The 270,167-nt window shown below is 46.7% G+C and overlaps 1 protein-coding gene across 1 annotated transcript; it reads left to right on the top strand.

The window, feature by feature from the left end:
- Positions 1 to 37,293: 37,293 nt before the first annotated feature.
- On the top strand, positions 37,294 to 210,389 carry LOC119970452 (3'-5' RNA helicase YTHDC2). Its single transcript, XM_038805078.1, is given in 33 exon segments — positions 37,294 to 37,317; positions 37,768 to 37,931; positions 46,199 to 46,289; positions 51,634 to 51,830; positions 53,267 to 53,469; positions 64,274 to 64,440; positions 64,524 to 64,626; positions 70,337 to 70,493; positions 70,624 to 70,731; positions 70,950 to 71,104; positions 74,325 to 74,460; positions 81,876 to 82,002; positions 83,184 to 83,249; positions 85,688 to 85,866; positions 90,983 to 91,079; positions 106,257 to 106,344; positions 109,475 to 109,555; positions 109,643 to 109,725; positions 111,197 to 111,302; positions 111,587 to 111,706; positions 111,800 to 112,072; positions 132,201 to 132,327; positions 149,558 to 149,763; positions 149,982 to 150,177; positions 161,306 to 161,316; positions 161,318 to 161,348; positions 161,351 to 161,415; positions 165,450 to 165,748; positions 170,605 to 170,770; positions 175,442 to 175,645; positions 178,245 to 178,427; positions 199,790 to 199,891; positions 207,901 to 210,389. Coding segments are annotated over 32 exon segments (4,290 nt in total). The 5' UTR covers positions 37,294 to 37,317; positions 37,768 to 37,774; the 3' UTR covers positions 207,907 to 210,389.
- The last annotated feature ends 59,778 nt before the right edge of the window (positions 210,390 to 270,167 follow it).

The raw sequence follows: 270,167 nt of genomic DNA, 5'->3' as shown, positions 1-270,167 counted from the left end.
CTAATGTTTGAAAAGACCGTACCAGCCTCCCCGGACAGGCGCCGGAATATGGCGACTAGGGGCTTTTCACAGTAACTTCATTGAAGCCTACTCGTGACAATAAGCGATTTTCATTTCATTTCATTTTTCACCCTCTCACAAACCCCGTCCGATCTTCACCTATCACCTTTGGGAGGCACTCCTCTAGCCTACCTAGGGGCAGCAGGGTAGCATGGTGGTTAGCATAAATGCTTCACAGCTCCAGGGTCCCAGGTTCGATTCCCGGTTGGGTCACTGTCTGTGTGGAGTCTGCACGTCCTCCCCCTGTGTGCGTGGGTTTCCTCCGGGTGCTCCGGTTTCCTCCCACAGTCCAAAGATGTGCGGGTTAGGTGGATTGGCCATGCTAAATTGCCCATAGTGTCCTAATAAAAGTAAGGTTAAGGGGGGGGTTGTTGGGTTACGGGTATAGGGTGGATACGTGGGTTTGAGTAGGGTGATCATGGCTCGGCACAACATTGAGGGCCGAAGGGCCTGTTCTGTGCTGTACTGTTCTATGTTCTATGTTCTACCTACCAGTATCTTTGCCAATATCTTTGTGTCCATGTTTAAAAGTACTATGGGCCTATACGACCCACACTCCGTCGGATCCTTATCTCTTTTAAGCAACAGGGAAATCGATGCCTTCCCTAAAGTTTGCGGTAACACCCCATTCCCTATCGCCTTCCCAAACATCCCCACCATCAGGAGCTTATCCTTCAATTTTTTTAAATATTCCACCGGAAACCCATCCGGCCCTGCCACCTTCCCCGACTGCATCCTCCCAATTGCATCTTTTATCTTCTGCTCTACTATCGCCCCTTCTAATGTAGCCCTGTCCCCCTCCCCTAACCTCGGGCACTCCAGTCCATCTCGAAATTCCTGCATCTCCCGGCCTCCCCCAGGTGGCTCTGACCTGCACAACCGCGCATAGAATTCCTTAAAGACCTTGTTAATCTGATCTGGAGCTACCACCAACTTCCCTGCCCTGTCCCGCAGCTGGACAATTTCCCTTGCCGCAACCTCCCTCCGGAGCTGATCCGTCTTCTCTCCATGCTCGTAAACTGCACGTCTTGCTCGCCTCAATTGGGTAACCGCCTTCTGTAGCCATCTGGGATGGCCACTTACAGCAAGAAATATGGACGGTCGCAAATCATAACGGGAAATATGGACAATGTAAGGTTCAGGCAATCTCAAAGCCTGAATGTATATTTGTGAGCGAAGAATCCAGACAGTATTGAAACCCCCAACTGATTAGCATTTTGATGGTCCATCTCCGTAAGACAAAAGACTGATACTTGAGTAACCGATACAATCCCAGACATTTTGGCGCCACTCCCTGTAGTCAGGAAGCATCAACAACAGGGTCAATGACCGCTTAGGACACGCCCGGCCATCAAGGCACCAGCCCCTTTATTGGCTCAAATCAAATACAGTGATCAGAATTACCCAATTAATGGGGTCCACACCGAAGGACCACCCAAAAGAGCGCAAAGCTCCCCAAGGATAAAGAGAGAAACTGCCATGCATTCGATTTCTCTTGGACCTGGCGCTCTGGCAACGTCCACCTCCAATTACAGCATCACCAGAAGCAAGTTCAAGTTCAACGCCCACTACCAGACGGATGAGCCCAGCTAAGCAGCAGTTACTTCTCCAGACCCAGTAGATCCAGATTCGAACAAAGGCCACTGTTCCTCTGACCTAAGCCGGGTGCCTGAAGTTAGGTACAGGTTGTCATAGTTGATAGGTGTAGTTTAACTAGTGGTGTTTATGTTGCATGATAATTATGTGTGTAAATTAAGTACCCTTGATCTTGAACTAACTAACTGGTGTTTGGTCTTTGATCGATAGCCAGTTGAACCTTGCCGTGGTATCATTTGATACCTGGCAACTCTGAGCAATATAATATCAATATCCAAAGAAAGAAGGACATCCTTATTGATTGCCATATGAATAGCCGGTAAAAAAAGGCAACACTTCCTGGTAGATAGTCGATCAAAGCTCACCTAAAGTTCCTTCCTCTTTTCCAACTTCGCTGGGTCCCCATCTTCTGCATACCTACCTATCTACCTCCAGCATCTCATCTATTACCCTCTGACGCTCCAACCTCTCCTCTTTGTCCAGCCTAACCTTGAACGCGATCACCTCACCCCTCACCACCACCGTTAGCGCTTCCCAGAGAACCGCCTTTGATACCTCACCCGTGCAGTTAAAACCAACATATTCCTAGATTACTTTTTCAATTTTGTCACAGAACTCTCGGTCCCCCAACAGTCCCACATCTAATTTCCACCTTGGTCTCTGTACCACCCCCTTCTCCAGTACCATATCCATCCAATGCGGAGTATGATCTGATCTTGCAAATGCCGAGTACTCCGACCCCTTAACCCCAGCCAGCAACGCCTTCCCCACCATGAAAACATTGATCCACGAGCGCACCTTATGAACTGCTGAGAAAAACGAGTATTCCCGCTCCCTTGGGTGCAGAAACCTCCAAGAGCCACCCCTCCCATTTCCACCATGAGCCCATCCAACGCCTTTGCCCCCCCCCACCCCCAGTGAGAATGGCCGTGACATGTCGAACCTTGACTCCTGCACCAGGTTCCAGTCCCCCTCCACTATGAGTCCGTGTGTGTCCAAATCGGGTATGGCCCCACACACCTTCTTTGCGAATCCCACATCGTCCCAATTGGGACCATATACACTTACCAGCGCCACAAGCCTCCCCTCCAGCGCCCCTGTCACAATCACATACCTACCCCCTGATCTGCAACCACCTTCTCCTTCTGGAAGCATCCCCTTTTGCTGACAATTACCGCTACCCCTTGAGCCCTTCTGTCAAATCCAGAGTGAAACACCTGACTAAACCAGCCCTTTTTAAATCTTTCTTGATCCTTCACCTTCAAGTGAGTCTCCTGCAGCATTTCTACATCGGCCTTCAAGCTTTTAAGATGCGCAAGTACCCTTGACCTCTTGACTGGGCCTCCCAACCCCTCAGGTTCCATGTGACTATCCTAACTGGGGGTCTCTCATCCCGCCCTTATATTCCACCATCGTCATACCAGAAGGCCCTGCCCATGAGCCTGAATCCTGCTTGCACTTCCCCTCTAAAAACTCACACCCAGTACCGATCCTCTCCCCCCCCCCCACCTTGCTCGCATCGTAGGCTCTTCGAAACCTGCTAACCAGGCTCCAATGACCGCAGCCCTCCTCTCACCTCACCTCCGTTCACTAGTTGACTTTAGTTAGCGAGCGCGGGTGGCCCCCCCAAAGCCCTACCGTCCCCTCCCACCCTGTCCCAGAAGAAAAAGAAAAACAATCTAATCCGTAGAATTCAATAAAATAACATATAATCGTTGCAACAAAAAAAGGAACAAAAATACCAATCAAACCAAATGAAAACTTAAACTTTATAACAATGTGAAGTCAAGTAAGTTACAATACAGGTCAATGAAAAGAAAGCTATAACATTTAGACATTTTCCAGCTCCTCAGGCCACGATCTCTCTTACAGCTCCACTCCTAACTTCTGTCCCAAACCGTCCGCCTTCATGATCGTCTCAGCCACCTTCACCGTTTCAAAATAAAACTTTTTGCCGTTGTATGTCACCCTCAGCTTTGCCGGGTATACCATACCAAATTGCATCCCCTTGTTGTACAGTCCCGCCTTTACTCGGCTAAACGCCGCACGTCCCTTTGCCAACTCCACCCGTCAAGTCCTGATAAATCTGAAATCTGGCACCATCCCACTGCACCTCCCACTTCTGCTTTGCCCAGCTTAACACCTTCTCCTTCATGTGGTATTTATGGAAGCAGATAATTACTGCTCTTGGTGGCTCATTGACTTTGGGTTTCGGCCTTCACGATCGATGAACTCAGTCCAGTTCATACCGGAAGGGGCCTTCATGCTCCCCCATCAACTCCACCAGCATCTGAGCAAAGTACTCTGTTGGACTTCGGGCAAGCCCACAATTCTCAGATTGTGCCGCCTCGAGTGGTTCTCCAAGTCTTCGAGCTTTGCTTGGAGTCCTCTGTTGATCTCTACCACCCTCCGCAGCTCGTCCCCCATCGAGGTGAGCTGGTCGCTGTGGTGCAACACGGCCTCCTCCACTTATTCCATTTTTGTCACCTTGTTCTTTCACCTTGGACAATGTCTTTGCCACAGCTACCCTCACCTCCTCCACCAAAGATTTCAGTGCGACCGCCATCTCCTTCCTCAACGCCTGCATGTGCCTCGCAAACTGCTTCTCCAGCTCCACAGCCATCTTTTCCACTGTAAGTAGTGCAGCCCCATCACGCGGTCCGGCATCCACCATCTTGTCAGTGATTTTACTCGTCCTCTCATTCGACGGCGAACCCGCATTTCCTCCCTTCTTCACAGCTGTTTTTGGCATCCTTTAACGACTTATTATTTTTCCCCTTCTTCAATCTGAAATTAAATATCTAATAAAATAAAATAAAAGATAATTAATAATAAAAATATAGATGAATGCAAAATAAATAATAAAGAACAATTTCAAAAATCAAAGTTCAAAAAACCTCTTTCCCTGGGACCGGACTTCAAACACCCCAAACATTAATTTTCAGTGGTGGCCACCTGATGTGCTCTTCTCCCCCTCTACATTCGTCCTGGATTCGAGCCTCGCCTCGTGCCAAGCTCTGCCCCCGCCGCTCACTTCGGGCTCGATACCCCCTGCTCCTCCGGCCGCCGGACACGCCCGCGGGGCTCCTCACTGGCTCCAAACTGGCCCTGAGGCCCCAAAGGCCGAAGAAAACCCGATCGGCGAAACAATGGGGAAATCCCCGAAAAAGGCCAAAATATCTCGGACCAGCGGGACCCCCTCTTCAACGCAGCCGCTCCACTCGCGAGCACTACCGGAAGTCCACCACTCCTTTCTAAGACCCAGTCTTCCACTTATAATCAGAATGAGGCAGCACAGTCCCGCACAAACATGCTTACTGTCCAATAAGTCTTTTGCTCTTTCAGTCTTTCCCTCTCCAACTCTCATCGTTGCTGTGTCTGTCCTTTGTCCAGGCCGTTGATTCTGATGAACTCATTCATTTCCTCTGGGGAGTTGAAGTAATGCTCCTTTTTTTGGTATGTGACCCAGAGCCTGGTCGGGAACAGCATACTGAAACGTACCCCGTTCTTGTAGAGGGCCGATTTCGCCTGATTAAACCCAGCCCTGTGTTTTGCTAACTCTGCCCCAATGTCCTGGTAGATTCTGATTTTATGGCCTTCCTAGGTGCTTGCTTTTGTCTGCCGTGCCCACTGCAGGACCCTCTCATGGTCCTGGTATCGGCGGAGCTTTGTGATAATCGTCCTTGGTTGCTCCCCAGCCTTAGATTTCGGTCTGAGCGACCTGTGTGCTCTGTCGAGGTCTGGGGGTTTGTGGAAGCTGTCTCTCCCGACTAAGATATCCAGAATTTGGGCGATGTGGTCCGTCAGATCTTTGCTCTCAATGCCTTCCAGCAGGCCCACGATCCTGGGGCACGATTCTCCGCTCCCCACGACAGGTGGGAGAATCGCGGGAGTGCCGGGGAACTTACGGCACGCCCCCCCTGGCGCCCCCCGCGATTCTCCCATCCCCCCTGCTCGGAAGAATTGCCACTCGCCGTTTTTCAGGGCGACCGGCGATTCTCCGGCCTGGATGGGCCGAGCGGCCTGCCGTTCCCGACCAGTTCACGACGGCGGCAACCACACCTGGTCGCTGCCATCGTGAACATGGGCGCCAAATGCTTGTTTGAAGCTTGTGGGGGGCGGAGAGGGGAGTGAGCACTACGGCCGTGCTCGGGAGGGGTCTGGCCCGCAATCGGTGCCCACCGATCGTCGGGCCGGCGTCTCAAAGCGACGCACTCTTTCCCCTCCGCCGCCCAGCAAGATCAAGCCGCCACGTCTTGCGGGGCAGTGGAGGGGAAGATGGCAACCGCGCATGCGCGGGTTGGAGCCGTCACCCGCGCATGCGCGGGTTGGAGCCGGCCAACCTGCGCATGCGCGGCTGACGTCACTTAGGCGCCACCATCACGTCATTCCCGGCGCGCCGCCTTGACGCAAACGTCAAGGCCCGGTGGCCGAGAGTTACGGAGCGCCGCTCCTAGCCCCCCGGGTGGGGGTGAATAAGGTGCGAGGAGCGGCCTCCGAGGCCGTCGTTAAACTCGGCCGAGTTCACGAAGGCCTTCCCAATTTATCGTGGGAGCAGAGAATTCTGCCCCTGATGTTTCGCCGTTGGGTCCTGTTCTCCTGGTCCTCGACTTTTCCCCTTGGGTCCCCAAGTTTAGCTCACTCGGCTAAATCGCTGGCTTTTAAAGCAGACCAAGCAGGCCAGCAGCACGGTTCGATTCCTGTACCAGCCTCCCCGGACAGGTGCCGGAATGTGGCGACTAGGGGCTTTTCACAGTAACTTCATTGAAGCCTACTCGTGACAATAAGCAATTTTCATTTCATTTCCTGGGCTGCCACCAACCTTTTTACCTCCGCTTCCAAGGCGATGATTCTGTAGCTCTGGTCAGTCAAGGCCTTTTTTAGGTTGAGGATCGTCCTCTCCTGAGTTGCCACTTTTTTCCCTAGCCCGTCGATTGCCTTCTGCTTGACAGCCATCCCCTCCGCTACCACCACCTTGGCCGGCACCTGGATCTCTATCCTAATCGCCTCCTTCATGGCGGTAAGCTCCTTTATCAGGCGCCGCTCAAGCTTTGAAACTGAGAGCTCAGAAAGAACGCAGGAGGGGAGCACTGCATGGTTAGTTCTCGCCATAAAGGCACAGTTCTCTGTGGGGTGCAAAGCAGAAGCGGTCTCTGCCTGAAATATAGTGATTGAGTGCCTGGTGGAGTGCCAAAGGAAGGAGTCTGGGGAGCGACAAATGAAGGTATTTGACATCTCCAAGAATCTCATCTGCCAGAGTTGACAACCCTACTTATCCTTCTGTTCAGTTTTTAAATTTAGAGTACCCAATTATATATTTTCTCCACTTGAGGGGCAATTTAGTGTGGCCAATCCGCCTACCCTGCACATCTTTCGGTTGTGGGGGTGAGACCCACGCAGACACAGGGCGAACGTGCAAACTCCACACGGACAGTGACTCGGGGCCAGGGATCGAATCTGGGTCCTCATTTGTCTTTTTGTTCTCCATCCCACCACACCCACCCCCTTCACTTGTTCAAAACCTAATACATTCCAATCGTCCTTCTGTTATGATGAAAGGTTGTCGACTTGAAACTTATCTTTCCCTCTCCACACACGCTGCCTGGCTTGTCGCGTATTTTCAGCAATGCCTATTTTCATTGTAGATTTCTAGCATCTGCAGTGTTTTGCTTTTGCTCCCAGTTGTTTGGTTTCTGCAGGATGTCCTCGCTGTGTCCTCCCTCCAGCAGTAGTGAGGCTGGACGGAGGAGGAGCGCTTCAAACAGCGCTCGAGCCGGCAGCCAGTAAACTTCCCGCGGTCACGTGAGTGGGCGGCGCGCTATCGCGCAGCTCTGAGGGAGCGGGAGCGAGCAAAGGCCGTGTGAGTGCGACAGGTGAGCGGGACCGGGATCCGGATCGGGTGTGGGTGCTCGCTTTTCCTTTTCAACGAGACAGCTGGGTAGATATGTTTGCGGCCGAGGCCTCGCCGGCCTCCAGCCGTGATGCCGGGTCTCTAGACTGCGATGAAGGACAGGCGAGCGGCGCGGCCTCCGGTGGCAGCCAGTTTTCCAGCCGCTCCTGGTTCACTTATCGAAATATCACCTGCAGGGCTTTGCCCCCTGACCCCTCTTTCCCCCCTGACCCTTCTTTTCGCCCCCGACTCTTTCCCCCCTGAATCCACATTCCCCCCCGACTCCTCTTCCCACCCCCGACTCCTCTTCTCCCCCCCCCGACTCCTCTTCTCCCCCCCCCCGCCTCCTCTTCTCCCCCCCCCCGTCCTCTTCTCCCCCCCCCCGTCCTCTTCTCCCCCCCCCCCGACTCCTCTTCTCCCCCCCCCCGACTCCTCTTCTCCCCCCCCCCGACTCCTCTTCTCCCCCCCCCCCGACTCCTCTTCTCCCCCCCCCCCCGACTCCTCTTCTCCCCCCCCCCCGACTCCTCTTCTCCCCCCCCCCCGACTCCTCTTCTCCCCCCCCCCCGACTCCTCTTCTCCCCCCCCCGACTCCTCTTCTCCCCCCCCCGACTCCTTTTCTCCCCCCCCCACTCTCTTCTCCCCCCCCCCCGACTCCTCTTCTCCCCCCCCCCCCGACTCCTCTTCTCCCCCCCCCGACTCCTCTTCTCCCCCCCCGACTCCTCTTCTCCCCCCCGACTCCTCGTCTTCCTCCCCCCCGACTCCTCCCCCCCCCCGACTCCTCTTCTCCCCCCCGACTCCTCTTCTTCCCCCCCCCCGACACCTCTTCCTCCCCCCCCCCCCGACACCTCTTCTCCCCCCCCCCCCGACTCCTCTTCTCCCCCCCCCCCCCCGACTCCTCTTCTCCCTCCCCCCCCCCGACTCCTCTTCTCCCCCCCCCCGACTCCTCTTCTCCCCCCCCCGACTCCTCTTCTCCCCCCCCCCGACTCCTCTTCTCCCCCCCCCGACCCCTCTTCTCCCCCCCCGACCCCTCTTTTCCCTTCTTCCCCCCCCGACCCCTCTTTTCCCCCCCGACCCCTCTTTTCCCCCCCCGACCCCTCTTTTCCCCCCCCCCCTCTTTTCCCCCCCCGCCCCTCTTTTCCCCCCCCGACCCCTCTTTTCCCCCCCCGACCCCTCTTTTCCCCCCCCCCGACCCCTCTTTTCCCCCCCCCGACCCCTCTTTTCCCCCCCCGACCCCTCTTTTCCCCCCCCGACCCTCTTTTCCCCCCCCCGACCCCTCTTTTCCCCCCCCGACCCCTCTTTTCCCCCCCCGACCTCTTTTCCCCCCCGCCCCCTCTTTTCCCCCCCCGACCCCTCTTTTCCCCCCCCGACCCCTCTTTTCCCCCCCCGACCCCTCTTTTCCCCCCCGACCCCTCTTTTCCCCCCCCGACCCCTCTTTTCCCCCCCCGACCCCCTTTTCCCCCCCCGCCCCCTCTTTTCCCCCCCCGACCCCTCTTTTCCCCCCCCCGACCCCTCTTTTCCCCCCCCGACCCCTCTTTTCCCCCCCCGACCCCTCTTTTCCCCCCCCCGACCCCTCTTTTCCCCCCCCGACCCCTCTTTTCCCCCCCCGATTTCCCCCCCCTGAACCCCTCTGTCCCCCCCCGACCCCTCTTGCCCCCCCCAGACCCCCTCTTTTCCCCCCCCGGACCCCTCTTTTCCCACCCCGCCCACTCTTTTCCCCCCCCCGACCCCTCTTTTCCCCCCCCGACCCTTCTTTTCCCACCCCCCGACCCCTCTTTTTTTCCCCCCCCGACCCCTCTTTTCCCCCCCCGACCCATCTTTTCCTCCCCCTGTGACCCCCTCTTTTCCCCCCCCCCCCCAGACCCCTCTTTTCCCCCCCCCGACCCCTCTCCCTCGACCCCTCTGTTCCGCCCCCCGACCCCTCTTTTCCCTTCCCCCCCGACCCTCTTTTTCCTCCCCCCCGACCCCTCTTTTCCTCCCCCCCGACCCCTCTTTTCCCTCCCCCCCGACCCCTCTTTTCCCCCCCCGTACCCCTCTTTCTCCCCCCCCGACCCCTCTTTTCCCTTCCCCCCCCGACCCCTCTTTTTCCCCCCCCGAACCCCTCTTTTCCCCCCCTACCCGGGCTCTTTTCCCCCCCGACCCCTCTTTTTCCCTCCCCCCCGACCCCTCTTGCCTCTTCCCCCCGAACCCATCTTTGCCCCCCCCCGACCCCTCTTTTCCCCCCCCAACCCCTCTTTTCCCCCCCCGACCCCTCTTTTCCCCCCCCCGACCCCTCTTTTCCCCCCCCCGACCCCTCTTTTCCCCCCCCGACCCCTCTTTTCCCCCCCGACCCCTCTTTTCCCCCCCCGACCCCTCTTTTTCACCCCTTAAAGATGAAAGGGGGAGGGCCCCTAGGTTTTTATGCTCCTCCTTTAGTGTTGGATATTAAATGATATTGCATAAGGGACGCCATAAAGTGTGGCACCTTTTTACATGACTGACAAAGTCTCAACTGGTTGCTTTTGAATGTAGTAGATACACCAGTAGTGACGTATCTGCTGACTTCAGACGAGTTTTGTCCTCTTCTGCGTGCTCTTCATTTGGGTTTGTGCTGATCTTCTGTCAGCATAAATAACTGAGATTTTAAAATTTATTTGTTTCGATTGAGCATTTGCACCACAACAAAGCAGTTTCTGTTGTGACGCCACAGTCGGAATATAACTATACAACTAAAATCAATGTCCTGAAAGTGAAATCTCCGAAAGTGGGTGGATGGTTTCCCCAGCAGACCTGCACATGCTTTTTGAAGTTTCAAGACTTCAGCTCCTGGGATATGCAGCAGCGTGACTTCTTCATATTGACCACTTTGAATGGGGTAGAATACCAAATTAAGAATTCCAGACAGTGTTTTTGTAGTGCCAATACAAATTGGCTTTTTAAAAAGTAATTAATGGGATTTGGACATCCTAGTGAGACCAACATTCATTGCCCATCCTTAATTGCCCTTGAGAGGATGGTGATGAGTTGCCTTCTTGAACTGATGCAGTAGGGACATCTACGGTGCTATTAGGGAGGTAGATCAAGGGGGTTTGACCCAGTGATGGTGAAGGAATGGCAACATCTTTCAAGTAATGATTATGAGTGACCTGGAGAGGAACTTCCAGGTGCTGGTGTTCCCAGGTGACTACTGCCCTTGTCCTAGATGGTAGCGGCCATAGGTTGGGAAGTGCTGTCTATGGAGTCTTGATGAGCTCCTGTAGTGCGTTTCATAGCTGGTACACACTGCTGCCACTGTTCTTCAGTGGTGGAGCGAGAGAATGTTTGTGATTGGGGTGCCAATCAATGGGCTGCTTGCCCTCAAGCTTCTTTCTTTAAAATTTAGAGTGCCCAATTCATTTCCAATTGAGGGGCAATTTAGCGTGGCCAATCCACCTATCTTGCACATCTTTGGGTTGTGGAGGTGAAACCCTCGCAAACATGGAGAGAATGTGTAAACGTCACACGGACAGCAGTGCTAACTGTGCTGCCGTGCTCTCCAGCTTCTTGAGTGTTGCTGGAAGCAAGTGGAGAGTATTCCATCACACTACTGACTAATGTCTTGAAGATGGTGGACAGGTTTTTGGGAGTCAGGAGGTGAGTTACTTGCTGCATGATTTATAGCCTCTTCTGTTCTTGTAGCCGCAGTATTCATATAGCAGGTCCAGCTTAGTTTCTGCTCATTGGTACCCCCAGGATGTATTTCATGGAGGATTCAGCAATGTTAATACTTTTAAACGTCGAGGGGCGATGGTTAGATTTTCTATGGTTGGAAATGGTACTTGTCAGCCCAATCCTGGATATTGCCCAGGTCTTTCTGCATTTGCACTTGGACTATTTCAGTATCTGAGAAGCCATGAGTGGTGCAGAACAATCATCAGCCGAGATTCCCACTTCTGAGTTTATGATGGAGGGAAGGTCATTGATGAAGCAGCTGAAGATTGTTGGGCGTAGGACACTAGGAATTCCTGCAGCGGTGTTCTGGAACTGAGGTGATTGACCTCCGAACAACCACAGCAATCTTCCTATGTCCTCGGTATAGAACATAATGGTAGTTTCCCCCCCTGATGCCCATTGACCCCAGTTTTTCTAGGGCAGCTTGATGCCACACCTGGTCAAATGATGTTTTGATGTCAAGAACAGTCACTTTCACCTTAACTCGCGTTCAGCTCTTTTGTCCATGTGTGGATCAAGTCTGTAATGCAGTCATGGTCCGAATTGAGTGTCAGTGAGCAGGTTATTGCTAAGCAAGTGCCACTTGATAGCTGGGCAACTTTCCACATTACTGGGTAGTTACCACTGTTGTAGCACCCCGGAACAGCTTGGCTAGAGGTGCAGCAAATTCTGGAGTACAAGTCTTCAATACTATTGTCAGAATATTGTCAGGGCCTTTGCAGTATCCAATGCCTTTAGCTGTTCCTTGATGTCGCAGAGATATCCCATCGAATCTATTTAGCTGAAGACTGGTATCTTTCATGCTAGAGACCTCATTAAGAGGCCAAGATGGATCATCCACTCAGCACTTGTGGCTGATGATTTTGGCAAATTCTTCCGCATTATCTTTTGCATTGATGTGTTGGGCTCACCATCATGGTGAGGCATATATGTGCAGCCGCCGCCTCCAGTTAATTTAATTGTCCACCGCCATTCCTGACTGGAATTGGCATGACTGCAGAGCTTAGACCTGATCTGTTGGGTGTGAAATTCAATTAACTATGCCTATCACTTGCTGCTGATGCTGTTTGACTTGCGATTAGTCCTGTGTTGTTGTTTCACCAGGTTGACCTCTCATTTTTAGGTATGCCTCGTGCTGCTCCTAGCATGCCCCCCTTCATTGAACCAGGGTTGATCCCTGGCTTGGTTGTAATGATAGAGTGGGGGATATACCGAACCATGAGGCTACAGTTTGTGGTTGAGTACAATTCTGCTGCAACTGATGGCCCACGGCGCTCATGTGTGCCTGTTCTTGAGTTGCTAGAGGTGTTCAAAATCATTTAGCATGGTAGTAGTACCACACAACATGATGGAGGGTGTCCTCAAGTGCGGTGGTCACTCCTGTTGATACAATAATGGACAGATCCATCTGCAGCAGGCACGTTAGGTCACTTTGTTGGTTCCCTCACTGTCTGCAGCCAACCTAGTCCAGCAGCTTTAGGACATCGTCAGTGCTTCCTCCAGTGTTCAAATACTGATTCATCAGCCCATGGTTGACTTTATTACAATGTTGAGGCATTCCAGAACTATATCCTACTGTGCTTCAGATTCCAACTATATACCGCTGTGCTGCAACCTCCGCTGGGTCTGTCCTGTTAGTGGGTTGGGAATTGTGATGGTGGTGTCTGATTTGCTAAGTTATGATTCCATGAGACAGCTCCCAGAGATTCCAGTCAGTGCTAGGTTATTGACTTGTTTTTAGTGATTTTATACAACAGAGTGACTTTCTTGGGCCTCCATGTAGACCAGACCAGACCAGGTAAGGACATCCTCCAATTAGTGAACCATCAACAATGAAACCATAGACTTTTAATTCCAGATACGTATTGGATTCAAATTCCACCCTCTGCCATGGTGAGATTTGAACCCAGGTCCTCAACTCTGGGTTACTAGTCCCATGACAATACCACCACGCTACCACCTCCCTTTTCTGTAGTGTAGCGCTCTTTATTCCTTATCTACCCAAAGGTATTCTGGAGTTATTTAAAACATGTCAGCAGTCAATCACTAAGGTTTCGTTCTTGTGGTTTATGATATTAACTGAACCATTTGAAATGAAAGATTTGACATCAGCCTTGGGTATCACATTCTTTTCTCTTTCGTGTTTTGCTGAATAACTTATTGGTGCTTTCTTGCATGTGACCACTTGGCTCAATATGCATGCCTTTTCATAGTTTATTAATGCCACTTGAAATTGTATTACTGTGTGTACTTCTGCGTAACTTAATTCTTGTCTGCTTGAATATTATAATAGGGTCTTTTTATTTACAAATAGTTCCACCTACTTTATCAACGTCGCTTTTAAGATTCAAATTATTTTGTTTGAAATCCTTCCCAATCTCTGTAACTTCCTCCAGCCCCACAACACTTCAAGAATTCCACATTCCTCCAAAATATCATCCACTCCTTCATCCTACTATTGGCATCTTCCAGGCCCTGTGCTTTGGAATTCCCCCTCTAAATCTCCCTCCTCTATCCTCCTTGTAATACATTGCTTAAAATCTACCCAGGATCAAGTATTTGTCACATGTCCTAATTGCAGTAGATATTTGCAACTCTTATCAGAGTACTACCTGGAAAGGAGTAAAAAAAAAATTTTAAGAAATATTTTTCTGGTATTTTCCAGTTTTTACAGAGTAACAGCATAATCAAAGACCCTTCCCACCTGGCTTATTAACTCTTCGATCGGGCAGGAGATACAAAAGTCTGAGAACACGCACAAACAGATTCAAAATAACTTCTTCCCCTCTGTTCCCAGACTCCTAAATGACCCTCTTATGGACTGACCTGATCAATACTACACTCCTGTATGCTTCATCTGATGCCGGTGTCTATGTATTTACATTGTGTACCTTGTGTTGCCATATTATGTATTTTCTTTTTATTTTATTTTATTATATTAAATGATGTGTTTGAGCTGCTCGCAGAAAAATACTTTCACTGTACCTCGGTGCATGTCACAATAAACAAATCCAAATCCAATCTATGGTGCACCTGGTATTTACATATAAAGTCGCTTCTTATGTACAGAGATTTTTACATGTTCTCCTTCCGTTTACCACCCCACCTCCCCCTCCACCCTGCCCCCCATAGTCTGGTTTTCCCCCCAGTACTGACTTCTGCCCTGGGTGTCACATACTGTGCTCTGCTCTATTCTGTTGCGGGTTTTTGTTATCCTTGCGGGGTTGGGGGGGGGAGGCTTCCTAGCCCCACCCCTCCTCCCTTTTCCCATCGATTTGTTCTATGACTCCCTTCTCCCCCTTCCCCCTCTGCTCCTTTCCATTGTGTGTACTCTTATTTGTTTTCCTCTATCCCCCCCCCCCCCCCCCCCCCCGACTCCCTCCCTTCCTAGTTGCTACTGGCCTCGAACAGGTCTTGTAATAGGCTGATGAATGGCCCCACTCTCTGTGGAAGCTGCCGTTTGACTCTCTGATGTATTTAATCTGCTCCAGGTGGAAAACTTTCAACAGGTCTGCCAGCCAGCCTGCAGCTGTGGGTGGTACTACTGACTGCCAGCCGAGCATGATTCTCTGGCGGGCGATTAAGGAAGCAAAAGCCACAACATAGGCCCTCTTCCCCACATGTAGTTCTGGCTGGTCCCATACACCAAAGACTGCCACTCTCAGTCACAGCTCCACCCTCACCTCCGCAACCTTGGACATCACCTCAAAGAAGGCTGTCCAGGACCTGGTAAGTCTGGCCCGGCCGTGGTTGGCCGGGCCTCCCTGGCACTGTCGCATTTATCCTGTACCTCCGGCAAGAACATGTTCATTCGGGTTCTGGTTAGGTGAGCTTCGTGCACCTCTTTAAACTGCGTGAGGCTTAACCTAGTGCAGGAGGAGGTGGAGTTGGCCCTATTCAGTGCTTCACTCAGAGTCCCCAACCCACTTTTTTGTCCCTAGTTTGTCTTCCCAGTTTTGTCTGGCTCAGTCCAGTGGTATTCTTGCCCTATCCAGTAACAGTCTACAGATGTTCCCACAGTTCTCTCTCTTCCCCCACCCCCCGTCAGTGTTTATTATTTCCTCCAGTAACGTGTCTCAAGGCCCTGGGTATCTGCCGTCTCCTTGCAGAGAAAGTCTTTAATTTGAAAGTTCCTGAGTTTATGTCCTGTCGGTATTTACAGGTCTTCCATAAGTTCGCCCTAGGTTGTGAGTCTGTCCCCTATGTAAGTGCCCCTAACTGCTAGCGTTCCCCCCACCCCATCCCGTGTCCTGTCTCCATTTTGTAAAGGTGGTGTCGAGCATGGTTGGTAGAAATTTATGGTTACCGCAGATGGGGGCCATGGAGGACATCTCGGTTAGGCCAAAGTGTTCCCTGATTTGGTTCCATGTCTTCAATGTGGCTACCACCACTGGGCAGGATGTGTATTTCGTCAGGAGGGATTGGAGTGCTGCTGTTGCGAGGGCCCGGAGGGTCATTTTCTTGCAGAAGGATTCCTTCAGCTTTACCCATTCTGTGTTGGCTTCCCGTATCCATCCCCTCACCCTCTCGGATGTGGGTGCCTAGTGGTAGACTAAACCACCCATATTTTTCCTCCTTTGCAGTATCGACTTAGGGATCCTAGGGTTCTTACCCTCCTTTACACACTGCATGATCATTTAGTCTAACTTATGGAAAAAGGCCTTGGGGCTGAAGATCGGAATGGTTCTAAATGGGAAGAGGGACCTCGACAGTACGTTCATCTTGATTGTCTGCACACTCCCCGCCAGACTGACCAGGTTCCACTTCTGGATCCGTGTCCAGTCATGGGTTATCTGGATCCCCAGGTAGCGGAATTTATTTTGGGCTAATATGAATGGTAGTCCTCCAGCTCTGTCCCTCCCCCGTTCGGGTTCACCGGGAATGCATCGCTTTTAGGCTGTTCTGTGTATCCAAGATGTGGAGGAGCAGGTCATCCACATAGTGTGAAACTGTGTGCTCTCTGCCTCCTCTTTGGATTACCTTCCAGCTTTTCGCGTCTCGCAAAGTGATTGCAAGGGGTTCAATTGCCAGGGCGAACAGGAGCGGGGACCATGGGCATCCCTGCCTTGTGCATCTCTGGAGCTGGATATATTCAGAGCTGGTGGTGTTGGTCCGAACGTTTGTCTTGGGGGCGTTGTACAAGAGTTTCACCCACGAGGTGAACCCTGTTCCTAGCCCAAACCGCTCCTGTAAGGAAATTCCATTTGACTCTGTCGAAGGCCTTTTATGGCATGGTGGACAAGTGGCAGAAGAAATTTAATGCAAAGAAATGTGAAGTGTTTCGGTTTTGAAGGAAGAAGAGAAGATTAGAAGGAGATTCAACAAAGTTGTTCAAAATGATGAGTAGGGACAGAGTAGATCAGGAAGAAACTTCCTGTTGGCAGAGGATTGAGAACCAGGGTGCTCTAATTTTAAGATGATTGGTTAAAGAAACAATGGGGACATGAAAGACATTTTTTAGTGGTTAGGATCTCGAATGCACTGTCCAAGCGTATACAGTAGTCCCCCGTTATACCGCGCTCCGCAATACCGCGGTTCGCGATATACGGCGGGGGGGCTTATGGACCCCAACTGTCAGCTTCCCTCTCCGGATCAAAGTGAGCCGGCTGCTGAAATTGACACTGCCGGCTGCTCTCTCCCTCCAATCAGCCGGCAGTGTCAATTTCAGCGGCCGGCTCACTTTGATCCGGAGAGGGAAGCTGCTCTCTCACTGAAACAATCAGCCGGCCGCTGAAATTGACACTGCCGGCTGATTGGAGGGAGAGAGCAGCCGGCTGCTGAAATTGACACTGCCGGCTGATTGGAGGGAGAGAGCAGCCGGCAGTGTCAACTTCAGCGGCCGGCTGATTGTTTCAGTGAGAGAGCAGCTTCCCTCTCCGGATCAAAGTGAGCCGGCCGCTGAAATTGACACTGCCGGCTGATTGGAGGGAGAGAGCAGCCGGCAGTGTCAATTTCAGTGGCCGGCTCACTTTGATCCGGAGAGGGAAGCTGCTCTCTCACTGAAACAATCAGCCGGCCGCTGAAATTGACACTGCCGGCTGCTCTCTCCCTCCAATCCAACTTTTAAGTTGTTAAAAATGCAGCAGTGCTTGTTTTAATTAGATCCACGATGGGGGTTTTAAATTTATTTAAAAATCTATGCATGCGCTTCCCATTGTGAGTCTACGGGGGTCTGACCTCTCCCCCCGCCCCCCGTAGACTCACAATGGGAAGCGCATGCATAGATTTTTAAATAAATTTAAAACCCCCATTGTGGATATCCGCGGCTCGGATACAACGCGGGTGGCTGTCTTGGACCCCAACACCCGCGTTAGAAAGGGGGACTACTGTAGTGACAGAAACAATCGTAGCTTCAAAAGGGAATTGGATCATCATTATTTGAAGAAAAACATTTACAGGGCTACATATAAGAGGCAGAAGAGTGCATTTGAGACTTCCAGTGGCGGCTGTGAAGGAGTAGGTCGCACATTTGGTGGCTCCCACTTGGGTCGGACGTTTGGACCTTTTTCTATCGATTTTTTTTTTTAACCGGACTTGATTTGGAAAATTGATGATAGAGGCACTTGTTGATTGGATTCCCATATTGGTGCATGGAGAGGCGGTCTAGAAGTGCTCGCAAAGGAAGAAACAGAAGAACAGAGAAGGCTTGGGCTGAAGCTGCAGCGGGTGAAAGCATGGTGGATGACCGGAATCCTAGCTTGTCGGCCCAGGGGTCAAGGTAGCAGCTGATGCAATTTATCCAGGAGGACTTTGCCAAGCAGAAGCAGGAATGCTTGGACCCGATTAAAGAACCAATTGCGCAGCTGGAGCTCAGATTGGACACCCATGATCGGGCGATCTAGAAAGTAGAGAAGGCGCTGGCTGAGCAGGAGGAACATCAAACTGCAGTTCCTGGAGAAGGTGGAGGACCTAGAGAATAGATCCTGCCGGCAGAACCTGAAAATCGTCGGTCTCCCGGAGGGATCCGAAGGAGCGGACGCTGGGGCATACATAGCGGGCATGCTCGAGAAGTTAGTGGGGGATAGGTCGTTCTTCCGACCCTTGGAGGTGGACAGAGCTCACAGAGCGCTCGTGAGGAAGCCGAGAGTGGGGGACCGCCCGATGGCAATGGTGGTGAGATTCCACGGGTACTTGGACAAGGAACTTGGGTCAGGCAGACATGGAGTTGTAAATGGGAGAACCGTATCCTGCGGATCTACAGGACCTAAGTGCAAAGGTGGCCAGGAGAAGAGCGGGGTTCAATCAGATAAAGTCGACCCTTTTTAAGAAAAAGATGAAGATTGGACTGCTGTATCCGGCTCGTCTCTGGGTCATGTATGAGGAGCAACATTTTTATTTTGAGTCGCCCGAGGAAGCGATGGACTTCGCGAAAAGGAAAGGACTGGTTGCGGACTGAGGACGTTGAACTTTGGTGCAACGTTCACGTTAAAAAGTTTCTTGTTTTTCATTTTTCAGACGTTATTTGTAATGCGTTCTGTATTGATTTGGAGCCAGTTGCAGAGCTGAGTGAGTTAAAGTTTACATTTGCACTGATGGGAGATGGAGGTATGTTTGTTAGATGCTGGATCTTCTGTTTGATCTTTTCTTTGTTTATCTTTTTTTCTAGGGCAATTGTGTTGGGACTGGTTTTTCTTTTTAGTATGTGTGTAGAGTGGGAGGGAGGGAACAATAGGTGGGAGAATGTCTAGTGCCAAGGGTGGGGGTCACCAAGCTAGCTGGGTGGTCTAGCTCACTGAAGTGCTGTGGGGGGTGAGCAGATGTTATGCTTGTCAAAGGGGTCGGTTTACATTGCGCTGTTAATGGGGGGGAAGATGTTTTGCTGACGAGGGAGGGACTGTTGCTGAGGAACAGAAAGGAGATCGGGGGCGGAGGCTGCCTGGGGGCGTGCTGGTGGAGGCGTGGGGCGCAAGCTGGAGACTGGCCCAAGAAAGGTGATGGCTGATCGGCGAAGGGGGGGGGGGGGGGGGCGGGCGATGAGCCCCCCAACTAGGCTGATCACCTGGAATGTAAGAGGACTAAATGGGCCTAAATGCAGTCGGGTAAAGCCCCTGGGCCGGGCGGGTACCCAGTGGAGTTCTAGAAAACGTTCTCTGGGATATTGGGGCCGCTGTTGATGAGGACTTCAATGAGGCAAGGAAGTGTGGGGTGCTTCCTCCGACGATGTCACAGGCCACAATCTCATTGATCCTGAAGCGGGACAAGGACCTGGAGCTGTGTGGATCCTATAGGCGATATCCCTATTGAACATAGATGCCAAACTGCTGGCCAAAATCTTGTCCTCTAGGATTCAGGATTGTGTTCCGGACGTTATTGGGGAGGACCAGACGGGTTTGTTAAGGGAAGGCAGTTGGTGGCATCGGACTATTTTAGGCTGCATCGGGGGACGAGACAGGGATGACCCCTCTCCCCACTGTTGTTCGCGTTAGCCATAGAGCCGCTGGCAATTTCGCTGAGAGCCTTGAGGGGCTGGTCCGGGGGAGAGTGGAACACAGAGTCTCGTTTTACGCAGACGATGTGCTCATGTCTGTATCAGACCCATTAGAGGGGATGGAAGAAATTATGAGGATTCTGGGGGAATCCGGCCGGTTTTCAGGGTACAACATAATATGGGGAAAAGTGAGATGTTTGCAGTCCAGGCATGGGGGCAGGAGAGGCGACTGGGGGAACTGCCGTTTAGAGTGGTAGGGGGAAGCTTTCGGTACCGAGGCATCTAGGTGGCACGGGAATGGGAACGGCTGCACAAGCTAAATTTGGACCGACTAATGGACCAAATGAAGGACTTTTGGAGATGGGACGCGCTCCCGTTGTCACTAGCTGGGAGGGTGCAGACAGTGTAAATGACGGTCCTCCCAAGATTCCTGTTTGTGTTTCAGTGTCTCCCCATCATTATTCCGCGGTCCTTTTTTAAACGGGTCAATAAGGTGATCACTGGCTTTGTATGGGTGGGCAAGAACCCGCGAGTAAAAAAGGGGATGATTGAGCGGGGTCGGGCAAGCTGGCGCTGCCGAACTTCAGTAATGACTATTGGGCGGCGAATATAGCCATGATCAGGAAGTGGGTGGTTGGGGGGTGGGGATGGGGGTGGGGGGGGGGGGGGGGGGGGGGGGGGGGGGCGTCGGTATGGGAACGCGTGGAGGCAGACTCGTGCAAGGGCACCAGCTTGGGGTCGTTGATAACGGCGCCTCTGCCAATCCCGCCGGCATGGTACTCCACCAGCCCCATGGTGGTGGCGGCCCTGAGGGTCTGGAGGCAACAGGGGAGGCATGTGGGAGCGGATGGAGCATCAGTGTGGTCTCCAATCTAATAATGACCGGTTTGCTACGGGAAGGATGGATGGAGGATTTCTGAGATGACAGACAGCAGGGATTGAGAGGATTTAGATAGAATTTACAGTGCAGAAGGAGGCCATTCGGCCCATCGAGTCTGCACCGGCTCTTGGAAAGAGCACCCTACCCAAGGTCAACACCTCCACCCTATCCCAATAACCCAGTAACCCCACCCAACACTAAGGGCAATTTTGGACACTAAGGGCAATTTATCATGGCCAATCCACCTAACCTGCACATCTTTGGACTGTGGGAGGAAACTGGAGCACCCGGAGGAAACCCACGCTCACACGGGGAGGATGTGCAGACTCCGCACAGACAGTGACCCAAGCCGCAATCGAACCTGGGACCCTGGAGCTTTGAAGCCATTGTGCTATCCACAATGCTACCGTGCTGCCAAGGATTGGAGCTATATTTATGGAGGGGAGCTTTCCTAGCCTGAGGGAGCTGCAGGAGAAATTTGGATAGGCAAGGGGAAACAAATTTAGGTACCTGCAGGTGCGGGACTTCAACCTTCCCGCTCCTACCGCCAAGGTGGATACAGGACAGGGTAGTTTCTCGAGTGTGGGTGGGAGAATGGAGGGTCTCTGACATTTACAAGGAACTCATGGGGTCAGAGGACACACAGACTGAGGAGCTGAAGCGCAAGTGGGAAGAGGAGTTGGGAGGAGAGATAGGGGATGGTCTCTGGGCGGACGCGTTGAGTAGAATCAACGCGTCCACAACATGTGCTGGATACAATTCTAGGTCGTTCATCGGGCTCACATGACAGTGGCCCGGATGAGCAGGTTCTCTGGTGCAGAAGACAGGTGTGCAAGGTGTTTTGGGGGGGGGGGGGGGGGGGGGGCAGCGAACCATGTCCACATGTTCTGGACATGCCCAAAGCTGAGTGGATTCTGGCAGGGGTCTGCGGACGTCATGTCCACGGTGTTAAAAACCCCCAAAGTCGGAGACCTGGCTCTCTGACATGGCTAGTTTTCTCTGTTTCGAGAAAATCAAGTTCGCCTTGAGAGGGTCAATGTTAGGGTTTGCCCGGAGGTGGCAGCCCTTTGTCGACTTCTTTGCGGACAATTAACCGTCAGCAGAGAGGGGGGGGTTAGCTTAGTTGAGAGTAGGTGGTTCGTCAAGGTGGTACCCGTAAGGGAGGAAGACGGCTTTTGCAGTATGTTTATAAATTCATGTACATTGTTTATTTTGTTGTTGTTGTAAGACCATCAACAAAATGTTTATAAAAAAAAGAGTGCATTTGCAGACAACCAGCATGAACATGAGGGGTTAAATTGCCTTCTTCTGTGCTGTACTCTATGAATTGATCTTGTATGGCAAGCAGTCAGCTAGACTTTTGAACGCCCTTCCAGGAACAGTGCAGAGTCTGGGCCCTAGACTGTGCTCAGTATATTTATTGGAAGCTGTTTGAAACCAATGGACAAAGGGCAACACTGAAACATAATTTCTAAGCAGCAAAATGAGCGAGTGGATGTAGCTACATTTTCGAAGGTAGGTTTTAAAGAGGTTCATCTCTGTTAGTGGAGAGACTAATATAAACTACCAGAGGTCCATAAAACATTTGCAGTGAAGTTCGTACATTTAATGCAACAGCACTTCTTAAAATAGAGGATTTCTAGTTATTTTTTTTAGCCAAAATCAATATCCTTCACTTTGGAAAAAGCTAAATAAAACTGCCTGTAAATCCAGGAAAATATATTTGAATTGTGTCAAGAGTCTGGCCTTGACTTGTTTATAGTCATGGAACTTAAAGTCTAATTGGGAACGGCTCACCCCTGAGTTGAAAGGGGAGGTTTACATTTCATGGGCTTGATGTTTTTTGGGGAATAAACATTCTATTACCTTGAAATCTGCCTGTTATAATTTCAGTATTTGACATCAAAGAAAGCAGTTTACTTAATTACAATATTGTGACATGCCAGGATTCAAGTTTTGTAGCAACATTGTAATTGCGCCTTCCTTGAAACTTAAGTTTGAGTGGTGGTATGCCCATTGGAGTTAGAATGTGTAGGAACTCGAGGGTATCGACTTTTATCATGTTCTATAAAATCAACACTGATGTTCCTGCTGTTTTGCCACACTTTACCAATTCCATCATCTTTCCACCCCTTTCACACCATTGGTTTCTCATGTCATTTTTACCATCCCTCCCTGCTTTTCCCATCCCTCATGGAAACAATCTCTCGAGCCAAGGTCTCCTTACCTTCTCCTATTTATGTTCCCCACTAACCCCTAAACCCTACATTTACTGCAGCTGTATTTGTGTCATACACTCTAGTCCACCATGGAGAATGAACTGTGTCAATCACTCGACCATTCAGTTGACTTGTAAACCAATCAGCACCATTTCCTTATGCAGTATAAAATGTTGTTCCCTTTGAAATTTGGCATTGTTACATATATCTGATGAATAATAAGATGAAAAGCTCCAATAGCATGCTCTTTTCTGCAATAATCAGGTTCTATATCAACAAGTGCCCAGTCAAAGTCCTCCTTACTAACATCTGGTGGGCTTGCGCCAAACTTGGGAGAGCTGTGTAGCCATCTGGGATGGCCACTTTCAGAATACAAAATGGATGATCGCAATGACTTTAGGGAAATATGGACAATGTTAAGAAAGCCAGCAGGCACAGAACCTGCATGCGTATTGAGAAGGCAACTCCCAGACGAGACTGAAACTGTAGGTCAATTAACATATTGATGGCCCATCTCCGGGAACAAAGGAATGACACTCAAGCAACCGATCTAGCTCCAGCCACCCCGGCGCCAGTTCCCCAAACGGAAAGTGTAAACAAAGCAAGGCCAACGGCCACCTAGGAAACGCCCAGCCATCAGGGAACCCACCCCTTTATTGGTCAAGATCAATATGAGTGATCAAGATACGGCCCAATTAATCGGGGCCAAGTTCAAGGCCCGCCCAAAAGTGCGCGAAGCCCCTTCGGGTATAAGAAGAAGCCCCCGAGAGAGAATCACTCTCTTGGACTCGGCTCTCGAAGCGGAGAGACCCGTCCACCAGCTGCAGCAGAAGCAGGTAAGTCCAAGGTCAACGCTCGCTATCAGACGGACGACCTTGGCTGTTCTCCTGTTACCTCTTCGAACCCAACAGCCTCAGATCCGAACAACGGCCATCGTTTCTCTGACTGAGTGGGCACCCGAAGTTAAGTATAGGCGTTAGCGTTAGAGTTTGTTTAGTTTGTGGTATTTTGTACATGAGTAGATATTACTGTGTGCGTAAATAAATAGTATTGACTTTGAACTAACTAACTGGTGCATTGGTTCTTTGATCACTATTCGGGTTTGAACCTTGTGGCGCTATCGAAAGATACCTGGCGAACCTAGAGTAAACATAACTAGGATTAAGGAAGGCGACCATATTGACTGCCATATTTATAACCAGGTAAATATAGCAACATTTACTGGCGACTCTGGTGGGACTCGACGTAGAAGTGGTCTAGTCACTCCGAGAGAACCCAAAGTTGAATTAGAATTTAATTGGAGAAAGAAAAACCACAAGCGTAAGACCAATACTGATCAAACCATCAAAATTCGGAAGTGTGTTACTTGCATGCATAGTAACAGGGATATAAGGTAAACCTGAGAGATTTTGTTGCGTAAAGCTGTCGGGAGTTTTGTAGGCCAGAAATTAGCGTAAGCTGTACCTGTGTTTACATCACCACTTTATCACCCCCTGTTCCAAATTCAGTAGAGACCCCAGAGATAGTGAGAGAAATGGCAATGAAGGCAATGGAACGCCTTATCAACCCCCAGAAATTTGAGGTCGCAGCGACCAGTAGAGTAGGACAGTGTCCCGTATAGGAAGAAATCAGAAAATACCTCAAAGGGAAGGGATAGCCCCTTTGGAGCGAATTCTGTGCGAATGATAAAATAGGTCCTGGAATTTTAGGGCATACTTGGTGGGAGAACCTGACAGATCCATAAGAAGAGCTTAGGGAAAGTGCGCATGCCGATGTCAATCATGTCCTGCTTGGCACAATTGCGAGGCATAGAGGAGGTCGTTAGGACGCTAGTGACGTTAGTGAAGGAGATGTGAGCGAATATGAGAGAGAGAGAACAAGGAACTGAGAGAGCAGTTAGCGGAGATGGACATAGAGGTGGCTGATGCCAAGTGGGCACACCAATCTTGTCTCGCCCATTTGAATAGTTTTAAGTCCCAATATGACAAAGCCTACCAAGACACGCAACGCGCGGTCTTGGTAAGACAGGAACAGAACAACAAGTTGAGCAGTTACAAAAACAGTGTAACGATTTAAAAGCAGCCCTACGAGCACTCCACACTTCCACGACGGAACAAAGGCAGAGCTTGGTAGATCACGCAAAGTGCCGGAAGCAAATTGCAGAACTGCAATCTCTGCTTTCTGTTCAGAATGGGTTCCAAAGCACGTTTGGACCTCAATTAGACCAAGAAAACGGCCCCAACTGGCAGGAGTTAAACGAGACTGCCCACAGATATGTACATGGCACATGTACACAGGAAAAACCCCAAAAATGAAAAGCACCCCAACCCCCAACTGCACAGGCAGAACACACCCCTATGAACCCTGTAACCACACAGCGCAGGGCCACAACAGACGGAGACCCAGATTTCCTGTACACGACCCCATTAACCGTCACTCAATTAAGGGACACGTGTGAGAAGATTACACCGTTCCTACCCACAACGGACCCCCACCAGTTCTTTGCAAGAGTAAAACACAGGCGACCATATACGGCCTGGATGAAAAAGAGCAAGTGAAGCTCACAGTTTTGAGCCTCGACTCTTCAGTCGTGGCAGCCCTTCCCGACCCACAAAATGTAGGAGGAGGCACACTCCAAGAAATGCCACAGCAATCCTGGACGCGATCGGCTATAACAAAGGAGACCCCGTAGAAGGCCTAAACAGGTGTAGGCAAAAGAAGACCGAGCACCCCACAGTGTTTGCTGGGCGCTCGTGGATACATTTTACAGCGGTGTTCGGAGAGTTAACCCGCGCACATTTGTCCCCAGATAATGTGGCCAAATGGACCCACATCCTAGTCTCTCATGCGACAGAGGCAGGACAGAGAGCTTGCGCAAATTATGACCCCTCAGATGAAGCCCACGAGAAATGCGTTTTGAAAAGATTGCCTGCGCTTGGGAGCAGTCCATCCAAGGTAAATCAGTATATGGTAGAGCAGAAGAAGAGCAGGCAGACATGCATCCAGTTAGGACGCACTAGAACCCCGCATGGGTAAATGAGGGAAGGAACAGCCCACAGCAGACCAAATCCCAGGAGTGTTATAATTGCGGCCAATTAGGACACTTCGCATGAGAGTGCAATGCGCCCCAGAAGCAGCAGAGAAACCAGCAGACAGGCACCCTATATAAGAATAGGGCAAAGCCAATTCACAGTATTAGCACCCGTTCTGATACCCCAGGCAGGAACGGCACTGATTGACGGTGTTCGGACTCCCCAACTTGGGTCTGCGACACCCTTTGGGGCAAATCCGGTCGACCGATAGTGGCAGGCATAGTCCGGGGACACCCCGTGGAATTTCTACGATAAGTTCCTCCACAATGTTTGAGCAAGACACATGGCCCACCACGGACACCATTACTCTCAGTGGTTTTACAGGGCACTTACAGCAGGGACACATCACAACCCCTGTAGCCATTCAGATAGGGAATATTAAAACTAAGCACCCCGTAGTTCTGTTCGACCTACCCCAGACAGCCGAACACATTTTAGGAATTGATAGGGACTGGTTTAGCTCACTGAGCTAAATCGCTGGCTTTTAAAGCCGACCAAGCAGGCCAGCAGCACGGTTCGATTCCCGTACCAGCCTCCCCGGACAGGCGCCGGAATGCGGCGACTAGGGGCTTTTCACAGTAACTTAATTGAAGCCTACTCGTGACAATCGATTTTCATTTCATTTCATTTTATGAGCTCCCACAATCTATCATTCGATCCGGTCAACAAATGTGTGTGGAGAATGGCAAAGGCAGCACGAGCCCCTGCCATGTTCACAGTTGGAGACTATGAAAATAGGATCAGCGCAGTAGGAGACTTCTGTTCGACCCTCGAGCCATTAGTCGGGACAAACAAGTTAGGGAAGTCCTGCAGTGACACAAAGCAGCATTCGCACAGCACAAACACGACTGTGGCAAGATCGTTGGCTTGGTGAATATTACAGGTCCCGACCCCAGACCCCAAAAGCAGTATGGTTCTCCCGGGTACAGGAATTCAGGGAGCTAGGGTGGAAACTTAGATCCAGGACAGAGTTATTATCTATGAGTTGATACCCGTGCCACCTGCGAGCGAGACGAGGAATAGGGAGAGAGAGAGCAGAGGGTGAAATCTCAAAAGTTCCGATCAGTAGCCTCCACGAACAATGCACCAATTTGGCCTGTCAGGAAACCCAATGGATCATGGCGACTGACCATTGATTATTGGGCACTAAACAAAGTAACCCCAGTAGAGGCCCCCACCGTAGCCACGAGTCCCGAGACCATGCTCAAACAGGGACTACAGTCAAAAAAAAATTCAGTTTTGGACATTAGCAACAGCTTTTGACTCCATAGTTAGGGGGATAGATAGGAGATTCTGTGGGAACGAGAGAGACTCGCGGTTGGTGTGTTGCCTCCCAGGTGCTAGGGTCCGCGATGTCTCGGATCGTGTTTTCGGGATCCTTAAGGGGGAGGAGGAGCAGCCCCAAGTCGTGGTCCACATAGGTACCAACGATCTAGGTAGGAAAAGGGATAGGGATGTACGGCAGGAATTCAGGGAGCTAGGGTGGAAACGTAGATCTAGGACAAACAGAGTTATTATCTATGGGTTGTTACCCGTGCCACGTGCTAGCGAGACAAGGAATAGGGAAAGAGAGCAGTTGAATACGTGGCTACAGGGATGGTGCAGGAGAGAGGGTTTGAGATTCCTGGATAATTGGGGCTCATTCTCGGGTAGGTGGGACCTCTACAAATGGGATGGTCTACACCTGGACCAGAGGGGTACTAATATCCTGGGGGGGAAATTTGCTAATGCTCTTCAGGAGGGTTTAAACTAGTTCAGAAGGGGATTGGGAACCTGAATTGTAGCTCCAGTATACAGGAGGTTGACAGTAGTGAGGTCATGAGTATGGTTTCAAGGTCACAGGAGTGTACCGGCAGGTTTAAAGTGTGTCTACTTCAATGCCAGGAGCATCCGGAATAAGGTGGGTGAACTTGCGGCATGGGTTGGTACCTGGGACTTCGATGTTGTGGCCATTTCGGAGACATGGATAGAGCAGGGAGAGGAATGGTTGTTGCAGGTGCCGGGGTTTAGATATTTAGGTAAGCTCAGGAAAGGTGGTAAAAGAGGGGGAGGGGTGGCATTGTTAGTCAAGGACAGTATTACGGTGGCAGAAAGGACGTTTGATGAGGACTCGTCTACTGAGGTAGTATGGGCTGAGGTTAGAAACAGGAAAGGAGGGGTCACCCTGTTAGGGGTTTTCTATAGGCCTCCGAAAAGTTCCAGAGATGTAGAGGAAAGGATTGCAAAGATGATTCTGGATAGGAGCGAAAGTAACAGGGTAGTTGTTATGGGGGACTTTAACTTTCCAAATATTGACTCTAAACGCTATAGTTCGAGTACTTTAGATGGGTCCATTTTTGTCCAATGTGTGCAGGAGGGTTTCCTGATGCAGTATGTAGATAGGCCAACGAGAGGCGAGGCCATACTGGATTTGGTACTAGGTAATGAACCAGGACAGGTGTTAGATTTGGAGGTAGGTGGGCACCTTGGTGATAGTGACCACAATTCGATTACGTTTACTTTAGTGATGGAAAGGGATAGGTATATACTGCAGGGCAAGAGTTATATCTGGGGAAAGGCAATTATGATGCGATGAGGCAAGACTTGGGATGCATCGGATGGGGAGGGAAACTGCAAGGGATGGGCACAATGGAAATGTGGAGCTTATTCAAGGAACAGCTACTGCGTGTCCTTGATAAGTATGTACCTGTCAGGCAGGGAGGAAGTGGTCGAGCGAGGGAACCGTGATTTACTAAAGTAGTTGAAACACTTGTCAAGAGGAAGAAGGAGGCTTATGTAACGATGAGACGTGAAGGTTCAGTTAGGGTGCTTGAGAGTTACAAGTTAGCCAGGAAGGACCTAAAGAGAGAGCTAAGAAGAGCCAGGAGGGGACATGAGAAGTCTTTGGCAGGTAGGATCAAGGATAACCCTAAAGCTTTCTATTGATATGTCAGGAATAAAAGAATGACTAGGGTCAGAGTAGGGCCAGTCAAGGACAGTAGTGGGAAGTTGTGCATGGAGTCCGAGGAGATAGGAGAGGTGCTAAATGAATATTTTTTGTCAGTATTCACACAGGAAAAAGACAAAGTTGTTGAGGAGAATACTGAGATACAGGCTACTGGACTAGAAGGGCTTGAGGTTCATAAGGAGGAGGTGTTAGCAATTCTGGAAAGAGTGAAAATAGATAAGTCCCCTTGGCCGGATGGGATTTATCCTAGGATTCTCTGGGAAGCTAGGGAGGAGATTGCTGAGCCTTTGGCTTTGATCTTTAAGTCATCTTTGTCTACAGGAATAGTGCCAGAAGACTGGAGGATAGCAAATGTTGTCCCCTTGTTCAAGAAGAGGAGGAGAGACAACCCCGGTAACTATAGACCAGTGAGCCATACTTCTGTTGTGGGCAAAGTCTTGGAAAGGTTTATAAGAGATCGGATGTATAATCATCTGGAAAGGAATAATTTGATTAGAGATAGTCAACACGGTTTTGTGAAGGGTAGGTCGTGCCTCACAAACCTTATTGAGTTCTTTGAGAAGGTGACCAAACAGGTGGATGAGGGTAAAGCAGTTGATGTGGTGTATATGGATTTCAGTAAAGTGTTTGATAAGGTTCCCCACGGTAGGCTATTGTAGAAAATATGGAGGCATGGGATTCAGGGTGATTTAACAGTTTGGATCAGAAATTGGCTATCTGGAAGAAGACAAAGGGTGGTGGTTGATGGGAAATGTTCAGACTGGAGTCCAGTTACTAGTGGTGTACCACAAGGATCTGATTTGGGGCCACAGCTGTTTGTCATTTTTATAAATGACCTGGAGGAGGGCGTAGAAGGATGGGTGAGTAAATTTGTAGATGACGCTAAAGTCGGTGGAGTTGTGGACAGTGCGAAAGGGTGTTACAAGTTACCGAAGGACATAGATAAGCTGCAGAGCTGGGCTGAGAGGGGGCAAATGGAGTTTAATGCAGAAAAGTGTGAGGTGATTCATTTTGGAAGGAATAACAGGAAGACAGAGTACTGGGCTAATGGTAAGATTCTTGGTAGTGTGGATGAGCAGAGAGATCTCGGTGTCCATTTACAGAGATTCCTGAAAGTTACCACTCAGGTTGAGAGGGTTGTTAAGAAGGCGTACGGTGTGTTAGCTTTTATTGGTCGAGGGATTGAGTTTCGGAGCCATGAGGTCATGTTGCAGCTGTACAAAATTCTGGTGCGGCCGCATTTGGAGTATTGCGTGCAATTCTGGTCGCTGCATTATAGGAAGGATGTGGAAGCATTAGAACATAGAACATAGAACAGTACAGCACAGAACAGGCCCTTCGGCCCTCAATGTTGTGCCGAGCCATGATCACCCTACTCAAACCCACGTATCCACCCTATACCCGTAACCCAACAACCCCCCCCCCCCCCAACCTTACTTTTATTAGGACACTACGGGCAATTTAGCATGGCCAATCCACCTAACCCGCACATCTTTGGACTGTGGGAGGAAACCGGAGCACCCGGAGGAAACCCACGCACACAGGAGGAGGACGTGCAGACTCCACACAGACAGTGACCCAGCCGGGAATCGAACCTGGGACCCTGGAGCTGTGACGCATTTATGCTAACCACCATGCTACCCTGCTGCCCATTGGAAAGGGTGCAGAGGAGATTTACCAGGATGTTGCCTGGTATGGAGGGAAGATCTTATGAGGAAAGGCTGAGGGACTTGAGGCTGTTTTCGTTAGAGAGAAGAAGGTTAAGAGGTGATTTAATAGAGGCATACAAGGTGATCAGAGGATTAGATAGGGTGGACAGTGAGACCCTTTTTCCTCGGATGGTGATGTCTAGCACGAGGGGACATAGCTTTAAATTGAGGCGCGATAGATATAGGACAGATGTCAGAGGTAGGTTCTTAGCTCACTGAGCTAAATCGCTGGCTTTTAAAGCAGACCAAGCAGGCTAGCAGCACGGTTTGATTCCCGTACCAGCCTCCCCGGACAGGTGCCGGAATGTGGCGACTAGGGGCTTTTCACAGTAACTTCATTGAAGCCTACTCGTGACAATAAGCGATTTTCATTTCATTTCATTCCATTTACTCGGAAAGTAGTAAGGGCGTGGAATGCCCTGCAACAGTAGTGGACTCGCCAACACTAAGGGCATTCAAATGGTCATTGGATAGACATATGGATGACAAGGAAATAGTGTAGATGGGCTTTAGAGGGGTTTCACAGGTCGGCGCAACATCGAGGGCCGAAGGGCCTGTACTGCGCTGTAATGTTCTATATTCTTTTGGTCCATTCCATTGGATAAAGCGTGCCAATACAAATTTGCATTCACATTCCAGGGACAGCAATATACATGGACGTGCCTTCTACAAGGCTTCCACAACTCCCCCTCCATTTTCCGCTGCCAGCTGGCAAATGGTTTAGCACAATTTTCCCGACCCGATTTTCTGGTCCAATATGTAGATGACTTGCTTCTGCAGACAGACACAAAGAAAGAGCACATTTTGCTTCTCGACAAACTATTAGGACTCCGACAACAAATTGGCTGGAAAGTGAATCCCAAGAAGGCCCAGATTTTACAGGAAAAAGTGATTTACTTAGGTACAGTAATCACGCATGGTAAACGCGAGATCGAGGAGAAAAGAATCGACTCGATCATCAAATTACCCCTGCCCCATAATGTCACAGCCCTCCTGTCATTTCTAGGACTGGTTGGCTACTGTAGAAACCACATTGACGGTTTCGCTGCAAAGGCAGCGCCCCAAACCGACCTTCTCAAGAAGCAAGAACCTTGGGAATGACTTCCACAGCACACGGATGCCGTGGATGCATTAAAAAGAGCCCTCAGCACAGCCCCCGTGTTACAGGTCACAGATCCACTCCCCGTATGCAATTGAAGTTGCAAGCACCGACCGAACCCTTTCGGCCGTGCTCCTCCAAGAACGACATGATGGTTTAGGCCCCGTGGCATACGCCTCGCGTGTATTTGACCCAGTCGAGCAAGGATTTTCTGCCTGCGAAAGGCACCAGCTCGCAGATTTTTGGGCAGTACAATACTTTGCCTACATTACAGGACTCAACCCCATCACCATTCTAACTGAACACACCCCAACATAACTCCTACTTGATGGTAGACTTAAGGATGGGACAGTCAGCCAAATCTGCGCAGCCCGTTGGACCCTTCTCTTACAGGGACGGGACATAACAGTTAAGAGGACAAAGACCCACACTTTCCTCGCTGACAGTTTACAATATGCAGGCACCCCACATGAGTGTGAGATAATAACCACTAAGCACAATACAGGACCCTTTATACTGAAGTCAGCTCCCCCGAAAACCAGGTACTACACCCCAGAGACCCCAGCCCACAGACACATGGGCACCCCTTAGAATCTATGTGGATGGCTCCTCCACAATATTAAACGGTGAAAGGATTACTGGTTGCGGTATTTATGTAGAGGACGCGCTGGGACTCGCGTTAGAAGAGATTTTGTTAAAATTGCCAGGACATTTAGGCTCGCAGGCAGCAGAACTGGCAGCCATAGCGTACATTGTAGACCGACCCGACCCGTTCCCGTCCCCAGCCGACATATATTCCGACAGTCTATATGTCTGTAATAGTTTAGAATATATGGAATTATCAAGGTCTGTAGCCATCATCGTCCCCCCCCCCCCCCCCCCCCCCCCCCCCCGTAACGTTAAGGCAGACTACGGTCACTTTTGGAACCCCCCCCAGAGTGACCCAGTATACACGGTTCAGGTCTCACAGACCAACATTCAGGACCTAGCACAGGCCCAAAAGGAAGATGAGAAGTTTAGGGAAGTTTTAAAAGGGAACTTCCCAGCCCCTTATGATAAGTATAAATATGGGTTACCCACACATGACGGTGTTATTTTAAAAGACTGAATTTATGTAGTCCCCAGCCAGGACAGGAATCAGATTATTTGCGAATTCCATGACAACCATGGACATCAAGGCATAGAAGCCACCCTAACCCACCTCAGACCTCTCTGCTGGTGGCCTGATTTAATGACCGATGTGACTCACTTCATCGAGAATTGCTTGATCTGTGCCCAGAACAATCCGGAAAGATACGCAAGAAATGGTCAGCTTCGTCACACCCGCCCCGTTAATGGACCCTGGACGAATTTCCAAATCGTTTATATAGGACCCCTACCCCCCTGATGAAATGGTTTCCAGTATGTGTTGGTGGTCATCGACACCTTCACAAAATGGGTGGAAGCTTTTCCATCCAGAACATAAACAGCCAAAACGACAGCTAAAATCCTCACTCAGCACATCTTTACAAGGTGGGGACTTCCCCGCAGTATAGAGTCCGATCAAGGCTTCCATTTTACAGGATGAGTGATGAAAAACGTCCTTAGAATTTTTGGCATGAAACAAAAATTCCAGATCACATACCACCCCCAGTCAAGCGGCATAGTAGAAAGAATGAACAGAACTTTAAAAGCGACCCTCAGAAAAATGGTGCAACAACGCAACAGCACCTGGGACACAGTTCTTTCATTTGCATTAATGTTCATACGAAACACGGTATCCACGTCCACAGGATACACCCCCCCCACACCCTCATGACTAGACGCCCCATGAAAGGGACAGAATATTTATTAGGACTGGATTTGGCCAGCCCTGCAGTCACTGCCCTCATGCATGAGAAAGTAGTCCAACAGATTATAGAAAATGTAAAGGCTGTCCAGCTCGCAGCAGCTGTTAGGCTTGGGACCCGCAAGAAGCAAACCAAAGTTTGCTTTGATAAGAATTTAAAGTAGGGCAGCAAGTCATGCTAGCCCTATACAACCCCAGTTCATTCCTTTCCCCCAAATTTGCCGGACCGTACTCCATCTCTGACAAAGTCAGCCCCTCTGTATACAAAATCACATGTCCCAATGGCAAGTCTGCATGGTTCCATATAAACCAGCTTAAGGCTTATGGCTCGCAGAACAACCATTCACACCACATCTCGCTCGCAGCAGCAGATGAGCATGCCCCGCTCACGAACGACCTTTTTCTCCCCTCTCTCAACCTGTCTAGCCCATCCTCAGACACGACTTCGACTCCACCCCCAGAGGCACGACTCCGCCACTCCCTTCCCCCAACTGATAGCGATAGCCCCAGCACACCACGCTATGATTAAATCCCTGCACCAGGCCCCACTCCCAGCGACTCCGAACATGATTCCAGCGACCCCTTTGAGATAACGTACATTAAAGCCCCTGATCCAGACCCACCGCCCGACGATTATGGATTGCCCCCGAGCAGCTCCAACCTCGATACAAAATACTGGCACCGAGACAATTCGTCCAGGCTCATCCGGAATGATGAGATGGACCCCAATTCGCCCCAAGCAGCTTTGGCATGACTACTCCAGTCAAGAGTATGGCAACCGGGAGAAGATGATGACTTAGAGTCTGACTCCTACCAAACTAATCCCTTTGCGACTCTGTTTGCTTTAGAGCACTGAGGTGTCCAGATGATGGTAAAAAGGAACCAATGGAGATTTACAGTGTCCTTTCTGATGGAACGTGCACAATTTTGTTATGTTAGTTGGAAGTTTTAAATGTTTGTTACTGTCAATGTTGAATGTTGTTTGTTCAGTTAATGTTTTCATGGCCCCACGCCACCACTCCTTTAAAGCCCACTGGCAGTTAGAGGAACAATTTTGTCTGTAGACAACCGTTCATAACTGCTCTTCTGCTTCGAAGGCAGGAGATAGCATAAATGCAACCCTCACGGCGACCACACTCTTACCATTCTTGTCCGGTCACTCAGGCCGGCAGTGGAGTAATGGCACTGGTCCCCACCCTGCCTGAGGACCCCCTGGTCAGCTACGCTCGAGTAGAGCACATACGGCACAGGTCCTACCCGGGAATTCCACCCATTCTTACCCACCGCGGCCCATACGCACCCCATTCTGGCGCTTTTAGTTCAAAGTCTTCTGTTTGTTTATGGCGACCCTTAGGTTGCTTCCAAATACTATTTACATCCTCGAATACTGGAATGGCAGATCGCACAGGCTGCGAGACGGCTCGCACTGTCAGTTTTTTCTCTGATGTCTTGTCCCAAAGATTTAGTTTAAACAAAGAAAAAATGAGGGAGTCACAGATGGTGACCAATTAAAACAGGTAATTGGCAATAAAAGGACAGACAGACAGACATACGAGATCTTAAACAAGATAATAATAGAAATTATGCTTGTGTCCACAGAACTCCGGAACCACAGAAACCTCAAGAAGAAGAAAGAAAGAAAAGATGAAGACAACCATCATACTCTACAGTTGGATCTTAGCGGGATCCCTCCAGTTGCGCGCGGACGCTACCCCCCTGACCCCTACCACGCAGGCCGTGAATGTTTCCCACCCCTGCCATACGCTGTACCTCGAGATACACCGACCTGGAGTGACAAGTTCATAACTTGGTATTCCCTATCTTAGGTTGTGGAATCACTATTAGCAATTGCGATACTCTGCAGTGTTGTTCAGATCCTAAGACTCAGAAAATGGCAGAGGAAAGCCTCCCGCACTCCGGTATACACATTCAGATCCCCTATTTTCGGACTTCAAGAACCCCCCCCCCAGCCCCTTTAAGTGAATTAAAGTGCATCTGTTGTTTTTGTGTGTGTTTGTTCGTTCTAAGAAAATAAATGTAAAACTCTGTGCTTGACTGCCAAGCCAGTGTTGCTGCTCTTGTACAGTTTAAAATGTTGTAAATTCTTTTGATTGATTGAGAATAGTTTAGTTAAGGACAGTTAGAAGTTCCAGTTTTTATTTTGTAATGCATGCCTGAATGTCATAGCGCCCTGTAGAATTTTATAATGATGTATGTACATAAGGTAATTTAGGTAAAAGTTTCAATTCATAGGACAGAGTAGTGTCGGGCCTGTCCTTACTTATGGGTGCCCGTCTTAGGAGGCGAACGAAGAAGATGCAGTAATTTGATCCTTCACGCTTCGCATTGAGGATCGCAAGGAGGGAGTGTAGCCATCTGGGATGGCCACTTCCAAAATACAAAATGGATGATCGTAATGACTGGAGGGAAATATGGACAATGTTAAGAAAGCAAGCAGACACAGAGCCTGCATGCGTATTGAGAAGGCAACTCCTAGACGAGACTGAAACTGTAGGTCAGTTAACATATTGATGGCCCATCTCCGGAAACAAAGGAAAGACACTCAAGCAACCGATCTAGCTCCAGACACCCCGGCGCCAGTTCCCCAAACGGAAAGCGTAAATAAAGCAAGGCCAACGGCCACCTCGGACACGCCCAGCCATCAGGGCACCCACCCCTTTATTGGTCAAGATCAATCCGAGTGATCAAGATACGGCCCAATTAATTGGGGCCAAAAGCGCGCGAAGCCACTTTGGGTATAAGAAGAAGCCCCCAAGAGAGAATCGCTCTCTTGGACTCAGCTCTCGAAGCGGAGAGACCCATCCACCAGCTGCACCAGAAGTAAGTAAGTCCAAGGTCAATGCTCGTTATCAGACGGACGACCTTGGCTGTTCTCCTGTTACCTCTTCGAACCCAACAGCCTCAGATCCGAACAACGGCCGTTGTTCCTCTGACTGAGTGGGCACCCGGAGTTAAGTATAGGCGTAGCGTTAGAGTTTGTTTAGTTTGTGGTATTTTGTGCATGAGTAGATACTACTGTGTGTAAATAAATAGTATTGACTTTGAACTCACTAACTGGTGCATTGGTTCTTTGATCAGTATTCGGGTTTGAACTTTGTGGCGGTATCGAAAGGTACCTGGCGACTCTAGAGCAAACATAATTAGGATTAAGGAAGGCGACCATATTGACTGCCATATTTATAACCAGATAAATATAGCAACAGCTGTCTCACAGAACCTTACAATCAGTGTTTCAGGCACTACCATCACTACCCCTGAGTGTGTCCATTTCCAATGGCAGGACAGACCTACCTGAGATGGCAGCCCAGTAGTATACAGTAGGGAGGGAGTTGTCCACGAAGTGCTCAACATTGACTCCAGACCACATGAAGTCTTATAGTATCAGATCAAACATCAACAAGAAGCATGTTGATTTCCACCTGCTGCCTTCCCTCAACTGATGAATCAGTACTCCTCCACATTGAACACTACTTGGAAGAAGCATTGAGGGTGGCAAGGGTATAGAATGTAATCTGTATGTGGGATGACACTGTACATTACCAGGAGTGACTTGGTAGCACCATTACTGATAGAGCTGGCTGAGTCCTGAAGGACATTGCTGCCTGATTGGGTCTGCAGTAGGTGATGAGGGAATGAAAAACCCACTAGATGTAGAACTCCCTATTAGCGCTAAGGGTGTGCCTGTACCAGATGGACTGTGGTTCAGGAAGGCTGCTCACTACAACCTTCTTGAGGGCAGTTGGAGATGGGGAGCAAATGTTGGCATTGCCAGTGACACCACAATCCCATGAAAGAATAAAACAAAATTGCCCTCTAGTTCTGGATTCTCCAGCCAGGGAAAACAGCCTCTGAGCATATAAGGTAAGTTTGTTTTGTGTGCTGCTGAACGTATTTAATGTGCTATTGATGATCCTTTATAAGGAATGTAGAATGAGGAGACATACTTAAAAATAAAAATTTAGAGTACCCAATTCTTTCTTTCTTTCCAATTAGGGGCCAATTTAGCGTGGCCAATCCACCTACCCTGCATATCCTTTTAGGTTGTGGGGCCCATGCAGACACGGGGAGAATGTGCACACTTCACATAGACAGTGACCTGGGGCTGGGATCGCGCCGTGACATTGTATGTACTAAAAGTAATGAAACTTGGTTCAAACTTGTGACATATCAATTAGCTTTGATTTTGAACAATAAAATGTCAACTCAATTATGCAGGAAGAATTTGTAATTTTTAAATAGTTGACTTATGTTATTGCATATTGTGTAGAATTAATTAGAGTTTTTTATTGAACATCATTCTTGTTTCCTTAGAGCTAATATGTCAAGGCCTACGAGTGTGTCCCCACGACCTGGGAGTGCCCAGTCAAGTCAAGCTGCCTCGAAAGCCAAAGGATTTAAGGATATCCGGATTGATGAAGAAGTTAAAATTGCAGTGAACATTGCCTTAGAGAGGTTCCGTTACAGTGATCAAAAAGGTGGATGCAATAACACTGCTTTTGTTGCTGAAAATTTCTTTTTAGTTTCATTTGGACAAATATGGATTAATGAATGAAGGAAAGCTAGCATGGATTTGTTTAATGCAAATTGTGCTTGATTGTGTTTTTTGATGAGGTAACAGAGAAAGTTGATAAATACAATGTGCTTGATGTGTTGTACATGGACTTCCACAAGGCATTTGAGAAGTGTCACATTATTTGCCAGTAAAGTTGAAGCCCAGGGAGTAAAAGGGACCGTGGCAGTACGGATACTATGATGGCTGAGTGGAGTAGTGGTGCACCATTGTTTTTCAGACTGGAAGAAAATATACAGAATGGTTCCCTACGTGTTGGTATTAGGACCACTTCTTTACTTTTCTTGATCTATGTTAATGACCTAGACTTGGTTGTCCAAAGTTTGCAAATGACTCAAAACCTGGTAGTGCTGTGAACCATGAGAAAGACAGTGAGAAACTTCCAGAAGACATAGGCTGATGGACATGTAGCAGGGCTATGAGGAAAGAGTGGGGGAACAGAACCAGCTGAATTTCTCTTGCAGAGAGCTGGCATGGATGTGACAGACTGATTGGACTCCTTTGATCTTTAATGATTTGAAATGGTTGTTAAGTAATGTTTTTGATTATATGTTGTCTGATTAAAATAAAATAATTTATAAACTAACCTATATTTAAGTTATTGTGATATATTTTGCTTAGACCATGTGTGTTACAAAATAAGTTTCCTTATCATTTTTGGAACTATTATTAAGCAAAAACTTGAATTTGTTTAGTCCTGTTTATGACCTTGGGATATCCCAAATGCTTTATAATCAATGGATTCATAATGCAGTAAGTGTTATTAGGCAGACAAACATGGTAGTTAGTTATGTACTGCAAGTTCCTACGAACAATGTTAATGAATAGGCATTTAACCTGCTCTTGTGTTGATTTGAGAGAAGAATGTTGGCCAGTGCACTAGGAGAATGCCCTCCATTTTCAACATTGCTCGGGGATCTCTTCTGTCTAGTTACGCAGCTTTGGTTTGGTGACCATTGGATCATAAGTCATGGGAGCAGAAGTAGGTAGGCCATTTGACCCATCGAGTCCGCTCTGCCATTCAGTGTGATCATGACTAATCTGATATAATCCTCAACTCCACTTTCCCGCCTAATCCCCACTCTTGATTTTCGTACTGATTAAATATCTATCTCAGCTTTGAAAATACCGAACGACCCAGCCCTCTGAGTTAAAGAATTGCATAGATTCACAACCCTCAGAGGAGAAATTCCTCAACTCAAAGAACAAGGAAAAGTACAGCACAGGAACAGGTCCTTTGGTTTTCCAAGCCTGAGCCAAACGTGCTGCCCGACTAAACTAAAACATTCTACACTTCTAGGTTCGTACCCCTCTTCATGTATTTTTCAAGATGCCTCTTAAACGTCACTATCGTACCAGCTTCTGCTGGTTCTCCTCTCTTGTCTCCTCCCCCCCCCCCCCCCCCCCCCCCCCCCCCCCCCATCCACGGTTCGCCTTTCTTTCCTCCGGTTTAGCTTCCTCCCCCCCCCCCCCCCCCCCCCCGTGGTTCACCTTTCTTTCCTCAGGTTTAGCCGTGCCCCCCTCCTCCCTCCCAGTCTATCTCTCCCTTTCATGCCTTGACTACCTTCCCCTGATTCTTGACTAATTTCCTCTGATGCTTGGCTACCTGGCTATTCTTCCTCTTGTTCGTTGGCCACAAACAGGTCCCGGAACATTTGCGTGAATGGCCCCCACGTTCTGTGGAAGCCGTCGTCTGACCCTCGGATGGTGAATTTGATTTTCTCCATTTGGAGAGATTCCGAGAGGTCGGACAGCCAGTCTGCAGCTCTGGGTGGTGCTGCTGACCGCCAGCCAAACAGGATTCTACTGCGGCCGATCAGGGAGGCAAAGGCAAGGGCGTCCGCCCTCCTCCCCAGGAATAGATCTGACTGGTCCGAGACCCCGACGACCGCCACTTTCGGGCTTGGCTCCACCGTCACCCCCACCACTTTGGACATTGCCTCAAAGAAGGCTGTCCAGTACTCCACAAGTCTGGGGCAAGACCAGAACATGTGGGTGTGGTTGGCCGGGCCTCCTTGGCACCGTTCACATCTATCCTCCACCTCTGGGAAGAACCTACTCATACGGGTTCTTGTTAAGTGGGTTCTATGTACCACTTTTAGCTGCGTCAGGCTGGCCTTTAGTTATCTTTCAAGTAACCGGCTCTGTGCAGGTTAGACAAGGCCTTTGCCTGAATCCCACGTGTGGTGGCTGGAAGTTGTCAGGTACGTCTGGGCTATGGCCCGTCCTTCAGGTAGCGATCACGGGTCCTTGCAGTTGGCTGGTCGATGTGCTGCAGTTGGTGGGGCAGAGGCCGGTCCCAAAAGAGACAGAATGTTGGTCGCGCAGTTCTTATCCTCTGATCTTTTGGGCGGCCCCAACTCAGGATCCAGTGGATCAATAGGATTTCGGTAGCACAAATGGCTAGCACTGTGGCTTCACAGCGCCAGGGTCCCAGGTTTGATTCCCCACTGGGTCACTGTGCGGAGTCTTCACGGTCTCCCTTTGTCTGCGTGGGTTTCCTCCGGGTGCTCCGGTTTCCTCCCATAGTCCAAAGACGTGTAGGTTAGGTGAATTGGCCATGCTAAATTGCCCTTAGTGTCCAAAACGAAGAGGAGGGTTTATTGGGTTATGGGGATAGGATGGAAGTGAGGGCTTGCGTAGGTCGGTGCAGACTTGATAGCCGAATGGCCTCCTTCTGCACTGTATGTTCTATGTTCTAAACAAAAGCAGACGAACAACAAAACAACATTATAAATTACTAACACCACTCCCCTCCCCTGCTCCCCTTATACCACCCACTTCTCCCATCCCGCTGTCCCCATTTTAACCCCCTCCCTCAGCTGATCCCTCAAACCTCCCTAAAGAAATCAATAAATGATTTCCACCTCTGAATGAACCCATTGCCCGACCCCCTCAAGACGAACTTGACCCTTTCCAGCCTCAGGAATTCCCACACCCCCGCTTTCGGCGGCTCCAAGTCCCACCACCTGAGCAAGATCCGTTTTTGAGCTTTCAGGGAGGCAAAGGCCAAAACACTGGCCTCTCGCCTCCTGGAGACCCCATAGAGCTTCGGGCATGCCCAAAACATGTGGACATGGTTTGTTGGGGTTCCCACGCACCTCACACATCTATCTTCTACCCCGAAAATCTTGCTCATCCTCACCACCGTCACGTGTGCCCGGTGGACCACCTTAAATTGTATTAGGCTAAGCCTGGCACATGAAGAGGAGGAATTGACCCTGCTTAGGGCATCTGCCCATAGACCCGCCTCTTTCTCTCCTTCTAGCTCATCCTCCCACTTGTTCTTAAGCTCCTCCACCGAGGTTTCCTCTGCCTCCAACAGCTCCTGGTAAATATCCGACACCTTCCCCTCCCCCACCCAGGTACCAGAAACTACTCTATCCTGCATCCCCTGTGGCGGCAGCAGCTGAAAGACCGGCACCTGCTTTCTCACGAAGTCTCGCACTTGCAAATATCTAAAACCATTCCCTGGCAGCAGTTTAAATTTACCCTCCAGTGCTTTCAAGCTGGGAAGCTCCCATCTATAAACAGAACCCCCATCCTTCTAATTCCTGCCCTCTGCCAGCTCTGGAACCCGCCATCCTGTCTGCCTGGTACAAACCTGTGGTTGTTACAAATCGGGGTCCAGACCGACACACCCTTCACCTTATACCTCCTCCATTGCCCCCAGATCCTCAGTGCCGCCACTACTACCGGACTTGTGGAGTATCGTGCCGGCGAGAACGGCAGAGGTACCGTTACCAGTGCTCCCTGACTGGTGCCTTTACATGACGCCACCTCCAACCGCTCCCATGCGGACCCCTCCCCCATTACCCACTTCCTAATCATGGCTATGTTAGCCGCCCAGTAGTAGTTGCAGAGGTTCGGCAGCGCCAGCCCACACTCCCCCCGACTACGATCCAACCACATTTTCTTCACCCGAGGGGTTTTATTCGCCCAAACAAAGCCCGAGATGATCTTGTTCACCCGCTTGAAAAAGGCCTTTGGGATGAAGATGGGGAAGCCCTGAAAGACAAACAGAAATCTGGGGAGGACCGTCATTTTCACGGTCTGTACCCTCCCCGCCAGTGACAACGGGAGCATGTCCCACCTCTTAAAGTCCCCTTCCATTTGCTCTTCCAACCAGGATAGATTAAGCTTATGCAGTGCCTCCCATTTCCGAGCCACCTGGATTCCCAGATAGTGAAAGCTTTCCACTACCATTCTAAGCGGCAGCTCTCCCAGTCTCTCCTCCTGCCCTCTGGCCTGAATCATGAACATCTCGCTCTTCCCCATGTTCAATTTATACCACGTAAAATTGCCAAATTCCCCCAAGATCCGCATAACCTCCCCCATCCCCTCCATGGATGGGGTCCAAAATGTACAAAAGCAAATCACCGCGTAGAACGAGACCCAGTGCTCCACCCCCCCCTCCCCACCCCCCCCGCCCAGAACCAGCCCCTGCCAGTTCCTCAAAGCTTGTAGCGCCATGGCCAGTGGCTCCATAGCTAGAGCAATAACGGGGAGAGGGGGCACCCTTGCTTCGTCCCTCGACGTAATTTAAAATACCCCAATCTCAGCCGGTGTGTACGCACTCTCGCTACAGGTGCCTGGTAGAGTAACACCGCACCCAGCCAAACCCAAATCTTCCCAGCACCTCCTACAGGTGCTCCCACTCCACCTGATCAAAAGCCTTCTCCGCATCCATCGCTACCACCACCTCTGCCTCTCCTCTTTCTGAGGGCATCATAATAACATTTAAAAGCCTCCGAACGTTGGCCTTAAGTTGCCTGCTCTTAACAAATCTTGTCTGTTATTCCTCTATCAACCCCGGGATATTTTAGCCAACAGCTTGGCATCCTCATTCAAAAGTGAGATCGGCCTATATGACCCACACTGCTCAGGATCCTTCTCCCGTTTAAGAATAAGTGAAATCGAGTCTGCGACATTGTTGGGGAAGGACTCCCTTCTCTCTACCCTCATTAAATGTCCTCACCAGCAGCGGCCTCAACAACTCTGAGAACCTCTCATAAAATTCTACCGGGTAGCCGTCCGGCCCCGGAGCTTTGCCCGACTGCATGTCCTCCAGCCCCTTGATAACTTCCTCAATCTCAATTGGGGCCCCAGCTCCTCCACCAGGTCCTCCACCCTCGGAAATCTCAACTGATCTAGAAATTGCCTCATCTCCTCCACTCCAGCCTGGGGTTCCGACAATTGCAGAGGCTGACACTCCTGCAATTCTGCCCTCTGGGTCCCCTGACCAGCCTCAGCTGCAGATTCACCTTGCCGTTCTTGACCACTTTCCAAACCAGAAGATTCTATCCTAAGGGGAGTGACTGCCCATTGAAACAAAGCATCCAGGTAACCCTCGCCCTCCCTGATGTGTTACAGTATCTTCAGCTCTGCCTCCAACTCAATGACTCTGAACCGAAGCTCCTCAAGCCGTAGTAACTTACTCAGCTGTGCTTGCCCTGGATGATACCAGTATTGATGAGCTGCCACATGATGCATCCTTGACACACCACCTGTCATGACGTATTAATGAGCTTTAACTGATGGCTTAACTATTTTATTTAATTATTTATTTTCCTTTAGATGTTAATCTTATCACAAACTTCAATACAAATTTAAACCTTTGGAAAATAGACCGGGACAACTTACTGATATTCACCACCTCCCCTTTAGACCAGCAGAATCCAAGTACTGCCCTCTACTCCTTACTGAACTCCCATTTCTCACAAACTTCCACACTCTGTCCGAAGCCACACTCAGTGTTAACACTCTTGCCTGAGTCTGAAGGTTGTGTGGATTCAAGTCAAATTGGAAGACAGAGCTCATAGCTATAAGATATTGGAAACTCACTGTTTAGTCCAGAAGACTGTAAAGTGTCTAATAAGAAGGTGAGGTTCTGTTCCTCCAGCTTATGTCGCGATGGGCAGCATGGAGCACAGTGGTTAGCACTGTGGCTTCACAGCACCAGGGTCCCTTGTTCGATTCCCCACTGGGTCACTGTGCGGAGACTGCACGTTTTCCCAGTGTCTGCATGAGTTTCCTCTGGTTTCTTCCCACAGTCCAAAGACGTGCAGGCTAGGTCGATTGGACGTGCTAAATTGCCCTTTGTGTCCAAAGGGCACTGTACTGTACTGAAACATTCCTTCAGTGCAACATTGAGGCATCAAGCTTAAATAGTTTGTTCAAAGGGCAGCACGGTGGTGTGGTGGGTGGTTAGCACTGCTGCCTACGGCACTGAGGACCTGGATTAGATCCCGGCCCCAGGTCACTGTCCGTGTGGAATTTCCACATTCTCCCGTGTCTGTGTGGGTTTCACCCCCACAACCCAAAGATGTGCAGGTTAGGCCAATTGGCCACGTTAAATTGCCCCTTAATTGGAAAAAAATAATTGGATACTCTAAATTTATTTTAAAAAGGTTTGTTTAAACCTAATGAGTTTAAACGCCAAATTTGCAATTAATGGTGAAACATTCCCCCCTCGATCATTTTCATTAATACACCCTGGAATTAAAAAACAATCTTAAAAAGCAATGGACCTTCCCAACAAGAATGTTTACTATGCAAGGACAATGGCTTCCACACACGGGGCATTTGTTGTCCACAAAAGAAATGAAGCCAAAGCAAAACTCTGAAATGACTTCCAAGTTGGTCATCATATCTTGAGATTCAAATGAGGAACTACTAGAACTTTGGGCCTCCAAACTGTGAAGATATCTTCACCATTAAATAGGATTATTGCCCAAGTATCAATTTTACTTTCCAAACTCATTCCAAAATTCCTTCACTTTTCTCGCATTTTCTTTTAGGTTCATTTATTGTTCACCATTTTCCAGTTAAGAGCAGCTAACCTGCAATTGTCCATACCAATAGGATAGCACCGTGGTTAGCACAGTTGCTTCACAGCTCCAGGGTCCCTGGTTCGATTCCTGGCTTGGACCACTGTCTGTGCAGACACGTTCTCCCCGTGTCTGCGTGGGTTTCCTCTGGGTGCTCCCGTTTCCTCCCACAGTCCAAAGATGTGCAGGTTAGGTGGATTGGCCATGCTAAATTTCCCTTAGTGTCCAAATAGATTAGGTGGTGTTACTGGGTTGCGGGGATGGGGTGGAGGCGTGGGCTTGGGTCGGGTGCTCTTTCCAGGGGCCAGAGCAGACTCAATGGGCCGGATGGCCTCCTTCTGCACGGTAAATTCTATGATTCAATAATGGCGTGTAACAGCCCCCATCCTCCACTCCCAATAATGCATGCAGATGAGTTGTCTAGATGGATTTGTAGTGATTTTCTACTTCTTCATGGCTATTTGTGTTTGTGACGATCCAGTGAGCCATCGGTAATCAAAACTGGCTGCATCATAAAAGCACTGCGTCGTTTTCTGGCAAACCAATGTACGCAAGACATGACATGTACTAATGCGCGTTATAAATCTGATGAGAAACTAAAAAGTAAAAGGTCTCTTGAAGATTAGTGGCGATTTTGCCTCAGTTCTCACAGACAGGTGTGATATTGGGAATACAAAGATAAGCAAGTGTAGCAATTAAAAAGGATAATTATAAATAAAAAAGATTACTGAGGGAAACCAAGGTGGAAACGGCAGTGCATGTGACCATAATCTTGCAAATACCTCCAGAAATTGTGCCAGAGGCATGCATGGTCGCCAGTGTACTATGTGTTTCAGCAGTCAGTTAAGTGCGTAGCTGTAGATTGAAGAGCCTAATACCAGTAGCAAGCAAACTTCTAGGGGTCATGATACGGTTAAAATTAATGCTCATAATATGGATTAATGAAGAACAGCCAGTTCAGATTTATAAAAGGTAAGGCGTGTGTGACAAGTAGACAGAACAAAAATATTGAGTTTCTAGATGAAAGGCCATGACTTGAAACATTAGCTGTTCTCTCTCCACAAATGCTGCCAAGGCATGAGTATTTCCAACATTTTCTCTTTAATTAAAACAATGGAGTATGTTCCGAAGGTCAGGATGAATTAATAAAAATGACTGAGAGAATGTTTAACCATTAATTGCAAGTTTGGAGTTTTAACAGTATGCAGTAATGTATCTTGCTAATGCAGTAATGTATCTTACTGTGATTCAATGTACTAAAAGAATTTCAAATTGTGAAAACTAGATAAAATATTACATAAATTACATTTGCACCATGTACAACTGATCTTTTTTTTTCTAGAAATGGAATTTCCGTCTTCCTTGACTAGTACAGAAAGGGCATTTATCCATCGCCTTGCCCAGTCCCTTGGCTTGATCTCTAAAAGCAAAGGGTGAGTTGCTAAGTGTTGGTACATGTTTGATACTTACACGCTGTAGCAGTTGTAGTAAATCGCTAGTAGTTTTAGAGTAGTTTGTACAGGGCAGTCCTGGAACCTAAGCAGAGTACAGTTGAAATGCTTTTATATTTAAATATACATTCAAAGTTACATATTTAATCATTTAAATTTTCTTTCTTTTCTGCTATTTTATACCAAAGGTGAAAAAGACATGTGAAAATCAATCAACTACTGTTCAAAGATGCCATGTTTCATGTACAAAATAATTGGAAAGATGGTTGGCAACTTATAGCTCCAACAGGCTGAATAAATTCCCCAAAATGAACTCAAAAGTAACCGATTTACTACTTGAAAATCAAACACTTTGTCAGCAAAAAACAAATTAAATTGTTGCTCAATGAACTCACGACTATACGCCAACATGTTCCAATAAAACTGATATTTTTTCAAGAGTTAATTACGTTTATCTCTGTGCATAGGAAATAACTTTTTAGTTAAAGCCCCCGATTATGTCCCCGAAGGTGGCACATTAACCTGCCTTGTGCTGAGAGCATTCCAAGGCTTTCATTTTGATTGACCATTGCATTTTCTGCTGCAAATTTCCTATTAAACTTAATATACCACTACCACATGATTCCATTCTACTTGCCTCAATATAGTCATTGATATTCTGCAGTGTTATCCTGCCCTCAGTCATTTCTGGTTTTCTTTAATCTCCATTCTTTGAGTCTGACTGGTACTTTTTCAGATTGCCTCTTATCAATGTTATCTTTATGAATGGAATCAGCTTCCATATTTGTACTTTTGACAATTCAACGGTACTGCACTGTCATTGCTTTCACGTCAGACATGCAGCTGTTCTGGACTTCAAGTTGGATCAGAGGTTCCCTATCTAAGGCTAAAACAAAGCCGCCGTCTTATTTAAAAAGAAATGTATTTATTGATTTTCATATTTTATGGAATGTAATTCTGCTATCGTTGACATAGCCAAAGTTTGTGCATGGACATAGTTCTTTCTGGGAGGGGGGGGTGGTTGAACCCCCCCAAACAGAGTGAGACAAGTGTAATCTCTCTCTCTCTCGCTCTCTCTCGCTCTCTCTCGCTCTCTCTCGCTCTCTCTCGCTCTCTCTCGCTCTCTCTCGCTCTCTCTCGCTCTCTCTCGCTCTCTCGCTCTCTCTCGCTCTCTCTCGCTCTCTCTCGCTCTCTCTCGCTCTCTCTCGCTCTCTCTCGCTCTCTCTCGCTCTCTCTCGCTCTCTCTCGCTCTCTCTCGCTCTCTCTCGCTCTCTCTCGCTCTCTCTCGCTCTCTCTCGCTCTCTCTCGCTCTCTCTCCCCCTCTCTCCCCCTCTCTCCCCCTCTCTCCCCCTCTCTCTCCCTCTCTCTTGACCTATTCATTTGGGTTCTGTTGGGTGCACTCATGCACCACCTTTAGTTGCATTTGGCTTAGCCCTCAGTCCCCTTTCCCTAAGTCACATGCGTCCAGCATAGTGTCATAGATTTTTACAGCATGGAAACCGACTCTTCGACCCAGCTTGTCCATGCCTTCCAGTTTCTATCATTTTTAAAAAAAAATTTAGATTACCCAATTATTTTTTCCAATTAAGGGGCAATTTAGCGTGGCCAGTCCACCTACTCTACACATTTTTGGGTTGTGGGGGCGAAACCCACGCAAACACGGGGAGAATGTGCAAACTCCACACGGACAGTGACCCAGAGCTGGGATCGAACCTGGGACCTCAGCGCCGTGAGGCGGTTGTGCTAACCACTAGGCCACCGTGCTGCCCTCAGTTTCTATCATTAAACCCTGTACCAAGCCCACACCGCTCCACTACCTCTATGAAGTACTTCCACGCGACTCTGTTAAAGGCCGTTTCTGCATCCAGCGAGATGATTTCTTCTGGTGTTCTCTTTCTGGGTGGGGTCATTATCACGTTTAACAAGCCCCTGATGTTCGATGTTAGCTACCTACCCTTGATGAAGCCCATCTGGTCTTCTGTGATCACTTCTGGTACGCAGTTCTCCAGATGCCAAGCCAGGATTTTGGCTAGGATTTTCGCGATTTACATTTAGTAGCGAGATGGGTCTGTAGGATTTGGACTCACTAGGTTCTTTGTCGTCTTGGGTATCAGCGAGATTGAGGCTTGTGCAAGTGTTGGTGGCAGAGTGTCCCTTACTAGCAAGTCCGCGAAAATCCCCCGCAAGTGCAGGGCCAGTACTGCCGCAAATGTTTTGTATAAGTTTGCCAGGAATCCATGTGGTCTAGCGCCTTCCCCGCCTGTATGGAGTTAATGCTCTCCATGACTTCCCCAGTTCTAGAGGTGCTTCCAGACCCTTCTGCTACCCTCCCCCGCGACTGGCATGCCCAGTCCATTGAGAAGCTGTTTCATCCCCGAGTGCCCTTCAGAGGGGTTTGGAAGGTATAAAGCCCCCGGCAGAAGGCCTCAAATGTTTTGTTGACCTTTTCTGGTTTGGCTATCAGCCTGCTGTTATTGTCCCTGATCTGCGCTATTTCCCTAGTGGCTGTTTGCTTTCTCAGCTGGTGAGCCAGTAGCCGGCTGGTTTTGTCTCAGTGTTTGGCAGAGCTGGTACTTGGCTTTCCTAGTGGAGAGGAGATCAAGAATCCATTTGTAGCGGTTGGGGTCTTGGAGTGCCGCTGGTCCACCTCCAGTATCGATATGATCTGCTGTTTTCTAGCCACCCTCTCCTCCTTGTCTCAGCGTGCTTTAAAAACGATAATTTCTCCCCTGATCACAGCCTTCAGCACCTCACAGAACGTGGAGGGTGAGGCCTCCCCAGTCTGGTCATTGGTAATGTACCCATCTGTGGCTTGTGATATTCTTTCATAAAAGGCCTTAATCGGCCCGAGGGGCCATATCCACCCTCAATGGGGGCACTGGGAACAGCCTGTCTCCAACCTCAGATCCATGTAGTGTGGAACGTGGTCGGAGATTACAGTTGTAGAATATTTTGCTCTTACTAATCCTGGAAGCACTGATTTCCCCACTGCCAGAAGTCATTGGGTATATACATTGTGTACCTGGGAGAAAAAAAGAGAACTCCTCACCCCGCCTGGGAGCGTGAACCTCTACCGGTCCACTGCACCCATTTGTTTAATGAAGGTGTCTGGTTCCTTCGCCATGTTTGAGGATTTCCTGAATTTGGGGTTCGATCTGACAGTCCGTGGGTCCTTAACACAGTTAAAGTTTCCCCCATTTACGAACTTCACGTCATCCCAGTACACATTGATCAAGACAGCGGGTGCCCCTTCGAGGGCAATGTTGACCATGACGCACCGTCCCCATGGGTTCGTAACTGTCTTCGTTGCTGAGAACACCATCCTCTGATTGACTAGTATGGCTATCCCCCTAACTCGTCTCCCGTAGCATGAATGGTAGCTCTGTCCCACCCTGCCCTTTCTTACCCATAGTCGGTCCTTTTCCCTCGGGTGTGTTTCTTGGAGGAAGACTATGTTAGCTTTCATACCTTTTCAGGTGGGCAAAGACTCTGGATTTTTTTGCTGGTCCGTTAAGCCCCCTGAAGCTCCAGCTGACTATTCTGATGGGGTTTCTGTCCCCCCTCCCCACTTGCGGGATCAACCATACTTACTTTGAGGATGCGCCCCTGTACTCCGAGGGTTTCCCTATGTTAAGAGACCATCCAAAATGGTCATGGTCACTGTGCTTGCCATGAGACTGGGATCCTGCGCTTCAGGGTTTCCGTTTGTCCAAGGGGCACCCAACATTGCCTTCACCTATGTTTCACCATGTGGTTGAGCCCCTGCACTCTGGGATTCCCGTTTTTGGGGGGATCGTCCAAACTGGCTGTTTGGGGTGCCTTTGTGTTCATTGCTACCATGTGTGATCTGTCATAGCCGGCCCAGAGCATCCCCCTCCCTTTTCGGTGATGTTTCACCAGGCGCGGTCTCCTCAGTGGGAGATGCGCCATGGCTCCCCCTCACTTCTACCTCCCGCTGCTAGCTTTCCCGTTAGTGTGGTGGCCTCCCTCCTGGGGTCAGCCTCGGCTCTCTTTCACCTGCGACCTGTCTTCTCCCTCTTCCTTCTCCTCGCCCCCTTCTGCAACCTGCTGTTCTCACCCCAACCTATTTAAGCTGTAGCTCCCACATTCAGATCGAGGCAATGCAGTCCCGCGCAAATCGTCTTTTAAAGTCTGTTTGCCAGGGTATCTGCTTCATCTTTGGCTTTGTTACTGTCTTCCCAGCCCGTGTTCATGGATGAATTCGTCCGCATCCGCAGGTGCAATGAAATACTGTTCCCTGCCCTGGAAGGTGACCCATAGTTTGGCTGGGTACAGCATTCCAAACTTCACCCTGATTTTGTACAGAGTTAACTTTGCATAATTAATTTCTGCCTGGGGCGTGGCCAGATCTACCCCAATGTCCTGGTAAACTCTGATCGGGTGCCCTTCCGATTTGCAGTACTTTGCCTGGCCCAATTCAGGATTCTTTCCCGGTCTTGGTAGCGGTGCAGTTTAGCAGTTATGACCCTCGGCTGTTTCCTGACCTGTATAGTTCCTTCGTGAGAAACTCCTTCCACCCACCCACCAGTGATGGGGAGCCCCGTGCAGAGCCTGGTGGTCCTTCTTTGTCGAGTGTAGCTGGGTCCTCATCGCCTTGTGCGTTCACCATCTCCTCTGTTCGCTTCTCTAGGCTGTTGTTGCCTTCATCCTCTTTTCGGACCTTGGAGCTGCTACTGCTAGGCATCGTTAGATCTGCTGTTGTTGGAAGAGGGTGCGTGAATATTTTTCCCAATTCCAGCGGGTTATTTTCGGTTAAAAGTGCCTAAATCCACATCCTCAGGATGAGGGCCACCTTTAGTGTTTCTGCTCAGCATATCCCCGTCACTAGAATCCAAGTCTTCTTATTAGACCTCTGCTTGAAAGTCTGCACCTGGTTTCATTTTCTGGCCATTGTTCCAACTTTGTTCTCGGCAGAATCTGTAGGGGTGAGACCCACGCAGACAGGAGGAGAATGAATTGGTGCGTTTTTAATGGATATTTTTATTAAATTGTCTATTCAAGTGAAACTATGAAAGTCCAAAATTAAGAGAAAGCAAAAGAGTGTGTAATAAGTTGAAGTGCTGGTCATTTTTGCAAGTATTACAGCACATAAAATAACTTACTTTAAATGGGTAGTGAAAAAAATGTTTTTCATATATCAAAGTTCTCTTTTATCCTTTTATGTTTTTGTGCTTTGTATTTTAAAGCTGGGGCTTTTCACAGTAACTTTGTTGCAGTGTTAAAGTAAGCCTACTTGTGACAAGAAAGATTATTATTATTATTAATAAAGTTGTCTGAGAAACCGTCATCAATCCTTTCCTTTCAGAAAAGGGGCACACAGATTTCTTACAATAAAGAAGAAAGATGGATCTGAGATGGCACAGGCTGTCATGACCTGCACACTAACCCATAGTATGAAACACGCCATACGCAATCTAATTCAGCGGTTTCCTGTAACTAATAAAGAGCGCACAGATCTTTTACCCAAAACTGAACGTGGGAATGCCTTAACTGTTGAAGCAGGTATGTGTTGCTGTTTATTTTGGAGGAAGGAAATAACCAGTTTATCTCAGTTTTAATGTTTTTTAAAAATTCCAAAATGAGAGTGCTCACCTTTTGCAGAGTCCAACGCTAGCAGATGGAGATGGGATTACTTACTGGCTAGCTTCTGAAGTTTATGTTGTTGAAAATTTATCGATGGCTATAATATTTAATTACTTAGATTTTCTAATTGTTATTTAAAATAAATGGGGTTACTGCTATTACGATTATTCTGGATTAGAAAAATCATTGTACTCAGCTGTAACTTAAAATCTATTTATAAAATAAAGATTTTGGCAGTTTGTTTATATTTTAGAAATTCACTGATAGATCATTCTGTGCTGCTTTTAGCTTTCAAAACATCAAGTGATGCACACTATTCAGGCAAGTTGCATTTTTTTCGAAAATGCAATAAACTTTGGAAGGTTGTGAAAATGTATTATGTCAATTAGCATTTATTTTGGCATTTTGTAGATTGACAATTTAGTAAACTATTAATGACAGCTTCATAATGATAACTGTTCTAATATTATTGAAATCTGGCAATGGAAATCTAGTTCACCAATGCCTGAAGCAAAACTTTAAAAAAAAATTTTTTTAAATTAAATTTGGGCTTCCCAACTATTTTTTACCAATTAAGGGGCAATTTAGCGTGGCCAATCCATCTACCCTGCGCATCTTTGGATTGTGGGGGGTGAAACCCATGCAAAGACGGGGAGAATGTGCAAACTCCACACGTACAGTGACCCAGAGCCAGTATCGAACCTGGGATCTCGACGCTGTGAGGCAGCAATGCTAACCACTGTGCCACCGTGCTGCCCCTGTCTGAAGCAAAACTTGCATGTATGGCTCCAATAGTTAGTAATCTCTACTTTATTGGTCCTAGGAATTAAAAATATACACAAAACATAATTATTTCAGATTTACAGCATCGGAACAAAAAATGAAAATGCTGCAAAATGCTTGGGTCAGGCAGCATCTGGAGTTAACATTTCAGATTAATGGGTCTGTTCCTTTCTTCACAGTATTTCCAGCATTTTCTATTTGTTATTTAAAAATATTCAGTGGGCTAGACAACTGATACAGAGCAAGGCCAGCAGTGCAGGTTCAATTCCTATATCGGCTAAGGTTATTCATGAAGGCCCGCCTTCTCAACCTTGCCCCTCTCCTGAGGTGTGGTGATTCTCTGGTTAAACCACCACCAGCCAGCTCTCTCCCTCAAAGGGGAAAACTGCCTATGGTCATCTGGGACTATGGCAACCTTATCTTACTTTTATGTATGTAATATATGTATTTATATTTTTTCAGGTTCATTTTGCACAAGTCTATATGCGTTGTAATATTTTGTAAGATGTGTTATTTTTTTCTCATGTTAATTGTCAAGCTCCTTTAGTTGGTTCCATATTTTTCCCTCCTAGAAAACAACAGAGAGATGAATAAGACCAGTGGTAGACTCAACAATGGAATTCCTCAAGTTCCACCAAAACGTGGAGATTCTGAGTTAGATGCCTTTCGACAGTCTCTACCTGTTTTTGAAAAGCGAGATGAAATTGTGAAAATCATAAAAGAGAACAGAGTGATTTTAATAGTTGGAGAAACAGGATCTGGAAAAACTACACAGGTGTGTCCCCTTAATTTGTCAATACTTATTATCAAAGTGCATCAAAGCAATTTACAAAGCATTTTTGAGTGCAATGGCTGTTAAATGAGGTAATCTAAATCTATCAATGCTTGGTTTCACACGCTAGCTTTGTAAGTTGGGAAATTTGTCAGGAGAATGTTGTGCATTTTGTGACTTTGGGCCACCTATGTTTATTTTTTGTGCAGTACAAATCTCCATTTTATATCCACTGCTTTTTGCATACTGATAACGAGTTGACTTAGGCTACTGTGCTTTGGCTTTCGCAAACTTGTGCTTCAACTCTTGGATTTTGTAGTGGCATTGTGCATTCTATTTTCGGCACACCAAAACATCAGCTATGTGAGCTTCTTAATGGTTTATAGATTCCTAAATATTGCAATTGTATTGTTAATGTTATCTTGAAAGAAATTGATTTCTAAAGTTCTTTTCACGAATAAATGTATCATCTTCCTATTTCAACAAGTGTAGGAACATAGAAAGAAGGAGTAGACCATTCATACCATTTAACCTACTCCACCATTCAATATGATCATGGCTGATCATCCATTGCAATGCCTTTTTCCCCACACTATCCCCATATCCCTTTATATATAATTGGTAGAAATTGGTCAATTCCATACAAAACTGTTAATACCTACTTTAAAAGTACTCAATATGTGAGTTTCCAGAACTTCCTGGTGTAGGAAATTCAAAGATTGACAACCCTCTGATTACATTTTTGTTTTGCCATCTTGGTCCTAAATGGTTTCCTGCTTACTTTGAAATTATGTTCCCTGGTTCTAGACTTCCCAACCAGGGAAAACATCTATCCTGCCTATCCCTTTAAACATTTTGTAGGTTCCAATGAGATCACCTCTCATTCTTTGAAATTCGAGAGAATATAGGCCCAATTTCCCCAATTGCTCTCCATAAGACAGGCCTGCCATCCTGAGAACAAGTCTCACTGCTCCGGGGACCCGGGTTCAGTTCTGGCCTTGGGTGGCTGTCTGTGCATTTTGCGCTTTCTCCCCGTGTCTGTGTTGGTTTCCTCCGGGTGCTGTAGTTTCCTCCCATGTTCCAGGGGTGTGCAGGTTGGGTGGATTGGACATGCTAAACTGCCTCTTAGTATCCAAAGTATCCAAAACGTTCGGTGGGGTTACTGGTTTATGGGGCTAGGATGGAGCCATAAGCTTAAGTAGAGTACTCTTTCCAACGGCCAGTGCAGATTCGATGGGCCGAATGGCATCCTTCGGCACTGTAAATTCTATGATCCTATGATAAGTCTGGTTAGTTGAACTCCCTCTATGGCAATAATATTCTTTGAGGTAACAGGATCAAAACTTCACACACTACTCCAGCTTCAGTCTAACCAAGGTTCTGTGCAACTGAAACAAGATTTTGCCACTCCTGTACTCAAAACCTCTTGCTAACATGCCGTTCTAATTGCTTACTGCACCTTCATGTTAGCTTTCAGTGGCTTATTGAAGAGGACACTCTGGACCCTTTGTACATCTACACTTTTGAATCTCTCACCATTTAGGAAATGCTTTGCACATCCTACCAAAATGGATAACCTCACATTTTTCCACACAATACTCCATCTACCATATTCTTGCCCACTTACTACTAAGTCTGTCTAAATCCCCTTGAAGTCACTTTGCATCTTCCTCACAACACCCACTTCCACCTAGCTTTGTGTTATCTGCAAACTTGGAATATTACATTTGGTCCCCATATATTTATCATTGATATATATTGGAAACAGTTGGATCCTCACATACTGAGCCTTGTGGTACCCTACTAGGCACAAGCTGCAAAACTGAGAATGACCCGTGTCCATTTGTCACATCCTTTATAACAGATTACAGCATTTCCCCTACTACAGATGTAGGCTGTCTGTAGTTCCCAGTTTTCTCTATCCCTCCCTTCTTAAACAATGGAGTGACATTTGTTAACTTCCAATCTGCAGGAACTGTTCCAGAATCAGACCAATTTTGGAACATGATCCCCAAATCATCCACTATCTCTGGAATTACTTACTTCAACACAATATCAGGTCCTGGGGACTCATCAGTCCCATTCATTTCTCCAAGAGAACCTTCTCACTAATATGAATTTCCTTCAATTACTCATTCTCCTGAGTTCCTTGGATCCCTAATTCTGGGAGATGTTTTTGTACAGACACAGTAATTATTTAGTTTCTCTGCCATATCTCTACTTTCCATTATAAATTCTCCTGAATCTGCCAATAGTGGACCCACATTTGTCTTATCCAAGTGTTTCCTTTTTACCCACCAACATAAGATTTTACGGTTGCTTTTTAATGTTTATTGGTAGTTTGCTTTCAGGTTCTATTCTTCCTTTCTTTATTGGTTTCTTTGTCCTTGACCTTTGTTGTATTCTGAATGATCCCAATGTGCTGGTTTATGCCTATTTCTGACCACTTTATCGGCATTTTATTTCAGATTTATAAAATTAGATTTTCTTTCAATCCTGTGCAATCCTTAACTTCCGTTGTTAGTCACAGTTGACTGACTTCAAGGAATGCATAATTGCTGTAAACTGTTATAATTATTTAAAGACAATCCATTGACTGTGTACCATTATACCTTTTAATGTATTGTCCAATCCACCTCTCCCAATTTGCCCTCATATCTTCCTAATTTCCTTTCTTCAAATTTAACAGCCTGGCTTCAGATTGAACGACATCACTTTCAAACATTGTCAAATTCTATCATGTTATGGTTCTTTTGCAACAAGATTATTAATTAGCCCTTTCTTGTTACATAATACTAGGTTTAAACCTTTGGATGGTTCCTCAACATACTCCTCTAGAAAAGCACACTTCAGAAACTCTTCCTCCACTGCATTAGTGCTCATTCGGTTTACCCAGTCTATATGTACATTAAAGTGACCCATGATTACTGTATTACCCATGCCACCTGCTTCTTTAATCTCCCAAGTAAAACCATGCCCCACACTACCATTACTGTTTGGTGGCTTTTATACCAATGTGTTCTGCCCCTTGCTGTTTCTTAGCCCCAAACAGATTCCACATTTTGTGCTTCTGATCGGAGAATCTCTGGTCTGAGATTCTTCCTTACTAATGTACTGATCCCATCCCTTATTATCAATGCAAGACCACTTCTTTTCCTTTTTGCCTGTTCTTCCTAAGATCTTCCTGCAAAGGTCTCTATCTTATTTTAGAATGGTTGAAAACGTGATTTTCTTTTCTTCTTCTCTTCTCCCCCCCCCCCCCCCCCCCCCCCCCCCCCCCCCCCGAATAAAAATGGGCATCCAAATTTCCTGCAATCTGACTTGTGGTTAGAACATTGAATCCCTACAGTGCAGAAGGAGCAATTCAGCCTATGGAATCTGCACCGACCCTCCAAATTGCCAACTTCCCCACTCTATCCCCATACCTTTGTGCATTGATCATGGCCAATCCAGTTAACCTGCACACCTTTGGACTGTGGGAGGAAACCGGAACACCCTGGGAGAACGTGCAAACTCCACACAGACGGTCACCCAAAGTCGGAATCAAACATGGGTCCTTGGCACTTTGAGGCAGCAGTGCTAACCACTGTGCTGACACAAGATGACAGCAGATCTAATAACAAGACAGGTACGACGGTAGAAATGCAGTGGCTGACATTTCAGGAGATATTTCATAACTCTCAGCAAAAATTGATCCCAGTGAGACTTTCGGTGGAGGCCATGGAGTGAGTGGTTGCACATTTGGCAGCTTCCATCGAGGCAGTTTTTTTGGTCCTTTTGCCCGTTTGTTGGGTGGATGTTTTGGTTGAAAAAGGTGTCGAGGTGGTCGAGGGAAGTTAAACTCCACTGGTGGTGCTGGTGGATGGATTCATGGACCAGAGATTGGTCGAGAAGAAGGGAACTGTTGGAGCAAGAAATTCTTCATGCGCCACAGGTGAAGATGGCGGAGGATAAAGGGCCAGCCCTGCCTGCTCAGTGGCCAATGGAGGAGCTGGTGGACTTCTTCAATGAGAGGTTCACCTGGCAGAGGAGGGAAGCCCAGGATATCAAAGCCAAGGTGGTGGAACCACTAAAAACTGGAATTGATCGGATGGAGCAGAGGCTGGAGTCCCAGGGCCAGGCCATTCAGAAGATGGAGGAAGCGATGGGGGAGCACGAGGACCGTACCTCTTTGGCGGCTGTGTTCGGGATGATGTGGGAGACCCAGATGCGGCTAAAGAAGAAGATGGAGGATCTGGAGAACCGCTCCTGGAGGCAAAAACCTAAGAATCGTAGGGATACTCGAGGGCTTCGAGGGAGTGGATGCTGGCTGATATGTAGCCAAGATGTTGGAGAAGCTGATGGGGGAGGGGCCTTTTCCCGACCCCTGGACGTTGACCAGGTGCATGTGGCCCTGATGAGGAAGCCACAGGCGAACAAGCCGTCGAGGACGATGGTGGTGCGGTTCCACTGATTCCTCGACAAGGAGAAGATATTGCGGTGGGCATGGCAGACGAGGAGGTGTACCTGGGAAGTAATGAGCTCCGGGTGTACCATGACTTTGGCGCGAAATTTGCAAAGAGGAGAGAGAGTTTAATCGAGTGAAGGCTGTCCTCTTTAAGAAATGGGTGAAGTTTGGGATGCTATATCCAGCCCACCTCGGGGTGTTTCATAACGGCCGAGAACATATTTTGGGACACCAGAGGAGGTGATGGAGTCTTTTAAGGGGCAATGGACTGGCAGGAGAAGGTGGATATTAAGGTGTGAAGAGATGTTGACTTTTTTTCTCTACCTTTTTCGTTTCTGTTGCCTTTTGTTTGTTGATTATGGGAAAACCTCTCTTTTTTTTTGATGGGTCTTGCTGGGTTCTGGGGGGGATGGTTGGGGAACATGGGGGAGGGGAATCCGTTGGGGGGTAGGAGGTTGGGCGGCATTGGCAGGGGCTGTGAGGCAAGCTCGGTGGGATAGTTAACGGGAGTGCAGTGGGGAGTGAGCAGGTGGCTAGTGTATTAAATGGGGATGGGTTTGTTTTGATTCGGGGAGGGGTGGCTGACACGTGTGTGGTTGCTGCGGGGCAGCAAGAAGGGAGGTGGTGATGGTGGACCTCTGAGGGTAGGCCTGGAGGGTCACGTGACACAGGACCAAGAACGTTGATTGGCAAGGGGGGGGGGGCAACCAGGTTGGTCACATGGAATGTGAAGAGGCTGAATGGGCCAGTTAAACGATCGCATGTGTTTGTGCACTTGAGCTTGAAGGTGGACATGGTCTTTTTGCAACTTGAAGTTCGGGGATCAGACTAGGCTAAGGAAAGGGTGGGTAGGGCAAGTCTTCCATTTGGGATTAAATATGGAGATGCCGGGGGTGGTGGTGCTGATAAACAAACGGGTGGCATTCAAGCTGGTGAATATTGTGGCAGATTCGGGAGGAAGGTTTGTGATGATGAGTGGGAAGTTGGAGGAGATGCCAGTGATCTTGGTGAATGTTTATGCCCCGAACTGGGTCAATGTGGAGTTCATGAGGTGGGTGCGGGGAAGATTCCCGGACCTGGACTTGTACCGGCTGATCATGGGAGGGGATTTTAATACGGTTCTTCAACCAAGGTTGGACAGGTCGGGGAGAGTAGCAAAGGAGCTGAAGGGGTTCATGGAGTGCATGGTAGGGGGTAGATCCGTGGATGGTTTCAGTGGCCGAGGGGAAAAGAGTTCGCGAACTTCTCCCACGTGCACGTGGTGTACTCACGGAATGATTATTTTGTGGTAGACAAAGCACTGCTGGCAAGGGTCATCAACCTGGGGTACTCTGCAATCGTGGTTTCAGACCACACGCCACACTGGGTGGACTTGCAAGTCGATTGGGGGGTAGGGGCAGCACCTGCATTGAACAAAGAACAATATAGCACAGGAACAGGCCCTTCGGCCCTCCAAGCCTGCGCCAACCATGTACCTATATTAAACTAAAACTGTATGCACTTACAGAGTCCGTATCCTTCCATTCTCACCCTATTCATATATTTGCCTAGATGCCCCTTAGATGCTGCTATTGTACCTGCTCCCACCACCTCCCCAGGCAGCGCGTTCCATAGATTTACCACCCTCTGTAAAAAAAAAAAACAACCAAAAAAAAAAACTTGCCTTGCACATCAGTTCTAAACTTTTCCCCATACACTTTAAACCTATGTGCCCTGGTACTTAACTCTCCTACACTAGGCATCTGACTATCTACTCTGTCTATGCCACTCATAATCTTGTTGACCTCTCTCAGACTGTCTCCAAAGTTGGACCTTCCAAAGTGCATTACCTCACACTTGGCCGGATTAAACTCCATCTGCCATTACCATGCCCAAGACTCCAACCAGTTTATATCCTGCTGTATCCTCTTACAATTCTTTTCACTACCAGAACTCCACCAATTTTTCTGTCGTCTGCTAACTTACTAATCAGACCAGCTGCATTTTCTTCCAAATCATTCATATACACCACGAGCAACAAAGGCCCCAGAACTGAACCCTGTGGAATGCCACTAGTTAAAGCCTTCCATTCGGAAAAGCACCCTTCTTGTGCTACCCTCTGTCTTCTGTGCCCAAGCCAGTTCTGGTCTGGAAGTAGGGCTGTTAGCAGAGGAGGAGGTGTGCGATCGGGTAATAATAATAATAATCGCTTATTGTCACAAGTAGGCTTCAATGAGGTTACTGTGAAAAGCCCCGAGTCGCCACATTCCGGCACCTGTTCGAGGAGGCCGGTATGGGAATTGAACCTGCGCTGCTGGCCTTGTTCTGCATTACAAGCCAGCTGTTTAACCCACTGTGCTAAACCAGCCCCAAAGAAGGAAATTGTGATGAAACCCTCTCTCAGAACAAGTGGGAGAAAACACACACAGACATGGGGGAGAACGTGCATACTCCACACAGATCATGACCCAGCCGGTAATCAAACCTGGGATCGTGGCGATGTGAAGCCACAGTGCTATCCAATGTGCTACCGTGCTGCTTTGAGGGCTGCCATTCGGGGGTGAATGATACAGGTGAGGTGCCTGCCGCCATGCTATGGGAGGTGTTTAAGGCAGTAGCCAGGGGTGTTTATATTGATCCCAGCGCACAGGAAAAAGGTGGAATGAGCAGAGATGGCAAGGCTGATGGACGAGATCCAGCGCGTGGATAAGAGATATTCGGAGGCTGCGGAGGTGGGATTGTTGAAGGAGAGGCAGAAGCTCCAGGTGGAGTTTGGTTTGGTGTCCACTGGGAAGGCAGTAGGGCAGTTATGGAGGGTCAGAAGAGCAGTGTATGAGTACGGGGAGCACGAGCCGGATGCTGGCCCTCCAACTTAGGAAGCAGGTGGTGGCAAGGGAGATCGGAAGGGTGAAGGACAGGATGGAAAGGCTGGTGTTGGACCCAGTGGGGGTGAATAGGGTTTTTTGGGTTTTTGAGGTGTTTTATAGGAGGCTCTACGAATCGGTGGCCCTGGCCGAGGGGGAGGTAATGCGGTGGTTCCTGGATGTGTCGTCGTCAATATTTTCCCCGCTTCTGTACTGTGATAGAAAGATTCAAACAGCATTCATTAGGTAAGCAAAACTGAACTTTATTTTACGAATTACAACTGCTAGCAGCATTGGCTGAGACTTGAAGTCGGAAGGCAGTCAAGTACAAACTGCTGGTTCCTTTCCAAGTCAGCAATATCACAGAAGAATAAGACGATTTTTATACATTATAGGATCAAGATAACATGAATACAGCTTGGTCAGGAATTTGATCAAAAGTAAAACATAAGTAATAATTATTACAATGGCGTCACCTTGCTGACCTTTAGGGGACTGGGGTCTCGTATCATTATCTTGTCTTTGTTTTAAGAGATGGACAAATTTGTTTAAATACAGGAAGAGACAGTTTTTTAGCTTATCGTATGTATTTAGACTGCTCTGGTCTCATGACGAACGCGCCTTATCCAAGTTTTAGAGTCAGCCAGTTCTCAGATCAAGTTGACCGTGGCTGTTTGTATTTGTGCCTTAGGTTATGTGAAGTCAGTTTAAATTCAATTGTACCAAGAAGACTTGACTAGTTTTCCCATCATGCCATTATTTGCTTCGCACAATATTACAGATGGGTTGGACTTCCCCCAGGGTGGAGGAGGACTCGGTGGAGGGGCTAAGGTCCTGTATTGGACTGGTTGAGGTGTTGGACGGCATGGAGGCGATGCAGGCAAGGAAGGCCCCGGGCCGGACGGGGTTCTTTGTAGAATTTTATAAGAGGTTTGCTGGGAATCTGCGGCCCCTGTTGGTGAGGGCATATAATGAGGCGAGTAAGGGGGAGCTCCCCCCTACATTATCGCAGGAGTCTATAATCCCTAATATTAAAGAAGGACAACAATCCAGAGCAGTGTGGGGCCTACCGCCCAATTTTGTTGTTAAATGTGGACGCTAAACTGTTGGCAAAGAACTTGGCCTCGCGGACTGAGGATTGTGTGCTGGGGGTGATGGGGGAAGACCAGATGAGATTCATAAAGGGGAGACAACTGTCAGCGAATGTCAGGAGATTACTGAACGTAGTAATGATGCCCCGGAGGGACAGGACGTGGAGGTAGCGGTTGCTGTGGACCCGGAGAAGGCATTCAATCGAGTGGAGTGGGACCGCCGCAACCGGTCCACAGCAGACCCCATCTCCCTGGCCCTAAACTCGTCCCTAGAGCATCTCGAAAACAAGGACTTCTACATCGGACTCCTATTTATTGACGACAGCTCCGCCTTCAACACCATAATCCCAGCCAATGTCATATCAAAGGTCCAAAACCTAGGACTTGGCTCCTCACTCTGCAACTAGATCCTTGACTTTCTGACCCACAGACCACAATGAGTAAGAATAAACAACAACATCTCATCCACGATAGTCCTCAAGATGTGGAGATGCCGGCGTTGGACTTGGGTGAGCACAGTAAGACGTTTTACAACACCAGGTTAAAGTCCAACATGTTTGTTTCAAACACTAGCTTTCGGAGCACTGCTCCTTCCTCAGGTGAATGAAGAGGTAGGTTCCAGAAACATATATATATATATATAGATCAATTCAAAGATGCCAGACAATTCTTAGAATGCGAGCATTAGCAGGTAATTGAATCTTTACAGATCCTGAGATAGGGGTAACCCCAGGTTAAAGAGGTGTGAATTGTCTCTCGCCAGGACAGTTGGTAGGATTTTGCAAGCCCAGGCCAGATGATGGATGATGAATGTAATGCGACATGAATCCCAGGTCCGGTTGAGGCCGCACTCATGCGTGCGGAACTTGGCTATAAGTTTCTGCTCGGCGATTCTGCGTTGTCGCGCGTCCTGAAGGCCGCCTTGGAGAACGCTTACCTGGAGATCAGAGGCTGAAGGCCCTTGACTGCTGAAGTGTTCCCCGACTGGAAGGGAACATTCCTGCCTGGTGATTGTCGCGCGATGTCCGTTCATTCGTTGTCGCAGCGTCTGCATGGTCTCGCCAATGTACCACCTGCAGGACATCCTTTCCTGCAGCGTATGAGGTAGACAATGTTGGCCGAGCCGCACGAGTATGTACCGCGTACCTGGTGGGTGGTGTTCTCTCCTGTAATGTGGTATCCATGTTGATGACCTGGCACGTCTTGCAGAGATTGCCATGGCAGGGTTCTGCAGATAAGGGTTTTTGTGCGAAGGCTGGTTGCGACCTTCCCGCTTCTACTTCCGGAGGGATACAGGACAAGGTAGTTTCTAAAACGGGGGTGCGGGAGGGGAAGGTTTTGGATTCTATAAAGAACTCCTGGAGTGGGAGGAAACTCAGATAGGTGAGCTAAAGCATAAATGGGAAGATGAGCTGGGAGGGGAGGTAGAGGCAGGTCTGTGGGAGGATGCTCTGAGCAGGGTCAACATCATGTGCCAGGTTCAGCCTGATACGATTCAAGGTGGTTCACTGGGCACACATGACTGTGGCCCGGATGAGCAAGTATTTTGGGATAGAGGACAAGTGAGAGAGGTTTTGGGCATGCCCGAAGCTGAGGGGATACTGGCAGGGATTTGCGAATGTCATGATCACGCTACTAAAAACAAGGGTGGCACCGAGTCCCGAGGTGCCGATTTTCCAAATGTCATAAGATCTGTGAGTCCAGGGGGCGAGAGAGGCTGACGTTTTGGCCTTTGCCTCCTTGGTAGCCCAGAGACGAATCTGATTAGCATGGAGGGACTCGAAGCCCCCAAAATCAGGAGTTTGGGTGAGTGACATGGCTGAGTTTTTCAGACTTGAGAAAATTAAGTTCGCCCTGAGAGGATCAACGTTAGGGTTCGTCCGGAGATGGCAGCTGTTTATCGACTTCCTTGGAGAAAACTAAACTTTCAGCAGATTCAATAAGGGGGGGGGGGCAGTTAGGGGGTCGGGGTGTTAGGTTATTTTGTGTTTAGAGAAGGCGGGAACAATGGGCGATGGAGGGATGTGTTATGCATTGATCTATGTGTACATTTGTATTTGTATTGTTCATTGTTATAAAATCATAAATGCCTTAATAAATGTTTTTTTTTAATTCATTTACTGTTGTGGACAATTATCCTTGTGGTATTTTCATAATTTCCGTCACTTCTGTTGCACTTGTTCTCATTATAAAAGACAAAAGTTTAAAAGTTTTTTAATGTTGGTTTGATCTTTGCCTTTTTGGGAAATATGGTACTGGATCTATTTTTGTTTTTTTGAAAACCATGTGGTCACAAAATACAAAGACGAGGGTGCAATATTCTTGATAATATTTCCATATACTTTTGCTGCAGTGTTGTTAATTTATTGAGTTTGTCTATTAATTTTGAGTAGCTTTGTTCACTCTTTATTGCATTATTTTTTCAGATTCCCCAGTTCCTTCTGGATGACTGTTACAAGAATGGAATACCCTGCCGTATATTTTGTACTCAGCCCAGGCGACTGGCAGCTATTGCTGTGGCAGAAAGGGTTGCTGCAGAGAGGGGTGAGAAGATTGGGCAGACTATCGGTTATCAGATTCGACTGGAGAGCAGGTAGAATTGAAGAGACTGCTAAACACTAAAAGTTTGTTCTCTTGGCGTATAAGTTTTCTCATACAAAATTATTTTTGTTTCAGGGTTTCACCAAAGACATTGCTGACATTTTGTACAAATGGAGTACTTCTTCGAACGTTAATGGCAGGAGATGGCACCTTAGCGGCTGTCACACATGTGATAGTAGTAAGTGTTTCAGAATGATTCGGGTTTTCATTCTCCCAGCTTTGGGGAGAAATTTGCCATCACAACGAAGTGTGGTTTCAGAAGCACAAAACTGCCCCAAGGCTTCAGTAGAGATCATCCTGTGCCACTGGCAAGGGACAACGTAACATGTGGCACTCGTGCCAGACTTGCCTTTATTGAATCGGCCTGTTCAGCCATCAGAAAGTAGTGCAGAAAATGTTCTCATATGATCGCAACAAAGTTCTGAGAGTCATCATCTCACAGATGGAAGGATGCCAATCAATGTTTTCCTTAACATGGCCATTTCTGCTCCTGTGTCTTATAGTCTTGTAAACCGAACATTAAATAAATGAAACTTACAGAGAGAGAAAATACTGGAAGTAAAGGCTATTCAGCTTCTCAAAAGAGCTGTTAATATTTTGGTTGTGGACCTTTCTTCAGAAATGGAGGACAGCGATTTTGTAGGGCTGAACAAAATGATTATCGTGAGGCACTGAAAAGCATTTAAAAAAAAAAAGATGGGAGTGGAGACATGAAAATGAGGACAGACTTGACCAACAGTTTTGTAATCCATAGCTAAATGAAAATCTTAGAAGAAGAAGAAGGACTGAAAGGGACATTGGACTTGGAGCAGGATTAGGCTATTCATCGCTCCAGTCTCTGCCACTCAGTAAGACTATGGCTGATTTGGTTATAGTCTTGATTATACTTTCCTCACTGCCCTCTAATCTTTGATTGTCTTGTTTATCAAAAATCTATCTTAACTCGGTCTTGAATAAATTCAGTGACCCAGTCTCGATTGCTTTCTGGCGAAGAGAACCCCACATACTAATGACCCTCAGAGAAAATTCTCTTCATGTGTGCCCCTAGTTCTACTCCGCCACACAAGAGGATACACCCCCCCTGGTATCCACTCTTATCAAGTTCCCTCAGGATCTTGTATGTTTCAATAAGACCACACCTCATTCTTCTAAACTTCAATGGGTAGAGGCCCAACTTATTCAACCTTGATAAACTCTTCATCTTGGTAATGAGTCGAGTTAATCATTTCCAAACTGCTTCTACTGCAAATATATCCTTCGTCAAATGAGACCAAAGATGGGGTGACATGGTGGCACAGTGGTTAGCACTGCAGCCTCATAGCTCCAGGGACCTGGGTTCAATTAGAACAGTACAGCACAGAACAGGCCCTTCGGCCCTCAATGTTGTGCCGAGCAATGATCACCCTACTCAAGCCCACGTATCCACCCTATACCAGTAACCCAACAACCCCCATTAACATTATTTTTTTTAGGACACTAAGGGCAATTTAGCCTGGCCAATCCACCTAACCCGCACATCTTTGGACTGTGGGAGGAAACCGGAGCACCCGGAGGAAACCCACGAACACACGGGGAGGACGTGCAGACTCCGCACAGACAGTGACCCAGCCGGGAATCGAACCTGGGACCCTGGAGCTGTGAAGCATTGATGCTAACCACCATGCTACCGCGCTGCCCAATTCTGGCCTCAGGTGACTGCCTGTGTGGAGTGTGCACTTTCTCCCCGCGTCTGCGTGGGTTTCCAGTCCAAAGATGTGCAGGTTTGGAGGATTGACCACGCTAAATTGCCCTTTAGTGTCCAAAGGTTTAGGTTGGGTTACTGTGTTTAGAGGGATAGGGTGGAGATGTGGGATTAAGTAGGGTGCTCTTTCCAAGGGCCGGTGCAGACTTAATGGGCCAGAAACACAAGAGAATTGTACGCCATACTGCAGGAGTGGTGTCACCAAGGTCCTCTACAGCCGCAGTAAAACTTCCCTGCTTTTATATTCCATTCCTATTGCAATAACAACTGAATTCAGCAATCTTTCTCCATTTAAATAGTATACTGCTTTTCTATCCTTGCTGCCAAAAGTGGGTAGTTCATCTTTTCCCACATACTCCATCTGACAAATCTTTGCTCACTCACTTAACCTGTCCACATCCCTTTGCAGACTATCCACTTGCTTTCCTACCTATCATGGAGTCATCGGCAAACTTAATTACCATGCATTTGGTTCCTTCATCCAAGTTATTGATCAAGATGGTAATTAGTTGAGGCCCAAGCACCAAACCCTGAGGCACTCCTAGTTACAGCTTGCTAATCTGAAAAAGACCTGTTTATCCTTGCTCTGTCTCCTGTTAGCTAACCAATCCTTTATCTGTGCTAATATGTTGCCCCATACGTCATGTACTTTTACTTTTAAAAAACCTTTGACCTAGCACCTTATTCAATGCCTTTTGAAAATCCAAGTACACCACATCTACAAATTCTTCTTCATCCACCTTGCTTGTTATTTTCTCGAACAAGTCTTAAATTTTGAATGTGTTATCAGAGTTTACATTGTGGCAATGAAGATACAGAGAATGGGAACAATGTTACAGAATGATCCCACTACCAAAGCACATCTTATACCTATTCTGACCTCACTCCCTTGATTTTGTTTAGTCCCATAAAGGGACTGGGTTAACTTCCACTTACCAGATGTGACAAAAGGGTCCACAACCAATGTACTAAATTGCCGTTTCATATTTTCAAATGCTAGTAGGTTGAATATCTATTTCCTGCAGTTTTTATTTTAGGTTTTCAGTTTATTTCTCTTTATTCCAGTTCCGAAATAGTTAGCCATAATCCAAATTCTTAATGCTTATAAAATAATCTGGTGGTGTGCTGTAGCAGTTTAAGCTTACAGACAGGCTTCCAACCATTACTAATTATACTGGCTTGGAGGGTGCCATATACATATTCATGGAGGAAAGGTCACAAGAACTGCTTTTCTGACCCTTTTGAGGGTGCAGGTTGCATTTCAAATCCTGGAAAATTACCTGTTTGGCTGAGCAATTGAGCTTCTTTAGGGGTTGAAAGTGGAAGGAGGGAAAGAATTTTCCAAAGGAGAAGAGATGCAAAGGAATCAGAATAGATCTTGGACGGATTCTCTGTTGGCTGATGCCGAAATCGCGAAATACAATTGGGTGGAGAATAGGTTCTGATGCTAAAATTGTAGCGGGTGCCGATTTGACGCCAAATCGCAATTCTCTGCCACCTCAATAGCGGCGTCAATGTGGTCCGGAATGCATGTACAGTAAACACCGTTTGCATATCGTTACCGGGCCTGACCCAGTATTCTCTGAGGCCTCTGCGATGCTCTGCCCCCATTAGGTCGAGTTCCCGGGTCACTTGTGCTTTTAAAAATCTTAAAACTGCCGTTGTGGCTGCTGAGGGAGAGAGAGGGCTTACGGAAAGTGTCCAACATTGCCATAGTTTGCTGGTAGTCATGCCGCTGGCCGGCGGGCTTCTGCCAGGGCCGGGGAGAGTAGCAGGGTGTGGCCAGGAGGTGGGCTGCGGGGTCGGGATGAATGGGCATGGAACACCATTGCTGCAGACGGAAAGGCAGCCATGCAGCTGCCCACACTGCTAAGAGCCCACGGTGAACTTGGGGCTATGTATCATATATGTGTCTCCCCAGGTTACCCCCACCAGTCTGGCCCTCGTCGACCCATCAGTTGTATGGTGGGTGCCATCTTGTTGGCTGGGATGAGTGTGTGTGCGCGCATTGTAATGTGTATTTGTGGCTGCAGCTTGTTAGCTACCCTAGTATCAATCAGGGACCTGGCGAATCCCACACCTTGTTTCATAGGAATCGATTGTGTTCCATGTAGGGCTGGTGCTAGCCCCTCCACAGTTGCTGAATTGATCCAGGTTCGTTGCCAATTTTGTCGTGAAAGTCCATGAATTCTGCATCAGTGGTCTCAGAAACGGAGAATCCTGCCCCTTAGTTTTGAATCCAGTACGGTTGAACATATTTAATTTTATGTAGAAATTTTAATGAAAATTAGAAGTGCATTTTTGATGATGGTTTGAAGGATTAGTTACTTATGATGGTATTCTTTATATATGCTGTGAAGTATCCTACTTCAGATAGACAGCAGCAGTATAACTGAGTGGGTGGCAATGACAGGGTTGTGTAGTTTGTAAAGCATGTTAGTTCTCTCTGTTAGAGTACTGCAGTTACAGTTGACTAAATAATAAATTTGACCATAGAAAGCTAACCTGCTACCTCAACAAGTTTGGATTTAGATTTATGATAATCAAGTTGCAGCTGTGTCATTAATTTATTTAAAACATTATTTCATATGTTTCATTTATTGTACCTTTCTCCTATTGCATCTGTAATGTTTCTATGTTGAAACCTCCAGGGTATTTTTCTGCTATCCTCTGTTCCAGGCAGCAGTGAAACTTCTTAAATAAGTGCATTTCAAAGCCAGAGTTTAAGTTTGTGATCCTTTTGAGTGATGATCCTGTCTCTAATTCAGCAGAAGATATGATAGTCTAATTATTATTAATTCTTGATATTTCCATGCACATTAGCTGCTTCAATATTAGCATGGACTATTTTATTCACTTTATGGCAGCTAAGCAGTCACACCATTTGTTTATAAACTTACAATAGCTAAATTGTAGAACCTAAATGGGCATTACATTCAAACAAGCCAATAGTTTGCATCACATTAATGCTAAGTATGGAAATTTCAGTGTAATTTCTTTAAACAAGGATTGTCACAGATTTTTCTGATTGTCTATTTCCAAACCAAGACTGGTCGCTGAGGTATAAAGATTGGCTGCTAGACTTTTGGGTACTAAAGAAATTCAAGGATAAGTGGATAGTGTGGGAAGGTGGGGTTAGCATAGAAAATCAGCCATGATCTTGTTTACATCATAACAGGCTCGAAGGACCAAACGGCCTACTCCTGCTGTTTCCATGTTCTTAACCTAGTGCAGTGACAGGTATGATTAATGAAGTCAGTTAATCCAGAAAACATTCTCCTTTTCTCCAAAAAACAAAGCTGCGACTAATCTTAACAAGATAAAGGTGAGAAAGGAATGTTATCAGAGGCTGTAAACAACTAGAAAGTAACTCCATAAAAGGACCAGAACCGGAAGTAACTACATAGTGTTGCTAAACACCTTGAGAAAATAAACATTAATTCGAGACAAAAGCTGGTATGCCTCAAAAGTTTATTTAACAAATTAAAATGAAAGCTGTTTTCTAGCAGCCTATTTCTTCAATCTAAATTAGAGATATAAACTATTTTCGGACACCAATACCTAAACTTTCCTACTTGCATTTATGCGCAATCAATAGTGAGGTGAAAATTGTTTTCTTTCGATCTGATCTCAAAAGCTTTGAGAGCCTTCCAATTGGTTCATATTGACATTCTTCAATTGTAATGAGAAAAAACATTTTTCTTGTTAAATGGTGGCACAATGGGTTGAAGAACTGATGTTGGCAGGCTTAGATGATAAATGAAAGCTATGGTTCAGCCATTCAGTAATTTTGTCAACAGCTTGGCAAAATGGTTCTGCGGTCCTTGCAGCTCAGGTCGCTTGTGGGACAAAATGTGAACAGTCCTAATATGTGCCACTGAACATTAGAGCACTAATGTGCTGAACTAGATTGAATTAATTCTACAAATGCATATGTAAATTACCATAAGGATTGAATTAAATACATTGGTTAAAAATATATGGGTGGGGGGATTGCGGCAGGGATATATGCTTGGCAGCTACTAACCAGCTAACTGAAAAGAGTAGAAATTATGCAGATAAAAATGGATATGACCTTATCCTTGTTTCACTAGGTGCAAGATTAATGGTTTAAAATATTCTTTATTTTCCCATTTTTGTGCAACAGGATGAAGTACATGAGCGAGATCGCTTTAGTGATTTCTTACTAACTAAACTGAGGGATCTGATGCAAAAACATCCATCTCTAAGACTTATACTTTCTAGTGCAGCTCTGGATGTTAATCTCTTCATCAGATACTTCACTGGATGTCCTGTAATTTACAGTAAGTAAAAGCTGATGAACAACATCTTGTATTATGGTCAAGGTATTCAATTTACAATCATATATTGGATCAAGAGTATAACAAGGCAGATTTAAGCATGGTTTAAAATCATTGGTGCTTTTCTTTCAAGTTCAAGGGAGACCATTTGAAGTAAAAGAACTTTTTTTAGAGGACATCTTGCGTACAACTGGCTATACGAATAAAGAAATGTTGAAATATAAAAAAGAGAAACAGCGAGGTAAGTTCAAATGCGAGTATATCACCATTGCTACCTGACTGCTTGATTAAAATAAGAACTGATATTGAGCCAGCAGGTTTGAGCAACAGTCCAGTTTGGTTAGATTTTAACCTAATATTATAACGTAATGTGTTCCAATAATACATCGTGTGAACATTAAACATTCTTAGAGTTATTAATTATATTAATTGCTGAGAATAATTATATCTTGTCTTCAGAGGAAAAGCAACAAACAAATTTAAGTGAATGGTATAAAGCTAAGGAGACAAGTAATGCCAGCAGATCGGAATATCAAAGACAAAGATTTATCCCAAGCCTGACAACAGAAAATGATTTGCTTGATGATGGTGGAGACAGTGTATTCAGTCAATTGGTAATTTGACAAACTTTTAAATATGTATTTTCTTTCTATGTTCCTGCTGTTCTGCCCAAGTTAACTATTTTACATTTTGGTTCTTAGGGCATACAGTTTAATCTACAGTTCCAATATCTATAAGTTTGTAGTCATCTAACATATGTTGGAGGGGACAGCCGTCAAATTTACTTTATTCCTAAGAAGTCATAGTTCAAACCAAACAGCATGCATAATGAATAGAGATTGTAATATACTCCGGCTTTAGTTATAGAGTCATAGAATTTACAGTGCAGAAGGAGGCCATTCGGCCCATCGAGTCTGCGCCGGCACTTTGAAAGAGCACCCTACCCAAGCCCACACCTCCACCCTATCCCCATAACCCAGTAACCTGACCCAACACTAAGAGCACTTGTGGACTAAGGGTAATTTAGCATGACCAATCCACCTAACCTGCACATCTTTGGATTGCGGGAGAAAACCGGAGCACCCGGAGGAAACCCATGCACACACAAGGAGAACGTGCAGACTCCGCACAGATAGTGAACCAAGCTGGGAATCGAACCTGGGATCCTGGAGCTGTGAAGTAATTGTGCTAACCACCATGCTACCATGCTACCGTGCTGCCACTAAGCGTCCATTTCTGTTACATCATAATAGTTTGTGTGCACTTGATCAGTCCTGATTGGACCATTTTAAGCAGAATGCAAAGGGTTGGTAAAACGCGCATAAAAGGAAGAATGGTAAAAGCCATTCTATCCGATGCAGTGTAACCAAGTACACCATTGATCCACCATGAATTGCCTGGGTGAAGCAATAAAAAAATCTATCACCAATTCAGGGAATACTCTGTGAAATTCTTTGTTAACACCAACAATAGTACAGCTATATCTAGATTAAAACCATGTTAGCAATTGTTCCATAATATGTTAGTCTGCTTTGTGATAGACGCCTGCCAAATTTTGGGCTCAGCTTTCTTATGAAGTTCATAAAAAGCAATCTAATTACCATGTTTAACAGTTAATGTTCAGCCTACGTTGGACTGTTCCTCAAAAGATGAGATAATTGAAATCCTATTTTATATTGCAATATGTCTGGATAAGAAGTCAAGTCTAGGGGAGGGGATAAATGGGGTGAACACTTTAAAGCGCATATGCTGGGGTGTGAGATTAGATGGAAAAGGTAAATAGTAATTGAAAAATAAATGAAAGGGAAGAGAGTACTGCAATAGTCAAATTTTTCTTTAAATCATAGAATCCCTACAGGGCAGAAGGAGGCCATTCAGCCCATCGAGTATGCACCGTCCCTTTGAATGAATACTTTAACCATGCCCACTCACCTGTCCGTGCCGCCCTAGCCACGTAACCTGGGCACTAAGGGCTAATTTATCATTGCAAATCCACCTAGCCAGCACATCTTTGGACTGTGGGAGGAAATTGGAGCACCCGGAGGAAACCCACACAGACACTGGGAGCACGTGCAAATTCCTCACAGACAATGATCCAAGGCCGGAATTGAACCCGGGTCTCTGAAACGGTGAGGCAGCAGTGCTAACCACTGTGCCAACATGCCACCCTACTGGCAGGACTGGCAAAAAGAAAAATGGAAGATGTGAAATAATTAAACAAGGAGAGAGAAATTTTAAAAAAAACACAGGAAAGTAAAACAGTAGAACTGAAGGACAAGTTAGGGTTTCTCACGCAAATAAGTGTTCTTCACGCAATCACATGAGGCATAAGGAACAAATTGAACAAATTGCAGGTGCAAAATCAACTTGGAGGTTATGACATGCTGTGGTCTGGGAGCTAAAATTGCCATGTTACAAAAACTACAGGTAAGATAGGAAAAACGGTAGAACTGAAGGAATAGCCGTTGTGATTAAATTTATGAAATCACAGGTCTGCACGGTGACGCAGTGTTTAGCACTGTGCCTCACGGCGCCGATGTCCCAGGTTTTATCCCGGCTCTGGGTCACTGCCCGTTGAGAGTTTGCATATTCTCCCCGTGTTTATGTGGGTTTTGCCCCCACACCCAAAGATCTTTTTCCAATTAAAGGGCAATTTAGCGTGGCCAACCCACCAACCCTGCACATCTTTGGGTGTGGGGGTGAAGCCCACGCAAACACGGGGAGAATATGCAAACTCCACACAGTGACCCAGAGCTGGAATCGAACCTGGGACATCAGCGCCTTAAGGCAGCAGTGCTATCCACTGCGCCACTGTGCTGCCCTGCTTTTAATACTCTTGGTTAACCAATATCTATTAATCTCAGTTCAATAATTGATTTAGATAAATTGCCATTAGCTCAAGAAAATTTCAAACTTCTACCACACTTTGTACCATTCAGGTACAGAAAATAACTAGAAAAGGCTATTGGATTACTCGCCGTTTATGTTTAAAGGACTCTTAACGCAAGGAGGTAGAAGCTGTGTATCAGTTATGCAATGTCCTGGCTAGACTGCACCTGGAGTACAGCATTCCATTCCGGATACCAGACCGATAAGGTTATATTAGCGAGAGAATGATTTACCGGAATGATACCAGAACTCCAAGGGTTAAATTACAAGGAGCACTTATGCAAAATGGGATTGTCTTCCCTGTAATTTGGAAGATTATGGGGTTACTTGATTGACGTTTTCAAGATATTAATGGAAACATGAAGGGAAGACTGAGGGTAACTATTCCTGTTCATTGGGGAAAATAGGACGAGGCAGCATAGTCTAAAATTTAAAGCCACACCTTTCCGGAGTGGAATTCAGATGCTGCACACACAATATGGTAGTAATTCTTTTGTGCAAATGGCAATGGATATAGGTCAAATATTGAACTTCGATTAATAGATATTGGTTAACCAAGAGTATTAAAGTATATGGGGCAAAGGTGGATATGTGGAGTTCAGGTGCAGATGAGTCAAAATCTCAATGAATGCCGGTAAAAGCTCGGAGTTAAATGGCCTGCTTCTCTCCCTATTTTACTAAACTTTGATAAATTTGTATTATAATCTGTTTCGATCATTAACCTTTAATGATTCATGAAATCTTCATAAGTTGTCTTCATTCAATTCATATTTGCAATGAGTTATATTGTGCATCTATGACACAGATTATACTGTTCATACCTGCTAACAAAGTGACTCCTGACAGGGTGAAGTTTGCCTCTTATTGGAATTATTGCCTGAGATGTACAATTGTGCCTTTAGTAGCTATAGTCTCAATTTTCTTTCCTGTTTCTATACTCCACAGAATGAAAAAGATTTCAGTTCTCTTGAGCCTTGGCTTATAAAGGAAATGGATGCCTGTCTATCAGATATTTGGCTGCACAAAGATGTTGATGCTTTTGCCCAACTCTTTCATCTTATTTTAAGTGAAAATGTCAGTGGTGAGTTTTCTTTTTAGGGCTACTTTTTTCATTATATGCCCGCTGTGAGCTATCTTGCCGGTTCCAGTGCCTATTAGAAAATTGAAGCCAGTGCATCCATGAGCCTCCAATCCACATAGTACCAAAATGTAGCAATTTGTTAAAAGTTAACCTACTGTTTTCTTAATTTCATTTATTTTTATTGCTCTGAATTTACCATGGATTTATTTGTAAGCTATGTTGCCATTTTTTGTTTCATGTACTGTTTTTCTGAAGAGCAAACTTAGCTAAGGAATCATTGTAATGAACAATGGGTGCAAATAACAGATGTAATTACACATCAGGGTAGTGTAAGGAATATTTAGATACACATTAAAGTAAAATAGATGTTCAGTTAAAATTTTTATTGAATTTGTTTTCAGCTGTAAAATAATAACTTGATGAATCATCTGAGATTCTCTCTCCACCCTGTGGAGCCTTTATTCTCTACATGACAATCAGATCTTACAAACTGAAATGAATAAAGCTAATTTTATGCAACCCGTTCTCATAATTAAACCCTTTAAGGCTCAGTGTCATTAAGGTGAATCTGTGCTATACTTCTTTGAAGGCCAGCATACCTTTTGTGAGGTTCAGTGCCCAAATGCGAAAACCATAATATTGTGAAATATGAATGTTCCCAATGTTAATTTTGTCTGTTGTAGATTTCAGTTACTGAGGAAAATATAGCTGGCAAAACAGTTTTTCCAAAGAATTTGACTTTTTGATGGAAGTTAGAGGAGCTATCTTTAATTGGCAGACTTTTGTGATTACTCTTTCAGGATTGAATTAGCATAAGTTCTTAGTTTGTCACTGATCGTTTTTTATCCAGTTTTCTAGCGACTTTGCTTTTCTTTATACATGGCCTATGTCTTAAGTTTTCATTTGCTGATGTTCCATTTTAATCTCATAGATTTAGTGTGACAGAGATGCATGATGGTGAAATGGTGATTTTAAGAGCCAAACAAATGTGATGTAGGAAATAGACAAGAATGTCAATAATACGTGTAGGTACATAATCCTGCCTTCACACTGTCATCTCCTCTATTATGTTCTGGGGAACTACCAACGTAGTAAATGGATACATTTGGGACAGATGTAAGAACTCAAAACTGAGCATCCACGAGCTGCTGAGGACCATCTGTTGTAGTAGAATTGAATTCCATCGCAACCTGTCAGCTTATGGGCTGGTATATCCCTCACTCTAGCATCACTGTCAAGCCAGGTATTAACTCTGATTCAAAGCTGTGGAAGAGAGTGTACCAGGAGCTGGAAAAATAAATACCTCAAATGAGGTGCCACCCTTGGGATGCTACATCATAGGGCTAAATACATGCTAAACAGTGAAAGCAGCAAGTTACAGTCAGAGTCAAAAGAATCCTCAACCAGTGGATAAGATCAAAGCTCTGCACTGTTGCCATATCCAGTGGTTCACATTGATGAATAATTTAACAACTAGCCAGAGAAGAAGACTGCATACATTCCGTATTCTCAATAATGAGGAAGCCCAGCAGATCAGTTTGAAAGAAGAGGCTGAAACTTTTGCCAGCACCTTCATCCAAAAGTGCTGAATGGCTGATCCATTTGGATCTCCTCCCAAAGTCCCCAGTATCACAGATGCTAGCCTTCAGTTAATTTGATTGACCCCACATCCTATCCAGAGACGGCTAAAGACACTGGACATTACCATGGTTATGGGCTCTGGCAACAAGAGCCAGAACAAGAGTGAGGGATATACCAGCCCATAAGCTGACAGGCTGCGGTGGAATTCAATTCTGCTACAACAGATGGTCCTCAGCAGCTCGTGGATGCTCAGTTTTGAGTTCTTACATCTGTCCCAAATGTATCCATTTACTACGGTGGTAGTTCCCCAGAACATAATAGAGGAGATGACAGATGAGGAGATGGCTATAGAACTGACAAGCTGTCCTCTCGAACCAGCTACACTCCTAACCAAGTAGTTCCTGTTCAGCTATAACATAGACTGCAAGAGTTCAGCTGGGACACCTGATAATGTGGAAAATCATCCAACCTACGTTTTGTCCACAAAAGGCACGGGAATACCAGTCTAGCCAACTATTGCCCCATCAGTCTATTAAATCATCTGCAAAGTGATGTCAACAGTGCAAACAAGCAGCACTTACTTGGGAATCATCTGCTTGCTTATGCTCATTTTGGGTTCAGGGTGGCACGATAGTGGTTACCACTACTGCCTCACCGCCGAGGATCCGGGTTCGATCCCGGCCTCGGGTCACTGTGTGTGTGGAGTGTGCACATTCTCCCCATGTCTGCGTGGGTTTCACCCCCACAACCCAAAAATGTGCAGGGTAGGTGGATCGGCCACTCTAAATTGCCTCTTAATTAGAAAAATAAAAAATAAAATTGGGTTCTTCCAAGGTCACTCTGCTCCTGGCCTCAGTCTATGCTAAAGAGTGAATTCCAGACGTGGGGCAAGAGTAACTGCCTTTTAACATCAAGGTAATATTTGATGGAGTGTGGCATCAAGGAACTCTAAAACTGAAGTCAGTGGGAATTGGTAAAAACTCTCCACTTGTTGGAGTTATAATTATTGGAGAACACATTGATGCATGGCTTCCTCAGGTTAGTGTTCTAGGCCGCAACCATCTTCAAGGTTCATCAGTGAAGTCAGAAGTGGGAATGTTCGCTGATGATTTGCAGATTATAATGGGGTCAGTGAGAACTAGGGAATTGAATGCATGATTTGAAGATTAGTGTGGGAAAAATGGGTTTCAATTCATGGGGAGCTGGCACCAGTCCTGGGGAATGAGGGAGCTGTTCGGTTTCACTTGAACTGCGGTGGGGGGCAGTGAACTTGTGAATTGCATGTCTTGGGCGGTAGATAGAATTGTAAACTAAATAGTCTGGGAGCGTGTTTAAGTGAGGACAAATTTTGAATGTTAAAGAACAGACAGGGCAATAGTGCAGGATAATGATATGGGCAACGTGGTTGTAAAGTGAACTAGGCTGAGAACTGAATATTCAGGGGTACTTGAAAATTCATAATCACAGGTAGAAAAGAAAAGGAGGTATGGTAGTTCTGTTAATATGCAATCAATACAATATTGTAAAATGATCTTATGGAATCTGTTGGACATAAGATAATCACCAGTGTGATTGCCAATAATAGCTGCACTGAAGGACAAAGTATGAAATGAGAAATTATGGGGATTCTAACAAAAGCCAAACTGTGTGCAGCTTTAACCTTCATCTAGATTGGAGAAATCAAATTTGCATGGGTAGCTTGGAGGACAAATACGTGACAGTTTTTTTAGAACACATGTGGCGCCAACTGGTGAACAGGATGTTTTAGATCTGATTGTATAATGTGATTGCATTAATTATGATCACAGTAAAGAATCCTCTATGGAAGAATGATCATAATATGATATAATTTCAAGTTCTACTCAAGGGCAAGAAACTTGAGTGAAATTAGTGTTTTAATCTTGAATAAAGGCAGCTGCAAAAATACGAAGCAAGTGTTGACTGAAGTGGACTGAGAAAACAGATTGAATGGTAAGATAGCAATAAACAGTGGCAGACATTTAAAGAGCTATTTTGTCGTTCTCAAACAATATATTAATTGAGAAAGGAAGACACTTGAGAGAGGGATGCACCATCCATGGCTAACTAGGGACATTAAGGAGGGTTGAAAGAAAAGACGTATGATGTTCCAAGGTTTCGTGGTAAGCAGAAGATTAGGAAAACATTAGAAACCAGCAAATGATGATTTTTTTAAAAAAAGGGAGAAAATAGATTATGATAGTAAACTAGCAAGAAATCTAAAACCAGACAGTAAAAGCTGAGACAATTGTATAAAAAGGAAGAGAGTAGCTAAAGTAAACTTTGGTCCCTTAAAGAACGAGACTTGGGAATTAATAATGGGAAATAAGGAAATGGCAGAGACTTCGGAAATATTTTGTAAAAGTTTTCACTATAGAAAATACAAAATGAATCCCAATAAAGTAGAAAACTGTGGGAAATGGGTGAGAGAACTTGAAGCCATTATTATCACAAAATGTACCAGGCATTAAAGGCTGACAGTCCCCTGAATCTGAAGGCCTTACTAAGGTCTTAAAAGATGTGGATACATAAGTAGTGGATGCATTGGTTGTAATCTTCCAAAGTTCTCAAGGATCTAGAGATGTTCCAGCGGATTAAAAAACCACACATAACAATCCTATGCAGAATAAAGGATGGAGACAAAGCAGGAAACTGTGGGCCAGTTAGCTTCTCATCTGTCACTGGAAAAAATACTTGAATCCATTATAAAGGAGGTAGTAGCAGGATATTTCAAAAATCTTAATAAATGATAATAAATCAAGTGAGTCAATGTGAGAAAGCAAGTTGAGCAAGACACAAAAATCTGCACAGGAGAAAAAGATAGGGCAAGTGAATGTGTTAAAATTTGGAAGATGCAGAATAATGTGGAAAAATTTGAGCTGGAAGGGCACCAATATCTGGGCAGGAGGTTTGCTCGTGCTGTTCGGGAGGGTTTAACCTAGTGTGGCAGTGGGTTGGGAACCGGAACAGCAGGCCAGTAAGTGTAGAGACTGGGGAAAAAGTGAGACTGAGATAAACATAGCACAGAGTAAGAGCAGGCACAGGGAAGCCATAGGGCTCAGTGGGATTGTCAGTCTGGAGTGCTTTTGCATCATTGCAAGGAGTATAACAGGTAAAACAGATACACTGAGAGCCTGGATTACGGCATGGAACTATGCTGTGATTGCATTACGGAGACATGGTTAAAGAACTGGCAGATTAATGTTCCGGGATATCGTTTTAGACGGGACAGGAGAAACAACCGAGGTGGGGGGGGTTGCATTGCTGATTATGGAGCACATCATAGCTGTGTTGAGGGAGGTCACATTGGAGGGATCTTGTAGTGAGGCATTATAGGTGGAGCTCAGGAATAAGAAGGGTGAAATTACAATGTTGGGAGTGGACTATAGACCTCCCAACAGCCCGCAGGAGACAGAGGAGCAGTTGTGTTGTCAGTTACTGAAAAGGTGTGGAAAAAAGCAGCGTAGTTGTGATGGCCGACTTTAACTTCCCCCATATTAATTGGGAATCCCTTACACTAGGGGGTCGGATGTAGAGCAATTTGTTAGATTTGTCAGGTGGGCTTTTTGATACAGCATGTTGACAATCCACCAGAGAGGGGTCCATACTAGACTTGGTATTGGGGAATGAGCCACCCCGGTGATTGATGTTTCAGTGGGGGAGCATTTAGGTGATTGATGTTTCAGTGGGGGAGCATAACCAGGGGCTTGTTTAGCACACTGGGCTAAATCGCTGGCTTTTAAAGCAGACCAAGGCAGGCCAGCAGCACGGTTCAATTCACGTACCAGCCTCCCCGGACAGGCACCGGAATGTGGCGACTAGGGGCTTTTCACAGTAACTTCATTGAAGCCTACTCGTGACAATGAGCGATTTTCATTTTGTTTCATTTTTCATTTAGGTGATTGATGTTTCAGTGGGGGAGCATTTAGGTGATTGATGTTTCAGTGGGGGGAGCATTTTGGGCTTAGCGACCATAATTCCATAAGATTTTGAGTAGTCATGGATAAGAACAGTACAGCACTGGAACAGGCCCTTCAGCTCTCCAAGTATAAGCGTGGTCTATGGGTGAGGGTGCTTAATTAGGCGAGGGTCAATTACATCCAAATTAGACAGGAACTTGGGAATGTGGTTTGGTAGCAGCTATTTGAGGGCAAATCCACGTCAGACATGTGGGAGGGTTTTAAAGGCCAGTTGGTTGAAATGCAGGACATGCATGTCCCCCCAAAAATAAAGGATAGAAATGGCAGGATTTGGGAACCATGTATGATGAGGGAAATTGTAAGCGAAGGAAAAAGGAAGCATACAATAGGTCTAGGCATCTAAAAACTGACAACCCTTGAGTACAGTGAAAGTGAGAAGGAACTTAACATGGAATTAGGAGGGCTAAAAGAAGCCATGAAATGTCTTTAGCAAACATGGTGAAGGAGAATCCCAAGGCTTTTTATGCATATATTAGGAGCAAGAGAGTAGCAAGAGAAAGAGCAGGCCCACCTAAGGACAATGGAGGGAAGTTATGCATGGAGCCACAGGAAGTGGGTGAAATCCTTAATGAGTACTTTGTATTCACTAGGGAAAAGAACATGACAGTTGTTGAGGTCAGAGATCGGTGTGTGAACTCTGTTGAGAACATCAATACATCAATATATCAAAGGAGGAAGTGTTGAGTATCTTAAATTACGTTAAGGTGGGCAAGTCCCTGGGATCTATATGGGATCGATCCCAGGTTATTGCGGGAGGCAAGGGGAGAAATAGCTGGGGCCTTAACAAATATCTTCACATCCTCTTTGACCATAGAAGTGGTTCCAGAGGACTGGAGAATAACCAATGTTATCCGCTTGTTTAAAAATGGAAGCAGGGACAATCCAGCAAATTATAGGTCGGTGAGCCTGACATCAGTGCTGGGGAAGCTTTTGGACTGTACTGTTTGTTGGTGGAGGGGAGTGAATGTTTAAGTTAGTGGGTAGGATACCAATCAAGCGGGTTGCTTTGTTCTGAATAGTGATGAGCTTGCGTGTTGGAACTGAATTCATCCAGGCAAGTGGAGAGTATTCCATTACACTCCTGAGTTGTGCCTTCGCCTTGTAGGTAGGTTCTTGGGAGTCAAGGTGAGTTACTCACCACAGAATTCCCAGCCTCAGACCTGCTCTTGTAGCCACAATATTTATATGGCAACTCTAGTTCAGTTTCTAGTCAATGGTAACTCCTGGGATGTTGATAGTGGGGAATTCAGCAATGATAACATCATCAAATGTCGTGGGGAGATGTCGGATTCTCTCTGACTGGAGATGGTCATTGCCTGACACTTGAGTGGCATAAATTCTACTTGCCACTTCTCTGTCCAAGCATGAATGTTGTCTAGGTTTTCCTGCATATGGACATGGACTACTTCAGTATCTGTGGAGTCACAAATGGTGCTGAACATGCGAACGATCATTAGTGAACATCCCCACTTCTGACCTTATGATGGAAGGTTACTGATTAAGCAGCCGGAGGTCGTTAGACCTAATACATTACACTGAGGAACTCATTCAGTGATGTCCTTTGACGAGTTTTCCCCAATTCCCATTGACTTCAGTTTTGCTAGGGCACCTTTGAAGCCTTGCTTGCAGTCACTCTCTCTCACATCTTGAGTTCAGCTCTTTTGGCATTGTCTGATCCAAAGCTGTACTGAGGTCAGGAACTGAGTGACCTTGTTTTAAATAGATTTTATTAGATCACAAAGATGTATATCATAGCTGGCATTTCGGTTGCTTATTCTGTAGTTCTATTATCGTTCTATTACACACCAATCTCACTGAATAATTTAATATTTTTAGTTGACTACAGGCATAGTGAAACCAGTGCTACCCCATTAATGATAGCTGCTGGCCGGGGCTTCCTCAGTCAAGTGGAACAGCTACTCAGCATGGGAGCAAATGTCAGTGTTAAGGCTTCAAACGGGTGGTAAGGAAATTGATTTATTTCTTCACAATCATGTATTTGATTTAAAATGTGTGACTTTAATTAAATTAACCAAACTTTGTTTTGGTTACTAAATTAATTTTATTGTTCCTGAATTGGCGATGATCTGAATATGGATTCTGTTTGCACACTATTTTTCCAGCCTGGTGTAGTTAATTATACTGTATTTAACATTTTAATAAACTGGAAGCTTAGCAGAAAATAAATACTTCCGGTTATAATCAGCAAATTGCAAGATTACGAGGGCTGCATGGTGGCAGTCGATAACACTGCTTTCTCACAGCGCCAGGGATCTGGGTTTGATTCCGGCCTTGGGTGACAATCTGTAGAGTTTGCACGTTCTCCCTGTGTCTGCGTGGGTTTCCACTGGGTGCTCTGGTTTCCTCGCACAGTCCAAAGATGTGCAGGTTAGGTGGATTGTCTATGCTAAATTGCCCCTTAGTATCCAAAGACTACTTTATAGATCACCTACTTTCGATCCACACGAGCAATCCCATCTTGCATGTCATTTTAATTCTCCAGCTTGCTAAGATGCTGACATTTCTGCCTATGGCGTGCTAAAGTGTTCCTGTGAAGCTTGATGCAAGCTCGAGGAGCAGCACTTTATCTTTCGATCTAGCACTCTACAACCTTTTGGAATCCGCATTGAGTTCAACAACCTTGTTCCATGTGTTTTTTCTTCATCTTCTGATTTGTTGGATCGGCCTTTCTCCTGTTTCTTTCTTTATCCCTTCATGTTGCATTCAGATGTTTTTTACATCGCAATTCATGTCTCATTTGGATACAACCATCTTTCTTTACTATGTCCATTATCACTCGCTGGCTGAAATCATAAAATCTTAATCAATGACAGACCTTCGTCTTTATTTTTCCTACCCCTTTCCCCTTCCACTGACTTAAAAATGCTTACACTTCTATCTTGTGTCTAATGAAAGGTCTCTTTCTCTCTGCAGATGCTGCCGGACCTGCTGAGTTTTTCCGTCTATTTTTTTGTTCTTTCAGTTTCCAGCATTCACAGTATTTTACTTTTCATAAAAGTCAAGAAACTTTCCTTTTAAATCTTTTACTAATCTTGGGTGGGTGATGAGGGTGGACCTTGAAGCTGTGTCTGTGGTGTGCTAACTGTACTCGAGAATTCAGTTATGTTTTTTCAATATTTCCAGGATAGCTTTGGATTGGGCTAAACGATTTGGTCAAACAGACATTGTAGACCTTCTAGAATCTTTCAAGTAGGTACATAAATTATATTTGGTTTTATTTGCCCCAAAGACGCAATCTATTAATCACATGTAAAAGTAGGAGAAACAAACGTTTGTGTATTGCATTGAGGTAACCCTTTTTCAGCCTTCGAGGATATATGAATACAAAAAGGTATTAAATAAAAAGGGTGCCTGGCTATTTACTTAACTGCAGGATCTATCTTGCTGCATCATGTTTTATTTCTGATGAGCAGGCAATGCAGGCACTGCTGGAAACCTGTCTTAACCAAAATTTGGGACCCTGGCATCATCTCAGCTGGTTGGGCTGTGTGATATCAGGCGAGCATTGAATTAACGTTTTCTGTTGTTTTCAAGGATGTATGCACCTACACTATAAATGTGAATTTAATACCCAAAGTGCCAACACAACCATCTTCAGAGTGAAGCATCCTCAGAAATGCTTGAACAATGTCTGTTAACCCTCTGCTTCAAAAGAGCCTCCCCTAATTGCACCACAGGGCATGGGGGCCAGTTAGGTTCGTGATGCAGAAAATAATCGTTTACCGTACCGGCTGAAATTCACAAAGGCTCCGTCCTTTCAGCTTTGCCCCTCGCCTGAGGTGTGGTGATCCCTTGGTTTAAATCGCGATCAGTCAGCTCTCCCCCTCAAAAGGGGGAAAGCAGCCTATGGTCATCTGAGACTGCGGAGATGTTATGCATTTACGCACCATTGGGAACATCATTTCCAGCTCCTAGATAACTATAGTGCTGACCCCCTCCCCTTCACCTTCCTACTGGACCCTCCTTACTACCTACCCCCCCATTAGTTCCCACTTAACCTGATACACTTGCCTCCTCTGGTCTCTGCTTCTCAAACTGGCTGAGATCTTTTAAAACTGACCTACTTTATAGCAGCTGGTGCTTTTTTAAAAAAGAAAAGGGTATGGCTTTCTTTCATCCGACTCTGCTGCATCCTCACTAGGCCTCGGGAACACTTCTCGCCTGGCCAGAGCCCAACGGGTCGGTGTGAATGTGTAGCTGCATTCCAGTATGTAAAAAGGAGTGGAGTGGCAATCATACTGTGAATTGCTAGGGTTTATGGATTGTGTTTCAATGATTTGCATGTCTAAGAAACTTGATCACAATTCGGCAATTGCTTCATGATAGTACAACTGCAACCATCTTGAGTGAGAAATCTGAAATAGATGCATTCAAAGTCCACACCAAGCAAGGCTGTGTGTGATCACCCCCATAGTATTTACAATTGGCAGTGGCTATTCACTGAATCAAAGATCTGCTCCAGATTGACAAGCCATTCTGTCTCTTCAGTTCTGCATACAAGAAATTCGTCCTGTCCTTGAATGTTGGCAAAACAAAATTCATATCAAATCACACCTGGTAATTCATATCAAACCACACCTGGTCAGCCAAATAATCCACCTCCCAACCTTTGCCGCCACCTCTCAAAGGCTACCACAGACGATGGCATCCAGCAGTATAAGCTGTTCCAGCTCTGGCTTCTGTGAACGATCAAAAGTGTTTGACAGCAAAGTCAACAAAAATTCTCCCGTTGTTGTTAATATACTCCTGTATTGCAGCAAGACCTGGACTGTGTATCAACAACACAAGAGCATGAGAAAAATGTCATCAGCAATGTCTCTGCAACATTCTCTTGATTCAGTGGAAGGACCACTCAACAAACGCTCGTGTCCTTCTTGAAGCTGGCTACACCAGCATTCTGGAAAACTCCCTGAAAAATCAACTTTTCGACTGGACACTGAATGGCTGAAAGCAATTTACCTATCGGGTCCTATTTTTCCAAAGCTCAAATGTCCCAGCATTAGAATAAAGAACAAAATAAAATACCTCAAAGATGCTCTGAAACTTTCCAGGCATAGCAGTAATGACTAAGAGGAGCATGCTCCAATCAGTCAAAATGGTAACAACTTGTTTATCAAGCTGCATCATGCTTTGAGTCACAGCATCTGAGTGATGAGACAGAGTAGCAGCAGAGAAAGAAAAGAAAGCAAGTCCTGGCACTCTGGATCCCACTACCTCAAGGGCCATCCTGCCCCAAGTGCCCAAAAATCTGAAAGTCGAGAATTGAGCTGCTATGTCACATGAAGACCCATGGCAGACACTCGACCCTGAATGGAGATCATCCTCAAACTGCGAAAGCAAATGATGATTGTTCCAGTATGATTTTCCAAGTACCAAGTATTTTGTTGTCACTGTACGATGCCTATACAATTGGTTCAGTTCTGTACTTGTTCATAATCTGTTAATCATCATTATCTTAGTATTTAAATATAGCTAATGTATGTTTTGCATATTTCTGATAGTATGTGAAGGATAATTGTACTAGAGTTCAATCTATTACAAATGGTGAAACTGTTCTTAAGTAGTTTAATAGTTTATGCAAGTTACTAGTATTGAATAGTGCTAATATTTTTGTTTTTGTGCACAAGTTCTTCAGTGGAATTAGGAAATTTGGATGAATGTGTCCTGGTGCAATCAAATGGTGCAGAGCTAAGTCAAGAAGATAAAGAAGTTTTAAGTGTCTACCATCACAGCTTTGACGATGAAAAGGTTGACCTGGATCTAATTATGCACCTTCTTTATAACATCTTTCAGAGTTCTGATGATGGTTAAGACATTGGTTTGTGCATTCGCTTAGATTCTTTCAAAATGACTGCTTGCCACGCTAAGTGTTGGCAGCAGATGTGGCTGGGTGAACAGATTCCATGAGAACAAGAAACAGGAAATCAAAAATCTGTCAATGTGACCATATCTTATCTTTTGTCTGAACTCTATTTGCTGCCTGCTCCCATATCTGTTGATTTCTTGTGAGATCGCAAGTCTATCTCAGCCTTGAATGTACTCAATGTTGTGGAGTATCTAGACACTCGACACAGCTGAAAGCGTTTAAGCAGTAGTTTATTCAATACAAGGATGCGTACGGGAAAATGCTCCAAAAAGCAATTAAAGATGCACACTTTCGTCAGTTATTTATACGATCTTTGTAATACCTTATCATTAACTCAGAATGTTTGTTCGATCCTGGCCCCAGCTCACTGCCCATGTTGAGTTTGCCCGTGTTTACGTGGATCTCTCAGTCCAAAGATGTGCAGGGTATGTGGATTGACCACGCTCTATTGCCCCTGAATTGGGTACTTTAAATTTATATTTTTAAAATGTCTCAACGTTCATCTTGTATGTCTAGTTACATGCATCGGCAAATAGAGGAGTTGACATAATAGGGGCCACGGAATGACCTGATCTTTAACACAAAAGATGCGCGCAGTTTAGTAAATTACAAACTTTGCCTTGTATATTCTGATGATTTACTACTTTGTCCAGTCATTTGCTTATCTTGGTCTGATACTGATCCATCATCCACTTCCTAGTCTGATCAAAAGGTCACATTCCTTATTGTACCTACTCTATTTCTTTTACTGCAGACGCTTTAAAAACGTCTACCAGAAATTTGGTCAAGCCTGGGTTGTTGAATTGTTTCTTTAAATGTTTCCCGCTCATCATTTACTTCCATATCTTGTGTATTTATGTGATAATGAAGCTACTTGGGCATTTTGATTCCTTCTCGGGATATACGTTTAATCTGGACAAAAGCGAATACTTTCCGGTGAATTCCCCAGAGAGGGAGCTGACCTGGGATGGCACGGTGGTTAGCACTGCTGCCTCACAGCGCCAGGGACCCGTTTTCAATTTCAGCCTTGGCCGACTGTCAGTGTGGAGTTTGCACTTTCTCCCATGTCTGTGTGGGTTTCTTCCGGGTGCTCCGGTTTCATCCCACAGTCCAAAGATATGCAAGTCAGGTGGATTGGCGATGCTAAATTGCCCCTTAAGTGTCCAAAAGGTTAGGTTGGATTATAGGGATAAGGTGGGTGTGGGCCTAGGTCAGATGCTCTTTGAAGATCGGTACAGACTCTGAGCCAAATGGCCTCTTTCTGCACTGCAGGGATTTTATGATTTGGGGTGTTGCCTTTTCGCTTGTCCAGGTCTAGATTTTTGGGAATCCAGGTGACCCATGACTGGGCCTTGCTCCATAAACTAAATTTCACCAGTCTGGTGAATGGGGTTAAGTCTGAACTGAAGAGCTGGGAATAGCCTCCCTCTCCTTGGCGAGCAGGGTTTCAGACGGTAAAAATTAATGCCCTCCTGAGGTCTCCATTTTTATTCGCAAGTCTTTGTGAAGATAACTTTTATTTTGGCGGTCCAGACCCCATGATTCATAGGACGTTTCTGCAGAGGGAGAGGCAATCGGGCGGACTGAACGCTACCTAATTTGTTATTTTATTATTAGGCTGCAAACATTGAAAAAGTATGGGGGTGGCTTAAGGATCCTGGTTCCATATGGGGCAGATGGAGGACAGCTTTTGTAGAGGTTTTAGTTTGAGCACCTGGGCTACTGCTACGCTTCTGTTGTCCCCTGCAAAATTTACTTTGAGTCCGGTAGTGTATGTCATTGAAGGCAGACAGGCAACATTTTAAGCTGGGCTCCATGGTGATGTTCGCCTCAATCTGCAAGAATCATCTCCTTCGCTGGCGGGTTTGGACTCATCATTAGGGTCATGGGGGACAGATTGGAGAGGTTTGGGAATATGTTTACATAGAGAAGTTGACCGGTTTCAAGGAGTTGTTAGATGAAGTCAACTCCAGAAGACTAACGTATTTAGGTTTTTTCAGGTCCACAACTTCTTGTTGAAGGTGATTACTTCCTTTCCTCTTTGCCTTCTCTTTTAGAAAGGGTACTTCCGTTGACAGAGTTGGGGGAGGGGAAGATTTCAGACATTGATGGCTGGATTTTGGTGATGGAGCATGCTCCACTGGATGAGGTGAAGAGGAGGAGCTGGGGCTGGTTTTTGATTGGGGGGGGGGGGGGGTGCTGTGGTGTGAGGCTGTCCACAGGGTCAACTCCAGCTCCTCATGTGCTAGGCTCAGCTTGATTCAGTTCAAGATGGTGCATAGGGCACACTTGACCAGAGCATGGATGAGTGGGTTCTTCTCGTACAGGTGGTTCTTGGGATTGAGTTGGAACCTTGCCCGATGGTGACTATCTTCGGGGTCTCGGACTCGCCGGTGCTGCAGTTGGGTGAAGGCGGGTGTTGTCACTTTCACATCGTTGATAGCCTGGAGCCGAGTTCGCCTTGGGTTAGAGGTCTCCTGTTAGGCCCAATGTCTCAGCCTATTTTAAAAAAAATTTCGGGTATCCAAACTTTTTTTTGCCAATTAAGGGCCAATTTAGTGTGGCTAATTCACTTACCCTGCACATCTTTGGGTTGTGGGGGTGAGACCCACGCAGACATAGGGAGAATTACCAAACTCCACACGGACAGTGACCCAGGGCCGGGATCGAACCTGGATCCTCAGTGCCGTGAGGCAGCAGTGCTAACCACTGTGCCACATGCTGCCCATCATGACATGTTTGAGTGACCTAATTCTTCTTTCAAATTCATTTACGGGATGTGGGCATCGCTGGTTAAGCCAGCATTTATTGCCCTTCCGTAGTTGCCCTTCAGAAGGTGATGGTGAGTTGCCTTCTTGAACTGCTGCAGTCCTTGAGGTGTAGGTACACGCACCGTGCTGTTAGGAGGGAGTTCCAGGATGTTGTGACAGTGAAGGAATGGCGATATATTTTCAACTTAGGGTGGTGAGTGACTTCGATGGGAACCTCCAGGTGGTGGGATTTGTTGTGTCTGTGATTTTGCTGTTGCAATGCCATACACAGAACATCTAATTGTTTAACTAGAAGGATGATTTATTGATGAACATGTGGAAAGATAACAAACAGATTACGATACAGACAAAGTTACTAAATGAGTTTGCCGAACTCGCTTGGAGCTACCCTATTGTATGTCTTACTACCAACTGGCGAGTGTCTCCTGTCATGTGACCAATGTCTGACGCCACCAACTGTTGGAGATTGCATTATTAACTATGTACAAAGCTATTCACAGGCATATCACCACAGAGTTGCCTGGTATCAGCTACAGGGTTCCCAGGTATCTGCTGTTCTTATCCTTCTGAGAGCACAAGCTAATGGAGTTTTGAATCTTAGAGAAGGTGAAGTATACCATGAGGGGATTGATAAAAGGGTTCTCCAGATGGCACCCATTCATTTCCTATTTCAAAGAGTTAGTCACTGTCCATTGTTAGAGGGTTTTTTTTTTAGTTCAATTTTGTTTTCCTTTTAGGGGTGTGGGAATGGGAGTGTTGTCGTTTTACTTCATTATAATGAAAAGTTTTATAATAATTATAATAAAAATATTCCAAGAAAACCGTATTCCAAATGGTGTCTGATCAGAGACATATGCAGCTTCAGCAATACAGCTTTGCTCTCGTATTCTAGCCCTCTCAAAATGAATACTAACATTGCATTTGCCTTCCTAATTGCCAGCTAAACCTGCATGTTAACCTTAAGAGAATCCTAAGTCCCTTTGAGCTTCTGATTTTCGAAGCCTTTTTCCATTAGAAAATAATCTATGCCTCTATTTTTTTCTACCGAAGTGCATAACCTCACACTTTTCCACATTGTATTCAATCCACCACTTTGCCCGCTCTCCTAGCCTGTCCTAGTCCTTCTGCAGCCTCCTCAATACTATTTCTCTCTACATATCTTTATATCATCTGCAAACTTAGCAGCAATGCCTTTGGTTGCGACAGTTATTGTCTTCACATCTGTATCTAATCTTGGGATCTGAGTGAGATGAGTGAGTGAAATGTTGCGTTAAACTCTGGGGAAGTGTGTGATATTGGCCTGGATCTTCCATGAAACATCAATCGCAGTCTGGTTGCCACCCCAACCATGCCTTTCTCTGCTCATTTAGTCCTATATTTCTGAGTGGGTCTTCTGAACCTGGCTTCTTCAGAAATGTGGAGCGTACAGTCCTTTTGATATGTGTTGCACAGCACTAACTACTGTAAGCTAATTTTAAATGTCCAGTGTGAATGTTAGGGAATGGGTAAGTGGGTGGGCTAAGTGAATAGGGAAGGTAAGTGAGGTGATAGATGGGTAGAGTGGAATGTTGGTCGGGTTAGCTAAAGTAGTCCGGTTGAGAGGTAGTCAGCTCAGCGATTCGTCAGGCCAGTGGGAGTTGTTTAAGGGCTAGTTATGTTGCCGGGTTATTGTGGTTGGAAGGGGTGGTCAATAACCTGAGTGTAGTTTGGAGGAGGAGGAGTGGTGATTAGGGGGGCAGTTCTGTAGTTACCCAGGCATTAGACTAGGATTTTTGTGTCTAACATTTCCAGTTAAGTACTATGGAACTATCCAAAGTCTCAACTCTGAGTTGGTGACGTTCGTGGTGGATCTCAGAGAGCAGGGGAATTGAACATTAGAAGATCAAACTTCTGGGGAAATTCCCACGGAGGTTAATGCACCAGGACTTCTGTGGAGTCCGGATGCTCATCTTGGGTTGTACATCCACTTTCCGATGATCTGGATGTGAGCCATTAAATAACCTTTATTTTTAAACACTCAAAGAGTTTGTTCCTTGAATTGTTCATTGTTGAGGGTAAGAAAACACACACCTCTTACAATACTGATCATGGGCAGTAAAATAAACTGTCTGTCCGTTACACCACATTTTACCAACTTGGAAGATCAGGCACAAGAATATTTTGTTCTCAAAACATCAGGTATATAACTTCCATGAATCACTTAATAAGGTTTAGTTCATCACTGTGTCTTATAAATATCCATTACTTAAAAAATGCTTTTAATGTCTTTGCGGTTATATTTCCAGGTGCTGTTTTAATTTTTTTACCAGGATATGATGAAATTGTAGGGCTCAGAGATCGCATACTCTACGATGACAAAAGATTTGCAGATAATTCGCACAAGTACGTTTTCATATCTATACCTAAGTTTTCTGGAATAGGACATTGAATTAGTATAATTTTTTCTCATTTTCGAAAATAGTTTATTTGCACACTTAATGTAGAATTGTATTGTTTTTTTTACATATGAATAGGAGCAGAAGTAGGACATGCAGCCTTTTGAGCCTGGTCTATCATTCAATAAGATCATGGCTGATCTATTTATGTTTTGAGTTCCACATTTCCACCTAGCTCGATAACCATTGATTCTTGATGGGCAAGGGAAATCAATCTAATGCTGCCTTAAAAATATTCAATGATCTCACTTCCACCACATTCTGAGGCAGAGAGTTCCAGAGTCGCATGACCCTCAAAGAAATTATCCTAACTTTGTCCTATAAGGATGACCCCTAATTTTAAAACTATACCCACTAGTTCTGGACTCACCCACAAGCGGAAACATTCTTTTTACGTCTATCTTATCAAGACTGTTCAGGATCTTGTATATTCAATCAAGTCATCCTCATCTTCTAAACTCCAGTAGAAGCAAGCCTAGCCTATCTAACCTTTCAACATGAGACAACCCACTCATTCCAGATCTCAATCTACTAATCGTCTGAATTGCCTCCAATGCAGTTTCATTCTTCCTTAAATAAGGAGATCAAAACTGCACTCCATATTCCTGATGTGGTCTCAACAATGCCCTGTTTAACTGAAGCGTATACTTTTTAGGTTCAATTCTCTCAAAGGATAGCATGCCATTAGCCTTCTTGGTTTCGTGCAAAGTGAACACATTCACATTGTTTTATACAATACTTAATCTGCCAGATTTTTGCCCACTCAGTCAAGCTATTTCATAGAATCCCTACAGTGCAGAAGGAGGCCATTTGGTATGGAGTCTGCACTGACCCTTCAAAAGACCACTCTACCTACGCCCAATTCCTTGTCCAATTCCTGCAACCCCACCTCGGGCAATTTAGCATGGCTAGTCCACCTAACCTGCATGTTTCTGAAGTGTGGGAAGAAACCTGCTCACTAAGAAGAAGCCCACGTTGACACGAGGAGAATGTACAAACTGCACACAGTCACCTCGGGTCAGAATCAAACCTGGATCCCTGGTGCAGTGAGGCAACAGTGCTAACCACTGTACTACCTTGCCACTTTTTTCCGTCTTCAAACTCCTAATGTATTCACAACATATTTTCCTACCCGTCTTTGTGTCGTCCGCAATTTTAGATACCAGGCCTTTACTCCTCTCATCTAAATCATTGATATAAATTGTAAAAAGTTGAGGCCCCAGCACAGGCCCCTGTGGAACTTCACTCATCAGATCCTACAAAACAAACAAAGATCCATGTATTCATTCTCTGCTTTCTGCCAGCCAGCCAATCTTCTATCCATGCTGATATGGTAACCCCTACACCATGAGCTTTTATTTTCTGTAATAACCTTCAATATGGCACCTTATCAAATGGCTTTTGGAAATTCAAGAACAGTATGTCTTCAGACTTTCCTCTATCCACAATGCATATTACCCCTTCAAAGAACACCAATAAATTGGTTAAATTATTTTCCTTTCACAGAACCATGCTGACTCTTACTGATTAAGTGCCCAGTTATAACTTCTTTAATGATAAAATTCAAACACCTTCCCCATGACAGATGTCAAGTTAACTGACCTATGGTTTCCTTTTTTTGCCTCCTGCCCTTCTTGGGGAAAAAAGGGATCTACTTTCCAGGCTGATGGAATCTTTCCAGAACCTCGAAAATCAACAACAAAGCATCGACAAACTCATTAGCCACCTCTTTTAAGACCCTCGGATGAAGTCCACCAGGACACTGAGACCTGTCAGGCCACAGTTCCATCAGTTTGCTCAATGTTGCTTCCCGAGTGATTGTGATTTCACCAAGTTCCTCTCTCCCTTCCACCTCTTGATTTATAGCTATTATTGGAATTGTATCACCTGCAGTGAGGACAGAAAAAAAATATTTGTTCATTTCATGCCATTTTCTTGTTAATTACTATAAACTCCCCATTCTTACTATCTAGAGGCCGAACACTCACTTTACCTTTTTCCTTATTATAAACCTGTAGAAAACTTTGCTTTCCATTTTGACATCTCTAACTAGCTTCATCTTGTACTCTAATTTAGTTTGCCTAATTAACCTTTTGGTTGTTCTCTGGCATTTGTTATGTTCTGATCAGTTGCCTGACCTGCCACTCCTTTGACTTCTTTAGTTAACCATGGATGGTGCGTCCTTCTTTTAGAATTTTTGTCATTTTTCTTTATAGTTTTACGATCCCAGTTGATGGTATAACTAGATGGGACGATTCCAGAACGGAAACCTGCCTCAAACGATCGTAACTTTTATTCATTTTTTTATTAAGCCCGGAAGAACAGAGTCACAGGACCGCTAATTAGTTTTAATAACAAAGAAAACCCTTAAGCATAAGTTGGATGATTATACAACACTCCTTTCCTCCTCCCTTAGCTTATCTATTACACATATTTTAAGATTAACACGGATTACAAAATATATCTTAAGATGCAATGGTTTTGTTATCACAATGTCCCTTTAAGCACACTTTGGCTGTGATCTGAACCCAAATTATGTTGGTAGATTTCTCCTCCGAATCCCCCCAGATGACTGTCATCTAAGAGTATCCAAACTTCTCTCCCAAAAACATGCTTTAAAATATTTTCATAATAATGCTTTCCCCTAGCAATTTGCATTCCGAAATCTAGGACAGCTTTTCCAAATAACACTGAGACAAAGCTTCTACTCCACTTTTAATATTGAATCCAGTCCAGGATTTTACAGCAGCCCCCTTTAGGTTTCCTTTGCCTTAACTGCTTTTACACAAATTCTGATCTACTCACCGATTTCAATAGTTACTTCAACCTGCTTTCCACAGGCTGTAATAAAATTTCACAAACCTGAAAATCACTTCAGATCTCTTTCTGGCATTTCAGCCTTCTTCTCGGCTCTTTATGTTGTTACTGATCAGTACTCTGTTCAGTACCTTTAACCTCAGACTTCTCTTCATTTCTCTTGTTTCCTTAACTAACTGCTCTGCATAAACAGAGCATATAGTTTTATCTTTGTGATATTTGTAACATCTAGCCCTGGTTGTTGGTGCATTCTCTGACCTCCATTTCCCATATTACTATTTTCCTCTCTTGCCTTTCTCTTGGATGTATCACACCATTTCACATTTCATCCCTTGTCCCCACATTTAGTTTAATCCCTCTCTACTTTCTTAGTTGTGAAGTTTGCAAGAACACTGGTCCCAGCATGGTTCAGGCGTAGACCGTTCCAACGGTACAGCCCCCACTTTCTCCCGTACTGGTGCCAGTGCCCCACAAATTGAAACTCGCTTCTCCCACATTAGTCTTCCAGTCATGTGTTTATCTCTCTAATTTTAGTATCCTATGCCAGTTTGCAAACTGCTGAGATAATAGAAATTATAACCTATGAGGCTCTGCCTTTTAATTTGGTGCCGAGCTCCTTATACTCTGTGCAGAACCTCTTTCCAAGTTCTATTTGTGTCATTGTTGCCTACATGGACCATGAAAACTGGATTCTCCCCCTCCCACTGCAAGTTCCTCTTCAGCCCTGATTAGATGACCCGAACCCAGGTAAAACAGCTCTCTGGACTCTTTCTCTTTGTTGCAGAGTATCAATCCCGCTCGCTATACTACTACCACTACATTCCTTTTTGCCTCTCCGTGCCCTTGAATTGCTTCCAATACCACAGTGCCATGGTCACTTTGAATATCCACCATGCTGTTACTCAGACAATCTGGGAGAACCCCAAACCCTGTGGACTATTGCAGATGCTGGCATTTCTGCCCTCTGGATCTCCTTAACTTCCTCACTTGCAGTCATACCCCTCTTGTCCCTGACCAAATCCAAAGTTCCTATCCTAAGTGATATGACTGCCTCCTGGTACATAGTATCCAGGTAACTTTCTCCCTCCCTGGTGTGTCTCAGAATCTGCAGCTCCGCCTCCAGCTCAGTGACTAAGTCGAAGTTCCTCTAGCTGCAAACACTTCCTGCAGATGTGTTTGCCCAGGATCATACAGGTTCAAGGCGAGAGGGGGAAAGTTTAGGGGAGATGTGCGGATCATTTGTTTGCCCTGGATTACACAGGTTCAACGTGAGAGGGGGAAAGTTTAGAGATGTGTGGATCAGTGAGATTCTCTAATTTTGCTCCCAGTCATGCCTCCAAACCGTGTACAAGGAGAATTTACCCCTTTTGTGTTGGCTTTGGCTGAAAAAGAGCAATCCGCTTTTGTTACTTGATCTATAGCTTTCTGTGTTATGGCACATCAGGTGCATATCCAAATACAATTTGAGTTTTCTGAGGGTTTCTGCCTCTACAATCTTTTCAGACAGTGAGTTCCAGACCCCACCACATTGCAGATGAAAAAATATCTCCTTAACTACTTTAATCCTACCATATCTATGTGTTGCTATGACCTCTGTTTCAATGGAAGTTGGTCCTTCCTATCCACCCTGGTTTGATATTTTTACGCACTTCAATTGAATCTCCTCTTTGCCTTCTTCATTCCAAAAGAAATAGTCCTAGTCTTTCCAATTTTTCCTCCTGGCTAATGTTTTCCAGGCCTGGCAACGTCCTTGTAAATCTCCTCTGTACCTTGCTGCAGCAATAACATCATTTCTTTATGTGGTGACCAGCGCTGCATTATGTGGCTTTGTTTTGTATCTGTATTTTACAAAGTTCTCTCAAAACCTCCCTCCCCTATATTCTGTATCTTGGCTAAGAAAGAAATTTGCTTTCTTGACCACCTTAGCGCCCTGTCTTGCTACCTTCAATGATCCATGATCATGCACTCCAAAGTCGTCCTTCTCCTCTACACTTCTGAGTATCTGACCATTTATGGTGTATTCTCGCTCCAAATGCATTTCTGTACCTCGCACTCCTCTGCATTGAATTAAATTTACCAATTTTCTGCCCAGCTGTCAGACCATTGATATCTTCCATGTCTACAGCTTTCTTCCTCACTATCAACACTGCTGTCAATTTTTGTATTGTTCGCAAACTTCTAATTATGCCCCTTACACTTAAGTTAAAATCATTGATATATACCTCAAAAAGTAAGCAAACTAATAATGAGCCCTGCGTAAACTCTCAACTACCAGTCACAAAAATGCTGCCAAGTCAATTTCAAATCCAACTTGGTCATGTTCCCATGTGCGACCTCTTCAAAAGCATTGCTAAAATTCACGTAAACTACATCAAACGTGCTGCACTCATCAAACCTCCTGAAAACATTTTTTAATCAAGTTACTCTGATACAACCTTTCTTTCATCTTTGATTAATCTGTGCCCTTTCAAATGATGATTAATATCCTCCGAAATGTTTTTCCCAATAATTTGCTCACCTGGGCAGGACTGGAACTGATGTCCTCGGGGGGGGGGGGGGGGGGGGGGGGGGGCTGTTTGCTAGAGCTGTTGGGGAGCGTTTAAACTAATGTGGCATGGGGATGGGAACCGATGCAGGAAGTTGGAAGGTAGTAAAACAGGGACAGAAGCAAAAGGAAGTAAGGGGGAAAGTACAAGGCAGAGAAGACGTCATCAAAAATCAAAAAGGGCGACAGTACAAGGTACAGTGACTGAGGGGAGCTCAGTGAATAGGCCCAGTAATACTAAAAGGAATAAAACTGGAGATGTTAAGATTCAAAACAGAGGTTAAAAAAAACAAGTGTACTTTACCTGAATGCTCGTAGTATTCGGAATAAAGTAAATGAGTTGATGGCACAAATCATCGTGAATGACTATGATTTAGTGGCCATTACTGAAACATGGTTAAAGGATGGTCACGACTGGGAGTTAAATATCCGAGGGTATCAAACTATTTGGAAGGACAGAGTGGATGGTAAGGCAGGTGGTGTAGCTCTGTTATTTAAGGATGACATCCGGGCAATAGTAAGGGATGACATCGGTGCTGTGGAGGATACGGTTGAATCCATTTGGGTGGAAATCAGAAATAGTAAGGCGAAAAAGTCACTGATAGACTACTCCTATCGGCCACCAAATAGTAACGTTATGGTGGGGCAGGCAATAAACAAAGAAATAACTGATGCATGTAGAAATGGTACAGCAGTTATCATGGGGGATTTTAATCTACATGTCGATTGGTTTAACCAGGTCGATCAAGGCAACCTTGAGGAGGAGTTTATAGAATGTATCCGCGATAGTTTTCTAGAACAGTATGTAATGGAACCTACGAGGGAACAAGCAGTCCTAGATCTTGTCCTGTGTAATGAGACAGGATTGATTCATGATCACATAGTTAGGGATCCTCTCGGAAGGAGCGATCACAATATGGTAGAATTTAAAATGCAGATGGAGGTGAGAAAGTAAAATCAAATACTAGTGTTTTGTGTTTAAACAAAGGAGATTACAATGGGATGAGAGAAGAACTAGCTAAGGTAGACTGGGAGCAAAGACTTTATGTGGAACAGTGGAGAACCTTCCAAGCGATTTGTCACAGTGCTCAGCAAAGGTTTACACCAACAAAAAGGAAGGATGGTAGAAAGAGGGAAAATCGACCGTGGATATCTAAGGAAATAAGGGAGAGTATCAAATTGAAGGAAAAAGCATATAAAGTGGCAAAGATTGCTGGGAGATTAGAGGACTGGGAAATCTTTAGGGGGCAACAGAAAGCTACTAAAAAAGCTATAAAGAAGAGTAAGATAGAGTATGAGAGTAAACTTGCTCAGAATATAAAAACAGACAGTAAAAGTTTTTACAAATATATAAAACAGAAGAGTGGCTAAGGTAAATATTGGTCCTTTAGAGGATGAGAAGGGAGTTTTAATAATGGGAGATGAGGAAATGGCTGAGGAACTGAACAGGTTTTTTGGGTCAGTCTTCACAGTGGAAGACACAAATAACATGCCAGTGACTGATAGAAATGAATGATAGAAACAAGTGAGGACCTTGAGAGGATTGTTATCGCTAAGGAGGTAGTGATGGGCAAGCTAATGGGGCTAAAGGTAGACGAGTCTCCTGGCCCTGATGGAATGCATCCCAGAGTGCTAAAAGAGATGGCTAGGGAAATTGCAGATGCACTAGTGATGATTTACCAAAATTCACTAGACTCTGAGGTGATCCCGGTGGATTGGAAATTAGCAAACGTGACACCACTGTTTAAAAAAAGGAGGTAGGCAGAGAGCAGGAAATTATAGGCCAGTGAGCTTAACTTCGGTAGTAGGGAAGATGCTGGAATCTATCATCAAGGAAGAAACAGCGAGGCATCTGGATAGAAATTGTCCAATTGGGCAGACGCAGCATGGGTTCATAAAGGGTAGGTCGTGCCTAACTAATTTAGTGGAATTTTTTGAGGACATTACCAGTGCAGTAGATAACGGGGAGCCAATGGATGTGGTATATCTGGATTTGCAGAAAGCCTTTGAAAAGTGCAGAGGATACTGAAAGTCTGCAGAGGAATTTGGATAGGTTAAGTGAATGGGCTAGGGTCTGGCAGATGGAATACAATGTTGACAAATGTGAGGTTATCCATTTTGGTAGGAATAACAGCAAACAGGATTATTATTTAAACGATAAAATATTAAAGCATGCCGCTGTTCAGAGAGACTTGGGTGTGCTTGTGCATGAGTCACAGAAGGTTGGTTTACAAGTGCAACAGGTGATTAAGAAGGCAAATGGAATTTTGTCCTTCATTGCTAGAGGGATGGAGTTTAAGACTAGGGAGGTTATGTTGCAATTGTATAAGGTGTTAGTGAGGCCATACCTGGAGTATTGTATTCAGTTTTGGTCTCCTTACTTGAGAAAGGACGTACTGGCACTGGAGGGTGTGCAGAGGAGATTCACTAGGTTAATCCCAGAGCTGAAGGGGTTGGATTATGAGGAGAGGTTGTGGAGACTGGGACTGTACTCGTTGGAATTTAGAAGGATGAGGGGGGATCTTATAGAAACATATAAAATTATGAAGGGAATAGATAGGATAGATGCGGTCAGGTTGTTTCCACTGGCGAGTGAAAGCAGAACTAGGGGACATAGCATCAAAATATGGGGAAGTAGATTTAGGACTGAGTTTAGGAGGAACTTCTTCACCCAAAGGGTTGTGAATCTATGGAATTCCTTGCCCAGTGAAGCAGTTGAGGCTCCTTCATTAAATGTTTTTAAGGTAAAGATAGATAGTTTTTTGAAGAATAAAGGGATTAAGGGTTATGGTGTTCGGGCCGGAAAGTGGAGCTGAGTCCACAAAAGATCAGCCATGATCTCATTGAATGGCGGAGCAGGCTCGAGGGGCCAGATGGCCTACTCCTCCTCCTAATTCTTATGTTCTTTGAGTTTACACGATTATTTAGTCTATTTGTTTCTTCATTTAAAACCCAAGTCCTCCAATCTTCAAATCCAATCCTGTAGTCAGAGAGGATTGGGAAATGTTGGTGAGAACATTCGCTATTTCCTCCCTGGCTGCTTCATGGCATTTTATCTGGGCCTGGTGATTTATCTACTTTTGAAGATGCTAAACCCCTTAATATTTCCTCTTGCCGCCTTTATTGCCTTCCACACTCCCTCTTTAAATACAATGTCTAACTTGGTTCCCTCCCCATTTTGTGATTACAGATACAGTACTTGTTCAGAACCATGCTCACACCTTCCATCTCCACGCATACTTTCCTCAGTTATCCTCTTATTTTCTTGTTTGTACTCGCCAATATTTTTTAACCAGAACTGTACATTTCTGAAAAATGTATTTTATATTGAAAGGAATTAAATTTAACCTCTTGCAAGAAAATGGTTACTTTAATTAATTCCTTTTCCCAACATGAAGTTTTTGTACATGATAACTGAATCAGAACAACAACAATTAGACTCTTCTATCAACACAAAGTTACCATACCCAGCAATTGGGGCTCTGGTGTATCAGTCAGAATTTCTGATTTCAGTAAATGGGGCTCTGATGTTACCTCGGTGGACAATTAATAGATAGCACTGGCTCTATGATCCTGTTTTAAGAGATATTTCTCCTCAATCTCCATTTTGACTTCACCAATTAGAAAACCTCTTTTGGTACCCTGGATTCTTTGGATTTGGGGGGCCTTCACATTTGATCCTGGGTTACTTAACTCAGTTAACTGCTGAGCACTTTTTAGATGTTACCTTGATTTTTCCCTCGTACAGATCTCGTCAAAGTCAAAGTCTCGCCTCCAGCCCCACAGACATGGGTGTGGTTACACTGAGCCTTGTCCTGGTTTGATGACCTTTTCGCAAACAAAGTAATTTTCTTTGCTTCCTGCAGGAATCCTGGCTGATTCTCTTTCTGGGTTAGGGAAAAGAACTGAATCTAATTGTAATGTTCTCACTGATGCTCTCAATGAGGTCAGCTAACTCACCATTAACCTTTTGAAATGAAATGGAAATCGCTTATTGTCGCAGGTAGGCTTCCAATGAAGTTACTGTGAAAAGCCCCTAGTCGCCCAATTTCGGCGCCTGTTCGGGGAGGCTGGTACAGGAATTGAACCCACGCTGCTGGCCTTGTTCTGCTTTACAAGCCAGCTGTTCAGCCCACTGTGCTAAACCAGCCCCTATTTTGTCAGAATGGCTAAACATTACAACAGGTGATACATTTTACCTACTGAACTACCAAAGGAGGTGTCATCAAAACCGTTTTAATGAAATATAACTTAATTCTTGACCCTTCACTGGGTTCAGTTTAAAATACTATATGGGAGAACTTTCTGGCTTTGTGATTTAACTTTATAGTATTCTTATTGGTATTGAAGTTTGGTTGATATTTTCAAAATATTACCAACAATCGAATAAGTATGGATTCATGGGAGTTATTTGAGCTCCTAAATATAAATTTAAACGTTATTAATTGAAAAATTGGGGATCATCGGAAAACTAATCATAACCTTACTTTTGGAATTGTTCGCACTTACATTTGTTCACAAAAGGTATTGCATTTCTTCTTCTTCGGCGATCACTCACTAATGAGTTTGATTGTCCACCTAAGAAACTCCTTATCACTGGTCATGGCTTCTGAGAGTCCTTGTGTAGCTAATGAGCCAGACCCTAGAGAAGTGTCTCCGACCGCACACTTGCCAGGTGTTTCCAGGAGGTTGGATTACTCCTTGCATTCTAGATAGCTGGTGTTCCTTTCTCAGTCTCCTTTTCCGGTCCTCCTCTTGCTGTCCGGTGTTCTCAAAGTATTGTGCCCCTTCAATCAGGTGGTTCTACCAAGTAGATCTCTACTGAGAAAGGTCTCCCAGGCGTTGACACCCGTGTTGCATTTCTTGAGTTATGCCTTCAGGGTGTCTTTAAAGGGCTTCCTTTGTCCTCCTTGTTTGGGAACATTCCTTGAGCCGTCCAAAGAAGATTTGCTTCGGCAGTCAGGGCTGTGACATCCTAAGCACGCCAGCAGAGTTGGTTTTGGACGATCATGACTCTGATGCTGATGCTCTTGGCTCCTTCAAGAATGCTGCTGTTATTACCCCTATCCTCCCGCCTGATGCAGAGAATTACCTCAGACACTGTTGATGGTACCTTTCTAAGGCTTTGAGATGGCGACTGTATGTTGTCCAAGTTTTCTGAGCCGCGTAGAAGAGTGGGAGGACGACCACCTTGTACACGTAGAAGCTTGGTATCAGCAGAGATGTTGCGGCCGTCAAAGACTCGTGCTCCTAGGTGTCCGAAGGTGGCGCTCAAGGATTGGATACAATGTTGGATCTCTGCATCACTGTTAGCCTTAGATGGCAGGTGGCTCCGTAGGTTGGGAAAATGTTCCACATTTGGGAGGGTTTTCCATTTACCTTGATGGAGGGAGAGACCGGATCATCTTCTCGGGTGGTTGGTAAACGACTCGAGTCTTCTTGAGGTTGAGGCTGAGACTGATTCTTTGGCCTGCTTCCGTGAAGGCAGAATTATTTCTGTTGGTGAGGTCTGTCTCCAACATTTGTTGTGGAAGAGCTGGAGGATGTTGATGGATTTCTCTGGACAGCCAGCCTTTAACAGGGTCTTCCAAAGCACTTGCTGATTGACTGAGTCAAAAGCCTTGGTCATAGAATCACAGAATCATAGAATTTACAGTGCAGAAGGAGGTAATTTGACCCATCGAGTCTGCACCGGCCTTTTGAAAGAGCACCCCATTTAAGCCTACACTTCCAACATATCCCAGTAACCCCACCTAACCTTTTTGGACACTCGGCAATTTAGCATGGCCAATCTACCTAACCTACACATCTTGGACTGTGGGAGGAAACCGGAGCACCCGGAGGAAACCCGTGCAGACACTGGGAGAACATGCAGACTCCACACAGACAGTGACACAAGCCGGGAATCGGATCTGGGACCCTGGAGCTGTGAAGCAACTGTGCTAACCACTGTGCTGCCCACCATGAAGGCCATGTAGTGTGGTTGATGTTGCTCCTGGTATTTCTATTGAGCAGTGAAAATCATGTCTATTGTTCCACGGTTTGGTCGGAAGCCCCACTGGCTTTCTGAAAGGATCTCTTGACTGGTAGAAGGCAGCTTGCAAGGATCTGGCTGATGATGTTCCCGGTGATGGAGAATAGGGAGATTTCTCGGTAGTTTCATAGTCCACCTTGTCTTCTTTCTTAAAGATGATGGCAATGGCGGCATACCTGATGTCAGCAGGGATTCTTCTCTGTCCCAGATTCTCATGGCGATGAGGGGTGATCAAGCTTGAAAGTCTCCACTGGAATCCCATCCACTGCTGAGGCTTTTTCATTTCTCATGTGTTTACTGGAAGCTTGGACTTCATCCACACTTGATGGGAGTCCAAGATCATCTTTGATGGGAAGTTGGGGGATTTCCACGATCACATCCTCATCTATGATTGTATCATAGTTTAGGAGTTCTTTGACGTGCTCTCTCCATCGAAGGCTGATGTTTTCCCTGTCTCTCAAAAGGGTTCTGTCCTTACTCCGCGCCAGTTTGAGACGTAGGGTATTGGGTCCATATATTGCCTTAATGGCACTGAAGAAGCCTCAGCCCCTTAGATGATAGCATGGAAAGTTATATATCCAAATTTGCGATGATACAAAGTTAGGTGGCATTGTAGACAGTCTAGATGATGGCATGAAATTGCAAGGAGATATTGACCGACTAGCTGAATGGGCAAAATTGTGGCAGATGGAATTTAATGTGAACAAGTGTGAGGTTATCTATTTTGGAGCAAAAAGGGTAGAGCATACTTTCTAGATGTCCAAAGAGACATAGATCCTTAAAATGCCAGGGTGAAGTTCAGAAAATAATTCAAAAGGCTAATGGAATGTTGACGTTTATATCTAGAGGATTGGAATATAAAGATACCGGGTTTATGCTGCAGCTATGCAAAACCCTGGTTAGACCCCACTTGGAGTACTGTGAGCAGTTCTGGGCACCACATCTTAGGAAGGATATTTTGGCATTTGAGAGAGTACAGTGTAGATGTATACAGGAAAATAGGAATTGGGGGCAGAAGTAGGCAATGCAGCCCCTTGAGCCTGCTCAGCCATTCAATCAGGTCATAGCAGACCTTTTCCTGGTCTTAAATCCACCTCCATACCTGTTTAAGCATCCCTTTAAGCCGTTTTTAAAATCAGAAATATATCTATCTCCTTCTTGAAACCATTTAATGACATAGACTCCACCACACTATGGGGCAGCGAGTTCCATAAAATCACCACTCTCTGCAAGAAGTAGTTCCTCCTCATCTCAGTTCTAAATCTACCGCCCCTCAGCCCATACAAAAATGATATCGGGATTACATGGCTTGAGTTATGAGGATAAATTACTCGAATTTGACTTGTTTCTGCGAGAATTCAGTAGGTTAAGGGTTGATTTGATCGAGGTATTCAAGGTATTAGCAGAGAAAGACAGGGTAGATAAAGATAAAGATAAACTCCACTGGTTGGAGGTTCTAAAACTATGGGCATAGTCTAAAAATTAGGGCTAGACCTATCAGGAGAGGTGTTAGGAAGAACTGACTCAAAGGATGGTAGAGGTTTGGAACTCTCTCCCACAAACAGCTGTTGAAGCTAGATCAGTTATTAATTTTAAATCCAAGATAGATTGGTTTTTGTTAAGCAAATATATTATGGGATTTGGGCCAAAGTGAGGTCACAGATTAACCATAATCTTATTGAATGGCTGGACAGGCTCGAGGGGCTTCCTGTTCCCATGTCAGGCTTGTCGGTGAGTAGTTATAGCTCCTTATCTTTCTCAGTCCATTGGTTCTTGATTTCCCTAGTTGTTCTTTGTACCTCTTTGGCTGATCAGTTCTCCTCTTTGCCTTGCTGGTGATGTAATTTTGCCAGGTGCGGAGAACTTTCCTCCTCTTGTTGATGAGGTCTTGATGGTGTGGTCGTTCTCGTTGAACCAGTCTTGCTGTTTCCTGGTCTTGTAGCCAATGGTTTCTTCACAGCTTCAGATTATGACTGACTTCAGCTCTTTTCAGTTTCCTTCCATTCCATTAGAATGAACGCTTTGGAGATTGTGGAGAAGACATTGTTGGATGTTCAGTAACATGCTTGTTGAAGCCGATCAACGTAGATTTTTTTTCTAAGCTGTTTCTTCATCTCTTCTGCTGCTTCTGGCGGAGTTTGATAGACATAGCGGAGTGGATGAGCCGGTGGTCTGTCCAGCAGTCGCTGCACTGGTCATCACTTTGGTGATGAGAGCATCCTTTAGGTCTCGAGAGCGGGCAGTGTAATCGATCATGTACCAGTGCTTTGATCTTGGAGGTCTCCAGGAAGTCTCGAACTTGTCTTTTTAGCACAACAGTGTTTTAAAGATGAGAAGCTGGTGTTCCGTGCATTTGGTGAGCAGGAGAACCCTGTAGGGGTTACAATTCCCAACTTCTTTTCCAATGGTTCCTTTCCAGAGTTGGCAGTCCGTTCCAACTCTGGCATTAAAGTCCCCAAAGAGGATGATCTTATCTTCCTTCGGGATGTTGGTGTCCAAGGTGGAGTGGAGCCTTCATTGACTCATTGTTGGCATCAGGGAGTGTGACATCGGCACTTACGACCATTGCCTGCTTGTTTTTGGCAAATTGTAGGCAGATAGTCATGAGGCGTTTTTTGATGCCGACAGGGAGATGGGAGAGTGGGTTGATGGGTTTGTTCTTGATGGTGAATCCAATTCCATGTGCCCTGAGCTGATCCTTAGATTGTTCTCTCCAGAAGAATGTGTAACCACTACCCTCTTCCCTCAGCTGCCTTCACCTCTTTGGGTGTCTTGCAGGGCAGCAACGTCAATGTTGAAATGCCTGAGTTCACGGGCAACAAGGGCAGTTCTCTGTTCCTCAGTCAATTGTTTTGCTCATTGTCTGTGAGTCTTCAGACATTCCAGGTTTCAAAATTGATTCATTTTGATCCCATTGCATTTGGTCCAACTTCAATTATTTCCAAAAGCCTGGTGCATAAATTCACAAGCCATTCTAAAAAGGATCACAAGGAGTACATTACAGGGAACAAAAAAAAAACTGTACTTCAGATTACAAGCAGGGCTGGTTTAGCTCAGTGGGCTAGACAGCTGGTGTGTGATGCAGAACAAAGCCAGCAGTGCGGGTTCAATTCCCGTACCAGCTGAGAATTCTGAATTCTCCCTCTGTGTACCCGAACAGGTGCCAGAATGTGACGACTAGGGGTTTTTCACAGTAACTTCATTACAGTGTTAATGTAAGCCTACTTGTGACAATAAAGATTATTTACATTTACATTTATTCCTTTCTGTAAGAGTTTGAATCCTTTTCTACTATCTGGACCTCTGGGGAAAAATTACTACTGCTCCTTCAGGCAGCCCACCTGTATTATGCATTTTTCGCAGAAAAGGTTGTCTACTGAACTGTTCTCCTGCATATGCAATGCCAGTATCTCATTGTTATGATGGTGCTTGTGAATATACATAAAATAATTAGACATATGCTGCTGCTTTTGCAAGACTGAAGCCAGACAGATGTTCAGAAGACTATCAGTACAGCAGTGCAGAACATAGTGTAACTAGTCACATACCGCATCTATGGTGTGTAGATAAATAATCTCTTGAATACAAGTGAAGCTGCTATGATTATTTTTGAAGATGTACAATCATAATGTATGTGTCATAGAATTAATATGCCCCCTTGAGGTATCAAAAAAAAGTTTACATTTATTTTATTCAGACAATTATCTAAACACTTTGTTCTGTCTTAGGTTACAGGTTTTTATGCTTCATTCAAACATGCAGACATCTGACCAAAAGAAAGTGTTAAAAAGCCTACCTGGTGGAATTCGTAAAATTGTGAGTTTAAAATAAAACCCTAGACTTCCAGTGGCAGCCATGTAGGGGTAGGTCGCACATTTGATAGCTCCCGCCTGTATCGGACTTTTGGACCCTTCCCCACGGTTTTGTTCGGATTTTATGGGAGAAAGCAGTGAAAAGTGAGACAGTAAGGAGAAATCCCCCTCCGGTGAATGGAGAATTGGACCAGAAGTGGCCGTGTGAGACGACAAAGTCCTATAAGGGAGGCGAGCAGAGCTGGTAACACGGGACAACATGGCGGAGGACAAGGGCCGTGGGGAGACGGCACAGTGGTTGATGGAGCAGCTGGTGAAGTTTTTTGAGGATTGCTTTGCCACGAGGATTGCCTTGCCAAGCTGAAGAAGGATACGCTGGACCCGATTTAAGGCTTCGATTGATCAAGTGATTCAGAATCAGGAAACTCACGGGAGAGCGATCCAGGAGGTCGAACAAAAGTTGTCCGAGCACGAGGTGTATATAACCGTGCTGGAAACCAAGGTGGGGATGATGGACGATCGCCAGAAAAGAATGCAGGAGAAGCTGGAGGACCTGGTTGATAGGTCCAGGAGGCAGAATCTCAGAATTGTTGGCCTCCCTGAAGGCAGTGAGGGATCGGATGTGAGGGCCTATGTGACGGACATGTTGGAGAAGTTGATGGGGGCTGGGACGTTCCCTCAGCCCCTGGAATTGGACAGAGCGCACAGAGCCCTCGCTAGAAAGCCCAGAGTGAACGAGCCGTCGAGGGCCATGGTAGTACGTTTTCACCATTTCATGGACAAGGAACACGTTTTGCGGTGGGCCAAGAAGTGAGTTGCGCATTTATCAGGACCTGGTAGCGGATTTGGCTAAGAGGCGAGCTGGGTTCAATCGAGCAAAAACGACCCTCTTTAAGAAGGGGGTGAAGTTTGGGATGCTGTACCCAGCCCGTCTGTGGGTCACACATGAGGAACGGGACTTCTACTTTGAAACGCCAGACGAAGTATGGACCTTTATTAAAGAAATGAAGCTGGAGGGGAATTAAAAGACACTTAAGTCTTGGAGAAGTACTGTGGCAGTGATTTGCGGTACTGGATTGTAAAAATTTAAGTAGCTCTATGTGAAATAATGGGCTCTGTGGATGGTTAAAGATTGATCTGTCTTGCAGGGACCTTGCTAGAGATGGGCTTTGAATTTAGTTCTGCTTCTTGGGTAACTTTTTCGAAAGTGATTGTTTCTTCACTTTTTTTTCCTGTTGTTTGTTTACTGGGAAAAGTAATGCTTTTAAAATGTTTATTCATGTGGGGAGGAGAGTACAATAAACAGACAGACTGCTTGGTGCCGGGGCGGGAGCTATCGAGTCAGCATGGGTCAGCTGACTCTCGGAAACGCGGTGGGGGGTGGACAGGTATTAAGCTGGAGCTTGACTTGGGGGATTGGGTCTTTAGTGTTGTTGCTGGGGGGGTGGGGGGAGCTGCTTTGCTGACAGGGGAGGAACTTTTACTGGGGGACAAGTGGGAGGTCGGGAACGGTGACAGCCCGAGTGGGGACTCGAAGCGGAGGGTGCGAGCTCAAGGCTGGCCGGAAAAGGGTGATGGTTAGTTGGCGGGAGGGGGGGTTGGAAGCCCCCGTTCAGGCTGATCACTTGGAACGTGAGATGACTGATTGGGCCGGTCAAGAGGGCTCGTGTGTTTGCGCATTTGAGGGAACTGAAGGCAGACATGGCAATGCTACAAGAGACACACCTAAAGGTTACAGATCAGACGAGATTAAGGAAGGGGTGGGTTAGCCAAGTATTCCACTCAGGACTGGACTCAAAGATCAGGGGGGGTAATGATCTTGATCAGCAAACGAGTGGCATTCGAGGCAGGGAGAATCATGTCAGACAAGGGGGTAGGTGCATAATGGTGAGTGGGAAGCTGGAGGGGGTGCGAGTGGTACTTGTGAACATATATGCTCCGAATTGGGACAACGTGGAATTTGAGGCGGGTGTTGGGTTAGATCCCAAACTTAGAGTCACATAACCTGATCATGGAAGGGGACTTCAACACAGTCACTGATCTAGAATTGGACCAGTAAAAATCCAGGACAGGTAGGAGGCCGACTGCAGCAAAGGAATTGAAGGGTTTTATGGAACAGATGGGGGGAGTAGACCCATGGAGATTTGCACGGCCGAGGACAAAGGAGTTTTCCTCTTTTTCACATGTCCACAAGGTATACTCTCGCATCGACTTTTTGTTCTGAGCAGGGAGCTAATACCGAAGGTGGTGAATACTGAGTACTCGGCAATTGCAGTGTCGGATCATGCCCCGCACAGGATAGAGTAGTTTCCAGTACCTGGGTGGTAGAGGGGAAGGTATCGGATATTTACCGGGAGCTATCAGAGGTGGACGAAACTCCGGTGGAGGAGCTTAAGGGCAAGTGGGAGGACGAGCTAGGAGGAGAGATAGAGGCCTATGGGCGGATGCCCTAAGCAGGGTTAATAACTCCTCATTGTGTGCCAGTCTTAGCCTGATACAATTTAAGGTAGTCCACCGGGCACACGTGACAGCGGCTAGGATGAGCAAGTTTTTCGGGGTAGAGGATAGGTGCGCGGGAAGCCCAGCAAATCATGTCTACATGTTTTGGGCATGCCCGAAGCTTAGAGGGTTTTGGCAGGATTTTGCTAAGGCAATGTCCACGGTGCTAAAAACACGGGTGGTGCTGAGTCCAGAGGTAGCGATCTTTATAGTGTCGGAAGATCCGGGAGTTCAGGGGGCGAAAGAGGCCAACGTCCTGGCCTTTGCGTCCCTCGTAGCCCGGAGACAGATCTTATTAATGTGGAGGGACTCGAAGCCCCTGAGTGTAGAACCTGGGTTAGTGACATGGCTGGGTTTCGCAGTCTTGAGAAAATAAAGTTTGCCTTAAGAGGGTCAATATTAGGGTTCTCCCGGAGGTGGCAGCCGTTCATCAACTTTCTCTGGGAAAATTAAAAATGTCAGCAGACGCAGTGAAGGGTGGCGGGATTGTTGTTTGGTTGAGGTGTGTGAAGATTGGGCTGCGGGGAGCATGTTGCTGTTATAAAAATTTTCAAATACCTTAAGATATTATTAAAATAAAACCCTCGAATTAAGCTGTAATATTTCATTCCCCATCTTTTTCTATCTTATTTCAGATTCTTTCCACAAATATTGCAGAGACAAGTATTACTGTCAATGATGTGGTATTTGTAATTGATTCTGGGAAAGTGAAAGAGGTAATTTGATCAACGGACATCAAAATATTTCAACAGCACTATGAACTTTAGTAGATTTAATTGTTTCAATTACATTTTTTGTTCCAGAAATCATTTGATGCACTAAACTCTGTCACAATGTTAAAAATGGTATGGATTTCTAAAGCAAGTGCTGTCCAGAGGAAGGGAAGGTATTATGATTGCTTTATTTTTGCCATTTTAAACGTATTTATAAAATGTAAGGAGTTAATTACCTCAGCCAAGCTATTCATCTGTGACATTGGCATCTACCTGACAATTCAGTAAGCTTTAGTGCCAAAAAATAGATACCTTTAAACCAATACATATACCTGCTCCGCCCCGAACCCCACAATCATCAGAAAAGATATGGAATGAGTGACATTAAGTAAAATTTATTCACCCATAATCAATTAATGCGTAGTTTGGGTTCCACCAGTAACACTGATCTCTAGATCTCATTGCGGCCTTGAGTCAGATCATAGAATCATAGATTATCATAGAATTTACAGTGCAGAAGGAGGCCATTCGGCCCATCGAGTCTGCACCGGCTCTTGGAAAGAGCACCCTACCCAAGGTCAACACCTCCATCCTATCCCCATAACCCAGTAACCCCACCCAACACTAAGGGCAATTTTGGACACTAAGGGCAATTTATCATGGCCAATCCACCTAATCTGCACATCTTTGGACATATCAGAGTAAGAGGTAATGTGCTGGAAAAACTCAGCAGGTTTGGTGGCATCTGTGGGGAGAGAAACAAAATGAATGAATGTTTCTTCGAAACCCAAATAAGTGTCGTTTTGGGCTTGAAATCCTGACTGTTTTTCCTGCCACAGATGCTGCGAGATCTGCTGATTTTTCCCCAGAACTTTTTGTTTTTATTTCTGATCTCCAACATTTGCCGTGTTTTGCTTTTAGTTTAGTGTTGACACAAAGGATGTTCTTTCGAGAACTGTCCTCAGCACAGCAGTCGTTAGCTCCTTCATTAATGTCCATACCTTCATCAAAAGATAAGGATTTGGGTGTTTTTACTGATAACTTCAGTGTTCAAATCTATTTACAATTCCTCCAATAATGAAATAGAAACAGAAAATGCTGGAAATGATTAGCAGGTCAGGCTGCATCTGTGGAGAAAGATATAGAGCCACAAATGCTGCTGTGTTCTGATAAAAGGTAATTGGCCTGAAACACTAACTTTCTGCACAGATGATGCGTATTCCTGAGATTTCTCTTTATTTTGGATTTCCAATATCTACATTATTTTTTCTTTTCCTCTGATGTGATGTATGGAAGAGATGAACACCTGATCGCAAAGAGGTCACTGTTATACTTACAGGTGCATCGTTGGTACTGTAAGTCAAATGTTGGGCAGCAATGCCATTCCCAGAGATGGAGTATTCCCATGTTGCTAAAGGAAGTGACTAGCATTCAGGGAATATCAAAGCAAGACTTATTATCAGTTAAATATTGCTTTTCCTTTGATCAACCTGATATTGACGAATTTGAATGATTTCCAAAAAAATTGCTTGATGTTGGCTTTTGTAAAATGTAATTTTGTGGAATATTAAATTGTTCAAAACAAGGATAGCTTGTTTTTTCTCATTTGTTTAACTATACTGTATTCCTGTTTGTTTTTCACAGGGCGGGTCGCTGCCGACCAGGAATATGTTTTCACCTGTTTAGTAGATTACGATTCCAAAACCTGTTAGAATTCCAGACTCCAGAGTTGTTAAGGATGCCACTGCAGGTGTGTGTTTGCTTTGTTGTTCACGTAATACTTTTTTCTAATGAGTGATTGTAAATGTTTGTAATTTTTTTTGTTCTAACCGAAGAGTTAAATGGAGTGAATTGTGAATCAAGTCACCACCTTTACTTACAAATTTGTCTTTGCCAAAAAAGGCACTTAAAATTGTCTTTTCTCATGCAACACGTGCATATTATTTTGGATGAGTCTGTGAAAGTGTTAAAGCATAATTCTCAATCTGAATGAACTATCTGTTAAAATATATTTGCATATTTGTATATCTTTAGGAACTTTGCCTACATACCAAACTGCTAGCTCCAATCAATTGTCCGATTGCAGATTTTCTTGCAAAAGCACCAGAGCCCCCGCCTTCACTTATTGTTAGAAATGCTGTTCAGATGCTCAAGGTATGAAGACATTTATCACCTTTATGAATGAGGAATACATTTTAAAATGCAGGAATGTTAGGAACAAATTTATTCTACTAATTTTCTTTCTAGACCATAGATGCCATGGACAGCTGGGAAGATCTAACAGAACTCGGTTACCACTTGGCAGATCTCCCTGTGGAACCTCATCTGGGCAAGATGGTTCTTTGCGCTGTAGTTTTGAAGTGTCTTGATCCTATTCTCACTATTGCCTGCACTCTGGCCTATCGAGATCCATTTGTTCTACCAGTGCAACCTTCACAAAAGCGTGCTTCAATGTTGTGTAGAAAACGCTTTGCTGCAGGAACATTCAGTGATCACATGGCTCTATTAAGAGCTTTCCAGGTGAGTGTTTGAAATATTTGTTGCGGCCCTTGGATATCTTGTATTTACAATCAAGAATTCAGAATTTCATTGTGATGCCAATTGTTTTTAAAATATAAATTAATATTTATTTGCATTGCTCCCTTCTTTACTTTCTGCCTTCCACATCTGAGGAAATGAACACATAACAGGTGTATAGTGTACTATGTGAATTAAATGTAACTGACATGCTTATTATGAATAGTACACTGTCACCAGAGGAAATAATTGAACCCGATTTAATGGAAAAGTTTCCAAGTGTGGTAGCGAGAGGGAGCTGCTGTGAGCTTCCCGACATTCGGCCTGACGAGGCCATCTGTTATAAAAGACTTAACGAGGCCCCCACGGGTTTCACATCGTAAATGATGGTCGCGCCAGCTGATCGACCGGGACTGCGCTCGCCAGCCGCCCCACCCCCCTCAAACAAGGGAAAGCAGCACTTAAATTGCTCTTGCACAGCCAACCCCACATAGCTCGCAGCCATGCCTCAGTGAAAACTACGATTTGAGGATACCAACCTGGGCAGGCTATTGGACATGGTCGAGTCCAGACAGGATGCCCTTATTCAGTGAGGGTCTCAGAGGGTCAGCCACAGGGAAGCCAGTGCCAACTGGGAGGAAGTGGTAGCAGCCATCAGCTCAGGGAGCGTGACCTGGAGGACTGGCACCCAGTGCCGTAAGAAGATCAATGACCTCTGCTGGGCCGCAGGGGTGGGTTGCCACTGGACTCTTGCTCCCCGGCCCACCCATGTTCAGTGGATTGGGGTAGTGGGGGCACGTGTAAATTTTAAACAATCTCAACCAACATGATGCCTCTGGCATGTTCTTCCGTAATGCGGGTGGAGCACCAGTCCCAGACACCCCGGCACGCCATGTGCAGGTGATGGTTGTAAGCAGGCACTCAGCAGACAGGCAGGAGTGAGACTATGCAATGACGTTGAATGAGAAGAATTGGCTCTCAGTGGGTTATCATCACCCCCCTGCCTTCGACAATGAACCACTGACAATACAGGCACAATCACAATCCCATCACCCTGGAGTGATGTTGCAGACACTGTTGGGGTGGGAAATGGTGGTTGGGAGGGAAGGGGGGCGGTGGGGGAAGAGAGAAAGAGAATGACGGACAAGGCCACGTCCTATATGAAGTGGGCGAGGATGAGGGCCTCCCTGGCCCCCGGGTTTGCTAGACCCTCGCGCCTGCCGCCTGTCCTCCAGTTGGACCTGCGGGTCCTCCCCAGGCTCATCCTCCAGCCAGTCCTGGTCTGGTGCCTCCTCTACGTCGTCCTCCTCTTCGGAGGTGGACACATGTGTCACCCACTTCATCTTCAGTACGTCGCCTCTCTGCTGAGCCAGGTTTGGAGGACATAGCAGGCAACCCTCTTGGTGGGATGGGGGGGGGGATGGGGGGTGGAATTCTGCAGTGCACCCACTGATCTTCATATGGTGGTTGCGTACGGGCTGGATGTTCAGCGAGTGGAACCCCTTCCTGTTGATGTACAGCACACCCATATGGCCCGGTGAGCGCAGGGCGACATGCTGGGGTTGATCCTGGATCGGGACCCCGATCCGATCCAGAGGTTGGCATGGCAAACCCGGGGGTGCTGAGACACGTGTTGCCACATGTTGGTTCTTGACTTCTGAAAGTCAGCCCATTCACCAGGATTTTTCATCTTCCAGATTTGAGAGTGGGCTCGAGAACTGGCTGCTGCTGCCAATGCAGGCTGGCGACTAGAACAGAGGCAGGCAGATGCTGAGGCTAGCAGATGAGAAGATCTGCCTCAGTTTACTTGGACATCGGCCCAGTTTCCTACGTGGTTTTTGGGACTCATAGACCTCACCCACATACATCCTCCATGCCCTCAGGTCCTTCCATATCCCCCATATCCGCTAAGCCACCATCCACGATGTACTAACTTGTGAACTATAGAACACTGGGAAGTCATTTTTAAAAAAATGTCCGAGCATTTCAATCTGTCATTAAAATTCCAGTTGAACAATTTACCCCCCATCGAATATTTTAAGAATATTAATCAAGCACACAGCTTTGAAACGCTACTTGGGATCGGGCGGGGTGGGGGGGGGGGGGGGGGGGGGGGACACACACATTCCAAATGCTCATTAATCTCTCAGAATAAATCAATCCCCATTCAAAAACCTCTTCAAAACTTTTTTTTAACGACCCAATTTTTTTCCAATAAAGGGGCAATTTAGCTCGGCCAATCCACTTACCCTGCACATCTTTTTGGGTTGTGGGGGTGAGACCCATGCAGACATCGGGAGAATGTGCAAACTCCACACAGAATGTGACCCGGGGCCAAGATCGAACCGGGTCCTCCGGACTAACAGGGATGCAAAGGCCAAAAAGCCAGTCTCTTTCACCCCCTGAACTTCCGGCTCTTCCGACACTCCTCCGGACTCGGCAATACCCGTGTTTTGAATACCGTGGACATCGTCTTAGCGAAACCCTGCCAAAACCCTCTAAGCTCCGTGCATGCCCAAAATATGTGGACATGACTTGCTGGACTTCCCGCGCACCTTGCACGCCTGTCCTCTAACCCGAAAAACCTGCTCATCCGGGCCACCGTCATGTGTGTTCAGAGGACTACCTAAATTGTACCGGCTAAGCCTGGCACATGATGGGTTAATCCTGCTTAGGGTATCCACCCACAGACCCGCCTCTATCTCTCCCCCCAGCTCGTCTTCCCACTTGCCTTTTTCGCTCTTCCACCGGAGTTTGCTCCGATTCCATAAGATAGAACATAGAACAGTACAGCACAGAACAGGCCCTTCGGCCCTCGATGTTGTGCCGAGCAATGATCGCCCTACTCAAACCCACGTATCCACCCTATACCCGTAACCCAACAACCCCCCCCCCCCCCCTTAACCTTACTTTTTAGGACACTACGGGCAATTTAGCATGGCCAATCCACCTAACCCATCGGATCTTCATAGATGTCCGATACCTTTCCCCTCCCCCACCCATGTACTGGAGACTGCTCTGTCCTGGATCCCCCATGGCGGCAACAGGTGGAAGGCCAGAACCTGCCTTCTCAAAAGGTCTCATACATGCAGATACCTAAACCCATTCCCTGCTGGTAATTCAAATTAATCCTCCAAGGCTTTCAAGCTGGGGAAGTTCCCGTCTATAAATAGATCCCCCATCCTCCTAATTTCTGCCCTCTGCCATCTCCGGAACCCACCTCCAGTCTATCCGGCACGAACTGATGGTTATTACAAATCGGGGTCCAAACCGATGCTCCCTCTACTCTCTTGTATCTCTTCCTCTGCCCCCAGATTCTCAGAGGCGCCACCACCAATGGAGTATCGGGCCAGTGAGAATGGGAGAGGTGCCGTTATCAGTGCTCCTAAACTGGTGTCTTTGTATGACGCCACCTCCATTCGCTCCCACACCTACCCGTCCCCTACTATCCACTTCCTAATCATGGCTATATTTGCCGCTCAGTAGTAATTACAAAAGTTCGGCAGCGCCAACCCACCCTCCCCCGACTGCGCTCCAGCAACACTTTCTTCACCTGCTGGGTTTTACCCGCCCACACAAAGCCCGAAATAATCTTATTCACCCGGTTGAAAAAGGCCTTTGGGATGAAGATGGAGAGGCAGTGAAAGACAAACAGAAATTTGGGGAGGACCGCCATTTTCACAGTCTGTACCCTCCCCGCCAGTGATAGTGGGAGCATGTCTCATCTCTTAAAGTCCTCTTTCATTTGTTCCACGAGCCAGGATAGGTTTAACTTGTGCAGTGCCCCCCATTCCCAAGCCACCTGGATTCCCAGATATCGAAAGCTCCTTCCTTCCATTCTAAATGGGATCTCTCCCAGTCTCTTTTCCTGCCCCCTCGCCTGGATCACGAACATCTTGCTTTTCCCCGTGTTCAATTTATACCCCGAAAAATTAACAAATTCCCCAAGGATCCGCATAACTTCCCCCACCCCTCCAACGGGTCTGAGATGTACAAGAGCAAGTCACCTGCATAAAGCAAAACCTGGTGCTCTTCTCTTCTCCCCCCCCCCCCCCCGCTACCCGAACCAGCCCTTTCCAGTTCCTAGAGGCTCTTAACGCCAAGGCCAGTGGCTCTATGGCCAGCGCAAACAGTAGCGGGGAGAGGGGGCACCCTTGCCTTGTCCTTCAGTGTGTGGTAGAGCAACCGCACCCAGTCAATGAAGCCCTCACCAAACCCAAACCTCCCACAGGTAATCCCACTCCACCCGATCAAAAGGCTGCATCCATCGTGACCACCAGCTCCACCTCCCCTCCTTCTGAGGGCATCATAATAACATGTAGGAGCTTCGAACATTAGCTGTGAGTTGCCTGCCCTTTACAAACCCTATCTGGTCTTCCCCTATCACCCCCGGGTCACAATCCTTTAACCTTGTGGCCAATATCTTAGCCAGCAACTTGGCGTCCACATTTAGTAGAGAAATTGGCCTATTTGGCCTGCATTGCTCCGGATCCTTCTCCCGTTTCAGGAGAAATGAAATCGAGGCCTGCGACATTGTTGGGGGCGATCCCTTCTCTCTTGCTTCATTGAATGCCCTCACCAGCAGTGGGCTCCACATCTCCGAAAACTTCTTGTAGAATTTCAGTGGGTAGCCGTCCGGCCCCGGGCCTTCCAGATTGCATGCCCTCCAGCCCCTCTATTATTATTTCAATTGGGGCTCCCAGCCCTTCCACCAGATTCTCATCCATCCTTGGGAACAGCATCTGACCCAAGAACCGCCTCATCCCTTCCACCCCAGCTGGGGGTTCCGACTCATATAATTTGTTGTAACAGTCTTAAACACCTCCTTCACCCCCGCTGGGTCTAGGACCGTGATCCCACCTCTACTCTTTACTCTCCCTATCTCTCTGGTCGCCTCCCTGTTTCTGAGCTGGTGCGCTAACATTCTGCTTGCCATTTCCCCATACTCATAGATTGCCCCACTTGCCTTCCTCAGCTGTTCCACCGCCTTCCCTGTAGTCAACAGCCCAAATTCCACCTGCAACCTCCGCCGCTCCTTCAGTAACCCCGCGTCCTGGGCTTCCAAGTATCTCCAGCCACCTGGAGTATCTCCCCAACTAGCCGATCCCTCTCACCTTGTTCCACCTTTTCTCTGTGGGCCCGTATCGAGATTAATTCCCCTCTGACCTCTGCCTTCAAAGCTTCCCAACCGTTGATGCAGAGACCTCCCCTGTATCATTTGTTTCCAGGTAGTTCTGGATGGACCTACTCCTCCATGGCTGCCGCCAGGAAACCACTTTCACATTATTAATGCACTTGGAAAAATGAACATGGGCACAACCTTGGACCTGATGCATTCTTGGAGAAATTCGGTAGATAGTTTGTCTGTTCTTAACTTGCATGTTGTTGAGCTATGTTGTTGATATCCGGAATTTGTTTTTTGTTTCACCTCTGCTCGGATATACGTCTTGCTTACTTCTGATACGTAAATTATATTTTTGCTATATTTGAATCTGTAGCTGCATGCAAGAATTTCCAAATACACTTCCATGGGCACCATCCTCAATGTGCAGCAGGTTGGCACAGTGGTTAGCATTGCTGCCTCACAGTGCCAGGGATCCGAGATCAATTCTGACCTTGGGTGACTGTGTGGCGTTTGCTCGTTCTCCCCTGTGTCTGCCTGAGTTTGCTCTGGGTGCTCCGGTTTCCTCCCACAATCCAAAGATGTGCAGGCTAGGTTAATTGGCCATGCTAAATTGCCCCTTAGTGTCCAAACCTGTGCACGTTAGGTGGGGCTACGGTGATAGGGTGGGGGAGTGGGCCTAGGTAGGGGCTCTTTCAGACGATCGGTGCAGACTCATAAAATTTACAGTGCAGAAGGAGGCCGTTTGGCCCATTGAGTCTGCACCGGCCCTTGGAAAGAGCACCTCACTTAAGCCCATGCCTCCACCTTATCCCTGTAGCCCCATGCATGGCCACTCCACCTAACCTGCACATCTTTGGACCGTGGGAGGAAACCAGAGGAAACCCATGCAGACACAGGGAGAAGGTGCAAACTCCACACAGATAGTCACCCGAGGCCGGAATTGAGCCCGGAAACCTGGAGCTGTGAGGCAGCAGTGCTAATCACTGTGCTACTGTGCCACCTCCATCACTCGATGGGCTGAATGGCACCCTGCACTGCCCTGAACTGAAATTCACCTTTCAAATGGAGCAATCAAATTAATTCCCTTTCCTCGACATGCTAGTTGAGAAAAATGCTAATGGGTCTCTACTACTGTCTACCACAAGCCCACTTTCATTGTAAAATACTTCACAGGAGTATATCAAACAAATTTTAAACTGAGTCATATTGGGTCATGTTAGACAAAGGGGGAAGTTTTAAAGAGTGTCTAAAGATGAAGCGAGAGGTTTAGGGAGGGAACTCCAGAGCTTAACACCTGAGCAACTCGAAGTACAGCCACCAGTGATGGAGTGATTTAAATAGAGGATGCTCAAGAGGCCAGAATTGGAGGAGTGCAAAATCTCAGTGGTTTCTAGGTCTCAAGGAAATTACAGAGACAGGAAGGAATAAGGATGTGGCAGGATTTGAAAATTGGGATGAGAATTGTAAAACCAGGGCAGACTGATAGCCAATGTAGGTCAGCGAGCAGGTCGGTGATTGAACAGGACATGGTGCGGGTTAGGATTCAGGTAGCAGAGTTTAAGTTGAATTCAAATTTATGGAGATGGAAGGCAAGCTAGGAGAGTACAGATGTGGTCAAGTCTAGGGGTAATAAAGGTGTGGATGAGAGTTTCAGCAGCAAATGGGGTGAGGGAGGGTTGAAGATGGGTGATGTTATGGAAGTGGAACTAGGCAGTCTTGACGAAGCCAATACGTGGTCAGAGGGTGATCTTGGGTCAAGTAGGACAGTACGGTTGTGAACGACCTGATTATTAGCCTTGGGTAGTAGCCAGAAGAGGAATGGAGTAAGTAGCTGTGGAACAAAGTTTGCAATAGGGATTGAAGACATGGCCTTGGTTTTCCTGATATTTAACTGGAGGAAATTTCTATTCCAATACTGGATATTGGACAAGCAATTTGAAAAATCATCGATAGTGGAGGTATCGATAAGAGGTGATGGTGAGGTAGAGCTGGTTGTTGTCTGCGTACTCGTGGGACTTGATGTGCTTTTGAATGATGTGACTGAGGGGGTTCGTACTTGATTGAGAAAGAGGAAGGAAGCCAAGATGTTATATTCCAGAAATCTAATAAGTGAAAATGATAATAATAATCTTTATTGTCACAAGTGGCTTACATTAACACCGCAATGAAGTTACTGTGAAAATCCCCGAGTCGCCACATTCCGGCACCTGTTTGAGTACAGAGGGAGAATTCAGAATGTCCAAATGACCTAACAGCACGTCTTTCGGGACTTTTGTGAGGAAACTGGAGCACCCGGAGGAAACCCACGCAGACACAGAGAATGCGCAGACTCCGCACAGTCAGTGATCCAAGCCAGGAATCGAACCTGGGACCCTGATGCTGTGAAGCAATAGTGCTAACCATTGTGCTACCATGCCGCCCATGATTGGACTGAAGCTAATCCTTGCACACTTTCAGAAGCTTTTATTTACAAAAATACTCATTACAAACATGCATCGGTTCACCCAACAACCACAGTTTCAGTTTTTTCCTATTTCTAAAAGTACAAGTTAATCCCTAATTAATGCCCACCATCTGCATGTAACTAATACTTGGAAATTCTAGTGGATATATCCTATGGTCTAGGTTCTCCTAAGAGAAGGCTCTGAAGATGGATTAAAGAGTGTGGAATTGACATGTGCCATAACAAGTAGCAGGTCATTTAGAAAATCATAATATGATCAAGTCAAATGGTTTTGTGAAAGGGGAATAGTGTTGGACAAACTTATTCAGAGAACCGTGAATGGTTATCATAGAAGTTACAGTGCAGAAGGAGGCCATTCGGACCATCGAGTCTGCACCGGCTCTTGGAAAGAGCACCCTACCCAAGCCCACACCTCCACCCTATCTCCATAACCCCATAACCCAGTAACCCCACCCAACACTAAGGGCAATTTAGCATGGCCAATCCACCTAACCTGCACATCTTTGATTATAGCACAGAAGGAGACCATTCAGCTTTTTGTGTCTATGCTGGCTCTCACAAGGAGCACTTTCCCTCATGGACATTCTTCCTTTTCAGATAATGAATCAATTCCCTGTTGAATGCCTTGATTGACCTACCTCTATCAAACTCTAGGCAGTGCATTCCAGGTCCTAACCATTCACTGTGTGAAAAGGTTTTTGCACATGTCACCTTGCTACTTTTATCAATTAACTTAAATCTGTGCCCTCTGCTTCTCGATTCTTCCACCAATGGGAACAGTTTCTCCCTCTCTACTCATGATTTTGATTAGCTCTATCAAATTTCTTAACCATCCCTTGAAGGAAACGGTCCCCATTTCTCCAATCAGTCTATGTAACAGGTTCCTTATCCTACAACTATTCTCATGAATCTTTTCTGAATTCTCTCCACATCCTTCTTAAACAGTGGTGCCCAGAACATAAGAACTAGGAGCAGGAGTAGGCCATCTGGCCCCTCGAGCCTGCTCCGCCATTCAATTAGATCATGGCTGATCTTTTGTGGACTCAGCTCCACTTTCCGGCCCGAACACCATAACCCTTAATCCCTTTATTCTTCAAAAAACTATCTATCTTTACCTTAAAAACATGTAATGAAGGAGCCTCAACTGCTTCACTGGGCAAGGAATTCCATAGATTCACAACCCTTTGGGTGAAGACGTTCCTCCTAAACTCAGTCCTAAATCTACTTCCCCTTATTTTGAGGCTATGTCCCCTAGTTCTGCTGTCACCCGCCAGTGGAAACAACCTGCCCGCATCTATCCTATCTATTCCCTTCATAATTTTAAATGTTTCTATAAGATCCCCCCTCATCCTTCTAAATTCCAACGAGTACAGTCCCAGTCTACTCAACCTCTCCTCATAATCCAACCCCTTCAGCTCTGGGATTAACCTAGTGAATCTCCTCTGCACACCCTCCAGCGCCAGTACGTCCTTTCTCAAGTAAGGAGACCAAAACTGAACACAATACTCCAGGTGTGGCCGCACTAACACCTTATACAATTGCAACATAACCTCCCTAGTCTTAAACTCCATCCCTCTAGCAATGAAGGACAAAATTCCATTTGCCTTCTTAATCACCTGTTGCACTTGTAAACCAACCTTCTGTGACTCATGCACAAGCACACCCAAGTCTCTCTGAACAGCGGCATGCTTTAATATTTTATCGTTTAAATAATAATCCTGTTTGCTGTTATTCCTACCAAAATGGATAACCTCACATTTGTCAACATTGTATTCCATCTGCCAGACCCTAGCCCATTCACTTAACCTATCCAAATTCCTCTGCAGACTTTCAGTATCCTCTGCACTTTTCGCTTTACCACTCATCTTAGTGTCATCTGCAAACTTGGACACATTGCCCTTGGTCCCCAACTCCAAATCATCTATGTAAATTGTGAACAACTGTGGGCCCAACACGGATCCCTGAGGGACACCACTAGCTACTGATTGCCAACCAGAGAAACACCCATTTATCCCAACTCTTTGCTTTCTATTAATTAACCAATCCTCTATCCATGCTACTACTTTACCCTTAATGCCATGCATCTTTATCTTATGCAGCAACCTTTTGTGTGGCACCTTGTCAAAGAACTGGATATAATGCTTCAGTTGAGGTCAAACCCATGGTTTAAGAAGTTTAACTTGGCTTTCTTGTTCTTGTACTCTGAGCGCCTAATGATAAAGCCGAGAATAATAATCTTTATTAGTGTCACAAGTAGGCATATATTAACACTGCAATTAAGTCACTGTGAAAATCCCCTAGTCGCCACACTCCGGCATCTGTTCGGGTACACTGAGGGAGAATTCAGAATGTCCAATTCGCTTAACAAACACGTCTTTCGGGACATGTGAGAGGAAATCTGAGCACCTGGAGGAAACCCATGCAGACACGGGGAGAACGTACAGACTCCGTATAGACAGTGACCCAAGCCAGGAATTGAACCCGGGTCCCTGCACTGTGAAGCAACAGTGCTAACCACTGTGCTACCGTGCCGCTCTAACTGTATTACTAATATAGTAATATTACTATATAACTATGGTATCAGTTATAATCATTTATAACTGATACTGTGGGCTTTATTAGCCACTCTGGAAACTTGCCCTCTTAACCTTCAATCATTTATGCACATATAATAAATCCGGGTCCCTCTACTTCTACACCCCTGTTATTATCTTGAAAATTTGTTCCTCTGCATCTTTTCCATTAGTTGGTGGAATATTTAGTACATTGAACAATATAATTGCACCTTTTGTGTTCCGTGGCTCCAGCCAAATACATTCTGTTCTTGACCATATGGGACATTCCCTTTCTCCCTCTCACTACACTGCAATGTTCTCCTTAATACTGTAATTCCTCCCCTTTCCTTCCTTTTCTATATTTTCTGAGTATTTTGTATCCAAGAATATTTCATATCCAGTCCTGCACTACTTTAAGCCAAATGTGGCTACCTGCACACACTCCATGCAGTCACAGTAACCCTAATTTAGACTTTATTATGTTCCCTTTTACTATGAACATACCTAATAACTTACAATTTCCTACTCCGTGCTATCTGTCTATCCCAGTATTCTGTGCATCTTGGTATTCCTCTCTAGTTTACCTTCTGGTTTCCACATCCCTACTCAGTTTAAACACTACCCAATAGCACTAGTAGATTTTTCCCACAAGAAAATTGGTCCCAGCCCTATTTAGCTATAGCCTGTACGGGCCCAATCTCTCCCAATGATCCTAATGTTCCAGTAATCTAAAGCCCTCTCTCCTGCACCATCTTTCCAACCGGTCATACAAATGCTTTATCCTCCTCTTTCTTTGTACTTGTAATCTGGAAATAATTACTTTTGAAGTCTTGTTTGTGAATTTCATATAAACGTCCTCAATTCTGATTGCAGGACCACATCCCTCTTGCTGCTTTTGCTGGTGATACCAATGTGGACCACAACTACTGCCCCTTCTGGGTGTTCTGCAGCCATTCAGTAATAACTTGAACCTGGCACTAAAGAAGCAATATGCCATCCTGGATTTTGCATCTGCTGTTTCAGAAACATGTGTCTGTTTGTTCCCCTAACGATTGAATCACCTGTCACCCCACCACAACACCCTGCCGTACAACTGAACCAACCATGGTCCAATGGACCTGGCTACGACTTCACTCTCCAGATGAACTATTGCTTTAATCATTATTGAAAACTGATTGCTGGCTGGAGAGTGGGATACAATCGGGGCACACTTGCACTATCTGCCTGTTTCTTCTTGACTGCCTATTTTTCATCCATTCCCTTTCTCCCAACATAGTCTTAATCTGTGGAGTGATCATTTCCATAAATGTGTTGTCCACAAAACTCTCAATATCATAGATGTGCCGCAGTGACGTGCTGCGGTAATGTTAGCTGCCCCTACGGCTCCGAACCCTGGAGCTGGAGTTGCTGCAGCTGTCAACAGATGGGAAGAATCCTGGAGTTCCCACATAAAATAGGATGTTTACTCATAAGGTTGGCGCTGTCCTGCTATTCGGCTATCTACCAATAATACATGTTATTATTTAAAAAAAGAATCATCAGCTATTCACTTCCCTTCTGTTGATATAATTTCAGTGTAGGGAAATGAACTGAATATTTTACTTAATTTTTAAAAACTCATGCCATACTCTTGTTTGTAATATATATAAATGACTTGGAAGAAAACGTAATGGGTCTGATTAGCCAGTTTGCGGATGATATTAAGATTGCAGGATTTGCAGATAGCGATGAAGATTGCCAGAGCATACAGCAGCTGCAAAATTGGGTGGAGAAATGGCAGATGGAATTTAACCCCGACAAATGCGAGGTGATGCATTTTGGTAGATCCAATTCAGGTGGGAGCTACAAAATAAATGGCAGAACCGTCAGAAGCATAGACACACAGATCTGGGCGTGCAGGTCCACAGATCCTTAAAAGTGGCAGCACAGGTGGAAATGATGGTAAAGAAAGCATATGACATGCCTGCCTTCATAGGACGGGGTATCAAGTATAAAAGCTCGCAAATTATGTTACAGTTATATAGAAAGTTGGTTAGGCCATATTTGGAATATTGTGTCCAATTCTGGTCACCACAAGGTGTTGGAGAGAGTACGGAAAAAGTTTACCAGGATGTTGCCTACGACTATGAGGAGAGATTGAATAAACTGGGATTGTTCTCCCTAGAGAGACGGAGGCTGAGGGGCGACCTGATAGAAATTGATAAAGTTATGAGGGGTATAGATAGGATGAACAGTTGGAGGCTTTTTCCCAGGGCGGAAATTACAATTACAAGGGGGCAAAAGTTCAAGGTGAAGGGGGAAAGGTTCAGTGGAGATGTACAGGGGAAGATTTTTACACAGGGTTGTGGTGACCTGGAATGCACTGCCAAGTGAGGTGGTTGAGGCAGATACATTAGCGACCTTTAAGACTTATCTGGATAGACACATGAACAGACGGGATATAGAAGGATACAGGCGGTTGGTCTAGATTGGGCAAGTGTTTGGTGCAGGCTTGGAGGACTGAAGGTCCTGTTCCTGTGCTGTACTGTTATTTGTTTCTTGTTTGTTCTTGGATTTCCCCCTCATCTTTGTCCATACTCTCATTCATGAGAGTTTTTCGAGGATGTAGCAAGCAGGGTGGATAAAGATGAACCAGTAGATGTAATGTATTTGGATTTCCAAAAACCATTTGATAAGGGGCAACATAAAAGATTTCTATACATGATAAGAGCTCATGGTGTTGGGGGTGATATCTTCGCATGAATAGAGGATTGGTTAACAGAAAACAGAATTGGGATAAATGGGTCATTTTCAATTTGGCAAACTAATTAGTGGTGTGCCACAGGGATCAACGCTGAGGCCTCCACTATTTACATTACAATCCATTTTAAGGATGAAGGGACCAAGTGTCTAGTAGTCACGTTTGCTGTCAATACAAAGATAGATAGGAAAACAAAAGTGAGGTGAACACCAAGAACCTGCAAATGAATATAGATATGCTGAATGGGTGACCAAAAATTGGCAGATGAAATATAATAGGGAGGAGGGGGGGGGGATGTGCAGTTGTTCACTTTGTTCAGCAAAAAAGAAACTCAGAATATTATTCTAATAAAGACTACAGAATGCTGAAGTACAAAGGGATCCAATTTCCCTTATACATGAATTATAAAAAGACAACATGCTGTGCAGCATTAGAAAGGCCAACAGCATATTAGTTTTTAATTACAAGGGCGATGGAGTATGAAAGTAGGGAAATCGCGTTACAAGTGTGCACAGAATTGGTGCCTTTGCGTATGGAATACTTCATATAGTTTTGGTCCCCTTAAGGAGGATCTCTTCCAGTATAAGCCTGAGGATATTGAATATTACTCCATACTTTATGAAAGTGGCCACAAAACCTGTTAAGTTGGCTACATGTGACTGTGGACATTTAAACTGTATTTGATTCTGCATCCAATATTTATTTAAATATGGACCTGAATAAGGGTAATTTGCAGCCACTGGTGCAGTTTAAACCTCATTGTTTAAGAATAAGCTAGCATTTGAGGAATATGGTATCTGCAGACAGTTGGTCTCTGAGTGCTATATTGAACAAATAATATTTAAGCTCAAATTGAGGCAGAGATAAGAGTGCATGACCGTTGTCACCTGCCATTGTGTTGAGGTGGTCTGGACCCCAGAATTGTTAGCTCTGCAGTTGTGTGACTGAAAATAACTGTCAAGGACTGCAATTTAAAATATCTTGAACAAAGTAAATCCAGCAGGGAAACAGCTGAACCATCATAGCTGAAAGTGTTCCAATGCAGTCAAAGTGATGTACTTGTTCCTGCTTCCAAGTCCACCTGACCATCAGTCTTCAGCAAGAGGCTTCCCATCTTCATGAGATTTCCATGTTTTTAAAAGACCTTCACTCCAACTAAAGTATCAACTCGACTAAGAAGACTGACTAGTTATGAATTAAATTTTTATAATTATGGCTTCAATTTCCTTTTGTATGTAATCTTTGCATATGTGATAGTGTGAGTGAGACACAATGTTGCATTTTAAACATCGAATCACGTGTATGATAATGGGTGTGATTTAATGGCTGTGTAATGCCCGGCATGGATCTGAGCTAACCGGTTAGAGCATGCGAGAGTCCGAAATCGGGAACCGCGCCAGGCATAAATTGGTTTCCGATCTAACTAGCCCGCTTCCATTGGCAAAATCCAGATCCTGCCATCAGGCCCTGGGTGGTCATGGATAGGGCAAGGTCTCCCATTTAAGACTGAGGTGAGGAGGAATTTCTTATGAGTGTTGCTAATTTTCAGGATTTTCTATCCCAGAGAGCAGTGTAAGGTGGGCCATTGAAGTTGTGCACAATTGAGTTAGGCAGATGTTTATCGACAAGGGACTTGATGGTGATGCGGGGACAGGCATGGAAGTAGATTTGATACTATAACGAGATCAACCATATCTTTCCGAATGACGGAACAGTCTGCAAGGGCCAAATGGCTCACAAGCCCTCTGCTGCTCTTGCTCATGTATTTGCTTTGTTTGGCCCCTTGTTCCGCACTGTAACCAATCACTGTTTTGTCGATGCACCATTTGTCAATGTTCCCTGTTGATTGTTCTTGTGTCTACTATGTACGTACATAGAACAGTACAGCACAGAACAGGCCCTTCGGCCCTCGATGTTGTGCCGAGCAATGATCACCCTACTCAAACCCACGTATCCACCCTAAACCCGTAACCCAACAACTCCCCTCCCCTTAACCTTACTATTAGGACACTACGGGCAATTTAGCATGGCCAATCCACCTAACCCGCACATCTTTGGACTGTGGGAGGAAACCGGAGCACCCGGAGGAAACCCACGCACACACTGGGAGGACGTGCAGACTCCACACAGACAGTGACCCAGCCGGGAATCGAACCTGGGACCCTGGAGCTGTGAAGCATTTATGCTAACCACCATGCTACCGTTCCTCGGATGTTAAAAATACTTTTCACTGTACTTCGGTACATGTGAAAATAAATCAAATCTATCAATCAATGGCACACTAGTGCTCCTGTCTCCTGTTTCTTATGTTCTTATACATGCCAGGTTACTTCAAAGAGAGGTACAGTGGTAGTACTGTAGATTAGCTAAGGCTGGACCGCTCATATTTTTCCTCCTTTGCAGTATCGACCTGGGGATCCTCAGCCCCCCCACCAAAAGCACAAACAGCGTAATCATTTTGTCTAATTTGTGGAAATAGGCCTTGGGGATGAAGATCGGTATGGATCTGACCAGGAAGAGGAACCTCAGCAGTACATTCATTTTGATCGTCTGCACTCCGCCAGGGACAGCGGGAGTACATCCCATCTCTGCAAGTCCTTTTTTACTTCTTACACCAGATAGGTCAGGTTCCACTTGTGGATCTGTGTCCAGTCGTGGGCTATCTGGATCCCCAGGTAGCAGAATTTGTTTTGGGCTAGTTTGAATGGTAAGCCATCCAGCTCTGTCCTTCCCGTTCGGGTTCACTGGGGATGCCTTGCTCTTGCCCAAGTTGAATTTGTAGTCCGAGAAGGCTCCGAACTCCCTCAGAAGTTTCATGATTGCTTTCAGGCTGTTCTATGGGTCCGAGACCTAGTTGAGCACGTCACCCGCACAGAGCAACACTGTGCTCTCTGCCCCCTCTTTGTATATCCTTCCAGCTTTTCACGTTTCGCAGAGCGATTGCCAATGGTTCAATTGACAGGGAAAACGAGTGGGGGCCGTGGGCCTCTTTGCCTTGTGCTGCTGTGTAGCTGGAAGTATTCCTAGCTGGTGGTGTTGGTCCAAACGTTCACCCATGAAGTGAATCCTGTCCCTAGCCCAAACTGCTCCAGCATCTCGATGAGGTACTTTCATTCAACTCGGTCGAAGGTCCTTTCTGTGTCCAGGGAGACGATCATTCCTGGTGTTCTCTCCCCGGAAGGAGTCATCATTACATTCAGCAGCTGCCAGATGTTCTCAGTTAGTTGCCTACCTTTGATAAAGCCCGTCTGGTCTTCTGCGACCACCTCTGGTACTTCTGAGGCCAGGGCTTTTGCGAGTATCTTTGCATCTGTTTGAGCAATGAAATGGGTCTATATCATCCGCATTCCGTTGGGTCCTTGTCTTTTTTGGGTATCAGCGATATCGTGGCCTGTGTTAGCTTAGGAGGCAGGGTGCCCCTCGCTAGCAAGTCTGCGAACATGTCCCGTAGGTGCATGGTCAGGGCTGGTGCAAATTTCTTATAGAAGTCCGCCGGGGACCCGTCAGGTCCCAGCCCCTTCCCCGCTTGCATGGAATTGATACTATCCTTGACCTTTCACAGCCCTATTGGTGCTCCCAGCTCCCCACAACTATCGTTCCCCACGACTGGCATGTCCAGTCCATCGAGGAGCCATTTCATCTCCGCATCCCCATCAGGAGGGAGTTCAGATGTGTACAGCCCTCGGTAGAAGATCTCAAATGTTCAGTTGACCTCTTTCTACTCGATTACCAGTCTGCCTCTGCTGTCCTTCGCCAGCGCTATGTCCCTCGTGGCTGCCTACCTTCTCAGCTGGCGAACCAGTAGGTGGCCAGCGTTTTCCCTGGGCTTGTAAAAGATCCCCCCGTGTCTGGTGGAGTTGGTGCACTGCTTTCCTGGTGGATACCAGGTTAAAGTCCATTTGTAGCCTTTTCCTGTCCGCCAGAACCTCCACGGTCGGGCCCTCGGAGTTTCTTCTGTCGACCTCCAGAATGGAGTCGATCAGTTTTTGCCTGTCCACCCTCTCTTCCCTATCTCTTTGTGCCTTGTAGGCTATAATCTCTCCCCTAATCACTGCCTTCAGTGCCTCCCAGAAAGTGGAAGGTGAGACTTCCCCGTTCGGTTATTTGTAACATACCCACCTATGACTTGTGACATTTTTTGGCAGAAGATATTATCGGCCAGGAGGTCCATGTCCAACATGCACGTGGGGCGTTGGGCGCACCTCACATCCATATAATGTGGAGTGTGGTCAAAGATAACTATCGCGGAATATTCCGCTCTTACTATTCCTGGAAGCACTGCTTTCCCCACTGCAAAGAAATAAATTCTTGAGTATGCTTTGTGGACTGGCGAAAAGAGCACAAATTCCTTCTCACCGGGGTGTAGGAACCGCCATGGGTCTACCGTCCCCATCTGCTCCATGAATGTTGCCAACGCCCTTGCCTTGCCGGTCCTTTACCCCAATCTGGGGTTCTGTCAATGGTCCTGTACATAGTTGAAGTCTCCCCCCATGATCAGTCGGTGCGTGTCAATGTTGGGGATTTCCGCCATAGTTTTTTTATGAAGCCTGTGTCGACACAGTTGGGCGCGTGCACATTAACCAGGACTACCGGTGTCCCGTCCAGAACACCGCTGTCCATGACGTACCGTCCCCCTTGGCCCGAAACAGTCCTTGTTGCTGTAAAAATCATCCTCTTTCTAATCAGTATGGCTACTGCCCTATCCCTCATCCTGTAGCATGAATGGTATGTCTGTCCCACCCAACCCTTTCTTACCCATAGTCGGTCTTTCTCCCTCAGGTGTGTTTCCTACAGGAAGACTATGCTGGCTTTCAGGCTTCTCAGATGAGCGAAGAGTCTGGATCTTTTCACTGGGCCGTTAAATCCCCTGACATTCCAGGTGATAATCCTGGTGGGGGGTTTTTGTCCCCCCCACTCCTGCGGGATCAACCAAACTTAACTGGTGGACGCGCCCCTGCGCTCTGGGGTTTCCCTTTGTTTGGGCACTGCCCAAAATGACTGCAGTCACTGTTCTCGCCACGAGGTCGGGCCCCTGTGCTCTGGAGTTTCCCTTTGTCTGGGGGCACCCAACATGGCTGCCAACTGTGTGTATGCCACGCAGGTGCACCCTGCATTCGGGGGTCTCCCTTTGTTTAGGGACCTTCCAAAGTGGCTGCTTGCAGCGCCTTGCCTTCCCCAGTCCCCGTTCCTTTCTTAGACCCAGTCTTCACTTTGTGATCGGAACGAGGCAGCACAGTCCTGCACAAACATGCTCACTGTCCAATGAGTCTTTTGCTCTTTCAGAGTCTTTCCCTGCACAACTCCTGTCATTGCAATGCCTGTCCCTTGTCCGGGCCGTTGGTTATGACAAACTAATTTACTTTCTCCGGGGAGTTGAAGTAATGCTCCTTTTTTGGTATGTGACCCAGAGCCTGGCTGGGAACAGCATAGTGAAACATACCCCGTTCTTGTACAGAGCTGATTTCGCATGATTAAATTCAGCCCTGCATTTTACTAACGCTGCCCCAATGTCCTGGTAGATTCTGATTTCATGTCCTTTCCAGGTGCTTACTTTTGTCTGTCGTGCCCACCACAAGGACCTGGTATCGGTGGAGCTTTGCGATAATCGCCCTCGGTTGCTCCCCGGCCTTGGGTTTCGGTCTGAGCGACCTGTGCCCTCTGTCCAGCTCTGGGAATTTGGGGAAGCTGTCTCTCCCGACTGGGCGACGTAGTCCATCAGGTCCTTGCCCTCAATGCCATTCGTCAGGCCCACGACCGTGATGTTTTCTCGTTGGGACCTGTTCTCCTGGTCCTCGACGTTTCCCCTTAAGTTTCCCTGGGCGGCCACCAACCTTTTTTACCTCCGCCTCCAGGGTGATGATTTTGTCACTCTGGTCCATCGAGGTCTTTTCCAGGTTGAGGATCGTCCTCTCCTGAGTTGCCACATTTTTCCCCAGCCCATCGATTGCCTTCTGCATGGTGGCCATCGTCTGTTACCGCCACCTTGACCGACACCTGGATCTCTATCCTGATCGCCTTCTTGGCGGTCAGTTCCTTCTTCAGGAAACTCTTCCATCAGTCTCCGGTGGTGGGGGGGAGGCTGATGCTTTGGTCGTTGACCGCCCTCTCTCCTGGATACCAGGGCCCCATTCCCTTATGGGTCCGCCGTCTCGTCCCCCTGCTGGTCGTGGTTCTTTCTACCGCTTTTGCTGTCTCTTCGGCCCCTTTCGCTGGCATCCTTTCTTGGTTACCCTCCTTTGGCTGTTGAGAGATTTTTTCCTTTGAAATTTGGACAAAATCCAACTAAAAATGCCTTTTGTTGTCCGTTCAGCATATCACTGTCACCGGAAGTCAGTTTTACAATCCTTTCGTGGCATGGGCACCGCTGGCTAGGGCAGTGTTTTTGTTGCCCTTTTCTAATTGCTCTTGAGAAGATGGCAATGCGCTGCCTTCTTGACCCACAGTAAGAAGTCTTACGACACCAGGTTAAAGTCCAACCTGTTTGTTTCAAACACTAGCTTTTGGAGCACTGCTCCTTCCTCAGGTGAAAGGAGCAGTGCTCCGAAAGCTTGTGATTTGAAACAAACTGTTGGACTTTAACCTGGTGTTGTAAGACTTCTTACTGTGCTCACCCCAGTCCAACGCCGGCATCTCCACTTCTTGACCCACTACAGTCCATGTGGCTTAAGTGCATCGACAGTCCTGTTCGGGAAGGAGTTCTAGAATTTTGACCCGACCACATTGCTGTGGGCTAGTATTCATAGAATATAGGGCAATAAGTTTCTTTCCCTTTTGGGCTATTGATGAATTTATTGTGTTTCTATCATACTGACTTCACTCTGTTCACTGTTTTAAAAGCTGATGCGTAGTTTGCTTTACCAGATTTCTCTTTTAAAGGAATTCAAATTTTCACGCTGACATGCGATTTGACTTCAAATTGTCTGGATTATTCAACTTCACGACTGGATTACTACTGTATCCCATACGTTGTGCCACTTGAATTTCTATAAGGAATGTGATTATATTAAACACTATACAGAGTATGATATAAATGAGAATTGGCTTTTTTGTTTTTGGCTGCATTATGTTTGTGTTCTGTGTACTCAAAACGTGTGCAACAGCAATATAGGGTTATACTCCGTAAGTCCATCGAAAGGTGCTGCCGAATTGGGGAACAATATGTGTAAATTTGTGTTTAACAATACGACAGTTTGATCTATTTTGTGTGATTATAAATATTCTATTTGCTTGGAATTATTTTCTTTCAGGCTTGGCAAAAAGCCCGCAGCGATGGTTGGGAGAGAGCATTCTGTGAAAAAAACTTTCTTTCTCAAGCTACAATGGAAATCATTATTGGTATGAGGACCCAATTATTGGGACAGCTCAGAGCTTCAGGTAAATAGAAATTAATGCAATGCAAACTGAAATTTAATAATTGGTATGATCCTGGGCCAGATCTACAAGTTCTTGGCATGATCTGGTTGGAGACCAGTACCTTTTTAAAAAAAATAAGACGTTTGAAATTTGAGACGCTGGCTGAGAGAAGGAAGCTACAAGATTCTACAGGTTTTGAACAAACAAAACTAAACTTTACAATACAAGGTCAGAAAGATGAAACAATTTACAACATCTACCTTGTACTTTAATGTTCAGGGTTAATATGCTATACATGTCAGTTAACGTGCAAACTGTGATTGAACACTCCACACTGAACAATAGAAAGGCAGATGCGACCAAGACAGATTCCACAGATTTCTCAACCACCCGCTCAGACTTCCATAAATACTGTGAGTCAACCAGTCTCATTGAAACTTTCTCTCAGATCGAGCTATGGAATTCTCCAAACGTTGCTGCGTCTGAGATTGCCTCAATGACTGTGCACCTTGTTTCAGTCTCATCTCCTGAGACTCCATTCCCCTGGATTCCTGAGTCTGTACACCAGCACAACTCACAAGGTCAGTTTAATCTCTGAGCAGAGTGCTACTGCTCCAAAGGTTACCTTTGCTGCAGCACCCTGGAGTCACCAACCTTCTGCTGCCTTCTTAGATCTACAGGGGTTCCCCCAAGTTCTCCTTGGAGCCTCTTTCTCAGCTGGCCTCTCTTCTCAGCTGGGACTTCTCCCTATCCTCTGCCTGGAACTCTTATTGTTAGGACCTCTCCCTGTCCCTCTGCTTGTTCCGCCAGTGGACTCCCTCCTTTTATGGTGCCATATTGGGCCCTGTCATCAAATTCTTGTGCCTTTTTTCCATGTAGGCACACTACTGTCAGGATGGGCGAATCCTTTAACTGCAGGAGGAGAAAATCAAAAAAGAGCATGCACAAGCAGACACGTTGCCACTCAATGAGCATGCACTGAAGCTCATAGGCTGCCAGGGATTGTGGTCCTTGGCCTCCATGCAGGGACACTATCATGACCTCGCCAGCCTGAGAGGAAGGCAAGTCAGTTTCATAATACTGAAGTCTCAGCATCTAGCCAAACAAGAAGGACACCCAATTGAGGCATCATTGCTTGTAGAGAGATCACCTTTGCCTCAATTCTTACTTTGGTGTGACTTACTCTGCTTTCATTTCCAAGTTATTTCCCTCTGTTGATCACACAGAAACCATTTTCTAATAAAAGAAACTGACCAGGAAGAAATTGGTTTTAAAGTGGCAGCGGTTTTATTGAAAATCATGGTGTACATAATCCTCTCTCTCTCTCTCTCTCTCTCTCCCTCCCCCCCACTCCCAATCTGAAACTCAAATGTTTTGGGCAAGAAGGGGGGTTAATTTAAATGGCTCTGATTTCTCCACTTACCCTTCTGTTCCCGGATAGGTGGTATCTTCATTTTGATTTCCCCCTGTTAACTGGTGGTGTATTTCCCAACCATTTAAGGTTTTGTGTCATCCAATTGTGTCATCTGTCATCCAAACACACAATTTTATTGAGGTATTTTTGGCATTGTAAACAGTAACAATATACATTAGTGTGCAGATACCAATTACAAAAAACATAGTGCAAATAACAGAACCACTCTTGCAGATAGACCTGCCTATTCTTCCCCCCTACTCTACACTATTCTAAGTCGAATGGTTGCCACCTCCGGGCGAACCCCGATAGTGATCCTCGTAAGGCGAACTTGATTTTTTCCAAGCCGAGAAAGCTTGCCATGTCCGACAGCCATCCTTTGGTCCTTGGGTCTCTGAGTCCCTCCAGGCCAACAGTATTCGTCGCCGGGCTATCAGGGAAGCAAAGGCCACAGGGTTGGCCTTTATCCCCTCCTGGACTCCCGGGTCTTCCGACACCCCAAAAATCGCCACCTCTGGACTCATCACCACCCTTGTTTTCAGTACCCGGGATATGACGTCCGCAAATCCCTGCCAGTAGCCCCTGAGATTTGGACACGCCCAGAACATGTGGACATGGTTTGCTGGTCCTCCCCCACATCTAGCACACTTGTCCTCCGGCGAGAGCGGCAGGGGAGCCGTGACCAGGGCTGCCAAACTGGTGCCCCTGCACGAAGCAGCCTCCACCCGCTCCCAAACTGACCCCGTACCCACCATCCATTTCCTTATCATGGCTATGTTAGCTGCCCAGTAGTAGTTGCTGAGGTTCGGCAACGCTAGCTCCCCCTCGCTACGGTTCCGTTCCAGCACCCCTTCTTTACCCGCGGGGACTTCCCCGCCCAAACAAATCCCAGAATGATTTTATTGATTCTTTTAAAGAAGGACCGTGGAATGAAAATATGGAGACACTGAAAAATAAACAGGAATCTCGGGAGAATCGCCATTGTCACTGTCAGTACTCTCCCCGCTAGTGACAGCGGGAGTGCATCCCACATCCAAAACTCGCTCCTCATTTGCTCCACTAGCCTGGACAAGTTCAACTTATGCATCTTACCCCAGTCGCGCGCCACTTATATCCCTAGATACATAAAACTTTCCCCAACCAGCCTAAATGGTAGTTCCCTCAGCCTATTCTCCTGACCCCTCACCTGCACCACAAACATCTCGCTTTTTGCCATGTTCAACTTGTGGCCTGAAAACCGGCCAAATTCCCCTAGGATTTCCATAATCCCGTCCATCCCTGCCGCTGGATCCGACACATACAAAAGCAGGTCATCCGCGTAGAGCGAGACTTGGGGTTCTATCCCCCCTCTGACCATCCCCTTCCATCACCTTGCCGCACTCCGACCAATTGCCAGCGGTTCTATGGCCAACGCAAACAGCAGTGGAGAGAGGGGGCATCCCTGTCTTGTCCCGCGGTGTAGTCTAAAGTACTCAGATGTCGTCTTGTTCGTCCTTACACTAGCTTCTAGGGCCTGATATAGCAGTTTAACCCAGTCCACAAAGCCTTCTCCAAACTCAAACTGTCCCAGCACCTCCCATAAATAGTCCCACTCCACCCGGTGAAAAGCCTTTTCGGCATCCATTTCCACCACTACCTCCACCTCTCTGCCCTCCGGGGGCATCATAATCACATTGAGTAGCCTTCTTTAATTGGCTACCAGCTGCCTGCCCTTAACAAACCCCATTTGGTCCTCCACAATCACGTCCGGTACGCAATCTTCGATTCTGGACGCCAGGATCTTGGCCAGCAGTTTAGCGTCTACGTTAATCAGGGAGATTAGCTTATAGGACCCACAAACCTCCAGATCCTTATCCCGTTTTAATATCAGCAAGATGGTGGCTTGCGACATCGTCGGGGGTAACACCCCATTGTCCCTTGCCTCGTTAAACACCCTAACCAGCACCGGCCCCAGTATATCCGCAAACGTTTTGTAGAACTCCACTGGATACCCGTCCGGCCCCGGGGCTTTACCTGCCTTCAGGCCCCCCCCCCATTACTTCTTCAGCTCTAATCAGGGCCCCCAGCCCCTCTACCATCCCCCTGCCCACTTTTGGGAAGGTCAGCCCATCTAAGAAGCGCCTCATCCCCTCCGGCCCCGTGGGGGGGATCCGAGGTATACAGCTTACTGTAAGAGTCCCTGAATACCCTGTTCAATCCTGCCGGGTCTCCCACCCCGTTTCCTGGCCCGTCCACTACTGTCCCCATCTCCCTGGCTGCCTCCCTTTTCCTAAGTTGCTGTGCAAGCATTCTGCTAGCTTTCTCTCCATACTCATACACCACGCCCCTGGCCTTTCTGAGTTGCTCTACAGCCTTCACAGTGGATAGCGCTCCCAGCTCCGCCTGCAGTCTCCGTCGTTCCCTAAGTAGCTCTGCCCTCGGAGCGTCCGCATATCCCCTATCCATCCGTGTCATCTCCTGCACCAGTCTGTCCATCTCTGCACTATCCGTTCTGTCCCTATGGGCTCGGATTGAGATCAGTTCCCCTCTCACCACTGCCTTCAGCGCCTCCCAGAGCACCGCTGCTGAGTCTTCCCCTGTATTGTTGACCTGCAGGTAGTCCTGCATGCATTTCCCCACTCTCTCACCCTCTCCTCTGCCAACAATCCTACCTCCAACCTCCATTGTGGGCGCTGGTAACTTTCTTTGCAGACCAGCAGGTCGACCCAAATGTGGAGCATGGTCCGAAATAGTGATCGCCGAGTATTCTGTATCCCTCACCCCCTCCAAAAAGTCCCTACTCATAATAAAGAAGTCAATACGAGAATAAACCTTGTGAACATGTGAATAGAATGAGAACTCCTTCCCCGTTGGCCGGCTGACTCTCCAGGGGTCTACCCCCCCCCCCCCCCCCCCCCCCCCCCCATTTGTTCCATGAACCCTCTCGGTTCTCTTGCCATTGCCGGGACCCTGCCCGTTTTGGAGCACGACCGGTCCAGGTCGGGGTCGAGGACTATTAGTCCCCACCCATAATCAACTTGTGTGAATCCAAGTCGGGGATTTTCTCCAGCAGCCTTTTGATGAAATCTACATCATCCCAGTTTGGAACGTAAACATTCACTAGGACCAACTTCACCCCCTCAAGCTTGCCCCGGACCATGAGAAATCTACCACCCCCATCCGCAACTGTGCTGTCCACCTCAAATTTAACCCGTTTGTTAATCATGATCGCGACCCCTCTGATCTTAACGTCAAGCCCCGATGGACGGGCCCCTGGTCCGCCTCTTGGCAGCTCCCACCCCCGACCCCTTCCCTGTTACCTGGTTCAGTTCCCTCCCTCGTCAGCAGATCATCCCCCCCCCCCCCCCCCCCCACCCCACACCCCGCAGCAAAAACCCCTTGTAACCTAACCCCTGCCATAGACTGGCTGTATGCACACCCCCCACCTCGCTCCCATTGACTAGCTCAAAGCAGCTAGCCTGGTGGCTCTCAACTCTGGCGCCACCATGTCTCCCACCTATTGTCCCCCTGCTCACCTATTGTCCCCCTGCTCTCTTCTCTCCCCCCCCCCCCCCCCCCCCCCCCCCCCCCCCCCCCCCCCCCCAATCAACGCCACCTCCCCAGAACAGCCCTATTCGAGCAATCGCTCTGGGACCGAAACAGAGAGAAAACAAACAAAGAACAAAGCAACATTCCCAGAAGGAAAAAAAGCAAAGAGAACCCGAACAGCCCTAGTGGCTGCCTCATCTGCACTCTGTGTGCTCTGTCCAGCTCCAACGGACGCGGAAGAAATTATCCCCCAGCAGCTTCTGCAGCATGTCTGCCACATATGCCGTGGCATCCACTCCCTCTGCCCCCTTCGGGAGCCCAATGATTCTCAGATTCTGCCGGCGAGACCTGTTTTCCAGGTCCTCCAGCTTGTCCATCAGCCTTGATTGCTGCTCCTTCAATTTACTAATTTCCACGTCCGCTACTGTTTGGAAATCCGCCTGCTCTTCCACTGTCTTCTCCAGTGCCTGGACCTTCTTATCCTGAGCGTCCAGCCTCTGGTCCAGTCGCTCCACCGCTTTCTGGAGCGGTTCCAAATTATCCCACTTCAGTGCTGCGAAGCTCTCTTTCATGACCTGCAGCATGTTGTCCAGTGCTGTCTGGACCGTCCTTTCCGTGGTCCGTTCATCGGCCATCTTTCCTCCCACTTGAGCTTCCACACCACCTTTGTTCAGCCCCTTCTTCGCCTGTTTTCGCTCCCTTCTGCTCCTTAAGTCCATACAACTCTGTATGGATTCAGATCGAGAGTGCTATTGTTTTTCACTCCAGCGCTCAAAAGTTCAAAAACGTTGGGGGAAAAGGTCTTAAAATGCGCGACTTACTCCCTCATAGCTGCCACCGGAAGTCGTGTCATCCAATTTCTATTACAAAACCCACAGCAAACTTGAGATAACCTGCCATCCGAGTCCCTAACCTGCACTATCTCCCCGGAGGCCGACTGCCATCTCAGCTGGTGAGCTCACAGACGAATGCACTTCTCGTCATATTTGTAAATCGTCCCCTCTAGCATTGCAGCTGGCTCACTGCTGTACCCGTTTATGACAACTCAAAACCCATTTGCAATTTCTTTCTGCCAATAATTCTGGTTCGGGGCAATCAAATACTGGCAGTCTACCTCGAGAATGGAGTCCACCAGCCTCCGCCTCTCCACCTTCCCAGATTTATCCATGTAGGCCTTTTAAGAGATTATCTCCACCCTAATAACCTCCTTTCAAGCATGGAAGGCGAGACTGCCTCATTCCTGTTGAGCTCAACATACTCTCCAGTGGCAGAGGATACATGCTCCCCAAAACTATTATCCATGTCCAGTCTCCACGGGGTTGCTGCAAGTGTCCCGGCTCCAACATCAGATCCACAAAATGCGGAGCATGATCTGATATAACAATTGCTGAATACCCACACCCTAGGGAGAAGAGATATAACCGTCTCAAACAAGTCAATCTGGAAGTAAACCCGATGAAATTGGGAGATAAAAGAAAACTCTTCATGTCTCAGAAACCTAAATCTCCGTGGGTCTGCTCCCTGCTCCCATCTGTTCCATGAACACCAATAACTCCTTTGCCAACCCTGATGGCTCAAGAGACCTGGAATTCGACCTATCCAACCTAGGATCCAAAACATAATTGAAGTTTTCCCCCTATAGTTAGCTGATTTATAGATTTATAGAGAAATACAGCACAGAACAGGCCCTTCGGCCCACGATGTTGCGCCGAACTTTTGTCCTAGGTTAATCATAGAATTTTGGACAATTTGTCATGGCCAATCCACCCAACCTGCACATCTTTGGACTGTGGGAGGAAACCGGAGTACCCGGAGGAAACCCACGCAGTCACGGGGAGGATGTGCAGACTCCACACAGACAGTGACCCAAGTCGAAATCGAACTTGGGACCCTGGAGCTGTGAAGCAATTGTGCTATCCACAATGCTACCGTGCTGCCCTTAAGAAGTTAACCTACACTCCCTTATTCTACCCTAATCCAAGTACCTATCCAATAGCCGCTTGAAGGTCCATAAATTTTCCGACTCAACTACTACCACAGGCAGTGCATTCCATGCCCCCACTACTCTCTGGGTAAAGAACCTACCTCTGACATCCCCTCTATATCTTCCACCATTTATCTTAAATTTATGTCCCCTTGTAATGGTGTGTTCCACCCGGGGAAAAAGTCTCTGACTGTCTACTCTATCTATTCCCCTGATCATCTTATAAACCTCTATCAAGTCGCCCCTCATCCTTCTCCGTTCTAATGAGAAAAGGCCTAACACCCTCAATCTTTCCTCGTATGACCTACTCTCCATTCCAGGCAACATCCTGGTAAATCTCCTTTGCACCTTTTCCAAAGCTTCCACATCCTTCCTAAAATGAGGTGACCAGAACTGCACACAGTACTCCAAATGTGGCCTGACCAAGGTTTTGTACAGCTGCATCATCACCTCATGGCTCTTAAATTCAATCCCTCTGCTAATGAACGCTAGCACACCATAGGCCTTCTTCACAGCTCTATCCACTTGAGTGGCAACTTTCAAAGAACAATGAACATAGACCCCAAGATCTCTCTGCTCCTCCACATTGCCAAGAACCCTACCATTAACCCTGTATTCCGCATTCAGATTTGTCCTTCCAAAATGGACAACCTCACACTTGTCAGGGTTAAACTCCATCTGCCACTTCTCAGCCCAGCTCTGCATTCTATCTATGTCTCTTTGAAGCCGACAACAGCCCTCCTCACTATCCACAACTCCACCAATCTTCGTATCATCTGCAAATTTACTGACCCACCCTTCAACTCCCTCATCCAAGTTGTTAATGAAAATCACAAACAGCAGAGGACCCAGAACTGATCCCTGCGGTACGCCACTGATAACTGGGCTCCAGGCTGAATATTTGCCATCCACCACAACTCTCTGATGTGAATCAAGATCTGGGATAGACGGCAACATCTTATTAATGAATGCTGTGTCACCCCAGTCCGGTGCATAAACATTGACCAAAACACCGGTATGCCAGCCAATGACCCAATGATGATTATGTACTTCCCACCTGGGTTTGGTACTATATTAAGAGCAGACTAAGCCACCTTATTAATCAACACAGCAGCGCCTCACCATGCCCTACAATCAAAACCCGAGTGATATACCTATTTCACTCATCCCTTCCACAACTTTGTTTGATCCTTGATCCTCAAATGGGTCTGCTGTAGAAAAACCACATCTGCCTTCAAACTTCTCAGGTGCACAAACACCAGGGACCTTTTTTCCGGGCCATTCAACTCTCTCACATTCCAAGTTATCAACTGGACAAGGAGCCTTTATCCCCCAGATCAGCCATATCCACCTTGAGGCAATCCAGCTGTACCCCAACCTACACCAGCTCCGGTCCCACCCAGGATGGCCGTCACTTCCCCCATCTAGCCAGTCCAAAAACAAAGGAACCATCAGCAGTATACCCTTCCTGTCTGTCCCAATCCCACCGCACCCTGAGAATCAAACAAATAACCAACAAAAGAACAAAGCCCCCTTCCCTGCCCCGAACAGGTCAGAAGTAAAAAGCCTAAGCTCATTACCTTAAAAAAGACACCCCAGTGGTAACAAGCTGCAGACATTTCCCCATCTATATTGCTAGCAGGGTGACCTCTGCACAGGGTACAAATTAATGTCAGCTGAACAGTATAGCAACAATCAGCACCCCCCATCTTAAACTTAAATACAGAACAATAGATGAAAATCGACACCCAACCTCCTGCTCCCAAAAACACTCCCAACAGTACAATATACAAATCTCAACTTTGCCCAGAAAAAACACCCACCAATAAGCCCAGACACAACCTCGAGCCCTCTCCCACATGACAAAAATCCCATAAAAATACAAATACAGATGAACTTGACAATGAACAAATAACAAACACTTTATTTCACTCCCAGTCCGTGCTTCTTACAAACTCATTTGTATCCTCTGGCGCATCAAAGCAATAGTCTCTGTCCTCTAAAGTCACCCGAAGACCGAGCCGGGTACATTCACCAAACCTCACGTTGCTCATGTACAACATGTTAAGTAATGGGTTAAGAGGGGCAGTTTAGCTCACTGGGCTAAATCGCTGGCTTTGAAAGCAGACCAAGGCAAGCCAGCAGCACGGTTCGATTCCCGTAACAGCCTCCCCAAACAGACGCCGGAATGTGGCGACTAGGGGCTTTTCACAGTAACTTCATTTGAAGCCTACTTGTGACAATAAGCGATTTTCAATTTCAATTTTCAATTTTTCAAGGGACATTGCAATTAGTTTTCTCATTTATGTTAAGTGTCCAATAATTGGCACTGATATGTAAAGGGGCTTCAGGTGGCCTTTGGGTCAGGTGATGTGTAGAGTTTTGTGCAGAGTCTGTTGGGAGAAAGGTGTGTTGGTGAAAAAGGAACAGAACTTTTGTCTCTTCATACCACAGCATTGAATACGTCTAACACAGCATGGCCTTGGCCTTATTAAATGCTGCATGCTTTCTCACCAGCTCTGTCCCAACGTCTTGCTATATTCTGATGGCATAGCCCTCCCATCTACAGTCATGATGATCTTTCACCCACTTCAGGACCCGCTCCTTATCCAGGTATTGATGAAACCTGATTTTGATTGCCATCGTGATTCCCCAGATCTGGGCTTTTGCCTCAGCGGCCGATGGGCCGTGCCCAACTCGTCCCCCTCCCCCATCAACGTTCTGAACATCTTGGGCATATAGCCCTTTGAGTCTGAACTTTACAAACCCTCCGGCAGCCCAAAATTCTCAAGTTTTGGTGTCTGGCGCTATTCTCCAGATCGTCAACCTTGGCCTTTCACCCTCTACACTCCTCAGCCAACAACAGCATCTCTGTCTCCAGGGAGATAATCCAAACACTATGGTCGGAGAGCACTACCTCTCCTTCTGTATCATCGCCCCTTGTACCTCTCCGCCAATCCATCTTGTCCATGGCCATCCGAATTGGGGCCAAAGCTCCTTCCATTTCCTTTTCCAGATCATCTGCCGCTGCATCTTAAATTGGTCGGTCTAGAAACTAACCAATGTCTCAGTCAATCACTGAGGAACCAACGACACAGCCTCCACCATATTTCCCCCTGCTGAGGCTCGAGGAACCTTCCCTGTCCCCCCTCTAACAACAATCCCTTGACCGATTTCTGCCTTGTGTTAAATTTCCGGACATTGCTAATACGAGGGGATCTTTTTCCATCAAACTACACAACTTCCTTCAAAGAAATCACCCATATCAGGCCAAAAATAATGTATCCTGGCAGTAGTCACCGGGTGTGCAACTGCTCACCACCCAAAGTGCCCTATTTGCCTTGCTTGCTGCACCTAGATGCTTGGTTTCAGTGATTGGTGTACACTGGCACCCAAGTTCCTTTGCACATCAACATTTCCCAATTAATATTGATTGATATTGATAGATATTTATTTATTGTCACATGCACTGAAGTACAATGAAAAGTATTTTTCTGCAGCCAAGGGAACGTACACAGTACATACATAGTAGACAAAAGACTATCAACATTTCCCAATCTCTTACCATTTAAATAATACTCTTCCATTCTGTTCTTCTTACTGAAGTGGATAAGTTATACTGTATCTGCCATGCATTTGTCCATTCACTCAACTTGTCAACAGGCCTTGGAGCCTTTTCACATCCTCCTTACCACTTGCATTCCCACCAAATTTTCAGTTGTCAGTTAACTTGGGAATATTACATTTGGTTTCCTCATCCAAATCATTGATACTAATTGTGACTAACTGGGATCCAAGCACTAATCCCACTCGTCACCACCTGCCACTCTGAAAAAGACTCATTTATTCCTCCTTTTGTTTCCTGTCTACTAATCAATTCTCAGTTCATGCCAATATATTACTCCAATCCATGTGCTTTAATGTTGCACATTATTTTCTTCTGCAAAGAACAAAGAAAATTACAGCACAGGAACCGGGCCCTTCGGGCCTCCAAGCCTACACTGACCATGCTGCCTTCTGAACTAAAACCCCCTACCCTTCTGGGGACCATAATCCCTCTATTCCCATCCTATCCATGTATTTGTCAAGACGCCCCTTAAAAGTCACTATTGTATCGGCGTCCACTTCCTCCCCCGGCTTCCAGTGAGAACAAACCAAGTTTCTCCAACCTCTCCTAGCTAATGCTCTCCATACACTATTACAAACAGAAAAGGTCCCTGCACTGATCCCTGAGGAACACCACTAGTCACAGTCCTTCATTCAGAAACTCTCACTTCCACTGCTACCCTCTGCCTTCCATGACCGAGCCAGTTCTGTATCCATCCTGCCAGCTCACCTCTGATCCTTTGCGACTTCACTTTCCGTACTAGTCTGCCATGAGCGACCTTGTCAAAGGCCTTACTGAAGTCCATGTAGGCAACATCCACTGCCTCCCCGTCATCAATCATCTTTGTCACTTGCTGGAAAAACTCAATCAAGTTACTGAGACATGAGCTCCCCTTCACAAAACCATGTTGCCTCTCGCTAATACGTCCACTTATTTCCAAGTGTGAGTAAATCTTGTCTCAAAGAATCCTCTCCAATAATTTCCCCACTGCTGATGTAAGGCTCACTGGCCTGTAGTTCCCTGGATTATCCTTTCTACCCTTCCTAAATAAAGGAACAACATTGGCTATTCTCCAATCCTCTGGGACCTCCCCTGTAGCAAGTGAGGATACAAAGATTTCTCTCAAGGCTCCAGCAATTTCTTCCCTTGCCTCTCTCAGTATTCTGGGGTATATCCCATCAGGCCGTGGGGGCTTGTCACCTTAATGCTTTTCAAGACCCCCAATACCTCCCTTTTGATCTGAACATGATCCAGACTATATATATATACACCCTTCCCCAGACTCATCATCCACCAAGTTCTTCTGTTTGGTGAATACTGGCGCAAAGTACTCATTTAATACCTTGTCCATTTCCTCTGGGTCCACGCATAGATTCCGTCCCCTCTCCCTGGCTACCCTCTTGCTCTTTATATATGGACAAAAAGCCTTGGGCTTTTCCTTAATCCTGCGAGCCAGTGACTTTTTCTGACCCCTTTTAGCCCCGGACTCCTTGCTTCAGTTCCTTTCTACTTTCCTTGTATTCCACACTTGTTTTGCATGTTCCCAGCCTCCTAGCCTTGGCAAATGCTTCCTTTTTCTTTTAGATTAGGCTCACAATATCTCATTATCCAAGGTTCCCGAAACTTGCCATACTTATCCTTCGTCCTTACAGGAACATGACATGCCGGTCCTGAATTCCTCCCACATGCCAAATGTTTATTTGCCCTCAAACATCTGCCCCCAATCTACATTCTTCAGTTCCTGTCTAACATTGTTGTCATTAGCTTTCCCCCAATTTAGCACGTTAACTTGAGGACTACACTTATCTTTATCCATCAGTACCTTAAAGCTTACTGAATTGTGGTCACTGTTCCCAAACTGCTCACCTACTGAAACGTCAACCACCTGGCCTGGCTCATTCCCCAATACCAGGTCCAGTACGGCCCCATCCCTAGTTGGACTATCTACACACTGTTTCAAGAAGCCCTGGGCTTTGACAAAGAGTTATTGGACTCGAAACGTTAGCTCTTTTCTCTCCCTGCAGATGCTGACAGACCTGCTAAGATTTTCCAGCATTTTCTCTTTCGTTTCAAGAAGCCCTCCTGGATGCCCCTTACAAACTCTGAGCATCCACGCCCCTAGCACTGAGTTGCAGTCTGTATAAGAGAGGTTACCCACCACAACAACACTGTTACTTTTATGCCTTGCCAAAATCTGCCTACATATCTGTTCCTCTATCTCCTGCTGGCTGTTGGGAATCCTATAGTAAACCCCAAACATTGTGACTACAACCTTCCTATTCCTGAGTTCTACCCGTATTGTCTTGCTGCATGAGCCCTCCCTCTGAGGTGTCCTCCTTCAGTACAGCTGCAATATTCTCATTAACCAGTAGTGCAGTTTCCCCCACCCCTTTTACACCCCCCTGAATCCCATCTGGAACATCTGTCTCCTGGAACATTTAGCTGCCAATCCTGTTCTTCCTTTAACCAAGTCTCTGTAATGGCAACAAATCATAGTTCCAAGTACTAATCCAGGCTCTAAATTCACCTGCCTCATGTGTTACACTTTTCGCATGGGAACAAATGCACTTCAGTCCACCAGACCCTCTGATCAGCATCCACACCCTGCCTGCTCTTCCTCTGAGTCTTACTGGCCCTACTCTCTAGTTCCCTTCAGTTGATTCACCTTTGCTTTGGTTCCCACCCCCTGCCAATCTAGTTGAAATCCTCCCGTGTGACACCAGCAAACCTCCCAGCCAGAATATTTATGCCCCACCAGTTTAGATGCATAGAACAGTACAGCACAGTACAGGCCCTTTGGCCCATGATGGTGCGCAACCATTTATCCTAATCTCAGATTAACCTAACCTACACCCCTTCAATTTACTGCTGTCCATGTGCCTGTTCAAGAGTCACTTAAATGTCCCTAATGACTCTGACTTCACCACCTCTGCTGGCAGTGCATTCCATGCACCCACAACTCTCTGTGTAAAGAACCGGCCTCTGACATTTCTCCTGTACCACCTTCTAATCACCTTAAAATTATGTCCCCTCATGACAGCCATTTCCGCCCTGGGGAAAAGTCTCTGGCTATCCACTCTATTCATGCCTTTCATCACCTTGTACACCTCTATTAAGTCACCTCTCTTCCTTCTTCGCTCCAGTGAGAAAAGCCTTAGCTCCCTCAACCTTTCTTCATAAGACATGCCCTCCAGTCCAGGCAGCATCCTGGTAAATCTCCTCTGCACCCTCTCCAAAGCATCCACATCCTTCCTATAATGAGGCGCCCAGAACTGGACACACTATTCCAAGTGAGGTCTAACCAGGGTTTTATAAAGCTGCAGCAAACCTCGCGGCTCTTGTACTCAATCCCCCTGTTAATGAAAGTCAACACCCCATACGCCTTCTTACCAACCCTATCAACCTGGGTGGCAACTTTAAATGATCTATGTACGTGAATGCCAAGATCCCTCTGTTCCTCTACACTTCCAAGAATCCTGCCGTTAACCCTGTATTCAGCATTCAAATTCGACCTTCCAAAATGAATCACTTCACATTTATTTAGGTTGAATTCTATCTGCCACTTCTCAGCCTAGCTCTGCATCCTGTCAATGTTCTGTTTTAACCTGCAACAGCCTTCGACATTATCTACAAACTCCACCAACCTTTGTGTAATCAGTAAACTTGCTAACCCACCCTTCCACTTCCTCATCCAAGTCATTTATAAAAACCACAAAGAGCAGAGGTCCCAGAACAGATCCCGGCGGGACACCACTGGTCACCGACCTCTAGGGAGAATAATTTCCATCCACTACCTGCTCTTCTTTCGGCCAGCCAATTCTGTATCCTGACAGCCAAATTTCACTATATCCCATGTGCCCTAACTTTCTGAATGAGCCTACCATGGGGAACCTTATCAAATGCCTTACTAAAATCTATATACACCACATCCACTGCCCGACCTTCATCAATGTGTCTTGTCACATCCTCAAAGAATTCAATGAGACTTGTGAGGCATGATCTGCCCCTCACAAAGCCATGCTGACTATCTTTAATCAAACTGTTTTTCTAAATAATCATAAATCCTGGGGGCGGGTTTCTCCAATCCCGCGGCAGAGTGTCCACGCCGTCGAAACGCCGTTGCATTTTACACCGGCTTAAACGGGCCGCTCCCAGGACTAATTTGGCCCCTATAGGGGGCCAACATGGCGCTGGAGCGGTTTGCGCCGCTCCAGCTGCTGATCCTGGCGCGAACTGTGCGCTGGCGCCACGCGCACATGCGCAGTGGTGCCAGCACCAACGCGCGCATGCGCAGTGGCCTCCTTCAATGTGCCGGGCCCAACGCAACATGGCGCAGGACTACAGGGGCTGCGCTTAGGAAAGGAGGCCCCCAGTCACAGAGGCCGGCCCGCCGATTGGTGGGCCCCGATCACGGGCCAGGCCACATCGGGGGCCCCCCCCCCCCCAAGGTCGTGTTGAGCTGTACTATCTTCCTATTTATAACCTCACTGGAACTTGGCACAGGGAGTAATCCTGAGATTACAACCCTTGAGGTCCTGCATTTTAACTTTCTACCTAATTCCCTAAACTGCTCCTGCGGGACCTTGTCACTCTTCCTACCAATGTCGTTAGTACCAATATTACCATGACCTCTGGCTGTTCACCTGCTCCCTTCAGAATGCTTTCTGCCCGTTCAGAGTTATCCTGGACTCTTGGCACCAGGGAGGTGACATACCATCCTGGAGTCTCTTTCACATCCACAGAAGCGCCTATCTGCTCCTCTAACTATAGAGTCCCCTATAACCTTTGCTCTAGCGGTCTTTGTCCCTCTCTGCTTAACAACCGAGCCAGCCATGTGCCACTGATTCTGGCTGCTGCTGCTGTTATGTGGGACTTTATCAAAAGCTTTCTGAAAATCCAAATATTCCACATCCACTGGTTCTCCCTTTTCTATTCTGCTAGTTATGTCCTTAAAAATCTCCAGTAGGTGTGTCAAACATGATTGCCCTTTCATAAATACATGTTGACTGTGTCTAATCCCATTGATATTTTCGAAATGGCCTGCTGTGACATACTTTATAATAGACTCCAGCATATTTTTCCTACAACAGATGTCGGGCTAAGCAGTCCTTAATTCCCTATTTTATCCTTCTTTTAAAAAGTAGGGTTAGATTTGTCACTCCAATTTGAGGATTGTTCCATGTTCCAGAGAATTTTGAAAGATCGCAGCCAACATATTTTCCATAGCCACTTTGTTGGTATCCTGCAATGTAGATGATCAGGCCCAAGGAATTTAGTGGCTCATTCATTTCTTCAGCACTATTTTTTTAGTGATACTAATTCTTTTGAATTCCCCTTCTCATCGGATCCTTGGTTCCCAAACGTTTCTGGGAAGTTATTTGTGTCTTTCTCTGTGAAGACAGAACTAAAGCAGTTGCTTAATTGCTCTGCCATTTGATGGCAGACTGATTGATAGATTGATTGGCCGTACAGCAAAATAGTGTTACAGCTTCCTCCAGCTAGGGGGTCATGTCATATGACTTCTACTTCTCTACTTCAGCTTGAACTAAGGATATATATTCCATTGCCTGGATTCTTGAGATTGTTGATGTCCCAACCATTATGAATTTCAAAGGAGATTGCAAGGTTCTTTCTTCTAGCAGACTGGTAGAGTGGCTTATGAAATCTAGAAGGCTTCATAGAATTCCCTTTTAATTTCACCTCTGCAGCTTCAAGGATTATTAATGTATCTTCAGAGATAATAAGATGCCAGTTTCTCTGAACCTGCGAGAAAGTTCATTTTGTTTAGTGTTACACGCAGACATAGCTTCAGCCTTTTCAAAGTCTTTGTCCAGCTTTTGAAATTTTAGGATTTAGCCATGATGGTGGTAGCATATCATAAACATATGCAAGATCTTGGCTAACATGTTTAAAATGCAAATAAACTGCAAATGTCGTGTTACTGCAAAGTAGTTTATTTTTGCCTTGACACTGCTGTTGCAATGCAAATGTTTGTATCCATTGTCAAGACTTCAGTTGACACTAGATGAAACCGATTTGGGATTTTTCAAGAGGAGGAATATTACTCCTTCACATCCCGTCACACTCCTGTGCACAAAACTGCTACCAGATTCTCTGGAAACACCAAACTTTTCTTCCCAACTTTGCTTCTCAACCTTTCATTATTTGCACTCAACTTGACCACTCATTCACTACCATACTGTCTTTCCCACTCATGTCACCAACCACTTTGCAGCTTCACTTTTCTCTTCCCCTCCCATTGTCACTCAAACCAAACTCCAAAATGTGCATTCATCTGATCATCATGATTTCAACTTCATCCTTATGTTCCCAAGCAGCAGAGAACACGAGAACCTACCATTATAAACAGAGACTTGGGATAGATATAATTATCATGTCTTTGCCTCGTTTCAGATAAAGATGTATGGTTTTGTTCAGTAGTCATCAGCATGAAATGAGCTATAAATGCTTTCAGCTTTTGTATAATTAATTTTTTAAAAAATACACCTGATTTTTTTATCCTTTGTGTTGATATCTGAGGAACAAGACCTTTGAGTATTTCATAAGAGCTGATTAGCTTTAAACACAAATACAGTTGTAGCAAATTTTATCTGTCATTTTGTATTTGATTTATTTTCATTTGTGTGAATGTTTGAAGACCAGTTTGACTTGAATGTTTTGTAGCCTCAATGTTTCCCTTTGTTTAAAATTGCCTCAGGTTTTGTGAGGGCACGAGGGGGAGGTGACATTCGAGATGTGAACACAAACTCTGAGAATTGGGCTGTGGTGAAAGCTGCATTAGTTGCCGGCATGTACCCAAATCTTATTCACGTTGACCGAGAGAATTTAATGTTGACTGGGTCTAAAGAAAAGAAAGTCAGATTTCACCCTACCTCCGTTCTCAGCCAACCACAGTATAAGAAGGTAGGGATTGTGCTTTCTGCCATCGGAGATTATGTGGGATCCTTTTCAGCATCTGATAAACTTGGAACTTTATAAAAACGTTAAGTACGATTTAAGTGAAAAGTAACTGTTTTGCCACTCCATTCAAACATCTGTAGTATTTCACTTTTTATATAGCTGAGTTATTCTTTGTGATGGTGTGTATTAATATTTAATGTACAATTTTAATTTTGTATTAGATTCCCCCAGCAAATGGGCAAGCTGTGGCTGTTCAAGCACTGCCTACTGACTGGCTTATTTATGATGAAATGACAAGAGCGCACCGAATTGCCAATATACGCTGTTGTTCTGCTGTAACACCAATCTCTGTGGCATTGTTTGGTGGTCCAGCTAGACTATCAAGCAGTGCATTGCAAGAGCCCTCTTCTCCTCGAGGTAACACATACAGTGAGTCAAAATTATTTCTTAATAAACTGGTATGTTTTTGTTGACAAAAGCATTCAATCGTGTCGCCACCAAAGCTAATAGATGTGTTACTGAATTGTGACATTGACATGGAGAAAATTGAGATATTTGGTGCGAATTAACCATCACATTGTGTCCGGCGCAGATCTGGGTGTGTCGATTAAATAGAGGGAAATACCAAAATCGAGTTTCGTGCCAGTTTGCTGGGCTGCTCCCGATGGCGAGTTCTGGACCTGGCCTAAATATGGCGAGCATATTATTAAGCCCAATTTGCATTGATTTCCATCTCATTAGCGAGATTTAAGTTGAATGTAATGGCCTCCCAGGAATTAACCGGCTCCCCAGCGAGAAATCACGCCGGTGTTATTTATTACTCTTTAAAATTCTGAAGCTGGCGCAGTGGCTGCTGAGGGGAACTGATGAGGTGAGTAGCCATTTCCATTTTTGGGCATGCAGCTCAAGGGCACTGGAGCCTCTGTCCCAGTGCTCGGGGACCCCTCGGGGTTAGACTTGGTCGGGAGGCTGAAGCGTTCCAGTTCGAGGGTTGCCTCGGGGCTTTTGGGGTTGTGGTGGGTGGTTGTGACTGGCTTTTTGCCTGTGAGGCCTTCAGACCATCTTTAAATATTGTGGAGACCCATAACTGGCAACGACAACAGCTGCCTGCCTGTTCTACTAAATACTTCCAGGACAGAACCCTGTCTTTGGTTGTGTGCTGACGGTCACATTAACTCTTTGACTGTTTCACAGCTGAATCATAGAATCATATCATTTACGTTACAGAGGGAGGCTAATTCGACCCATCGCGTCTGCACTGACCCTTGGAAAGTGCACCCCACTTAAGCCCATGCCTTCACCCAATCCCTATAATCCAGCAACCCCACCTACCCTTTTTGGACACTAAGGGAAATTTAGCATGGACAATCCACCTAACCTGCACATCTTTGGATTGTGGGAGGAAACCGAAGCATCCGGAGGAAACCGAAGCAGACACGGGGAGAACGTGCAAACTCCGCACAGTGACCCAAGCCGGATATCAAACATGAGACCCTGGAGCTGTGAAGTAACTGTGCTACCCACTGTGCCATCATGCTGCCTTCAGCAATAGCTGTAGGCCATTGCTGATAAGGAATTGGCCTTGTTAGTTGAGAGCACTTCACAACTGCAGGTTGTGTTTGCTTTTTGCTCCTATCGGTGACTTGCAAATGCTTTGAGGCTGCTGTAGCTGAGAGTTTGTTTGCTTGTTGCTCTTGGGGGTGACTTGCAAATACCTGCAGGCTGTTGTTGCTGTTTACTTCCCTTTCTGTAGCTGTAAAGAAGGACAATTTCTTCTAAAATACCTGGGTCCTGGAACACGGGGGGGAACGTGTGAGTCCAGAAGACAATCCGATTTGAAGCAAGAAGATGTTGCGGGACCTGGTGCATGACATTGGTCCACGTCAGCCACCTGATGACGCCGCTGAAGAAATGCTTTTGCAGATTGCTCATGCTTTTGCTGCTGGTGTGGTGAATGCTGTATGTCACTGGCATGTCATCAAAGGTCAAACACGCTGGAAGTCAATGATGTTTAACTGTACCTTGAGCGCCAGTGGAATATGTGGATGCCAGGATTTGGTTCCGGTGAGATTGGACCGTGTGAGAGGGCCTGCACAGCTGCGGAGAATAGCACTGATATGTGGAACAAATGAAATATTGATGGACTGATAATTTCTACAACAAAGTTCTGAACTTGATAACATGTTCTCAGGCTTATCCTTAATTAATGTGATTGAAGGCTGACAAATCGCCATGACCTAATAATCTTCTCAGAGTATGTAGGTAATGTTGGGAATAGCATTGGACAGGAAATCAGAGATGCATGTGATGAAGGAACATCTGTGATTATGGATGACTTTAATCTGCATATAGATTGGGGGAGTTAAATTAGTCGCAGTACAATAGAGGAGGAATTTCTGGAGTGTATACGGGATGGTGTTCTGGACCAGTATGTTGAGGAGCCAACAAGGGAACAGCCCATCTTGGACTGGGTGTTTTGTAATGCTAAGGGATTAGTTGGCAATCTAGTTGAGAGAATCCTTGGGGATGAGTGACCATAATATGGTACAATTCTTTATCAAGGTGGCTGAGGTAGCTGATTCTGAGACCACAGTCCTGAACCTCAATAAAGGTAACTATGTTGCTGTGAGGGATGAGTTGGTTGTGACGGACTGGGGACATTACTGAAAGGAAGGGCAGCGGACAGGCACTGGCAGGCATTCAAGGAACTCCAAAAATTCTTTATTCCTATTTGGCACAAGAGTAGAAAGGGAGCTGTGGCCAAACCTTGGCTTACAAGGGAAATTTGGAGATAGTATTAGATTCAAAGAAGAGGCATACAAATTATCCTGAAAAATCAGGAGACCTCAGGATTGGGAACAGTTTAAAATTCGGGAAAGGCTGAATCAAAGGGATTGATTAAGAAGGTGAAAATACAATTTGAAAGAAAGCTAGCGGGGAACATAAAAACTGATTGTAAAAGTTTCTATAGGTATGTAAAAAAGATTAATAAAAACTATTGTAGGCCCCTTACAGTCAGAAATGGGGGAATTTACAACAGGGCACAAAGAAATGGCTGAGGGACTAAATTTGTACTTTGCTTCTGTCTTATCAAAGGAAGATATGAATAATGTACTGGAAGTTCTGAGAAATGCAAGTTTTAGTGAGGAGCTGAAGGAAATTAATATTATTAAATAAATGGTTTGGGGAAATTAATGCGATTAAAGACTGACAAATATTCACGGCTTGATTGTCTTTATCCCAGACAACTTAAGAAAGTGGCCCTAGAAATAGATCCATTGGTGGTCATTTTCCAAAATCCTTTGCACTCTATAATGGTTCCTCCAGATTGGAGGGTTGCAAATGTAAGCACGGTATTCAAAAAGGAAGATAGAGAGAAAACAGGGAACTATAGACTTAATTGGTTCGGACTATATTCGTTGGCATTTGACGAGTTGGCATAAAAACATGAAATTCGTACAGGGTTAGGCAGGGTAGATTCAGAAAGAATGTTTCCAATGGTGGGGGATGCCAGAACTAGGGGTCACAGTTTGAGGATAAGGGGTACACCTTTTAGGATTGAGGTGAGGAGAAATTTCTTCACCCAGATTCATCACCCAGTGGTGAATCTGTGGAATTCGCCACCACAGAAAGTAGTTGAGGCCAAAACATTGTGTAATTTCAAGAAGGAATTAGATATAACTCTTGGGGCTAAAGTGATCAAGGAAGAATGGGGGAAAGGCAGGATCAGGGTATTGAATGAATGGCGGAACAGGCTCAAAGGGCCAAACGGCCTCCTCCTTCTATTTTCTATGTTTCTATCCTCCCGTTTCTGTTGAGGAACCTACAAGGGGTGGTGCCGTGTAGTTTTGTTTTTGTGAAAATGATCTTACAAAGCTTTGTATCGATAGCCATATGGAACGGAGTTTTTCCTTGTGGTGTTTTTAAAATCTTTTTATTGGCATTTCTCATATTTATAAACAGTTGTATATATACACATCACATTTTTCTCACCCGTGCTAATTTCCTTTATTAAATGAAAATGAAATACAGAGAGGTTTATTTTGTCCTTCGTTTAGCTGACCCTATGTGCATTTTGTTGCCCTCTGGATCCGTCTACGGTTCCTCCCCATCCCCGTTGCCCCCCCCCCCCCCCCGGCTTCGGCTGCTTTTAAAAAATTTTACGGACAGAATGGGAAAAAAGGTTTCCTTGTGTTTTGATGGTTAGTGTGATATGTGGAATGTGACTTAGTTGATTTCCAAATCTTAGTTACTGTTGACCGTTTGATAAACAAAATATTATCAAGTGGTGCTGCAGATTGTATTTGCTGATTGCTCCTGGTAGTTTCAAATGTCTGAAGGCCGTGTGCTTGTTCTCTGCCACCTCTTTTGGTTTTTTGGCTATGATGACTTGCCAGTACTGGTGATGGGGGAATGGGCTCTCTTTCACTTTTCTGCGGTGTGAATTTCTGGTGTGACTTTACACTGTTGAGAGTCTACCGGGGGCTATGGGGGGAGGGGAGAGAGAGGTAGATTGATCCGAATGCAGCTGCCTGGAGACTGTGTGCTTGTTTGCTGCCGCCCCTTTGCTTTTGTGGTCTGGAGTTAGGAAAGAGAGGATGTAAGGTGACGGCCAGCCCTGGAAAGGGGAGCTCTTTCTCCCTTCTGGTGTGCTCTGTGTCAGTGTGACTTTTTCCTTATTGAGGAGTCTACTTCTGGAAGCCGCAGGAGTGAGAGAGAGGCAGATTGATTGGAATTAGCAACTTGATGGAGGTGCTGAAGAAATGCTTTTGCAGGTTGCTGGTGACTTTATTGCACTGTTGACTTTTTTTTATTGCCTGGAGGCCATGTGTTTGTTTGCTGCCGCCTCTTTTACTTCTGTGACTTGGAGTAAGAAAAGGGAGGATGTAAGATGATCTGTCAGCACTGGGGAGGGGAAGCTCTTTCTTCTGTTGTGCTGTGCGTCGGTGTGACTTTTCTGTATTAGTTACGTGACCCCTGAGTGACTGAGTGTTGACCCCATTGTATTGTTGACTGTTTAATGTTTATATGAATATCTTTGTACTGATATTCTGTGGTGAAAGGTGCTTGTGTATATGGCACGATTCCTTTTCCCTATTGGTTAGTGTGATGTATGGACTGTTAAGTAGTTTGTTTTTGTCTTTTTGTATAAAGCTGTTGCTAGTTTAATAAACAATATATTCTCAAGTGGCTTATTGTGGGGGTACACGCCATGTATCAGATGATGCTTATTGCATCACCTTTCAATCAATCTTTAAAACCTGAACAGTTTGCCTGACTTCTAGAAGGGTAAGCACCATAGAGGCAGCAATCAACAATCGACCACTCAGTGTGTGGATGAGGCTTCTGATCAAGGCCCCCCTAATATTCCCGGCTGGGGTATGGGGGCTCCTGATGTGGCCAGGGGTGAGTGTAAAACGCGCGGTTCTCCAGCATTACTGGCTTGCTGCAAAGCACTCTGAGAGAAGACGGGACACGCAAGGTTGAGTGAGGCTTGGGGGATTTGAGTGTCCCGAGGTGGAAGCCCTAACTGATTGTCAGTCTCCTTCTCCAATTCCTCACAGATACCAAAATGGATGGTGGTGTCGGTCCATCGGAGGATCACTCGCAGTCCTGGTGGCAGCCCAGGCAGCCAGATGCCGAAGAAGGCAGCAGTGTCGTCACAGGCTGGAGGTGGCATCCCATGTACAGGGGCTGCTGCACAGCTTGGAGACCCGCCGCCCATCTGGCCAAGGAGGAACCCAGAGGAGGACGGCATCAATGGCCCATGGTGTTAAAGGCATTGTTGGCCTTTCGAGGATATGAAGGACAGCGTGTGCTGCAAGCTCAACAAAGAGACAGTGCAGCACCTGTGCTACGTCCGCAGGGGTTGGGCACCCCGTGGAGGAGCACCAGGTAGCCGTGTATATTGCTGCAGCCCTGAACCTCTATGCCACCAGTTCATTCCAGAGCTTGAGTGGGGACTTGTACAGCATTTCACAAGCTACAGCCTACAAGTGCATTCGCGAGATAAAGGATGCCTTGCACGCCGGGGCATCAAACTTTTATCAACTTTGAGCTGGACCAAGCCCACCAGGATACCCGGGCTGCAGGATTCTCTGCCATTGTCAGGATGCCCGAGGTCCAGGGGGTAATTGATGACACACATATCGCCTTGTGGGCATCAGGGAGTGCCCTTCATTAACGGGAAGGGGTTCCACTCCCTGAATGTTGAACTCGTGTGCGCCCACTCTCCGGATTATGCACGTGTGTGTATGACTTCTCCATTCTGGGACACTTGGGCATCCCTGGTGTCTTCGCGTACCACTCCAGGATGGCCAATTGGCTCTGGGGGATAAGGCGTACCAGCTGAGGACCTGGCTGATGACGGCAGTACAGAGGTTGGCGACCTGAAATAATGAGGCCCATGTTGCCACCCGTGCTGTCATTGAGCGGTGCGTTGGACTGCTCAAACTGCGCCTCCGATGCCTGGACTGCTCTGATGGAGCTCTGCAATACACCCCAGAGGGTCCCCTACTTTGTGGTTGCTTCGCCCATCACAACCTGACACAGCAACGGTGACATGCTCCCTGTGGTCCGTTGGCTCCTGTGCTTCTCCCCCTGCTCTATTGGCTTCAAGCAGGTCCTGGAACAAGTTGGTGAATAGCCTCCATGCTTTGTGGAAGCCATCGCCTGAACCTTGGATGGTAACCGTGACCTTCTCCAAGTGGAGAAATTCCGATAGACCTACCAGCTAGTTTGCAGCTGTGGGTGGTGCTGCTGAGCTGCTGATCACCAGCCAAGAAAGATTCCCCGGCGGCGATTAGAGAAGCAAAGGCTAGGGTGTCAGCCAGATTGAATTTGTAGCCTGAGAAGGCTCCCAACTCTCCCAGGAGCTTCATGATTTCTTTCATACCGCTTTGCGGGTCTGAGCTGTAGAGGAGCAGGTCACCCGCACAGAGTGAGACGCTGTACTCTTTGACCCCTCTCCGGATTCCCTTCCAACCTCTTGCCTCTCTCAGGGGAACCAACGGCAGTTTGATTGCCAGGGCGAACAAGAGCAAGGAAAGCGGGCATCGTTGCCTTGTGCCTTTGTGCAGCTGGATGTATTCAGAGCTTGTCCGAACCACTCTAGTACCTCAATGAGGTATTTCCACTTGACGCCTTCGGAGGCCTTTTCTGTGTCCAGGGAGATGATCACCTCTGGTATTCTCTCCCCGGATGGGGTCATTATCACATTCAGCAGGCACTTGATGTTCACAGTTAGCTGTTTACCCTTAACAAAGTCCATCTGGTCTTCTGCAACCACCTCTGGTATGGTGTTGTCCAGCCGCTTAACCAGGACTTTTGCGAGTATTTTTGCAGCCACACTGAGCAATGAAATGGGTCTGCATGATCCCCACTCCGTTAGTCTTTGTAAGTTTTGGGTATCAGAAATGTGGTGGCCTGTGTTAGTGTTGGAGGCAAGGTGTCCCCTCGCTAGCGAGTCTACGAATATTTCCCGCAGGTGCGGGGCCAGTGTCATCGCAAACGTTTTGTAGAAGTCCGCCGGGAACACGTTGGGTCCTGGCACCTTCCCCGTCTGCGTGGAGTTGATGCTCTTCATGACCTCTCCCAGACCTAGAGATGCTTCCAGCCCCCTCCATTCTTCGTCCCCCACGACTGGAATACCCAGCTCATTGACAAACCGTTTCATCCCGAGTTCCCGTCGGAGGATTCGGAGGTGTCCAGTCCCCGGTAGAAGGCCTCGAATGCTTTGTGACCTTTTTTGGTTTGGCGACGAGTCTACCTCTGCTATCCTTTACCTGGGCTACTTCCCTCGTAGCTTCCTGATTTCTGAGCTGGTGAGGCAGCAGGCAGCTAGCCCTGTCTTTGTGCTCATAAAAGGTCCCCGATGTCTGGTGGAGTTGGTGCACTGCTTTCCTGGTGGATAGAAGATTAAAGTTCATTTGTAGCTTTTTCCTCTCCACCAGAAGTTCCACGGTCGGGGCCTAGCCACCCTCTCTTCCCTGTCTCTCCAAGTCTTACAGGTGATAATTTCTCCCCTAATCACAGTCTTCAGTGCCTTCCAGAACGTGGGAGGTGAGACTTCCCCGTTCCGGTTGTTAGTGATGTACTCATAAGAACATAAGAACTAGGAGCAGGAGTAGGCCATCTGGCCCCTCGAGCCTGCTCCGCCATTCAATTAGATCATGGCTGATCTTTTGTGGACTCAGCTCCACTTTCCGGCCCGAACACCATAACCCTTAATCCCTTTATTCTTCAAAAAACTATCTATCTTTACCTTAAAAACATGTAATGAAGGAGCCTCAACTGCTTCACTGGGCAAGGAATTCCATAGATTCACAACCCTTTGGGTGAAGAAGTTCCTCCTAAACTCAGTCCTAAATCTACTTCCCCTTATTTTGAGGCTATGCCCCCTAGTTCTGCTGTCACCCGCCAGTGGAAACAACCTATGACCTGTGCTATTTTCTGGCAGGAGAACATGTCAGCCAAGAGGGTAGTGTCCAACCTCCATGTGGCGCGTTGGGCATGGCCTGTCTCCAATCTCACATCCATTTAATGTGGAGCATGGTCTGTGATTACAATCATGGAGTATTCCGCTCTTACTATTTCTGGAAGCACTGATTTCCCACTACAAAGAAATCAATGTGGGGGTAGACCTTGTGAACTGGTGGGAAAAACGAGAATTCCTTCCCACCTGGGTGCAAGAACCGCCATGGGTCCACGGCACCCCTGCCCCTCAGTCTGTGCGTGTCTTGTCACCGATTTCCGCCATGGTCTTTTTTTATAAATTGTGTTGTCCCAGTTGGGAGTGTGCAGATTAACCAGGATCACTGGTGCCCCGTCCAGGACACCGCTGACCATGACGTACAACAGTAAACACCACCCTCTTACTAATTAGTAATACATATTAGCCCTCGTCCCATGGCAGGAATGGTAAGTCTGTCCCACCCAGCCCTTCCTTGCCCGCAGTCGGTCCTCCTCCCTCAGGTGAGTCGCTTGGAGGAAGACTATGTCAGCTTTCATGCCTTTCAGATGGGAGAAGACTCTGGATATTTTCACTGGGCAGTTAAGTTCCCTGACAACCCAGATGACTATCCTGATTGGACATTTTTGCCCCCCCCCCCCCCCCCGCGGGATCAACCATACTTGTGGATGTGCCCCTGCACTCCCGGGTTTCCCTTTGTCCAGGGGCCACCCGACATGGCCGAGTGTATGCCACATGGGTGAGCCCCTGCACTCCGGGTTTCCCTTTGTTTTGGGACCCTCCAAAGTGGTTACTTGTGGTGCCACCTTGTTCCATGTTTCTGATATCGACCTGCTGAAGCCAGTTTAGAGCCCTTCCCCCTCCCCCTCATTGTTTCGTTTCCCAATTGGTTTGATTCCCCCTTCCCCCTGTATCCCCTCTCTTCTGTCTATGGCCCTGCCCCCCACCCCTAAAGACTTCTCTCCCCATGGGAGATGCACCGCGGCGTTCCACACTCTCATACTTCCTGACACTAGCTTTCCCACTAGTGTGGTGGTCCACCTCCCAGGGTCCATTTGACCCCCTCCTGCGCCTGCTCTGCTAGTGTCTCTTCTGTCTCTTCCTAAACCTCCCCTGCGCTCTGCCGCCGTCGCCCCCTCCTTCCTATGAGCTGGTTTCCCTACTCGTATGAAGGCGAGGCAGTGCAGTCCCGTGCAAAATTGTCCATTTCTTCCTTTCGTTTTCTCCGTGCCTTCCTCACCACTGCCTCTCTTGCTGCCTGTCCAGACTATTCTTACGGACGAACTCGTCCGCCTCTGCCGGGATAGTAAAATAATGTTCTTTGCCCTAGTACATTGCCCAGAGCCTGGCTAGGAATAACATCCCGAATCTGGCCGTGTTCTTGTACAGGGCTGCTTTAGCATGGTTAAATTTGGCCCTGCACTTTGCCAGGTCTGCCCCAATGTCCTGATAGACTCTTATTTTATGTAATAATCTTTATTGTCACAACTAGGCTTACATTAACACTGCAATTAACTCATTGTAAAAAGCTCCTAGTCGCCACATTCCGCTGCCTGTTCGGGTACACAGGGAAAATTCAGAATATCCAAATTACCTAACAGCACATCATTCGGGAGGGAGGAAATCGGAGCACCTTCCCAGTTGTACGCCTTCTATCAAGCCCTGCGAAGGATCCTTTCTCAGTCCAGAAGTTTGTGCAGCTTAGCTATTATCGCCCTCGGGCCTAAGCTTTGGTCGGAGCGACCTGTGAGCCTGTCGACGTCCGGTGCTTTGGGGAAGCTGATTCCCCCAGCCAGATTGCCCAGCATTTAGGTCAGGTAGTCAGTTGGAACCCTGCCCTTGATTCCCTCTGGCAGGCCCACTATTTAAATGTTCTGCCTCTTCGACTGATTCTCCTAGTCCTTGACTTTCCTTTCAGGCTCTCCTGGATCACCACAAATCTATCGATCTCTGCCTTCAGCATGATGATTTTGGTCGCCTGATCCAGCTCTTGTATCATGTTCCCTGGGCTTCCAGTTTCTTCCCCATGCCGTCAAGCACGTCTGCATGGCAGCTAGCGCCTCCGCCACCACCACCTTGACTCTCGCCTTTTTCTTGGCCTTGATGTCGTCTTTCATTGCATTTAGTTCCTTGGTTAGGAATATCTTCCATCCAGCACCTGCCGGGGGCATGGGGATCTTATTTCCGAGTCACCAGTCTTCCTTTCTCAGGGGAGGCCGGGGGCCCTTCGCTTTCTGGGTCCGCCGACTAGCTTTCTCGATGCTTCTGTCCTTTGCTGCAATTCCTGGTGTCCCTGCAGCCTCTTGAGCTGCTACTTTCTGGCATTTTCGTCATCCGTGCTAATGTTGAGGATGACGGGATGTTTAAGTCCGATTTTGCTAAATTTGGCCAAAAGTACCTATTTTGCTGTCGTATGCAGGAGAGCCACCTGATGTGCGACAACTCTCCACAACCCTGTCACCGGAAGTCCGGCTGACAAGTCACACATGCCAGAAGCAGAAGCTGCAACAAGAGACCCCGGTTGAATTGATCCAGAAAATGATATTCATGACTCATTTAAATATCCCGACAAAGCATTCACCCAGCCCCTGGGAATCAATGGCACGCCTATGAGGCCTCCACCGGTCGCCGATTCGCACTAATTTCCACAAGTGCAGACCAGGTGTGATGGCACCTCGGGGGGAGGGGAAGGGGTCTCTGAGGCCAATTAAGCCCCAAGGGTGATTGGGGACAGGGCAGGGTCGTCCCCTGGCAGTGCCAGGATGCTCAGTTGGCACTGCCAGGGTGCCATGTTGGCACTGCCATGGGTCAGGCCTGGAGAGGGGAGGGCCATGTTCACAAAAGGAGGGATGTTGACATTTAAATAGAAGTCCGACAACTCATTTAACCATAAAACAATGGCACAAGGTTTTGCATTTTCCTAAACAAAGCAGAACTATTATATTTGGCACACTTTCTACAATTAAACTTTAATTCCTAAAACTAAAATCTACGTACTGAAATACAAGAACTACATATTTGCACAAGCTGTTTCTCAAGGAATATTTGTCTTTTATCTGTTTTGTAGTTGTACAGTAGATGGTGTCACCCCATGACAGTAGTGATAGTGAAATGGAAGACAATCCACTTCTAAGATGGCAACTTTGAAGCTAGAAGAGTGGCTGAATTTTAGAATAGACCCTGAAGTAAGTAATTTTTGATGATATGTCCTTATTCTATTTTGAACTAATGACTGGCACGTCAGCAATTCACCTTTAACCAAACCCTCGATGGCTACAACAGTAACTACTATAATAACCTTTCAAGATATTATGTTGATTTCACAAATTCACTGAAAAATGTATCATCTCAAAATCCACATTTACTGTAATTTTTCAAAATAAAACTTTAGATTACATAGATTTAGCATTTCATTACAAATCTCATATTCTTTGCAACCTATCTTTAATTTAAATTGTTTTGTTCAATTTGAAATACTCCAGCAACTGCTTGAAAAATTGCTTTCTGTTGAGATTTATTTCTCTCAAGACTAGATGGCTCCAGCAGTCCAGGAGTCAAAAAAAAATTTTTTTTGTCAGAGCTCTCTTTGAGATTTTCATTGGGATTTCTAATTGATTTGTGATCTATGTTTTGGTTTTCAGATACTTTGATATATGATGCAGTGTACACTCCTTAGGAGTGTGTGTGTGTCTCAGTCCGTGTGTGTGCATGTATGGCTCGATGTGTGTGTGTTTCTGTCTGTTTTTCCCCCCCCAAATTTCACTTGCTTTTTTTCACGGCAGAAACCAATTAAATGTTTTTAATGTGGTGAGGAGATGTCAATCTGGATTTGGATTTTTTTTAATTGTCATGTGTACCGAGGTACAGTGAAAAGTATTGTTCTGCGTACGGTCCAGACAGATCATTCCATACATGGAATAAACATAGGGCACACATAAATAGACTCAGTAGAGAAGATGTTTGAGAGATCAGTCCATCTGAGGATCATTCAGGAGGCTGGTAACAGCAGGGAAGAATCTGGTTTTGAATCTTAGCAAGAGTGTTTAAAAACATTCTGGTTAGCATCAAAGCAGGGTATTGGAGATGAATTCAAGCATGAAGGAAAAGATAAACTAAACAATCCGTCAAGCACATCTATCTGGACCAATAAAACTGCCAATCATTGGCTGCCATGATGTGGCGATGCCGGCGTTGGACTGGGGTGAGCACAGTAAGAAGTCTTACAACACCAGGTTAAAGTCCAACAGGTTTGTTTCAAACACGAGCTTTCGGAGCACGGCTCCTTCTTCAGGTGAATGGAAAGGCTTGTTCCAGAAATGTTTATATAGACGCAGTCAGAGATGCCCCGGAATGCGAGCACCTGCAGGCAATCAAATCATCAAGATGCAGAGAGAGAGGTAACCCCAGGTTAAAGAGGTGTGAATTGTCCCAAGCCAGTTCAGTCGGTAGGCCTCTGCAAGTCCAGGCTTGTCGGCCCCCACCAACAAGCCTGGACTTGCAGAGGCCTACCGACTGAACTGGCTTGGGACAATTCACACCTCTTTAACCTGGGGTTACCTCTCTCTCTGCATCTTTGATGATTTGATTGCCTGCAGGTGCTCGCATTCCGGGGCATCTCTGACTGTGTCTATATAAACATTTCTGGAACAAGCCTTTCCATTCACCTGAAGAAGGAGCCGTGCTCCGAAAGCTCGTGTTTGAAACAAACCTGTTGGACTTTAACCTGGTGTTGTAAGACTTCTTACTGTAATCATTGGCTGGTGAAATGTCTGGCTGTGTGAAATTGAGTAGAAGATTTTCAGTTCAAAGGTTCTCAGTCGATTTGAAGCCCTTTCAAGCGTACTTGGCTGTCAAGGAAGCTTCTGACACTTGTAACAGTTGCTGCTTCAAAGACATTTCTCTGAGGCAGCAGATGTTAAAGACGGATAAGTGAACAGACGGACAGTACTGCCTGGACTGCTCTTCAGCTTTCATGCAGTGGTCTCTGATTGGGGGGGGGTGACTCTGATTGGGAGGGGAGGACCCAAATCCCTAGGTCCATTGTGGGAAGTTAATTTACCTTTAACTCCCAAAAAAGCCCATCTCCCTAGACTGCATGTCTTTGCAAGAAGTGTAGACATCACGGCCGGGATTCTCCAAGCCCGCGCTGGGTCGGAGAATCGCCGTTGACGATGACAAATTCCCGCCAAGCCGGGACACGATTCTCCAGTGACCGGAGAATTGGCGCAGGTTCAGTACCCATGGCAATTCTCTGTGGTCGACCGGCCGAGTTTCGGCCGAGTCCTGCCGGCGTGGATCACATATGGTACCACCCGGCGGGAGCTCGGACCCGCGGCCGCAGTGGCCGTCCTGGTGGGGGTGAGCGGGGGGGATCAAACTCCAGGGGCGACCTCCATGACGGCCAAGCCCGCGATCGGCAGGCACGTGAGATCTCCCTACCTTCCGCGCGGGCCCACTGTGTTGCAACGCCATGTTGCACGGCACCGGCACAGAGAGGGCCACCACATGCATGCGCCAGCGGGGAAACGGCCACCACGTGCATGCGCGATCCCGTGCCGGCAGTGCAGGGCCGCGTTTAGGCGCCGGAGCTGCGTGGAGCACTCCAGCGCCGTGCTGGCCCCCTGTGGGCCACCGAATCGCTGGGCCAAGAGGCCTGTTGACACCGGCGTGAAAGACTTCAGTGTTCATGCCGGCGTCAACACTTAGGCAGGATTTTGGAGAATCCTGGCCCACATCTCTAGTTCTCCAGCTAAGTAAGCCCACCTGCTGTTTTATGGCCCCACTTTCCACTTCTTCTGTTCTGACTCAATTAACCAATCATGGATAACTTTCTGGGCTGCCAATTTCTTTTAGGTATTTTGGCAATCTTTAAAACCCTGGGGCTGGATTCTCCGCAGCCCCGCGCCAACATTTTAAAATTTATTTTTAAATTTTTTTATAAATTTAGAGTACCCAATTCATATTTTCCAATTAAGGGGCAATTTAGCATGTCCAATCTACCTACCTTGCACATCTTTTTGGGTTGTTGGGGGTGAAACCCACGCAAACACGGGGAGAATGTGCAAACTCCACACGGACAGTGACCCAGAGCCGGGATCGAAACTGGGACCTCGGCACCGTGAGACTGCAGTGCTACTCACTGCGCCACCGTGCTGCCAAAATTGCATTCATCGCGGGTGCAGAGAATGGCTGTTACGAGAAATCGGGACCAGCGGCGCTTGAAGCGATTCTCCGGATTGTCGTGATCCAAGCGACGCGGCTAGGGGGCCATTGACAGAGCCCCCGCGATACTCCGTGCAATACTTGCCGAGTTCCTGACGGCGTGGTTCTAACCACTTATCGGCCGTCGGGAACCTCGGGTGCCTGCTGCGGGGTGGGGGGGATCGATTACCCAGGGGGGGGGGGGGGGGAATGGCCTTATGGACGGCTAGGGGAGTGATCGGGTGGCAGGAATCCGCGGGCGCGCGCACACTCGGGGGTGGGGGGCTTACAGTTTGGATGATGCTCCGCGGTCCGAATCCGCCATCGCGCACGCCGGTGCAGTGGCCTCTGTGCGCATGCGTGGACTCGCTGAGCGGAAGTGCGGGGCTCGTATCTGCAGCCAGAGCTGCGAGGAGCACTCTGGGGCCCTGCCAGCCCCTTGCACGTAGGAGAATCGCTCAGAACTTTCTTAAGGAAAGTCAAGGGTGAAACACCAGCATGTGGACACAGCCCCATTTTTGGAGAATCCAGCCCCATAATTACAATCACCTTGCCTTGACAACAATAATTGTTCCAGAACTAAACATTACCACTAAAATATGAATGAGCCATGAGCTAGATATTTGTTACAGACTTTAATTCTCTTTCGCAGATAATATATAATTTTATTTTGCAGTAAGTGATTGTAATAAATACATTTTTGAATAAACAAGAATTTTAATCATCAGGTTTCTAATTAATTGTGACTCAATCCTAGGTTTACTGCAGTTTCCTACTCAACAAAGTTTCCTGATTTCACCTTCAACAAGACCATGAGAACTAAATAGTTAGCCAATGATTCATTTTCTGTTAGCTGCCATATATGCATACATAAGTAATTGCTCTCAAAAGTAATCCATTGTAAAGTGTTTTTCGATCATCTGAAGATTAAAGAAATAACTATGAAAGTGCAAATTCATTAATTTGTGCCTTGGTTTCTTCTTTATTAATGGATTTTCACAAATCTGTCTTATTGCAGGCAGCTAGTCTTATCTTACAGTTGCGACAGAAATGGCATAGTCTGTTCCTGAGACGTATGCGCGCTCCGTCAAAACCCTGGACTCAGGTAGATGAAGCAACCATCAGAGCAATCATTGGAGTCCTTAGCAGTGAGGAGCAAGCTGCGGGGCTACAACAACCTTCTGGAATTGGACAAAGACCAAGGCCTATGTCTTCGGAAGAGCTTCCAGTCTCTTCATCTTGGAGGTCGAACAGTAGGAAGAGCTCAGCAGAAACAGAGTTTTCAGATGATTCTTCAAGTGTGGAATATAGGGAAAGGTAGAGCTACAGCAATACTACAAAATTGACAGTAATTGATTTGCAAAATATCTCTAGATGTGAAGAAGCTATACTTTTAGCATCTAATCTTAGATGTTACTAAAACAAAATTTACATGGAATAACACCACATCCTGTGTCATGTATTGCTTGATTACCTCTGGATCACTCCATTAAAATACTTAGGTGATCTCCAGATTATGTGATGGTCTTTGTGTACCCAGAAAGTTTAATAAAACAAACGAATGAAGAACAATGATGTAAATGAAAATAACTCGCTGCCTGTTGGTAGAAGTTTGAACCCTTTTTACTGCACTTCTTAATAACAGTAATTAAATAATTCATTTCATCCTCTTTCTGAAAAGCCCACTGTTCCTTTTCAAGCTGAGGGCCCAGATTTGCCATGCAACAGCAAGATTGGCGATGTACATTAAATTTCAACATATTTTATGCTGATCTCACCAGTAGTAACTTCCTCTGTATTTTCTTGCATTTCTAATTGAAATTCACTGAAGCACATATAACAGTGAATCATTTGTGGTGCAGCTAATGGCCAATGCATCTATCCTGCTGTTAACAGTGCAATTTATTTGTCATAGTGGTAAAATGCAATATTTTAACTTGGGTTGCAATTGTTGATGATCCCTTTGAAATAATGGGAATTGTCTTTGGCATATTTTGTTAAAGTTTTGTTTCTGTAAAAATAAAATATAGAAGCGTCCATAAAATGTATCATAGAATGAAACCAATTCTTCTTTATCCTTATTTTAGTTGACTGATCTGGTTGATCAGATTCTTTAATCATGTAAATATTCACAAGCCTACAGCAGCACACATGGAAGTTTCACATACCTGATCTTTTATACTATTTTATAGTATTTTAAACATGGAAATTCCAAGATTTCAAAAAAGGGGGGGTGAGGTGAATAACCAGGACTGATCTTCATTTACCCAAGGAATGAGACAATGATGTTATTCTGAGCAAGGATTCATGGAAGAATCATACTTAACGAGTGTAATTTTACATGCACCACCAACAAACATCTGTTGATTTAGACTGCACATACTCTGGATTTTATGTTGCACATTACCTTAAATGTGGCTATTCGCTAATTAACATGTACCTATGACGATCCTTTGCTGTTTTGGAAATTAACATCTGTCAGTTGCTCTTTGAACAGATCGTATGAGGTTATTCTCCACAGATGTAATTAAATAGACAAAATTATTTGCATACCCGATAGGTTGCATACATTTGCTGTTAATAAAACATAGGAACAATAGACCTGCCAGTCCCTTGGGCCTGTGCGGCCATTTGATTAGATCACGGCTGATCTGTATTTCCCTGCCATTTACAGATCATTGTTCCATGCATCTTCTTTGAACTCTAGTATCATTCTCATGGTGGTGCTGCCCTTTCTGATGATGTTAAAGGAGGTGCCCCCCCCCTCCAATTCAGATGTAAAATATCTCATGGGATTATTTCATAAAAGGGCAGGGGAGTTCTGGTTAACTTATCTTTCCACCAACATCACTAAAACTGATTATCTAGCCATTATCTCATAGCTATTTGTGGACCAAACATTGCACAAATTTGCTGAAGCATTTCCCATGTTACAATAGTGACTACACTTTGTTGGCTGTAATATATGTCTGCTAGGTCTTACTGACTTGATTGCTTCCTTTCTTCCTTGCTTGCTTTTCCTTCATCCAAGTCTTATTTGAAAAGTAGATGTCCCAAGTATCACTTGGAAATATCGCTTACTACATCATGCCAAACAGAATCTGAGTTCTTTAACTCTACTTCCTGCCTAACGACCAATGACTTGCCATGTCATAATGTTACCTACATTTCCTGCATTCTTTTTGCTAATCTCTTGTGTGGTATCTTATCAAATGCTTTCTGGAAGTCTATATAGACAAAATCCATGGACACTCCCCTATATGTCGCTTCAAAAATTCAAATAGTCAATAGGAACCCATGTAGCAGAATGGCGAACTTGCAATCTAGAAAGAGGAAACTATAAGGTTAATACATGGTCAGGCAAAGAGGCACATCAAGAAGTAATTGACAGAACTATTTCTCTATTCCACATGTATCCCTACATCAATATTTGTTTTCCTGCTTTAACAATGTGGCATGTGTAACATTTTCTTAGTGATTAGCACTACTGCCTCACAAGGCCAAAGACCTTGATTCAGCCTTCAGGTCACTCTGTGTCAAGTTTGCACTTTTTCCCCATGCCTACGTGGGTTTCCTCTGGGGGTTCCGGTTTCCTTCCACAGTTCAAAGATGCGCAGGTTTGGTGGATTGGCCATGATAAATTGCCCCTTAGTGTCCAACGGTTAGGTTAAGGGGTTATTGGGTTAGGGTGGAGGAGTGAGCTTGGGTAGAGTGCTCTTTCAGAGGGTCGGTGCAGAATCGATGGGCAGAATGGCCTCCTGCACGATTGAAATTCTATTGATTCTATGTTGCCACATTTTCTAGGGTCTCTGGAAGTATAGTGCGTGCCTCCAAAATTCACTGCTGAGTTTGAACCACCTGGTAGTCTTACAGGGTCTGCATCACAGTTTTTTTTTAAAAGTCAGTGCTCGTGCTCCAAATCTAACTTCTATGATCAATGGATTTGATCATGTGAACATAACAGAATTACGTAACTCCAGTTAAGATGGGATTCTATCCACATACAATGACAATTAAGTCACAGATGTCTCCACATTGATCTGAGGGATGAAAATGAGCTAGACTGTAATGTTTATATGTATATAACTTGCAGAAGTAATGACCTTGATGCATGTACTGCAATGAGCAAGAAACAAATTTGATAATTTAACCCATACTATCGCCACACCATCTACCCTGTCAGTCCAAGTATTTAGCATATCACTGAATCAAGCCCTCCAATAACTTTCAGGTTTACAAAGTGATTCATGTTCTTGGGATCTTGTGGTGGTGCTTTTAATTGTGGTGAAGATGTGAGTTTAGCCTCAGGAACACAGAGGGCCAGTGATTTTATATTTCTCTTGAAGGACAGTGTGGCTAGGTGTTTCCAATTTCTTTTGCTTAGTTGACTGCTTACACTCACATCCATGATTAATCTGCAGATAGCAGAATCTGAGCAGAATCACTGGTTTTATGAAGCATTTTGCCATGGAAAAGTGAGCAAACGTGCTTAAAGAATGAAATTTATGTTGCAAATTAGCAGATGAAAATTGTGACGATGGTAGTTAAATTTTATTTATTGCCTGGACAATAATAGTGTATATTTGTCCCAGTACCGAAATGACTCCATATAGCATCACATATTTTCCAACACGTCAGAATGCAGTGGTAAGGGTTCTCTGTTAAACTCTAGATCATTGTACCTTTATCTCAATATTGGACTGGTAGCGCACTTTTGGTCTGTAGGGGCTGCAACTTAAATACAAAGATATTTATTTTTTTGGTGATATTTCAAGGGATCAGAGCATTGTCGAAATCTACCATTCAAAACCTGAGAATGCAACAAATATTATCCTCTTACAGAAAATCTTTTTAATTGGAAGTTGTGTTTGTTAAATAGGTAGCTTACTATTTGTCATGAAAAATAATCAACCTGAAACATTAATTCTGTTTCTCTCTTCACAGATGCTGCCTGACCTGTTGAGTATTTCCAGCATTTAACATTAAGAGGAGATAGTGGCATAGTGGGCATATCACTGGGCTAGTAACCCAGAGGCCAAGGCTAAGACTCTGGGGACAGTGGTTCAAATTTCACTATGGCAGCCGGTGGAATTTAAATTTAATTAATACATGACAAAAGTGAAACTATCAGCGATTGCCATAAAGATCCACCAGGTTCACTAATCTGGGAAGGAAATCTGACTGGTCTACATGTGAGCCAGGTCCACAGCAATGTGGTTGACTCTTAGTTGCACTTTGAAACACTTCAAGGCCAATTAGGGATGGCCAACAAATGCTACCCAAGCTAGCAACACCCATATCCAATAGATAATTTTTAAAAAGCATCTTCTGCTTTTATTTCATATTTCCAGCATCCAAAATAGGGCGGCATGGTAGCACAGTGGGTAGTAATGTTGCTTCACAGCTCCAGGGTACCAGATTCGATTCCCGGCTGGGTCACTGTCTGTGCGGAGTCTGCATGCTCACCCCTTGCCTGCGTGGGTTTCCTCCGGGTACTTCTGTTTCGTCCCACAGTCCAAAGATTACAGGTTAGGTGGATCGGCTGTGCTAAATTGCCCTTCGTGTCCAAAATAGTTGGGTGAGGTAACTGGGTTACAGGGATAGGGTGGAGATGTGGGTTTAAGTAGGGTGCTCTTTCTAAGGGCTGGTGCAGACTCGATGGGCCGAATGGTCTCCTGCACAGTAAATTCTAAAATCTATGAATATTTTGTTTTTGTATTACTAATCTGCTGGTTTGGATGAAAAGCACTAATCACCGTGATGCCAATGTATGAATGTATGGTGGTAGTAACTGGGTTATAAAATATTGATTAAATTAATGTTGCCATGAAAGCTGATAGAATTAGAATTTTGTAGCACAGGGTTGATCATTGGCCCATCACGATTGTGTTTGGCCTCTCAAAGAGTTTTTCACTTGTATTCCTTTACCATGCCTTTGCACCGTACCTGTTAAATGGTAAAAACTAGCATTTATCTTTTTATGTTTAGCACAGGGCTAAATCGCTGGCTTTGAAAGCAGACCAAGGCAGGCCAGCAGCACGGTTCGATTCCCGTATCAGCCTCCCCGAACAGGCGCCGGAATGTGGCGACTAGGGGCTTTTCACAGTAACTTCATTTGAAGCCTACTTGTGACAATAAGCGATTTTCATTTCATTTCATTTTCATTTTCATAGGGTTCAGTTAAAGTCACAGCAGCAGCAACAAAGATACAAGGAGAGGGGCTTTCTTCATCCTAAGAGGAGTTCTGAAGACCGGTCCGATCAGTCATCTGTAAAATCGACAGACAGCAGCAACTATCCCAGCCCCTGTGCCAGCCCATCTCCACCACCTTCAGGCAAAGTAAGAATGTGTTTCAAAATGCTGCCTTAGAATAATTGAATGTGGTGCTGCAGAAATAGGCCCTGCCATGTATCGGGCAGAAAGTTCCCGGTTGCATGGCAATGGATATATAAGTGGGGTACCAGGAAATTTAGAGGAAAAGGGACGGCTCACTGACGTGTTATCACCTCCTCGCAATATTGCAGGAGGCAGCTTTAAGAAAGTGACTGCTACCTGTCCTGCAACCAAAATAGCAAGCCAATGAAAGATTTATTGAGCCAAATAGTGACTATTTTTAGAAGGGATTTGAATTTTCTTGGTGCTGCATAGTTTCTACTCTGAGACAAGAGCACAATGAGAGGTTGGGGCTGTAAGTTGAATAAGCAATGTTGACTTTTGAAGGCCCAAAATGAAAACCTCGGGCCATCCACCTATGAAGGCTTGCAAATCTGTGTTCCACCTGCAGACAGATCCAGCAGATAGTGCTGGGCACATGGGGTTGGTTGTTAGTTTCTTCTTCAGTATCCTGCCTCCATCTTGTGCTGCCCTCTCCTGCACTATGCAGTTCAGCGCCTCCCAATCTTCATAGTCCTGCCAGTTGCCCTTCACTTGGGTACTTGTGCCCTCCCATGTCCCCAGGCTGTCCACCACCCTTAATTGAGTGGACAATGTGAAGACATCCTGCTAATTGGTCACCTCCTAGAAATTTAAGTGGATGGATACGCTGTGACTGAGCAGAGATGGCACCCAGAAATTGTCCCATCTCCCAAATATTTTCAAAGTTGGGAAAATTTAGCCCATTGTGTCAGTGCTGGTATTTTGGTTTATGCCAAGCATTGCTCCTGTTAAGATTTGACATTTATCTCTTTCAAACAATTAATTTATTTCTTAAAATTCTCATCTCGAAATAAATGTATTTGTTATAGTCCTTCCCTTTAATTATTTTTGAATATTGTAAATCTGTGCCCTCGCATTCTTAACATTCATCTTGTAATCAATTACTTAATTTATAAACCTTGAAAATCTTCAAGACTTTGATTGTGATATCACTTCATTTTAACTCTTAAAACCCTAATTTGTAGTGTGAAACACATGATAGTTGATAAGAAATGGTTTATGTTTATCCTGAAGGCGTAACCGTAGAACATTTCTTTGCAGATATGAATCTAAAATGTTTGTACCTAATCTGTATTTATTGCCATACTTGCACAGCTATGACGTTCACTAAAACACGTGAGTTTTATGTTAAAAGTGAGAAAATATAACTTGTATGGCCAGTGGCATTTTCAAATGAGAAGATAGTTTTATATGGTTCATGTCCTTGGGATGTCCCAAACCACATCTCAGTGTCAGAAGTGCTTTTGCAATGTTGGGGGAATTTTAACCTTAAAAGGGAAGATTTGGGTTGGGTGAGTGCAGAGGATTGTTGGTGGTTGGGGAGGTTAAATTTCTGACCCAAACCCCCACTTCTGGCTTTAGCCTGGACCAACCTGCTCCTTCATAACAATGAAGCTGCATGGCTCGTTGTCATTCTACTTTAAAGTTTCTTTGCTGTCGACAGGCAGCTTTCATCAAGGCCAGGACTTAGAAACATAGAAAATTGGAACATGAGTACGCTGTACGGGCCTTTGAGCCTGCTCCACCATTTAACATGATGTGGCTAATGCTCTATCTCAACCCCATATTCCTTACTAGACCCCTTGACACTTGATGAATTCGGGAGGTGAGTGCGTTTAGATTTGTCTCTTCTATCCTGGTTCCTGCCTGAGAATCTTTCGAAAGTGGGCACTCCCCCATTCCCAGCAGCTACCAATTCTGCCACCACTTGGCCTCATTTTCCCTTCCTATTATTGTATATTAATTGTGTTTAATTGTACGCAGGCAGTAAGCATTAACTGGGAATTCACTTGTACCCCTAAAAATAAACACTGAATTAAACTATGCTCTTGAGGTAGGAGATGCTTGATTGTAATCTGTAATTGTAAATTAACAATGATAAAAGTGTGTAAAGATAGGCTCCAGTTACATCCTGTGCCAACAGACCTTCTGGAATATAACAAAAACCCAAAATGAAACCTCTGACCTATTCCCCCAATCCCCAGGATCAGCAGCCCATGTGAGCGCCCTTACCCCCCAACCACTCTTCGAATCCACCTTTCCATCTCTCTCCCCATCCTTCAGCTTGGACTTACCTACTCCTGCACCCTCCATAGACTGGCTCCTGAGATTGTCCAGTATTTTCTGTTTTGGCTCTCCCACTTGATTGGAATTTGCCATTTCAGTCAAGCTGGGCAGAGAACTTTTTCGTGACATAATGCACATGTCGTGGAGTTTCAACACGTGGTGAAATCCCCAATTGCAGGTTCACCATGACTTTCTGACTGCTGCTCATGGGTAAGGTGGGTAAATCTCCCCCCATCGTCACAGTAATCATACAAAAAAGCAGTGCATTTTTATTTTAAAGATTCCACAAACAGAAAAGCGTCTTGCTGTTGATATATCATTTCATGAATTAAAGATCAGAGATCCAAACTTCTCCAAAAATGTTTTTCACTTTGTTAAAGAGTGATTCCTAAATAGAAAGCTTGAACTTGATTCCCAGTATTGACATTCACATTTGTGACTTCTATGGAGGCTTCAACCTTTGCTGGCCATGTGCAGAATGATGCAAAACCATCAGGCTCCATTTCACTTTAAACCTGCTGTCAAATCACCAAGGAGCAGGATGGATTGCATTTATTATGGAGGCTATATTTACAGTCCTGCCACTTAGGCAGATTAAATGGTCTCTCTCTCTCCAGGCATTATTCCTCTCTCCTTTAAAGCTGCTATCATTACCCTTGTCCACAAAAAATAACCCTTGGCCCCACTGTCCTTACAAACTACCATCCCATCACCAACCTCCCTTTCTTCATAAGCCCTTAAACTTGTTGCCGACTCCTAAATCATTCCCATCTTTCCCGAAACTCCATATTTGAATCCCTTTAATCAGGCCCCAACCACTATATCAAAATGGTTTTCAGCAAAGTCAAAATGGAAACCATTGTGACAAAGGTAAACTTTCCCCCTCATTCCTCTCAACCTGTCTGCAGTCTTTGACACAGTTGACTACACCATACTCCAATGCCTTTCCACTGTCGTCCAGCTGGGTGGGCCTGCTCTCACTTTCCATTCTTAGCTATCTCATTGTAGCCAGAGAATCACTTACAATGGCTTCCCTACCTGCTCTCGTAATCCTATCTGGTGCTCCCCCAAAGATCTGTCCTTGCCCCTTCTTATTTCTCATCTACATGCTATTTCTTGACATTACCAACCAAAGACACAGCATTTACATATATGCTAATGCCGCCCAGCTCTAACTCACCACTACTCTCACCTCCTCCACTGTTGCTATTCTCTATCAGAGTGCTTATTTAAAATTCAGTGCTGGATGAGCAAAAATTTCCCCCAGTTAAACATTGGGAAGATTGAAATTGTTGTTTTCAGTTCCTGCTCCTTACTCAGTGTCCTAGGTGCTGACTCCTGTCAACAGTCTGAGATTAAGCCAGTCTGTTTGCAACCTTGGTATCATATTTTACCACAAGTTGTGCTAACACTAAGAGTGCCTATTTCCACGCCCATAACATGCCTAACCTCATCACTGTCGAAGCTCAGCTACTTATTCAACCCTCATTAATCCCATCATCACCTCCAAACTTGACTATTCCAACACACGCCTGGCTGGTCTCCAAAATACTTGAGGTTATCCAAAGCTCTGCTGCCTATGACTTAATTCACAACAAGTTTAGTTCTCCTATCACCCCTGTGCTCACTAACCTCCATTGACTCCAGTCAAGCAACATTTTTGTTTTAAAATTCTCATCTTTATTTTCAAATCCTCCATTGACTTGTCCTTTCCTATCTCTGTAATCTTCCAGCCCAACAAACCTCTGAGATATGTGTCCCTTTAATTCTGGCATATTGTGCATTTCCAATTTTAATTGCTGCACCATTGAAGCCATGCCTTTAGGTGCCTAGGACCCAACCTCTGGAGTACCCTCCCTGCATCTCTCCACCTCGCTACCTTTACTCTTTTTAAGACACTCCTTAAAAGCTAACACTGACCACGTTTTTGGTCTTCTGGCCTTGAATCTCCTCTTTGACTTGTGTCATATTTTGTTTTAATGCTCTTGTGAAGTGCTTTTGAATGTTTTGTAACATTAAACGTGCTCCATAAATATGTTGTTGCCATGAATCTGCTTTTTTTTGTGGAAGATTTCATTATAGTGAATTAAGGCATGTCATGAGACTTGATTTAAATTACCTTCAGATTACAAAATAGCATAGCTTTTGATTTCAGGTTGTAATTTCTTTGGAGCATATTCCTTGTCGATTTAATATACTCAAACAAAGATTCTCAGTTTAATGACATAATAATGTACTACTTGTGTTGCAATCTGGTTTAAGACAGCTTTGCAGTTAAAATAGCTGTGTACTGACTGGCAACTAGAATAAACATTTTGAGTCTTGGGGTTAAAATTGCCTGTGATGAAGGAATTTCTTCTGTTGTCTGCCATGCTGTTACATTTAGCGCTTTGACAACGTCAAGGGAAAGTTCTGAAGTAATATTCAGGTCATCTCCTGCACCATGGAGACTTTGGAACAAGCTGAAAAAGGATTAAAACATAATAAAATCATATAATTTATCTTCAGGGCTCTAAATCTCCATCACCGAGGCCAAATGTACCAGTTCGCTTTTTCATTTTGAAGAGCAGCAACCTTCGTAATCTTGAGATTTCTCAACAAAAGGGAATCTGGTCAACTACACCCAGCAATGAACGAAAACTAAACCGTGCATTTTGGGAAAGCAGCATTGTGTACCTCGTGTTTTCTGTGCAAGGATCAGGACATTTCCAGGTGAAAAAATATGTTTGTGGAAGTATTTTAACAGCTGTGTATTTATTCTTTTCAATCAGGTTGCTAGTTAATTTCTTAAGTAGCTTCTGATTAACAAATAAGCAAATTGAGTTATCTGTATCCCATTCATTGTTCCTTGGGTTGGATTTTCAACCGATTAAGTGATTTGTTTCTTCTGCTTCTGAAAAACGTTTCATAATACCTGTAAAAAGACTATTTTGCGCAATAATTTGTTATGTTATCGGCCCATCACTTTACACTCAGAGTTATGAAAGTGATCGTTGTCAGTTCTATCAAGCAGAACATGCTCACCAATAATCAGTTCACCAAAACTCAGTTTGGCGTCCACAAGGACAACTTGACCCCAGAACTTGTTACAGTCTTGGATGAAACATGAACAAAGGAGCTGAATTCCAGAGGTCAGGTGTAATTTTACTTTGACAGGAGATTGCCAATATCTTGGAAGTCAGTTCACTCATCTTAAACTTAGCCATCTTGAGTTGTACTCCCTTCTGTTAGCCTTCACAATGACATAGGAGCAGCTTCTACAATCTACCTTGATTTTCTGGTGATAAACAAGAGGAGCAGGAGCAACATCACTAGCAATAGCTGCTTTCTCCTCAACCTCTTGCCACCCCACAGGGCAGAGCAAATGGGCACAAGATACAATTCAAAGTAAGTAAGATTCCCAACTAGGTGTGCAGGAGAGTATCATCTCTCTTGACATGTCTGAGTGGCACTGCTTCAGGCTCAGCCTTTTACAGCAGGCTGCTGCTGACATCTGCAGTCTCGAGGAACAATACCATCTTCTCATTGGACCAGTGGGCATGTATTGTTAATCACCACTCATCCACAAGATTGTGCAGTCTCTCTTCCTTGAAGGAAAGAAAGCAAAGTCAGAGTGTTAGAACTGACTTGTGTGGAGAGGAAGAAAGAATAACATTTTGTGGCGGGTTACTATGAAGCATGGGTGGAAGCGAACAAAGGATCAGCAGGAGCTTTGGCTGTCCATACTGGAGGCACCATATTCCTCAACTACTTGTATCTATGCTGCCTTGCTTCTTGGTTTCAGAATCTGGCCTCTTCTTTTTCCTGTCCTTGGGAAAGATCACCTCACTTTAGCCCCTTAGATCCCACAGCAGAACATCAAGATAAGAGTGAGAGACACAGGGAGAACAGCCTTATTACATCTCTTCCCCATTCCTGTGGTTGTTTCAACCTCAGGAATCAATGTACAGTTGAGCCTTTCTGACCCCTATTGATGCCCCTTAAATTAGAGATTCTTCCTTTGACAGATTCAGCAGGTCTTCCTCTCTGGTTGGCCAGGAAACCCAGAATCTGGATGCTAAGGGTTCAGTTAACCATGACAAAGCTCTTTACATCAGCATTTGGGTTGGCAAATCATCCACCTATCTAACATTTTGCTTGGGACAAACTATTGAAAGTTGTGCCCAATATATTCAAACAATATTTTGGTTCAGTTTTCCAAGAAACGGGCTTAAATAAATAATTTGATGCAGCATTTCTAATTGACCTGCGGTGATCCATGAGTGAGACATATGCTTGACCATGGCTTGTTTGTGACATAGTTAGAAAAACAAAGGTAAAGGAGATTCAGAGTCCAAGATTAAAAAAGAATTGGAAAGAAGAGTTGTTAGGTGATGGAAAACTACATTTGAAATCCGCTAGACTGCAAATGTAATGCAAAAGATGATACAGAACAGTACTTGAAACTTTGGAAAAATGAGAGGAAAGGTTATAGAACAACCATTATAGTTGCATGAATTAAGTTGCATTGCAGAGTGGCAAGAGCTGGAGGTAGATAGTCTATCAAATAACCATTTTCCTATCAGAAATATGTTGCTGATGTTTTAAAAAAAGAAGACTTCCCAGATATAGAAGCAGTATCAAGTCTTACATTTGGTCATTATAGAAATTGAGCCCTTCATAGAATTCCTACAGTGCAAAAGAAGGCCATTTGGCCCATTGAGTCAGCACCGATCCTCTGAAAGAGCACCCAACCTAGGCCCATTCCTGCCCTATCCCTGTAACCCCACATAACCTGCACATCTTGGACGTTAAGGGGCAATTAAAATGGCCAATTTACCTAACCTGCACATCTTTGTGGACTATGGGAGGAAATTGGAGCACCCAGAGGAAACCCAAGCAGACCAGAGAGAAAGTGCAAACTCAACAGATGGCTGCCCAAAGCCGGAATCAAACCTGGGTCCCTGGCGCTGTGAGGCAGCAGTGCTAACGAATATTGAGGCTGAAAGTTACTTTGGTGGAAATTAAGTCCCTTGGTGACAATTTTAGCAATGGCCAAGATCTTTGAGATCACAGGAGATAGTGAGGCCATTGAGTAAATTGATAAAGAATAATTAAGGTTGAAACCATCAAAAGTAAGAAGTGGCATTAGATATTCATTGAATGCAGCCTATGCGCCTACTCCATGAGGAGTGAAAGAAAATTAGTCAACTGAAACATTCTAAGCATCACTCAATTGGCAACTAATGAGTGAGACAAATCAATTAAAGAGAGGAATAATCAGTAAATTTAAAATGATTTGTATGTGATTAAAAATTATTGTTTTCTTTAGGGCTTTGCCAGAATGATCTCCGAGATAGGGCGGGAGAGAAGCCAGGAGTGGGGCTCTGCTGGGCTAGGAGGAGTCTTCCGAGTGGAATGGATTAGAAAGGAAAGTCTTCCTTTCCAATATGCTCACCACCTGTTAAACCCATGGAATGATAATAAAAAAGTGCAGATAAGCAGAGATGGACAGGTATGTTGTTAACGTCCCGTGTGTGCACAAAAAGTGCTTTCTCGCAGGAGTTTTTCCTGCAAAAGTATAATACTTTTGTATCAGCTTAATTTTGTTCGCTGAGATGAATTTCTTGATAAAAAATATATTTTTTAAAAATTGTATATATAAATCTTTGTACCTGTCTGTTGTTTTGGAGGACAAATAGTTTAATCAGTTATTTAGATGTGAAATCTACATGAGGGCTTTAAGAACTGAGCTAATTGTTACCTCAGCTGCTCAGCCACCCTCGGCGGAATTCTCCTTTGCTGAGATTAAGTGTGACCGCCGGGGCAGGATTCATGAACTTCTAGACAGCAAAACTGGCGCCGCACCTGGACCGATTCAGCGACCGTTGAGGGGCTAGCACCCGCCCCATGTGGAACATAATCGATTCCAATGAAAAAGGGTGCGGGATTCACTGGGTTCGCGATTGACACTCAGGAGGCTGACAAGCTGCAGTTACATGTACACACTTCATTCCCCACACAGTCAACAAGATGGCAGTGAGGAAAGTGGCACCCCATTTTAAGGACATCAAGCTTGAGACCCTGCTGGAAGCCGTGGAGGAGAGGCAGGCTACACTGTAACCCGCCCAGGAAGGAGGCTGCCAGCTGTCACCATTTGACGTGCCTGGGTGCAGGTGGCAGAGGTGGTCAGCGCCGTCAGCAACACTGTCAGGACTGGCCAGCAATGCAGGAAAAAACTGCGCTACCTCCTCAGGTTGGCCAGGGTGATTAGGCAGCACCATGCCCCTGGCATCAAACTCCGTCCCACACCCCCATAGCCCTCCCCCCCCCCCCCCCCCCCCCCCTCACCAGGAGGGCGGCTGAATCCCCACCCTACAACGCATGCCGGCACCCCCACCGGCCGTCATTGCTGGGTGTCCTGGCCACTCAAGTCAGCAGCTACCCACCCCCTGGGCTGTATGCATCTGACTGTCTGACATTGTTCGTTTTCTGATTTTCCATCACAGCTGTCTCCCACATCTTCCACCATCCCAGAAACACCTTGGTGGGCATTTTAGTGAAGAGGTTCCTGGGGCACTATCTGGTGTGCACCTCACAGCTGCTCAGCTACAGCAGGTGGAGGTATGAATAGTAGGAACAGTTGGAGGGTAGGCTGACCCCAGAGATTAACTGCCTTCCAGACGGGATTCGGGCTTCTGGAACAGACAGTCCCATCGATTGTGGAAATGCAGTTGAAAAGCCAGTACTGCATGAGGGGTTATCAACGAGCATCCAGCACCTTAAGGCGCAGTTGGAGGAGTCCAACTGTGTTCAGGAACACAAGGTAATGCTGACCATGCAGGGTTGATGTCCGCGGTGAAGGCCTTGGGGGCGAGGGTTTCACCCGTGGATCAGCACGTTCAAGGCCTGGGGCAATCTCTGCAGGCAGTGGCTGAGGCCCAGGACTGGGCTGCCCTCTCAGGCAACCATGTGCCAGAGACATCTGGACATTGCAGTGGCGCTCCTGAGTGTGGCCCAGTCCCAGTAGATCATGGCTGAGAGCGTCAGAGGTCCCGGAGAATACCTTATCAGGCCCGCTAATGATATTGTAATGAACTCCAATTGGCTTTATTGGTTGGCCAATTGGAGTATGAGCTCGCTCACTGATAGCTCATTGAGGGGGCCCATATAATCACCTGTGTAGGCTTTGTGAGCCAGTCTTAAGTTGACTGGACTGCTAGCAGCACTGTTTGTAGTTGCTCCTGTAATATCGTTATTGTAAATAAATATTGGTGTGGTGACGGAACTCCTGCCTCCTGTGGATTACTACAGATATGCCAATGACTTTTACTGTATGTGCGGAGTAGAATGCATTGACGCTGCTGTCAAGGCATCAGAGAATTTTGATTTGGCATGAAACGGTGCCCGCCACTATTTCACGCCAAACTGATTCTCCGCCCAATTGCGTTTCCCGATTCCAGCATCAGCCAATAGAGAAACCTGTCCCCTATTTTTGAACATCTGCATGCTATGTTCCTGTAATGTCAATGTCAGTTTGTCATTATTCCATTCTTTAAAAGATACATTTTCTGCAGAAAACAACTTTTATTATAACTTGTACTGGGAGGCAGTGGACTTTAGATTAGAAGTAATCCTTTTCTCAGAACTATAATCAACCTGAAATGGAAGGAACAAGCAAGGTAAGGGAAAATACTGCACCAACAGGACTGGCACCCAGGTCATGCTTATTCAGGTGCAACTCCAGTGAAATAAGACATTTTGTTTCGGAATCAATTGAGCAATATTTCAAAGCCACTATATTGTGCTGCCAGCTGCATCTCAAAACTTATCTCAAATCAGCCTGCATCATAGTACAGCATGCAGATGTTCCAAAATAGGGGGCAGGCTTCTCCATCGGCTGATGCTAGAATCGGATTTGATCAGCCAATCGTTGAACATATGACTCCATAACTAGCATTGCACCGACTCTGAAATACATACACAAAGTTGTTCAATTGTGTTGGAAGCAAAAAGCCTTTTTGGACTGATGGTAACATCCTGTTAATAGGAAATACCCCTTGCGTGTAAACTCTTGGATGTTAGATCTACTTACCGTTGCGATTCTGTGATTTGGCAACACTCGCTGAGCAATCCTGAGTGCGCGAATAGCTACACTAACAACCAAGCTTGTAACATAACTCATTTATACTTGTTAGAAATGGCATACATTTATAAACAGACGTTCACTGCAAACAAAAGGAATATGTTCAAGCCTTTTACCTTTTTGGAATTATCAGCAAGCTAAATTGAAAGAAGTACGCAAAATCACTTAGTGTGTTTGGGGCCTTGGAGCATGAGGAGAGAGGAAGTAAAAGGCAAGTTTACATCTCCTGTGTTTACATGAAAAGGTACTGTGGAAGGCAATGAGATGTTGAAATTAGTAGAGGAGTAGACCAGAGTATACTGGACAGACCGATTGGTCCCTTTGGAATGCTGGGAGAGGAAGATGTGTTTAATGGTGACATCACGCTAAAGACGACGGAAATGGATGATGACCCGTTGAATACATTAGCTGACAGAAGATGAAGACATTGTTGTGTCGTTCTGTGAACGGGAGATAAGAGTATAGTGCAGGAAATTATGGTGAAGGACCCGGTGCTCAACAGGAGGAAGGGCATCCAACAGAGGCCAGTAGTCAGAAGTGATGGAGGAGGATTCTGGGGAAGTCGGCTTGTTCACCACAACTGAGAAGGGGATCGCAGTAAAGCCCCAAACATTATATTGCTGTTGTCATGAGAAAGCCGCTTTAAGAATGTTTGGCTGCTCATGGTTACTGCAGTGATGTCAGAGTGTGGGTGGAGCTGAGCTCTGCTCTGTTTTTTTCGTTTCACTTTGAGAAAAGCTTGGGTGTCTGTGTTTATGTGGTTTCGTTTTCGGTTTTGGAGCTGAAGCCAGACAAAGCAGGTGTACTGTTGATCTCTCTGCCATGAAAAGACTATCTATTGATCAGGTGGTGATTTCAGAATTATAAATGTTCTTAGTAGTGAATATAAACCTGATGTGCTTATGTTAAAAGGTGTGTCTTTTGTCTTCTGGATGTTGTTTGGGAAGTTATTAAGGATTACTTAGTGTTGTATTCTTTGGGGGTTGTATTTTAATTGATGGTTGCTAAGATGTTCACTATGTTTTAAAAAGGTTAACTTGAGTTCATAGAATAAACATTGTTTTGCTTTAAAAAATACTTTTCCATTTCTACTGTACCACACCTGTAGAGGTGGGCCGTGTGCTCCCCAAAGCACAATCTATTAAAAGTTGTGGGTCAGGTGAACTCCATGATACACCTTGGGGTTCTCTAAACTCTGGCCCACAACACTGTATATAACTGATATAACATTACTACAAGTAACAGTGAAACAGAATACCCGGAGATCTTGTTTATCATGGATGGGGACTTCAACCAAGCCCATCTCAAGAGTATATTGCCAAAATTCCACCAACACACCTGTCCCACCAGGGACCCCAACATCCTTGACCACTGCTGCACAAACATCAAAGGCACCTAACGATCAATTCCCTGACTGCACTTCGGAAAATCGGACCACAAGACGGTGCTCCTTCTCCCGGCATATAAACAGAAACTTAAGCTAGAGAATCCGATTAAGAAGGTCGTGCAATTCTGTTCCAAGGCAATGGAAGAGCTCCTACGTGACTGCTTGGAGGCAGTGGACTGGTCCATATTCAAGAATTCAGGCGAGTATGCCACTGCCGTCACACACATCATCAGTCAGTTTGTCGAAGATTGTGTGCCAAAGAAGGTAGTATGTGAGTTCCCCAGCTGGAAACCACGGATTAACCAGGAGATCTATTTCCTACAAAAGTTTGGGTCTGAGGCGTTCAAGACAGGCGGCCCTGACCTATGCGAGAAATCTAGGTACGACCTCCGCAAATCCATCAGGGACCCAAAAGACAATGCCAAACTAAGCTAGAGTCACAAACTAACAACACCAGCTCTGGTCGGTTGTGGCAAGGCTTAAACAATATAATGGGCAACAAAGCAAATCCGAGTAGAATCTGGCAACAGAGCACCCCTCTGAACTCAATGTGGTCTTCTGCTCGTTTTGAGCAGGAAGCCAACAAACCGTTGTCAACTGCCCAAACAGCCTCGGACACACCCATACCCACCGTCACAGCCTCAGAAGTCAGATCGGCTTCCTTGAAAGTAAACCCATGGACTACAACTGGTCCTAACTGAATCCCTGGTCGTACACTCCGGTCCTGTGCGGACCAAATTGGTGGGTGTGCTTGCAGACAATTTCAACCTCTCTCTACTCCGTTACGAGGTTGCTACCTGTTTCAAGAAGACCACTATCATGCCACTGCCAAACAAGGGGGGGTTTAAACTAATTCAGCAGGGGCATGGGAACCTGGATTGTAGTTTTGGGGTACGGGAGATTGAGAGTATAGAGGTCAGGAGCACAGATTTGACTTCGCAGGAGGGTGCCAGTGTTCAGGTAGGTGGTTTGAAGTGTGTCTACTTCAATGCCAGGAGTATACGAAATAAGGTAGGGGAACTGGCAGCATGGGTTAGTACCTGGGACTTTGAGGTTGTGGCCATTTCAGAGACATGGATAGAGCAGGGACAGGAATGGTTGTTGCAGGTTCCGGGGTTTAGGTGTTTTAGTAAGCTCAGAGAAGGGGGCAAAAGAGGGGGAGGTGTGGCGCTGCTAGTCAAGGACAGTATTACGGTGGCGGAAAGGATGCTAGATGGGGACTCTTCTTCCGAGGTAGTATGGGCTGAGGTTAGAAACAGGAAAGGAGAGGTCACCCTGTTGGGAGTTTTCTATAGGCCACCTAATAGTTCTAGGGATGTAGAGGAAAGGATGGCGAAGATGATTCTGGAAAAGAGCGAAAGTAACAGGGTAGTTGTTATGGGAGACTTTACTTTCCAAATATTGACTGGAAAAGATATAGGTTCGAGTACATTAGATGGGTCATTCTTTGTACAATGTGTGCAGGAGGGTTTCCTGATACAATATGTTGACAGGCCAACAAGAGGCGAGGCCACATTGGATTTGGTTTTGGGTAATGAACCAGGCCAGGTGTTAGATCTGGAGGTAGGTGAGCACTTTGGAAACAGTGACCACAATTCGGTGACCTTTACATTAGTGATGGAAAGGGATAAGTATACCCCGCAGGGCAAGAGTTATAGCCGGGGGAAGGGTAATTATGATGCCATTAGACATGACTTAGGATATGTTGGTTGGAGAAGTAGGCTGCAAGGGTTGAGCACACTGGATATGTGGAGCTTGTTCAAGGAACAGCTATTGCATGTTCTTGATAAGTACGTACCAGTCAGGCAGGGAGGAAGGGGTCGAGCGAGGGAACCGTGGTTTACCAAAGAAGTGGAATCTCTTGTTAAGAGGAAGAAGGAGGCCTATGTGAAGATGAGGCGTGAAGTTTCAGTTGGGGCGCTTGATAGTTACAAGGAAGCAAGGAAGGATCTAAGAGAGAGCTGAGACGAGCAAGGAGGGGACATGAGAAGTCTTTGGCAGGTAGGATCAAGGAAAACCCAAAAGCTTTCTATAGGTATGTCAGGAATAAAAGAATGACTAGGGTAAGAGTAGGGCCAGTCAAGGACAGTGGTGGGAAGTTGTGTGTGGAGGCTGAGGAGATAAGCGAGATACTAAATGAATACTTTTCGTCAGTATTCACTCAAGAAAAAGATAATATTGTGGAGGAGAATGCTGAGACCCAGGCTATTAGAATAGATGGCATTGAGGTGCGTAGGGAAGAAGTGTTGGCAATTCTGGACAAGGTGAAAATAGATAAGTCCCCGGGGCCGGATGGGATTTATCCTAGGATTCTCTGGGAAGCCAGGGAAGAGATTGCTGAGCCTTTGGCTTTGATTTTTAGGTCATCATTGGCTACAGGAATAGTGCCAAAGGACTGGAGGATAGCAAATGTGGTCCCTTTGTTCAAGAAGGGGAGTAGAGATAACCCCGGTAACTATAGGCCGGTGAGCCTAACGTCTGTGGTGGGTAAAGTCTTGGAGAGGATTATAAAAGATACGATTTATAATCATCTAGATAGGAATAATATGATTAGGGACAGTCAGCATGGTTTTGTGAAGGGTAGGTCATGCCTCACAAACCTTATCGAGTTCTTTGAGAAGGTGACTGAACAGGTGGACGAGGGTAGAGCAGTTGATGTGGTGTATATGGATTTCAGTAAAGCGTTTGATAAGGTTCCCCAGGGTCGGCTATTGCAGAAAATACTGAGGCTGGGGATTGAGGGTGATTTAGAGATGTGGATCAGAAATTGGCTAGTTGAAAGAAGACAGAGGGTGGTGGTTGATGGCAAATGTTCAGAATGGAGTTCAGTTTACGAGTGGCGTACCACAAGGATCTGTTCTGGGCCGTTGCTGTTTTGTCATTTTATAAATGACCTAGAGGAGGGCACAGAAGGTTGGGTGAGTAAATTTGCTGAATAAGCTGCAGAGCTGGGCTGAGAGGTGGCAAATGGAGTTTAATGTAGAGAAGTGTGAGGTGATTCACTTTGGAAAGAATAACAGGAATGCGGAATATTTGGCTAATGGTAAAATTCTTGGCAGTGTGGATGAGCAGAGGGATCTCGGTGTCCATGTACATAGATCCCTGAAAGTTGTCACCCAGGTTGATAGGGTTGTGAAGAAGGCCTATGGTGTGTTGACCTTTATTGGTAGAGAGATTGAGTTCCGGAGCCATGAGGTCATGTTGCAGCTGTACAAAACTCTGGTACGGGCGCATTTGGAGTATTGCGTACAGTTCTGGTCGCCTCATTATAGGAAGGACGTGGAAGCTTTGGAACGGGTGCAGAGGAGATTTACCAGGATGTTGCCTGGTATGGAGGGAAAATCTTATGAGGAAAGGCTGATGGACTTGAGGTTGTTTTCATTAGAGAGAAGAAGGTTAAGATGTGACCTAATAGAGGCATACAAAATGATCAGAGGGTTAGATAGGGTGGACAGTGAGAGCCTTCTCCCGCGGATGGAGGTGGCTATCACGAGGGGACATAGCCTTAAATTGAGGGGTAATAGATATAGGACAGACGTCAGAGGTAGGTTTTTTAAGCAAAGAGTGGTGAGGCCGTGGAATGCCCTACCTGCAACAGTAGTGAACTCGCCAACGTTGAGGGCATTTAAAAGTTTATTGGATAAGCATATGGATGATAATGGCATAGTGTAGGATAGATGGCCTTTAGTTTTTGACTTCCCATGTCGGTGCAACATCGTGGGCCGAAGGGCCTGTACTGCGCTGTATTGTTCTATGTTCTAAGAGCCAGGCAATGTGGCTCAATGACTACTGTCCGGTGGCCTTGACATCTATCATTATGAAGTGCTTCAAGAGGTTGGTCATGAGACACATCGATGCCATACTTCCCAAAATGCCTTAATCCATTGCAGTTTGCATACCGGCCCTACACTCATCCCTGAAGCATCTTGACAATAAGGACGCTCATGTCAGATTCCTGTTCATTGACTACAGCTCCCACTTCAACACCATAATCCCAGACAAGCTCATATCCAAACTTCAAAACCTAGGTTTTTGTTCCTCCCTCTGCAACTGGATCCTCGACTTCCTGACCCATAGACCACAATCAGTAATTTAGACATCTCTTCCACAATAGTCCTGAATACCGGGGCCCCGCAAGGCTGCGTACTTATCCCCCGACTATACTCCCTATTGTACTCCCTATACAAACACGACTGTGTGGCAAAATTTACCTCCAACTTCATTAGTTTGCTCATGACACAATCGTGGTGGGTCGGATCTTGAACAACAATGAGTCATGGTACAGGAGGGAGATCGAGAACCTAGTGGCGTGGTGCAACGACAACAATCTCACCCTCAATGTGAGCAAAATTAGGGAGTTGGTCAGTGACTTCAAGAAGCAAAATGTCATACGTACCCCTGTATGCTTAGGTGGAGATGGTTGACCGCTTCAAATTCCTTGGCATACACATCACCAACAATCTGTCCTGATCCACCCACGTCGATGCTACAACCACAAAAGCACAATCGCGCCTTTACTTTCTGAGGAAATTAAGGAATTACGGCATGTCCACACTGACTCATGCCAACTTTTACAGATGCACCATAGAAAGCACCCCATCTGGCTGCATCACAGCCTGGAATGGCAACTGCTCGGCCCAAGACACAAGAAACTGCAGTGGGCCGTGAACACAGCCCAGTCGATTATACAAACCCGTCTCCCATCCATTGGCTCTGTCAACACCACCCGCTGTCTTAGGAAAGCGGACAGCACAATCAAAGACCCCTCCCATCTGGGTTATTCTCTCCTCCAACCTCTTCCATCGGGCAGAATATACAAAAGTCTGAGAACACGCACTAACCAATTCAAAAGCAAATCTTTCCCGCTGTTACCAGACTACTGAATGACCCTCTTAAGGCCTGAACTGACCTCTCTACGCATCTTCTCTACTGTTGTAGCATATACTCCGTATACTTCACCCAATGTCTGTGTATTTACATTGTGTATTTATTGTATGCCCTATGTTTTTCATCTATGGAACGATCTGCCTGGACTGTACGCAGAACAATACTTTTCACTCTACCTCGGTACACATGACCAATCTAAATCTAATCTGTTTCCATCCTTCCCCCCTCCTCAAACCAAAGAGAGAGAGAGGCTGTAAAGGTAATTGTTTGTGGCTTTGAAACATCAGAGCCTCAGCAGAGTGCATCATCTTGATCAATAACGATGGCAGGGTCTCTTGGAAAGCTTGGTGATGCACATGCCCGGAGCCCAGAGAGAAGCACAGCCTCCTCCTGATGTCAGAGTGCTAACCCAGGAGAAGACTTTTTTAAAAATTCAATTCAGTCTTCCTGCCTGAAGCGAGGTAGAGAGCAGGTCACGCACCCCGAACGCTGACGTCACGTGCTTTGGGCACGATTGCAATTCCTCCATTTTGTCAGCAGGAAACAAACAACAGGACTGTAAATTTTAAAATTGATCGTTTTGTAATAAGGAAGAGAGGGCTAGAGACACGAACAGTCCAGGATCTCACAACTAATCCTGCTGGAGAGAGTGGCTCAGGAGAATCCACAGCAGGAAAAAGCAGTTGTGTGAGCTGCCAGGAGAGTCCACAATAGGATAAAGTAGTGGTGGTGTGAGCTGTCCAGGAGAGTCCACAACAGAACAAAACAGTGCTGTTGTGAGCTCCGAGGCCTCTGGTGAATAGCCCATTAAGAAGCAGCTGAAATCAGGCACAAAGCAGTAGGTAGACGATTTTTTTAAGGTATGGTTTTATTAATTGTGCCAATGCAAATCAGGATGCAAGGCCCATGTGCGTTATATACAGGGAAGTGCTGGCAAATGAAAGTTTAAAACCCTCAAAACTTCAAAGGCATTTGACAACTAAGCATGGCGAGTTTGAGGACAAACCTCTTTTTTTTTCAAAGGATGTAACGAGAACTTAAATAGTCGGCTGAAGGCCTCAGCAGAAATGTTACATTGAATGACAAAGTACAATTTGCTTCTTACATGGTAGCTTACCGTGTAGCTCAAGAGAAAATGCCCCACACTATAGCAGAGAGATTAATTCTCCCTTCAGCATTAGATCTAGTTCATACGGCTAGGCAGAAGCTGGTCGACTCCATACTGGAGGTAGACCGTAAATACTCCGAGGCCCCGACCGTAGAGCTCCTGGCGGAGAGAAAAGAATTACAAAGGAACTTGACCTGCTCTCCACCAGGAAAGCAGTACACCAACTCCGCCAGGCACGCGGGGCCCTGTACGAACACGGAGACAAAGCCAGCCGCCTGTTGGCACACCAGCTGAGAAAGCAGGCAGCCAGCAGAGAAATTGCGCAAATCAGAGGTACAAGAGGCACGTGGGAAACAGAACCAGAGAGGATTAACGAAACCTTCAAGGCCTTCTACCAAGAGCTGTACACCTCAGAGCCCCCAACGGGGAAGGCTGGGATGAACCGGTTTCTTGATGGACTGGACATACCAGTCGTGGGAGAGGGCAGAAAACGGGATCTGGAAGCACCACTAGCACTGGGAGAGATCATGGAGAGCATGAGCTCCATGCAGACGGGGAAGGCGCCGGGACCGGACGGATTCCCGGCGGACTTCTACAAAAAATTTGCGACAGCACCTGCGGGAGATGTTCACAGACTCGCTAGCTAGGGGCACACTGCCACCCACGTTAGCACAGGCCTCAATCTCGCTGATACCTAAGAAAGACAAAGACCCAACGGAATGTGGGTCATACAGACCCATATCTCTCTGAACGCAGACGCCAAAATACTGGCCAAAATCCTAGCCAAAAGGCTAGAAGACTGTGTACCTGAGGTGGTCACAGAGGACCAAACGGGCTTCGTCAAAGGTAGACAGCTTACCGCGAACATCAGGCGCCTGCTGAACGTGATAATGACCCCCTCCGGGGAGAGAACAGAAGAGGTGATCGTCTCCCTGGACGCAGAAAAGGCCTTCGACAGAGTCGAATGGAAATACCTCATAGAGGTACTGGAGCGGTTCGGGCTTGGAACAGGGTTCACTGCTTGGGTAAAGCTCCTATACAACGCTCCCATGGCGAGTGTATGGACCAACAATACCAACTCCCAATACTTCCAGCTGCACAGGGGCACCAGACAAGGATGCCCACTGTCCCCGCTGCTGTTCGCACTAGCAATCGAACCACTAGCAATCGCGCTCAGGGCAGCAAAAAATTGGGAGGGGGATCCGAAGGGGAGGTAGAGAGCAGAGTCTCACTCTATGCGGATGATCTGCTCCTCTATATCTCGGACCCACAAAGCAGCATGGACGGAATCATCGCGCTCCTGAAAGAGTTTGGAGCCTTCTCGGGATCCACAAATGGAACCTCACCAGCCTGACGGAGGAAGTTAAAAAGGACCTGCAAAGATGGAACACACTCCCGCTCTCCCTCGCGGGGAGAGTCCAGACGATCAAAATGAACGTACTGCCCAGGTTCCTCTTCCTGTTTAGATCCATTCCGATCTACATCCCCAAGGCCTTTTTCAAAGCACTGGACAAACTTATCATGGCGTTCGTATAGAACATAGAACATAGAACGATACAGCGCAGTACAGGCCCTTCGGCCCTCGATGTTGCACCGACATGGAAAAAATCTAAAGGCCATCTAACCTACACTATGCCCTTATCATCCATATGCTTATCCAATAATTTTTAAATGCCCTCAATGTTGGCATGTTCACTACTGTTGCAGGTAGGGCATTCCACGGCCTCACCACTCTTTGCGTAAAAAACCCACCTCTGACCTCTGTCCTATATCTATTACCCCTCAATTTAAGGCTATGTCCCCTCGTGCTAGCCACCTCCATCCGCGGGAGAAGGCTCTCGCTGTCCACCCTATCTAACCCTCTGATCATTTTGTATGCCTCTATTAAGTCACCTCTTAACCTTCTTCTCTCTAACGAAAACAACCTCAAGTCCATCAGCCTTTCCTCATAAGATTTTCCCTCCATACCAGGCAACATCCTGGTAAATCTCCTCTGCACCCGTTCCAAAGCTTCCACGTCCTTCCTATAATGAGGCGACCAGAACTGTACGCAATACTCCAAATGCGGCCGTACTAGAGTTTTGTACAACTGCAACATGACCTCATGGCTCCGGAACTCAATCCCTCTACCAATAAAGGCCAACACACCATAGGCCTTCTTCACAACCCTATCAACCTGGGTGGCAACTTTCAGGGATCTATGTACATGGACACCGAGATCCCTCTGCTCATCCACACTACCAAGAATTTTACCATTAGCCAAATATTCCGCATTTCTGTTATTCTTTCCAAAGTGAATCACCTCACACTTCTCCACATTAAACTCCATTTGCCACCTCTCAGCCCAGCTCTGCAGCCTATCTATGTCCCTCTGTAACCTGCAACATCCTTCCGCACTGTCTACAACTCCACCGACTTTAGTGTCGTCTGCAAATTTACTCACCCATCCTTCTGCGCCCTCCTCTAGGTCATTTATAAAAATGACAAACAGCAACGGCCCCAGAACAGATCCTTGTGGTACGCCACTCGTAACTGAACTCCATTCTGAACATTTCCCATCAACTACCACTCTCTGTCTTCTTTCAACTAGCCAATTTCTGATCCACATCTCTAAATCACCCTCAATCCCCAGCCTCCGTATTTTCTGCAATAGACGACCGTGGGGAACCTTATCAAACGCTTTAACTGAAATCCATATACACCACATCAACTGCTCTACCCTCGTCTACCTGTTCAGTCACCTTCTCAAAGAACTCGATAAGGTTTGTGAGGCATGACCTACCCTTCACAAAACCATGCTGACTGTCCCTAATCATATTATTCCTATCTAGATGATTATAAATCGTATCTTTTATAATCCTCTCCAAGACTTTACCCACCACAGACGTTAGGCTCACCGGCCTATAGTTACCGGGGTTATCTCTACTCCCCTTCTTGAACAAAGGGACCACATTTGCTATCCTCCAGTCCTCTGGCACTATTCCTGTAGCCAATGATGACCTAAAAATCAAAGCCAAAGGCTCAGCAATCTCTTCCCTGGCTTCCCAGAGAATCCTAGGATAAATCCCATCCGGCCCCGGGGACTTATCTATTTTCACCTTGTCCAGAATTGCCAACACTTCTTCCCTACGCACCTCAATGCCATCTATTCTATTAGCCTGGGTCTCAGCATTCTCCTCCACAATATTATCTTTTTCTTGAGTGAATACTGACGAAAAGTATTCATTTAGTATCTCGCTTATCTCCTCAGCCTCCACACACAACTTCCCACCACTGTCCTTGACTGGCCCTACTCTTACCCTAGTCATTCTTTTATTCCTGACATACCTATAGAAAGCTTTTGGGTTTTCCTTGATCCTACCTGCCAAAGACTTCTCATGTCCCCTCCTTGCTCGTCTCAGCTCTCTCTTTAGATCCTTCCTCGCTTCCTTGTAAATATCAAGCGCCCCAACTGAAACTTCACGCCTCATCTTTACATAGGCCTCCTTCTTCCTCTTAACAAGAGATTCCACTTCTTTGGTAAACCACGGTTCCCTCGCTCGACCCCTTCCTCCCTGCCTGACTGGTACGTACTTATCAAGAACATGCAATAGCTGTTCCTTGAACAAACTCCACATATCCAGTGTGCCCAACCCTTGCAGCCTACTTCTCCAACCAACACATCCTAAGTCATGTCTAATGGCATCATAATTGCCCTTCCCCCAGCTATAACTCTTGCCCTGCGGGGTATACTTATCCCTTTCCATCACTAACGTAAAGGTCACCGAATTGTGGTCACTGTTTCCAAAGTGCTCACCTACCTCCAGATCTAACACCTGGCCTGGTTCATTACCCAAAACCAAATCCAATGTGGCCTCGCCTCTTGTTGGCCTGTCAACATATTGTGTCAGGAAACCCTCCTGCACACATTGTACAAAGAATGACCCATCTAATGTACTCGAACTATATCTTTTCCAGTCAATATTTGGAAAGTTAAAGTCTCCCATAACAACTACCCTGTTACTTTCGCTCTTTTCCAGAATCATCTTCGCCATCCTTTCCTCTACATCCCTAGAACTATTAGGTGGCCTATAGAAAACTCCCAACAGGGTGACCTCTCCTTTCCTGTTTCTAACCTCAGCCCATACTACCTCAGAAGAAGAGTCCCCATCTAGCATCCTTTCCGCCACCGTAATACTGTCCTTGACTAGCAGCGCCACACCTCCCCCTCTTTTGCCCCCTTCTCTGAACTTACTAAAACACCTAAACCCCGGAACCTGCAACAACCATTCCTGTCCCTGCTCTATCCATGTCTCTGAAATGGCCACAACATCGAAGTCCCAGGTACCAACCCATGCTGCCAGTTCCCCTACCTTATTTCGTATACTCCTGGCATTGAAGTAGACACACTTCAAACCACCTACCTGAACACTGGCACCCTCCTGCGAAGTCAAATCTGTGCTCCTGACCTCTATACTCTCAATCTCCCGTACCCTAAAACTACAATCCAGGTTCCCATGCCCCTGCTGAATTAGTTTAAACCCCCCCAAAGAGCACTAACAAATCTCCCCCCCAGGATATTGGTGCCCCTCAGGTTCAGATGTAGACCATCCTGTCTATAGAGGTCCCACCTTCCCCAGAAAGAGCCCCAGTTATCCAGAAATCTGAATCCCTCCCGCCTGCACCATCCCTGTAGCCACGTGTTTAATTGCTCTCTCTCCCTATTCCTCATCTCACTATCACGTGGCACGGGCAACAACCCAGAGATAACAACTCTGTTTGTTCTCGCTCTGAGCTTCCATCCTAGCTCCCTAAAGGCCTGCCTGACATCCTTGTCCCCTTTCCTACCTATGTCGTTAGTGCCAATGTGGACTACGACTTGGGGCTGCTCCCCCTCCCCCTTAAGGACCCGGAAAACACGATCCGAGACATCACGTACCCTTGCACCTGGGAGGCAACATACCAAACGTGAGTCTCTGTCGCTCCCACAAAATCTCCTATCTGTGCCCCTGACTATTGAGTCCCCAATTACTAATGTTCTACTCCTTTCCCCCCTTCCCTTCTGAGCAACAGGGACAGACTCCGTGCCAGAGGCCCGTACCCCATGGCTTACCCCTGGTAAGTCGTCCCCCCCACAAGTATCCAAAACGGTATACTTGTTACTCAGGGGAACGACCGCAGGGGGTCCCTGCACTGACTGCTTCTTCCCAGTCCCTCTTACAGTTACCCATCTATCTCCAGTCTCTGGTGTAACTATTTCCCTGAAGCTCCTATCTATGACCCCCTCTGCCTCCCGAATGATCCGAAGTTCATCCAGCTCAAGCTCCAGGTCCCTAACACGGTTTTTGAGGAGCTGGAGTTGGGTGCACTTCCCACAGATGAAATCAGCAGGGACACTGACGGCGTCCCTCACCTCAAACATTCTGCAGGAGGAGCATTGTACTGCCTTCCCTGACATCACCTCTAGATTTAAAAAATAACAAGAAAAAGAAAAAGAAAGGAAGAGCTTACCTGATATTACCTCAAACCCTGCTCCCGCTCAAAGGTAAGCAAATTTAAAGGCACTCACTCACCTTCACGACAGGCCCCTGCTCCCGCTTCCCAACCACCGTGGGGTGGGGGGGTTGGTTAGAGGAGGAGGTAGGGTGGGAAACACTCACGAAGTGTTTCGGGTTTAACTGTCACTTGCCAACAGCCTCTCCACAAACCACCTTCAACTTAGGCTGACCGCACTGCACGTATGCAAATTTCCCCAGAACAGCTGATCAGTAGCTCTGCTCTGCTGCCCTCTGCTGGATGATTGCCTTCACTCAAACTCCTCGGGTCCCCTTCGCAGATTCACCTTCAACTTAGGCTGACCGCACTGCACGTATGCAAATTTCCCCAGAACAGCTGATCAGTAGCTCTGCTCTGCTGCCCTCTGCTGGATGATTGCCTTCACTCAAACTCCTCGGGTCCCCTTCGCAGATTCACCTTCAACTTAGGCTGACCGCACTGCACGTATGCAAATTTCCCCAGAACAGCTGATCAGTAGCTCTGCTCTGCTGCCCTCTGCTGGATGATTGCCTTCACTCAAACTCCTCGGGTCCCCTTCGCAGATTCACCTTCAACTTAGGCTGACCGCACTGCACGTATGCAAATTTCCCCAGAACAGCTGATCAGTAGCTCTGCTCTGCTGCCCTCTGCTGGATGTATGGGGGGGTAAAAATGCTAGGATCCCAAAGAAGGTCCTACAAAAAACAAAATCCAGGGGGGGGCTAGCCCTCCCGAATCTACAATTCTACCACTGGGCGGCAACAGCCGAGCGAGTAAGGGGATGGATCCAGGAGCCAGAAGCCGAGTGGGTGCGTGCGGAGGAGGCCTCCTGCATGGGAACCTCCCTCCGGGCCCTCGCCACGGCAGCACTCCCATCCCCACCCAAAAAACACTCCAGCAGCCCAGTGGTGACAGCCACCCTCCGATCCTGGAACCAACTGCGGCAGCAATTTGGCCTGTACAAAATGTCGGACAAGGCTCCCATCTGCAACAACCATAGGTTCAAACCAGCACTGACTGACGCCACCTTCAAAAGGTGGAGGCAGGACGGGGGGGACACTGATAGTCAGGGACCTATACACGGATGACAGGATCGCAACACTGGACGAACTGACAGAGAAATTTCAGCTAGCTGGGGGGAACGAGCTACGGTACCTGCAGTTCAAAAACTTCCCACGAAAGGAGACAAGGACGTACCCACAACCGCCACGACAGACACTACTGGAAGACCTACTGGACGCAAGTATCCTAGAGAAAGGGAACTGTAGTGACATGTATGACCGACTGGTAGATAGGGACGACACCGTACTGGACGCAACAAGAAGGAAATGGGAGGACGACCTGGGGATGGAGATAGGGTGGGGACTCTGGAGCGAAGCACTGCATAGGGTCAACTCCACCTCCACGTGCGCAAGGCTCAGCCTGACGCAACTAAAAGTGGTACATAGAGCCCACTTAACGAGAAACCGTATGAGTAGGTTCTTCCCGGAGGTGGAGGACAGATGTGAGCGGTGCCAAAGAGGCCCGGCCAACCACGCCCACATGTTCTGGTCTTGCCCCAGACTTGTGGAGCACTGGACAGCCTTCTTCGAGGCTATGTCCAAAGTGGTGGGGGTGAGGGTGGAGCCATGCCCGATAGTGGCGGTCTTCAGGGTTTCAGACCAGCCAGATCTATTCCTGGGGAGGAGGGCGGACGCCCTTGCCTTTGCCTCCCTGATCGCCCGCCGTAGAATTCTGTTTGGCTGGCGGTCAGCAGCACCGCCCAGAGCTGCAGACTGGCTGTCCGACCTCTCGGAATCTCTCCAAATGGAGAAAATCAAATTCGCCATCCGAGGGTCGGACGACGGCTTCCACAGAATGTGGGAGCCATTCATGCAACTGTTCCGGGACCTGTTTGTGGCCAACGTACAAGAGGAAGAATAGTCGGGTGGCCAAGAATCGGGGGAAAATGGACGGGAATCGGGGGAAGGTAGCCGGGGGGAGGGGGGGGGGTTACGGGCTCGTTATGGGGGTTTGATGGCAAGCCAAGGCCCAAAACCAAACTATAAATAAATGCCTATAAACATGTGCCTCGGCCATATTGGGGAATGTAAAATATGTATGCTGGCTAAAGGGGGCGGCCACAATTGCTGTTATGAAGATGCTTACCTGTAAATATGTTAAATTTTTGTGTTTTCTTTTTTTTTTCTCTCTAATAATTTGTAATTTGTCATATATAAAATATGAAAACTCAATAAAAAACATTTATAAAAAAAAAGATCTAGTTCATACGGTCATAAATGAGAGGTCCGTTGAAAAAGTGAAATGCATCCCACTTTGTGATAACACAGCGGCTCGCCGGATTTATGATACTGCTGAGAATTTAGAAGCCCAGCTTATTTCTGGTTCAAAATCAGCACAGGAGTTCTCAATACAACTGGATGAAAGTATAGATGTTTCAGATTTTGCAACCTTGCTAGTATACGTTAGGTATGTTTGGCACAATGAATTTGTGGAGGATTTGCTGTTCTACCTGACTTTACCAACCCACTCGACTGTTGCAGAGATTTTTGAACATAGAACATACAGTGCAGAAGGAGGCCATTCGTCCCATCGAGTCTGCACCGAATTGAATAATTTTGTGGTTGGAAAGTGCAGGCTTGTCTGGGTTTGTTGCAGAGGAATCACATGCGATGGAGCAACCAGCATATCTGGGAAAAACCGTGGCATTATAATAAGGATTAAGGAAGCAGCTAGTCAGGACATTGTTTGGAATCATTGTTTTACTCACCATGAGGCATTGGCATCAAAAGGAATTCCATCTGATCTTGAAGTGATATTGAAAGGAATTGTGAAAGTTGTGAATTTCATTAAATGCAGCACACTCAATACCAGACTTTTTGAGACTGTGTTCTGATATCGGGGCTGCACACATATTTATTGTTCCACACAGAAGTACGTTGTCTGTCAAGGGTCGGGTGCTACTCCATTTACGAACTGAGGTACGAAATCCACGCTCTCCTCCTCGAGAAATTGTCCCCTCTGGCTAATTCGTTTGCTGATGAAACTTGGATGCTAACTATATCTTACCTTGCAGACATCTTTTCAATTCTAAATGAACTGAACCTCAAATTGCAAGGGAAGGATGATGATTGCTTTCGGCACTGAAGAAATCAAAGCTTTTCAAAAGTCATTGAAAGTTTGGCAATTCTGAATGCAAAGCCAAAATTACTACCTGTTCCCCTCGCTGCTACGACGCATCGAAGAAAACAGCGTAAGTAAGGAAACTGCAAATGGAGTGGCAAGCCTTACTCTGTTCAATCTGGCTGCGATAATCAACAATTTTGGTCGCTACTTTCCAGCGGAGAAGTTTAAGATTTTGAGAGAGAAGAGGTGGGTGAAAATTCCTTTCGAGTTTGAGACCCCAGAATCAGTTGTTGCAGCTGACTCCAAATTAAGAAACTGATCTTCTGTGCCTCAGCTGTGACAGCACATTAAAAACACGGCACAAGTCAATGAGGCTGTCAGCATTCTGGAGTAGCGTCTCTGAGGAGTATCTGGAGCTGAGTAAAACAAGCATTTTGTTGCTTTTGCCCTTCACAATGACCTACATGTCCGAGGTTGGATTTACCATCCTCACAAAGATGAAGACGCCACAAAGGGACCGGCTGAATCCTGCACCCGATATGCGCATAGGCCTCTCCTCCTGTGAACTTGATTGGAGTGAGATTGTGAAGACCAAGGAGGTTCACCTCTCGCATTAAGGGTAAGAGAAAATGGTGGGTCGGGAAGATCGGCCAGCATGGGTCGCGAAGCTGGCCGGCGGCGTGGGTCGCGAAGGTTGGCCGGTTGGCAAAAATGGGTCCCCGGATAAATAGTTTGAAAAACACTGGTCTTAACAGGTATGATATTTGAGATGCCTATGAAGTGAGCAACACGACTGAATCGGGCATAGATGACTCGAAGAAAAACCATAGCGCCATGGTGCCTGAAGCTATTCTGGGGGAAAAAAGAGGGAGGCTGGTAGGCAGATTAGAAAGGTGGCAGTAATGGATGACTCAATAGTTTGAGGCATAGACAGTCTAGTTTGCAGCCAAGATCGTGAGTCCCTTTTGGTCTGTTGCCTCCCGGGTGCAAGGGTTCGGGCCATAACTGATTGGCTGGACAAACCTCTGGAAAGGGAGGATGAACAACCAGATGTTGTCCATGCAGGAACTAACAACTTGTGGAAGGACAGTTTTGAAGTCTTGCAGGACCTGTTTCAGGGGCTAGGGAGTAGGTTGAAATGTCAGACCTCCAGGATAGCAATCTCAGAAATACTGCCTGTGCCACAACCTCACCATTTGGGCAAAGGCAGATCAGGGTGGTAAATGCTGGCTTGAGGGATGATGCAGAAGGGAGGGATTTAAATTTCTGGGTCATTGGGAAAGAAGAAAGCTCTTTAGAAGAGATGAGCTTCATCTGAGCCGAAATGGAACCAATCTCCTGGCTGAGAGAGTAAATAGTATAGTGGGTGTGGATTTAAACTTGTAAGGCATGGGTGTGGGTTGACTAATGGACCCAGTTTTAGAAGTATCAATGAGAGCAAAAGAGAGAAGATGGAAAAAAGGGAAAGGAAGTGAGAAGGCTTGAGTGTTGACAGAGAACAAAAAAATGGTTGCCTCCCAGAGGGCAAGAAAGAGTTACAGGTAGGGTTAATTGTATGTAAATGCACAGAGTATAGTGAACAAAATTGGGGAAATGGAAGCAGAAATTACTCTTGGGGCACATGACACAGTAGCATTGACAGAAACGTGGCTCAAGCCAGAACAGGACTGGATACTTAACATCCCGGGTTGTAAGGTTTTAGTAGGAACAGGGTAGGTAAAAAGGGAGGAGGTGTAGCAGTCTTGGTTAAAGATCGTATCATAGCCCCTAACGAAATACAGTTCCTGAATTAGAATCTATATGGTTAGAGGTGAGAAACTGGAAGGGTGCGGTAACCTTGTTTGGTATTTATTATAGTCCTCCAAATTGTGGGGAAGAATTGCAAGAGAGGCAGATTATGGAAACCTGCAGGGCAAGAAGGGTTGAGATAGTTGGGGATTTCAATTACCCTAAGGTAGACTTGGAAAAGGGTAGAATGTGGGGCACGGAAGGGGAGAAATTCCTGCAGTGTGTGCAGGAGAACTTTCTTGGAGCTAAAGGGATTAAAGGATATGGGGAATGCAGGAACAGGTTACTCAGCTGGATGATCAGCCATGATCGTAATAAATAAAGGAGCAGGATCAAAGGGCCTACTTCTGCTCCCATTTTCAGTGTTCCTATTTCTATGTTCAATGTTTCTATCGGAACTGATACGATGGAGATGGCGAAACTGGAAGAATGAAATAGTGCCCTTATAGGAAGCATGATGTGAGGAATATTATTCTGCCATTCAAACCTCCTAGCTTTTGTTTCTTGTCTCATTACAACCACTGACACGAGCAACTGATTTGTCACTTCATCGCTCGTCTTCCATCAAATCACGGATTTTTCCTTTTTCCAACCACTCCCACTTTAAAATGTATTACATTTCTAACTTTTCTCAGTTCCAATGAAAGGTTATTGACCTGAAATGTTAACTCTGTTTCTGAACTCTCTGAGCCTATTATCTACATTTTATGCTTAGTCCCAAATATGAGAATGATCTGTTTCTCACCACATGAGTACACTGTGTAACTCCAAAAGGTCATTGTGGTGGTGGTTCTGATCATATTCCCTCAGTGTTCTTTATATTTTTCCAATAGTACTTTGAAAAATAGTTTACTCGTTGCTTAAGATAACTACATGAGTTTGAAAATATTAAATAAAATATACTTTTACTTTTATGCACAGGAACTGGAACCACAAGTTGGAGAACAGTTGCTGCAACTTTGGGAGCGAATTCCAGTCGGAGGGAAGCTACCACAGACTGATAGACTTGGCATATTTGGAGAGGTAATGTTGTTGGTTAATCAAAAGTTATGTTCTTATTCAACTGGAATAGATGGTGAATCTTATGACAACTGATATGGTGACATCCAGCATATGGATGTCTCACACTAATTAAGTATTTTACACCATTTAAAACATCTTTTACACACATTAAACACATACTATTTTTATATCCAGTGGAGTTCTGTGGAGGGAAAGCCGCATGTTGGGTGGCTCCTGCTTAAGGCGTGTTTTTAGGAGTTTTAAAGTCCGGTTCTGGGGGCAATTTGCGAATGATTGAATGAAAGAATATACAAGGAAGGCAAAAGATGTCAAAAGGATTAAGAAAAACAGCCGTGAAGACGGGAGGGAGTGAGTATTCACCATCGAGTAAGAGGGCCAGCCAGTGAGCTAGCAAGATGGCGGAGGTTAGGCTGCCGGGTGGGGCCACACTGTTCACAGCAAAGTGGATGACTGAGGTGATGTCTTTGGAGCTGGGGAAGCAGTTTGCGAAGCACGTGGAGGCATTGAGGAAGGAGATGGCGGTGGTTTTGACGACGTTGGTGGAGGAGGCAGTTCCCCCGGTGAGAGTAGCTGTGGCGAAGACATCGGCCAAGGTGAGGGTGCAGGGCAGAAGATGAAGGGAGTGGAGGAGGCCATGTCGCAGCACAGCGATCAAGTCACCTCGATGGGGGATGAGCCGCGGAGGATGGTCAAGGCCAATAAGAATCTTCGAGCAAAGCTGGAGAACCGCTCGAGGCAGCAAAATTTGAACATTGTGGCTTGCCCGAGGTGGTGGAGGGCTCGAGGCCGACAGAATTCTTTGCCAAGATGTTGGAGGAATTTATAGGGCAGGGTGAGGAGCCCTCCCGGTATGAACTAGACCAAGGCCATTTTCGCTGAGGCCGAAGACGAGTTAAACGAGCCTCCAAGGGAAGTGATCATCTGCTTTCACAAGTGCCACACGAATGAGAAGGTGCTGAACTGGGCATAACAGAAACGGGAAGTATAGTGGGTTGGTGCTGGAGTTCACTTATACCAGGACATGACGGTGGAGCTGGCAAAGAGGCAAGCCGCTTTCGGCCGAGTTAGGACAACATTATACAACAGTGGGTGCAATTTGGTGTGGTGTATCCAGCAAAGCTGAGGGTGACCGAAAACGTCAGAGATTTCTACTTCGAGGCAGCGGAGGCGTTCGTGAAGGAAGAAGACTTGGGACAGAAGTGAGGACTGGAACTGAAGAGGGGTTGTGGACTGCAATGGGGAGTTGGGAGAGTGGATAAATGTTTTAAATGTTTTTTTTGATCTGTATTGTTCTTTATTTACTTCACGCTGTTATAGATGTTTAAGTTTTCTGATTGTCACTCTTTGTTGCGACGGTTTTGTGTTATTTTAGAGATGTTTGGGCTTGGTTGTTTTTTCCTGGGACGGGGCGGAAGGGGAGGGGAGGGAAAGCCTTGGGTGGGGAACCCCCGCGCTAGCTAACCTAAGTTGGCTAGTGAATGGAGGTGAGGTGGGGGGAGGGGCTACGGACATTGGAGCTTGGCAAGCAGGTTTCGATGGGCCTAAGAAGTGTGAAAAGTGGGGCGTGGAGGGGATCGATACTGGGTGAGGGTTTTTTGCGAGGAAGTGCAGGGGAGATTCTGGGAGGGGGGGGGAGGGGTTTGATGTTAACAATGGACAGGGGCGGGTTAGGCTCATGGAGCAGGGCCCGGTGTAATGATGATGGTGGATGGGAAGGGGGGGGGGGGGGGGGGGGGGAGAGACCCCCGGTTAGGGTGGTTACGTGGAACGTAAGGGGGTTGGGGTGACCCAGTTAAGAGATCAAGGGTGCTGGTGCTTCTGAAAGGTTTGAAGGCCTTCACTTGAGGGTGAAGGCCAGGTGAGGCTTTGGAAGAGCTGGGTCAGCCAGGTGTTTCATTTGGGATTTGATGGTAGGGTTCGAGGGGTAATGATCCTGTTTTGCAAAAGCGTACTGTTCCAGATGGAGAAAGTGGTTACAGCCCGGTGAGGCAGGTATGTGATAGTGACAGGGGCATTGGAGGGGAGGCTGGTGGCGCTGGTATGCATGTATGGTCCCAACTGGGATGATGTAGAATTTGTAAAGAAGGTGTGTGGGGCTGTCCCTGACTTGGATTCACATGAATTGATAGTGAGTGGGGACTGGAACTTGGTGCAGGAGCCGAGATTGGGCGGGTCACAGCCGCACTCGCTTGTCCCATCCGGGGGGGGAGGGGGGGCATTGGCTGGGCAAATGGCGGAAATGGGAGGGGTGGTCCCTTGGATGTTTCTGCACCCGGGGGAGCGCGAGTACTCTTTTTTTTCTTCTCGGTCCACAAGATTTATTCGTGGATTGACGTTTTTGTGCTGGGGAAGGCGCTGTTGGCTGGGGTTAAGGGGTTGGAATGCTCGGCAATTGCGATATCAGATCATGCGCCGCATTGGGTGGACATAGTGTTGGAGAAGGGGGCAGTGCAGAGGCCAGGGTCGAGACTAGATGTGGGGCTGTTGGGGGATCAATGGTTCTGTGATAAAATTGGGAAAGTAATCGAGGAATCTGTGGGGTTCAGTTGTAAGGGGGATGTTTGTGAAGCTCCAAAGGTGGTGGTGAGGGGGGAGGTGATCTTGTTTACGATAAAGGTGGATAAGGAGGAGAGGGTGGAGCATCGAAGGGTAATAGATGAGATGTTTGAGGTAGACAGGAGGTATGCAGAGGACTGGGATCCAGCGAAGTTGGAAAAGAGGAAGGAGTTACAGGCGAGTTTTAACTGGCTGTCCACAAGGAAGGTGGTGCGCCAATTGAGGCGGGCAAGGGGAGTGGTCTAAGAGAATGGGGAGAAGGCAGGGTGCCTGTTGGCAGGCTAGCTTTGGAGGGAGGCAGCGGCGAGGGAAATCGTTCAGGTGCGGGATAGGGCAGAGAAGTTGGTGGTGGCTCCAGATCAGATGAATAGGGGGTTTGAGGAGTTTTATAAGAGATTGCCTAGGTCAGAGCCACCTGGGGGGGATCGGGAGATGCAGGAATTCCTGGATGGTTTGGAATACCCGAGGTTGGGGGAGGGGACAGGGAAATATTGGATGGGGCGATAGCGGAGCAGGAGATAAAAGATGAGATTGAGAGGATGCAATTGGGGACGATAGCAGTGCCAGATGGGTTTCTGTTGGAGCATTATAAGAAATTGAAAGATAAGTTGGTGCCGCTGATGGTCGGGATGTTTGAGGAGGCGATAGGGAAGGGGGCGTTGCCACAGACTTTGGGGCAGGCATTGATCTCCCTGTTGCTCAAGAAGGATAAGGATCTGACAGAGTGTGGGTCGTATAAGCCCTTATAGTGGCGGGTAGATTGGAGGAGTGTCTCCTGAAGGTGATGGGGGAAGATCAGATGGGGTTTATGAAGGGGTGGCAGCTCTTTTCGAACATTGGGAGGGTATTGAATGTGGTTATGGCACCAGCGGAGGGGAGGGATTTGATTTGATTTGTTGTCACATGTACCGAAGTACAGTGAAAAGTATTTTTCTGCGGCCGAGGGAACGTACGCAGTACGTACATAGCAGACAAAAAAATAATCAACAGAGTACATTGACAAATGGTGCATCGACAAACAGTGATTGGTTACAGTGCGGAACAAGGGGCCAAACAAAGCAAATACATGAGCAAGAGCAGCATAGGGCGTCGTGAATAGTGTTCTTACAGGGAACAGATCAGTCCGAGGGGGAGTCATTGAGGAGTCTTGTAGCTGTGGGGAAGAAGCTATTCCTATGTCTGGATGTGCGGGTCTTCAGACTTCTGTACTTTCTGCCTGATGGAAGGGTCTAGAAGAAGGCAATGCCTGGGTGGGAGGGGTCTCTGATAATGCTGTCTGCCTTCCTGAGGCAGTGGGAGGTGTATAGAGAATCAACGTGAGGGTGGCAACGCGGCCTACGACCCGGAGGTGCGGGGGCCCGTATCTGCAGCAAAAGCTGCTAGATCTGTGCCAGGTCCCTGCTAACCCCCTGCAGGGCTAGAAATTTGTGTCCCTTTAATGCCAGCTTTTCTGGCATGAAGCTCCACCGTGTTGACGTCGGCATGGGGACATAGTCCCAATAATGGAGAATCCAGCCCGTTGTAGTTTTTTTCTTTTAAAATAATTTTTATTCAAGTTTTTTAATAACGATAACAATAATACATTTTCTCCTCGCAATTTAAAACAAACAAGGCGTGTTTCCATGCCAAAACAAAACAAGAAAAGAACTCTTTTCCCCCCCCCCCCCAAAATAAATAATAACAAAGAGCAATACAAGAAAGAAGAAAATAACATAACAAACCCACCGCCGCAAAAACACGCACCCCAGCCATCGCCAAACCCACCCCTCCTGCCCCCCCCCCCCCCCCCCCCTCCCCCGGGTTGCTGCAGAGCCCGACCACACTCTACCCCTTCGCCAGGAAATCGAGAAAGGGCTGTCACCGCCGAAAGAACCCCTACGACCCCCTCAGGGCAAATTTCATCCTCTCCAACTTGATGAACCCAGCCATGTCGTTGACCCAGGTCTCCGAGCTCGGGGGCCGCGTATCCCTCCACTGTAACAGAATCCTGCGCCGGGCTACTAGAGAAGCAAAGGCCAGAATGCCGGCCTCTCTCGCCTCCTGCACTCCCGGCTCCGAAGCTACCCCAAAGATCGCGAGCCCCCAGCCTGGCCTGACCCTAGACCCAACCACTTGCGACAAAGTCCCTGCCACCCCCTTCCAAAACCTCTCCAGAGCCAGACATGCCCAAAACATATGGGTGAGGTTTGCCGGGCCACCCGAACACCTCCCACACCTGTCTTCCCCTCCGAAAAACCGGCTCATCCTTGCTCCCGTCACGTGAGCCCTGTGCAGCACCTTCAGCTGAATTAGGCTGAGCCGTGCGCAAGAGGAAGAAGAATTCACCCTCTCCAGGGCGTCCGACCACGTCCCATCCTCAATCTCTTCCCCTAGCTCTTCCTCCCATTTCGCTTTCCTCCTCCTACTCCTGCATCAGTTGGTAGATAGCCGAGATCTTCCCTTCCCCGACCCACGTCCCCGAAAGCAGCCTGTCCTTCACCCCACTTGGCGGCAGCCGCAGAAACTCCTGCACCTGCCTCTTAACAAAGTCCCTGACCTGTATATACCTAAAAGCGTTCCCGGGGGGAGGTTCCACTTCCCCACCAGCTCCTCCAGAGTCGCAAACTTCCCATCCAAGAAGAGGTCCCCAAACTGTCTGATGCCTGCCCTGTGCCAACTCCCAAATCCCCAACCCGTTCTCCCTGGTGAAAAACGGTGATTGCCCCGTATCGGGGCCCAAACTGAAGCCTTCACTTTCCCTCTATGCCGCCTCCACTGTCGCCAGATTTTGAGGGACGCAACTACCACCGGACTCGTGGAGTACTTTGCCGGGGGGAGTGGAAGTGGGGCCGTCACCAAGGCCTCCAGACTCGTACCCGCACAGGATGCCGCCTCCAGCCTCTTCCATGCATCACCCTCCCCTTCCGTCACCCACCTGCGAATCATCGCCACATTCGCCACCCAATAATATCCACACAGGTTGGGCAGCGCCAGGCCCCCTACCTCCCTTCTTCGCTCCAAAAATACCCTCCTTACTCTTGGGGCCTTCCGCGCCCACACAAACCCCAGAATCGACTTATTCACCCTTCTAAAAAAAAGCCTTCGGGATCAACATGGGGAGGCACTGGAAAAGAAACAAAAACTTCGGGAGCACCGTCATTTTAACTGACTGGACCCTGCCCACCAACGGGAGCGGCAGCATATCCCACCTCCTGAACTCCTCTTCCATCTGCCCCACCAGCGTCGAACGGTTAAGCCTATGCATAGCCCTCCAGGTCCTAGCCACGTGGACCCCAAGATACCTAAAGCTCCCCTCGGCCCTCCTCAACGGGAGTTCCCCTATCTCCCTCTCCTGACCCCCCGGGTGCAGGCCAAACAGCTTGCTTTTCCCCACATTTAGCTTATATCCCGAAAAGTCCCCAAACTCCTCAGTACCTCTGGCATCCCCTCAGCCGGGTCCGCAACATACAGCAGCAGATCATCTGCATGCAGCGACAACCGGTGCTCCTCTCCCCCCCCCCCCCCCCCCCCTGCACAATCCCCCTCCAACCCTTTGAGTCCCTCAGCGCCATGACCAGGGGCTCAATTGCTAACGCAAAGAGCAGGGGAGACGAGCTGTACAGCAACCTCACCCAGCTAATGAACCCCTCACCAAACCCAAACCTCCGCAACACCTCCCACAGGTAACTCCACTCCACCCTATCAAAAGCTTTCTCCGCATCCATGGATGCCACTATTTCTGACTCCCCAACCACCGGCGCCATCATCATAATATTCAGGAGCCTCCGCACGTTGGCATTCAATTGTCTCCCCTTTCCAAACCCCGTTTGGTCCTCATGAATCACCGTCGGGACCACATCCTCCACCCTCTTGGACAGCACCTTTGCCAACAACTTGACATCTACGTTAAGGAGCGAGATCGGCCTATAAGACCCACACTGAAGGGGGTCCTTGTCCCGCTTCAGGAGCAAAGAGATAATTGCCCTGGACATCGTCAGGGGCAAAGCCCCCCCCCCCCCCCCCCCCCCCCCCTCTGGCCTCATTCAGGGTCCTCACCAGCAGCGGGCCCAGCAAATCTGAAAAATTCTTAGAAAATTCCACCGGGAACCCGTCAGGCCCCGGCGCTTTCCCTGTCTGCATGCTTCCCAGCGCCTCCACCAACTCCTCCAGCTCAATTGGGGCCCCCAAACCCTCCACCCGCCCGTCCCCTACTCTTGGGGCCCGTTGTAGTTTTTGATTAACTGCTTTACCAATTGCAGTTGGTTCCAAGTCAAATTGACTGGATTTAGATAGTGTTCACATTTTTTATTTCTGAATGTATGAACTGAAGAATCTATTTAAGGCTTCACCATCATAGCCTATTATTGAAAAAATGCTCTAGCATTAAACCGTGCAGATTAGAAGATCTCTCTGTGCTGTTCGCTGACCTCAGCCAGAGCAACGGTAAAGTTGGCCTCAGTTTCCCTAGTTGAAAGATATTATGCGCTCACTCCAAATTATCCAATGTCCATGGGGAGTTAGTCCACTCTGTGGATGCCTCATGAAATCAATATCAGTTTTGCTGTAATACCTGATGGCATTTATTTTCAAGGCTACATGAATCTTGTGTATTGTGCTCAGAAGGTATGGGAAACATTTACGTGCTGCAGGCAGCGCAGACAAAATCCAGAGGTATTGTGTCAAAAGTCTAATTTATGAAGTCCGCTTAGAGGTACACGTGATAGCCAAAATGATGGAAAAGGTAAATATTATTTAAAGTGAATAAGATATGGGAAACATGGATTCTCATTAGAAAATATAAATTTGAGACATGCCAGGAAACCAACATTTAGGTAAGAACAATTGACACACAGATGGAATAGTAAAAGTGAAAAATGTAATTGAAGCAGTTGAATACAACAGTAGGATATAATTTTGAAGTCTTTCTGAATGGTTGCATTAAGATGGACCAAATGTTTTCTTTATCCTTAATTGTCTTGTGAAGAATGTGCACCTTAGTAAAAGTGAGGGCCAAAAAAACTGAAAAAAACATTCACAATTTTATTTTTCTTTAATAATATTTCTACCCAGCGTTGCTCTTACTGCAAGTGTTCAAGCTGTTTATCTTGTGGGCCCCATTGGTTTGTTTCATATGGCCACCTGGTCATAATTCTTTTCTTTTGATGCTCTGGATGTAGTTTGCCCTTTACATTAAAAAAAAATGGGATGTTAGAAGCAGTTCGAGTTTTTGTAATTCCATGTACTGGTCATTCTATGTTCACTCATTTAAATTTTTTTTAATGCAAGGGATTAATGAGATTTGACAAATAATTGAACTTTATAACTTGAATTTAAAAAGAAACATCTCACCTGATCGCATTTCTCATGAAATTGAATATTTGTCCTTGACTTGCAGTTATTTAACCACTAAGAATGCATTTGGATTATCCCTGTCACTGTGATCTGTGGTTACTAATGTATTTTTCATCCTTCAGTCCTAGATTTCAACCCAGGAAACTGCATTTTCTGACTAGTTTTACTTTGCAAAAGTGAAAGATGCACAGGGATGCAGACCCAGCTTGCTTCCCAAACAACTTTCTAAACATAGTGAACTTCATGAAGACCAAGTTTTGCTTAACAAATGACAAAGTATTGATTCTTGATATGAGTGGGCGATGGTGAGAGAATGTGTTTAATGTTTGTGAACTTGTCTGATGAGAAAAGCAGTTGTCTTGTTCAACACTGTTATGTTGCTGTTTCTGAATTGTGAAGAAATAGTTTCCGCAGCATTAGATTTAAGTGAGTACGTGAAAGATACGGTGTACTTTTTCATTAGGCTGCCTTAAGCTTACATTTGTAAGTAACCTTTCCTCTACCAGGGTGTTTGGTGTTAGAGAGCTTGCAGATTAGACTTAAAATTCTTTAAAAAGAAATCCAGTTAATGTGAGGATCAAGCTTATTTTAATTTCATTTTGAGCTCCTATTTAGAATGCAACTCAACCTATTTAGAAAAAAACCCCAAAACAGTCTTACTACATTAGTCAAATTGATTATTTTGACAAGTTTGAATTGTCCGGTATGTTGCCTTTACAATATTGCAACTAACCTTCACCTTCCCAGTTGAGGGTTCACTTTATTATGATTAGATTTTCCGGTAAAAATTGTACCAGGTAGAAAAAATTGTTTAATCAGATACATATTGTCTAATCTGATTGTAATACATGCACAGTTCATATTCAGTCTGTGAATAAAATATTTAAAGTTATATTACAAACCGAAAATGCTTTCAAGCAATTGTGCCAAGATGGTACATCATTTGTGGTATTGGTTTACTTGTAACCCTTGGAGTCAGTAGTAAGTGGATAAGAATTTCTAGTTATTAGTTCAAAAGTATAAGGGCATTGTTGATTAAAATGGTGGCCAAATTGAAACTTGTATAGCTGTTAAATAGATTGAATTAATCTTTCAAAATGTAAGCTTTGCACAGAACGGAACTTGCTCTTCAGTCTCAAAAGCTTTGATAAACTTGCAAGAAACTGTAAAAATGGCAGTAGTGTTGATCCATGATGTTGTCTAATGTTTATTGTTGTCATAATGCGATTCAGTTTAATGGTTATTAGCCTCATTTAAAACCTCTAAGTGTGCATCTACACGTTGTAGACTGTGAACTACTCAGCACTTTGAGGCATATAGTCAAAATTCAAATATAACCTACTGTAGTAATTATTTATTATGTTGCACATCGTGCAATGTATTTTTGGTGGAAAATGAATTAGATGGTTTTTCACATATAAACATTAATAGAAACATCTTTCATTGCTTTGTGACAAATGCCTGCAATCAAACTTTTTCATTGAAATATTTTTCATAATGGATTAAGTTTATGATCCCTTCTAAAACGTAATTATAATCAGTAGAAGTGCTCACGGCTTAACAAAATCCTCATGCAGAGCCAAAGTCTACATGAGTTTAATTGTAGACAGCCATTCCGAGAAAGAATGTGCTGTTTTTATTTGATGGACCTCACTTGTATAATCATAATTGTGGGTAAAAATTGTACTTTTGACTCTTGATCTAGAACTTGAGTTTAAGCAACATTGAAGGCAGCCTGGTGATTGATGCATTGGATTGACTTACTACTCCTCGAGTTGGATTCATCAACACTGACCTTACCATTGACTTACAGCGTTGCATCAAGACGTGCAACAAGTTCTCAATTTCATTAGTTGTTACTGAATAGAGGTACATGCATCCACACGCGAGAGGAGCAAATATTTATATAGTTCACTTTGGAAGCAGTCTGTCATTGCAGAAGTAAACAATATGGTTTATGCAAATAGAAAACTCTCTTTTTGTAATGGCTATTAAGGCTTACAAAGCCAATGAAGTCAGGCAGCCTTAATCCAATTAACTGAAGACAAATGCATCACCAGCGCTGTTCAGTTATAGATGGAATGGGGGAATAGAAATGTCTATTGTAGCAGAAAATGCACTTAAGCTCAGTCATGCTTTAACCTTGATATTAGGACTGCATTTAATCAGAGTATTTGATGCTGTCACTGGTCAGAAGAATATTCTTCCATTTTAGTAGTCATCAGTCACCTGTATGTGTGGAAATTAGAAGTAATTTCTGTAAAAATGCAATGATTCTTGAACCATCTGTTTGCAGTGTTAGTCAGAAAACCACCCTGTGTATCAAATGGCAACTTTAAAAAAAATCCTAAAACCGAAGTTCCCACCAGTATTTTACCTTGCTGATTGAAACATTGTAAATGATTTATGCCCAAAGATTTAGCTGCAGAGCACACATTCTAACTTCAGCTAATTGAAAATTACAATGGGGACAGTAAAAAATAAATGGATGTTATTTCCAGTACAAAATGTACCTTTGCAGTGTGAAGTTAAGTTTTTATTTTTGATGTTTGGCAATAACTTTTTTTAAATGAAGGATTATAATTCAAATAATAAACTAATTTGTTCCTATGTTGTGCACAGTGGCTGGTCTGTTTTGTTGAAATGTTTAATCTGTAGAATTTCATAAAGATACAAACAGCATTTGAATGCCTGTATTGTTTTATTGGCTGTGGCATCACTGACAAGGCCAGCATTTGTTACCCATCCCTAATTGCTCTTGAACTGAGTGGCTTGTGAGGCCATTTCAGAGTCAACCACAATGCTGTGGGTCTGGAGTCACATGTATGCCAGACCAGGTAAGGATGGTAGATTTCCCTCCCTAAAGGACATTAGTGAGCCAGATAGGTTTTTATCACAGTCGATGATAGTGTAATGTGTGGCACGGCAGCACAGTGGTTAGCACATTGCTTCACAGTGCCAGAGACTCGGGTTCGATTCCCGACTTGGGTCACTGTCTGTGCCGAGTCTGCACTTTCTCCCCGTGCCTGCGTGGGTTTCCCCCAGGCACTCCGGTTTCCTCCCACGAGCCCCAAAAGATGTGCTTGCTGGGTGAATTGAACATTCTGAATTCTCTCTGTGTACCCGAACAGGCGCAGTTGTGTGGTGACTGGGGGATTTTCACAGTAACTTCGTTGCAGTGTTACTGCAAGCCTACTTGTGATACTAATAAAGATTATTTTATTGTATTTACCATTTTAATATTACTCCATAATATTGACTACAGCTCCGCCTTCAACACCACAATCCCAGCCAAGCTTATATCAACGCTCCAAAACCTAGGACTTGTCTCCCACTCTGCAACTGGATCCTTGAACTTCTGACCCATAGACCACAATCAGTAAGAATAAACAACAACACCTCCTCTGCGATAGTCCTCAATTCCGGGGCCCCGCAAGACTGCGTACTTAGCCCCCTACTATACTCCCTATACACACATGACTGTGTGGCAAAATTAAGCTCCAACTCCATCTACAGGTTTGCTGGTGACACGCCCGTGGTGGTCGGATTTCTAACAACGGCAAGTCAGAATACAGGATGAAGATAGAGAACCTAGTGGAGTGAGTGGTGTAACAACAACAATCTCTCACTCAATGCCAGCAAAACTAAAAAGCTGGTCATTGACTTCAGGAAGCAGCACGGTAGCACAAGTGGCTAGCACTGTGGTTTCACAGCGCCAGGGTCCTCGGTTCAATTCCCCGCTGGGTCACTGTCTGTGTGGAATCTGCACGTTCTCCCCGTGTCTGCATGGGTTTCCTCTGGGTGCTCCGGTTTCCTCCCACAGTCCAAAGAGGTGCATGTTAGGTGGATTGGCCATGATAAATTGCCCTTAGTGTCCAAAAACGGTTAGGAGGGGTTATTGGATTACGGGGATGGGGTGGAAGTGAGGGCTTAAGTGGATCGGTGCAGACTCGATGGGCTGAATGGCCTCCTTCTGTACTGTATGTTCTATGAAGCAAAGTATTGTGCATACCCCTTTCTGCACCAACAGCCAAGGTAAAGATGGTTGATAACTTCAAATTCCAATGAGTGCCCATCACCAAAGTTTTGTCCTAGTCCACCTACATCGACGCTATGACTAAGAAAGCTCACAGCATCTATACTTTCTCAGGAAACTAAGGAAATTTGTCATGTCCACATTGACTCCTACCAACTTTTACAGGTGCACCTGAGAAAGCATCCCACCTGGCTGCGTCACAGCCTGGTATTGCAACTGCTCAGCCCAAGACTGCAAGAAACTTCAGAGAGCCGTGAACACAGCCCAGTCCATCACACAAACCCGTCTCCCATCCTTTGACTATCTACACCTCCCGTCGCCTTGGGAAAACGGGCAGCATAATCAAAGACCATTCCCACACGGCTTCCAACTTCCTCCATCAGGCAGGAGATACAAGAGTCTGAGTACACGCACGAACAGATTCAAAAACAGCTTCTCCGCTGTTAACAGACTCCTAAACGACGCTCTTGTGGACTAATCTGATTAATACTACACTACTGTATGCTTCACCCGATGCCTGTGTCTATGTATTTATGTTGTGTACCTTGTGTTGCCCTATTATGTATTTTCTTCATGTACTAAATGATTTGTTTGAGCAGCACGCAGAAAAATACTTTTCACTGTACCTTGGTACACATGACTAAACAAATCCAATCCATTACTAATAGCTAGCTTTTAATTCCAGATTTATTAACTGAGTTCAAATTCCACCAGCATTAGCCTGGGCCCTGGATTACTAGTGCAATGATTTACCACTGTGCTGCCTAATGAAAAGTTCCCACAAAACACATGGTTCCTTTTTAAACGGGTTTAATCGACTAATTTGTATGCTGATTTGTATTTATAACCAATGAACTACCATCTTATAAACTTCAGAAACAATTTCATATTTTTCTAAAAAATATGTGCATTCATCACCTGCTTCAGCTTCTGTTATCTGTTTGATATATTGATACTCTTGCATCATAAGATATAGGAGCAGAATTAGGCCACTCGGCCCATCGGGTCTGCTCTGCCATTCAATCATGGCTGATATTTTTCTCATCCCCATTCTCCTGCCTTCTCCCCATAACCCCTGGTCCCCTCATTGATCAAGAACCTATCCATCTCTGTTTTAAAGACACTCAGTGATTTGGCCTCCACAGCCTTCTGCGGCAAAGAGTTCCACAGATTCACCACCCTCTGGCTGAAGAAATTCCTCATCTCTGTTTTAACTGATCGTCCCTTTAGTCTAAGATGGTGTCCTCTGGTCCTAGTTTTTCCTACAAGTGGAAGCATCCTCTCCATGTCCACTCTATCCAGGCCTCACAGTATCCTGTAAGTTTCAATAAGATCCCCCCCCGCCATCCTTCTAAACTCCAACAAGTACAGACCCAGAGTCCTCAACCGTTCCTCATACAACAAGCTCTTCATTCCAGGGATTACTCTTGTGAACCTCCTCTGAACCCTTTCCAAGGCCAGGACATCCTTAGCTACGGGGCTCACAATGCTCCAAATGGGGTCTGACCAGAGCCTTATACAGCCTCAGAAGTACATACCTGGCCTTGTATTCTAGCCCTCTCGGCATGAATGCTAACATTGCATTTGCCTTCCTAACTGCCGACTGAACCTGCACGTTAACCTTAAGAGAATCCTGAACAAGGACTCACAAGTACCGCCTTATAAAACTTTCCTTTGTGACATCTGTAAATTTTAATTTTAATTACATATTCCTCATCCAGATTGATAATGGGATATGTCCACATAATTTGGACCAGTTTAATTCCACCCAGCCCATGATCAGGCTCTGTATTGGCTTCCAGTTCTGCTGCCTACACTGCACAAGCTCAGATTTTTCACTTGAAATACCGAGAGACTGTCAGTGCTCACGTTGAATTGTTGAAATCCTGAAGTTTCTGTCAGAAGTTACATGGTATATTCAGCATTGCGACCAATGCCACAATGTGAAGGTAGGGTACTTGTATACTCACTCCCAACTAAAGATGCCAGAAAGAGTTGGGGATTACATATTTAGAAGTAGGTGAATTTGTAATAACATGATCAGTCATAATTACTGTAAAAGAACTTCTCTGGCCTTGAAAACATAATGTTAGAAGCCTGGAGTCATTACTTCAGAAGTTAATTAGCATTGGATACTTTCTATTTGTCTCTTTCTGTCTAATCCTATTTTTTTCTTCATCTTTATTACAATTTTTGTACATGATTTAAATCTAATATTCCTATAGAGCTTACTTGCGTCTTGCCCTACTCATGGACACCACAGCTGAATGAGATATTAAATTTGAACCTCAAAAGCTGGATTTTCAATTGCTGGTGGAGGTGGGAGTGGTTTGAAAATTACATTCCCAGAGGGTGGCACTAGCACTGATTTTCAAAGGGAAGGCATGGGTTGAAGGGACTCTGAAGCCTGCATGCATCCAATTAACTGCTTATTGAGCTCTTTGCCAGGCCTCAGATTGACAGTCTCAAATTTTCAACAGGCAATAAATGGGAACAAGCAGTGCCTAGACACAACCCGATGCAGCCTACGTGAACATAGGGAATTAGAAGTTTACAGATGAACTGCCAACTGAGGTGCCAGCCATTTGGGCAGCAAATTACTGGAACAAAACGGGAAATCGGACGCTATGGAGCAGGATTCTCTAATAATGGGGCTATGTCCCCACGCTGGCGTGAAAACCGGCGCCAACGACTCCAGCATCAATGGCCCCTGAAAGTGAGGAATTCTCCCCTTTCTAGAGGGCTAGGTTACTGCCAGAGTGGTCCCCGCAGCTCCAGCCGGCGCATAACGGGCCGTGCATGTGCGAACGGCCGCGTATTTCCACGCATGTGTGCGGGTTACCTTGTCCGCTCCGCCCCCCAGGGCAATATGGCGGAGCCCTACAGGGGCCCGGCACTGAGTAAAGTAGGCCATGATCGTGGGCCAGGCCTCCTTGGGGCCCTCCCCCGGGGGTTGGAACCCCCCGCCCAGGATGGCCCCTGCAGACTCACGTTCCAGGTCCCGCCATGTGGGAGGTGAGTAATCCACGCCGGTGAGACGCGGCCAAACTTGTCGGTCCATTGGGGCCTGGAGAATCGCCAGTCAACGGTCCCTGACCGGCGTGGCAGCGATCCTGCAGGCGCCTGAAAAACGGCGCCGGAGAATAGTGAAGGCGGCGTGGCGCGATTCTCACGCCCCCCCCCCCCCCCCCCCCCCGGGATTCTCCGACCCGGCGCCTGGTCGGAGAATCCCGGCCTATGTGTCTGTGTGACTGTAGGCCACGTCAGGAAATTCAGTAGCACTGTACAAATTCCTTACTTCACTTCCTTTGCTATTGCTGATTAGAATTAAGCCAATCTATTTCACAGAATTCTTTTCATGTTGGACGTATTAAAAGTCCAATCACTGCAGACATACTGCCACTTCCCAAATGTCAGAGATATGTAAAAAGCCAGGACAGCACAACCACTGCACTGTGATCTCGTAATTCCTGTTATTGCTGTTTTTATTCACACGATGTCACTGTGAGATCAATAGTTCTTTTTCACATTGGCTGACTATTTTTCTAAATAATCTCAGCTGATCCAACTATTGTGCTGAAGTGATAAATGTCAGCCTTAGCTCATTGATAACATCCTTGTTTCTGAGTACTAAGGTTGTGGGTTCAAGTCCTACTCCAGAGACTTGGGTCTGCCTCATTGAATCATAGAATCCCAACAGTGGGGAAGGAGGCTATTTGGCCCATCAGGTCTGCACTGACCCTGAGAAATAGCACCCTATCTAGGCCCACTCCTTCACCAGCTCCCTATAACCCCACCTAACCACATCTTGGAACACTGGAGGGCAATTTAGCATAGCCAATCCACATAAGCTGCATATCTTTGGGCTGTGGGAGGAAACCCAAGCAGATGCAGGGAGAACATGCAAACTCCACACAGTCACCGTAGGCCAGAATTGAACCTGGATGCCTGGTATTGTGAGGCAGCAGTGCCTGCCACTGTGATGCCCACAGTGGAACAAAATTGAGGCAAAGTCCAATGCTGGGCGTGTCGCTCCAAGAGGATGAGTATTATGTGAGAACAACTGTAATGAACTGACAACGGCAGCATTTACCATCAATACCTAAATACACTTGAACTGAGTGACTTGCTAGACGATTTCAGAGGGCAGGTAATAGTCAACCACATTGCTGTGGATCTGGAGTCACATGTAGACCAGACTAGGTAAGGATGACAGATTTCTTTCCCTAAAGGACATTAGTGAACCAGATTTACTTCTCTGACAATTGGTGACAGTTTCATGGACACCATTATTGAGACTTGATTTTAATTCAAGACTTTATTAATTGAATTGAAATTCTACCAGCTGCTATGATGGGATGGTATTTCTTATCAGCTGCCTCATCCACTGATCAATTCACTACACCTCACTCCATCAATCACCAGCCCTTGGAAAGAACACCCTAATTAAGCCCAAACCTCCACCCTATCCTCATAATCCAGTAACCCTACCTGACCTTTTTTGGACACTAAGAGCAATTTAACATGGCCAATCCACCTAACCTGCACATCTTTGGACTGTGGGAGGAAACCCACGCAGACACTGGGAGAACGTGCAGACTCCACACAGACAGTGACTCAAGCCGGGAATCAAACCTGGAGCTGTGAAGCAACTGTGCTAACCACTGCTACCGTGCTGCCAATCAATCCTTCCATGCACCTGGTTCACTTCACCTTCACACACTTAGCACTACTGCCAGCCCCAGATTCACAATTCACAGCTTGCACACATCAGCAGCTATTCCACCACAACACTTCCATCATAATGTGGAACACAGCAGAAGGCAGCAGGAAAGAGCTGGTGGAAGACAAATCTGTTTGGATGCTTTGACCCCCATGGAGGAAACCAGCTAGTGATCATGGGAAGGGAATTGATGTACCATCAATTACCACGGGATGGGAATGGTGAAACAATCAAGGCTTTATTGCACAAGATGTGCCTCCTGCAGCTGAAAACAGAATGGGAGCAGCGCAGGAGAGTATACACTTTTATACGCCGCCTGCTGGGAGGAGCCAGCAGGCTGGGATTTACTGTGGTACCTGTAATACATGGGCAGTACCGTAATACATGCAATGTGTTACTAGTGGTGTTTACCACAGGAATATAATGAGATAATGACCATTGGCAGCACTGGTGGGATCAATAATGAAGGTATCAGTGCCAAATCCTCCTCCTCTCTGTTTACGTCCCTCTCCTCCCACAATCTCTTCTGATTTGCAAGCTGCAGATGTTGTAAGCATTTTTCTTTCTCCTCTTCCTTCACCACACAATAGCTTTTATCCAATTTTCCCAGTCAGAGATGGAAGGGGAGAAGACAGTGAAGCTGAAGAGAAACCACTCAATCTTACAACTTCAGCCACCAGCTTAGATATTAATACTGTGCGTACTTTACAGGCAGGATAGAGCAGGGTATTACACCAGACAAAAATGTGCAGCAAACAAAGAGAAAATGCTGGAAAATCTCAGCAGGTCTGGCAGCATCTGGAGGGAGAAAAAAGAGCTAATGTTTCGAGTCCAGATGACCCTTTTCCAAAGCAGACAGGGCAGGGAAATTATAAAGCAGATGCCAGTTTACTGGTGAGTAATATCCAACACTGGTTCTGCTGTAGGAGAGTTAGATGAGCCAGGCTACAGAAGAAATATACATCCAAATGCTGAGTACACTGGAAAATCTCTGCAATGCGTGGAGTAGGCCAGCACACATAGTGCAAGGTCGCATATAGATCTTGGAGCCCACCCTTTCAAACATGATGGTCACTTCCATCAACATAACTGTGGAAGCCACTATGTTGCTGTGTATGATGGCCGATGTCAGTTTGTATTGCAACCCAAGCAGCTCCCACAAAGCTCAGACTGTTGCATTGAAATCTCAGGCTTTTGCCTTGCAAACTCTGACTGCTGCTATTATGGCTCTGGATCTGGATATCACTATTAAAAGGTCTTCCAGAATACCAAAGTAGTCCATCTCCAGCAGATCACCAGGATTTCTGAGGGGCCAGTCTGGGAGAGTCGCAGTGGCTCTATGGATTCTGGAATCCATGGAACACTTTGGAGGATTTTCTGTCTCAGAGACTAAATTCTGAATCTTGTGAGTTCTATGGCTCCGGAAGCGGTGCTGGTCCCAGAGTGATTCAGGACATCCTAATGGACTAGCACAGACGCCACATGGAACTAGTGCAATTCCAATGAACACTGACGTGTGATTCACTGGGATCGGGATTGGGAGCCTGAGAAGCAGGAGCTGCATGTAGGCATTCCACTCCCCACACACCTCATCCCAGCCAAGAAGATGACACTGGTCGTGCTGCAGCATGCCCATCTTGTTGATGGATTGGCTGGGTCCGAGTGTGCCTGGGGGTGGCCTGGGGAGGCACCCATACAACCACTGCTGCTAAGTTCACAGTAAGCAGTCAGTGATGTGCGCAGCCACATGACTGATTTGCAGGTTGCGGCAATGGTGTTCCGTGCCCATCCACCCTGACCCCAAGTCCTGGCTGCCCCACCATTCCCCCCGACCCTGTCGGAAGCTCTTCGGCCAGAAGCACAACTGTCAGCACACGACAGCAATATTGGACACTTTCTGTATATTGGACCTCTCCCCCTCTTCCTCAGCAGCCGTGGCACCTGTGTGCCGAAGTGAACCACAATGTTGGTAATTCCTCCTGGAGGAGGCAGAGGACCTGGAAATTACTGGGTCGGGCCCATTAATGATATGCCAACAGCGTTTACCGTACAATGTGCATGCCCATGCCCGCATGGAACACATTCACACCACTGTCAAGGTACCACATTCTGATGCGCGCCCGGCACGACCTCGAATTTTGGCTGAACACGATTCTCCGCCCGATTGTATTTCCTGATTCCGGCATCCCCTGGAGAATCCCACCTCTTGTTCCCTTCTCTTCCTTTGTGGTATGAGGGAATGAGATAATAGTGTTTCTTTTTATAGAGAGCCTGAGTGATCTCCCTTATATTGCAATGCCATTTGAGTGACTGCTGATCTCTAGAAGCCGTCTGAAAGAAACCAGATGGATAAAAATGAAGACACAGTCACCTTGCTTTGAGATTGCAATTGTGGCTGCAGTATTTGTCAGATTTCCGTCACAATCACTTTTATGGATTGACGGACTCTCATTGGTCCTCACTGGAGTTGAGGTAAGAGAGTTGCTTCCTTCCACGTCCCTACCCCTCCTCTTTCCCCTTCTAAGCATGTATTCTACATGTCACGAACTACGCTGATGTTATCTGTGAGGTTATTCCAACTTGGAACACCGGTTCATGTGGGTGTATAGGATTATTTTTGGAATAATGTGAGCAGTCACGTAAAACCCCAGTGACAATAAGCAACTCGGTCATCGTGTAACAATTATTAAAAACTATTAAATTAAAGAAAAATCAAAGCGTGCAGTACAACCAAAATATTAATTGGTGGTATTTTGGGCGGGTTTGGCAGGGTGTTTCCCGTCAGCTTTTTGAGTGAGATCCAGACCAGACCCACACTAAGGACGCGATTTAAATTTTAAAAAACCGAGTCCATTCTGGGTGGGATCGAGGGGTCGTTCCTGGCATTAACAGCAGTCTGGGTTTATTTCGTCCCCCCGGTGGAGAACGCTGCCGAGGCCGCACTTTGCCACATTCCGGTGAGCGGAACTCCTCAGTGCTGGAAGAGATCAGGGTGCTATTTTAAAATGGGGCCCTGATCTCTCAACCCCCCCAACTCGACCCCTGGACTGTCCAATATTCCAACTCACCTGTTGGGGGATCCTCGAGTCCTCCTCTGCACCCAACCACATACTGGCATGATACCCCCAGACCCGATCGCTGGCACAGGCAAAATGCCATCCTGGAACCTTGGCACTGCCAACCTGGCAGCCTGGCAGTGCCCCTGCCAACCTGGCAGTTCCACCTGGGCACCCTGGCTGTATCAGGCAGGCACACAGATTGCACTGCCAGAGTGTCCAGGTGGCACTGCTAGAGTGTCAGGCTGGTAGTGCCAAGGCACCTGGGTGGCACCAGAAGTGCCAGGGTGCCAGCCTCACCTGAGGCCAACCATCCTGTGGCCTCCGATCACCTGGGAGATCCCCAAGTGCCATTCTGCCTGGTCCCCGTTTGTGGGGCCCAGTGCTAAATGCCGCCCAGCTGGGGTCTTCTGAACAAAACCAAAAGATACCTCATGGCCATTTGATCCGTTGGCAACATAGCTAAGTGAACTTTTAAGCTCTTTTAGGAATGCGAGACTGGGTCCCTCCCATTGTGGGTTAGATCTCGTGAGGTGTAATGACCGTCGAGAATCCCAGAAGGAGCTGGTCCTGAATCCGCAGGGACGAGGCCGTTAAATTGCGCCCTCTGTATTTTTTGTGGGCCTTGGAGAGTTTCTCCCTGGTCTAACTCACACTTAGTAATGTTTTCATCACTGCTGAACGTGATGGCAATACCAGCTGGTCAGAGATCGGGGCATCCTTTTGAAACGCTGCCCCAATCTCTCAGTGCGCTTGAGGGTCCACCATGCCCCCCATCCATGGTCAATGTCACACTCCACAGGCATGTCATTACATCCCTCCCTAAGTGAGGACACATCGTTATGAGGTTGCTGAGTACCCCTGCCCTTTTTAGGCCCCACCGCCCTTTATGATCATCCCTTTCAGGACACCTTTCACCCTCCCCAACCTTTATGAGGCCCCTTCAATACTCCCCTTCATCCCCCCACTCTTCATTCCCCCAAACCCCTTTCATGGGCATGGCTTCCTCAGGCCCTGACCCTTAGCAGTGCCAACCTGGCATCTGGGCACATTGACATTACCAGCCTGGATGTCTATCAGACTGGCAATGCTGCCCAGGTGGCAGTGCCAAGATTCCAATATTCCCAGCTACCAGTGGGAGTGCTGACCACCCGGGGATCGCCACTGGTCTGGGACACACCCCCAGGTGCCATTACCTGTATGTGGACCAGAACTAAATGGCGCCATGGCGAGGTCTCCTAGGTATGGCTGGTTAATCCCGGGCCTCAAGGGAATCTGGCAAATGCATATTTAGAAGTGCCTAATACCTCATTTAAATATGCATATCTGGAGCACACCAGCAAGGGTGAGATCCAGATCACAACGTCTTGCGAGATCTTGTTAAATCTTGTGAGATGTTTCGAGCATTGGAAATCTTGTGAGAGGCCTGGAATGAGATTCAACAGTCTTGTCACAACACCAAGGCGGGCGCGACGAGGCTGTTGAATCACACCCGAATACACATGAATAGGACTACACTACTCTAAGACAATTAACTTTGAGTTACTGAAAACACACACAGTTTATGGAGAATGTACCCCTTATTCCAAAATATATCTAAGATCTCTGAACTCCTTAGGACTTCTCTTTTACCCAAACAACATCCAAATCAAATAGATCTGTCAGTCAAAATGAACTTATAGTTACTACACAATACAGGGTTGATAATCAAGTCTGGGAAATGTACGGTGAAGATATTCAAACTGCCTTTGCAAAGGTATTTTCCATTGCCTATGCTCTAAGACTTAAAATACTGGCTACTGCTGTCATTAGGCAGATTTCTACCTGAATAACTGAGTGTTCCAATTTTGAAATTTCTCCAAAAATTTCAAAGGGTTGTGGTCCTTATATATGATTCTCTCTGCTGAGCTGCCAACAACATCATTCTTGAAATGTATTGTAATGTCTTGTGTAATTGATAATATGGAAAGATGTGTCATTTGAAACATGGAAGTCTGGCAATATCTGGTCTGAGAGAAACATGAGAGGATACAGGGAAACATCCCATGAAGGGTTAATAGCAGCTGCAAAGAGCAGGGTTATAAAATGCAGATAGCCTTGGTTAAACAGGCTTAGCAAACAAACAAACAGGATTTTTGTATGAAGCTAAAAACAATGGCTCACACCTTCGTTGAAATTAACCATCTTAGTAAGCATCTGGAAAAGCATGGATGAGGGTTTTAGTTGAGTTAGGTGATAAATGTAAACCTTTCAAGTCATAACCAAGTGGATTTTAGCATACAGCTAAAAGCAATGTGTCACTCCTTCATTGACGTAAAATCAGCAGATAGAAAAAGATGACCAGGGGGTCAAATATATAGGTGTGAAATTCTGCTAACACCAGGTAAATTAAAGAAAATTGGAGACTATCAGTCCACGAGAAACATAATTTCAAGCCAAAATCAAAGTCAAAATTATGAGCTGGGGACACAATTGGAAAATAAAACTATAGAAATAACAGGAATTAAAAGTAACACCTCTTGAAATCAAAGCATTTTGAACATCACAAAGGAAGAATGTAATCAGATCTATGAGGTGAGGTTATGCCCAAAATGAATACTTAGTCGTGTTAGAAACATTCAGATTAAAGGTACCTTTTACAATCCAAGTGAAATAAAAGTACTTTACAATAAAGTCATAAAAACTTAATAACTGTTAGAAAGAGAATATAAACCCAGAGACCAGAGCAGGAACTACCAGAACCAGAGGGAGAGAGAGAGAGAGGCAGAGAAGGAACAAGAGAAGCAAGCAGAGTCGGCTTATAGTCAGCTCGGTCATGGGAAAGGGACAGAGCCAAGTAGCCGAGCTAAAACAGCTAATACATCTATGGAAGACCAGAATTTAAAGAGGAGGCAGTCAGCTCAGAGACAGTCAGCAGAGCCAGCTCTCACAGCTCGGTACATGGGAATGATAGGACATAGCAATCGAGCTAACTAGTGAATACATCTAAAGAAGACCAGATTTTAAAAAGACGATTGATTGTCACGGTGGGCCTGAAGGTCCCTTCAACCAACCAGAAGGATCCAGAAGCAAGAAATTTTTACCTTCATGTAAAGGCAGTGATTGCAGCTTTTAAAAGAAAAAATATAATAATAAAATAACTTAAAAAGTTTTAACCTGAAACAGTGATTATTCTAAAGTCTACTTTACTTACTGAGCAATGTGGGACCTTGGATCGATGCTATTAAGTGGTAAGTAGATGAAATCTTCTGTGAAGGTATGGATTATACCGGGGGATAACTTGTAAATATAGTTTGACCTGAATAGCACCCACCGAAGTATGCATAGGAGTCAGGGAGTGAGAATCCCTGTTCACCATTTAGAATGCCGGCCCTTTTTGGTATAGGGGGACTTCTAAGAATAGTGGTGAGTTTTCAACAACAATTGGCATGGATAGAGAACTGGTTGGCAGACAGGAAGCAGAGAGTTGGAATAAACAGGTCTTTTTCAGAGTGGCAGGCAGTGACTAGTGGGGTACTGCAGGGTTCCGTGCTGGGACCCCAACTGTTGACAATATAGATGAATGATTTGGACAAAGGAATTGCATGCAATATCTCCAAATTTGCAGATGACACTAAGCTGTGTGGCAGTGTGTGCTGTGAGGAGGGTACAAGACGCTGCAGGGTGACCTGGACAGACCAGATGAGTGGGCAAACACTTGTTCTTCATCCCGAACGGCATTGAATTGATAAAGTCCTTGGGGTGGACAAAAGTGGAGATTGCCTTTGCCCTCTCAGACAAAGGTACTTGCCAATAGCCCTTTTGCAAGTCCATTTTGGTGATGAATTTTGACCGTCCAACGCTTTCGATGTAGTTTCCCAAACGTGGAAGAGGAAACAAATCCCTCTTGCCTACAGCATTCACCCGCCTGTAGTCCACACACAGTCTTGGGGTTCCATTCGGTTTGGGCATTATGCCGACAGGGGAGCTCCAATCACTAGCACTCCATTCAATAATATACTCAGTTTCCTTCTCGACCTGTGATAACTTAACTGGACTTAACCGATATGGATATTGTTTGATTGGAATGGTATCCCCACATCTACGTCATATGCTGCTAACACCATTCTGCTTAATTTATTCCTGAAAATACATTTATAGGACTGTAGTAATTCTGTCAGTTCACTCTGCTTCTTATCTGGTTTAAATTTTCCAGTACTTCCTCATTCTGCAAGTGGATTATAGGGAAGCCACTGTCAGAATTTGACCCCTCGTCTTTCCCGCATTGTTACCAACAAGGCCTCATGCTTGTTCTCAACTCCTCCAACCCAATACTTCTTTAACATGTTCACACGACACACTCTGTGTGATTTGCGTCTATCTGGGCTGCGCCCCAGATAGTTTACCTCACTCAATTTCCTTTCACTCTAACACGGCCTACTGAACCTGGCTTTCAGGGGTTCGCCTGACAAAGTAACTAACATGTGCATTCTCTCTCCATTTGTAAAACCCTGAGCCTGGGCCTTCCTGTCAGCCCTTGCTTTCATTCCCCACTGGGCTGTCTTTAAATGTTTTCATTTTGAGTCACTCTGCCACAATTCAAACAAACTTTATGAATTAAACGCATCAGTCTCGTTCTTTGGGCCTGTCCCATTCTCATTTAGTTTGTTGAAGATGGTATCAGAAAACCTGATCTACTGGCCTCACCCTGGGCTCATTATTCTTCTCTTTTTTGTGGTAGCTTATGGTCCTCTGATTACATTACCCTGCAATCCGGAACTACACCTGGGTGGTCTGTTTGTAATTTCTCGGTGGCAAGATTCTCTATCAGTTGTTCAACTACAGCAGGCATCACTAGCATCTGGGATCCTGCTATATAATTCCCTAAAATGAATTGAAAGCCGGCAATGAATAAGGTTTCTACCACGCCTGCCATCACTCCCCGTCTTCAAACTGGTCTGTAAGCTTCTTTTTAATAAAAGGAATTTATTTTATTTCACTGAGAATCCTGCTGACGAGATCCTTTTCCTTCACTATCCCTTCAAGACTACATATTTCTATATCCAACAATATTAGGGATTGACTCGCGCCAGTATCTCGTAGAATATGAATATCTTTTCCCATTTTATCCTGTCCTCATGGAAATACTTTACCATGCCACACAGAATCTTTAAACACTTCTACCACCTGCTGGTCACTCTGCTCCTGTACAAGTTGTGCACACATTTTCCTTCCTATTGTTTGCTTCTTTACTCTGTGTACAAATCCTACCTGCTTCTCCTGTTCTCCAGCCTTTGATTTCATCTTTCCTGTTTTAAGTAACCCCAACCAGTTTTCCATATAATCCCCAGAATACTGATTTAGTGTGGCCCAGATTATTACAATGAAAACATCTAACCTTTTTCATACCTCTCACCTATCCAACAGATCCCGTTTTGTTTTGAGGTGAAGCCTCCTTGGAGTTCCCGACCATCCCCTCTCTTGCTGGTCTTTCCTCACATACATCTTCCCAGTTTTTGGCTTTCTCCGATTTAAAAGTGGGTCTAAAAAAAGGCTTTGGTGCATGAACCAATTCAGTCACCCGCAAGCTTACCTGGCAGTTCTAACTTTCTGTTCCTCAACATGAATTCTAATCATTGTAGGCAATGAATCTTTAAATTCCTCCAACAGAATTATCCCTCTAAGGACATCATATACCATTTCTATTTTTAATGCTCGCACCCACCCATCAAACTGACTTTGTTTAGCCTGTTTCAACTCATTGTGAGTCTGTCCAGACTGTTTTCTTGGAGCTCCGAACTTCGGGCTGCATATCTCTGATACTAGCTCATAAACGCCCAATATAGCTTTCTACACTGTCTCATAGTCCTCAGACTTTTCCTCGGATAGGGACACATTGACTTCACTAGCCCTACCTACAAGTTTAGTCTGTAAGAGTAGGGTACAAATGTCTTGTGGCCATTTAATCTGTTTAGCTATTTTCTCAAAAGCACAAAAAAATGTCTTGGTATCCCATTCATTGAATTTTGGGACAGTGAGAGCTTTTACATATCTGAACATCTCCCCACTAATTTCCAGTCTACACCCACTTTCTCCCTCTCTTGTCCCAGCTTAATTTATTGTTCCCTTTCTTTATCCTTTTCCCATTCTGCCATTGTTAACTTCTGCAATTCTAGAACTCTCTTCCATTCACTTTCCTCTCTTTTTTCTGCAGCTCTAACTTCTTTGTAATTGAAGCTTCACTAACTCAATTTCCTCACTACTCGAAATATTGGGACCAGTTAACCCCTTTTGTATTTTTAAATGTGTTGTTATCTCAGCCTTCTTAGGCCCTGTAGCTAAGACTACTTCCAATTTCATATCACCAGAATCGCTACAGTGCAGAAGGAAGTCTTTCAGCTCATTGAATCTGAACTGACCCCTGAAGGAGCACCTCAACCAAGGCATCCTCCCTGTCCTACCCTCGTAACCCCATCTAACCTTTTGGACATTAAGGGGCAATTTATCATGGCCAATCCACCTAACCTGTGCATCTCTGGACTGTGGGAGGAGACCGGAGCACCCGGAGAAAACCCACATAGACATGGGGAGAATGAGCAAACTCCACACAGTCACCAAGGTCGGAGTCAAACCCGGGTCCCTGGCGCTGAGCCAGTGCTGCTAACCACTGTGCCACCGTGCCACCCCAATTTGCTAAATTTTCTTGGAGCCCATGGAATCTTACCTTCGCTCTCAGCCTCCCATATGGGACCTTATCAAAAGCTTTGCTGAAGCCCAAGGAGACTAGGTCAAATGCATTGTCCTCATCTACACATCTGGTCACCTTTTCAAAAAAATGAATCAAGTTGGTTAGACGTGACCTCCCCTTAACAAGCCATTCTGACTGTTCTTGATTAATTCCTGCCTCTCCAAAAGCAGATTAATTCTGTCTCTCAGAATTGCTTCCATTGTTCCCCCACCACTGAGGTTAGACTGACTGACCTGTAGTTTCCTGGTTTATCCATTCCTTCCTTCTTGAATAATGGTTCCACATTGACTATCCTCCAATCCTCCGGCACCTCTCCTGTGGCCAGAGAGGGATTGAAAATCATTATCAGCGCCCCTGTTATTTCCTCTCTTGCCTCACTCAACAGCCTGGAATACATTTCATCTGGCCCTGAGGATTGACCTACTTTTAAGCCTGCTGGACCACTCAGAACCTCCTCTCTGTCTTAATTTCTTTAATCTTATCACAGCCCTTCACCCTGATTTCTATACCCATATCGCCCCTCTCACTGGTGATGTCCGACACAAAGTATTTATTTATAACCTACCTATGCACTTCAGCTCCACACAAATTACTACTGTGGCCCTTAACGGGCTCTACTCTTTCTCTAATTATCCTTTTACCCTTAATGTATTTGTAAAACAAGGGTTTTCCTTTATTTTACCTGCCAGTATTCTTTCATGTCTCCTTTTTGCTCTCCGAATTTCCTTTTTAAGTTTCTTCTTGCACATTCTACATGCCTTTAGGGTATCTGCTGTTTTGAGCCCTCGATATCTGCCCTAAGCCTCCCTTTTTCTCCTTATCCAAGGCTGTATATCCCTCCGTATCCAAGGATCACTGAATTTGTTGGTCCCATCCTTTTTCTTGATTGGACTAAGTTAGCCCTGTACTCTCCCTATTTCGTTCTTGAATGCCACTGTTCCATCACAGATTTACTTAAAAGTAGCTGCTCCCAGTCCACTGTGGCCAAATCATTTCTGATCTTATTAAAATTAAATTTCCCCCAGTTTAGAACTTTAATTTCAGGCCCATCCTTGTTCTTTTCCATAACAATCTTGAATCTAATGGCGTTATGATTACTGTCTGAAAATGCTCTCCATTGATACTTCAACCACTTGCCTGACTCCGTTAAATAAAATTAAGTCCCTTTTCTGATAGGACTATCTACAAATTGACTTAAAAAGTTCTTGGGATGCATTTTAACAATTTTTCTCCCTTTAAACCTTTCACACTATGACCACCCCAGTTAATGTTTGGGAAGTTGAAATCCCCCACTACCACTACTCTATTACTTTTACACTTCTCTGAAATTTGCCGACATATCTGCTGTTTGTTTTCTCTCTGACTGTTAGAGGCCTATAGAACACTCCCAGTAATGTGATTGTTCCATTTTGGTTTTTAAGTTCTACCCCATAAGCTTCATTTGAAGAGCCTTCTAAGATGTCGTCCCTCCTTACTGCTGTAATTGATTCACTGATCAAAATTGAGACACACCCTCCTCTTTTACTTCTTCCCTGTCTCGACTGAAGATCCTATATCGTAAAATATTGAGATGCCAGTCCTGCCCCTCTTTCAACCATGTCTCAGTGACAGCAATAACATCACATCCCCATGTTTTAATTTGTGCCTTCAATTCACCTGCCTTATTCGTCAGACTCCTCGCATTGAAATAAATACCATCCAATCTTGACAAACTCCCTTCTGACTTAACTGGCCATTAACTTCTATGCTTTCCTGACTTACTTGCTACCTCTTCTAATTTTGGCTGCGTATCTCCCCCTGTTGAACTTTCTCTCAGGTTCCCACCCCTCCTGCCAAGTTAGTTGAAACCCTCCTCAACAGCACTAGCAAAACTCACTGCAAGGCCGCTAGTCCCATTTTAGTTGTGGTGCAAGCCGTCTGCCTTGTACAGATCCCACTGTTCCCACAAAAGGTGACAATACCCCAGAATTCTAAAGCCCCTCCTTCTGCACCATCTCTCCAGCCACACATTCATCTGTACTAACCTCCTATTTCTATACTCACCAGCATGTTGCACCAGAAGTAATCCAGAGATTACTATCGTCTGGTTTCTGTTTTTTAATCTACTTCCAGCTTCCTAATTTGTGCTTGCAGGGCCTCATCCCTTCTCTGCCTATTTCGTTGGTACAATATGTGCAGTATCTGTCTGTTTGCCTTCCCCCTTCAGAATGCCCTGCAGCCGTTCAGTGACATTCATGACCCTGGCACTAGGGAGGCAACATACTATCCCAGAGTCTCTTCTGAGGCTGCAGAAACACCTGCCTGGTTCCCTTACAAGTGAATCCCCTACCAATATAGCCCTGCCATTCTTCCTCCGTCCTCCTGTGCAGCACACCCACCCATAGTGCCCTAAAGTTGACTTCTACTGCTTTCCTCTGCACAGTCAGCTCCCCCAAAATGGTTTTTCTGTTAGGAAGAGGGTTGGCCACACAGCACTCCTGCAATTCCTCTATTCTGCCTGGTAGTCACCCATATAATTTCTGCCTGGTCAATCTTCGTCTGCGCTGTGACCAACTTACTAAATGTGCTATCCATGACTTTCTCAGCAATGCGGATGCTCCGTGGAGAATCCACCCTCAGCTCCAGCTCTGAAATGCAGTCAGCCAGTAGCTGCAGTTGGACATGTCTTGTTCGATTTGTTTTACTGCTGTTCATGACACTACACTATATGGTCTCTCTTCATTCTCTCAGTAATAATCAATTCTCACAGGAAGTCTGACCAAGCCACTCATGTCTAGAAGTAACATCTTTCAGCGCAATATTTATGATAACAATATATTTATAACTCAGCCAGACCACTCTTTATAGACAATTCAAACCTTAACCCCATGGAGGAAACCCCTGAAAAAATGTACACCTGCACTAGAGGCCAGAAGAAATAATTCAGCATCTAACCTTTAAATATTTCATGGTCCCTTTAAATATTGTGGGCAGGGGAAGCCTTCATTCTGTTTAGTGTATTGTTCAGCTGTGTGTGGGTGAGACAGAGGATGTAAGCTGGAGTATGGAGATAGAAAACGAGCTGTAGCTTCAAATCAGCATTGTGCACTGATCTTAGTCATTATTTTGCTGCTCTACATTTCACCAGGCAAACCCCTTTACTAAACGGGGCCTGCATCACAAAACACATTTTCAAGTCTTAGTTTGCCGTGTAGAGCCTAAAAATGGTACTACACATTCCAAATTAGCCCCATCTTAGCCCCCTCCCCTTTCCATCACCTAGCAAAAAAAGATTTCTGATCTATAATGGCTATCTGAGTTTAAAAATAAAAATACCAGTTTAAGAGTTGTGATTTAGCACAATTAATTCCTAATTAAAATAGAGTCTCATGCCTAGATCTTGTCAACAGCCTGCGCTGGTTGGAGTCATACCTGGTACAAAGGAAGATGGTTGTGGTGGTCGGACGTCAATCATCTCAGCTCCAGGACATCACTGCAGGAGTTCCTGAGGATAGCGTCCCAGGCCCAACCATCTTCAGGTTCTTCAAGAATGACCTTCCCCCATCATAGGGTCAAACGTGGGGCTGTTTCTGATAATTGCACAATCTTCAGGAAACTAATCAGGCTAAAGGCTAAATAAATCCCTTGCACCTGATGGGATGCATGCCAGGATATTAAAAAAGGTAGCTACGGAGACAGTGGATGTACTTGTAGTAATCTTTCAAGAATTCTTAAATTCAGGAAAAGTCCCAGAGGATTGGTAAACTGCCAATGTAACATCTTTATTCAAAGTGAGACAAAAAACAAGTAACTGTAGACCAGTTAGCTTAACTTCTGTCATTGGGAAAATGTTAGTGTCCATTATAAAGGATGTAATAGCAGAACATTTAGAAATGCATAATATAATCAAGCAGAGTCAGCATGGCGTCATGAAGGGAAAATTATGCCTGACAAATTTACCACACAAAAGACTACTTAATAAGATAAGAGCCCATGATGTTGGCAGTAGTGTATAAGCATGGCTAGAGGTTTGGCTAAGTGATTGGAGACAGAGAGTTGGGATAAGAGGAACAATTTCAGGATGGCAACATGCAGTAATAGTGTGCCACCGGGATCCATGCTGGTGCCACAATTATTTACAATATATATAAATGACTATGGCGAGGGAAATGAATGCAAAGTTGCCACGTTTGCTGATAACACAAAAATAGATGGGAAGGCAATGTACTTATCATATTTATTGTATATCCTGGGTGGACTCTTCGTCCTGCCAGCCACGTTTTCCAGTGCTGAGTGCTCCGCCAGCAGCGGCATTCTCCATTCCTGGACCCGGCCAATGGGGTTTCTCACTGTGGACATCCCACGCTGTTGGGAAACCTATGGGTATGGGTGTCCCATCAGCGGACTGGAGGATCCCGCTGATGGAGAATTCCGCTGTCTATGTTTTCCATGTATGGAACGATCTGCCTGGACTGTACGCAGGACAATACTTTTCACTGTATCTCGGTACATGTGACAATAAATCTAAATCTAAAACTAAAGTGGTGAGGATAACACGCTAGGCGCGATTTAACTAAATGGGAACAAAGCCACAGAGCGAGCGTGTTTAGTCATGTGTTTCCCGGTGATCACAGCGCCAAGAATCACAATGCTGTTATGTTCTTGTACAGAGACAATTAATGAGTTGGCGTACTGAAGAACAGCTAGTTCAAGACTAGTTAATTTTATTATAGTATAATAAACTGTGGGCAGGAAACTAATGCTATAAAACTGGAACTAATACAAACCCGACTGATCATGATGGTTTCTCCTTAAGACTCCCCCTCAGGCTACAGTGTCACATGCTACTACTTGCCTGACTCCTACTGGTCGGAGGCTATACATATTTACACATACAATTATTAATGCATTTCACTACATCCCCTTTCCTTGAAATTTTGAAGAAAACATATAATACATTATTTCAGTAAATATTATATATGATATGCATAACAATGTATTTTACATCATGTACAGTTACATTGTCCATTCATCGATCCAACCATTCTGGTTTCTTTCTGTTTCTCGTTGATCGTCTCAACCTTGGTAAATCTGGTGAATCTGTGTGATAGTTCTGAACACCTGTAGGTACATCTGCTCTGACCGTATCATTGTTCTGAACATCGTTCTGTGCAATCTCATTTAACTTGTTCACTGCTAGTGTTGGTTTCGATGAATGTAAACGTTCATATACGTCATCGCCTTGCTGTTCAGCAACAGGTTGTTTCACTTTTACAGCTGCTCGTCGATTCCTCCTTAAAATGTGTCCCTGCTCAGTTATCACAGTATAGGACCTTGGATCTGTTTTCTGCAATATCTTAGCACATTTTGACCAGACATCAGGATCCTCCACTCTCACCATGTCATTTGGTTTCAATGGTTTCAGACTCCTGGTAGACTTGTCTTAATATTCCTTTTGTTCCTTCTTCTGAGATTCCATTTGATCTCTTATCTTCTCATTCAGCCTTTGCTTGGCATGGCAGGGCATAGTTATTCGTAGCTTCCAATTCATCAACATTTCTGCTGGCAATAAACCACAACTTAATGGAGATGATCGATAACTTAGCAGTGCTAAAAATGGATCATCTTTACTGTCCATAGCCTTCTTCAGTACTGCTTCACTATCTAAACCTCTTTTTCTGCTTTGCCTTTTGATTGCGGGTATAATGGATTTGACGCTATATGCTTGTGATGAACGGTATTAATAACTGCCGTAAACGGTGCCTGACCTTTAATACCTTGCCCCTTTAAGATGCTTGGAACCCTGGGGGACTCCGCCTCTGGCTTTGCCCCCAGGAAACGGTATATAGGATAAGGCTCCATGTGGTGAGCACACTTCTCTCGGATGCTGTTCAGTTCTCTGTAGATTAAAGCCTTTTGATTACCGACCTCGCTCTCGCGTCGTAATTGAGGGTGCATCAATGCTTAAAATCATATTTCTGTGCAAATTCCTTCCATTCTCTCCTGCTGAAGCATGGTTCATTGTCATTCATTATTAACTCAGGTATTCCATGTCGTGCCGGCCGGCATCTCTAAGAGACGCACTCTTTTCCCTCCGCCACCCTGCAAGATCAAGCCACCATGTTTTGCGGGGCAGCAGAGGGGAAGACGGCAACCACGTATGCGCGGGTTGGAGCTGGCAAACCTGCGCATGTGCGGCTGACGTCACTTAGACGCCGCCGTCGAGTCATTCTCGGCGCGCCGCTTTGACACAAGCGTCAAGGCCCGGCGGCTGAGTTACTCACAACGCCGCTCCTAGCCCCCTGGGGGGGGGGGGGGGGGGGGGGGGGGGAGATGAATAGGGTTCGAGGAGCAGCCTCTGACGCCGTCGTGAAACTCGGCCGAGTTCACGACGGCCTTCCCGATGCCACGCGGGAGACGAGAATCGCGCCCCTTCTCTCTTTTAGGTATCGGATAGTGTTCCCTTTTTATATTTGCATTTAAATCTTTGGTACCCATACATATTTGAAGATCATTCTTTCTTTTCTTTTACACAAACCTAAGATGGCATGGTAGCACAGTGGTTAGCACTGTTGCTTCACAGCTTCAGGGTCCCAGGTTTGATTTGCGGCTTGGGTCACTGCCAGTGCGGAGTCTGTACATTCTCCCCGTGTCTGTGTGGGTTTCAACCAGGTGCTCCGGTTTCCTCCCACAAGTCCCAAAAGACGTTCTATTAGATAATTTGGACATTCTGAATTCTCCCTCTGTGTACCCGAACAGGTGCTGGAGTGTGGCGACGAGGGGATTTTCACAGTAACTTAATTGCAGTGTTAATGTAAGTCTACTTGTCGCAATAATAAAGATTATTATTATTACCATCGAATTGACCCAATCTGTCGGCTCATCTTGGCATTATAAAAACGATTGAAGAGCCGACAGATTGGGTCTGTCTAATTCTTCCTTTAGATGTCACATGCTCGGTGTATCACTGAGCATGTATCACCGGTTGAGCATCCTTTTTTAATTGAATCTTGTAAGTGAAAGGTAAAACACCAAAACCCTGGAAAAGCCTGCACAATGGACTCAACTGTGTGTGCTTTGTTCACAGTCAGTGCTATACACTCTTCTCACCAGCTTCAGTGCTTCACACGCTTCCTCACTTAATAATGATTCATGACCTTCAGTAACTATTGAGAATTTAAATTTGTGCACTTTATTTTTTACTTGTATATCCAATTCACACATTCCCAATTTGTCAATTTTCCGACCATTATAGTCCTTTAACAAGACTGATTTATTCAATATTCTTGGTTTTAAATGCATAGTCTTGATATCGCTGATGCTTATGAGGTTTGCTCTTGCTCCTGTATCTAACTTCAGAGTGATAAGTGATCGATTTATCAACAAAGAAACTGTCCATTTGCCCTTTGTCAGAATTCCAGTATCACTTTTTGCTCTTTTAGATAACATTTTATTCTTTTTGGCTGTGTTTGCCTTGTCTACATCCGAGACCTACATCAATAAAAAATGTACCTTCCAAATTAATGTCATTAATTGACTTTCTTGCATTAACATTTTTGCTTGTGAAACGTTGTTTCATAAAATGAATTTTTCTTTTGCACTTTGTCCAAATTGTTCCATAAGCTGGACATTGCCTTGGTAGGTGCTTATTTCCGCATCTTTTGCATGTAATGGCTGCTTCTGCCGAGCGTTTAAAATGGCTGCCATTACTGAGACCACATTTTATTTTTGAGTGCATCACAACATCTATGGCGTTGGCTTGGTTCCCAATTTTTGTGCCAAAACGAAGGTTCATATGAAATGAAATGAAATGAAATGAAATGAATGAAATGAAATGAAAATGGCTTATTGTCACGAGTAGACTTCAACGAAGTTACTGTGAAAAACCCCTAGTCGCCACATTCTGCGCCTGTTCGGGGAGGCTGTTACGGGAATCGAACCGTGCTGCTGGCCTATTTGGTCTGCTTTCAAAGCCAGCGATTTAGCCCAGTGTGCTAAACAGCCCCTATACAAAGGTTTTATAAATCTCAATTGCCTGTGGGCCTGCTATTGTTAGCAACAAAGCTATCTTTCCTTCATCTGACTGTGCCTGCAATCCTAGAGCTGCTACATACTTTAAACTATTGTTTAAATGCGCTCCAATTGCCATCAACATGACAGGTTACTAGAAGTTGTTCTGGAGTTTTTAAACTATCCATCTTCTTCTTGCACTGGTGTTGCATTTTCAGAGATTTTGATTTGACGAGATTGCTATTAGCTTTGATGTTCCACATTTTCCTTGAAGCACCATTTCACCAAATTTGAAGAATGTATCCTTCAGATCTTTGCACTCCTTTTCATTTTGGAAAATACCTGGTACCATGTTATGTTCTTGTACAGGATGGAGAGCGGATACCCAACAGGCCTGGGAAGAGGAGGTGCCAAGGAAGGGCCGCGTGAGGCCTCATGAGTACCGGCACTGCCTGTTATTCAAGTACCTGCCGGACCGGGCATGCCGTTGAAGACTCCAGCTCAGCAGGAGACAGTGCGATATATCTGCCAGATCATGGCACACCTGGCACCGAGGGGATGTGAGGGAGGACACCCGCTCCTGGCAATCATCAAGGTGACAACCTGAACTTTTAAGCCATGGGGTCCTTCCAGGCGCTGAGTTGGGACCTGTCCAGGATCTCAAAGCCCTTGGTGCACAGGTCCATCTATGCCATCACGGATGCCCTATATGCCCAGACGGCTCAATACATCCACTTCAATGTGGACTGTGCCCACCAGGATGCCAAGGCAACGGGAATTGCCACCATCAATGGAAAGCCCTGGGTCCAGGGGGTGATTGACGGGATGCATGACCCCCCTGTGAGCACCGCAGATGACAGGCCGCTCTACACAAAGCGAAAGGGGTGCCACTCAATGAACCTGCAGCTCATATGTGACCATCAGCTGCGCATCGTACACGCCTGTGCCCGATACCCGGGCAGTGTGCACGACGCCTTCGTCCTGGCACACTTGAGGATTCCTGACATGTTCGACATGCCCCCTGGCTGGGGAGGCTGGCTCCTGGGTAACAGGGGTTACCCGCTGCGATCGTGGCTGATGACACTATCCAGAGGCTATAGACCAATGCACACAGACCTGCTGCAATGACGCCCATGCAGCGACCAGGTCCTGTGATTGAGTGGTGCTTCGGCCTCCTGAAGATGTGGTTCAGATGCCTAGACCGCCCTGGAGGGCCCCTCTAGTATGACGCTGAGAGGGCCGCCTGCATCGTGGTGGCCTGCTGTGTCCTCCATAACATCGCGCAGCAGAGGGGCGACTTACTGGAAGAGGAGGGGGAGGAACGGCAGTCCTCGTCCGACGAGGAGGATGCGAGGAGGGGTAGGATGGTCAGGACATGGGGCCCAGGCAGGCGCGCCAATGCACACAGGACGCTCTGATCGCCTCCAGGTTCACCAACTGGGGGGTTGGGGAGACTGACCAGGGGTTCGGACAACGTGCCCCACTCCAACACCCCCTGACTTTCCCTCCCCCATCGCCCACCCCCACCCCGCAGCCACCCCCTGCCTGCAACTCCCTCCGTGATACAGACCTTCCACACTATGGGGGTGTCGGCCTTGGGTTGACAGTAACTGCGGGTATGGTCCATGAGATGGAGGATGATGACAACCCGCTCTGCGATGAGTTCTGGTGTGCCGCATTATATGACGAGGTCTGACTCCTGCCCACGGTGGCACTTTCTACGGTCCACGTGGGTGATCCCTGCATGCAAACTGGCCATTCCATCACACGGAATAGGGTGGCGATGGTGGGGATGATCAGGGGGATGGTGGGTCACGGGCCACCCACAACGTCCACCCATTCCCTCCCCACACCCCCTCCCTGGCCAGCCCAGACCTGCCCAACCCTCACACCCATCTGACAGAACACTGAGGCAGGTTGTAACAGTGGTAACAAGTGTTTAATATGACAAAGTATATCAGATTTGTGCCCTAGCCCTTATAACTAAACTGTGCCCTGTGCCAACTTAACTGGTGTCTAACTATCTTGCCTTATGGGCTCTAATGCTACTTCTAGGTGGGTCCCGAGATGGTACAGCAGCAGTGGAGGTGGCCTACTGTGATTCCCGCCCTGTGACCTGGGTCGAGTTCTGGGGCGACTGGGTCTGGATGGGCCCGGATGCTGCTCGGGTGTCCCAGTTGACTTGTGCCACCCTGTTCTGCCCACTGCTTACCAGATGCACCAGGGACAGGAGGGGAGGAACTCCGCGGTGCTGCAGTGTTCCAGCAGCCCCTCTGCAGGAGCCACCGGCAAGGGCTCCATCACTTCCTCCTCCCTCAGTGTGCCTGATGGCCCGCGGCTACTCCATGGGACAGGGGTGCTCGTGGAGTTATTCCCTGTGGCTCCCCGCCACCTGACGCTGCCAATCCTGGAGACCCGCTCTGGTCTCTGCATGGGTCTCCATGCTGGCAACCATGGAGCACAGGGAGTGGACCATCTCCGCCTGGGACTGCGCCACATCACGCTGCAACTGTGCCGCCACCTTCTGGGTTTATGCCCCATCAGCCGGTGACTGCACCATCTCCCCCTGGGACTGGGCCACTTCCCTCTATGTCTCCGCTACATCAGCCAGCGCTTGGGCAATGCCGCCGACATTCCTAGCCATGGCCTGCTGTGACTGGGCAAAAACTGAGGAGTTCTGCTGCGATGTCCAGGTGACTCTGGCACATGGTTGCCTGTGAGACGGCAACCCTGCCCTGGGCGTCGTATAGCACCTGCACAGAATGCCCCAGGACTTGGACATGCTGATTCATAGCTACGACTGTCGTTCCCAATGTCTGCACCGCAGAGGCCACCCACGTGGTGCTTGCCTGGGTGGCACACATCGTTGGCACCACCTCCTGCTACTGCACGCGGTTGGACTCCTCCAACTGCACCTGAAGGTACTGGATGCTCGCTGACAACCTCTCGTAGTCCCTGGCTCTGTGACTGCATCTCCACAATCGCTGGGACTGTCTGTTCCAGAAGCCTGAAAGCCGCCTGGATGGCAGCTAGTCCCTACGGTCAACCTGCCCTTCGACCATCCATGGCAGCTAGTCGCTGTGGTCAACCTGCCCTTCGACCATCCATGGCAGCTAGTTCCTGCGGTCAACCTGCCCTTCGACCATCCATGGCAGCTAGTCCCTACGGTCAACCTGCCCTTCGACCATCCATGGCAGCTAGTCCCTACGGTCAACCTGCCCTTCGACCATCCATGGCAGCTAGTTCCTGCGGTCAACCTGCCCTTCGACCATCCATGGCAGCTAGTCGCTGTGGTCAACCTGCCCTTCGACCATCCATGGCAGCTAGTTCCTGCGGTCAACCTGCCCTTCGACCATCCATGGCAGCTAGTTCCTGCGGTCAACCTGCCCTTCGACCATCCATGGCAGCTAGTCCCTACGGTCAACCTGCCCTTCGACCATCCATGGCACCTAGTCCCTACGGTCAACCTGCCCTTCGACCATCCATGGCACCTAGTCCCTACGGTCAACCTGCCCTTCGACCATCCATGGCAGCTAGTCGCTGTGGTCAACCTGCCCTTCGACCATCCATGGCAGCTAGTTCCTGCGGTCAACCTGCCCTTCGACCATCCATGGCAGCTAGTTCCTGCGGTCAACCTGCCCTTCGACCATCCATGGCAGCTAGTCCCTACGGTCAACCTGCCCTTCGACCATCCATGGCACCTAGTCCCTACGGTCAACCTGCCCTTCGACCATCCATGGCAGCTAGTTCCTGCGGTCAACCTGCCCTTCGACCATCCATGGCAGCTAGTCCCTACGGTCAACCTGCCCTTCGACCATCCATGGCACCTAGTCCCTACGGTCAACCTGCCCTTCGACCATCCATGGCAGCTAGTCCCTACGGTCAACCTGCCCTTCGACCATCCATGGCAGCTAGTCCCTACGGTCAACCTGCCCTTCGACCATCCATGGCAGCTAGTCCCTACGGTCAACCTGCCCTTCGACCATCCATGGCAGCTAGTCCCTACGGTCAACCTGCCCTTCGACCATCCATGGCACCTAGTCCCTACGGTCAACCTGCCCTTCGACCATCCATGGCACCTAGTCCCTACGGTCAACCTGCCCTTCGACCATCCATGGCACCTAGTCCCTACGGTCAACCTGCCCTTCGACCATCCATGGCAGCTAGTCCCTACGGTCAACCTGCCCTTCGACCATCCATGGCACCTAGTCCCTACGGTCAACCTGCCCTTCGACCATCCATGGCACCTAGTCCCTACGGTCAACCTGCCCTTCGACCATCCATGGCAGCTAGTCGCTGTGGTCAACCTGCCCTTTGACCATCCATGGCAGCTAGTTCCTGCGGTCAACCTGCCCTTCGACCATCCATGGCAGCTAGTTCCTGCGGTCAACCTGCCCTTCAACCATCCATGGCAGCTAGTTCCTGCGGTCAACCTGCCCTTCAACCATCCATGGCAGCTAGTCCCTACGGTCAACCTGCCCTTCGACCATCCATGGCAGCTAGTCCCTACGGTCAACCTGCCCTTCGACCATCCATGGCACCTAGTCCCTACAGTCAACCTGCCCTTCGACCATCCATGGCAGCTAGTTCCTGCGGTCAACCTGCCCTTCGACCATCCATGGCAGCTAGGCCCTACGGTCAACCTGCCCTTCGACCATCCATGGCACCTAGTCCCTACGGTCAACCTGCCCTTCGACCATCCATGGCAGCTAGTTCCTGCGGTCAACCTGCCCTTTGACCATCCATGGCACCTAGTCCCTACGGTCAACCTGCCCTTCGACCATCCATGGCAGCTAGTTCCTGCGGTCAACCTGCCCTTTGACCATCCATGGCAGCTAGTCCCTACGGTCAACCTGCCCTTCGACCATCCATGGCAGCTAGTCCCTACGGTCAACCTGCCCTTCGACCGTCCATGGCAGCTAGTTCCTGCGGTCAACCTGCCCTTTGACCATCCATGGCAGCTAGTTCCTGCGGTCAACCTGCCCTTCGACCATCCATGGCAGCTAGTTCCTGTGGTCAACCTGCCCTTCGACCATCCATGGCAGCTAGTTCCTGCGGTCAACCTGCCCTTCGACCGTCCGCCCCCTCGGGTTTCCAACCTCCACCTGCTGTACTGGATCAGCTGTATGATGCACGCCAGATGGTGTCCCAGGAGCCACTTCATTCTCTGACCCAACGCGACTCAAGCTCCGGGATCTCCTGAGTCTCGGGCCGAGGGCTGGTGTCTGAGCTGCAATTCTCGTCACTGCACGGCTCACGAGGGGGCTCCGGCTGTGGCATTGGCTGGGGGACACCTGATGGACCAGCCCCATCACTAGCAGGTCCTGCAAGCCACAAGACATGCTGCATGATTAGATCGCGGCCGGGGGCTGGTGGGGGTGGGTGTGTGGGTGGGGGGTTGTGGGGTGCTGGTGGTGTGGGGGTGAGGGTGGTGTAGGGGTGAGGGTGGTGTTGGAGGGGTGGGGTTGATACATGTCGTGGGAAACCGTAACTAAGTGGGGTCTCACTTCCTTCCACGGGCGGGCTCCGCCTCAGCGACTTCCCATTGCTCAGGTCCACCGAACACATCCAGGGTCTTCTGCTCAGCCACAGTGAGAGGCCGCAGGTCCAGAGGTCCCCCTTCTGTCTTCTCCTGCACCCGGCGGTTGTGCGGGGCCATCTACTGAGGGTGGGGGTGGGGGGGGGGGGGGGGGGGTGTGGTCAAACAGAAAACAACAGCATTAGACATTCCGATGCATGGAACCCAGGGGGTGGGTAGCTGGTGGCCTCAGTGGCCGGGAACCTGGCCATGGCGGCCGGTATGGTTCCGGCATATGGTGCAGGGTGGGTGTTCAGACGCCTCCGGGGGGGCTCAGGTTACAGGTGTGTGGGATGGGGGTTGGTGCATGTGGTGATATGTCTGTGAATACGATTTTGTGCAGACAGCAATGCGATCTCCAACAGCTGTTGGCATCAGACCTTGGTCACGTGATGTGACAGACTCACCAGTTGGTGGTAAGGCGTACACAAGGACAGTTGCACATCACGTAGTTCTAGAGCACCGTAGTCTATATAGCATTTCGCATGTTATCCTTCCACGTGTTAACTAATATATCATAATTCTAAGTAACTCATCAACAATTCTGTGAGTATCAAGTCCCGAAAGAAGCGCTGTTAGTTAATTTGGACATTCTGAATTCTCCCTCTGTGTACCTGAACAGGTGGCGGAATGTGGCGACTAAGAGTTTTTCACAGTAACTTCATTGCTGTGTTAATGTAAGCCTACTTGTGACAATAAAAATTATTAATATTACTGCAACAGCAAGACTACAGAACACAACATGGTACCAGGGGTGCTGAACATTTAAGGAAACAGCAGAAATACAAAGGAAAAACCGGCCAAAGAGCGAAACAGAAAAAGGAAGGTTCTTCAACCAACCTGGTAAACTACGGCCTTTGGCGACTCAACGCAATAAAAGTCAGTGAAGCTCGAGAGGGAAAGTTTAAAGGCACCCCACCAGCTTCAGGTGTTGGGTAATGTAGAGAGAAACTGGCCTGTCTTCAAACTACAGTTTAAGCTCCATGTTTCAGCCCTTGGCCTGCAGGCACAGCCTGACAAGAGGCGCATTGCGTTGCTGCTCACGGTGGCAGGTGCACAAGCAATTGAAATCTATCATACATTTGCTTTCGATAGCGAAGAGGAAAGCAAGAGATACAATCAAGTCATAGAGTACTTCGATCGGCATTGGTCTCCCAAAACAGAATGAGACATTTGAAAGATATATTTTCCGTTTGCATATCCAGAAACTTGGCGAATCTTTCAACAGTTTTGTCACTGACTTGAGGCTGAAGGCCCAATGATCTGCGACCAAATAGTATTTGGCATATCAAATGATTAGCTCCGTGAGAGATTGCTGCAGGAAGAAGATTTGATATTGGAAAAAGCGATTAAGATTTGTCATGTGAGTGAGTTGGCTGCACAGCAAATCAGTACATTCAGCTCAAAACATTTTGGCACCAACATGGAGGAAGACGCTAACGCGATCAGCAGGGTGACTCAGGCCAATAGGAAACGTGGTCTGACTGCGGGCGGCCATTTTAAGCGGCCGACCGGGTCCGCCACCTTATGTCAGAAATGTGGCAACCGACATGGCCATCGGCAATGTTCAGCATAGGGAAAGTATGCTTCAGGTGCGGCCGAACAAGTCACTTTGCGAAACAATGTTTTTTGTGTCCTTCAATGGACCAATTCAGAGCAGTTAATGCTGTGGAGGACATGCCTCTAGAAGAGCAGTTCTTTATTGATCTAATTTCAGAAAAAGGCCAGAGCAGTGCCCTTTGTACACTCCTGTAGAATGTTTGGTTATACTACTGAACGTAACATATGTCACTCAATCCAATTGTTGATGAGGATTTGTGTATCTTGATGAAAAAGACTTGAAGTCATCCAGAAGTAATGGAAGGTTTATTGAGTAACTAAATCAACAATTTGTGAGTTCTTTACTTTAAGATTAATACTGGTAGTAAGGTTACAAGATCTAAATACAGTAGTTATGTTTTAATTACACTAATCACTCTGAGCTGAATTTATACACCTGCTCTCGTTACAGCACTACCAAAAGAGAGAGAGGAACAGCCTGAGTCTGGCTTTTATACCCGTTAGTGCAGCCCTCTAGTGATCTTCTGATAACCCCTTATGTACATGCACATACAGAGATCACTACACAGACCAACCGAAATGAGTGAAGGAACCCTTCTGAATAGTCGTGAGCGGCTGTACGGACCAGACAGCAAGTGGCCAGATGGGTACTGCGGCTCGCAACGGAATGTGCTGGTACACTTTCTCGATGAGAAGCAAGCGGAGGTCTAGGTGAAAGATGACAAATCCAATGAGGCGCTGGATGAGACAAAGGGAATTCCGGGATGCACCGGGTGCCAGATCGACTGGAAGGGAAAAATGTCACATTGAAGACCATTAAACTGAATCTGAAGCATAGCAGTCGGAGCACTCGCTGAACGGTTATGAAAACTGCAGCAAATGACTCATTCTTCAATTTCTTCAGTCCTCCAGAAGCTCCACAGCATGGAATGTTAAATTAAAGTTCTTCAGCAAGACTCGCTGCTGACTTTGAAATTGGTCAAACCCTGTGTGAACACATAATCCCATGTGCAATATCATATTTTACATGAGAAATATGCAACTGCAAGACAACAAATTGATGCACTATCAATTACGACGAAACAAGAGTAATCGAGGCTTTATTACGCAGAGATGTGGAGCCTCCCGCAGCTGCTGCCAAAATGGCTGCAGCTCGGAGAGCCCACACATTTATACTCCGCTAACTGGGCGGAGCCTGGGCGGCACGGCGGCACAGTGGTTAGCATTGCTGCCTACGGCGCTGAGGACCCAGGTTCGAATCCCGGCTCTGGGTCACTGTCTGTGAGGAGTTTGCACATTCTCCCCGTGTCTGCGTGGGTTTCACCCCCACAACCCAAAAGATGTGCTGGGTAGGTGGATTGGCCACACTAAATTGCCCCTTAATTAGAAAAAATGAATTGGATATTCTAAATTTAAAAAAAATAATAATATAAAAAACTGGGCGGAGCCAGCAGGCAGGGATCTACCCCCATACCTGTAGTACAGGGGCCTTACTGTAATACCCTTGTATGCAGTATACACAATACAACAGTGGCGACTACCACATTCACCCCCTGTTAAAACAAGAGTCCAGCGGGGGTGGTGGAAACTATTTACATACAGGTTGTTTGAAAGTTAAGAAAGAGGTTACAAATTTAGACGGTCGGGCGCCTTGATCCGCCGTTGCGAGTGCCGCAGTTGTGATTCAGGCGTTGGTTCGGTCGTCGGTGACTCCGGGAGCGTGTCAACCTCATCTTCATCCATGGGTGGGACCAAGGGGAGGGCGGATCGTCCTGGAGCGGGGGCTGTGGTGGGGTGTGCGGGGGGAGGGGGGGTGGAACCCAGCTGGTACCAGGTCCCTGAGGGGGACTGTGTCTTGGCGGCCGTTGGGGTACGCTACGTAGGCGTACTGCGGGTTCACGTGGAGTAGCTGTACCCTCTCCGCTTTGTGGAGCCGCACGTGCTTGCGGAGGACAGATCCTGGAGCTGCCAGCCATGTTGGGAGTGAAACCCCGGAGGTGGTTTCCAAGGGAAGGCAAAGAGACATTCATGGGGAGTTTCGTTAGTTGCAGAGCACCGGGAGTTTCCTGGACCCTAGGGCCAGCTGGACGGCCTTCCAGAGGCCCCAGAGGTTGTAGCTGGTTGTCCTGCTCTAGGCAATGACCCTGTTGAGCAGGTACTGGCACAGCTCATTGCTCATAAATTAGGATCCAAGGTTTCTGTGGACGTAGGCGGGGAAACCAAACAACGCAAAGGTGGTGTTGAGGGCTTTGATGACGGTGGCAGACGTCAAGTCGAGGCATGGGATGGCGAAGGGGAATCTCGAGTACTCGTCAACGACATTGAGAATGTACGTGTTGCGGTCGGTGGAGGGGAGGGGCCCTTTGAAGTCCCGCTGAGGCGTTCAAAGGGGCGGGAGGCCTTCACCAGGTGTGCCCAGTCTGGCTGGTAGAAGTGCAGTTTGCACTCCGCGCTGACCTGGCAGTCTCTTGTGATAGCCCTGACCTCCATCATGGAGTAGGTCAGATTGCGGGCCTTAATGAATTGATAAAAGCGGGTGATCCCTGGGTGACAGAGATCGTCGTGCAGGGTGCGGAGTCGGTCCACTTGTGCGCTGGCACGTGTAAGGGTCGTGAGGCGGCATACAGAAAGGGGTGGTAGGGGCCCGCCAAATTTTGGTTAGGCTCTGGAGGTTGCACTGGAATTATGACGAGACGAGAGGAGAGTAATCGAGGCTTTATTACGCAGAGATGTGGAGCCTCCCACAGCTGCTGCCGAAATGGCTGCAGCTTGGGAGCCCACACATTTATACTCCGCCTACTGGGCGGAGCCAACAGGCAGGGATCTACCCCCATACCTGTAGTACAGGGGCCTTGCTATAATACCCTTGTATGCAGTATACACAATACAACAGTGGTGACTACCACACAGAACACAACAGTGCCAGGGGCACAGTGCTGCCTCCTCACCCTGACTGTGTGGAGTCTGCACGTTTTCTCCATGTCTGCGTGGGTTTCCTTCGGGTGCTCTGGTTTCCTCCCACAATCCAAAGATGTGCGGGTTTGGTGGATTGGCCATGATAAATTGTGCTTAGTGTCCAAAAAAGGTTGGTGGGTTACAGGGAAAGTGTGGAGGTGTGGGATTCAGTGGGGTGCTCTTTCCAACGGCCGGTGCAGACCCGAAGGGTCAAATGGCCTCCTTCTGTACTGTAAATTCTGTGATTCTATGATTTAGTCTCAGAAACGGAAAATCCCACCCTCATGTTTTAGCTAGCGAACAAGAGTGTGATGGGGGGAGGGGCTGCAGCCTGTTGGACCTGTTTTTGTGGTTCATGAGCCTAGCGTTCTTGTTGGGTGGTGGTGAGGGTTGGCTAGGAGGGCGTATTATTCTTTGGAATATGATCAACATGGATGTTTGGGTGAGGTTTGTTTCGGGGGGGGGGGGAAGGGTTAGTTTTTTAGTTAGCCTGGGTTTTTTATTTTATTTTGTGGGTTGGTTTAGTGGCCATCTTGTGTGGCCCTTGGGCCTACATCCTCCGAACAGGTGCTTGTTTTTCCTTTATGGTGGAAATTGCTAACTCTGGATTGTGGGTGTGGGGGGGGGGGGGGGGGGGGGGGGGGGCACGTCGGTTGTGGGAAACCCCTGGTTCGGTTGTCACCTGGAACATAACGGGATTGGGAGGCCCAGTAAAAAGGTTGAGAGTTTTCTCTTACCTAAAGAAGCTGAGGGCTGATGTGATGTTTTTGCAGGAACTCAGCTGCGGCTGAGGGACTAGACCAGGCTGCGGAAGGGGTGGCTGAGCCAGGTTTTTCAACTGGGTTTTGACGACAGGGCCTGGGTAAGGGGGGGAGGCAATTTTATTCAAAAAACGGTTTATCTTTTGGTGTACAAGTAGTGGCGGATCTGTACGGTATGTATGTGATGGTTACAGGGTACTTGGTTGGTCTGTTGGTTGGTGTTCGTTAACGTATATGCCCCAAACTGGGCCGATATATGATTTATTAGAAAGGTTTTGGTTTCCATTCCGGAGTTGGACACACACCAACTGATTTTTGGGGGTGATTTAAATTCCGTGCTAGATCTGAAGTTGGACCATTCTGGGCCAAAATCACTGGTGCTTTTGGGGTGGCCAAGACGCTGATGGCGTTTATGGAATAGGCGTGGGGGGCAGATCTGTGGAGGTTTATGCACCCAGGGATAAGGAATTCTCGTTCTTCTCTCCAATGTATAAGGTGTATTCTAGGATCAATTTTTTCCTGATGGGTAGATCTCTTCTCCCTTGGGTGAAGACAACAGAATATTTGACTATTGTTATATTGCATCTTGCCCCTCACCTGGTGGACTTGGTTTTGGAGCTGGGTCCTGTTCAGTTTAGATGTAAGGCTAGTGGTGGATTTGGAGTTTTGTGGGTACATGTCCAAGGCCATTGGTGAGTATGCGGAATTTAATAGGAATGATTCGGTCTCACCCTTCTCTCTTTGGGAGGCTTTGAAGGCTGTTTGATAGCGGGGTCGTTCTCGTTGCTGCAGACACCGAGAAATACGCTGCTAAACACGCCCAAAACAGGACTCTGTTTTTCCCCAGCTAAATCGTGGCCTGAATCTTTTTTTTTTAATAAACAATTTTATTGAGGTAGTTTTTGGCTTTGTAAACAGTTACAGACATCAACAGAAAGAAAGCAAAAAAGGCAAAAATGTGCAAACATCCACGTACATTCCATACTTCAATCGTAACATACTGCACAAGCCCGCTCCCCTCCCACCGGTACTACCCGCCAATTTATCCCTCCTACTCTACTCTACTCTACCCCCCCCCCCCCCCCCCACCACCCCATGCTGACGCTCACTCTCCCGCAAAGAAGTCAATAAATGCAATAAATGGTTGCCACCTCCGGGCGAATCCCTGGACAGATCCCCTCAAAGCGAACTTAATTTTTTCCATACCCATGTCTGCGACATGTCCGCAAGCCACAACTCAGTTTTCGGGGGCTTTGAGTCCCTCCACGCCAATAGTATTCGTCGCTGGGCTATCAGGGAAGCAAAGGCCAAAACATCAGCCTCTTTCTCCCCCTGGACTCCCGGGTCTTCCGATACCCCAAAAATTGCCACCCCTGGACCCATCGTCACCCTTGTTTTAGCACCCGGGACATGACGCCCGCAAATCCCTCCCAGTATCCCCTAAGCTTAGGGCATGCCCAAAACATGTGAACATGGTCGCTGGTCCTCCTGCGCACCTAGCGCATTTGTCCTCTATCCCAAAGAATTTGCTCATCCGAGCCACCGTCATGTGGGCCCGGTGAACGACCTTAAATTGGATCAGCCCGAGCCTGGTACATGTCGCGGTCGAATTTACCCTACTCAGGGCCTCTGCCCACAGCCCGTCTTCCATTTCCCCGCCTAGCTCCTCCTCCCATTTAAGTTTCAGTTCCTCCGTCTGGGACCCTTCCTCCCTCATGAGCACCTTATAAATATCAGAGACGCTACCCTCCCCTTCTTCCCTCCTAGAGACTATCCTGTCCCATTGGCGGGAGGCGCGGGAAAGATGGGACCTGTCTACGAACAAAGTCCCGCAACTGTAGGTACCTAAAATCATTTCCCCTTACCAGCCCAAATTTCTCCTCCAAGCTCCTCAAACTCGCAAAGCTCCCTTCCAGGAACATATCGCCCACCCTTCCCACCCCCGCCCGCCGCCATACTCGAAACCCCCCATCCATACTCCCGGGGGCAAACCGATGGTTGTTGCAGATTGGCGCCCAGACAGACGCCCCCATCTCCCCTACATGCCTCCTCCACTGGCCCCATATCCGCAGGGTCGCCACCACTATCGGACTGGTGGAGTACTTGGCCGGCGGCAGCGGCAGAGGAGCCGTGACCAGAGCTGCCAAGCTGGAGCCCCTGCATGAAGCCGCCTCCACCCGCTCCCAGATAGACCCCGTACCCACCATCCACTTCCTTATCATAGCAATGTTGGCCGCTCAGTAATAATTAATCAGACTCGGCAAAGCCAGCCCTCCCTCGCTGCGGTTCCTCTCCAGCATCGCCTTCTTCACCCGCGGGGATTTTCCCGCCCAGACAAAGCTCATGATCAGCCCGTTAACTCTTTTGAAGAAGGACTGTGGGACAAAGATCGGGAGGCACTGAAAAACAAACAGAAATCTATGGAGGATTGTCATCTTTACAGCCTGCACCCTCCCTGCCAGTGACAGCGGGAGTGCATCCCATCTCCGAAACTCTCCCTTCATTTGCTCCACCACCCTGGCCAAATTTAACTTGTGCAGCCTGCCCCAGTTTCGTGCCACCTGGATTCCCAAATACCGGAAATTTTCCTCAACCAGCCTAAACGGTAGCCCTCTCAATCTGTTCTCCTGGCCCCTTTCCTGTACCACAAACATTTCACTCTTGGCCATATTTAATTTGTATCCTGAAAACTGGCCGAACTTCCTCAGCATTCCCAGTATACTTCCCATCCCGGCCACTGGGTCCGACAACACGTACAGGAGCAGGTCGTCTGCATAAAGAGAAACCCTGTGTTCAACCCCGCCCCTCACCATCCCCTTCCATCCCTCTGCGGCTCTCAGCGCAATTGCCAGCGGCTCTATGGCCAGCGCAAACAGCAGCGGGGAGAGCGGGCAGCCCTGTCTGGTCCCTCGGTACAACCTAAAGTACTCCAACACTTCTCTGTTAGTTCTGACGCTGGCCCTTGGGGCCTGATATAATAATTTGATCCATTCCACCAGTCCCTCCCCGAACCCAAACCATCCGAGCACCTCCCATAGATAGTCCCACTCCACCCGGTCAAAGGCCTTCTCGGCATCCATCTCCACCACTACCTCCACCTCCCTGCCCGCCGGGGGCATCATTATCACATTAGGTAATCTTCTCAGGTTGGCCGCCAGCTGCCTGATGAGCTATCAATTGCACGAGAGACGAGTTGCTATACAAAAGTTAGGCTTCAATAAGCTAGAACTTAGCCCTGCGGTCGACTACAATAAAATGGACGACCGCCGGGCGTTCTGACTATTTATACCTCGGTATGGAGGTGTGGTTAACTCAGCCTCTCGACCAATCGGAGAGCCGTCACATGACTAGTCTCAACCAATCGGTTGAGAGGCACATGACCGACCAGGGCCAATGGTAAGCCGGTGTTCTGCACCAATGGCAGACAGCTATGCAAATCATACCACCACATTCACCCCTTGCGGAGAAAGAAGCCGGGGGGGGGGGGGGGGGGGTTATCAACGAGAGCCGGTGGGGGGGGGGGGGGAGAAGAGAACTGGTGGTATGAGTAGCAGCAGGGAGAACAAAAATTATCTCTCCTTTTCTTTTATTACATTATTGGCTTCCCACTGGCCCAGACAATTAGCAATATTACACAAAGTCCCAACAAAATCCATGGAGCTGTAGAAATTTAAATCGATTCGATCAGTCTTTTCGTGGCCCGTGACGTTCTGGCAGACCGCTGCAGTGGAGTAGGTGACGTCGGTTCAGCCGATGGTGGTGGTTCAGCTGACGTCCTGGAATCCGGGAGCGATGGTCCTTGAACAGTCTCCATCACCCGAGCTGGCTTTGGAGACGCCATGGATGGGGAAGGGGTGACCTGGGTGGGGTGCTGGGGGAAAAAACAGGGAGGGGGGTCTGTGGTGAAGGGGGGGGAGACCGCACGCCGGCGGGTGCCAGGTCCCGGAGGGAGACCGTGTCCTGCCGACCGTTGGGGTACTCCACATACGCATACTGCGGGTTAGCGTGGAGTAACTGGACTTGTTCCATCAACGGGTCGGACTTGTGCACCCGCACATGCTTCTGGAGCAAGATGGCCCCGGGGGTGACCAGCCACGTCGGGAGAGGGGATCTGGAGGACGACTTCCTGGGGAAAACAAGAAGACATTCATGAGGTGTCTGAGTAGTTGCGGTACAGGGGAGTGAGCGGATAGAATGTAGGGCATTGGGGATAACCTCTTGCCATCGGGAAATAGGGAGATCTCTGCACCGGAGGGCCAGTAGTATGGTCTTCCAGATGGTACCATTCTCCCGCTCGACCTGTCCGTTACCCCGGGGGTTATAGCTGGTCTCCTGCTAGAGGCAATGCCCCTGTTGAGCAGGAATTGACGCAGCTCGTCACTCATAAAGGAGGACCCCCGATCGCTGTGTATGTACGCGGGATAGCCGAACAGGGAGAAGATGGAGAGGAGGGCCTTAATGACGGTCGATGTGGTCATGTCGGGGCAGGGAATGGCGAAGGGGAAGCGGGAGAATTCGTCAATTACCGCCAGGAAGTAAATGTTGCGGTTGTTAGAGGAAGGGGCCCCTTGAAGTCAATGCTGAGACGTTCGAAGGGGCGGGATGCTTTGATCAGGTGTGCGTGCTCGGGGCGGTAGAAGTGTGGTTTGCACTGGGCGCAGATATGGCAGTCACGGGTTACTGACCTGACTTCCGCGATGGAGAAAGGCAGGTTGCGAGCCTTAATGAAATGGTAGAGACGGGTCACCCCTGGATGGCAGAGGTCCGCGTGGAGGGAGCGGAGGCGGTCAATCTGCGCGCTGGAGCATGTACCGCGGGACAGTGCATCAGGAGGCTCATTGAGCTTCCCAGGACGATACAAGATCTCATAGTTGTACGTGGACAACTCGATCCGCCACCGTATGATCTTGTCATTCTTAATCTTGCCCCTTTGTGCATTATCAAACATGAAGGCTACTGACCGTTGGTCTGTGAGGAGGGTAAACCTCCTGCCGGCCAAATAGTGCCTCCAATGTCGCACCGCTTCGACTATGGCCTGGGCTTCCTTTTCCACTGAGGCGTGCCGGAGTTCAGAAGCCTGGAGAGTTCTGGAGAAGAAGGCCACAGGTCTTGCGGCTTGGTTCAGGGTGGCCGCCAGAGCTACTTCTGATGCGTCGCTCTCGACCTGGACTCATCGATGGCGTGCATCGTGGCCTTTGCGATGTCCGCTTTGATGCGGCTAAAGGCCTGGCAGGCCTCTGTCGACGGCGGGAAGGTCGTGGTTTGAATGAGGGGATGGGCCTTGTCAGCGTAGTTGGGAACCCATTGGGCGTAGTACGCGAAGAAACCCAGGCAGCGTTTGAGGGATTTGAGGGTATTGGGGAGAGGGAGTTCCATCAGAGGGCGCATGCATTCAGGGTCGGGGCCTATCACTCCTTTACGCACCACGTAGCCGAGGATGGCTAGACGGTCGGTGCTAAACACGCACTTATCCTTATTGTAAGTGAGGTTAAGGGGTTTTGCGGTTTGGAGGAATTTCTGGAGGTTGGTGTCATGGTCCTGCTGATCGTGGCCGCAGATGGTGACATTATCAAGATACGGGAAGGTAGCCCGTAATCCGTACTTGTCGACCATTCGGTCCATCTCCCGTTGGAAGACCGAGACCCCATTTGTGACACCAAATGGAACCCTAAGGAAGTGGTCGAGGCGCCCATCTGCCTCAAACGCGGTGTATTTGTGGTCACTCGCGCAAAGGGGGAGTTGGTGGCAAGCGGACTTAAGGTCCACAGTGGAGAAGACCTTGTATTTCGCGATATCGTTTACCATGGCGGAAATACGGGGGAGAGGATACGCGTCCAGTTGCGTAAACCGGTTGATGGTCTGGCTATAGTCGATGACCATCCGGTTTTTCTCCCCAGTCCGGACCACCAGCACTTGGGCTCGCCAGGGACTGTTGCTGCCCTCGATGACTCCTTCCTTCAGCAACCTCTAGACCTCAGACCTGATGAAGGATCGGTCCTGGGCGCTGTACCGTCTGCTCCGTGTCGCGACGGGTTTGCAATCGGGGGTGAAATTAGCAAACAAGGAGGGGGGTCCACTTTGAGGGACGCGAGGCTGCAGACAGTGAGGGGGGGTGTAGGGCCGCCGAATTGAAACGTCAAGCTCTGCAGGTTGCACTGGAAGTCCAGTCCTAGGAGTGCCGGTGCGCAAAGGTCAGGGAGGACAAGGAGTTTATAATTTTTAAAGACCTTCCCTTGGACCGTGAGGTCCGCGATGCAGCAGCCGGTGATGCGGATGGAGTGCGAACCTGAGGCTAACCCGATTTTGTGTTTTACAGGATGGACAGGGAGCGCGCAGCGTCTTACCGTGGCAGGGTGAACAAAGTTTTCCGTGCTCCCGGAGTCCAGCAGGCAGCCCGTCTCGTGGCCGTTGAGGTAGATCAGCGTTGTCGTTTTGGCGAGCGTGCATGGACGTGACTGGTCGAGCTGAATGGCCGCGAGACGTGGAGAAAATCCATATTCGTCGTCGTTGCCCAAGTAGATGCTGGAAGAACCTTGCTGAGAGCGGGGTCAGAGAGGCGCGCAAGCCAGGCGCGGGGGCCCGGGGGCGGCGAGTGGAGAGTAGCGCGGTGCGCTGGAGGGGCCCGGAAAGGCCCGGAGGAGAGAGAGAGGCTCGCAGGCCAGGCGCGGGGGCCCGGGGGCTGGGGGGAGAGAGTTGCGTGGCGTCCAGGAGGGGACAGGGAGGGCCCAGAGGAGAGAGAGAGGCGCGCAGGGGCCCGGGGGCAGGGGGGGAAGAGTGTTCCGCGGCGTCCAGGAGGGGCCAGCCAGGGCCTGGAGGGGGGGATCCCTGGTCGCTGCGCAGAACAGCAGCGACGGTTTTGGCCTGGCAGACAGAGGAGAAGTGGCCCTTCTTCCCGCAGCTCTTACAGAGGGCGGAGCGGGCTGGGCATCGCGGGCGAGGGTGTTTCTCGAACCCGCAAAAGTAGCAGCGGGGCCCCGTGGACTTGTCGGGGCGTCCCGCGGCGCAGGCCTGAGGGAGGTCGGGAGCGGCGGATGGCGGTGGGGAAGCGTGCCAGGAGGCCCAGGATGGTGCAGTGCGGCTGGGGACATAGGCGCGGGCGTTTAGATCGGCGACCTCCAGGGAGGTGGAGAGAGTCCGTGCCTCGGTTAAGCTGAGGTCGTCTCTCTCCAGCATCCGCTGGCGGATAGCAGGGGACTGCATCCCAGCCACGTAAGCGTCTCTGATCAGAAGTTCCATGTGCTCCGTAGCTGAAACTGCGAGGCAGGAGCCATTCCTCCCCAGGATAGCGAGGGCCTGGTAAAATTGGTCTAATGACTCACCGGGGAGCTGTTGTCTGGTGGCCAGCAGATGTCGGGCGAATATTCTGTTGACTGGTTTAAGGAATTGTCCATTCAGCTTAAGCATGGCGGCATCGTAATCTTTCTCCTTCTTGGTTATCGTGTAGGCTGTTATACCCACGCTGGAGTGGAGGATATGAAGCTTCTATGCCATGGTGGGGGGGCTGGTTGCAGACTTCAGGTATCCTTCGAGACATGCCAGCCAATGTTGAAAATGTTCTGCAGAGTTCTGAGTTTGCGGGCTGATGCGGAGGCATTCAGGCTTGATCCGGAACTCCATCTTCAAAAATCTAGCTTATTAAATTGATGAGCCATCAATTGAACGCGAGACGAGTTGCTGTACAAAAGTTAGGCTTTAATAAGCTAGAACTTAACCCTGCGGTCGACTACAATAAAATGGACGACCGCCGGGCGTTCTGACTATTTATACCTCGGTATGGAGGCGTGGTTAACTCAGCCTCTCGACCAATCGAAGGGCCGTCACATGACTGGTCTCAACCAATCGGTTGAGAGGCACATGACCGACCAGGGCCAATGGTAAGCCGATGTTCTGCACCAATGGCAGACAGCTATGCAAATCATACCACCACACCGCCTACCTTTCACGAACCCAGTTTGGTCCTCCCCAATCACCTCCGGTACACAGTCCTCCATTCTAACCGCCAGCACCTTTGCCAGGAGCTTGGTGTCAACATTAATCAGGGAGATTGGCCTGTAGGACCCGCACACCTCCGGGTCTTTACCCCGCTTCAATATCAGTGATATAGTGGCTTGCGACATTGTCGGCGGCAGGGTCCCTCTGTCCCTTGCCTCATTGAAAACCCTTGCCAAGACCAGGCCCACCAGCTCAGAGAACTTCCTATAGAACTCTACTGGGTATCCATCCGGCCCCGGGGCTTTCCCCGACTGCTTGGCCTTTAGGCCCCCCTATACCTCCTCCACTCTAATCAGGGCCCCCAGCTCTTCCACTCGCTCCCCACCTACTGTTGGGAAGGTTAACCCGTCCAGAAACCTTTTAATCTCCTCCGGTTCTTCCGGCGGCTCCGAAGTATACAGCTGGCGATAGAAGTCCCGGAATATCCTATTCAATCCTGCCGAGGCCTCCACTTTGCGCCCCTCCCCATCCATCACTCTACCTATTTCCCTGGCCGCCTCACTCCTCCTGAGTTTCTGCGCTAACAGTCTGCTGGCCTTTTCCCCATGTTCATACACGACGCCCCTCGCCTTCCTAAGCTGTTCCACGGCCCTACTCGTGGATAGTGCCCCCAGTTCCGCCTGTAGTCACTGCCTCTCCCTGAGTAAAACCTCCCCCGGGGACTCCGCGTGCTCTTCATCTATCCGGCCCATTTCCCTGACCAATCTATCCATCTCTGCCCTGTCTGCCTTGACTCTGTGGGCCCCAATTGAAATCAGCTCCCCCCGCACTACTGCCTTTAGCGCCTCCCACAGGGTCGCCGCTGAGACCTCCCCCGTGTCATTCACCTGCAGGTAATTTTTTATACATTTCCGAAGCCTCTCGCAGATCCCCTCCTCCGACAGCAGTCCCACGTCTAGCCTCCATTGCGGGCGTTGGTAGCTCGCCCCCCCCGATCTGCAGGTCTACCCAGTGCAGGGCATGGTCTGAGATAGTAATTGCCGAATATTCCGTGTTCTTTACCTCCCCTATACAATCCCTGCTTAGTACGAAGAAATCTATCCTAGAATATACTTTATGGACGTGCGAGTAAACGAGTAGCCCCTTCCTGTCGGCTGTCTAGCTCTCCAGGGGTCCACTGCCCCCATTTGCTCCATAAACCCTTTCAGCTCCCTTGCCATTGCTGGGAGTCTACCCGTTCTGGGACACAACCGATCCAAAGCCGGGTCTAGGACCATGTTAAAGTCCCCCCCCCATTATTAGCCTGCGAGAGTCCAGGTCCAGGATCTTCCCCAGCACTCTTTTAATGAAGTCCACGTCATCCCAGTTCGGGGCATATATATTCACCAGCACCACTCTTCTCCCCTCCAGTCTGCCCCGTACCATCAGGTATCTGCCCCCCCTGTCTGCGGCTATGCCCTCCGCCTCAAATAGCACCCGCTTGTTGATCATGATTGCCACCCCCCTGGACTTCGAGTCCAAGTCCGAGTGGAAGACCTGGCTAATCCAGCTCTTCCTTAGCCTGGTCTGGTCAGACACTTTCAGATGTGTCTCCTGCAACATAATTACGTCCGCCCTCAGAGCCCGCAAGTGCGCGAACACCCGCGCCCTCTTAACCGGCCCATTCAGTCCCCTGACGTTCCATGTAATCAGCCTGGTCGGGGGGCACAACCCCACCCCCCCCCCCCCCCCCCCCCCCCCCCCCCCCCCCCCCCACCACGCTGGTCAGCCATAGCCTTTCTCGGGCCGGCCCCCGGCCCGTGCGTCGCGCCATTCCTGGCCCGCCTATTGGCTGCCTCCACCCTCGACCTCCTTTCCAGTGCCTATTTCAAGTCCCTCTCCCGTCAGCAGAACAACCCCCCCCCCAACAACATCCCCCGATACCCCCACCCCTGCGATCCACTGGCTGTGATCTCCCCCCCCCCCCCCCACCTGTCTCCCTTGACTAGCCAATCTGCTAGCCCGGTGACTCAACACTCTGGCGCCTTCCTGTCTCATTCCCATTGTTTCCCCGCCCTCCTCCCCACTCCCTGGCGCCCCATCCCCCTCTCCAACCCACTGGAGCAAACTCACTGGCACAGGAAGGCATGGACATCAACAAAACCAAAGAAAAAGAAAACCAAAAAAAAGAACCCCCCCAACCCACGTCCTTGGCCCCCCTTGCTGACCGGCCCCCCTTCGTTACCGTGCCGGCTCCAGTATCCTCCGCGAGCTGCACAAAGAGTACAAATCCGCCCAAAACGGAAAAAACAGAAAAAAGAGGAAAAAACAAAAACATAAGAGAAAAAACAAACAATAAAAAAAAACCCCAAACCAATGTCCATGAACAAAGGAAAGAGTCCCAAATATTCCGCTTGGCACCTTTGACCCAGAAAACCATTGAACAGCAGTCCAGGACCATTCGGCGTACCTTCCCACGGTAGTCCTCGGGCCCTAATTCGCGTCCGTGGGGCCTCTTTTCGGGACCAGCCCCTGATCCCTCGCAAAGTCCATCGCTTCTTCAGGCTCGGAGAAGTAGTGGTGTTGACCCTGGTGCGTGAACCATAGACGAGCCGGGAACAGCACACCAAACTTCACGTGCTTCTTGAACAGCACCTCCTTGACATTCTTAAAGGCTGCTCGCCGCCGAGCCACCTCCTGGCTTAGGTCCTGGTAAATGCGGAGAACACTGTTGTTCCACACGCTCTATTCTCCAGCTCCTTCACTCTGTCTAGCAATCTTCTCTGCCGCTCCTTCAGCCCGTCAACTTCTAGCGCCGCAACCGACTGCGCATCCGCCTGCTCCTCCACCGCCTCTCCCAGCTCCTTAACTTTAACATCTTGCGCATCCAGCCTCTGGTTCAGCTGATCCGCCGCTTTCTGGATTGGGTCCAAGCTGTCCCGCTTCAGCGCTTCAAAACTGGACTTCATTACCTAGAGCATGTTATCCAGCGCCTGCTGGATTGCTGAGTCCGGGGTCCGTGTGTCTGCCATCTTAGGTTCCAGGTAAGTTTCTTCAGGTCCTTTTCTCTGTCCCTTTTTCTCTCTTTTCTTCTGCCTCCTGGACTCCCGCTGTTCCATGTGCCGCAGCCCGCTCCTCAACACTTTCGCTGCCACCTTCCTTCAGCTCCGTGGTCCCGCTATCGCGGGGAATCAGCCCCTAAACGCCCGCCAGAGTGAGAGCCCACCGAATGTGCGGCTCACTCGGACATCGCCGCCACCAGAAGTCATCGTGGCCTAAATCTTTATAAATCTCTGATTAAGCCCTCCATGGTGTATTCTGTACAATTCCGGGCACTATACTTTAGGAAGGATTTTGTGGCGTAGGAGGGGACTTAGAGGAGATATACCATTAAAAACCTCATCATTCACTGATTCCACCACCGGCATGCCATGACTGCAATGTGCACCATCTGCAAGATGTAACAACTTGCCAAGGCATCTTGACAGCACCTCCTAAATCCATGACATCTCCCAACGAGAAAGACAAGGACAGCAGACTCATGGGAATACCAGTATGGCCAGGTTGCTCTCCAGGTCACATACCATTCTGACTTGGACATATACTGCCGGTTCCTCATCGTTGCTGAGTCAAAATCCTGGCGCTCCTTACTTTGTAGTGCTGTGGGACGTCATAGCTGAAACTCTTCTCTGCTGAGAACACAGTCCAGGGATTTAGCAGGGGAATGAAGATCTGGCTTTGTATGTCAGGGGGGGGAGGGGGGGGGGGGGGGGGGGGGGGTGGTGGTTCTGTATTAAGTGCAAGTCTGAGTCCAAAAACTGGGTGATAATCAAACTGTCCATTTCAAAATTCAACCCACTGATATTGAGAAGGAATCCTTACCTGGTCTGGCCTACATGTGACTTCAGACCCACAGCAATGGGCTTCAGAGAGGATTCAGTTGGGGCTGAATTAATGATTTTATAGAATTAGCAGAACTTCCTGACTTTTGTATTCTGTGCCTCTATTTATAATGCTCAGGACCACATCTGTTTTAGTAACATCTTTGTTAACCTGCCCTGCCATTTGCAAAGATTTGTTCACAGACACACCAACGTTTCTTTGATGAGACGAGGGCAACATGGTGAGCAGATCACTGCACAGCACCTGGACTGGATCATGATAAAACTTGGAGGTGCCGTTCAACCTAAGTTGGATTGAAAGAACTTCTTCCTCAGTTTTCTCATCATAAAAGCTGGTAACATCATTCTGTGGCACTAGACTATTTGAATCAATTAGAACATTCACCTCTTTGAGGCATTGAGGCATCTTAAGAGGTTTCTCTTGTCCCATACTGTCTCTGTTCATGATCAATCTAATTCAGGACACAAATATTCCTCGATCAAATGACTGTCGAATTTGTAATATCTTAAGAAAACGTTATTTGTAAATTTAATTTTCTATTCTGGTCTGTTTCATTTTGGGCATCTGTCTATTTGATTTGGTGACTGGAGTGGCATTCTCAGGTCAAGAAGCCATTTATACTGTCACTGGGCTCCACCATCATTAGCAAATTGCATGTCATTGCTCATGTCAGATCTCACATGAAATCTGTGGAAGCTCCCGCCCACTGTAAGTGCTGGATCCTCAGAGTGACAGCTTGCTGTTCCAAAAGGTTGGAGTCATAGGCGTTCTCAGTCAAGGATTGTAGTTAGGACTTGAGTGCATATTGTGGGCTGACACTTCAATGCAGTACTGAAGGAGGTGATGCCTTGTGAATATTGAACTGAAGGTCACACCCACCTGTTCAAGTGAATATGAAAGATTCTATGACATGATTGAAAGAGCAAGGAGATCTTCCCAGGGTTGTAGGGATTAAGATCCATCCTTCAAGCAAAACCACCAGTTCATAGATTAACTGAGCATTTGCCTCATTATTGTTTATTGGACCATGATTAATGCAGGTACACTACCACAGTACTGCATTTCAAAAACAATTAATAGACTGTCAAGTGCTTTCAGATGGCCTGAAGATTCTGAGGATGTGGAAGGCACCATATAAATGTAAACTCGCAGTTTGTTGGCCCTTCATCCTCCAAGGATAGTAGGCCGCGATTAATTGACCTGTTTGTGTTTCCTTGCCATTTGAAATCATCATCGTACAGTGATCCACATGCAGCTCAGAATAATGCCTCCAACTGCTTTCTGTAAACTTAGATAACACCAGTGCCCTGGATTGCCCGGTCTGAAATATGGCTGGAAAAACTGCTCTTTGGATTTTTATGTGGCTGCCTCCAAGGGGCTGCACACCAATGGAGTTCCAACCCCTCTTCCCTCCACTGGCATAACTTCATTTTCCACTCCCAAGAGCAAAAGGAGTTCTAGGCTTGTTTGTTCTACTCATCGATTGTATCAATGACAAATTTCACTTTTGAAGATCCGATGGGACATTGATTGAGAAGACCTGAGTTAGAATGATATATAGCTAGATACTCATTTTCAAATAGACTATGTCAACTAGATACTCTGGGGATTTGCTCTCAACCGTTGAGTTTGACGGTCCTTGTCCTCCAGTAGCTTGTACATCAACAGATGACAGATTGCCTTCCAGTGGAAGTAGTTAGTGCAACAGATAGGAGCCAAGTCCAAATAATAGAAACAATGTGCGACTATTGAACTGTCATGGATGATTTTGAGCCTTAATGAAAGGTAACTCACTGTTACTGGCAGGTAAGCTCAAATGGCAAATAGCCTAGGGATTTATTATCAACAGTAACAGGTAAACCTGTTGCAATGCGATGAGTTTGAGCGACAGAGCTTGGAGATTCTATCCCCAGTGTACACAAATCAAAGATAGGAGATACATTTCAGCTGTAGTTTAGTTGGATAGGAATCTAAATTTCTAACAACAGTGAAGCCGAAGAATTAAAGGGCGAGTGGCAGAACAGAAACAGAATTGTCTAAGAGACAGAAAGTAATGGTGAATGATTGATTGTTTTTCAGGCTGGATATAAGTATATAGTGGTAACCCCAAGGGCGTGACATTAGGATCACTGCTATTAATGACCTGGTCTTGGGGCGGGGCCTTACTTTCAAAGTTTGCAAATGCCACAAAACCTGGATGCATTTTGGAAGTGAGTGAGGAGAAGCAATATAATAAATCTCTGATTCATGCTTTTGTTACCACTAGACTTGATTATTCCAACAAACTCCCAGTTGGTCTCCCACAGTCTGCCCTCCATAAACTTGATGCCATCCAAAACTTACCTGTTTGTGTGTTAAACTACACCAAGTCCTGTTCATTACAAATATCTGCTGCTGTTCCTGATAGTGACAGCCGGCTAGTTTATTTTCAGACCCTCCCCTCCAGTACTCCCCCTCCACCGACAATCAAAGTTTTTCAGATGGAACTTGGCAGTCTCTACAGCTATACTATTACATAGAAACTAGACAATAGGAGCACAAAGTGGTCCAATCGGCCCTTCTAGCCTGCTCCACTGTTCATTATCATCATGTTTGCTCATCCAACTCAGTAACCTGTTCCCGCTTTCCCACATATCTTTTGACCCCTTTAGTCCCAAGAGCTTTATCTAACTCCTTCTTGAAAAGGACAATGGGCTGAATTCTCAATCGGCGGGATCTTCCCCTTCACCAGTAGCGCTCTCACACCCGTGGATTTCCCGATGCTGTGGTGGTGCCTACAATGGGAAACCACATTGGCCGGCTGCCGAGATGAGGATCCCACTGCCGGTGGGGTGCGCCGCACCAGAAAATAGGTGTGGTGCGATGGAGAATGCCGGCCAATGTTTCCGCCTCAACTGCTTTCTGTGGTAACGAATTCCACAGGCTCACCACATTTTGGGTGAAGAAATTTCTCCTCATCTCTGTACTCAATGATTTAACCCGTATCCTCAGACTGTGACCACTAGTTCTGGACACGCATAACACCAGGAACATCCTTCCTGCATTTACCCTGTTAGAAGTTTATAGGTTATGAGATGCCCCCTCATTCTTCTAAACTGCAGAGAATATAATCACAACCGACTCAATCTCTCTTCATACGTCAGTCCCGCCATCCCAGGAATCAGCCTGGTAAACTTCCACTGCGCTACCTTTATGGCAACAGCATTCTTCCTCAGGTAAGGTGACCAAAATTGCACACAATATTATAGGTATGGTCTAACCAAGGTCCTGTATAACTGAGCAAGACATCAGGGGCTGGTTTAGCACAGTGGGCTAAACAGCTGGCTTGTAATGCAGAACAAGGCCAGCAGCATGGGTTCAATTCCCGTACCGACCTCCCCGAACAGACGCTGGAATGTGGCGACTAGGGGCTTTTCACAGTAACTTAATTGAAGCCTACTTGTGACAATAAGCGATTATTATTATTAAGACATCCCTGTTCCTGTACTCAAATCCTCTCACTATAAGGGCCAACATGCCATTTGCCTTCTTTACTGCCTGCTACACCTGCATGCTTAATTTCAGCCACTGGTGTACAAGGACACTCAGCTCTTTGCATTTTCCCCTCTCTCAATCCATAGCCATTTAGATAATAATCCACTGGAATTCTTAGAGAATGTAACTAGGACAGTCGATGAGGGGTCACCGGTGGATGTGGTTTATCTGGACTTTCAGAAGGCCTTTGACAAAGTCACACATAAGAGATTAAGTATGTATAATTAATGCACATGATATTGGGGTACCAAAGTGGACTTTGCTACCAAAGTGAATAACTTCACAATTATCCAAATTATACTGCATCTCTCTTGTATTTTTCCATTCACTCAACCTATCCAAATCACGCTAAAAACATCTCTGCATCCTTCTCACAGCTCACCCTCCCATCCAGTTTTGTGTCATCTGCAAATTTGGATATGTTACATTTATTTCCCTCACCTAAATCATTCATATATATTGTGAATAGCTGGGGTCCCAACACCGATCCCTACGATACCCCACGAGTCGCTGCCTGTCATTTGGAAAAAGACCCATTTATTCCTACTCTTTCTGCCAATCAGTTTTCTATCCATCTCAATACACTACCTCTAATCCCATTTGCTTTAATTTTTCATGCCAATCTATATGGTGGCTTGGTTGAAAGCCATCTGAAAGTCCAAATCAATGACATCTAGAGCCCACCCCCTCTCATCAACTCTACCAGTTACATCCTCGGAGAATTCCAGTAGATTTGTCAAGCATGATATCTCTTTCAATAAATTTATGACTCTTTAAAAATTATTTTAAGGGATGTGGCCATCACTGGTTGCATCAGCATTTATTGCCCATCCCTAGTTGCTCTTCAGAAGGTGGTGGTGAGTTGCCTCCTTGAACCGCTGCCGTCCTTGAGGTGTAGGTACACCCACTGTGCTGTTAGGGAGGGAGTTTCAGGATTTTGCCCCAGCGACTGTAAAGGAACGGCGATATATTTCCAAGTCAGGGTGGTGAGTGGCTTACAGGGGAACTTCCAGATGGCGGGGTTCCCAGGTATTTGCTGCTCTGCCCAATCCTGCCACTGTTTTCCAAGTGCTCTGCTATTAAATCTTTGATAATGGACTCCAGCATTTTCCCCACTGCTGACATCATGATGACTGATTTCTAACCTGTTTTCTCTGTACCTCCCTTTTTAAATAGTGGGGTTATATCAGCTACCCTCCAATCTTCAGGAACTGTTCCAGAATCAATAGAATCTTGGAAGATAACCACAATGCATCCACTATTTCTAGGGCCACTTCCATATGTACTTAGGGATGTAAATTACCCGGCCCTGTGGATTTATGGACCTTCAATCCCATCAATTTCCCTAATATAATTTCCCTCTAATACTGATTTCCTTCAGTTCCTCACTCTCACTAAACACTGTGTTCCCCAACATTTCTGGTATGTTATTTGTGTCCTCCTTTGTGAGGACAGAACCAAAGTATGTATTTAATTGGTCAGCTAATTCTTTGTTCCCCAATATAAATTCCCATTTCTGATTGTAAGGGACCTACATTTGTTTTCACATGTCCTTCTCTTTCACATACCCATGGCAACTTCTACAGTCAGTTTTTATGTTCCCTGCAAGCTTACTCTTGTACTCTGTTTTCTACTTCTTAACAATCCCTTTGTCCTCCTTTACAGAATTCTAAACTGCACCCAATCCTCAGGTCTGTTGTTTTTTTCTAGCCAATACGTATGCCTCTTCCTTGGATTTAATACTATCTCTAATTTCCCTTGTGAGCCATGGCTTAGCTGTCTTTCCCATTTTATTTTTGCGTCAGACAGGAATGAACAATTGTTGCAGTTCACCCATACGGTCTTTGAATGTTTACCATTGCCTGGCCACTGTCATCCTGTTAAGTACCCTAACAGTGCAACCTTCATGTCAGCCTGGCACTGCCACGGTGCCCAGGTGGCACTGTCATCTGGCATGGACACTTCCAAGGTGCCAGGTTGGCACTGCCACGTGTTCCCTGCTGAGCATCTTTGCATTGTATAGCCCTGTGATTTGCCGCTGAGAATGCTGGGAAACTCGCGGCTAAACGTGCTTGCTATGTGACTTTGTTCCCAATTAGTTGAATCGCGCACAGTTTCCTTTATTTAGATTCAGGACACTAGTTTCAGAATCAACTCTGTCACTCTCCATCTTGATGAAGAATTTTATCATATTATGGTTGCTCATCCCCAAGGGGCCTTGCACAATTAGATTGTCAATTATTCCTTTCTCATTACTCAATACCCAGTCTAGGATGGCAATTGGTCCAGAAAACCATCCCGTATACACTCCAGGAATTCCTCCTCTACGGTATTATGACTAATTTGATTTTCCCAATCTATATGCAGAGTAAAGTCACCCATGATTGGGTGATGATCACAGATGATCCTTTATCACATGTGTCTCCATTTTCCTGTTTAATGCCATTACTAACATCACCACTACAGTTTGGGACTCTACATAGAACTCCCACTAACATATATTTGCCCCTTGGTACATCTTAGATCTACCCGCACAGATTCCACATCATTTGAGCTAATATCCTTCCTCACAATTGCGGTAATTTGCAATGCAACCCCACCACCCTTGGCCTTTTAGTCTGTCCTTCCTAAATACTTAGTACCCCTGAATGTACCCACCTCTTTATATGTGAGAGCATTAGCCTGGGCCTCTAAATTATTAGTCTTGTGACATTACCACTATATTAGTATTATCATAGAGAAGGAGCAGAAGGAGCACAGAATGGACTGAAAGAGAGCTTAGCACTGTTAAAATAAAATGCAATTCACTGGATATTACCTCTCCCCTTGCCCACCATAAAATATATAAAAGATGGTGTTGTGTTTTATACTCTGGCGATATGTAGAAATTATAAACTCCAGTTTATATGTGTGCAACAAAAGTTTTATTTACAATGCTTTAAATTGTCTGCTCAAATGCTTATAGCAGCTTGCCACAGTTAAATCCTTTTGAAAATGAAAAATGAAAATCGCTTATTGTCACGAGCAGGCTTCAATGAAGTTACTGTGAAAAGCCCCTAGTCGCCACATTCCGGCGCCTGTCCGGGGAGGCTGGTTCCCTCCAAGAAATCACACCCAGGCATAACTAATCACACACAATGATCAGTCGTGCAAACATAGATTTGACTTAGGAGTAGGAGGAGGCCACTCAGCCCCTTCAGCCTTCTCCACCAATCAATAAGGTCATTGCTGATATGATTGTAACCTCAACCCCATATTCCTGCCAATCTCCTATAACTTTTCACCTCCTTGTTAATCAAGAATCTATCTAACTCTGTTAGAAATATTCACAGATTCTGTTTTTGCTGCCTTTTGAGGAAGAGGGTTGAAGAGACTCGACCCTCTGAGAGAAAGAATTTCTCTTCATCTCTGCTTTAAATGAACGACCCCTTATTTTTAAACTGTGACCCCCAAGTTCTAGATTCTCTGACAAGAAGAAACATCCTCGTCACATCCATCTCGTCAATACCCCTCAGGATCTTAATGGTTATGATCAAGTCACCTCTTACTCTTCTAAACTCTAGGAAATACAAATCTTACTTCGCCAACCTTTCCGAAGAAGACAACCTGCCCATTCCTGGCATTAATCCAGTAAACCTACCCTGAACTGCTTCTAATGCATTTACATCTTTCATTAAATTAGGATATCAATACTGTACACCATGCTCCAGATGTGGTCTCACCAATGCCTTGTACAATTGAAACATAGCCTCCCTTCGGTTGTCATCAATTCCCCACACAATAAATGACAACATTCTATTAGCTTTCCTAATTACTTGCTGTACCTGACTACCAGCCTTTTATGATTCATGCAGTCGGATACTCATATCCCTTTGCATTTGAGCTCTGCAATCTCTCTGCAATCCAAATAATCCAGTCATGCTGTTTTGAGCGTGGATGGGCCTTAACTGAGTCTGTGGATTGGATATTCTTCTATGTTGTGGTGCACAGTTTGCTCTCTCCCATAGGCACATAGGGAGCTGGCACTAATGCCCTATCTGTGGAGGTTGGCTAAGCAGGGGCCATGGCTGTTCTTAAACTTGTTGAGGGTGGACCACTCTTTCCTTGGAAGGTTGAAAAGGGCAGCTATTGTGTTGGGTTTGAGACCAGTTGCTTGGTTGTCATATTCAATGATTCCCATTCATTTGTTCAGGTGGAATTTAGATAATAAGCTTTTTTTTTATTCTCACTGCCAAAATGGACAAATCTCATTTGCCCACATTATACTCCAATTGCCAGTTCTTTGCCCACTCACTTAACCTATGTCCCTTGGTAGCATCCTTACGTCTGCTTCACAATTTACTTTCCTACCTATCTTTGTGTCATCAGCAAATTTAGCAACCACTCTCTTCATCCAAGTCATTGATATAAATTGTAATAATTTGAGGCCCCAGCACTGATCCCTATGGCACACGCCACTTGTTACATCCTGCCAACCAGAAAAAGGCCCAATAATGCCAAGTCTCTGTTTCCCGTTAGCCACCGAATCTTCTACACATGCCAATGTTACCCTCTGCACCATGAATCTTTATTTTCTGCAATAACCTTTGATGTGGCACCTTAGCAAATGCTTTCTGAAAATCAAAGAACAGTACATCCACTGTTTCCCCTTTATCCCCAGCACATGTAACTCCTTCAAAGGACAATAACAGAGACACATAAAGACCAAACAATTGAACAACTGAACAAGACTACAAACTGCTCTGAAGAGTTGTGCAAACATATGTCCTTCAGTGCAATAGAGCAGCCCTGTGTTCAGCAGCCATGCTCATCTGCCAGCATTGCACTCGGGGGTGGCCATTTCAATGGCAAGGTTTCCACATGGATCAACGTCACATAAGTCAGGGAACAGTACAAGCATGTCTTTGTCTGGTCGCTTCACAGCACAGCACAGCACAGCAGGCCAATTTGTTATCTTTAACATTGCAACAGGGCAGCAGCAGGATCTGCACATTATGTTTATAACATTGTAAGGTCCACAGTTGAGAAGACCTTGTATCTCGCGATCTCGTTTACCATGGTAGAGATACGGGGGAGAGGATACGCGTCCAGTTGCGTAAACCGATTGATGGTTTGGCTGTAATCGATGACCATCCGGTTTTTCTCCCCCGTCCGGACCACCAGCACTTGGGCTCGCCAGGGACTGTTGCTGGCCTCGATGACCCCTTCCGTCAGCAACCTCTGGACCTCGGACCTGATGAAGGATCGGTCCTGGGCGCTGTACCGTCTGCTCCGTGTGGCGACGGGTTTGCAATCGGGGGTGAGGTTAGCAAACAGGGAGGGAGGGTCCACTTTGAGGGACGCGAGGCTGCAGACAGTGAGGGGGGGTATAGGGCCGCCGAATTGAAAAGTCAAGCTCTGCAAGTTGCACTGGAAGTCCAGTCCTAGGAGTGCCGGTGCGCAAAGGTCAGGGTGGACAAGGAATTTATAATTTTTAAAAACCTTCCCTTGGACCGTGAGGTCCGCGATGCAGCACCCGGTGATGTGGACGGAGTGCGAACCTGAGGCTAAACCGATTTTGCGTGTTACGGGATGGACAGGGAGCGCGCAGCGTCTTACCGTGTCAGGGTGAACGAAGCTTTCCGTGCTCCCGGAGTCCAGCAGGCAGTCCGTCTTGTGGCCGTTGAGGTGGATCAGCGTAGTCGTTTTGGCGAGCGTGCGTGGATGAGACTGGTCGAGCTGAACGGCCGAGAGCCGTGGAGAAAATTCGTCGTCGCTGTCCGATTCCATGCTGGAGGGACCTTGCATGGCAGATGTGGAAGCCGGTGGCCAGGATCCCCAGGTGAGGTCTGTTCCCCAAGATGGCGGCGACCAGGACCCGCACGTGGGGTCGGGGCCCCAAGATGGCGGCGCCCAGGACCCGCACGTGGGGTCGGCACCCCAAGATGGCGGCGCCCAGGAAGCCCTCGTGGCCGCTGGAGGCGGAGCTAGCGTTGCCGGCGCTGTGAGCGGAGAGGCGCGCAGGCCGGCTCCAGGACGCCGGCTAGGTGCATCAGCTGTGGGAGGAGGTAAGGCGCGCGGGCCGGGTGCGGGGGGCCGGGGGCGGGGGAGCCGAGTCGCGCTGCGGGCAGGCAGGGACCGGGGGGGCCCGGAGAGGCGAGCCGGTCGGGTGCCGGGGCCCGGGGGTGGGGGGAGCCGGGGTCCGGGAGCGGGGGAAGCAGGGTCGCTGCGGGCAGGCAGGGGCCAGGGGGGCCCGGAGAGGCGAGCCGGTCGGGCGCCGGGGCCTGGGGGCGGGGGGGAGAAACGTGCGCGACGGGTAGGCAGAGGCCTGGAGGGGCCGGGGAGGTGCGCATGTCGGCCGGCGGGGCGCGAGTCGGGAGCGGCTGGAGGGGCCCTGGAGGAGAGAGGGCGGCACACAGGCCGTTTGCAGAGGCCTGGGGGAGGGGGGGAGAGTGCTGTGCAGCTTCCAGAAACGCTGCAGCCAGCGTTTTGGCCTGGCAGACCGTGGAGTAGTGGCCCTTCTTCCCGCAGCTCTTACAGAGGGCGGAGCGGGCTGGGCAGCGCGAGCGAGGGTGCTTAGCGTACCCACAAAAGTAGCAGCGGGGCCCCGCGGATTTATCGGGTCGCCCCGCGGCACAAGCCTGAGGGAGGCCGGGAGCGGTGGGTAGCTGGTGGGAAGCGTGCCAGGAGGCGGACTGGCCAGGGTCATAGGTGCGAGCGCTTAGATCTGCAACCTCCAGGGAGGCGGAGAGAGTCAGCGTCTCCGTTAAACTGAGTTCGTCTCTTTCCAGCATCCACTGGCGGATCACGGGAGACAGCATCCCAGCCACGTAAGCGTCTCTGACGAGTAGCTCCATGTGCTCTGTAGCGGACACCGCTTCACAGGCGCAACCTCTCCCCAGGGCACAGAGGGCCCGGGCGTATTGGTCTAGAGACTCACCGGGGACCTGCTTTCTGGTGGCCAGCAGATGTCGAGCGAATACCCTGTTGATCGGTTTGATGAATTGTCCTTTTAGCTTTTGTATAGCGTCATCATAATCTGTTTCGTCTTCGATTATTGAGTAAGCGTCAATACCCACGCTGGAGTGGAGGACGTGCAGCTTCTGTGCCCCGGTGGGGGGGGTGGTTGTAGATGCCAGGAACCCTTCGAGGCAAGTCAGCCAGAGTTTGAAAAGTTCTGTAGAGTTCGGAGTTTGCGGGCTGATGCGGAGGCATTCGGGCTTGATGCGGAACTCCATCTTCAAAGTTGTAGTTAATTAAATTGATGCACCATCGATTGCACGTGAGGCGAGTGATTTACCAATGTCAGGCTTTAATTAACTAGAACACAGCGTGGCGATCGTCTACAGTGGAAAGGGACGATCGTCAGGCTTCTGAGCATTTATACCTCGTTGATAGAGGCGTGGTTAACTCAGCCTCTCGGCCAATCGGTTGAGAGGCACATGACCGACCAGGGCCAATGGTAAGCCGACGTTCTGGCCCAATGGCAGACGAGTATGCAGATCATATCATCACAATGACAATGAAATGAATACACAAACCACCAAATCAAATGGATGGCATGCTTCATCAGGATGCTAAACTCAACAATCTAGGTTCTCTGCCAGTTAGCTGCTGCTGCTGGCACCATTTTGTCAAGCTTGCCCTCTCTCATTGCAACAGCTGAGTGCCTCACAATCCGCTCCAAGGTCTTGTGTTGAAAAAGGCGAGGTTAATAAGATTGGGAATCCTTCTTCAGCTTCCAACATGGAAATGATATTCTGTATTTATTTCGGGCAGGGTCAGAGTAATTTGACAGTCAGTGCCAGTACAATATCCCTCTAGATTGCAAAGATTTGGAGGCACTCACAGTCAAGTCTGTGCTTCCTCTTCCTATATAATTCAGGAGGGCTTGGAGCTATGAATCAGTGAAAGTCTGTCTTTTTCTCTGACTTGGTACCATGCCCTGCTGCCTTCATGCTCATGTTGTTATACTTCTTGAAAAGTAAAACATATATCTGATTAGTGTTATAAAATATATGTCTGAAAGTAAAAAAAATATCTGAAAGCAAACTATATCTGAAAGTAGAAATAATATGTATATATATCTGAAAAGTAAAATAAAAAAGTAAAATATATATCTGATTAGTGCTTTAAAATATATATCTGAAAGTAAAATATACTTCTGAAAAGTAAAATAAATAAGCCATATATATATCCGATTAGAGCATTAAACAGGCTTGTCAATGTTTTTGTGTGAGGGGCCACATTTCAATTTTTTTCTCACTCAAGGGGCCGGTGAGTAAAGTTCAGCAAGATTAAAGGTTTGACAGATGATTGAAAAAATAATCAATGACAAAGCAATATATTGACAATTTAAAAAAAGATTCATGATAAAAATGACCATTAAAAAGTGCCAAACACCAGCATCAAAGGGCGAGAGTGGCATAACTCTTCCTTAGATTTAACATAAACACTATTTGCACTTGAACATCAGATGTACTGAAGATGATTAAATTGTTTCCATTTTGATGTATCGTGTAGTGCTTTTATATTTTGAAGAAAATAAGTGTCAATCAGTCACTTGGTAGTACAGTATTGTTGATAAAGAGACATGCTGTCGAAATGTTTCATGTTGCACTCATACGTACAGACACAGAGGGCGGGATTCTCCGACCCTCCGCGCCGGAATTGCGCCCGGCGCGGGGGCGGAGAATAGCCGTTCACGCCGGGAATCCGGCGCGACGTTGCTTCCGCGATTCTCCGTGGACCCGCCAGTCCCGCATGTGCGGGCGGTGCGGCAGCGGTCGGGGACCGTTGGAACAGACCCCCGTGCCGATTCTCCACGACCGGCCGAACTCCCGCCGGCGTGGTTTACATGTGGTACCCCCCGGCGGGAGCTGGGACCCGCGGCCACGGTTACGGTCCTGGTGGGGGGTATCTGACTCTGGGGGGGGGCCTCCGCCCGCGATCGGGTGCCACCGATTGGCGGGCCATCGCGATCTGGGAGGAACTTACTTTCCTCCGCGCGGACACACTGTGTGGCTCCGCCATGTCGGTAGCGCCCGTGCCGAGGTGGGCCGCTGTGCACATGTGTGGCCGCACGGTCTGGCTAGCGGGGCCCCGCCGGCAGCCAGAGCTATGCGACGCACACGAGGGGTCTGCTAGCCCCCTGGAAAATGGAGAATCATCCTGGACCTTCAAGGAAAAAGTCCGGAGTGATCCTTGCCCATTTTCTGGCGGGCATGGGGACTTAGCAAAATCCCACCTAGAATACCAAATTTCAAAAGGAACAACAATTTATACTGCATGAGAAAAGGGATGTTGATTTGTTGTCAAGTTGGCTCTAATTGGTTGAGACGTTGCCATGGGGAATGTTATTAAACCCCATGCTTTTGTTTATTCAAAAAAGGTGCAATGAATAGATATTTTCTTTTTGCCTCCAGAGGGCATGTTGCTGTATATGAATATATGTAGCTTCTAGCAAGTGAGCTAGATTGCAATCCTGACTGATCTGATAATCTTAAATTGGTTGTTATTGTAATTCCTAGCACACTTAGAATTGTTCAGCAAATCCTGCCCAATCATCTCAGCTATCCCATGACAAACTAATGCCCAACGAAAATGCTGGGTCCTTGATTCATTGCAGGATATCAAATGACTTGTCCGACTTTCAGATGCAGCATGAGAAGCTTCAA

This window comes from Scyliorhinus canicula, chromosome 8 (genome assembly GCF_902713615.1).
Source record: "Scyliorhinus canicula chromosome 8, sScyCan1.1, whole genome shotgun sequence".
Taxonomy (NCBI): Eukaryota; Metazoa; Chordata; class Chondrichthyes; order Carcharhiniformes; family Scyliorhinidae; genus Scyliorhinus; species Scyliorhinus canicula.
Note: the sequence above shows the minus strand (reverse complement) of the source record. Positions and strands in the feature narration are given on the sequence as shown.